The sequence below is a fragment of the Rhinolophus hipposideros genome, assembly GCF_964194185.1.
Source record: "Rhinolophus hipposideros genome assembly, chromosome: X".
In the NCBI taxonomy this organism is placed as follows: Eukaryota; Metazoa; Chordata; class Mammalia; order Chiroptera; family Rhinolophidae; genus Rhinolophus; species Rhinolophus hipposideros.
Window position 1 is genome coordinate 122,200,518 of NC_138046.1, and position 288,358 is coordinate 122,488,875.

Consider the following 288,358-nt stretch of genomic DNA (forward strand, 5'->3'; position numbering starts at 1 on the left):
ACATGCTGAACGACCCTTCTAATGTATGTAGGTGTGATATATTTCTATCTACACAAATACTTTATACACAGAGGGCCAAAAAACTGTATGCACATTTTAAGAAAGGAAAACTGTATTAAAATTGTAATACCCAATATATACTGATAACAAAAGATGAATACAAGTCACTTGTGACTTCTGCAATGACAAGAGGTGCTCAGAGGGGTTCCCATCAGCGTCCAGACACTTCTGATGACGGAGAACTACTGCTTGAGCAACGGTGACCAAAGTGTCCACTTGTATACATTTTTTTGGCATCCCCGGTATATAACAGAAAACAATTAGGAAGCGAATTCATTAAAATAACCCGGGTATGTCATTGGTTAGGGGGATTAGGACTACTTTACACGCTTCTTCTTTCTAGCTTAGCTGCATTTTCAAACTTTTCCACAATTAGCATGTATTGCTTTTGTAAGAGACAGTTAGCGTTGTTTGTTTTCTTAAAAGCACCATAGTAGACATGATCATAGTAGACATGATCATGAGCACCATAGTAGACAGAATAAACATTTTGACTACTTTTTAATGCAGATTTCATTACTTGAACATTGTCAAATCTTAACTGCAACGCCCCAAGAGAACACTTCCTAGTCATTCCAAAGTGCTCTGCTCATAAAAACCCTGAGGAAAGAAGATGCCAGCCAGGAACTGGTGTTAATGTTTAATCATCTGTAGGTCCAGGCTCAATTTCTCTTCCATTTAAATATGCGTCTTCTTGCTCTGCCCTGTGGAGATAGAATGTTCGCTGCTACCATCCTGCATGGAAAGATTTTTCAAATACTTACGGAATAACCTTTGAGTTTTAATTTCTCCATACTGGCGCCTTCTATTTTCTTCACAAATCTCTACTTTTTATCCCTTTCAATCTTTTACATCTTTTCCCTCTTGATTATCTGTTTCCGGGACATTTGGCAATGTATGGGGACAATTTGGGCTGCCACACCTGGGGGGTTAGGGGGTGCTACTGGCATCTAGTGGGTAGCAGGTTCCAGGCCAGGATATCAACAATGCTGACGTGGAGAAACCCTTGTTTAGAATTACTTATAAAGTATAATTTGATGCCCAAAATGTTCCATTTCCCAGCCATTTTCTAAGAGTTCACCATTGTATGATGTGCCGGAAGTTCTGCTTATTATAAATCCCTTAAATGTAATATTTCTGGCATGTAGGAAGTATAATTGCCTATATATTCATACACTATTTCTGAACCGATGCACAGGAAATGGCCAAGGGTGGTTATCTCTGGGGAGAAGCCAGTGGCTGGGGCACAGATGTGGAAGGGAAGTTTTCATAGGTGTGGAAACACATCACATAGTAAAAACCAGTTTTCAAGCCTCCTTATATTAGTGCCGCAAATGTACAGTGTACAGGACACATGTGTCATTCGATTCTTGCCACAGGCGGCTGACAAAGGTAGGGAAGTATGCTATGCCCCCATTTTGCAGACAGCCCAGTGTTTATCACTCTCTGAAATACAGTGTTACACCAATACCAAAATTGTCTCCAAATAGTCTCAACCAAAAATCAGCGCCTTTTATCACATAGTCATCTTGAAGTATGATATGACCATATTACAGTATTAGTGTCTGTGCTATTTTGCCAAGCCTCTGCAAGCCTCAGTTTTCCCTTCTGTGAAATGGGGAGCGGTAGTAGTAGTCATAATAATAATATCCACCACCTGGGGGCGTCGGGAGGCTAAAGTGAGAGATCTGGAAAGAGTAATACGCAGTGCCTTGCAGAGCCCTCCCTATTGGAGCCCGAGACACCAGGCAAATGTGTACCCCTAAATATGCTTATCAAAATACTCTCCCACATTTTGAGCCAAGTGGATAAAGTTAATAAAGACTCTACAATCAAACCCGCAACTATATATAAAGCCCCACGTGGCCCAATTTATTTGCATGCTATTGTCAACACGTATAAAGCCGCCCTACAGGAAAGTGCAGGGCATATAACCCCTGGCTGGTTGGAAACGACTGCTCCTTTTGCACAATAATGCACAGTCATCACACAAACAACAGCCGGCTTTTATTTTAAAATGTGACATTTATTTTAAAATGTGTTCATTGTGAATTTTTGCATTAATTTTGATAAATAATACATTGTCTTGATTACTGATTTTTTTTAAGTGCCCACGTAAATTTTACACCCAAGGAGAGCACCTTCCTCACCTCCAAATTCCAGCCCTAAGTATCTGGTAAGTTATTCTGTAAATGGTGGGTCTGCTAAAACCTGGAGGTGAGGACCCTCTTTCATCTGTCTTTATGTCCTGAGCTCCTGCACATCTAAACACATTGTCCGAATGAATGAATGAATGAATGAATGAATGAATGCATCCCCCCACACTTAGCTTGGCGTTATACACACGGACAACGCCATACAAGATTTGTGGAATAAGTGAATGACGTAGGCTATAAGAATATGCAGCCTAGCCTTTCCCAGGCATTCTGAGCTGTGGTCATAGACCACAATGGATATCTGAAAGCTGCAAACGTGACCATATTATTCTGACATCTATCCAAAGGAAAGGCCTTGGTTGATGTGACAAACAACAGCTTTGAAAGCCCTCTGCATTTTTGCACTGGAGTTGTTGTCAAGGGCTCAGTCTGGCCATTCTAGGAAGCTGGAGAGGAGATCCTGTGTAGCACAAAGGCAGTGAGAATCCTGCTTCCTCTGAGGGACCATCACACTGTTTTCCTCTCTGACAACAGGCACTGTGTAATTGAGTGTCTCCTCTTTCCCTTTGGGTGCCAGGAAACTCAGATTGTGCTAAGACAATTCAGTAGGCCCGTCTCCTCAAACTGGCGTATGCACAGGAAGTGCTGGTCCAGATTCAACAACCCAGCTCTCCAAGGGTGGGGGTGGGGGAGCCTGATTGGTAGCACTTGCAGAATCCCCTGGTGTAAATCGTCGCATCATAGCTGGCTTCAAACTACTGATCACGGAGCTGGAAGGTGATACAGGGTGTTCACCCTACACAGGCGATAGAAGTGGACGGTTTGATTGCACCTGGCCTTTGAGAAAAGCTCTTATTGTCCAGTTGCTTTGGACTGGGAATATGATTTTTGTCAAATTGCACTGCTCCACATGGTAGCCACTAGCTACAAGTTGCTATTTAGGTTTAAATTCATTTAAAATTAATACAATTTTAAACTCAGTTCGTCAGTCAAGAGCTCGACAGGCGCATAGGGCTGCAGCTACCAATATTTTAGTGCCGATATACAACAATTGCAGCACCACAATTCTATTGGGTGGTGCTATAAAGCATTTCTTTGAAATTCATTCCATTGCAATAAAACAATTTGTGTTTATTACCCAGGGGATTCTGCCTACAATTGCAGGATAGGAAAAGCAATCTGGTCAGAGTGTCTGCTGGTGGGAAGGACGGATTCCAGAAGGCTGTGTGCCTCCAGCCACAGGTTCAGGCAAAATGCTTCCAAACACCACAAAATGTGCAGCCTCTGCCTTTGGACTTCCCCAGGGGCTGGCAGATCTGGTTCCAGAACGAGAGGGAGGCATCTGATCATTTGTTTCGAGCAAAAACTGAGATGCATGACAAAAATGCACTTATTGGAATAAAGGAATGGGCCCTTCAAAGATGAGTGCTTCTGTGGTTGGCTGAATAACGAACACCCCACCCAAGATGGTCACACCCTGATCCCAGAACCCGTAAAGATGTGACCTGACAGGGCCAAGGGGACTTTGCAGCTGTGATTAGGTTAAGGTTCCTGAGGTGGGGAGATGATCCTGGGTTATCTGGGTAGGCCCAATGTCATCACAAAACTCCTTCGAAGAGGAAAGATGGAGGGTCAGAGTCAGAAAAGGAGATGTGACAACCGAAGCGGAAGTCAGAGAGACCGACATTTGAAGATGCTACACTGCCAGCCTTGAAGACGGAGGAAGGGGTCTTTAGCCAACAAACACATGTGGCCTCTGCAAGCTGGAAAAGGCAAGGAAACAGATTCTCCGCTGGAGCCTCCAGAAGGAACACAACACAACCCCGCTGACCTCTCATGAGTCTGTGCTGTTTCAAGCCACTGAGTCTGTGGCCATTTGTTACAACAGTGATAGTTACCTAACAGAGCCCTGGCTCATTGATTCACCTGGCTCATATGGATTGAGCGCCTCGTGTGCACCCACAATACAAGCCACCCAGGCTGCGGCCCCAGCAAACTAACAGGTATACATGAAGTAGAGGGGCCAAATTTATCCAGGGCTGGAGATCACTCCTGCCTCCTGGAGAAAGTGGTAACCCTATCAAAGGACGTTCTATCCTGGGGGTACATAGGAGGACAGAGGGCCAGGGGAGGACAGAGTATGCCCACAGGTAGCCAGGAGGGGGATAGTTTATGCTACAGTAGCTGAAGCAAGTTTGATTTGGCCACAGTAATGTCTTTACAAAATATATGTAAAAAGAGAGAAGAAACATGATGACATCCCTACAGATAATGAAAACATGCCAGCAAGATATGCTCACCAAATAGGCGAAAAGTGCAAGGTGAAGATTTCAGAGTTATAAAAAAGAAAAAGAATATATGAGAGAACATAAATTAGAATTAGAAAGACTCAGAAATGAGGGGTAGGACCCAGAAAGGAATTAAATATACAAGAAAGAAAATAGAGAGAACACAAGAGTGAATAAATGCAAAAAACAATGCTTTAAAATATTAAAAGGTGAAAAGAAAGTATTAAAAAATCAAAAGAAATGAGGAACTGGAAAGGTTTTGAAAGAAAGTGACAAAGAAGAGTGAACATATATTTAACAGGAGAACCCAAGGAAGAAAAATGAAAGCAACAGAAATGGACAGATACTTGAAAGTGTAATTAAAGAAAATTGTCATCAAATAGAAACATGAAACTGTCCATTGAAAGGGCACCCTGAAAACTGAGAAACTGATTTTTTTTTAAATGGCCAATACAAAGATATACGCTGGTAAAGATTTTTGCTTAAAATAAAGAAAATCCTCTCTGAGTATCCAGGGGGAAAAATAAAGACCTACCCACTTATAAGAAAGTGAAAATCAGTTTGTCATAAGACTTTGAGAGCATGACTTTATGCCAGAAGACAATGGAGTACATATTCAAGATACTGGAGGAAGGAAAATGTGAGGCAGGGGTTTTACACCCAGACAATCTGACTCTCCACTATCAAGGCAGCAGGCACATGTTAGCACCATGCCAGCACTCGGAGAATATTGTTCCCAGAGTCCTTCCAGAAGAATCTACTCAGAACAAGCTGCAGACAAACAGAAAGAGGTGAGCGATTGACAAGTGGACTGACAGTGAGCATTATATATAAACATTCACCTGTAGTACTACGACAAAATAATGGTTATATAAGACAACAGAGACGACGCCCTGACAATGGGAATACACGGCAGCTGTCAGAAAACGGGGCGAGACGGGAAAGGATTATGAAAAGGAAACTAAGCTTATTGATGGACTTCTACTTATATTACTTCAGATCAGACCTAGGGGAAGAGGAAGAAGGGGGTTACGTGCTAATTTCAATATTGCTCATAGTAGGAAACCAACAGACATCAAAAACAGAGAAGGAACTAAAAGGAGTATATAAAGATGTTAATATAAGGTAACCATTAGAATAAAATAGAAGCCTTCCTATATACTGCATACACACAGACATATTTGTGCATATTCAAACATGTACACATGCATACACACATGCATACAAAAAGAAAAAAGAACGGCTACACAGTGAAAATTTCATATCCGTAATTTTAAACACATATAAAAATGACAGAAATGAAAAGCCATATAGAGCAATATTAATAAATGTAAATAGCCCATAATATTAATAAATATAAAACGTTACAAGAAAACATTTTTAGACTATCTAACACAGCAAAATACAAGATTGCTCTGTGTTAGAAACAGATAGTTAAAACAAAAAGACTGAAAATAAATGATATACAAAGATTGGCAAGGAAAGTGCAAATAAAATGAAAGCAGCTATCTCATTCTTGATATCTGATAAGGTAGAATTCCCAGCAAGAAGCATTCAGAGAGATGAAGAAGGACATTTCACAGTGGATAAGGCTACAATGCCCAACGAAGAGTTAAGTCATGAATATTTATGCACCTAATAACACAGCAACAGCTTTCTAGGTAAAAACTACCAGCAATGTAAGGAAAAATAGAAACAACATGCATCGTCAATGTGCCCAGGACAGCTCAAGTAGCCAAGACCTGAGTAAAGATACAGAAAACCCAGACATGATCAATAATCAATAAATTAGAGCTGAGGTGTGTATGTATGTATGTGTAGTGGGGTGAACAGTGTCACCCCAAATTCATGTCTACCAGGACCTGAGAATTACGACCTTATGTAGAAATAGTGTCTTCGCAGATGTAATTATTTAAGCATCTTCGAGATATTTACAGGGGCCAGAAATCCAATGACTGGTGTCTTCTTAAGAGACAGGAGAGGGGGATTTAGACACAGACACAGAGAAAGGCGCCAGGAGACGGAGGCAGAGCTCGGAGACTCTGGGAGCTGGAAGGGGCAGGAAGGAGCCTCCCCTAGAGCTTCTAGGGGTAGCACAGCCCTGCAGACACCTTGATTTCTGACTTCTGGCCTCCAGAACTGAGAGAGAAGAAAATCTCTGTTGTTTTAAGCCACCTGATTTGTGATAATGTATTATGGCAACCCCAGGAAACTAATATGTACATACGTATGTAAATATGTAGGTATCAATCAATTTCTGAACCCTAATTATGCCAAATGTGCCAGCTTTTCACAAAACATTTACAAAAACTGACTATATCATAGGCTGCAAAGAAAACCTTAGTAGATTCCAAAGAATAAAAATAATGCAAACAGGATTTTCTGACTATTTTGCAATGGAAGCAGACATTAATAACAAAAATTTGTAAAAACCTTTACATCTGGAAAAAAATATTTAAAGACATGCTAATAAACACCTGTTGGGTCAAAGTGGAACTACAAAGTGAAATTATAGAATTTCTTAGAAATAATAATAATGAACGCTCAGCGTATTAGTTGACAGAGAAAAATGGATAGCACTAAATTGGTTTAGTAATACAAATTTTAAAATAAAAATAAACACACCCTCCTCAAACAACTACAAAAAAGGCAACTAAGTAAGACAAAACAGAAAAAAAAAAGATTAAGAAAAATAAAAGTTATTTCATGAGTTATAAAGCAGAAAAAAAGTAGAACAAAACTAAAAACTGGTTCTCTTTAGAAAAGAAAAAAGTGAAATAATAATAATAACCCAATAACGAACCCAATCAAAGGAAAACAAGGGAGAAAACACAACTACAAAAAGTTGGAAATGACAAGAGGAAAAGACCCATCAAAATGAAGGAAATTACAAAACATTCCTCTGTATTCTTTACAAATAAATTGGAAAACATAGATAAAATAAATCACTTTTAAGAAAAACACAACTTACCAAAACTGACCTCAGGAGACAAGTCTTAGCAGCTCAATTGCCATAGAGGAAATAGAGACAGTGGTTTAAAGGGCTCCCCCCCACCCCCGCCCCGTGAACAAAACCATGAGGCACGCCCAGATGGGTTCATAGCGGAATTCTCCCAAACTTATCCTGAGCCAGGAAAAGGAGCAAAACCTGCCCATTTGTTTTATGGAGTATAACACTCATCCTCACCCTGGCAGAGACTGCACTAAAAAACCCCTACAGTGTATCAATGCAAAAATCACAAATAAGACTTGATCTCCTACTCGGTATCATGGCTGCCCTCAGACACCTCGTGAAGCCCAAGATCACCAAAAAGAGGACCAAGAAGTTTATCCGGCACCAGTCAGACCGATACGTCAAAATGAAGCATAACTGGCGGAAACCCCGAGGCACTGACAACAACAGGGTACGTAAAAGACTCAAGGGCCAGATCGTGAGGCCCAACATGGGTGATGGGAGTAACAAGAAAATAAAGCACATGCTGCCCAGTGGCTTTCAGGAGTTCCTGGTCCACAGCGTCAAGAAGCTTGAAGGGCCGCTGATGCACAGCAAAACTTACTGTGCTGAGATTGCTCACAACGTCTCCTCAGAGAACCGCAAAGCCATTGCGGAAAGAGCCGCCCAGCTGGCCATCAGAGTCACCAATCCCAATGCCAGGCTGCACAGCGAAGAAAACGAATAGACAGCTCGTGTGCAAATTGTGTTTTAATAAAACCATAAAATTCTTCCCCCCAAAAGTCATAACTAAAACACTAGCAAACGAACTCCAAAGCACATTCAGATGTCTGTATCGTGACCAAATGGTATCTACTTTACAAAAGGAAGGGTGGTTCTCTACGGCTGATGAGAATGCACAGTGGTACGCCCCCAGGGGGGAGAGATGGCCATACCTAGCCAAGTGCCTTGGAAATTGTATGGTATGTGAATTCTAGCTCAAGGAAGCTGTCACCAAAAACCCAGATTGGTGGTTGCCAGAGACAGGGGGTAGAGAGGTGGGAGAAATGGGTGAAGGGTTTAAGAAAAAGAAATAGACATCAAAAAATCCCAATAAATGGATCATATTTGGATTCTGTTCGGTTTTAAAAAGAATGACACATGAGACAACTGGAAAGGTGAACCCTGGATAGTTAATAACATTAAGGAGTTATTAAACATTAAGATGTGATAAGGATATTGTGTGTGTTTATTTTTCTCGTTTAGCAATACATACTGAAATATTTATAGCTGAGCTGAGAAGGTGTATGAGATTTGCTTTAAAACACAGAAGGGGAGGTAGCTGGAGGTGTAGACGAGCAAGATCAACTACGACTGATCCGTGTTGAAGAGGGAGGGAGGGCTGCGTGTGTGTTCACCATTTTTATACCTCTATCTTTATGTTGAAACATCGCACACATCTTTAGATATTTAAGTCTTTGGAATTCAATTTTTAAAAAGTCACACATTTCCATTCTGTTCTTAAGGCAGGTTAGTTTAATTTTATAGAAGAAATACTTTCAAACAATACGAATGACACAATTAGAGAGAACAGTGATCAAAACAGAGATGAATAATGATTAGAACTGATTCCCACAACAGATTACTGATTTCAGCGGTGACGATTCAGTGATCAGGTGAAGCGAAGGCCGAATTCCCTTTTCCCCGTCATATTGTTCCTAAAGACGTCCCTGCACTAGGGCTGCTGACGAAACATGGCAGAGTGTCCTTTATCACAAGGCATGGTACGTGGACAAATGTCAACAGAAGATGAAAACACCCCTAAGACGACAGGACTTCACTTTCTGACATGTGGGGTGTTTCCCAGGAGTGGCAGTCTTAAGTAGCCAGAAGCTGCAAAATCAAGTCACGAATGAGAAGCCAGTTAGGTGCCCCGAGTCCTCCACCGAGCGGGCGCAGCCTGTCGCTGGCCGTGTGCCATTTCCGGCAAGGATGGCGAGCAGCACAGAAGCCATCACCTGTCCCTCCGTCATTTATCTGGCTTTTCCTGTCTTGCTGACTGCGGTCACGTTCAGCTGCCAAAGCAGACACAGGTGGGCAGGCGGGGCAAGTGCACAGGAAGGCGGCCACCAGAAGTGCTCCTTGGATACCAAAGCAGGGGCTACCTTCGCTTCCGCTGGGATGTTTTGAAACCCTGGGGTGGGGAGCCACTCCAAACAGAAAGCTGCGTGTGCTGGGCAGTGCGATCTTTTAGAAACCCTCACCTGAGGGCTTTCTGCACAGCTACAGAGGGTTCTCCCCACATTGCTACTCAACAGGGCTTGGCGGACAAGTCGCCTCAACCTACCAGCCCGCCGAGAGCGAGCTTCGCGGGGCAGCTGCTGAAAAGCACCAGCCAGGCCATGTGGCCAGGGGACTGACTCTCCCATGCCCCGGGAGCTGTGCACCTGAGGCAGCAATGATTTGCCCTCCACCCACCCGAGTCCAGTGGCAGACAGTTTAAGTTGGAGGTCAAAGTTTCAACAGCTGGGGGCATAGAGAGGGCCTGCCATTGCCCTCAGCTCCCCAGCAATGCTGTCTGCCGCAGGGCAGTTCTGGCAAGGAGCCACGTTTTGTGTGTCTCTTACCTCTGTTGTGGGTACGTACACACAGAAATTAGGTAGGCAAAAAAAAAAAAAAGCAAGACTAGAGGCAGCAATACAGGGCAAGAGATGACAACTATGAAAAAGCATAGGTTCAGTCTTACCACCACTGACAAATTATATTGCCCGTGACAGGTCGCATGTCAGTGAAATGCTTTTACAAAATTGATTTTTAATAAATGCAAAAAGGAAAGCAGGTTACACAAGGGGGAGGCTGCAAACTAATGAGAAGAAAGAGACGTTGATTAAAGGGGGTCATTTCCAAGGGAGGGGCAGGGAAATCTAGCAAGAGAGAATTCTGTTTCCTTTCATATTTCGTGTGACCACCTCATTTAGTTCTCTAAGGCCTCATCAAGGAGAGTGCATTTTATATATAATAAATATGTATCAGGCAAAATATTTATATCATTTGGCATTTTAAAAGAATAATGGTATATTTTTATTACATAAAAAATTTTTCTTCATGAACTACTTCTATGATTTCTTAAGAAATATGGATAGACTCCAGTATTGGGGGGGGGGTGATTTCAATCAAATAAATCAAATACTCTCCTGTAAGTGACTCACTGGGTAATTGCAGTTACCCACATATGCTTCCCTCCACTAAAAGCGCCTTCAGAGATTATCACGTCTACGGCATAACCGTCATAACTGCTGATCTGTCTCCATCAGCGGATTCACGGACTCACAAAAGTGTGTGCTCCTAGTTCCCTTTCACTTTCCTTCATGACAGAGCAGTAGAAACGGGAGCTCCAGCACCACCTTCCTGGCGGGTCATGGTCAGATGGAGCAGACTGGAAAGGCGGGGCTGCCCGGGGTGTGGTGCAGGGGCAGTGTAGGCAGACAGCCGCTAAGGACGGGCAGGCCACAGCTAGGACGCCAGGGGCTCTGTGGCCTGCTTCAGTCTCGTGGGGAGCACAGAACAATGCGTGCTGCAACAACACAGAAATGAGGGGCTCTCAGCGTGCAGTTCACGTGGGAGACAGAGCTCTGTGATGCTCTCACGCGTGAATGACGACTGAGCCACCTTGGGGGGACCTTAACAGAACACAGAGTGTGAAAGTGGACAATATGCATGATAAAGGCATACATGACAAACTTGGTACAAGTGACTGACGAACTTAGCACATAGTGTTTGCATTTCCGTGTCAAAAACAAAACCGGCCCCAAAGCTCCATTCTACTGCATGACAAATACCGAAGAACAAAATTTCAGTCTTAAAATACATCTTAAAGTCAGTATTTTCCTTCAAGGAAAAAAAAGTACTATAAATAAATTACAATACAGTGAATTTGCCTGAACTCACTTCGTTTCTGTCTTCCAGCCTTTAAGTCAAATAAAACAGCGTAAAAACTGTACATTCTTAACATGATAGTTGATCTTTTATAAAATAACTTGTCTTCAGAGATGTCAATTTCACAACAAGGAAAAACCAAGCCCTGTTGCCGTCACTATTATAAAATATATATGTATAGATATGTGTTTGATTTTTTTTACAAAATGTGTATATTAATAGCTTTGCACAAATATTTTAAAGACAAATTTAGCTAGTCTAAGAACTTCATGAAAATAACACAGGCAGATAAATACTTCATGTGTACAAAGCACTACATCAAACATCGTCGGCGGGCAGAGGAGGTATGTTAATCCTTGGTCTTGTAAAAAATGCTATCTTCTCCCTGGGATTGGAAAGAATTACAGGTTAGAGGCTGATGGAAACGCCACGAAAGCTGGCAGGAGGCTCTCAGCATCAGTGATAATCAAATTTAAATCCCCAACAAGAAATCTGTTTGCATATAGATTATCTAAATTTTAATGGAAGTTACAAAGCCCCATGAGGGCAAAGGTTTGTCCCCGGGGCCTAGAACAGTGCCTGGTATATAGCCGCTGCTCAGTAAATATTTGCTTTATTGATAAATGAAAAAAACTACGCAAATGAACATGTTCTAAATCATAACTGAAGGAAGATATTTGTAGTATTTTATGTTCTTTTATGATGGGGATGTAAAAACTCAGGATATAAAAAAATTAAGGCTGAAAGTCAGGCAGCTATTATTCAGCCATAAAAAGGAATGAGGTTTTGACACGTGCTACAATGTGCATGAACCTCAAAAACATTATGTCAAGCGACAGAAGACTACACACTGTGTGACTCCATTTATCTGAAATGTCCAGAATGGACAGCAGATCAGTGGTTGCCAGGGAGGGGGGGAATGGGGAGTGAGTAATTAAGGGGCAGGGAGTTTCCTTTTGGGGTGATAAAATGTTTCGGAACTAGACGGGGTGGTTGCACAGCATTGTGACTGTACTAAACGCCACTGGATCGTTCACTTTAAAATGCTTCATTTTATGCTCTGTCAATTTTACCTCAATTTTTTAAAAACTCAGACACAAAATAACATAACTGTATAATTCCCTTCATATAAAAAAACAAAAACAGGGACAACTAATCTATGCTATTCAAATTCAAGACAGTGGTTCCTCTGGTGTGGGAAGTCTGAGGATTGTTGATAATGTTTGATTCTTGCCACAGAGTTTGTGACAAATCACTAAACTATGTCACACGTATGATCTGCACCTTTTCCTGTATGTATGTTATGCTTCAAACAAAAGGTAACTAAAAACGCCAAGGTGAGCCATAGATGTATATATATGTCAATTACTGTGTTGTTTATAACAGCAAACATTTGAAAAGAAAGCTATAAAATATTTAGGTAAAAGACATCTATTAGATGAGACATTACAGCCATCAAAGATAATGGATTATATGGCAACACGTAATATTTTAATTTTTAAAAAGCTAAACGCAAAATTGAACCCACATTATGATTACAAGTAGTATGAAAAAAAATAGTGTCTAGAAAAAAAAGATCAGAAGAGAACCAAAATGCTAATAGCAGTGGGGATTTCCCTTTTGTTCTCCACTTCCTGTAGGTTTTTTTCAAGAGTGAAGTTTTTATAATGACAAAGGTCTGACAGTAAAAACAAGCAGGAAACCGAGGCATGTGTTTCTCCCCACCTGAAGGTCTGCACTTGGATGGGCTCTTTGTGGTTCTGCCCGCGCAGCTGGCAGACCCCTTTGGAAGCCTTCTTCAGCATCTTCTCAGCTGCCTGTTCTTGATGGAAGTCAAGTTTGGTCTGTCTTGTCTGGAACAGCAACATTGGATGAACAAGACATTGTTACTTCTGGTTTTCAAGGAAGAATCAATGAAGCCATGCTCAGCTCTGAGGATTCAGGGGGGAGAAAGGCCTACCCACCCACTGTGCCCAGGGAATCTTTGTAGGAGCCATTCAGGGCCACTGGGGTCATGCCTCGCGGACAGCAGACCCAGAAAACCCCACCACGAAGCATGAGTGGGGGTGCCGGCAGAGGGCCCAGGGATCCCACCCTCCAGCCCCTGTGCAGCTCCTGCAAAGCCTGGAGCTGTGTGTTGGTGCCACCCAAACACCAGCCGCCCAGTGGCTCACGGAAGGAGAAACCTGGCTCCTTACAGCAATGAGTGCTTGGATGGTTTAAACTATAGTTTTATCATCTGAGACACTTACTTCAGAACCCAGGTGGCACTGGAGCAAAGGGCAGTGACTGCGACCAGCCCCTGAGCCTCCTACCTGCCTCTCTGCTTCCTTCAGCAGACTCCGGAATCTCTCGTCCCTCAGCACCCAGTGTGGGAGGTCGGTCTGGCCTCGGAGCTGGGCATCCTCTAATCGCTGCCTCAGCTCGCGAAGGGTGCCGATCTCCTCGTTCAGCTGCCTCTGCCGCGTTCTCGACGCCTGGAGGTCCAGCTCCAGGTCCAGGGAGGTGCGGGCCATGAGCTCGGCCAGGGATGACCTACAGGACTGCAGGACACAACAGCCATGAGCACACACACGCTCACCAGGCACGCGGGCACCACGCGGCCAGCAAGCCCAGGCCTTCTAGAAGCTTCTTCCACAATTAAAGAAGACAGGTGAAGCACAGTTATTAGAGAGGCATTTCTCTACACGTGGCCCGATGTTAAAAAACCAAACAAACATAGATTTGGGCGAAGTTAATTTAAATCTCCAGTTCAATATCAAATTATGGCAACAAACGGTTTTCTTTAATAATGACCTATGTATTTGTAAAAGTGTGAAAAGACAGACCCTCTCATATGGGGTTGGTGGGATCAAAAATGGGCATAATCCTTCTGAAGTGCTATTTGACAATATATATCAAAAGCCAAAAAAATGTGCATTTTCTTTGGTTCTGAAATTTCATTTTGACTTGCATTTGAAAGGAACAACCGATGATGTGCAAAAGTGATTGAATTAAGGTTCATGACAGAAAATATTCCAAATATATAACAAGAGGAAACTGATTCAATAAATTACAAGGCCAGTGAAAAATGCAGCCATTGTAAGAAGTTCACAAACTACAGTGACATGGAAAAATCTTAATAATCTACTATGTAAGGGGGAAAAGCACGTCATAAACCACATGAGTGCTTTTTGTTTAAAAAAACCATCATACATCCATGCATGCATGCACACACACGTAAGCCGTGAGACTTTCCTCCCCATATACGCCTCAAGTAAGCAAACGTGTTTAAGAAAAATCCTAAGATGAGAATTTTGTTCGTGGAGTAGAGAGCAGTACTTCCTGTCCAATGGAAAACAACCCTAGGAATGGCAGTTACGGCAACAAAATCAAAGCCATGAGCATATCAGCATTGTTCAGTGGACTGAATAACCGTACGCATTTTACACGCACCAACACCACTTTGCACATACACAGAATTTTAACGCAAATATATGACATGACTTAATAAACACAAATTCATTTAAAAACACTGCTAAATTCATAGCAGAGCTCGGTGGCTCTCAACCAGGGGTGACTTGGCCCCCCAGGGGACACTTGGCAATGTACGGAGACATTTCTGGTTGTCACAACTGGGGAAAGGGCATGCCACTGACATCTAGTGGGTGGAGCCCAGGGGTGCAGCTCGACGCCCTCCGGTGTACAGGGTGGCCCCACAGCGAAGAATGATCCAGTCCAAAATGTCACCAGTGCTGTGTTGCTGCTGCGAAAGACTTTTGTAGCTGAATTATGTATTAATTATTTCTTATCATTCTCAGTCAGAGTCTACTCTAAATACAATTGCCACGTGGAAATCAGGGATTTTTTTTTTATTTCATTAAAAGAATCATTGCCCGGAAAAGACAGGGGAGTAGTAGCTTACAAACTGAAAGCAGCAAAACTTTGTAAAGCGGCGTGATGTGGAGAAAACACTTGGTGGGTAAAGGAGATGAAAACCGCAGAAAACTCCTATGTAGAAGAATGCTTGCTCTATGTTGAAAAACTCAAATTTGCTAAACTATGCATACTTCCCTATCAAAAAAGAATCTCTTATATAGAACGGGTGGTTGTTTATTCATTTATTACATTTAAAAGTGTGAAGATCATGAATTATCTTAAATCATGATACTGCCTTAGGAAATTAAGAAATATTGGTAATATTTTGCCAATATTTATATATGTTTTAAAAAATTATATCTAAGTAAACAAGGACATACGTATATTACCTTTGAATTAATATTACCTGAAAGATTACCATTTTTAAGGTTTGTAAAAATAACACCCAGGGTAAGTACAGATTCCGTAGTACACACCTGCTTATATCGAAGGGTACGTCTTTCCAAAGTATTTCGGACAAAGGGGGACTTCCGGGGCAGCGTTGAGCTGTCACTGTCACTACGATAAAGCTGCATGAAAAAGAATGAGGTTCAGAAACACTTTCTCAGAAATTCGATATTCCTTCTCTCTGTGTATTCTCAATGGAATCATTTCGTTTCTCCTCACAGATACACAAATGTACTTATGACTTTTAGTGCTTTTATCAAGACTTCTGGTTTCAGTAAACACAAAACCTACACAAAAGTTTTAAGTAAAATGAAAGACAAAAACAAACCAAATAAGCAAACCAACCCCCCACCCCAGCCCTCCTTCATGTCCATCAACCGAACCATAGGAACTTTCCAGGCTAATTGAGTCAACAAAATTTCTGTCCCATCAATGTGACTTGATATGATGTGTGACGTTCATGAAAGCCAACACTGTCCTCAGCGCTTTTCACTTTTCATCGTTCTCATGTGCTGCATTTCTGGCTTTGGCAGGAGCTGGGAAAAAAAATGGCTTTCCAAAAACGAGGCTCGTTCCTGGTAGTGGGACAAGCCAACATCACTAACGCCCGCTCTGCCCGTCAAGGGAAAAGGTCTGCTTTTAAAAAGAAAAATAAATAACGCCTTCTTTATGGGAGCCAAGACATTAGGTATTTCATTTGGTGGCGGGTGCTCGCTTCAGAACCAACATGTATCTGTGTGAAAGCCAAAGTCCTTGCCTTCCTGGACTTATTTTCCACGCCAATTAACCCCAAATACTGAGGCAGGGCCATGGCACCACAGCTCACATGCCGCCCGATCATTACAAACATACGAAAACAAAGAGGCCTCTGAAAGCATGGCCAGCTAATGCATGCTTTTAGGCTGGGCGCAGAACACAGCACAGGAATTGGAAGTCTTTCTCTGGGGAAGTAAAGGATTTCCTCCTCTACCACCCAACCCTGCTCATAAGCAGGCTTGACTCCGCTCCCTGCGTTCAGCAAGAGTCTAGAATAACGACGGGACGTGAGGATGGCCTTCAATCTAGTACTTCCAGCAGCTCGGTTACGCATCAGTCCCACAGGGTAAAGCCTGATGGGACAGGAGTGCCCGGCTGGACCCAGTGCTACCCAGGGCAGCCGTGACCCAGACACCTCACTTCTGTGGAAAGAGCAGCAGGTCTCGCAGACACGGCAGATGGGGAGCCGGGGCCACCTAGGGCCCGAGCCCTGCCGGTCACTCTGTGCAGGACAGGATTGACCTTGGGTCCTTGCCCAGCTCCTGTGAGGTGACCTGTAGGGCCTAGGTGAACCGCCTAGGTGTCTCTGTTTACCTGGGGACCTTGAGCCAGGTTATGGAGTCTCTGCTGACAATGTGATTTATGGTGGGGGCCTCTGGCTATCAGCTTGCCCTGTGGGGGGGGGGGAGTGGGCTGGACATTCAGACCAGCCGTCAGACAATCGACAATCCTACATGAGCACCCCCACAGCCGCCCTGGACACCAAGGCTCAGGGGAGCTGCCCCGGAGTGCAGTACTCCCCACGTGCTCCCACCCATCTACTAGGAGACTCACGAGCTGTGTGCACAGCCCGACTGGAGAGGCCAACTGGAAGCTCGCGCTGTGCACACAGCTCGTAAGTCTCCTCCGCCTCCTGCTGACTGCAGTCTGTGTCCTGCCACTCTAATAAACCACAATCGCAAGTATAATGGCTTCTCTGAATTCTGGGAGGCCTAGCAAATTACTGAACCGGCGTGTAGGCCTGGGATCCCCTGAGATACACGCCCAATGTTTCCTGATGGGTCTGAGGGTCTTCTCTCTTATACGATCTGACCTTGGCTTTGCCCTAATGGAGCCAGCTCCTTCGCAGCCCCTTCAAAGGAATGGGCTTTCTTCAAGCCCAATGCAGAGGAGCAGGAAGGGTCAAAGTTCTCCGTAATGCAATGGCCCCTCCAGGCCACTGTGTCAAGACAATTTATCCTTAAAAATCCCTTTTCTCTCCTAGTCCATGCTGTCACTGTCACACCGGCACTGTCTGCCAACCTCCAACACGCTGTCCTGTCTTCAAGGTCCACAGCAGGCTGCGTTTCCCGCTCCACCTATCTCAGGGTTCTCAGCCCTGTGTGCACATGAGAACCACCTGGGAGCACCCCAACACTCTGATGTCCCGGCCCCACTGTGACCAATGAAGACCCTTGGTGGTAGTCGTGTGTGTGTGTGTGTGTGTGTGTGTGTGTGTGTGTGTGTGTGTGTGAGGGGGTCCTACACACCAGCATTTTGGGAACTCCCACAACGTGACAGGATTGCAAGCTGCAGCCAAGATGGAGAACCACCCAGCATCTCCTGCCATCACCCGTGGGGTGTGAATTTACATGTTGGGGAGTCAGAACCCTCTGGCTGCTGCCCTCCCTGAGACCCTCCGGCACAGCTGCACTTCAGGACTCAGCAACCCGACTTGCAGATCTCAACCCCACTCAGCATAGTCCCAATTCGACTTGTTATTCCTGAGGCTGGTGTAGGAATGAGTCACTCTGCTTCCTGACCACGAGTCGGTGCGCAGATAACCCTGGAAAGCTGGGTGGGAAATGTATTAGAATCCGGAAGAAATCCAGTTAGGGGAGATGAAACCAACATCGATTTCATATCCACAGAAGCATGCTGTTTATTTATTGGTACTATTTGTGAGAACATATATGTCTTTCAGCAGAAATAGTTTAACAAATCAAACACAATGAATGGGGGGAAAAGAAAACTTCTACACAGTTGGCAAAGGAATGGCCACTTACTCTGCAAACGTACTGGCTTCGAGCCCCAGGCGAGAAAGTCTGTGAACGGACGATGGTGCTGCTTCGGGCGAAAGGCGCCCCGCGGGCCCTGCGGCCTGGCCGCTCCTTCGGAAAACTCGCCACTTCTTCTGGAAAGAGGTCTTCTGTGTTAGTTTCCTTATCAACCTAGATAGGAATTCACTGGTTAGCCTGACTTTTTCTGGAACACGAGCAATAAACTTTACATGAACAATCATCTCCTTGCCATCTCCACTTGGAGTTCTAACTGCCATTCACACTTAACACATCCCAAACTGAATTTCGGATATTCGCCCCCAACACCTCCTCCTCTGACAAGGATCTCTGCTTTCCATTTTTCATGCAAAAAAATAAGTCTTCGGGTCATCTGGGACTCTGTTCTCTTTCACACACCCTGTATCTGGTCCGGGATCAAACCCTGTTGGCTCTATATTCAAGATTATGCATGTTTCGACCACTTGTGACCAGCCCTCCACTGGGGTCTCCGTCATCTTGTGCCCAGTTAGTACAGCAGGATTGTAACCCGTCTCCCCCTACCCACTTCAATCTCCTCTCAACACAGCAACCAGGATCCTGGTAAAACGGAAGCGAGGCCCAGCAATTGCTCTCATCAGTGTACACCCAAACGACCGGAAGATAGGTGTTCACGAATGAGAGGAAAACATGTCGAGGCTGGTCCAACTTAATCAATAACCAAGAGGACACAGTGAATTCCTCACCGAGGCCTCTGTGGGGCTGGTCACGTACACTCTCTGACAAAGAGAACTGATTACAGAAGGCAGTGTCTGCTCTTTCTACATCTTGATAACGATTTCAAAATAATTGCTTCCAGACCTTTTCCTGAGACTCTCTGACTCCAGGTGCTTGACGACTCAACCTTATCTGTACATTCTCTCCACCTGATGTAAAACTGCTTCTTTGAATGTACGGAACGCAGCAAAACTGCTGACGCACAGCTGCATTTTCCTGTGCCCTCCTGCCTACATACGCACCGCCCACCCCCACCCTCCTAAGTCAGACGCTGCTTCAAGGCTTCTTGGTGCTCTGTTTTCGGGCGCATTCTCAGTTGAGCCCACGTAGAAAACTCTTTTCTTAAACGGACAAAGGTTCAAGTCTTCCGTTTGTTAACAGAACAAACATTTGCACACGAATGTTCACAGCAGCATTATTCAAATAATCAAAAGGTGAAAACAGTGCACATGTCCGCAGACAAACGAGTGGATAAATGAAATGTGGGGTACCCATGCAGGGGAATACTCCTTAACTGTGAATCGGAGAGACGTCCTGAGAAACGCCACAACATGAATTAGGCCAAGTGAAAGACGCCCGGCACAACAGGTCACACACTGTATGATTCCACTGACACGAAACATCCAGAATTGACATATTCATAGAAACAGAAAGAAGGCTGGCGGTTGCCAAAGGCTGGGGGGTTGGGGAATGGAGAGTGGCTGCTGATGGGCACAGGGTTTTACGTTGGGGTGATAGTAGTGTGTTGGAACCAGACAGACGGCATGGTGGCACAACACTGAACGTATACACAATGCCACTGAACTGTTCACTTTGCAATGGCTCATTTCACCTTATGTGAACTTCACGCCCCAAAATTATTTTAGGGAAACATCAACAAAAAATCCTTAAGTCAGATCCTGTCACCCCTGGACTCAAAATCATCCACCAGTTTCCCAACTGTGTCAGAGAAAAAGCGCGAGTCCTGAGTGGGCCCCTTCACTCTCTCTGTGCTCAGCTCCGATCACGCCTCACCCGCCCCCCACTTCCCCAGGCCTGCTCCTGCAGGTCCCTCTCCCTGAATGCACTTCCCCTGCCCTGGGCAAGGCTCCCGGGCCTTCTTCCTTAAGACCTCTGCTCAAAAACCGCCTTCTTGATGAGGCTTCCTTGTTTTTTATTGTAAGACACATAAAATGTATCATCTTCACCATTTTTCAGTGTCCAGTTCAGTAGTGTTAAAAATATTCACATTGTGCTGAAACAGATGTCTAGAACTTTCTCATCTTCCCAAATTGAAACTGTCCCCACTGAACGCTAACCCTCCACCCCGTCCCCAGCCCGTGGCACCCACCGTTCTGCTTCTTGTCCCAATGAGTTTAACTACTCCAGCACTTCATATAGGGGGACTCATACTGTACTCGCCTTTTTGCGGCTGGCTGATTTCACTTAGCACAATGTCTTCAAGATTCATCCATTTGTAGTATGTGACATGATTTCCTTCCTTTCTAAGGCTAATGTTGTATTGTACACATACACCACATTTTCTTTGTCCATTCCATTCATTGATGAACATTTGAATTGCTTCTACCTCTTGGCTACTGTGAACATAAGTGTGCAAATATCTCTTCGAGACCTGCTTTCGATTCTTTTGGATAAATACCCAATAATGGAATAACTGGATCATATGGCAGTTCTATTTTTAATTTTTTGAGGAAGCACCATGCCGTTTTCCATAGAGGCAGCACCATTTTACAATCCTAATCTTTCTAAAATATAAATGCAACTTTATATTTCTAAATGCAAATCCCTTCTAAAATGGTAAGTGTTTCTCAAGATGCAAAGCCCACTTCCCTACCATCTCATGCTCCAGTGGCACCTCTGACAGTCTTAAACACTGCTGTATTTTACTGGTTTACCTGTCTGTTGCCTGCCTGTCCCCTAAGGGCAGGACTTCCCATTTGTTTTCTTCGTTGTTGCCTCTGCAACGCCTAGCACATACACACAGAAAGAGAGAATGCAAACGTGGTGAAGAACCAACCGTCGAGGAGTCTAGGTGAGGGCTACATGGTATTCATTGTGTTATTCTAGCAACTTTTCTGTAGGTTTGAAGGATTTCAAAATGAAGACTTGGGGGAGTGAGACACACTAAACGAGGCCTCCCACGACCACTCCTCGTGCTCTGGGCCAGTGCTTTCAAGGGTCTTAGAAAGTCAAGCAGCAGCAATGACTGGCAGCCTTGCCCCGGCCATCTCCTCCTGAGGTGCCGCATGCGTGGTAGGCAGCCTGGGAAGCTGCCAGGGGCCGGATTCCACTGCTCTCAGCACTTATGTTCGGGGTGAGGTCAGGGGCCATGGTGATAAAACATTCTGATGAGCTGAACAGTTTGGGAACAAAGTTCCAACAGAGCACTGACACACTGTCTTCCAACTGCACTGGATTCTTTAGACGTTTGTCACTGCAGACCTGAAAGCTCCCCTCCCTGAGATACGCTGACGGACATAACTAGGTCAGGTGAACAGAAGGGGCAAAAGGACACCTCGCTGTTCTGGAAGTCACAAAGGGAGGAAAGGAACTACAAGCGTCTAACCTGAAGATGGGACTGCATCCTCACCAGATGGCATGTGAAAGGAATAAAAATCGACCCTTTTAGTTGTAGTTGTTCTTTCTTTTTAATTTAAAATTGGCAACCATTTCTAGGGTCCCTGCTGTGCCCCTGTGAAGTCCTTTCTAGGTCTTCAGCCAGTCACTGCTTTCTCCGGTTCTCAGGAAAACACCGCCTTCCCTGTCGCCCCCTACTCCCACAGCACCGTGTTTCCTACCACACCTTCCCACAGCCACTGCCACCGGGGTGTGTGTGGGTACGCCACGTCGTTCTCCTCCTGCGTACGAGCCTATCAGCGGCAGTTTCCTTCACCCCATCTCCTGCGCTTGTTTCCTCCTGTTTCACCTGAAGGATGTATGCCCCACATGCTCTCCGCCTGCTGTGCAGCAACGCGTCAGGGGGCTCCCCAAATCCCTGGACCTTTTCTACTTACCTTCGCAGGCGGGGGCCGAACTTTCTCAGGGCTGTAAGGATCTGCCTGGCCAGCAAACGGGTGTCCATGGATGGAGTCAACACCGACACAACAGGGCTCTGGATGCGGGGGGCTGGTCTGGGCACAGCTGCTACAGCCACTGTCCACCGAGTCAGCCTGCCAACTCCTAGAGGCAGACATTGCAAAGGCCCACAAAATGCTCACCCAAAGGGACGAGTTCACTGCTGCATTCAGAGCACAGTAGCAGAGAAGCCCACTATTTGCTTCCAATGATTCGTTTAAAGACAGTTGCTCTCCTCATACAATACAAATGCGCTTATGTCTTCTAGGGAAGGCAATGCTACAAGGCCTTTCAGTAAGAGTCTCTGGCTTCATCAGCCTGTTGTACCCGCTGAAGATGCCAGAATCCTGAACTGCCTCCCTGAACCCCTCCCAGCCTTGTGCCAGGCCCCCGGTACAATGCCTTCCCCCTCGGCCACGTACTTCCGCACCCTAAAAGAAATTCCTTTCCCAAATGAATTTAGGGAGGGCTACAGGAAGAAGCAGGGAGCTCTGGAAATACGAAGCTCTTTACGGAAAAACGTAAAGCAATTTGAACATGCCTCCGGAAAGGGTGAGATGGAAACCAGCTCATTCAAGGTGCTGGCCATCTGAATTATTTCTCTCGGACACGCGGGGCTGTAACCAGTTAAGGGTTTCCCAACAGGCTGCTTCAGGTCAAACGGAAAGGCACATCACATGGTCCCATTTAGATGAAATTCGCCCAGACTAGGCGAATCCGTAGAGACAGCGATGAGATTAGTGGTCGCCAGGGGCTGAGGGCAGGAGGAATGGGGGTGACTGCTAATGGAGATGGGATTTCTTTCTGGCATGACGAAAACTGATTGTGGTGATGGTGGCACAACTCTGTGACTATACTAAAAACCCCCAAATTGTCCACTTTAAATGGGTGAATTATATAGCAGGTAGATTATATGTCGATAAAGCTGTTAAAAAAAAAAACCTTAAAGGGACCTTATCGTATTCGATCTGGGCAGAGGGGAGCCATTCAGGAGTCCCCCTCTTTAAGAGAAATTCCGGAACAGAAGAAGGTGAAAAGCCTGCTCGGACAGCAGGGGACAGAGGTCAGAATGGTGCCCTCATCCAGATCGGCGTTCAATTCCCTGGGAAGATCCTGACTTCTCTGAAGAGTCGCCCAGCACATTCTAAGAGGTGTGAGTGAGGAAAGCAACTTGCACCCAAAGATGCAGCTCCTGCCAGAGAGCCAGGGCTGACTAAGTGGCTGCCTCCCCCCAATGAGACTGGTGCCATCTCCTGGCCGTTCCCGGAGCCTTACCGCTCAGACACAGCCTCGGCCTGCTCTTCCTTCCGCTCCATCTCCAGGATCTCCTCCTCTGTGTACTCCAGCTTCACCCGCTCCTCGGCCAGCTCTCTCTCGACTGCCTGCAGCTGGGCTGTGGTTCTAGCCAGCAGCACCGTCACAGAGTCCTGTGAGAGGAGAGGGACATTTCTGAAAACCAGCTCCGACTGACAGCTTTGGGAGGCAAAGCAGGGCGCTCCCTTCCTCCAGGCTGGTGGCAGTTCTCAGCGGCTCTTCAGTGGGAAGAGATGTAGCCCATTGTCAGCAGCGAGACAAGAACTCGGCCTTTCCATGTATCTCTGAGGGCTCAAATTTAAAAACAACCAGGGTGCCATTCGCGATCACAAACACTCCCATGAATGGCCACGCACGTTCCGTGGTAACTAGTTCCCTTGAAACTGCTCCTTCACCACCATGTTCTAAGACTAAGCCTACACAGATGCTTCCTAGACATGACCTCGCCCAGTAAAAACCAGGAAAGCAGGAGCGAGCTGCCCCGCAGGCCAGGCATACGCACCGTCTTCCAGGCAGTGGTGGTGGTGGTGGCGGCGGCGGCGGCGGCAGCGGCGGCGGCGGCGGCGGCGGCGGCAGTGTGCGCGGGGTCCCGGGTGACGCTTTCCCCGGCCCGCTCCCTCTCCCTCGCCCTGGGTGGCTCCGGGCTGGTGAACACCTGGACCGAGTACCAGCGCAGCTGCATTTCACTTGGACCATCACAGTCAGCCAAGTTAATTTGAGCTATGCCCTGTTAAAAAAAAAAAGAAAGAAAGAAAGCACAGGCACTGAGTGAGGTTACCCTAACAAACACAGGAGTGTAAAACATCAAGGTCACCCTTCAATCTTCACCAGAAAGGACATAAAATGTTTCACTGCTATTCGAAAGATTGCAGTAAAATGAACATGGTCACAGGGGATCCTAATGGGGGCAACTCTTCCGCTGTTTGTTCAGCCCAATCAGAAAGTGCTAGAAGGGGAACAGCGACAGAGAACGGACAACCTGGATTGGCAAGTCGGGCTCAGGGTCTGCCACTTGATGAGCTGCTGATGATCCCAGGAATTTTTGAAATTAGAGTGGCCTAGCTGAACTCTGAAATCTCAGATCTGCTGCTGAGGGGGCGGGAAAGGGGGCAAAATTCCAACCCTGGAAAGAAACCAGCCTGGCTTCCAAGTGCTGGCCAGCCAGTGGATGGCTCCGGTTCTACAGACAAACTGCTGACTCACCTGCTTCCAGGGTTGCCAGATAAAATATAGGGCATCCTGGTAAATCTGGATTTGAAATAAACAATGGGCTTTTAAAAAGTATAAGTATGTCCCAAATATTGCACGGGACATACTCATACTACAAAGTATCCATAGTTTATTTGAAATTCAAATTTAATGACCATCCAGTATTTTTATTTGCCAAATTTGTCAACCTTACTTAGTTCCGTCCACTGAAAATGGAGAAAATTTAGAAGCTGTAGCATAGGAGTTTTGCAAGTATTACTTGATATATTTAAGGGACAAAACATGTAGCAAGACAACTGGTTTTATTATCCCTTTCTGTACTCTAGGTTACAGAGACCTAAACTTAATGCAACAATTTCTAAGCAACACACCACAGGAAAATGGAGGGGAAGGGGAGAGGGAGGGAGGGAGGGAGGGAGGGAGGGAGAGAGAGAGAGAGTGAGAGAGAAGGAGGGAGAGAGACAGAGACAAAAAAAGCAGAGTGAAAAGCAGAAAGACAAACAAAAGAAGACAGAAAGAAAGAGAATGACAAAAGAAGGAGGGACAAAGAAGGACAAAGAAAGAAAGGCAGAGGAGGGAGGGAGAGAGACAAAGCAAGGCTGATGGAAACACAAAGAAAGGAAGGTCAGAGGCAGGGAAGGGGAGAAGAAAGGAAGTGTGTGTGGGGAGGGAGGGAGGAGGGAGGGGGGGCTGTCATGCGTGCACCCGTCATACCAGCAGTTCCTCCTGCAGCTGCGGGTTCACTGAACACACATATAATTGAAGGGACTTCAACGTCAGCACGCTTGAATGCACAGGGATTCTGAAAACGTCATTAAATACCAGCGGGGCCTGGAATTCCACAGCCTTGGAGCAGTAAGTGTCTGGCGTGCCGGAGTCCAGCGGTGGCAAATAGACTCGGATGTGTCTGGAGGCAGAGAGGGGAGGAAGCAGCAGACACAGTAAGGCTAGTGACAGATTGGCACGGCAACACACCCGAACACGCGTACATATATGCACATATGTTCCCCTCTTTGGATGCCCATGGGCCGAACTGTAAAGTCTTCTGGAGAAAGTCCTTTTCTCAATGATGAATAAGCCCCAGGAAGTTACGTGTCCCTGGAGATGAGGGGAAAAACCCACCGACAAAGAGACAGACTTCAAAGGCAGCAGTTAGGACTTGACGGGGGTCAAACAGAGGTCCCACTGTCCCATCACCTGGGGAAGATAGCTGTACTGGTCTCCCCAAGGCCCCTTGGCTCTCTCTTCAAGTCCTGCCTCACCTCTCAGGCTGGCTGTGCTGCCCTCTGCCCAGCACAGAGGTCGGCCACAGGAGAGCTCGCTCAAGCTCTGGTAAATACGCCAAGTCCATCAGGGGGCGAGCAAACTCCCAGGGGAAGCCCTCAGCTACTTCATCTCTGGCTGCTTCCAAGGCCTTTCGAAGACCAGCTCATGAAGACTCATGGAGGAAAGGGTGCCCTCGGGCCTGAAAGCACCATTACAGGGGTGCTCGCCCACCTGGGTAACTAGGGCCCTCTTTCGGGCACCCACCCCGAACTGTGGAGCTCACAGAGGTAGTGCCTCCCCACTGGTAACAACTTAGATTTCCTTCTTGCCTCAGACAAGGACCCCTGATCCCAAGCACCTCTTCGGATCAGAGCGGATGCCACTTCGTCACCACCCAGCCCCGTGACCAGGATGGACTTTTGAAGCCCAAACGCGGTCAATGACGGGTACGTGGCACTTTCTCAGCATCACCGCAGCACATAACGAGCCCGGTTCCATTAATCGTCTGCGTCAAATAATAAAGCAGACTTCTTAAAAAAATCTTACAGTCCTTTCTATTTCAGACAGACACTCCCTGGTTTTATTGTACGTTCAGGTTCCAAAACAGTCATTTCCCCACCCCAGACTGCCAAGCAGAGCCGGCCAGAGAGTGGAGCGGTGTGCAGGAGGCCGGAGACAGTCGCCAGCATGGGAGCTTACATTTTGCAGTCGTCCTTCACGACCAGCCTGGCAAAGTTCTTCAGTTGGAGCACGTTCACGAGGAGACATTCGCTGGCACTGTCGTGCCTGGAAAGGAAAATGCACCTTCACAGACTGCACGGTCCCCGCGGTGGCACATGTGCATGTCCGGAGACATTTTCTACAGTCATGACTGGGGGGCAGGGGTGCTACCGGCATCCCGTGGGTGGACACCAGAGACGCTGCCTCACATCCTACAGTGCACAGCATAGCCCCCAAAACAAAGAACAATCCGGTCCCAAATGTCACTTGTGCCAACACTGAGACACAGTCGACTGGAATGACAGGAGCAACCAAAAGAAAAACAGTGGGACGCACACACCCTGCCTCGCTAGCCTGACCACTGTGAGTTACCGCCTTGACTGAAACTAACTAGAAACCAGGAAGCTGCGTGTTGCAAACCAGCTGGCTGCTCACTCTGGACAGCAGAACCAACTCCGCGCAGAAACGTGTGATGCCTTCCCCAAGAGGCCCACCTCACTTTTGGTGCCCCTGCGTGATGGCCCTGAAGCCCCCTCCATGAGGGGACAGTTCCCAGCAGTGACTCTCAGTGTTGTAGGACGGGTGCAGCTGCTCTTTCCCATCCTTGCCGCCACCTCTGTCCCCTCTCTTGGGACGGCTGCAGTGGGCTCCGGGCATCCAGGCCAGGGAGCAGACCCCGGATCACATGGGTCCCTCCAGCCCGCCCGGCCTGCATGTGGAGCTGAGTCACTGGCTGGGCCCCAAGGACTCTCCTGTACTCACCAAAATCCAACGTGGATCTGGGGCCCTTCCACAGCACACGTGTCTCCGTGGGCAGACTCGTCAGCCTCTTCACTCCTGAGCACAACCAGAAAGTCACCGGGTTACTCCACGGTCAACCGATGACCGCAGGTTTTGCCAAGCTCTCTCATGGTAGGCGGTTTCGGACTGAGAAGAGCTTTATTAAATTGCGACATAAGTAAATAAGTTCGTGAAGTGAATGAATGGTCACAGAAGGTCCCTGGGTCCATGCCACAGCTCACTGGGTCCCTCCTATAAGCCGTCCTGCTCTTAGAAAATAACTTGGTATACCTTTCGAAACCCAATATGATATTCAAAAATGAACTTTGAAACAGTCTGTAATGTGAGATGAAACAGTGACATCAAAGATCCCAAAAGGTGCTCTGTCATTGCAAAGCAAGTCCTCTAGCTAAGGGAGCCTGGGAGGGGGAAAGGGAGGAAATGCCTTTCTAACGAACGTCCTTTCTAGAAAAGCAGGTCTCTCTCCTACAAGGAGTCTCCTTTTCCAGCTCTACTGGAGGGCTTAAGCCTTAAACCAACCAGGGCCAGAGAGAGAAGTTGTTCTAGAGCCTGGAACGAGGGCCAGCATCCGAACGCCACACACCAGCCAGAGGAATTTTCCTTGCAGGTTGCTGAGGCCCAGCCGCCCAAGTGGAGAGAAGCCAGGAAAAGATCCTACCCGTGGGTACACAGCGAGTTTCAGCATCTAGACATGTCGGTGTGGGTACCTTCTGCGCTTCCCCGTAACACTGGGGGAAGGCTGCTTGGGGAGAAGGACATCGTAAGATCCGCTTCTAACCTTTTGGCGGGAGGTTCAAATACCCCGCTATCGCTCGCTAGCGAATAATCCGACAGGCACTTCGAGACGCGGCGCGCTCTCCTCTCCAACCTCTTGGCACTGTCTTCTCGAAGAGTCACTGCTACAAATAAGAGACACACCGGGGTCAGCGGGAGACAGCACCGGAAGCCAGGGACCTTGGTGCGGACGTTTAAACACATTGCACTCAACTCTGTTTCATATTGAAAAGTTGAGGAAATAGACTCCTGGCTGCTTCTTTCAAAGTTCCTTAAACTGTCATAAATCTCTTTTCACCTCCTAAATGAAATCACAGAACATAAGATGATGGTGGGGAACCCCTTCGCATCGCACTTTGAGAGACTGCCATACTCAAACGACTGGGAAAGAAATGTTACCCCAAATCAGACAGCAGCTGTGCTCTCCAAGTGGGGAGGTAGAGGTCTTTTTCATTTCCTTCATTATGCTGTTTGGTACTTTCCATATTTTATACAATAAACATATACTAGTGTTTTATAATCAGAAGGCAGATTTTTTTTTTAAATTATCCAAATAAACTCTAACAAAATGCAGTGACTTTTACGTAAGTCAGAGGACACCATTGAGCCTAGACTCCGCCCTTGAGAACTCCTCCTTGAGCCATCTGTCTATCTAATTGCACCATCCTCCTCAGCAGCCCAGATTTGTTCCAGAATTGCTTTCCAGGGGTTAGCAAGCTACCATTACCAGGCAGCTGATTTCTGTCTCCTACGTGTTTTAACGAAGAAGCCAAAGATAATCACTGACAGCTTTCCTTTTAGCATGTCATCAACCCTTCCGACTCCTTCCCTCAAAGCAACGAGTTCCCTTTAATAAAACCAATGAAAACAGGTACATCGTCTTTCTATGTACGTGTGAGTATGCACACGGGAGCCTCGACACCTTCTAGAAAGCTTAGAGTATGGGACTAAAACACGCAGCTCCGGCCGAGGCTGCCTCTCACGTCGGGACGCCTCCTGTGAATAACCCAGGTCGTCCGTCTTTTTTGTGCTTTCCTTCGGCCATCTAAGCTCTAGAAATTGAAAATCTATACATCCCCAAATTCAGGGACAGGGCACGTCCACCGCTGACCATCTCTCTTTTCCAGCAAATTATGATTCACATACCAATCATGTCCAAACACATGAAACAACACGAAATAGGACTCAGGGCCAGGCCTGGAGGCTACCGCCTTCGCCTCCGCTGAAGGTCAGAAGCCGCTGCCATTCTGGGGTGGCCGGAGGCACACGCTCAGACTTCTCATCACAGAACCCCTCAGTGTGCTGCACGGATCCCCAGCAAATGAAAGCGCCACTTCCCTCCCCAGCACTGACACTCGCAGGGCTCCTAGACATGGCCTTCCGTTCCTTTAAGGAAGTAGCACCATGCACACTCCTCAGTACTTCCAGGTAACCTGATGCTGCGACTCTGACAAAGTTTCTCTCTCACTGCAAGGAAGGCCGATGAAGAGAGAAAGGAAATGAAGGAATTCATCCTCCGTGAGCCCAGGCTCACAGAGCCACTGGAGGCAGAGCTGATGAACGGCAGTACCGTCGGCAGTTGCCCTGGGTGAGCAAAAACACACAGCAGACCCCACGCTCCACACCCCAGCCACTGGCTTTCAGGCTTCAAGGCAACGAGACAACCGTGGAGGGCAATGCCAAAGTCAGGAACCAACCACCTTCCACACATTCATTTTTAAAATCTCTGACCTTTTCATCATTCAACACAGACAGACAGACAGACATTGACACCTGAGGACAAAAACACTACTTGGCAAAAAGGAGGAAAGTACAATGAAAATCACACCGTAGGCCAAGGTGCCAGCTGACATATTAAAATAATAAAAGCCATTAAGAGTCTGGGGAATAAATATATAGAAGAATAAACACTTCAAGCTTTTAGAAAAGTTCTTACACAACTGTAGTAGGCAGGATGAATATTAATACTGAAATAATAATCACGGTAATTGTTGAACCACATTCAAGTACAGCTGTGAGATATGCCCTCCTTGGCCACACCCCAACCATCCTAAATACACTGGTTCATTCCACAAAGATGTACCACAGCCTGACCAACAAGGTGAAGGAGTAGTCCAAGGTCACTTACAGTGAGTGTTTCTGTCATGCCGCATGAGAAAAGATAAAAAAAGAAAGCACAAAGTGAAAAACACTGCAGAATTTAAGCCAACAATTTTAAACAGAGAATGACTATAATAAAAACAATATTTTCATAGATTGTCAAGATTTTCATAGATTTAGATTAGCAAATGCCATTGGGAAATGAAAATTGGAAAGGATTTCAAAGTGATGATACATTTGACTTTTAAAATCCAGAGAAGATAAAACTACAGTAAAAATGTGAAAAATGTTAAAGATTAGAGTCCCATTGCCCAACTCCCCTGTACTCCCTCCTGTCCCCTCAAGACTGATTTAAAACACAGCGGAAGAAATTATTCCTAGGGCTTGCCCTGTAGGTTTGGACAACTTTGAATTTTATCTTACTAAAATGTTATCTAAGGAAAACTTGCCTGAGGTCAAACTTAGCCTGTACAGTTCCTAGCAGGACTGGAATGGAAAGTCAGAGGAAACTATGTGACCTTGGGCATCACAAATGAAGGGCTGGGGAACATAATGAGTGCTAAGATCCTCACCAGCTACAGCGACTCTGGGCTCAGGCATTCCCACAAGCATCAAGGGAAGCAAGGAGTCACCCTGTGCTCATGCCTGAAGCTGGTTACCCAGCCCAGCGCTCTGCCAGCACCCACCAGGACCCATTCACTGAATCAATTATTTCTCTTTTGTTAAGGACCCAGGTCATATGACAATGTTATACACGAACGCACCACCAGGTGGCAGTATCTGACAGCAGCATATGCAAATTACCTCTCAGTCCAAGAAGTCTGAAGCATTATAATGTCGGCCACAAAGTGGCAAGGAAAAATGAAGAATTAAGGATCAGAAATTATGTCAACTCTTGTTCCCACCCTGTCTTTCCCTTGGCCTAAAAGGGTCCTTGGGCCTTGTGTGGATTTTCTGCATAATGAGACTGAGTCTTGTATCTCAACCTTTAAAGAGAAGTTGGCATGGGGGCGGGGGCACTGAGAAAGTAAGCTTAAGCAACAACAGATGTGCAATTCGGTCCTTATTTTGTATTTCCTTGTTTATGAAGGGAGTAAACATGGAGCCCTGAACTTGTGATTATAAAGAAGAACAAAGCAAATGAAGGTCACCTGTATATGTGAATTGCAGAAACACGTTATCTGGGGTTATGAAAGGTGTGTTTGCAAACACAGAAGGTAAGACACCAACATGACAGAGATGCCAAAAAGCCCCAGGGCTGCCTCTAACATGACGGACCTCTGGTTAAACATGTAAGTGTTCACAGAGACTATTATTTTGTATCTGTAATAACCAGCATGGTAATATATAAAAAAAATTTGAGCTGAGCTAATAAAACACCAGTCCTGGTAACAAGGTGCACTCAAAAAAAAAAAAAATTCACGGGTAACAGAATGGTGGTGAATGGAAGAGCCCATAAAGATCACCTTCTTCAAGGGCAGGGAAGCTAAGACTCCAGCCACATCCAGGGATGCTTTCAAGGTCACTCAGCTAGCAAATCAACAGGGCAGGGAACAGAATCCGGGTCCCTAAGCTGCTAGTCCAAAGCCATCTCCACTCCACCACACTGCTTTTATATTTACGTTTTCTTTCTACCCTTTGCTGCTAAATTACTCAACAGTACATGCCCAGGATTTCTCACCCTCAGCACCACTGACTTTTTGGCTGGATCATTCTATGGTGGGGCTGTCCTGTGCACTGCAGGGCGTTCAGCAGCAACGGTGGTCACCACCCACGAGATGCCAGTAGCACCTCCCCACCAACCCCCTCAGTGTGACCACCAAAAATGTCTCCCGACATTGCCAAGTGTCTCCCAGGGGGCAAAACATCCCCGGTTGAAATCCACTATGCTATACAAATTACCTAGTGCTCTCCTAATGGAATGTCTCAAGCAGTTTTGCTGTGCAAATACAATAAAATGGGCCGAACTTCAGGAATGGGAGGACTTGTTCTCCATCCTCTTTCAAGCCTGAGAAAGTTCAAGTTGCTGGAGGTTGCCTCAAAAAAGCACTTGGGGTCAAGAGAAGGGTTGAAGCCAGGCCCTGCTTTGTGCACAAGCCATCAGCTGGGATATTCTCCAGAATAGCAGTTTGGTTTTCCACGTGGGCTACAGGCTGAATTAGCACCGGCCGGGTAGATGAAGTTCCCCATGGTTACATGTTTCTTGGTTTGAAGACCAGAGAAACGGATCCGGTAGAAATTACTGGTGCTTACTGGCATGTCTTTTGAAATTCTGCCAATTATTTTCACTTACACTTTTGATAGAATTATGTCCTCGTAAACTACAAGGACAAAGGATGAAGAGATAAGTCCTGGGGACAAAGGAAGTAGAGATTTCCGCTGGGCTACAGCAGACACTGGTCCCTGTGCTAGTCTGAGGCAGCGCACACAGAATGTTCCGTCTGGACACGCCCTGGAGAGTTTCCTGAGACCCTAGCACCTGTCTGTTAGCCTTTGAATGTGGAAGGCTCTGCAGTTCCTCCCCTCTTTTTCAACAATTAAGCACATCCGGAAAACAAGCCAGATACCTGGGAAAGACTCCTTTGCCAATTTCAATGACCTTTCTAGGACACAGACCGGAAGCACCCACATGACAAGCAGGCCAGAGCTCTTCCTCTTCCTAGCAACAGCCCGAAATTCAAAGCTGGCGATGTAACTGAAGAGCCAGCTGGATTCAGTGCAATGGCACCGGACCAGGAAAGCTCACAGGATTTGTCAGTACTTACTTGTGCCCGTGGGCGCGGCAGCCGCCTGGGGTCCTCGCTCGCGAGGCCCTTCCCTGCCCACGGGGAACATGTGCGGCTGAAAGGATGCCGTGCCCGGCAAGTCTTCATCCCCCAGGGCAGAGGCCTGAGCCCGCAGTCTGTCTGGGGCACCCAGGCCTGGCACCTCCAAACTGTCTCCCAACGGGGCCAAGGGCGAGTCGCGAGAGGCAGGGAGGAAGGGTGTGTCCAAGGGTGAGCTCGGGGGAGACAGGGAGGACAGGGAGGAGCGGGAGGACAGGGACGCTAGGGACTGGGGAGTATCCAGGGAGCGCCTCTGCTTGTGGAAGCCTGTGGGGCCCGGAGGGTCTGCGAAGGGGGCATCTCGTGCCAGGGACTCAAAGGGAATCAGATCAAAGCGCAGAAGCTGGCTGCACTCGGCGTCGGGTTTGTCGTACTGGGGCAGGCCGTAGATGTCGGTGAAGCTGACGGAGCTCAAGGAACCCCGGCTGGAGGCGAGCGAGCCCCGGCTGGAGGCCAGGGACCCGCGGCTGCTCCCCGAGGACACCGTCAGGGTGCTGGCAGACAGGCTGAAACGAGAGCGCCCGCACCCTTAGGGAAAAGCAAGCAGCCTGAAGCTGGGCCCGGGGCCCGCTGCTGACTGCAAGGCTGAGCTGCTAGTCTGTTCCACGAGGGAACAGAAGCCTGCCTCATTCTCCATTAACCGGAGCACATCTTTAAACACCTGCGAGCATTGTAAGGCACTGTCCACTGCCAGTAAGACTTCCTCTGCTTCTTTTGAATGTCGGGAGAGAGCAGTGGTTAACATCTACCTCCCGGCACTCTTAGGAGGGGTAACTGAGAAGATCACACATAGAAAACCCTTACCATTACGCTTCACCATACAGGGAGCACTTGCAAACAGGAGCTATTATTGAGCATCCACATCTTATTTTAAAACATCCGTATCTTTTAAGAAAAGAAACCCCAAAATAAAAATGTCCATGTGCACATATGTAGATGGATATACATACTTCTGAAGCTGTGAATTACAAAATCCTTGGATAAATTTGACTTCAGACTTGTTATTTTGCAGCCAAATTTGGTTCTCCTCATATTCCTTTATTATATATCAGCAGCTCCTCTTAAAAATATATATATATATATATATATATATATATATATATATATATATATATATATACGCAATTCCAGAATACTTTTCAATTCAGTCAATTGATTAGCTCACACAAAATGAATTTTAAAATGTTTGTCTTTGGATGGATTGATTTTGAATTCGGAAGTGTTACTTTAAAAAGAATTTTTACATGTCATTATAATATGATAATTAGGTATAGTTTTATTGTTTCAAGATACCTACCTTTTTAACTGGGACTGGAGATAGGATGTTAAACGAGTAGCTTCCTCCAGCTGCATAAGTAGACAATTTCTTTTTTCCTGAAGTAGAATCCTATAGGTAAGAAAATAGTCCATTGGTGGATTTCAAAGATAGCGAGTGTATTCTCCTAACAAGAAATTCAACTCTAAATTCCCCCAAACGGATTTAGGTTTGAATGACTAAACTCTAGGTAATAAATGCCAAGATAACAGAGGCTGTTTTCGCCTTGCTTGAAAATGTACCACCCTGAATAGTAGCTGATACACGGAAGCTCAATGCATGGGCAGGGAGGAATGGGTGGGTGAAAAGAAGGGTGGACAGTTGGACAGACAGATGGGTGGGCAATTGGATGGACATATGAATGCACAGAAGGGAAGGCACACGCTACTTCCACCTTCTCTCTGCTTAGTGAGGAAACAGGCCAGGCAGTAGCTCCCCTAAGTAAAACCGTTCTGAGACCATGTACAATGTAGCTTTTCGAGTTGGTTCTTCACGAGAAGAGGGAACGTGGGGAGCCAGCCTACCTTTCCGTGGCACCCTGCACAGACGTGGCCCGAGCTCGCTGGATCTCCTCCTCCAAGCGCCTCCTCTCTTCCTCCAGCCGGGCCACATCTTCTGCTGGTCTTCTCTGCTGGATGATGAGCTGCAGCTCTTGAAGCAGGGCTTCCTTCTCCTTGATGAGCTGCAGCCGGTCCTTGTCGGCCTCGGCCATGCCCGGCCAGGACTCACTATCAAGCTGGGCCAGCTGCTGCTGGATATTGGAGACTCTGCAAGAGATGAACCCAGAAAAAGCCATGAATTTCCAGATCATCTCCTCGTGTTCTCAGCACCATCACACTGATTCTAGACACACACTCTGCTAAGTAAACAGTGAAATGATTGCACCAAGTGAAGTTTAAATGACAAAAATGAAGGATTTAGAAATGATGGGTAAAAAGACGATGCGGAAGTCCTTTGCATAATCTCCCCTGGTCTGTAAGGTCAGGGTGACAGTAAGGAACCTTATCATGCTTGTTTCAAAGAACTGACAAAAGGGGCGCTTCTCCACACGGCCCTGTGCTTTCGGGGTCCCGGCTTCCTACGTGCTACTGTCCCGGAGCGGGATGCAGCCAGCTCACTTGTGCCCATTCCCCCATCATCACTAGCTAAACACCGCGGGACACACGAGAGGTGCTTCTGGCTTCTTGCCTTCTCTGCCATGCCTAACCGTTAACACTGCCTCGAGAAAGTAACCAGAGAGAGAGGCACCCATGACTGCTTCTGAATGGAAACGCACCGGAGCCCCTGACTGTGTGAAATTCAAAAGGCTGTGCACAGAGCAGACCATCTACAAAAGCGGGATGCACGGAAAATGAACAATCACGCCAGCAAATATATGAAGGAGGGAGCGTCAGCCCCGGGGAGAGGGGGTGTGGCGTGAGGTAACCTGGGTGGGTGCAAAGCAGTCAGCCTCGCTAAATGCCAGCACTGCCACCCTCAAGGTGCAAAAATACAGACTCTATTGTCATTTCCCATGTGCCTAAACTTCCACATTGGCTTGGCAAACACACTGCACCACGTTTTGTGTCCTGAGGTGCTGGTGAAGGCCGATTAAGTGAAAGAGACGTTGCGCATAGTTTTAGAGCATCCTATGGAAGCGGGAGTAGAATGTTTTTAAGTGTGGCTAAAGATGAGTGTTATGTTTCCGGGCAGAGACAAAGAATGCCAGACTCGCCCGGAACCCAGCACTGCAGGGGACAGAGGGTGGCACACATGCCCGAAAGCAAATCCAAAGGCTTCTCTGAGGTCACAGAGAGCTGTACGGACAGGTAAGCAGCAAGTGCACACAGCCCTATCCCCGCTAAGGTGGGGGTCCCTGACCAGCAGGCATCACGGAGCGGGGCCACCCAGACCCGCTGACTGGGACACAAAGGGCAATGTGGGTCTGACAAGCCCTCCAGGCGCTTCTGAGGTTTGCCTCAGTTTGCCGCCCTCCGCTTTGGGTAGCCCGGCCCGGTCTGCAGGGTGCTACTTGGCCGTGGAGGCTCAGGGGCTGGCATTATGCACCAGTATACTGATCCTCACTAAAACGGGAACGCCGGGAATGCCCAGGGTACATGGCACTAATCAACGCTGTGCTCCCTGCAGATACTGCCAATCAGCTGGCGCTGGTCCACGAGTTAGAGCCTGTCGGCCAGCCCCGCACCAAGTCGGGCTCCTCCCGGGACCAGTCAGCCTGCCTGGTCAGACTCCTTCTCTAAGTACCAAACCAATCAGAAAACCCAGAGTCGACAAGTTATAGTTGAAATGTACACATTTTACTCAAGTCCAATTCCCCAAGAAGGGAAAGAAAATAGTTGAACGTCAGTAGCTTTATTAGGCAAGTTCTTTTCTAACTTAAAACTAATTTCCTGAAAATGTGTTGGAAAATGGTGCCAAATCATGTCACTGAACAAACTAATGACAGAGGCAGCTGAACAGGGTTAGGAATCCAACTGGGCTGAAGCGTCCACCTATGTCTAATTAGTGTAATTAAAATTTATGGCACTCATATAACCAAAGCCCAAGGAAAACACACTCCAAGCAGACCCATAAATAAGTTAGTGCCAAATCATACATTATACCCCATGAAATTTCTGGAACATTCCACTGTAGATCAAGACAACTCAAAGGTAAGAAATAAATATAAAAGAGATGAACAATAAGCAAATCCATTGTGTCCTCATAATTTTTTCCCACCTTATCTGACCCCCAGGAAAGCCTATGTGAGCACAGTCCAATTTAGCAGGAAGACCTCGTAATAGGTATTCTCCTCCTACATACACTACAAGCAGACCTATTTTGAAAAGCACTCCTTCTGAGTTTTCTGAGGTCTACCAGTGAGATCAAGATTCCATGTGAATTGGCCGGCTCCAGGTCAGCTGTCATTGCACAGGGACTCAAGTTGCTGAGGGGCGCGGAAGATCCAATCCCAGGGAATCCTACTCTTTCCTGGAAAATCTCAAGTAACATCCACTATCAGAAAAAAGAATGCCGGGGGGGGGGGGAAGGAATTATATAAGGGAGGAGAGGCAAAAGGCAAATTTCAAAAGGTCTGCCCACTGCAGGCATAAATGAAATAGTAGCATGGCCAAACTTAAACACTGTACCCTAACTTTCTACAGCTTGCAAGAAAAATATGCAGGGACATATGGCGAGGGACAGCCTCTAGCAGAAACAAAATCTGGATAAAGTTGACTTCATGCAGCCCATCTGGAAAAGTGGTTTGGGCTGTGCTGAACATCAGGCAAGCATTTCTGGGCTGAAGAATAGTGCTTTTTAAAAAATAATCAAATTTCACAATGATGCAAATGACTGCGTGATCATTTCAAAGCTATTTATGAATCTGGAGGAATATTGTTACATATCGTAAAGTGCAGTTTCTTTCCCTGTATCCACACTCCAGATGCAGACATTTGGGGCCTGCTCTCAGCCAAGTCGAGAAAGACTCATGTGTCTGTCTGTCTGCACTGGAAGCCAAAAGCTCTAGAAGGATTCCTTCAAAATGATTTCTTGTACATTCACCAAGGGGTAGACAAGACAGCTTCGCCTTTAAAACAACATGCCTTGTCTACAGTGCTGCTGGCTTGGAAACAAGCCATCTGCAAGGAGTACCCTTAGTGTGTTAGGTTTACTGGAGGAAACAGACTTTCCGCCTAACGCTGAACACAGACGCACAGTTACAATACCCCTTCTTCTACATCCATGCCAAACAGCTGATCCCAGGGTTGGAATCCCACTCCTGTGGGTGCCATCATTCCAATTCTGGGTAATAAAAGAAAAACATTTTCCAGGAAGGGTTTTTTTCTGAAACATCATTTCAGTGAAATTAAAGTTTACAAAGAAGAAACTTTTCCAAGTTCATTTTTAAAGAGGACCGAGGACAACTTCAAATTGGCGAGGGTTTTTTTTTTTCCTACAAGTCAACTGTATTTTATTCTTTGTTGATTCTTGTTTTTGATAGGTAATACATTTTATGGCCTATATATAATCCCTCGCAAATGCCTTTAAAAGCTTTAAAATATATGTCCCTGTGCTCATGATAGCGAAGAAATGCAAGCAAATCCTCAGTCCAGCACTCAGGTTTCATATTTATTACGTGATTTCCAAATTCTATTCCCTGAACAAGTCTAATGTAGACAGAATAAAATAGAAATCATCTTTCCCTTACTATTTTTGCCCAAACACCTTTTCTGTTACAATCCAGGCACCGTTAAACCACGAATGGAAACCTGCATTTATGCTGCAGAAGCCACTTGGAGCCTCTCAATTCACATGGAAATCTTAAATATGATTTGCATTTTTCTAAGGAAAAAAATGCACTTTTAATATGGTTTGATTTTGAATCATAGCATGTTTTTAATATCCAGAGTAATCCCCAATTATCTGAATTTACACCTAATTTCTGCAGTCTACTATAAAATACTGCTGCTTTCCGGAATAGAAATGGCTCTCTAGGCAAGCCACGGTCCCATGTGATGGTGACGAGACGTGACAGATCCCAATGGCACATTCCAGGACGCAGTGTTAGCTTAGAGCCTCGTGCCTTCAGGTTTCAATTACAGCTACAGATTTGATACTTCTTACGTTTTCTCTCCTGAGTTTTCTTTTGTAAATATCCATTTAAATGAAAAGCGAACGTTCAGGAAAATCTCAGCTGAGCTCTAAGTCAGATGAGCGATGAAATCACTTCAGCTGATTGAACTAAACATTGAAAAACCAGTGTCCTTTTGGCACAGCTCTATTCTACACTGGCAATTCGAGAAGTCTGAATCTAGAAATGTGGCATAAGAAGGGTCTACTAACACCCCAAGATCTCTCCCTGCCTTCACAGCTTTTCCCTTTTAAATGTACAGGTCTTCAGAGAGCGACTTCTTGACGTGAAAAGCAGACCGTCTACAGGCTTCTTTCTCCTGGCCTGAATGGGGTAGATGGGCTACAATGGCCAGGATGCTTGCCTTTGTTTCTCATAGCCATGCCCCACCCCCCAAAACCCAGATACACAGTCACTTGAGAAATGAAAAAAAAAATCCAAGCAACTGATCAAATTCCACTGGAATCCTAACACTACCCTGATTCCTGACAACGGATGAACAGCAGGACCCATCCTGGCAACAAACACTAAGCCACAGAGAAACTGGATGGGCCGAATGTTTTGTTCCTATCTGGACTGCGAATGTTTCTATGGAAACAGCTACAGTTTGTGCACAATTCTGGAACAAGTGCTCTTAGGTTAAAAATAAGGAGCCATCTGCGTCATTGGGATTGCTTCAAGAAGACTTGCTCTTCCAAACTGGCTTTGAAAAATTCTAAGATTTTTAACCAATAATGTGAAAATATTCCTATCATAATGTCTGCCTTGGGAATCCAAAGTGATGGTCCTGAAGGGAAAGGAAGCAGCTTTTGGGTACATGCAGTTTGGGTACATGTCACATGACCCAGAGGTGAAAACACAAAACTAATCATGATAGTGGTGGTTTGATCTAGAGAATTCTCTAGAAATCACACTACCACTTGGAATTAGGAGTTCTACTTCCACAAACTTCCTTTAAATCCGAATACCTATGAAACCCCTCATTGTCCAGAACACTGCATTTTGACGATTTCCCAATTCTAAAAAAAAAATCTCAAATCTAGATAGATACACAAGGCAAGACTTCTCTAAAGTACATAAATCCATAACCTTCTCCCTGGTTTACAAGTGGCAAAGCCCAGGAGGTTTTGCAGAAGGTGGGAAAGCTAAACTTCGAGGGGTGGGATGATTTCAGATGACACTGAGCCCCTCTACATAATCCAGGATCACCTCCCCATCTCAAGATCCTTAACTTACTCCCATCCGCAAAGTTCCTTCTGCCATGGAAGACAACGCAGTCACGGTTCTGGGGATGAGGATGTGTGTATCTTGGCGTGCCATTATTCCGCTGACTCTAGACACCATGCCAGGAGCTTGCCTGGCAGGTTTGACGCCGTGCATGCCTGAGGAACACTGAGGGGCCAACGTGGCTGGAACAGGGCAACTGTGGAGGGTGGGGAGGGGGCAATCGTCTCGAGTTAGCGGAACACCTGCTCCTGCAGGGCCTTGTCCACACACAGTAGGATTTGGGGGCACGGCCAGAGTAAGGGGTCTCAACCGCGCCACTCCGGACACTCAGGGCCACCTAAATCTTTGCTGCAGGGCCGTGCTGCACAGCAACTAAGGGAACGTCTTTGTCCATTACTCTAGTAAAATTTACAAAGAATGACGATATTTAATGATGCTAAGGAGATACAGAAATCAGGACTCTCAATCGCCATCGGTGGCGGTGTAAAGTGGATAAGTCATTTTGGAAAGCGATTTGGTGACATCTATGAAAACTTTCAATGTGTGTGTCTTTAGACCCAGATATTTCATTGCTAGGTAACTGTCCAAGGAAACGGTCATTTCTGCAAGGCTGGGCCTGTTGACAGATGTGCACTGTTTGTGAAAAGGAAAAACTGGAACCATCTAGATGTCCATCCATAGGGGGTGGATATAACCATTATAGAAGCTCTGCATCGTCGACTACATTTAACTACACTGGACTTAACTGATTTAAATGTTTTCATCAAAGACTGGAAGGTTTCCCCCTAACCATTAATGGTGGAAGGTGGGAATAGAGGGGAAGAAAATGGGTGGATTACATTGATTGTACCTTTGAGGAAAACAATGTATTTATGTATTATTTATGTAATAAAAATAAATAAAAGACATATGTGTATCTGCACGTATTATATGCACATATAAGTACAAGCATACACATGATTCTGATCCTGGTGTGTGTATACACATGTGCGCGCGCGCGCGCGCACGCACGCACGCACACACTCACACACACACACACACACAGAAAAAAAAAACCCGGCAGGTACTGCTCTGGGGGCATCCCCACTCCCAGGCAGAACCGTGGGTCTCCTCACGTATTTCTGTTAGCTGTGAAGGAATTTATCTCCCAAATAGCTTAAAGGCCATATGTGATTCCAGCACATAAACCACACAATTTCTTCGAAACACCTGGAACAAGGCAGGTGTTGAGTAGAACTACAATCTCCCAGTCTCCCAGTAGCTTCTCTGTGTGGGTGAAGCCTTGGGGGTCACCCACACATATCAGCTGTCTTCTGTAGCTGCAGGGTGTTTCCCACCAAGGTTCTGGCCATCTTTAAATTAGTTTCATTTAAAAGGCACTGATGAAGTGCAGTGTCCTTCTCTGAAGAATTTTTTTAAATACTCGACTTTTTACCCAAATACATTACCTCAATATTTAACAGATTACTCACTGTGTACCGATACCATCTCTAGAAAACAAAGAGAGCACTTGCTAGGTTTGGTAAATGTCACAGCAAAACACGTAACAATTATGTTCCTAAGTGTAGCAACCATCTAGTTTCTGCGTTTTACACAACACAGCAAATTCCAGCACCCACATTGTGCAGTTCCAGTAGAAACATGCAAGAAGGAGCAGAGGAATACTCAGCCGGGAAAAGAGCCCTGACAAACCCCAGCCAGCTCAAGAGAAGGAATGCGCTAGATGGAGAATCTGAGCCCGGAGATAAGCAGTGTGGCTGAATGAACTTGGCCACGGTCCATGTGGAACTGTAAAGCCCACCACGAATGAATACATCGGGAAAAGCCAGCAAGCACTGGGTAGAAACGCCTGGGTAAACAAAGGCCCGTGTCAGTTCCAGCGGGCCCTCCAGGAGGGAATCAGATGATGTGCTTTTGTTGCTATTTTTACATTTGCTAAAAAGGCAACAAAGTAGATTTCCAGACATTCATGAATGATACAGTGTATGAGCAGGCCCAACTATTGAGCTTCCAGAAAGGATCTCCTCATCCCACTTGGCATTCTGCTCCTTCTCCTCCACCCCCCAAGATAATAGTTCCTATGTAACTAAGGAATCGTTAAAAAGATATGCTTCCTAGCTGTTCGAAGCATGTATTTGGAAATTGTTTGGTTTCAAGACTCTTTTCAGAGGCAAAAAAGACAGAAACTCTCTAAAAAGAGGACATGAAAGCTAGGGCAGGGGCAGAATATTAAAAACGGGCCCTGCACACATGGGGAGAAACGTGACATGTTCAAAATACAACACGCCTGTGAGGCCTCCACACCGCCTCTCGTTTTGCCCACGTCCTACGGTGAAGACCAGGGGGAAGAGGTAGAAGGAGGGACAGACAAATTGGAAAATGCGCAAACAAGGTCAAGTCTCGGTTTTCAGAAGGCAGATGACTGACATACAACACAGACGTTCAGAGAAATGACTGCCTTTCCATTCTCTCCGTCAAAATGAAATAGATTAGGTACTGCTATCACCTGATGACTTAATTCTTCTTAAACTGTCTTTTAAACCAAGATACATAGCTTTGTCCATTGAGCAATGGAGTCAGAAGCCACATAGATAAAAGATAAAACAGTTTTGCTGAAGCTGGTCTGAGGGACTGACACTGAAACGCAAGGGAGGCATAGAGAGGGGACGACGGGAGGGAGGAGAGAGGGAGGGTGGGACGGAGGGAGGGAGGGAGGTCTGAACTACCTGAGAGAACAAGGAAAGCTGAAAAAGTCTCTTTTTTTTATTGAATCATGTCCCTATAACTATTTGCAATATTGAGAATTCCATCATTTTAAATGCATGTGAAATGTTATCAATGTATTAAGAAGCTACACATAAATGAAGAACACTGCTTTCCGATAAAAAGTAGACAACCACACCTTGGAACTCCAAAAAAACCTCTTTCCACAGGAGACAGGAAATATGCAGAAGGCAAGATTTGAAAAAGGAGCTTCTTACCTCTTCCTGGCTTCCTCGTACTGCCAATTAAGTCTGACTCGGTCTACAAGTCTTGTTTTATCGTCAAAGACAAACTTTCCAAAACAGGGGGAAAAAAAGAAGGAAAACATATTAAAAACATACTTTCAAAATAGAAAACTCATTTAAACTTTCAGCGACAATGAAGAATATTTTAATTTGTCTTTCAACTTCTATTTTTCAAAGGTCTGGAAGGAAACACACCGAATAATACTCAGTGGCCACCTCTGATCAGTGGGGTTGGGAGTGGAGCTGGGGGATTTATTTTTTAACAGTGGAAGTGTATTCATTTATTGTACAATTCCAAACAACAACAACGAATTAAGTTTTAAAAGAAATAGGGAATTACTTAGTGAAAGTTGATACAAAGGCAAAAAAAAGAATCATCCCATTTTGTGCGGTATATTATATTCTCTCATTCGTCAATAAATACAAAATAACGATGTTCTCCTAGGAAGTCACAAAATCTGAAGACAAAGGACTAGCTGGTGAGGACTACCTACAGGACTCCTCCGGATGTTACGTGGCCTGCTAAGGAACCAAGGGAAAAGGAAAGAAAGTGTGGGGGCGGGGGCGCATCACGTCTTAGGAGTTAGAATTGAAATACGATGCTATAACCGTTACCACTACTTGTACTGAAATACTTTCATATCAATTACACTGAAGTCAACAAATTCCTAAACAAAAGGGAAAAAGACACCTATATGGGAGGTAAGTCTAGCTCACCGTGGTTACTTCTTCCTTCATTCCTGGAAATATATGACTCTAGTTTCAATAATTTGGCTCCATTTATAGCTCTGACCTTCCTAGACCATATACCAGGGGTGCCCAAAAAAATGTATACACATGACTTGTAAATCATTAGAGAACCTTCGATCGAACCTGTTTCTCTCAAACCAGTTGTCTCTAAATTCTAATTCTAACCTTAGGATAAGCGACGATGAATGATACACAGAATTTAATGAGTCTTGTACTTCTTTACTTCTCTCCTGCCAAAACTTTTAGGCAAACATGCCAGACATTTTCGACTTAGAGATTCTACTCTGTGTGTTATATACATGGTGACCATATTCTTTAAACCGAAGATGCCTGGTCAAAAATGTCTGGTTGTACTTTTGAGACCAAGGGAAAAACTGAAAATAGGGCTGTTCCAGGACATCCAAATAAGAAGTCATTATTTACTAATACTATACTCCCCTCAAAGTGGCACTAGTTGCCAAAATTTCAAAATATTAGCTAATTATTTAAAACCCAGAGTGTTTTGTCAGTGGTTTTTCCCTTTTTTCTCTTTTTATTTATTTTGTTTTAGGGAGGGCATTCTGCATTCCATTGGCATTTCATCTTTACTGGATAAGCCCAAAGAAAAAGAAGCCATCCCAAACTGTGTGTATCCATGTATAACAAACAAATGATAAACTTCACTCAATGACATTACAGTAGTCGTGTCTCTAAGTAGTCACCATCCTGCTTCAAATGATGATTGCCAACTTAACTTTTGTAGCTAACTCAAGGTTTCACTCATCATCAAAAGGGGCATTATGAAATTCTTCCAAGTCCCAAACAAAATTAATTTTAATTCAATTGAATTTCCCGACAGTCTTTTAAAAGAACAAGAAATAGCACCAAAGTATAACCCAAGGGTGACAGAGCCACAAAGCCTTTGAAATCACTGGTCTAAGCCAGACGTCAGCAAACTGAGGCCCACGGGCCAAATCCAGCCCACCTCGTGCTTTTGTAAAGAAGATGAACTGGCACATAGCCCCACCCATTAGTTCATTTATCACCTATGGCTGCTTTCATGTTACAACAACACAGCTGAGTAGTTGTGGCAGAGGCTGCATGGCCGGAAAGTCCTCAAATATTTACTACTTCGACCTTTACAGAAAAAATTAGTTGATCCATGCTGTCACACGTCTGTCATACGTCTGTCAAAAACACATCTAAACTCTCAAAAGGAGTCTGCCATTTGAAAGAATCCAAGTCAACCCAAGTCACTAGGTTAGAGACAATCAGCAATCCAACTGCGTCCCAGGCCACTGCACCTTCACAGCTGGGTGTGAGAAACGAAATTTTTTCTTCAAACGTAATGGCACAAAAGCCAAACCATTTCGGAAGAGAAAGTGGAAAATGAGAGCAAATGAGGGATGGCAACGTGAAAGCAGCCCCTTTCCCTTTGCCCACTTGGCTCCTCCCCCCGTGAGCGTACCTCTCCGACGACGTCAGTCTGAGACCCAGCGTCGCAGAACTGCTGAGGTAAAGAATCACCACCGCCTGGATGGTGAGGGATCTCTGGCAGAGGCTCGGTAAGAGAAAAGCTATTCTTGAAGCCATCGGTGAGCTTGGCCAGGCTCTGGAACAGAAGAAACGAGCTGTTTGAACAGAGATGGCAATGCCTCTCTCCCGCTAAAAGCAGTCAAGTGACTCCGGTTCCAGGATGGCAGCTGCATTACTGGAGGGTTGACTCACCCCAACCCCCATTCTCATTAGATTTAAGAGAAACGTCTTTCACCACAGGCACCTTTAATAAAATTCTCAGTAATTTAAATCGGATAGCAACTGAGTCCTCCTGGCAGCACGTGAATAATATGGAGAACAATTGTGGTACCAGTTTTACTATTTTCAAGCCTTTGTGTTTCCTAAAAACAAACAAGTAAATAAGCATTCCCTCCAGTAAAAGCCAAACTCATAGAAACTGAGAGTAGAATGGTGGTTGCCAGGGGTTGGGGAGGCAAGGGAAATGGGGAGATGTGTGTCAAAGGGCACGAACTTCCAGTTAGAAGATGAATAAGTCTGGGGGTGTCATGTACAGCCTGGAGACTCTAGTTAACAATACTGCACCGCTTATTTGAAAGCTGCTGACAGAGACCTTAAAAGTCCTCACCACACACGAACAAAAAGGTAACTATGTGAGGTGATGGGTGTGTAACTAACTTTATTGTGGCAACCATTTCACAATAGATATGTGCATCAAATGATCACGCCATATATCTTGACGTTATAAAATTCTGTCTGGGCACTGTACCTTAATAAAGCGGCGGGGGAGAAGTATTCGCATCCCAAGCATTCTATTAATAAATGAGTCCGACAGAGATGGATGCCACCTTGAAATCTTTATAAACCACACAGAAACTGAAACCAGCTCCCAGACGATGTTTACGTATTTTTATAACCTGATTTTTCAATCATAATTCCACGTGGTCAAAAATCATCTCACATGGATGTCAGTCGCTAAAAATTAGAGGTAGTATGTTTCTGGCACATAGAACCCCTTTGGGTGAAAGTTAAAGACAGATCAGATTTTCTACAATTTTGAAAACACTTTCTAAAGACGACTTCAGCAGACACAAGAATGCCCAGGTACAACGTGCATCACATAACCCCTCTGGATCTAGACGAAGATGTCCTGGAATGGGCCAGTGTTGGCAAACTTGTGTAAAAAAGACAAAATAACTTAGTGGATTTTACTAGAAGATGTGGCCCGTGACTCTCCATGGAGCTTCGCAAAGAAGATGCAGGGATTTGAAGCTTCTTCAAGAAATTCTGTCTCCAGCCTCCATAGTGGGGAATCCAATTGAGGCAACTAGGTGGCTTGCCCCAGCTCTGCCAATTTGGGAAGGCCAGGAAAGGGGGGCCAGCTCTACCTCCTGGGACAAGGACTCCAGGTCTCCGTGGTGAAGCGTTGCCTGGCTCAGGCCTGGGCTTTGGGCTTGGCCTAGATGGGTGACGTCCACAGAGCACCCTGCAGTGCCGCACGCAGACGTCTCAGTGAATGGCAGCTGTTCCTGCTAGCAGTGCTGAGAAAACCAAACAACTGACCCTTTCCGTCTTGTGACCTGGACAGGGTGTCTGAAAGTACCGATTTCTGGGTCCCACCTCCAGAGATTCTAATCCAGTAGGTCTGGGGTAGGGCCCAGTCATCTGCAATTGAACGAGCATCATGGGGACACTCCACATGTCTCTCCCATCCTTGACCTTAGGAAGCAATGGCCCGCAAGGCAGTTCTCTGTGTACCTGTCTCGTCTGTCCTGTGAGTCTCAGCTTTGCTTCCCATGTCCTTCTCTGTCTTCAAATTCTGAAGAATTGAGACAAATGCCTAGACAAAGGCGCTAGGTGCTCACTCAGTGTGTTAATGAAAAATAAAAGCCGTAACAGAAACAACTGTGTTGAGCAAAAAGACCAGCATGCATCCGTTTGCAAAAAGTCAGCTTCTTCTAAAAACAATGGAAACGACAGGAGTTGAAGGGGCAAAAAAATAAAGCACTGCAAAGCTACAATGATCCCAGCCATGTAGCTAAGTGTATGCACAGGGTAGAATACTATTCAGCCAGATGAAGGAATGAAGCAGCTCTCTGCACAGATGTGGAAAAGGGGACAGGGTCTGATCCAGTCCGATCCGGTCTGGTAGTAGTGTAGGAAAGCTAGTGCAGAACAGCAGGCAGACTCCTAGCTCTCTGTGAGGGTGGATGAGCATGCTCAGTCCTATGTCTGCGGAAACACTGGAAAGGTGCACAAGAAGCTAAGAAACGTCGTTCTGGGCGGGGAGAGAATGGGGAGATAGCAAGACTTCTTATCGTCGACTTGTCTAACTGCTTTGACTACTGAACAATATGACTGCATCACCCATTGCTGGGGCTTGAAGTGCTGTCCTCCAAAACGATGTGTTCCAGCCCGAATCCCCGAACCTGTGACTTTGAGCTTCTTTGGAAATGGGGTTTGCTGATGGACTAGGTTAAGACGAGCTCGTACTGGACTAGAGTGGTTTCTAAGCCAATGACCGGTGTCCTTAGAAGAGGAGAAAATTTAGACACAGAGACACACAGGGAGAACAGCATGTCACAACCCAGGCAGCGTCTGGAGTGGTGCAGCTCCCAACCAAGAAGCGCTAAGGACTGCCAGGAGCCCTCAGAAGCCAGAGCAGCGGGGAGGATCCTCCCCGAAGCCCTTCACAGAGAACACGGCCCTGCTGACACCTGATTTCAGACTTCTGGCCTCTACACTCTGAGAGAAGAATTCTGTTGTTCTGAGCCACCTGGTTTGTGGTACTTCATTGCGGCAGCCCTAGGAAACTAATAGGCATGTTTTAAACCATTTATACATGTAAATATACACACCCACAAAAGATACACATATATAATATTATATATACATGTATATCTTTACAATATATGTGAATTGCATATCTAATAAATACATAATGTACAGTAAATATATATATTAATTTTAAATAAGGGAAAGAGACAAGCAGGCACACGAGTGGACAGGGGGCCTGCAGAGCACCGGCCTTACTTGCATCAGATCCCGCCTCTCCTTCTCGCCTGTACAAATGGCTTTCTTAATGGTCCGGAGCTCGCTCATTATAGCCTGTGCCTCGTCCAGTTTGTAGTTGGTGTGAGCATTTGACATCTTACGATCAATCCTGGTCAAAACAGAAAAATGAGAGTCAGTCCAAGCGAGACCATAAAATTCCATTAAACAACATCACAAAAAAACTCAAAAGCTTCAGAGAAAGGTGGGAAACAACGTTTTGGCAAAGAAAAATCACGACCGCATACAAGCCTCCTTGTTGTGGCCAACACGGAGAGATGGATGACTGCCATTGCTCCAGGAGCACCCTGTGCCGGTGAGAGCCTGAGTCAGGATTCCATGTCCCCACAGGCTTGAGGAAGCTTTTAAACTCCCCTCTCTGAGAGGACCACCACATCTTATTCGTTTACCCTCAGCATTGCATTAGTGGTCCAAAATGCCCATTAAATGAACATACGAATGAGTTCTATGAACAAGCAGAACACACGGTAAACAGCAAAAAAGTAGTGAACTTTCAATAACAACGCCTGCCACTCTCTCGCTACCACTATCCATCTCAATTCCTTCCTTCAATCCAAACGGCCCCTCACCCTTCCTTCCTTCCTCCCTTCCTTCGTTCCTTCCTCCCCGCCCGCCCCTGTGTGTACGGGGTCTGGTGCTGGCAGGTAGAAGCCGAGCGCTGAGATCAGGCGTGCCTCTGGCCTTCGCAGAGCAGGCAGTGCCCTACAGCACGTCCTCTGTCACGTCCTCCATACCTCAATCTTGAGTCTGTATCTAGAAGTCCTCAGGGCTAAAGAAGTTGAGATACTTTGGTCCACAGTTGGAATGGACTTCTTCTCTGGAACGTCATGAACCTGCGCTTCAGGTTCCAGCTCCACTTACAGCTTCTGGTTCTAAATTGTTGCCCCCATGTTAACTGAAAATCTGGCTGGATCCTTAATGGCCAGCCCAAGCTCCCTTTATTCCCACTCACAAAAGCATCCCGGCATGCTGGTGAGTATGAGCGACAGTCCAGCTCTACCGTGGGACCCTGGACAAGCCACTTCACCTCTTTAAACCTCAGTTTCCTGATGTCTCACATGGGGATACTCAAAATACTTCTCCCATTTAATGAGAAAATGTAAGGAAAGGTCTTACCTGGCAGAGGCCTGGCATGTAATGTTTGTGGTTTATTATTATTATCAGGATGAGGCTGAATCTACTTACTCATGGGAGAGAAAGTAAATAATTCACCAACTCCAGTACTTTACTATCATTAACAAATTCCTGGCCACAGATGTCACAACTCACGGCAGAACTCAACACCAGAGCTGATCTGAGCTGTCAGTGCCCTTGGAACGAGAGAAGGACAAACAGAACACGCAGGAAACCATCCCCTCCCTTTGGAATAGGGCTCCAAGGCTCGGGGTAGTGCTGTACCTGCCATCGGCTACAAATTAAATATGTATGAAAACTGGTCCCAAGTCCCCTTTCACAGAGAGCAGATGCGGGCGCACCATGGGATCCCACACGAGAAATGGTGACACCCCTGAATCCCAACATGGTCTGGCACTGTGTTTTTCCACTTTAGCTATCCTATGCAGAACCAAGAGTCGCCAAAGCCAAGCAGAAATAAAAGGCCACCCATCTGCGAAGGAAGGGGCCTGACTTTTCCTGCAGAGAAGAGGTAGGCTCATTTACATAACAATGTCTTCTTGAATTCATTTTCTGATAAAAGGCTTTCCAGTACATCTCATTTAACATCCCAAAGCACAACCCACATAAGCTGATGAGGTCTGTAGAAAAGGGGGTTACATCATTTCCACACAAAAAACCTGAGGCCAGAAAAGTCCGATTTCTCTCTAACAGCCAATGACCGGTACAGTGCCTCTGCTAACCAGATCTACTGACTCCTCCAGAATGGAAAATACAGCCAATGGATCATCACCTGACACTAACACACATATAAGGAAATGAAACTTGACTGCATTAAGCAAAATCATTTCAACTGCTTCAAAATCAATGCTAGTTAAATAGCCATAAATGTATAGGCATATACCCACTGTTCAGGCTGCACGGAACGACGCTAACCACGTCAGCCCCTGCTTTGTACTGAAGCGCCGTGATTGATTTCCTTATGGCTTTTAGCAACTATAAAGCCTAAGTGGCGACCAGAATATCCTGGATGGAGCCAGCATTCTCTCCAGGCACCAGGTTCTACGTTGGAAACGGCTGCCACACGGAGGAAAACAGGCCCCAATTCCGATCAGGGAGAGGGATCAGCGGCCGTAATTCATCCTATAGGCAGACACTGCAGAGTGCCTAGGAGAAGTTCAACTTCAAGGCCACGGACGTGGGCTCTGGCCATAACTCCACATAAGTGGCTCTGAGACCTTGACGAAAAATGAAGACTGGCCTAGAGCAGCTGTTTTCACTCCGTTCCGAGGGTGTCCCAGTGTGGTGAGCAGGGGTAGCTAAAGGAAGAGCCTGTGTAGGGCTTGGAGACCCTCACCCCTGCTTCAGCGAGCCCCTGCCTCCTCCGCCCCCTTAGCTCTGCCTGGGTTATTCTGGTTCCATAGAAGATGTTGTTTGCAGAGAAGGAAAGGGAAAAAGATTCCACTGTTAAAAAAACGTGAAAGCTATTAAACAACATGATCTCGAAGTTCTAGGAATCTCTGAAATACTATTATTTAAAAAGTTATACGAGTATATTATTGCAGAATGTTCAATTATATAAAAATATTATATATTATATAAGTATAATCTTATATAAACATATTCATATAGTATATAGTATTTGATTACATTATGTAAATAGCATATTAAAGTAGTTCAATGTATCAAGCACCTACTAGGTGACAGGGTCTCACTGCATGCTTTACATTTGTCATCTTATTTTATCCCCTCAACAGCTTTATGAGATGAGCATAACCTCAGATTTTATAATGAAAAAATTTGAGGCTCAGAGAGATTAACTAAGTGGCCAAAGATGACAAGCTAAGATCTGGCAGAGCCAGGATTCAAACCCGTATCTCCCAATTCTCAAGTCTGCACTGGCTCCTCAGTGTGGGGATGCCCCGTGATACCACAGGGTCTCCCGCTCAGAGCGGCCAAGGTAAGGTCTTGTCTTTTATACAGGCAAGCAATGCTTCACAGAATTCAAACCACTTCCATTTTTCAAACATGACAGATTTTCATCTAACAAAAAACTTCAAAGGACAGGAAACGTCTTCCTTCAAGTCTGCAAAATTCATTCGGGAGTTTTCTCCCTCTTTTCAAATTCCCTCTAGAACTTTGGTCAAATTCAGAGGATGTGCTCGATGATTTGGTATTTTGTAAAATATCCACGTATTCCATTTCATAAGAAAAATCATAACATCTGGGACTGCCAAAGAACTATCTTTTTCTTTTTTAAATTTTAACTAAGAGCCCCAAGACAGTGGTTATACATCTCAAATGATAGAAAATTGATAACTACAAAAGGTGGTGCTAATAAAGATATAAGCCCTTATGCAGTGTACTATGATCTGAATGTGTATCCCCCACCGCTCCCCCCAATTCACATGCTGGAATCTTAATGCCAGTGTGATGGTATAGGAGGTGGGGTAGTTGGGAGGGGATCAGGTCATGAGGGAGAAGCCCTCAAGAATGGGATCAGCGCCCTTATAAAAGAGACGCCAGAGAGCCCCTCGCTCCTTCCACCAGGTGACGACACAGCAAGAAGGTGGTCATTTATAAGTCGGGAAGTTGGCTCTCACCAGAAGATAGAATCTGACCATGAGGGCACCCTGCTCTCAGACTTCCAGCCTCCGGAACTGGGAGAAATAAATGTCTGTTGTTTACAAGCCCCCCAGTCTGTGGTATTTTGTTATAGCAGTCCAAATGGACTAAGACACAGTGTAAAAAAAAAAATCCAGGCACAGAGTACCTACAGTCTTCACTGTTCACTTCTCAACATTTTGCAGCAGCTTTGGGGAGGTTAAGTGACTTGCTCAAGGTCACACAGCCAGTAACAGGCACAGTGAGGTTCATATTGAGGCCCCTCACACCAGCACTCAACCCCTTCGCCGTCAGGTTAACAATACACTCAAAGTCAAGGCCTCCAAAGTCTTTCTGTGTCAAACCCGAAGGCCACCCACACAGCCAGTCAAATGTCATCCCAAAGTAAACCGGGGCTCTTTATGGTCTGCTTATGAAAGAAATGGTTAGAAAGAAAAGGAGAAGGCACAGCTTCAAATGATGGCCGAGTACTGTTGAGAAGGCATTTTTGTGATGTTTATCATCAACCTCTCCCTCCCGCTGCCCTAAAGTTTCCATATTTGTTGTTCAATTTAAGATGTCAAGAGAATTGCACTGGCAAAAGTAAAACCAAACGACTTCTTAAACCCACGCCGTGAAGAAAAGGACTGCCAGGCTTCTAAAGATATTCCATGTCAATACCACACATTACAACCCAAAAGAATGAGAAGTTTTGTTACAACTCTACCTTTTACATCACCAGCTCTGGCAGGGGGCCGTGAATGAACCTCAGAAAGCTTCCGGCAGTTTTCTATCAACAGCAGGTCCTGTGTGGAACGCCAGACCTGTCCCACAACCAGGAACAATGCTCTTTTTGTTTCCGCCCCCATTTCTGTATGTTTTACTGTTATCTGAGTAGTGCCGGGCTTTTCGCACGGGCTGTACCTTATGTGCTATGTTAATGGGATATTGTTGGTCTAAGCCTGTTCCAACTGTGAACAATCTTATTCTCTTCTAAAACCACTAAATCCCCTTGGACAGAAAACGCTAATTCCAATATCTAATACCGCCTCGTTCTGGTATCGAATGCTCAGAAGAGAGCAGTCACTCTTATTTGAGGAGAGGCATGGGCTTTACTTCACCCCAATAGGGAAGAAGTTCATCAAGCAATTCAAAGGCTTGAAGCAAAGAGGCCAGCCGGCTAAGAATGTACCTTTTGGAAACTGGTTATTGGAACATTTCGTGAGCACCCCTTTCTGTGATTTGAATAGCAGCAATAAAGAATGGGATTTCTTAACACACTATACCACAGTATGTGGAAGTGAAGGAAATGCTAGAGGGCAGTTAAGAAGAAGGTGACCAGCTGATTCACAGACACCACCCCAAGATCCTTGCAGCCCAGGCCCTCACTCCGGGGGTCCCAGTGTCCAAGAATGAAGTGAACTGTGGGGCGGCTCCTCACAGCACCCGGGCCATTCCTTCCACGGAGCCCTGCCCTGTGACTGGAATGCTCTGGGTCCTGAGGATGGAGCAGGGAACAAACAAAGGATAAGAGTCCTTATCTCCGCACAGCGTGATGTTACTCAAGGAGATAGACGACAAAAACCGAGATCATTAGGTCAGGCAGCGATCGGTATTTTAAGGAAAACAAAGCTGGGTTTGGGAATACACTGCAACAGAGAGGGCCCGTTTTTAGATACAGTGGTTACGCGAGGATCTTGTTGCAATGTCATTCGTCCAGAGAACTACAGAAGGGAGGGAAGAGGCATGCGAGGCTGTGGGGAAGTGTTCCCAGCACAGGGACCTACAGCTCCAGTGCGGAGACCAGCAGAGCAGCTGGGGGGTTGGCGGAGGTGACTGACGGAGAGGTGGGGGTAAATGGAGTCAGGACACGGGGCCACCGCATCTAGCGTCTGGACTATATTCTCAGTGAGAGAGAAAGCCACAGGGGGCCACCAGCAGAGGAGACATTTTAAAAGACTCCCCGTGGCTACAATGTGGGAATGGTGAGATGAGCAGTCACGGTGGAAGCTGTGAGAAGGGAATGGGTGCCAGGTATGGAAACAGCACACCGTGAACAAGACAGTAAGAAGGCAGTCAGGACAGAGCTCCCCCAAAGCGTCTTGGGCTGTCACACCCGTACTCAGGGACGTTATCAGTGTCATGGCGGAAAAAGCCTTCAATGGCACATAAGCGTGGGAAAGTCAGGGTGAGGCAATGTTAAATGAGCTTCCTGGCTGCAGGACAACTCGGAATCTAACACGAGGTGCATTCCAGATCTCTAGGAGATCTAGAATAACTAGAGAGGGCAATCTCCCCACACCTGTTGGCACACGCAGCATGTTCGTGCGCATCACCATCTGGGAAACTGCACGCAGCGCAGTTCCGAGTCCTCCCCCGTTGCCAGCCCCTGGACGCTAGTAACGAGTTACAGCAAGATAAGTTTTCAAAGCGAGCTGCACAATCGTTCGGGCAGCAGAGTCCAGTAGCTCTTTCACTGGAAAAGCTCAATTTTTCTGAACACTTTCGTTACTCATAAATGTTGCTCCTATTTTCTGAAGACTTTTATAATGGGCCTCAAGAGAAATGCAAATGACAACTACACTGAGATACTATCGCTCACCCTATGAGACTGGCAAAAATGCAAAAGCTTGACAACACATTCTGTTGGCAAAGCCGTGGGAACAGGAACACTCATCTGTTAGTGTTGGGAATGAAAAATGGTGCGACCCCTAGAGACGGGAATTTGGCAATGTCTAACAATCCCACCGAGGCTTGACACAGCAAACCCACTTTCAGGAACGTATCCTGAAATCTTTCATATCTACATGTGCACAGCCTTAGGTGAAAAGCTGATGGCAAACACTATAAATGGACGTACCAGGCAGACAATGCCAGAACCCACCAATGATCTTCCTACCACAGTAAGAGACAACCAGAAAGTGTGTACCTCCTGATGAAAGTAGCACCACCACCTATAAAACATAGCACCTCCGCCCCCCAAAAAGTAAAAGAACTTGAACTTGAATCAGATCAAGTCTCTCAAACTAATTACATCAGTATGCATAAATAGTAGGGGACACCACACACATGAAGCAGCAAAATCCACTGTCAGGGAAATTCTAATGGACAAATTAGTTTCTTCAACAAATAAGTTGTCAGCAGCAAAAAAAAAAAAGGAGAAGGGAGTACAGATAAGAGACACACCAACCAAACGTACTGTGTGGGCCTTGTATGAACCTGGACCCAAACAAACCAGAGAAATACGAACCCTCGCTGAAGAAGGGACGGCATTAAGGGATTACTGTTAAGTCGGGTATAGGTAGTATATTTTCAAAAGGAGTCCATAACTTTAGGAGAGATATTTATGGATTAAATATGATGGTGGGATTTGTTTCAATAAGGTAGTAAAAGCTTACAGAATGAGGCAGGGTGAGACAAACAAGATTGGCCATTGTGTGCTTAGTTGTTGAAGTGGGATGAGGGGTACTGGAGGGTTCCATTTTACTGTTCTCTCTACTTTTGTGTATGGCGGACATTTTCCATCATTAAAAGTTTATATATGTTCCACACACGTGCACGCGTGCGTGCGCACGTGCACACACACACATACACACACACATTCTATCATTAACCCAGAGACTGTGTTCATGGCCAGCTCCCATCTACAAAAATTAACAACATACATAGGCTTAAAAAAAATACAAAAGGTTCTTTTTTCCTCACTTGGACCCAAGCGTAATGATGGATTTTCTTGCTAGCCAGGAAAGTTCACCAAGATAAACAAGTCGAGTTGAAAACGTTATAAGCGGCCAAACTCCTGGTGAGGTGCTCTGGAAAAGAATACACTGGATATTCTGGGAAGCAAGAACAGCAGAAATGTTTCTGGAGGAAAACCTAGGGTCTCTGCCTTAAATTGATGTTGGTAATAATATCCAAGAAGCCCATTTATGGACAACAGCCCATGTATTATCTGTGCTTAGTTAGGATTTTACAGTAGACTGGGGTAATCACACTATCAGTGCTTACCAAAGGGTTTCAGAATTGCTCAATACATAATACCAATTTGCATGATTCAATCCAAACAGAAGAGCCCATATTCAAAACCAGAAAAATACTGAGGCTACCTTCATCTCACATATAACCTGTGCAGCTCAGACGAGGGTATGAAACCATTTTTCACTTGCAAAGAATTTTAGGCATGGTATGAGTGCCCACGTTTTCTCTCCTTCCTGTGAGGCTGTGTCACAAAATAGAGTGGACATGTACAGTGACAACACAGCAGCCGATTAAATGCTGCCTCTTGAGCCAGCTCCATTTGGAGAACTGGGGTGGGTTCCCCAGGACCAGGACCAGGTCCAGAACTTTCCCCCATGCCACTCCTCAGCGTCCACTGGGGAGGATGGGAATCTTTACAGTCTCTGGCAGGGAGCGAAGACTGTCCCCTTGGCGGGGGCACGTTTACCATCTACTCCCAAACGTGGGGTCTTGCTAAGGAAAGGAGAAAGAAAACAAAGACAATACCGGCCCTTCTCTTTGCAGGAATACAACTCATACTCCATTCCGGCTGCAGGTATAAAGTTACACCTCTCCTTGTGCTGGATTCTGCTTCCTGTCCAATACACCTGGAGAAATTAAGGCTGCCTTTTCCTATTCTTAAAATTATTTTGAGTATAAGAGATGAATTTACTTCCTGGCAATGCCAAAGGGAAGGGGTTTTCTCAGTCACCTGAGCCCTGTCATTTCTTATTTTCTAGAGGGTTCAGTCTTACGCTGATGCTGCATTATAACCTTTGTCTTCAAATAAGGAAATGGAGATAGCTGGAGTGATGGAGGCCAGGCGAAGGAACGGGCACTGGGCCTGGCAATCCTGCTCCCGAAGGCACCGCCAGCGGCAAAAGGTGCCAGGCGGGACCCCCCTGAGGCTCAGGGCTCCTGTGTGACCTCAGAGTGTTCCTCTACCACCCCGAACCCCCATCACCTTCACCAGAGCTTCTGCGAGTGAGAAGTAAATTAACTGCAATCTGCAGCCCCCGCGATGTCTAGCATTAAAAGTAGCTATTATCTAGCGACATTGTGAAGCCCTGATGCTCCCTAGTAATGACAGAAAGCCAGTGTGGCCAAATGAAAGAAGGAAACCAACCTTCAATTCAATGAGGCAGTCCTAGCAACTTCTGAAGCCCTACCAAAGTAAATTACTTGCTTCTGCTTGTTTCTTATCCAGCCCTTTAGCAGGAATGGCACGGGAGGACATGGCCACAGAGCTCACGGAAGCACGCACGCAGGCATCTGAGCCTCTGGAGGCTGGCTGGGCTGTACGGGGTAAAGTCACAGAACACGCAGCAGTGCCATGGGAAGCATGGCCACAAATGGACACAGTGAGCAACCACCAGTAGCCGATCCTGAAAAGGCAGCTTGATTTGCTTAAGCAAAACTGTTTCTGAAAGCGGTAGTGACTAGGGCTAATTAATGGAAGCCCCATTGCAAATCCAAATTGCAGGAGAATGCGCGCACACACACTGCTGGGTAATGGCAGAGAAAGCAAAAAATGGCAGCAAGGTTCAGACTCCAGCTCCCACTGAGCATGCACCAAAACCCACCGCCTGGCGGGGCCTGCAGGGGGCATGGTCAGGTCTCAGCGCTGGAGAAAGCCAAAGCCCTCCAGGCAGGACCCAGCTCACCTTTCTATTGTGACTCCCTTGGTGGCCATAATATGTCATTAGTAAGAAATGGACAAATGAATCACCAACTAAACCAACCCTGGATGATTAAGAAAGTAAAGCTCAAGCTAGTGTGAAAGCACAGGGTTTGACACGCCCAGTAATTACCCTTCGTGTGAGGCTGACAGTTACGTTTGTCCAGACCACGTTTGTCCTGTGGTCCCTACCTATAAAGAGTGATACTGCAGTCACAGCTGACACACCACACTACATCTGCACACGGGACGCAAGAGAGAGGCGTGCTGCCCAACAGCAGCGCACGATGCCCGCCATCTGCTGAAGGCTGACTAGGGAGCAGGCACGGTGCTTCCTTCAGACAACTTAGCCCAGTGATCACTGCTATGGCCTGAATCATGTCCCCCCACATTCATACGGGGTGCCCTAACCCCCAATGCGATGGTGTTTGGAGACAGGGCCTTGGGAGGTGATTAGAGTTAGATGAGGTCGTGAGTGGAGCCCCGGGATGGGATTAGTGTCCTTATAAGAGAAGGAAGAGACACCACTGACCAGAGCTCCCCCACAGCCCCCGCCATGTGGACACACAGCAAGAAGGCACCTGTCGGTAAGCCAAGAAGCAGGCCCTCACCAGACACCGAATCTGCAGGGGCCTTGATCTCAGACTTCCAGCCTCGGGAACGGTGAGAAGTAAATGTCTGCTGCTTAAGCCCCACAATCTCGGGGATTTCGTTACAGCAGCCGAGCTGGCTGAGGCCGTCGGCACGGACAGGTGAGACCGGCAGGCACAGAAGGTATGAAGCACATGCCCAAGTTCATTCAGCACGTGAAGCCAGGCTCGGATTCGAGAGAGAACAGACTCTCAACCAACAAGCATACAACACCCTTTCTTAAAAAAATGAATTCTTTCAGGCCAGCAGTATCACCATTTATAAAATACCTTTTGTTCACTGAATTTCCTGACTTAACATAGCTCACAAATGTTAAGAGATTCATCCCGAAATTCTTAGTAGGGATGAAGTTTTAACTGTAAAGACGCCAACTGGAGGGAGACCCATAGGCCGGACTGTCCAACCGAACGTTCTGTGATGACGGAAATAGTCTATTAACTGTGCTGTCCGATGCAGTGGCCACTAGTCTCGTGGTTGTCAGATGGGAGCAGATGTGCCCTCCAAAGAACAGCTGGCAAAGTCTGGAGACATTCTTGACTGTCACAAATGGGTAGGAGGCAGCTACCGGCATTTACGGGGGTCAAGGCCAGGGAGCCTGCTCAACGTCCTGTGATACACAGGACAGCCCCCACACCCCCCACCAGGCGTTCTCTGGCCCAGAACCTCAACAGCGACGAGGTGGAGAAAACCTGCACTAGCCACGTGTGACCACTGAGCATTTCAGAGGCAGCTCCTGAGACTGGGGATCTATAATTTTTTTGTTTTCTTTAATTTTAGTGAGTTTGATTTTAACTTTTAGAATAAAAAAATTTAAGCAACTAAAACTAACAAAAGTGGAATTCAAATTTAAACAGCCACGTATGTCTTGGACAGTGCAGCTATAGAGAATGTGGGTAAATATAAAATAAAGGTCTTGTTTCCCAAGTATTTCCATTTAAAGGAAGGAAGCATCTGCAAGGACTAAAGAAATTCTGATGCTTAGGATTGGGAGATAAAGAGCAACAATAAAAGCATAGACTCGAACGCCCACGAAGCTTTAGGACTCCTGTCCAGGCACCAAAGAGTCCGCACGAAGGGAAATCACCGGGCAACGCCCCCTTCTATTGCCGCAGGGAACTCACTCTTGCAGGGTCTCCACCCCCTTTTCTTTGTACTGCAGTTCTTGCTTCATCTGGGTCAGCTCTCGCTTTAATCTGGAAAGCTAAAGACAAATTACATTTGTTTTTTCAAAGAAAGCTGTGAAAATGATTTCTACAATTGTTATCACTGTCATGGAAGTTTCTGATTAGCTTGCAATTCATTGGCTCATCTGCTCTCTCCGTGAACTTCCATCCACACACATATAAAACAGCCACCCCAGAAGAGCTGCCTTGCTTAGGTACCAAAATCCCAGATCACTCACAGGTTCCTAACCGGCAACCGTTTTCTTTTTCAAGATATTGATTTACTCGTTACAATTAGCAAACTATGTCATATTTCTTCGTCTTCCCTTCCACTTGCTACTCACAGATCCCACACGTGAAACACTGGTGGTCTCCACTACCTGAAGGCCCACTGCCTGGAGTGCTGATTTAAACAGATTCTGGGACCCGCTCCAGGCCTGTGTTAAAACTCCGGGGGTGGGCCTGGGAGCTCACACTTTGAACTGACTCCCCAGGTGTTTCTCTCCAGTGCGCTAGAATCTGAGAACCCCCGCCCCAGAAGATGCTTCCGTTCCAACGTGTCTCCTTTGCTTGGTTGCAAATGCAACGAAACGGACCCGATTCCCGGACAACCTAGACAAGGGGGCTCAAGGGGTGAAATGGGGGATACACACAGAGGAACACGGGCAATTTTTTGTTAGAGGGGCTGAGGTTGTAAAATGAAACACTTTCCCTCCTATTGGAAAAAAGTAGAGAGTAAAACCCAATGAAATAATAATCCATGAAATCAAAAGTCCTACTAAAATACGACTGCTATACACTGACCGCCATCAAATGAAGCACGGTAAGTGATGTTACCCAAATGCCTGTGGGGCTCCGAGTCGTGGGAACCCTCGTTTTACTCACCCGGTCCCGGCGACTGGCTATTTCCGCTTTGATTTGGTGTGGGTCGTACTTTGTGTTTGTTGAATATCCAGAGAAGGCTAAACAGAAGAAAAATATTTTCTTTTACAATGGATCCTTTACAGTAAATACATACACACAGATAGCAACTTCTGATTCACCATGTTAAATGATTAAGTCTCAGATTTACAAGTTGGCATTAGATCCCGAAGAATCAACATTCCACAACCTCAAATCTGGATGTTTGACTTGCATGAGGCCTTTCTACAGGATTCCACGTAATAAAATAGATGGCTGGAGTTAAATCCAAACTCTGTTTACCTCAACTGCAAAACTGCTAAGGTTAAAAGCCATGTACACATGGGGAGGGACAGGTAGGATTATGGCATGGAAAACTGTTCTTACTATGTAAATAGTACGTACAGCATGAATCATTTTTACTTTCTTTTCAAATGCACACACACAGAAGTCGCTGGAAAGACAGAGCCAAAAAGTCAACTGTGGTTATTTTCAATGGTTTCACTACAAAAGATTTTATTTTCATTTTCTTCATATCTATATTCTCCAGAGGGAAAATGTCTGACCTAAGAAAGAAAAAAATGCCAAAGATCTGCAAAACGAAAAAGACAACTTTCTAGTAATGTGTCAGCATCTGACGGGCTTGAGAAAATGCTATTCTTCCAGGTTGTTTGTGCCACACAAACTGCAGCAAAACACTCCCAATTTTATTCCTGCAGTTTGTTTTGGATGGATTTTAGCTAAAACACATCACTTGGCTAAAGGCGCTCCTGAACAGTGCCGTGCACACGATCTGAACTCTTCTCACAGACACTGCATTATTATTATGCGGAGCCAATACCTGGGGAGAAGGAGACTGAAGAGCTGTTTGCCTGTGTGTGCTAAACTAGTGGCTGTTTCTAATCCCATCACCCCTTTCACCATTCTGCATGGCTGTTTCCTGATGCTTCCGTCTCCTTTCTCTCAGGCTGCTGAAGCCCTCAGCTTTTGTGCTGCAGTCACTTGGTGACTATCCCTTCCTTAGTGGTGGAGTGCTCCTCTATCTTCATCTGTGGTCACCCCACACTGGTGTAATCTGGCTCCGGGTCATTTTTATTAATGTCGCCTGTTCACAAGACCCGTCCACAGCCCCCGCATCCTTTCTTTCACTCCTTTGATCTGGGTACCGAAGGCGGTCAGTCAGACACCTAGGTGCCAACACCTAGAAAGTAGTTCAAAACCATTTCCTGACTTTCTATTGGAAAGGTTGGCTCAGAGCCACCAAGTGGCTTCAACAGCAAGATTATTTCATAGCCTCGACTAGAACCACATCCAACGTTCATCTGAGCGGCTCAGATATCTCCTTTTTTTAAAAAAAATAGTTCTATGGAAAATCTACTATTTAAGCCCCCATCAGTCAGAATTTCAAACCATTAGAATCTACTGCAAATAAATATCTGGAGGAGCTAAGTGTTTGCCAACTTTATCTCAAACGTTCTTATATTTAGAATCATGCTCTCTCAAGACATGGAGTAAAATGTTTTTAAAACAATTCTTTCTTAGACAAAGAATGTCTATTTCCAAATCCAGCCACTTCCATCTTCTCTGACTCTTTGGTTTCATTTAAGATCGGTAGTGAAAGCAACACTTCAAAGAATGCCCTTAAGAGACAGACATCGTTTCTACAAAATCTCCACATTAAACTCCTGGGACTTAACAGTTTCTCACATGTGAGCTTAAGGGGCTTCCCCTTGAGACCCAGATAATATGCAAATGAGCCAAGGGCTTGCTGACTCCTCCCTTCCACTGTGTCAACAGGTCACCTTGCGATTAAGGAAGACAACGCCAACAGTTATCACCTGGGATCCTTCCCATTGGGGTAGGAAGTAACCCCACCGCCACAGTCCAGGGAAGTTGGCTGCAATGTTGACCACCAGTAACAACGATACGAAATCATCGCCACAAAACTTGAAATGCGCATGGGAGGTGTAGCAGGTACACGTGGACAAATACATAAGCACCTGCTCCCCGTGCTCCCTCCTAACTCCCAGCACCCTGAGGGTGGCAGGTACCTACCCCTTTCCCAGGAGACTCAGCGGTAGCCAGTCCTGGGAGTGTTGCCTGATGAACCGAGACCTCCCGAATCCACCAGTAGGGAGCCATCCCCCCTCCGAGGACTCCGAGGACTCCTCTATGTAACAGTGGATTGCCTTATTGCCCGGGGCCACGGGCGGCAGTCTTTTCTGTGACTTACAGCTCAAACCATCCTAAATGATAGACTAGGTTTTACTTACATTGATGCCGTTCATGTTACCTTCACTCCAGTCTCTAAAACTATACATTTCCAGGACTGGGAGGAGGGAAAAGGCACCGCAGCTACCTAAGACAGTGAGCGCATTTTACCTTCCAACGCTCCGGAGGCCTATGAACACTGGCAACACCTTTCACACTATAATTCCATTTCTATCAGTTCTCAGTTCCTTATGTCTGCCGGTAAGCCAAGTGCAATCTGTTTCTGGAGTCCAAGGAAGAGCGCAGGGCTCCAGACCACGTTTTTAACAGCACGCACTCCACAACATTACAGAGACTATCTTCCTCTGTTAAGACATGTCTCCAATCTGCAGGTTTATGGTAAATACCAGACATTCACCTCTGAAGCCTTCTGCTCTCTCGAGGAGCTGAGTGGGCAGCTACTACAATAAATAGCTTACGCAGTCCGCTCAGACGTATACCATCGTCTTGGCTGACGTAATATTAAGGTTTTAGTGTAGCTCGGCCACAACCATGTAAATGATTACACCTTGCTATTACAGGGTGCCTTTCACATTTATTTCATCTATTCTCATAAGAATCTGTCCGAGATGATGATGACACTCCCCCACTTTATAAAGACTGAGTTTGTAGTGACTTGATCTACAGTCACAGGGGGACTTATGCCAGGAACTTGGGTTCCTGGGGGTCAGCTGGCCAATGTTCTCTCACCAGACTATCTTCTCCAACGTAAGAAGAACGGCCCTCCAGCCCCCCCACGCCCACGGCCCAACAGGTGAACTAGACCTGTGCCTTTAATATTCAAAATGCTGCAGAGCGCAGTACTTAGCTTAGCTTTTGATCTTACAGGTTACTGAGAGGGGGAAACGTGTGTGTCTACGTGTCCGTGTGTCTCTGTCGCTCTCCCAACAGGCCTCTGTGTGCTCTGAGAACCTGAGGTCACCCCAGGGGGAGGATATGCTTTCAAAGACCAGGAGTCCTTCTCCAGACACCCTCTGGGCGGACTGCTCCTGGGGACCCGGTGAGCAGGTCCCCAGGCCTCAGCGCTGCAGGGAGTTGCTCAAGGGAGCGAAGGCAGAGTGGCGGAAAGGGGGCACGCCCTGGCAGATTCCACGCTGACAGGTACTAACTATCAGAGCAGTGACACATCACCGACGCCAACAGAGGAGGGCACGGCAGTTTCCAAAGGCACCATAATAAGCGAAGAACCCAAAACTCAAGCCCACTCAGGGGTGACCTAGAGAAGTAACGCAAGAAGCCACCAAATCCAAATCAAGAGTTCTCTCGAGAACAGACGAGGGGATTATCTCGCAGTGAACACGTGTGCTCCGCTACAACCTTCAAGATTGAGTCTTGCCAACTAATACCTGTGAAAAACGCAGTGTGATCCATTTTTCTCCTGCCTGCTCCAACATGCTTGCATGAGGGAAAACAAAAGGCTGAATGGATGGACTTCGGCCCTTATCCTGATCTAGATAATAGATGAGAAACCCTTTCCCAGAGAAGAAAGGAAGATAGTCTTTGTGGGAGGGGCTTGGAGCCTCGGAAAGAATGTTGGCAGGACTGATGACTGATAAGGTCAAGCTTCAGCACCACCTAACTCAGGAATTCAGGATGGATCAGCACTTTCTCACCAGAGATAAGGCTGACTCTTTCCCAGCCACTCTGCCACTTGGGGTATAGACTATTGCTAGCTCCTCAGCGCCAGGGTAACAAAGGCCTACTCCTGCTGCTAAGAGAGACAGCCAGTCAGTCTACGCTAGTGGATCTCAACTCTGGGAATTATGTAGGGAACTGTAAAAAGGAAAAAAATAATCTGGCCCCAGCCAAGACCAACTCAATCTAAATCTCTTGGGATGGGGGCTCAGGCAGCGGCAGCTTTTAAAAACCCGCCAGGAGATTCTTACGTGCAGCCAGGCAGGGTTGAGAGCCACTGGTGTAGACCAGCGGTTGGGAGATATTCTCTGCAAGGGGCCAGAGAGTCAATATTTGTGGCTTCGTGCGCCATACAGTCTCTGTTCTCAACTCCTCAACTCTGCCGTTGCAGCTGCTATAGACAAAAGGCAAGTGAATGGATGTGGATGTTGCCAATAAAACTTTCCTGACAAACACCCTAAGTGGACAGGATTTAGCCTGTGGGCCATACATAATTTGCTGACCTGCCTGTGGTTCAGACTATAATTTACTCCATGCAAGAATCCCTTCCAAAAGATCCCATAAATGGTCATGTGCTGCATCTGAGCACATCCGGAGGCTAGAGTTTCTCAGCAAGAATGAAAGAGTAACTCTAGAAAAAAGTTCCTAAAATAACAAATGTATTCAGTGTTAAAAGGAAGGCAAATAACAGAAGAACATATTAGAATGAAGAAAATGGAACTGTAGAAAAAGTACCAGGTGTGTCTCAGGAGAATGAGTTCACTGGAGAACAAGCAGTTCCATCTCACTGCTCTACAAAGCATGAAATAGGACTGGGTACCAAACAACCAGCTCATAAGCTCAAGCAAATAAAATTGGGTTCTTAGCCTCGTGGGGACACGTGTGCTCCAATCCAGGAAAGCATCGACGTTTGCTTTGGTCAGGCACAGAAAACATCAAGGCTTAGATATTCTTAGATACCAGATGGTCCAGTATTGACACAAAAATCATTCCTCTCCAATGAATGGAGTTTTGTTCTGGTGATTTCCATAATTCAGGGGGAAGTCTGTGAAGGGTGTGGGCAAGACCCACTTCCCCTCCTGCCACCCTCCTCTGGACCCTTCTGCTCCAATATTAGAAATGGCTGTTCTAGTTAATTCCTCTGTTCACCATATTGCCTCATTTCCCCCCCTCCAACCAGCCCTTAAGGATAAATTGTCCCCAACATTTAGTATATACCAACGACAGGTGCTAAATAAACATCTGTTGAAAACTAAGTGAATAGTTTAGCAGCCCTACCGTGGGCCATGAGAAAGTAAAAAAGTAGAAAATGCTCTGCCTTCCACTTGCCCCATTTAGTGTTGCAAGCTAGTCAGATGACTTGTCAATTTATAACCAGTCTTTATTTCCAGATAACTTGAACAACGGGAGGGCCAGGTGTTCCAAAAACACCATCGGCTCTTCCGGCCACCTCTTCCGTGTCCAGGAAACAGCACCCAGCACTGAAGGCCACCCACACAGACAGCTCTGGATTCAAATCCAAGTCGACCGTTTACCAGGTATGTAACCTCGAAGAAGTCATTTAGCCTCCCCAATATTCGGTGTCTTGTGTGTACAATGAAGATAGCATCGTGTGCCTCACAATGTCGCAATCATAACAATGCAGAGAAAACTCTAGCTCATTGAATATTGGCTCCTTTAGCTGCAAGGAATCATGGGAAGGAAGCTCAAGTGTTCCTCTGTCCCTAGGACCAGAGCAAGGACACGCCTCCGTGCTTTAGATGACTAGCGTTGAGAGCGGGCTGGGTAGCGTGAGAGCTGTGTGGCCGGTGGCAGCCCAGGAATGCTATGGCTCCTACCAGCAGCAGCTCCTGACGTGGGCCCAGACCTCTGGAGGAGACATGTTAGAGCATGACGGGTCAAGCTAATAGGATCGCTGTCTTGAACTTTATCCTATGGCCAAAAATAATTCATTTGAGCCATATCTAAGAGTTTTCCTCATTGTAACCAATAGCTCAGGTTAAATGGCAAATTGAAAGCGCTTGGTGAAAACCCCAGGGACAGCAGCAACCTGATAAACCACTTGGGTTCATTCTAGATTCCATTCGTAGTCTTTTCCCCTGATGACATCCAGTGGCCTCTCCGGCCCCATCATGAAAACAGACAGGCCCGATCTAGCCTCCAAGGCAACTACGCAAGCAGATGCCGAGCTTGTGACAAGGCAGAGGCTCCCAAGGGGCTGGGGAACGGAATGTGACAAGCATGTTCGAATTTCAAGTCCACACCACAGAATCATCTGCTTCCTCTGCTAAAGGTGCTTTCATGCGTCACTTCGAAGGCAGCAGCCTGCGAAGCTTTTCTTCCTGGGCATTAATACAGTTCCGTGGAGCACAGGAAGGAATGTAATTGAGAGCAAGTCCCTCTGTACCCCAATGGCAAGGGAGCGCCAAGCCCATGGACACCTAAAAACCGCCGCTGAGGGACATGCCAGCTCCGTAGGACCACAGGTTCTGAAACCTACAGAGTTGGTGCCGCATTGGGGTTCCTCCCTCGCGCCCCTCGGGCTGGGTGTGGAACCTGAAGGGCTGCAATAAGGTCCTCCTATATTTACATCCTCAAGGGCTGCGGTCCCGAGTCCCCATGCTCACTGCAAAGGACATTCTGGTAGCACTGGTAGAGTAGCCAGTAAGTAAGACACACCTTCTCTTGAGGCAATTTTTCCTCTCAATCGTTGGCAAGAAACTTCCTTCCAAGTCTTTCTGATACGTCCTTCTCCCGTTCCATTCTTGGAAACACTGATTGGAGAGCCGCTTTGGAGACCTAACCAAACGGGACCATGGAACAAATAAGGTGCCTGAAGGCTACTGGGAGGAAACACGCTATTAGGTTGAATCATATGAAATTGCCGATAGTCAGACCTTTTTAAGCTCCAGAAATGACAATTTTATATAGTTCAACCTAGCTTCTACCAAGTAGCTTTCTGCAAGGTTTAGAATCGCTCACTGTATGAGCTCAGAAATAGTTAAGTCAATGCTTCAACTAGATGTGACCTCGAGGTACCAAGTCCATGGGCTTCCAGTCCTAGGAGATCACTTCAAAGGGCCCACATGCTGGGCCATAAAAGTCATCTTAATAGATGTCAAAACACTGAAACTTATAGTGTAGTGTCTGACCACAATGGGACTAAATTAGAAATCAACAGCACATCTTTAAAAAGTCCCAACAACTTACTTTTAAAGAACCCATGGGTCAAAAAATAAATCACAAAGCAAATGAGAAAATATTCTGAACTGACTGAAAATGAAAATACCAAAATTTGTGGGATGCAGTTGAAGTCATACTAAGAAGAGAATTTATACCTTTAGAAGCTATGTGAGAAAATAAGAAAAGTCTAAAATCAATGACTTAAGTTTCCACTTCAGGAAGCTAGAAAAGGAGGAACAAATTAAAGCCAAACTAAGAAGAAACAGAAATAATAAAGAGGAGAAAGCAATAAGATAGAAAACAGAGAAGAGATGGGAGGAGAGAAAGTCACCCAAAAGCTAGCTCATTGTAAGGATAAATCCAATCAACGAAAGTTTAGCTACACTGATTAAGGAAAAAAGAAGACACAAATTATTAAGATCAGGAATGAAAAGGAGAGGACACCACCTCAGAGCCATCAGACATTAGTTATAAGAGGATTCTACAAACACTTTACAAACTTGACAGCTTGGATCAGTGATCAGCAATTTCCCTGAAGGCCAAATCCAGCTTGTTACCTGTTTTTATACTTTTACCAGAACAAGCCACACACATTCGTTCACATATTGTCTCTGGCTGCTTTTGCATTATAACAGCAGTGTTGCGTAGTTGTAAATGAGACCATATGGCCCACAGAGCCGAAAATATTTACTACCTATCTGACCCTTTAGAGAGTTTACTGACTTCTGGATTAGTTGAACTAGACAAATTCCTTGAAGCACACAAATACCAGAACTCATTCAAGAAGAAATAGAAAATCTGAACAGCCCTGTATCTATTACAGGTACCGATTTTGTACTTACAAAGATTCTCACAAAGAATTCCAGGTCCACATGGCTTTTCTGGTGAATTCTATCAAATGGTTAGGAAAGCATTAATACCAATCCCACACAAACTCTTTCTGAAAAAAGAGATGGAGGGAACACTTCCCAATTCATTCTGTGAGGCCAGTATTACGCTGATACCAAAATCGGAGAAAAACATTACAGAAGAAAAGAAAACTAGGGAGATGAGAAACCAGCCTCTGAAAAATTAGCCCGGAGCTGACTCATCGCATTCTGATGGTCAGTTAAAATAAAAAACAAAAAATCTAGGACATACCAGTATCTGCAGAACAAGAGAGAAGACAACCTGGAAACATACCAGGTTGTTTCCAGGCTCTGTGTTCTCTCAAGGCACATGGTAAGAGAACTATCTGAAATTCCTGATACGGAGGGGAAACCCCATCTCTCTCTTCCCCACAGCGTGTGTGACTTATTCACCTTCAACAGCAGCTGCAATAAAAAGAGACCTATGGCCCTTTGGCCTTAACTCCCTTCTGACTTGCAACACAGAATAAAGCTTTGACCATATCTTAATGTTCAAAGCTATGTCACCAGAGCCAAATACCTGGCAACATGGTGGTCATGTCACACGTAAGTCTTTCCATGTCTCAGCTAGACTTAGGTTTTTAGAATATAAAACCTAGCGGTACCAACTTCATATATTGTCCCCAAGCTCTCTGGCACCCGGGACAGTTGTGGCCGTGCACACCTGTGGTGGGCCATTACGTGTGACAGTTCTGCTGGGAAGGCATGGCTCAAGCAGAGACTGACTGTCGGTAACAAAATGCTGTGGCTTCCAAGACTGGACCTGGTACCTTCAATCCCTGAGCCTCTGCTGAGTACTACTGGAACGGGAGCCCACCTCCGGCAGCCCCGCAAAGGAAGAGCGGTTGCCTTTGAGAATATCAGTGTGCATCATCCATCTAATTTAAGGGGCAGAAAGAGTCCCCCCGATTCCCTGGGTTACCCTGAGTTCCTCCACCTTCAGTGTACTGCCCAAGAAAGGGTCCTACAAAGAGACAGGTGCCTGACATATGTGAAGGCTCCTGAATCTTTCCATCCAGAATCAATGAAACTGTTGTGTGGATTTCCCAGGGATCACCCGCCACAGTACTAACTGCAGACATCTCCGGGTGAAGGTCTTTTCCACACTGACAAACGTGAGACACGATTTGTCACTACGTGAAATTTGCTTGTTTATGTTCTACCTCCCCTACCCAAATGTAAGTAAGCTCCATGAGGGCAGGGACCTTTCCTTTCTTAGCTGCCACCGTATCGCAGTGCCTGGGCATAAGGTAGGCACTTGATAAGTATTTGCTAAAGGAGTGGCTCCTGGACGGCCATGGGATTCCAGTGCGGAACACTGATGACGTAACAGTATGCGAACAGAAACGTGAGGCAGCTGTCTTGCCCTAGTCAAGTTCAGTGTTTGCAGAGAGTCTAGCAGAGAGACAGCTTTTAAAGTCACACGTGTTAACCATAGGAGTCAGTCAACTCACAGCTGGCGTAGGAGCGGCTGTCATCCTCACACATTTTGTGCAGCTGCTGGTATTCCTCCTGCGCCAGCTCGAACCGCTGCTGCTTAATCTGGTAGATTTCCTTTTTGGCATTGAGCGCCTCCTGGGCTACAATTAAGTATTCCTTCAGCATCCGTTCCTGCTCTCGCCTCCACTGTTCTCTGGGATCCTCAATCTGGGTAAGCTCTGAAATTAAGAGGAAGAGCGTTAAGTGACTCCCAAGTCAGATCTTTAGGTTGACCCTGTAGGCATGCAGTTCTGTGACTAGTAGCTATGAAAATTAATTACCGGGGTGCACGTTATGGACCAGTCTACACAACAAACCTTCCTAGTGGAACTAGCGCAACTCCTTCTATTTTTATAACCACAGTTCAAATGAGGACAAAACTCTACAGATATGAAATAGTTCACTGGGAGGGGAAGACAATACCAGACAATTTTTCACACTGTAAATAAACGGTGGCAGAGAGGAACAGAAATGAGCTCCTCACGGTCAAACTAAGCGATTTCCAACACTCTCCTCACTGCCCTCTGACCCGACTTTCACCTCCCACACCAGACGTGCAGCCTTGTGTGTTCTCTGTGGACTTCCTTGTCTCCTCCCACCCATAAATGCCCCCATTTCCCACTCTGGCTTTCTCACCCTACAAGATGCCAGAAGGGCTCAGGCCTTCCTCTGGCTCTGGCCTCTCTTCTGAGCTCCCATCTTTTTTTTTTTGCCAATTGCCTCCTAGATGCTTCTCCACCCAGACAGACTGAAAGTAATTCTGGGTTATTCGTCCAAAGCAGAACTCGTTCTTACACGGTCCCCTTTTACTACCCAGACCAAATCCCAACCAAACGATGACACCACACAGGCCTGCTTCTCCTCTGCCCTCCCTCTTGAACGGTGTTCAAGAGTGGTGTCATCTGAACGCACCCACTTAGCCGACCAGGGAATCCGGCCTGGGACTCACCCTCAGAGAAGCCCTACTCCTCTCGCTCACGCAGAATATGTTGTGGGGCATCAAGAACTGGAGGATCCTGCCCGTAGACATAACACTGATGACACGCCCTTCCCTCCATCTGCCCTTAGTTCACTCACACCCTCACGATCTCTCTCCAAAACCACCCAGGCTTGCTGTCTAGACCACCAAAAGCCATCCTCAGTGTACTCACCGAACTTGACTTCCTACCTCTCTTGCAAGTCTTGAACACACGAAGGCCTTTTAAAGGACGAAGTCTAGTATCCTCCACATGATATATGAGTCCTGAAACTCACTTGCAGCTTCGCTGCTAGTTTCTGCCCTTTGCCCCACAAATAGCCTCTAAACAGACTGAATTTCTCCCAAATCCCCATCTTTGGCAATGCTGATCTGTGCATTTGTTCATGCTGCTTCTGTCCTCTTTTGCCCACCAGGAAACCTTACCATCTTCCAAGTCCCTTTGCAAAGGCACCTCTTTTGTGAAGCCTTCTCTGCCCCTCCGAATATATGCCTCTATGCAAAGGCTAAGACTACTGCTCCTACCACCATGTTTCCCAAAATATAAGACCTAGCCGGACCATCAGCTCTAATGTATCTTTTGGAGCAAACATTAACACGAGACCTGGTCTTATTTTAATATAAGACCAGGTATAATGTAATATAATATTATATAATATAATACCGGGTCTCATTAATGTTTGCTCCAAAAGACACATTAGAGCTGAAGGTCCGGTTAGGTCTTATTTTCAGGGAAACACGGCACTTGGCACAGAACTGCTTTATATTTCTTTCTTTCCCACCTGAACTACGAGCCCTAGAAGGTAGGTGCACAGCCTTCAGTCATCCTTCTACTCTCAGCACCTTTCATCAGGCTGAAACCCAGAAGGCAATCAACTGTTGACTTCAGGCTCACTGAATGAGGAGGGAGGGGGCAGTGTGCTCTGCGGACAGAGGACTACGGTTCTGAAATCAGATCCTTACATTGAGGGGATGGAGAGAGCAAATGTGCAAGACACCCCCACTCAGGAAAGACAAACCCTCCTTCAAGCAACAAATCTTCTAGTGAAGGCTTCAACAAAAGTGTCACCCAAAATGAAGTTAAAAAAATGGAAAGCGGTGTCCCTGTTCCAAATTTAGACACCCCAGCCTACGGTGGCTGTTACAGTGATGACATATCGGTAAACATATGCAGGTTGCTGGCAGCCAAAACAAAATAAAAGCGACTTCATAGGAGAGAAAGGCTGGTCAAATTCCCGCCCCCAAATCCTAAACAAATATGCAAAGTCATTCTTCATAAAGTGTGCTTGGGCAGTACTAGAACAACAGCCAAAAGGCGGAAACAACCCTAATTCCATCAACTGGTGAATAAAATGTGGTCTATCCATCTACACAATGGAATGGTACTCAGCCATAAAAAGGGATGAAGCTCTGAGACTCACTGCAACATGGATGAACCTCAAAATCATGATGCTGAGTGAAGGCCACACAGCATGTGGTGACCCATTTACATGAAGTGTCCACAGTCTGCAAATCCATAGGGACAGAAAGGAGACTCTAGTTGTCAGGGGCTGGGAGATTGGGGGGGAATGGGCAGTGACTGCTAATGGGTTCAGGGTTGTCTTTTGGGGTGACGAAATGTTCTGGAACTAGATGGAGGTGGTGGTTGTATAATGGTGTGAATGTACCAAATGCCACTGAACTGTACACTTCGTAATAGTTAATTTTACGTTCTGTGCATTTCACCTCAAAATGGTTAAAAAGGTAAATTTTACCATGTTTCCCTGAAAATAAGACCTAGCTGGATAATCGGGTCTAATGGGTCTTTGGGAGCAAAAATTAATATAAGACCCGGTCTTGTATTTATTATATTACGTTATGTTATGTTATGTTATGTTATGTTATGTTACACTGGGTCTTATAGTAAAATAAAACATGGTATTATATTACATTGTATTATATTGCATTATATTATAATTATATTATTTATATTATATTATATTACCTAGTCTTATATTAATTTTTGCTCCAAAAGACGCATGAGAGCTGATTGTCCGGCTGGGTCTTATTTTCAGGGAAGCAGGGTATGTCATGTTTAACACACACATGCACACACGCGCACACACACACACACGAGTGCTTGCTAGGTTGTCTCAAGTAAGTTCTCCCTTTTAAGGCCGCTTTCGCCACCATTCCCTACCCCTGTTCTCACTGCCACTGCAGGGCCCTCCTAGGAAGCCTCTCCGAGCCTTAAAAGCTCATACCAGGAAATAAGAAACCAAAAAAACAACAAAACTCCGAGGCCTGCCCTAGCCCCGGAGTTCAGCTTCAGCAGGCCTGGGGTGGAGGGAGGGCAGAGTCACTGCTGTGTGTAACTGCCCGACTGCCGTCTCTGGCGTTTGTTCAGCCATGAGACCCACCATGGTCGACCGGCATTGTTCACACTCCGTCCATGTGCCGGCGGGGCCTGGGAACCGCGAAGGAGGTCGGCCCAGGGCCCCTCTGGTCCCTCACCCCGCTGTCCACCTGCACAATTCCAATTTAATATGAGTGCCTCCTCAGGTTCGATGCCTTTTTAAAGCTGTGCTACCAAGAGCCGGGTTCTCTCTCAGGAGCGAGTTTTCTGGAATGGGGTCTTTGATACCCCATGTACAAATGAGTACATCAATAATGACCTTTCTTGTTCCTGAAAAGAAAACAAGAGTTGAGTTCCCTGAAGGTGTCAGCGGGGAGAGGAGGTGTAACCCCAGAGCTGCTGTCGTTACCAGCATGCCCTATAGTGCCGGGCCATCCCAGTTATGCTCAAGGTGGCATCAAGACAGTCCTTAATGATTACTCAGTTTTAGGGTTCACAGCCGTGTCTAGAGTGCCACAGCGAATCCTTGAGGGTGGAGACTGGGTCTCACTTTCCTGTGTCCCCAGGGCCTAAAGAGTGGCCAGCACAGAAGCGCTGGATGACGCTTGCTCTGACTCAGCGGCCAGGCGAGCCAGGGGGCAGGGAGGGATGAGCAAGTTGGGTTTATGAGAGAGACGAGCCAGAACAGGTCCTGAGCCTCGGCAGGCAGGCAGGCAGGCAGGCAGGCTTTCCAGAAAGGTTGTGTAAGGCAGATGCCGATGCAGTTCAGTCATACCGCCGGGCCCGGGAGGCAAAAGCCTGGTGATGAGGCCGTGGTGTACATGTACCCAGGCCCACAGCGCCGCAGTGAGAACTGCCCTCCCCTGTGGGAACTGCCCTCACCTGTGGGAGTGGCCCTCAGCTGTGGGAGTGGCGCTCACCTGTGGGAACTGCCCAACCTGTGGGAACTGCCCTACCTGTGGGAGTGGCCCTCAGCTGTGGGCGTGGTCCTCACCTGTGGAAAGGGCCCTCACCTATGGGAGCTGCCCACCAGCAGCCGGGAAGGCAAGCCCAGATGGCCAGACACCCCGAACACACACGGACTCGGGGCCACGGGAGGGCTGCTCTCAGCCGGAGCCTTCCTAAGCACTGCACCCTGTCAGCGGGCGGTGGATCCACCTAGAAGCCCTCTTCCCAGTTATTTAAGTGCTTGCCCCAGTGCCCAAATTCTTGTCCACAGAGCTGCAACCTGGTGCAGGGCTGCGTAACATGTATCAGAAACTCCACTGTCCCCAGACTGACACAGGAAGCTCGCCATTCGAGTTTCCAAATGCTGAACTCAGGGGGTGAGTCGGTAAGTGATATGAGGAAACTGGCCGTAAAGACACCCAGCCGGCTCGATGACACTAAAAGGACATGAGGAGCCACGGCACCAGAATGAGGAAAGAGCTTCAAAGTCATGCATGGGGTGGGTACAGTGCATCTTCAGGCCCTCCCAGCCTTCCCCGCACTTAATAAATCGGACGGCAAAAAGCACACTTGGGGGAAGCCAGGCTTTGTGTCCCCAGTAGTAAAAAATGACAGTGACAGAAACACTTGAGGGCAGCCAGACTGAAAATGGGAGAGAGTGAGAAAGTGTCAACCTGAGAGAGAAATGGATCCCCAGCTGATACCCGATCAAGGAAGGCTGATGAATGAAGAGGCAGAAAGCCAAGAGCGAGGGGTGGAGAAGAGATCTAGAACAAAATGGAGCCTGTGAACCAGGGTGTGTTGACCTCGGCACGACTGACACTGGGGGGCGGCCCATTCTCTGTGGCAGGGGCCGTCCTGTGCATTGCAGGCAGCTTAGGAGCGTCTCTGGTCTCCACTCACTAGATGCCAGTAGCACCGCTGCCACGTGTGGCTATCGAAAATGCCTCCAGACATTAGCCAGTGTCCCTCGGAGGCAAAATCAGCCCCATTGAGTACCACTGTTCTAAACAGTTCTACAGAGAAGACTGGCATGGTCAAGGACCCATTATTATTTTTCTTTCATTAGTTTCAGGTGTACAAAACAATGCAGTAGCCAGACATTTACAGCCCTCACAAAGTGATAACCCCCTCCCCCAATCTACTACCCCTCTGACATCGTATGTAGCTGTTACAGTTCCAGACTCCATTCCCTACGCTGTACTCCACATCCCGTGACTACGTATATATATATATTAAATTATATATTAAACTATATATATATATATATATATATATTAAATTATAGTTGACTTTCATTGTTATTCAGCTTCAGCCTCAGGTGTACAGGACGGTGAAGGACCCATTATTTTAGCTGAAGTCTTTACACCATTCTCTCCCTTCACAAAAATCAAAAAGGTTTGGTGTATTCAAGTTAAATGCATAAGCCAAAATGAAGTTAAAGTAACCGCTTGGGCAGTTATTGTTCCAAGAACTTGTAAGCTCCACTTAGCAATAACCAACCTGCTCATTATGAGAAGTAGTTCTCTTTTCAGACTGCCTAGGAAATTTATTCCTTATTTAGATATTGAGACCCGCCATTACACATAAGCCATGCAGTCCTGAGCAGTATGCAGGCAAGGTAGCTACATAACTGCTTCACTGTTTTCAGAACTCATCTAAAGAACACTTCAGATTACGTTTACAAAACCCAGTTTAACGCTGTGTCAGGGAGTCATGATTGTTTTGCTCCCCAAAAGGAGATTTAGCATCTTTGAGACCAACATGAAAAGTCATTCACATATAGTAACTCAAATGTGCCACTCTACTTACTATTTATGTGGTCCATGTAATAAATTCCAATTTGTTTATCATATACAGTTTCCCATCCTAAAGGAAGTTCGTCCCCAACACAATCAGCAAAGGTCAATGGCTTTGTAATCCTGCAAAATAAAACCATAAAAGCAAATTTGAAAATCAGTTTAATTTCGTGTAAGTTTGCTGAACCGACTCTAGAATCAGGTTTTAATGCAAAATTATATATGATCTAATCGACTGCTTTGGCCCCAACTTTTGGTTGCAAAATTAATTCACCTGCTTTGCCTAAATAATAATCAGTAAAAATATCAGTACGCACACAGTTAAAGGCATTACTATCTCAAAGAGCAACTTTAAATACCAGCGAAAATAGACATTGAAAGTTACAAAACAGGTAAAACAAGCATCTTCTTCCAAGCAGTGTGTTTAAGGAGGTGATGACAGTGGAATGCAGCTCTCTGCTTCGTTCTCGTTCCCCGGGCAATGTTCCCCCTTCACAACTTTCCGCCTCCATACATTACAGCTTAAATATACCTAAAAGGCCTTTGTACTACTTTCATCTACCAGTGGTCAGAAGTTAAGGAGTTAAACATTGACCACCGACCAAATGCGAAAAGCCAACAAGTATGGTGACAATACAAGGAGATGCCTGGTAAATACTGCCTGGATTCTTGATACAGTGGGAGTCGAGATTGCAAAGAGTCCTTTTGCTTTTCTGGAGAAAAACAAGAAAAGCACATTGTCTACAGACCTCTCTCCTTGCAGTAAATCTGATTGAGGAAACCTTGGCTTGACACAGATAGATAAAGGAAAGGTTTCCAGATGGGTTTCTTTAAGCAGAATGCCTCCCTCCCCCACAGCCCGCAATCACACTGATTGACAAGACAGCTGTTGTATAAAACGGGCCACACCTATAATTGTCTGAGCCCGGGCAGCGATCTATTCGGCCGGCTCTATAAATGCACACTGACTGGCATGCATGGGAATTCAATAACCTAAATTTCGCTAACTCAATCCTCCCACATCCTCTGTTCAAATCCCTGGCCCCAGGAAAGTGAGACACCACAGCCACGGCCAAACCCCACAAGACCAGCATATATTTTGAACACGCTATTCCCCCAAACTGGTTCGACAACAAGCCTGTGTCTCCCCCGGTAGCACTTAGAAACCGATGAACACCGTCAGGATGCTGCTGATTGGAACTCGTCTGCACTTTAAACACATAGTTTGAAGGAGTTAGAATCGCTATCAGAATAGAAATATACAGAAGGTGAAATACGCCACGGACACCCTCCCAAATCCCATGCACACAAAACATCACAAGAGCCGGTTGCATGCCGGTGCCATCCCACAGCACCAGCGTCCATGGCACAAATCCTTCCAGGTCGGGAATGCTGTGGCAGTGGCGTGGTTCCACGTCAAGCAGGGAGGGACAGGGTGTTGTGCATGATTCAAGTCCTGAATGAGACCAAACCACAACAAAAACAATGCTACTTTGAGATAAATCTGAGTCCTGACTACATCTCTGCTATTCTAGATTCACGTATAAACCTAGGGAAAAATGCCCAAGCACAGGCGCATTCTAAGCACGTTAACATATCTATGATCTCATGGAATCAACAAACAGAGGTGGGAGAATGTCCATACAATAGCCAAAAGGTGGAAACAACTTAGGGCCCTAAGCTGTGAACAGATATATGCTACACTGTAGGTAGACCCTGAAATCATTGTGCTGGGTGAAAGAAGCCAGATACAGAAGTCCACAGTTGGGTGGTTCCATGTAGAAGAAATGTCCAGAATACGCAAATCCGTAAAGACAGATAGTAGAGCAGTGGTTGACGGCACTGGGGGAGAAGGAGTGACTGCTAATGGGTATGGGGCTTCCTTTAGGGGTGATCAGAATGTGCTGGAATTAGACGGCTGTACAACTCTGTGAATATACTAAAAATGAATAAACTGTATACCTTAAAGGCTGAATTTTATGGTATATGTGAATCACATCTCAATTTTAAAAACTACGATGAAAGGAACATCTCTGTGTATAAAGCGCATAATCTGTATTTACAATTATTTTCTTCAAAAGATTCCCAGAAGTAAATTTACAAGGTTCTTTCTCCCTATCTTAAATTCAGTGTAAAAAATTCACAGCAAAGTATAAAGAATAGGAAATAAAATCGCCTATAATTCAGTAGCCCTGGGTTCATGCTTTAGTCTATTCCCCACCCCCCTTCTTTTTCCTACATTTTTTCCACAGCTGACATCATACTAGATACAATTTCACACTCTGATTTTTTTCATTTGTGTATTTCCTCCGGCCCTTTAACTCTTTGTCAGCATCACTTTCTGTCATGTTGGAATCTTCCATCATGTGCAGTAAACCATAATCCATTTACCAGCCACCTCAAGTCATCTACTTAGGTATGTTCCAATTTTCTGCTCTCTATTGTAAATACTGGGTATGAACTTACAGTAAATGCTTGATGTATGTTGCCAAAGTGCTTTACCATCAGCGTACACTCCTCTCAGTGAAGTCCGTGATGGTCTTTCTCAACACCCTCTGGGGATATCTTTAACACACTGGTTCAAGGGCTCAGAATAAACCCACATGGCACAAGAACACTTTACTTTCAAGGAACAAGTTAGTAGGGAGTACAGCCTAAGTTTAACAGCCTTTTCAGAATGTGGGCCGGTTGGGGAAACATGGTAAGCAATGAACTGAGAAGCAGGGTACCCACTGTTCCCACACATCAAAGCACGCTCTGATGTCGTATCATAGGGCCCCCGAGCCAGCTCTCACTAACGTGTCGCCATCCGAGCCACGTCAACCAGGAGAATCGCCCGCTTTCCCTGCCCTCAACCACCACTCAGGGATATTCCCACTGCAGATTCTCCCCTTAACAAATGGCTCTTCTTGGCCTCAGCGGAGAAGATGAATACATTGTGCATTCTTACCAGAGTTGGTCCACAAGAAGGGCGAGAATGATGGATGGTACAGATCCTGGCTTCTTTTTCTTCCCTTTTGCCTACTGTATCCTGCAGGGCTCGTTAAGAAGTGGCACTGGGCCATTGCAGTCAGTGCCAGTTCCAAGAGAGCCATTTACTGCCATAAAACCTTGGGTGAGTCATTCCGTTGCTCTCTAGAGCTCAGTTTCCTCATCTTGAAAATGGGGCTGATCGGACAAACCTCACAGAGTCACGTTAGCTGGCACAGCCTCTTCAGTTACCGCATGGAGACCGGCTCCAGCCACTCCCCTTCCTGCCTCCCTCTCGTTTCTCTAGTACACTTGCTTCAGACTGTATGAGTTTCCTTTTGCTGCTGTAACAGATTACCACAAACGTGGTGACTTTCAGCAACACAGATTCATTATCTTACAGTTCTGGAGCTCAGAGTCCGGGTGGGTTTCACTGAACTAAAACTAAAGTGTCAGTAAGGCCATGTTCCTTCCAGAGGTTCTGGAGGAGAATCAGGCTCTTGCCTTCTCCAGCCGCTGAAGACTGCCTGTATTCCATGGAGCCTCCCTCCACCTTTGGAGGCAGCCATGGCCCGGCGGTCTTCCTCAGGAGGCCATCCTTCTGCTTCTCCCTCTTCCACCTACAAGGACCTTTGGGATTACTTTGGGTCCATCTGGATAATTTGGGATAATCTCCCCATCACAAGATCCTTAAGTTAGTCACACCTGCGAAGTCCCTTTTGCCATGTAAGGAAAACATTCACAACTTCCAGTTCTAATCTGAACTGGGCGTCCTGGGAGGCCATTATTGGGGAGACTGCAGGGCCAGAGGGTGGGCAGAGCAGTGGGGAGCAGTCAGTTCCTAGAAGACGATGCCTTCCTTCCCGGCCAGGCTCAGGGGAGCTGGCATATCTGACGTCAACTATACCAAACTGGGGAAAATGAGAGGTGGGCAGCAGAAGGTGAAAGCAGAGAGAAAAGGAGAAACACTGATCCTTAACACCTTTTATCAAAAGAAGACCAGAGTGAGTCTGTGGCTCTAGTACCACACTTTCCAGTCTCCTGGAACGAGATGACCTTTATATTTTCAATTCATGCTTGTTTGCGATATGCTCTTCTGTGTGGATCCTATTCATGTCAATTGCAGTTCCAAATCAATCCTCAAGAAATTCTAGTGACTTCCTTCACCTTTTCTAACGTACCCAGCTCACAGTGAGTTTCAAGACCTTCTCAAACATGGACACCAGTCCGTGTGTGGTTACTTCTGCGGTGAACTAGACTGTTGGTTGTGCTAGTAGCTTCTCTAACTTCAATGACATAACACTGACACCCAAGAGCCAGGGTTCTCTCACTTAGCACTGAGCAGGTCCCTGAACTCCTGAAATCACACAGAAATACTGATAAGCACAGTCCAGGGTTTTTAGCAGATTCCCAGAGATGGTCACCCCTAAAAAATATGAAGTTGAGAAGCTCTTACAGAAAGCTTCCTCATTTCTCTGTCAAGTTTAAAAGAGCAGTGAATGTACCACAAACCTGCCACATTCGTCCTAAAAAGTCACTAGAATAATCACAACCTTTATGTTTTATCTCCAGATACTCATTTAAAATACGTATATACATTGACTTGGCAATTGTCACAGAGTCCCAATTCTAGAGTTGAGGGTAAAGCATAATCACACCTAGAACTCAGTCTAAACATTGCAATTGACATTTCCATGTACTAACATAGCGTGCGGGACCCAATTTTAGTGATGAGTCTTAGAATCATTCTTGAATTACATTTGTGATTTCTGTGTGAAAAGATAAGCCTTCTTGAGAATCAACAATTTGTCAGTCTTTTCATTGACTCCAATACAAAACTAAGAGTGACGGTTCATGGACAAATGTCCAGGCTAATCTGAAGAGCAAACAGCTCCTCAATGCCATCTACAGGGAAGAGAAGACACAGAGGTTTTCTGAATGGCAGTGCAGCCACAGACAAATGACCCCAGAGAATCAGAGGTGGGTTCCCCCGAGCAGCCAAAAAAACTTCATTTACAGGAGAACAGCAGGCTCCACGCCCTCAATTCAAAAAATAAAAGTTCCACCACCAGACTCATGCTTCAGTATGGACAAGTTTTACCATTATCCTTTATGCCTCAACCAGGTACATCTTACTCGGATTTTTCTAGAAACAAAACATCATTTAGAGATGCATTTGTCTTTCTGAACCTCCACATGCAAAGCCAGGTGCCAGCATGTCCCACAGGGCACAACTTTTCACAGCAGAGAAACGGGCCAGCTAGCCTGAAGGGAGATGGTAGAACCTGTCAACTCACTTGAGTTCGAAGGTCAATGTTACTGATATCCCAACAGGGATATTAATCAGATCACAAAACTCTACTGTGAATCATGCCAAATGCATCTTTTAATAGTCCCCAAAAAACCGTCCTGCTCGATCAGTTGAACCAATATTTAAAGGCTGCCTCCTGTAACTCAGCATTCGTTACCCAAAGCAACGGAGGAGCAAAGATGAGAACATTCCCACCGATCCCCTGCTTCATTTTCCTCTCAGACGCACAGAAAGATCACATCTCCCAGCTTCCAGGGCAGCTGGGTGGAGCCACGTGATCAGGCTCCAGCCAATGGGTTGTGGGCAGAGGTAATGTACACCCCATCCGGGCTTGTCTTCTTGCAGGACCCTCCGTGCAAACCTGTCCTCAACCCAGTAGACGATGGCTGCTAGGGTCTGAATGTTTGTGTGCCCCCAAAATTCCTATGTTGAAATCCTAATGCCCAATACGATGGTATCTGGAGAGAGTGTCACCCAGCAGGGGTCCCTCTGCCACAAAAATAACAGAAAAAGAATTTGTCGTTAAGCCCGTCAAGTACATAGTTCTGAAAACACTTTGCTTACCTCCACATATAAGCTCTAACAATACAACTTAGAGGAAAATAAAGACACACTTCAGCCCAGTTGGTAAAAAGAATTTTTTAGGGCAGTGCTATCCCTAAGAAATGTAATGAGAGCCACATACTTATTTCAAAAATTTCCAGTAGTCACACTCAAAAGAGGAAAAAGAAACAGGTGAAATTGAGCTTAATAGCATATTTTATTAGGCCCAATATATGAAAAATACTAAACTTAATATAACTATAAAAACTATAAACAGGAGATTTTGCATCTTTTTTTATGAATTCTTTGAAATCCAGTGTGTGTTGTACACGTAGAGTCCATCTCATTTCGGGCTCACCATGACTCAAGTGACTCGTCGCCCACATGGCTGTGGCTATTGCGCTGGACAGCACTGCTCTAGGGCCTCACCTAGTTCTAGAACCATCTGATTCTACAGAGGATCAGAGCAAAATCCACCAGCTCACACTGAGACCACATAAGAACTATCTGGCCTGGGAAGCCGTCTTCCACAAGGCCCTAATGGGGATCTTAAAGAGGCACGTTTCTAAGACCACAAAACCTCATGCAGGGAACTCGCTTCCCTCCTGCGCCTTGGTCCATCTGCATTCCCAGCAACCAGCGGGAACCACTGTGCCCCAACAGGGACTGTTCCTTCCCATTGTCATGTTTCCTTCCCCCTCCCTTCCTGTTCCAATCCTAATGTGTCTTCCCAGATGTGGCCCAGACTCCTCCTGCCCAGACGGGGCCCACCCCAGCAGCAAGTAAGCTGTCCTTTCTGTGGCCAGCCTCAGTACTTTCTCTCTCCTCCTGGGACATTTATTAAAACTATAAGTAGAACATGGTTGTCTGTTCACGTCGCATCTCCCTAGTGTTTACTCCTCCTGGGCAAGAATGGCATGTCCTCCAGCTCTGACCTGCCCCACAGCGTGCTCCGCGGCACACACAGACTTGACCTGTTAATGGCAAGTGCAGTCTGCCACCGAAGCTACGTCTACGGCAGCTCGAGAGCTGTTTGGGGATGTTGCTGTCTTCAAAACGTACACGCTCGCGAGCAGGTGTGCAGACCTGAGGCTTGAGAGGCGGGCTCCGAGAGAGTGGGCTGCAGCACCGTGGATGTACACGTCCTCTGCGGGGACCTGTTTACACGCGTAACAGGAACCGTGGGCTTGTCGCGTTAGGAACGGCATCCTGGAAGCACAGCACTAAGGAGAAGAGCCAGTGCAGGCGACAGGGCCCTCCCAAGGAGACCCCAACGGCCGCTGCACCCACCCCACGCACAGACCAGTCCTCAGCAGCCAGCCCCCTCCCAAAGGACCCAGGGGGGTCCTTCCGGGGGCTCCACACCAGGGGGAGCTGGCACCAGGGACAACCCTGGCCACTACAGTTCATCTAGCAGGGAGGGGAGAGAAATAATGACTCCCGGGAGTGTCTGACTTCTGCAACCTGCCTTTTCCAAAGAGGAAAAGCAGGTGTTCCAAAATACACACACAGACAGAAAGCAGACCAGTGGTTGTTGAAGACCAGAGCAGGAATGAGGACATACATGGTGGGGGGAAGGGGGACGATGGGAATGTTCTAAAACCGAGTCATGGTGATGGCCGCCCAGCTACAGACATTTACTAAAACTCATCAAACTCACTAAAATGGGTGAACTTCGTGGTATGAAAATTACACCTCCCTAGAGCTGTGTTACACACACACACACACACAGTAAGATTCCTAGTAAGTACTTCATTTACAGTGGAAAGAAACATTTTCAGGATTCCAAATCATATGAAACACTCAAGAGAAGGAAAACAAACGCAAACACTTGGGCGCTATAGCGCGGCTCACTGTCATCTCATTCACAGTAAGCTGTTACACACAACCAACATTCTGACCCACAACGGCCCAGCCATGGCTGATCAATGCCCCAGAACGTCTTCAAAATAGCTGAGCACTTGAAACATTCTCAAAGCGGCCAATCTCCACTTCTCTGCATTCATTCCTCGCGTTCCTTTGCATCGGCTCTCAAGCTACAGTCACAACGTCCTACTAACTGGTGAAATTGATGGAGTAGGTCCCAGGCGGAGTTTCAGTTTAAAAAGAAAATATTAGAACACATCACACCTCATAAGGGCAATACGGCACATGCTATGTCATGAACGTTTCCTTTTGGTGCTGTGTGTGATCCAAAGTGGTCTCCTAACTTCCGGTGGCCATCAGCAGTGCACTTGGAAAGGCAGTGCTCCAGGATAAACCTATAGGTGGATATAACGAGTCACAAAAGCACAAGCGTGGTTCATGGGCAGGTTTTGCAGACACAGCTGAAAGCGTGCAGCCACACCCACCAGCCCTGGGCAAAGCCCGCCATGTGCTCGCCAGACAAGGAGAGCTTCCTTGAATCAGGGCCACCATTTTAGGAGGTGGGGCCATTACCGCCGCCCCCACTTTTCCTGGGAAGAAACTGAGCTCAGGGACACACGCCTAAGAAGTGGCAAGCCCTGGCCGCAGAAGTGGGCAGTGGAGACTCAGAAGAAGCCTGCTCGGGTACCCAGCAGCTAGCTCTCTGCACCCCTGCAGGACTCTCGGAAGAAATTCAAGCACAAAATTAATGGGTTCCAAAAGCCGATAAGGCAGGAACCACAATCCCTGAGTAAAACACTAGAAATAAAAATGCTGCATTGCTGCTATAAGAATAAGCAGATATGTACCATTTTCCAGTTTTTAATAATTTTTTCTCTCTCTTACCCTCCTGACAAATTCCTAATGATGATTACTCTGATGAGAGTACAGGTAGGGAAGTTAATGGCCAGCCATCTTGATTTAATATGGCCAAAATGCTAGGTGAGGTTCCTACCAGAGTCCTCTAAAATAAAATACATTATTATAAAAGTTTGGTCCTTAACTTATTACTGAATACAACGGACAGGAAGGGATGTTGAAAAATTAAATGATGATGTGTTCAGGATGGATTTGGGGGAAAAGAAACATAGTTACAATTGACAGAAGGAGTAAATTCAGCTGGAATGGAAGAGGAAAACTGGCCATGGGGACCGGAGAGGCCCAACAGTCACATGCTTTAGAAATGGCATCACAGGGCGATGACCCTGGATGGTCCTGGCCACCCCTTCAGACAAGGGCACACAGTGGTGGTGACGTCACAGTCCTCTGGGCTCTGTGATCTCACTCTCAGCTTTGCCAATACCAAGATCCAGCTCTTTCCTGTGTGTTGTACCCAGCTGCAGCAAGTCCTGCGCCAGGTTTCTAGGAGTAAGAGCAAAAGGACTTTATCACCTGCCGTTTTCTGCATGATTCCCTCCTCCCCTCCCCCACTCCACTCCCCCCAAAAATGACTTTCAGCAGTCACTCCATCTGTTTTCTTTTGGCATGAGAATTTCTCTTTCTCGATGCATCTTTGCATCCGTCACCAGCTGAATCTGTGAACAAAAGCACAGGGAAAGATGCCTGAAGAGCTAAGACACTCAGTCATCCACCCGCTCATGTGAAGTACCACGTGCCAGGAAAAGATGCGGGAAACAGTCGGCTTGAAGGGACAGCAGTTCTTTTAGGTCTTGGATCTCTCCGAGAATCTAAGACAAGCCGTTGATCTCCTCCCTAGAAAAATGTGCCTACATGTACACCCAAAATGCTGCCCTCATATATGCACAAAATGCTGTCCGTCCGGCAAGTCCAGTTTCGGGAAGCCTGTTCCCAGCTTCTCGCCCAGGGGAAGAGGCCCCAGTAGACAGTGCAGCTCCTGGGGGACGGCCCGGTTTCACCAGTGGTGGGGTCAGGGTCTCCAACCAACCAGAGAGAGAGGAACCCCCAGACCACTTCTGACCTGCATGCTGATGGACTGCGGACCTGCCCTGGCCCCATGGGGGGGGGGGGGTAGGGGTGAGCACAGCAAAAGGAAGCCTCCCCCCAAAGGCGTGGCCCATGCTGACAAAGAGCAGGGCATGGGAGGCAGGGCGTGCTATCATGGGATCTGCTTTGTGCAAAGCTCCTCTGGGCTGCAGAGAAAGTGGAGAGCAGGGAGAGGGACTGCAGGTGTGGGCAGGAAATGGCGAGGCCTGCGGAGGAGCGTGGGGCCAGGAAAGCAGTAACGGGGGGCCAGGTGCTCACGCCCTGTGAGGCCATTCCCCAGTGCCTTGAGAAAGGGAGGTGAGCAGTGGCATGTCAACTGGATGCTATGGGAAGAGTGACAGGAACACTCGCACGACTTTGTAATCACTTCTGTACATTTCCACGACCCTAACACTTTGCCTTCCGAGTAACATCAAGAAGGCCCTGAGTTAAGGTCTTTTGTGAGGCACCTGCACCCATGCACGCCTGCTCGGGGGACAACTCGCTCTGGGTGGAAAGGTTTCTGCCACGCCAGGCTGCCCTGAGACTCTCCCAGAAGGCAGGAACGGGTCTCTGCTGCCTTTCTCACGGCACCCGCAGCACGGCCCGACACACAGCTGCACGAACAAATAATGAGTGAGTGAGGCAGTCCAGGTGCCACTGAGCTGGACTTGGCCGCCCTGGAACATAGGACGCTGTCCCCAAAGGGCAGGCACTGGTGTCGGGACTCCGCCACTTCACTTAATATCGAATGGCAAGAATTGTAGGAAACCCCTCAGAGCAGGACGGAGGGCAGCAGTCCGTGAGCAGCCCCAGGAAGTGGCTTAACAGTGAGCGCCACATTCTTCTTTACGACTGGGAACGACGCTCAAGCTGCCCGTGTGCACAGTGTATACACTGAGTTACAGCGTCTACTTGAAACACTACACTCTGTGGACGTGAGCCGGGACACAGCCCCACGGGCCTTACAACTCCACTTCTGCTTCCCTTCAGACCCCACCAGTCGGGCTGAATGTCCACACTGAAATGTGGGTGCAGGCCCTGAGGACCCACGTGCACCAGGCCGGCTGTGCATGCTGCATGAGAGACAGTTCCTTGGGAGGACCCACACCGGGCCCCTCCAAAGGTTCTGCCCATCTCGAAACCCCCGCACTAGGAAACCTGTGGAATCCCTCCTGCCAGCCTGCAGACACCTGTGGCTGTGCCCGGGGCTCCCCCTCTCTGCTGATGCATGCTGCTACCTGGAGCCCTAGCCCGCAGGTTTGGCTGGGTTGGATGCCCGGCCTGTTAAAACAAAAGCACAGTACCCAGCTATCTCCAAAACACAAAGCAACACTTAGAACAAATAACCTACTATTTTTTTAAAATATATTTGTTCTGTCAAACTTGTCAATGCACATCCCCAAGACTGAGCCAACAGCTCTTGGAGCCTGAGCCCATCAGAGCAGGGTTCAGTACTGTCACCAAAGAGCTCCAATAAGGTAAATGGGACCTGCTTAATTAGTGTGCAGAACTGCCTGGCTTCTTGTATCAAGGGAACACTCTTATCAGGACTCTGCAGTGAGTTCTTTTGCCGAAGCAAATCTTGTGAGCCAGAGGTCTGCTTTATTCTGGCAGAGGGGACACGAGAAGTAAGGTGTTATTCCCAGGACCAGAAACCAAGAAAGACCAAAGGGTCACAGCTGCCTGGCTTTTGGACATTATGGCCAGGCAGTCCAATTACAGATAATGAGCCTGCAAGGCGAGGTCACATGGCTTTGTCTTTCATTCTCCAAGAAACCAGCCCAATGCTCTAAGTCCAGAAATAATCTTAACTCATCTTCTGGCTCCAAGCGTCCACAGTCCCCTTTCTCTGGAGATGCTACCTCACCAGAAGCCCGAGCGAGCCTACTCCCAAGATTCTCTTCTGCTCTGAATCTTCATTGAAGGGCAAGTGTCTCCAGATGCTACCACTAGACTTTTCACACCGTGAAGTCAAGCAGCCGGAGGGCCTGGCCTTCCCACCGCGAAGCCCCAAGTACCTGGCACAGCCCCTGACCCTACAGCAGGAGTAAACTAGGCTCAATGGCTAGAGAGATGGCATGAGAGAGAGAGGGAGGGAGGGAGGGAGGGAGGGAGGGAGGGAGGGATGATGGATGGATGGATGGATGGATGGAACGAGGGATGGAAGGAGGGAGGGATGGATGGAGGGAGAGATGGAGGGAGGGAGGGAGGAAGGGATAGATGGAGGGATGGACAAAAGGAGGGAAGGATGGACTGAAGGATGGAGAGATAAAAGGTTGGATCTGTGGGTGGGTTAATGGAAGAATGGGTGCCTAGAAAGAAAAACGGATGGATAGACAGAGGGATAGATGAAGGATGGATAGAAGAATGGCGGGAGAAAGGGAGGGACAGAGGAACAGAGGGGCAGACGGACAGACACACAGATGAAGAACCCTTCCATAGAGGCCAGTGGGGAGGAAACCTCTTGAAAAGGAGGAAGTGAATGTTATGAGTTAAGGGAGAACTCCCTCCTATCGGGTCTCTCCTGTAAGCCAGAATTCCCAAATCAGGTCCCTCAGGATTTATAGGCAAACACATTCCTGGCAGTTCAGGGGCCAGAGGGCAGCGCGGTTCCTTCACATCTGTCGGGCTTTTTTTCCATACATTGCTTTCCTAACCGGGAGGCTGGAGGGTAACAAAAGAAAGGGCTGAATTCAACAGCAGCCACACACCGACCACAGAGAAGTTGCCCCAAGACTTGCTAGTGATTTGATTTTCAGCAGGGCCACTTTGAGGCTTTTGGGGGTCATTTGGGGGTACCACAGAGAGGCTTTCCTGCACTGTTCATTGTGGCGGCCATCAGTCACACATGGCTACTTCAAGTTAAATGAAAATGAAGTAAAACTGAAACTTCATCCTTCAGTTGCACGAGCCACAGTTCAAGTACTCACGAAGCATGTGGCTGGTGGCTGCCGTACCAGACGGAGCAGGCACTGAATATGTCCATCATCACAGAATGTTCATCACAGAATGTTCTACTGGACAGCACTGCTGCAGATAGCCAAAGGGCAGGGAGAGGACACTGATCTCTCAGGGCAAGGAGAGGGAGTGAAACGGGAGTACAGAAATGCAGCAAACAACAGTTCACGGAGATATTTTCTCCAAGCAGCATCTATTTTAAGGTTCAAGGTCACAAAACACATTTGGCACCCTTCAGTTCACCAATCCCACTGGCATAGTGGTTCGCAACCAGGGGCTCTTTTGCCTCCGAGGGACACTAGGCAATGTCTGAAGACATTTTTGGTTGTCACATTGGCGAGGGGAGGTGCTACTGGCATCTAGTGGGTGGAGACCAGGGGTGCTGCTAAACCTCCTACAGGGCTCAGGACAGGTCCCCACAGAGAATTCGCCGGCCTCATGAAGATGATGAGAAATACACAAAGAGCTTCATGTATGAAGCGGCGCCTCACAGTACTGTGTACAATAACAAGAAGAAAGGAACAAGCCAAATGGCCAACAATAAGGCTGGCCTCCAATAAGCGCAGCACACCAACAATCATTCAGGAGCTACTCACTGAGTACCTACTACGTGCCAGGCTCTGCTCAGGCGCTGTGGACGGACGGAGCAAAAGCGAAACAGAATTCCCATCCCTGGGATGCTTCCCTGGGATAATTTTTAAAGTGTGCTTAACAAGACGCTGTCATACCTTGGAAGTGCTTTGGTTATTGGTCAGGGAGAAGAGGTGGCTATAAAAGTACCTGACATATGATCAAGTTTGGGTTCCTCTGTTTACAAAAAGAAAAAAGACTAGAGAAGACACCCAAACACAACAGCAATTGTAGGCAGAGAGGGCTGGATTCGGATTGTTTATACAAATAAAGTAAGTCACTGTTTAAAAGTGCACCCAGAATCCAACATGGCTTCTCCTCTCCTCTTCCCATGAGCCCCAAGGACAAATGCGGTCATCGCTGAATGCCTCCTGGGTTCCTGCTTCTCTCTGTCTCAGAGAAGCGCACACTGGGAGCACATGACTCCAAGGCCGCCTGGGGCCAGCTCGGCCTACAGACATGTTCTGTCTGGTTTGCAGTGCTGGCCCTCGGAATGCTCTCCCAAAACCCCAACAGGTTGCCAACATTTAAACTCAGGAGATGTCACTGCAAACCTGGGTTCCTCATGCTCTTGAAAATCGGAAGAGCTAGCACACAAGGATTATAGTCCCCAGAGACAGAAACTGCCTAAAGCAGATTCGGGCCCGTCGACAGCTTGCCGCAGTGCCCACCACTCTCTTACCTCTGACATCCGGCCACTTGGTTGGGGGCCACAGCAAGGTGAGGCGCAGAGGAGGGGAGTCCTTCCCGGGGAATGGCCCGGCAGACAGAAGGTATGTGCAGGGAGCTGCTGCCAAGCGGAGGCAGGCACGCAGCTTGGTATAAACGATGCTGAGTCTCAGGCATGTGCTCTTGGCTAAGGATGAGAGAGCTTGGGGACTCCACCCTAGGAGAAGCGCTAGGAAAACTGTAAAGTGCTACTCATTTGTTTAAAACTTCACTGCAGGAAAGCTATTTGAGATGCTAGGTGCCAGGAGTTAACCTCAAGGAATTCAGCTCAGCCAGGGAGCAAATAAACAACACATTACCACTACAGGATAAATTCCCGCAATGGTAGGGGCACAGACAGAGAGCGACGGAAGCTCAGAGGAGGAAACGGTTCAACGTCAATATAAATGATTTTTATGGTCGGCAAAATGTCCAACCCTTATCCCCCTGTGATGCTCCAGAACAGTAATACAATGGCATTATAGCTATTTGCCCTTTCCCCTTTACAAACTTCAACGTCTCTGGTTTCTAAGGTCAACGCTTAGCTGCCCAAGTTGCATGGAGGGGTTGAAATTATCAACAAAAATTCATTCATTGCTGTGAACAAGGTGGAGTCCCACGAGACAGTGGATTTCCACCCTGGCTGCAGTGAGAAGCACTGGGGACATTTGGACTGAGCCAGGAAGTTGGACTTTAATGGACCCGTGGCAGTGCGAGAGCGACAGGAGTTTTACAATGCTCTTCGATAATTGTAACCTGAAGTCCGGTTGAGAACTCCTTGTCCAAGTGAGGCTCAGAGACAGGCCTCTGTCCCCTGCGTGCGTGGCATGTCCACGGAGAGGGCAGAGGGCAGAGTCAGGAACCACATATACGGGGAGCACATGGTCAGTTCTTTTCACTAGCATCTGCTTTGCAAACTGAGAAGTCCACCTTGAATGTTTCAAATATCTTTAGAACTGTAATCACATAGTTACTGATTCACCCACCCAGGGGTGAGTGGCGGCACTGCCATTTGCCAAGTGCTGGAAAAGCTCTGGGAAACGAAAGACAAGGGCAAGGCCCAGATGATATAAAGTCTGGCGAGGTGGGGAGAGAAGAAAAGCGCCAGTGAAATCCACGGACTGAACACAGTTCACGCCAGTACACTTCCACATGGGACAATACAACACCTACCCTTGGGTCAGCTTCTCCTCTTCCGGAGAGGGACGGCGCATCTAAAATAGGAATCGATTTTTAAAACTGGTACAGAGAGTACGTGCTAAGCCTGAGATGTACGGCTGACCAGGAGGTTATGCGCGACAGATTCATTTGCCTTCTTTCTCTAAGGCGGCACAGGATGCGGCATGAAAGGAAGATGACCCTATAAAAGCTGCCCCGCCAAAAATGCCCTTCGCCCTGACGCGGAACTTAAGAAAACACGTGCACACCTATGGGAATGAATCCCTGTGCACTCTTTTTCTTCGCCTTCCCCGCCCATCAAAATCTGTTCTTAGGAGTCCCTGCGTTCTTCCCAAAGTCTGTGTGGAAGCAAGTCATTTTCGACAAGCAGGAGACAGGAGGGGGGCCGGTGGCAGACTGGGGCGGAAAGTACGTGCGCGAAGAGTGGGAGGTCCTCAGGCGCCTGCACGGCCCGCCGCCGGGGGCATAAAGAACGCCGTAGGGAGCAGCCGGGTCAGGGGCCGTGTTTTCTGCTAAGAAATTCCTATGAGGCAGAGGACCGTGGGGACCCCACCCTCCCTGCCCCCATGCCCAGCTTCCTATCACACGAGAACTTTCCTCACTAGAAAACTCCACCCCAGAAGCAGCCCACCTTCTCCGTCCTGAGCCAAGCCCGCAGCCATCCTTTGGAACTGAGGGTATGTGAAGTAGGGAGGAAATAGGTTGGCGATAATTTTCTTCAGACTGGAAAACCACAAATCCACCTTAACATGATGGAAGAGATGTTTCCAGCAAGCACGAATGGTGCTCTGTCCATCAGAAGAGACGGAAAAGAAAGAGCTGCGCAGCTCAACGTCTTACATGTGACAGCTGAGGGGCCAGTCCCACGGGCACAGAAGAAACAGGCAGAGCAAATGGCACCTCCTGGGAGGCCTGACAACGCGAGAAGTCTCGGTGGTACTTCAGGGAGGCCAGGCCATCGTAGAACATCAGCAATCGTGATGACGAGCAGCGTACTGCACATTTAACAACTGCTCTGCACAGAACATTCTGGGGAAGGGGCACACGGAGCTGGGGCCAGCTGACTCTCTATGGAACTGCTGGATTCTCAGTTCCCGTGACATCTGCCCATTTAGGTAGGTCACCGGTCACCTTAGTGAAATTGTTGCTTTGCCATGCACTTTTTTGTTTGTTTTGGGATGGCGGGGGCTTATCAGAACCCCCTAGGTAGCTTAAGGGTAAGGGGCTGCATTTTGTTTTTATTTTTTAGACAGCTTCCCGGGTGTTTTGTAGGAAAGCCCAAGAATCACTGGTCCAGATCAGTGGTTCTTAAGCCTGGCTGCTAATCGAAGCCCCCAGGAGAATATTTAAAAAATGGCCACCAGTTGCAAATCATACATCTGATAAGAAGCCAGTAACCAGAATATATGAATAACTCCTAAAACACAACAACAAAAAGGCAAACAAGTCAATGTAAAAGTGGGCAAAGGACTTAACTAGATTTTTCTCCAAGACACACAAGTGGCCACCAAGCACGTGTGAAGGCGCTCCCCGTCATTAGTCATTAGGGAAATGCATATCCAAACCACAGTGACATGCCACTTCACACCCACGACGATGACCATGTTTTAAACAGCAAACAAAACAAAAAGGGAAATGACAAGTGCTATCTATACAATAAAATGGTGCTCAGCCATGAAGAGGAATGAAGTTCCGATACATGTTACAACATGGAAGAACCTGGAAAACAATATGCTTGACACGAAACACCACACATTCTGTGTCTCTGTTTATATGAAATGTCCAGAACTGGCAAACCGTAGAGATAGAAATCAGACAGGTGGCTGCCTGGGGCTGGGAGGACGGAGCAATGGAGAGTGACTGCTTAATGGGCAAAGGTTTTCTTCGTGGTAGTGAAAATCTCTCAGGACTCTCAGGACAGAGGCGGTGGTTGCAGAACACTGTCAACGTATTCAACGCCACCCACCGAAGGAACCATTTCATATGGCTAGTGTTTAATTTTATGTTATGTAAATTTTACCTCCATCTTTAAAAATGGGGGGGGGGAATGGATAACGGGGCGGAGGGGATTTCTGGGCTCTGCGGATCAGAATCTCCTAGGAGGGGCTGGGTGTGTAGACATAGATCTAGCTCCCCAGGTTAATCTTGTGTGCATCTAGGATTGAAAGCATGCAACCTTAAATTAATATAAAAATCAGAGCACTTCTGCGGCTAAGGCCTCAGAGGCTTACCTGATGCAATACAACACTCATCATGGGGAAAGAGTAACACAGGCTACCCTGCCCTGTCTCTGAAAACAAATCTATGCATTTTAAAAACAACATAAATCGACATATAATATTTAGAAAAATGAAGGTATTCACAGCTATGAGGCCTTCAAGTCAACATAAGCAGGATGGTGTGTGAATTAAAAATCATGGCCCCTGAACGATGGAAGGACCTGTGCTTTAGTCTGCAGAGAAGAACACAAAACAAAGCAGAGCGGTGTCTTCAATGTCAACAGACTGTGGTGTGCTCATTACAAACACCAAGTAAGAGCAAATGGTGATGGACTCTTAGGAGAACCAACGAGGACCCAAGGGGTAGATGAAACCTAAGCTGCAGCTGAGGCCAGCTCAACCAAAGAGACAATAATCAAGCTCTGAGCTGCCTAACCGTCCGGGTTAGAGATGTCACCGGACAGAAAGGACCTGGCCACTTGGCTGCTGATGGCGACGTTTAGTCTGTGGTTCCTGCGGGAACCGACCTCGAAGCACAAATGACGCCTGTAGACAGTTCCCGGGGTATTCCAGAAATCTGGTTTTATTAATATTGATCAGAGACAGTGAGCCATTTTATGAAACAATTCCACTGGGGTGGAGGTAGGCATCACGAAGGACCACGTACGTGGAACTCATTTGTTTCTTTATAAACAAACTGTACTACAATTGACACTTTCTCCAGCACTTTCTTCCTTCTGGAGAGTTCTGACTTTGATCCTATCTTTCCAGTAAGCGTAAGACCTAATTCAAAAGAACGATGGCCGAAAGGTAACACTTCTCTCCTTTACTTTCATGGGAGGGAAACAAGAACTTCACTTTCTTCGAAGCCCACTGATTACTACAAGAATGAGAACTGTAATGTAGAGCTGCTTTTTTGGTGAGAAAAACCCTAACCACTTCTTACATCTCCCAGTTTTGCAAACATTCCCAGCCAACTGCTTCAGAAAACCAATTCCAGTAACTCATATGCTTGTGGTACCACTATGTGATTGGTTTGCTTCACAGAAAATTTCCCAATTTTCATTTATTTTAGTAGTTTGGAATATGCCAAAGCATCTTCTTTAACTCCGGGTGGTCAAAGCACCCAAACACCAGTGAAACATAAGAGACCACAGGAAAGAGGGGAAACACACAGACGCATGCTTGTTCTTGCTGTCACTCATTCAGTGACGATCTCACCGGTGACACTGTGCTCCTGTGAACTCTGCAAGGTTAGCTCGTGCTCCTACCCCACCACCTGCTTGGGATTAAGCCACATGGTTTTATAACTCCCAAAATGATAACAGTAGCATTTGTCCCCAAAGTGACATACTAGGGTGTTACTTTCAATGGTACAAAACGGGATGGCACCCACTCCACCCAATGAAACGGTGGCTCCTAAGCACCCCGAAATGGATGAAAAGAAAGTGATATGTTTCTTTACTCTACATAACAAGATAAAAATTAGCCCATCTGAAGGAAATGCAGACTTTGGACTCCAAATATTTACTGAGCTGGCACTAGATTTAGAACTGAGTTGTTGACAGTGACTCAGGAAAAACAAGAATTTTATCAGTTACATGTTTATATAAAACTGTATCATGATCCATATTTTTAAAGGAGCTGGGTGATAAATGGCGTAAGAAAAAGAATTCTCCCTATTAATAATTTTAAAGGCATGATAAGCACATGAGTTCTTATTTAAAAATTAAAAGTATGTCTAAAGCCCCAAGATAGAGCTGAGGGTTGGGAGTTGCTCAAACAGGAGTTATTGGTTCTGGCCACCGCAGTGGCACTTAAAATGCAAATGCTACTCTGTTCTTCTCCCCTGAGTACATGTGAACGCAAGAAGCTATTCTTGGTAATCCTTGACATTTTTGTCAATATGCCATCTGCATGGTGACATTTTGGAGGTTTACGATATTGGAGGGGGAAGGGCTTTTCCTACTGAGATTAATGAGATGACAATCGTGGATTGACCTGAGCCAGATCAATCACAGAATCACCAGTCTGCCATGCCTGCTGAAGCGTACAAAATGGCACCACGGGGCTTCTGAAGGGAAGTCACAATGTGCAAAAGCACTGCAGAGTGGGCCACTGTGGGCTGGCGCCTTATCATATTAGATCCCAAAGCACCCAACCATTACAAAGCAACTACCCACCACTTTTTCTTCAACAATAATAATTTTAAAAATCAGGTTCTAAACACAAAGATCTGTAACATTATTTGGGCATTCCAAAAGCATATCTGCACCTTCTCTGAAGACATAACTCCTGAAGTACACAGCTCGACTGCTAAAATGACAGGAATGAAATCCATCTGCCACACGTTTCCTGTTCCACAACCGCCATCAGCAAAGCTGAGGCAGAGGACAGGGAAAGGCCCCGCTGCTCCGTGCTCATGCAAACACATAGCCATGCCGCGCGTCCTGGCAGGATCCTGACTCCCCACGCCGGCCAGCATGCTGAGGGGGACCTCACGAGCAGGGTGACTCAGGCTCCAGGTCCCTAAGACACCACGTCTAGGTCTGGAGTGTCCCGCTGCTACCTCAGCCTGAGCCACCATCGCCTGGCCCTGGGGACAGCCACTATCGCCTGCCCAGCCTTCTGGCTTCAGCTCTTATCCTCCCAGTCTGCCAGCAGAGAGACCCCAACAAAATGGTAACTCTCCCCAACGGAGTGGCTCCCCGACCTGCTGGGTCAGAAGCAGAGCCCCTACCACAGCGCACAGGCTCTCCGGGAGCAGCCTCGCCCCAAGCACCTGCCCACTGCTCCTGCCTCAGCACCCGTGTCTCCTTCTCACTGAAAGCCTCCGTCCCAGACACCTCAGGCTTCCTCCTCACTTCCCACACACATGGCAGAAAGGTCCCCTTAACAGTGAGTCCCCCCCCCCCAACACCTTACACAAGCTAACCACACTGCCCAGCCACCTCACCTTGCTGGAATTTTCTCAATACAAAGAGTACTGACATGCTCAGTTATTGCCATTTGCCACTTGGCATGTAAGCCCCATGGGGCAAGGACTGCCCGAGAATGGTTCACTGGGGCGGGCACCCCTCCAGCAGGTTCCCAGCCTCACACTGCTGACATCTGGGCTGGGGCGTTCTTGGTGGCAGGAGGCGGTCCTGTGCACTGGAGGGTGTTAAACAGCATCCCTGGCCCCCACCCCCTGGATGTCGGCACCAACCCCTCTCCACAAACTGTGACAACCAAAAATGTCTGCAGATATGGCCAAATGTCCCTGGGGGGGAGGGAGTGAAACCGCCCCTAGCTGAGAACCACAGATTTAGTGAAATGGGAGAACCTAAGGGTGGGAATATCTTTTGCAGCTTGGGGCACGTGCTGCTGGGAAAATACAGAAGTTAACTGCTGAAATGACTGAAGGTTTTCGGCTACCTCTCTCTAAGCCCGTTTCACCCACTTTCCCATTGCCCACCACTGGCACGTGACCGCACAAGACCGAGGACTTTCCAGAGGTATCCCTAGGGACATGTGCTGTGAGAGCTCCCTCCCAAGGCCCAGACAGCACAGTGACCGCGGCACACTGAGTCCCATCCCAAAGGTAAGTTCACCTGTGCACATTCAAAAGTCGTTAATGCACACACGAAAACCATTTCGTGCATACTGCACAAGCTTGCAGAGAAGAAATAGCTGAAGATCTTGACCTTCATTCAACTTCTATTCTTAATGTCTGTCCAATATTAAGTGTCTATTAATTATGGAACGAGGTCTAATCACACTGTAAGTCTCTCATGCCAGTGACTTAGAGCCCCTGTACCAAGCCCTGGAACAACATGATATCCACAGCTGGGAATCAAGAATTCTGTACACATTTGAGGGATTTTCACATTTGTATCCAAGCTACTACAACAAGAATGAAAGCTGAAGACGCAAAAGCTTTGGTTGTGTTACCATGTTACATAAACAAGCATGACATTGATCACAGGTGGACAAACTAGGGCCCGTGGGCCAAATCCGGCCTACCTCCTGTCTTTGTAAATAAAGTTTGATTGGAACATAGCCAGGCCCATCCACATGTAGGTATTGTCTCTGGCTGCTCTGGAGCTACAAGAGCAGAGCCGAGCAGTTGCAACAGGGACCCTACTGCCTGCAAAGTCAAAAGTCCATCTAGCCCTTTACCAAAAAATCTTGATGGCACTGCTCTAATCTGTTCTCTCTCGTAGCATATCATTTCCAGCAACTTCACTTACCCAGCCACAAAACCAAGAGGACACAAAGAACAGCTCCAAGCAGAGAGGGAAAATAGCCATGATGAACTCTGAGCACTTGTCTTTACACTGGTGGGTCTCCAGTGCCACACAACCACAGGGTAAATAAGGAAGCAACTCAGAAGCAGACGTGACATGATGGAGCGAGGGATATTTGATAGGCAGAAAAGACACTGAAGAACCACAAAGCCGAATGACTACCATGATTACAAGAACAATTAAAATGTGTCTACTGCACACTAGGCATTCACGTGTGTCCCCATTTCATGGAAGAGGAAACTGAGGCTCAGAGAGCCCAAGTAACCTGCCCAAGGGCACACAGTAAATGGCACAGCCAGGAGTCAGAGCAGCCATGTCTAAAATCAGACCTAGCCACACTGGGGCAGCCCTCGCGGTTAGTGGCACATTCCAGGACGTAACAATCCCTGTGTGCACCCAAACCCTAACTAACAAGAAATTGTCACATTTTAATGTGTCGAAGGAGAAACACATAGCATGTAACACAATTTTGAGAGGTTCTTCCAAAACTATATGAAAGATAAAAATGCTGATATTTAATCCAAGTATGAATTGGTCCTTTAACCACAAACTTCATTTTACTCCAAACACTGCCACATAATCAGATGTCAACTTTTCTAAAACAAACAGCAGTGCTAGTGAGTTGTCCTAGAAGATAAATTCCTCTGAATGAAACAGGTGGTTGCTTTGGTCAAAACCACCTATATTTTGAATCTAGTGATGATTACCAAGTGTTACATGATGGTCTTCTCCTCTTACGGTTGGCAAACCTGTCCTATCTCTGCAACTTTTCTATACTTCTAAAACACTCCAAAATGGAAGTGTATTCAACCACCAACCAACCAACCATTCAGCTGGATTCATCCCATACCTGAAACTATCCTGAGGCAAACATGAAAAAAACACCCCACCACAGAGAAAATAACTGCACGTAAGCAGCACTGTAATTACAGTGCTTATCTAATCATAAATATCAGAAGGCAATCTAAGGGGTCAAAAACAGGAATACTTAACTTTTTGTTTTGAAATAGTCATAGACTCACAGAAAGTTGCAAAGAAATGCACAGGGAGCTTCTTTGCAGCCTTCACGCCGCGGCCCCTACCCCCCAACCCCGTGCCATAGCGTCCAGTACAACCCCAAACCTGGTTACTGACATTGGAGCAATCCAGAGTTTATTCGGAGCCCGTGTCTGTGGTTTGTGTGTGTGTGTGTCTCCATATTTTATCACATGTGTAGCTTCTACAACCAAACTAAGATACAGAAATAGCTACAAGCCCCCCTACAAGCCTCCCCCAGCCCTGCACACTTTATAGCCACAGCCACCCCTGCCCCCATCCCTCACCCTTGGCAACCACTAATCTGTTCTCCAACTCTATATTTTATTATTTGAAGAAAGCTATATAAATGGAACCATTTACATAGCTTGCGTGCACTGCGCTGTCTACAATCGCACGGCAGTGTGGAGTTGGACCGCCTCTCGGTGTCCTCTAAAGGGAAATGGGCTGACGTCGGCTCTCCCTGCGACAGTGGGTGGGGAGGGATAGAGAGCACATGGGTTTCTTCTTTCCTTCTGCATGCTCTGAGCAGACACATATGTGCACATGCATGATTCCCATAGTAGAGACAGGGAGGGGTGCTCGTTTACCTGGGGTCACCCAAGAATGAAAGTCTGATGCCTGAATTGTCCCGGGAAACAGAACTCTTTGTGTACCATTAAAGCTTAGCTTTTTAACTGTGTGTGTGTGTGTGTGTGTGTGTGTGTGTGTTTCGTTTTGGTTTTCCAGCTTAATTGAGATACAACTGACAGGTAACACTGTGTACGTTTAAGGGACACAAGGTAATGACTTTTACCTTGTCATTTGTCGCGGTATGACTGCCACTGTAGTATTAGCTCACACCTCCATCAAGTCACATGATTCTCATTTCCTTCTTGTGCAGAGAGCACTTAAGATCCACTCTCTTGGCAACTTTCAAGCATGCAGTGCAGCATTGTTAACAAAAACCACAATCAGAACCCCACACCTAACTGTACGGCTAATGAAAAATCTCTCTAAAAGTGGTTATTGTCCTGCCTTCTTATATAAAGTCTTCTTAATTTGCATGTTAATTAAATGATCTAACTTTCTCTGGTTGTCTTATAACAGATGCAAGAAGCTTTTGGGGGGAGAAGTTTCTCCTGAGGGTTCTTTGACTCAAAGGTCCCCCGCTGGCTTTCTCTCTAGTTGGTTACACTTCCCTCTGGGATCTTCTTATCCTGCACCCCACCACCCCATCCACCCCCACCCCCACTGACCAATGGTTATCTTGATTAGACCCCGGATTCTCCTAAGATCAGGGCTCAGCAAACGTTTTCTGTAAAGGGTTTATATCCAGAGTTTGTAAAGGGACAGAGTCTGTAAAGGGACAGTAAATAGTTTCAGCTTTGCAGCCACCCGGTCCCTACACAGCAACCCAACTTTGCAGTTGCCATGCAAACGCAGCCGCAGATAATAACACGCACGAGCGTGGCTGTGCTCTGATAAAACTTTATTTACGGACACTGAAACTTGCATTTCATGTAACTTGTACAAAATACTACACTTCTTTTGATTCTTATTCAACCATTTAAAAAAGCAACACCTATTCTTATCTCGCAGGCTGTACGAAAACAGATGTTGGGCTGGATTTGGCCCGTGGGGTGCTATTTGCAAAGCTCTGTCCTAAGATCTCTCGGGACCAGCCGTCACGTTTGGGAAACAGTTTATACTCAGTAAACATTGGTTGGTTGACTAATGACAACTATTGTCATTCTCCTTGTACATGTAAGAAACTCTACCCAAGAAGAAAGTCAGGGACTTACACGGTGGCAGGAGCTGACTTTCGCACCCTCTGACTTCACGGCTCACCTGCCCCCACCGTTGCTTTACGATTTTATGTAGCTCTTTTTGTTTCCCAGCTACCTTCTCATCTCCTTGAGGAAAAGGGCCAGGTGACGTTAATTATTTGTTATCCTGCAACGCACCAGGCACAGACACAGCGTCCAGATATTAAAAAGTCTAACCACATATTACTTTTTTGGCTTCCTGTTCCTAATTTTAGAAAGAAATGTAAAATAGTTTATACTTCTCCCTTTCTTAAAGTAACAAACTAAAAGCTAAATTAATCTCTTTTCTTTGATCCTCAATTAATTGTCCTTAAAGGGTACTGGCTGCTCTGTGGGCAAAGTTACACAGCTACCCTCAGCTGGATCACAAGACAGCGTGTCCCCTGCATTAAACCAAAAGCAGAAGCACAAAACCAGATCCCTACAATGCGGAGGAACCTCAGAAAACATGATGCTGAGTGAAAGAAGCCTGACACAAAAGGCCACATATCGTATGATTCCATTTGTATGAAATGTCCGGAACAGGCAAATCCATAGGAACAGAAAGCAGACTGGTGGTTGCCAGGGGCTCAGGGGAGGGGAGTGGAAGTGACTACTTAATGGGCACAGGGTTTCCTTTTGGAGTGAAGAAAATGTTCTGAAACTAGACAGAGAGGGTGTAACATTGTGACTGTACTAAATGCCACTGATTGCTCACGTTAAAATGGTTAATTTTGTTACGTGAATTTGACATCAATAAAAATACGTTTTTTAGAAGAATGCTGGTAGATCTATATATTCTTCTTGTTTTAAATTGAGATATAACTGACACGTAACTGTCAGTTTTAGGTGTACAACATGATTTAATATATTTATATATTGCAAAATTGTCACCACAGCAAGTTTAGTTAACATCCATCACCACAGTTGCAAATTTTTTTTCTTGTGATGAGAACTTTTAAAATCTACTTTCTTAGCATCTTTCAAATATATAATACAGTATTACAGTATTGTTAATTATAGCCACCATGCTGTAGTCACAGGAAAAAAAATAGTATAATCATATTTATGTAAAATCCCAAAACAAAAATCTGGGTTTATGCACGTATATGTAGGTAGGGGTGTAGAGAAGGTACTAGAAGAACACAGAGCAAACTGCATGTTTATGCATGGTGTCATTCTCGTAGGGCAAGAATGCTTCGATGGGTGGCCATCTAACAGAGAGGATACCCTGGCTCCCTGTGGTCCAGAACATTTGAAAGGGCTTCCACGGGCAGTTGGGCAGTTCCACACACATCTATGCATTGGAGCACAGCACCAACCAAGGATTGAGCGCGGGGTCAGCAGGAGACGAGCACAGATGGTTGCAAAGAAAACTACACCGCGCAGCTCTGTGGTTACCATGATGCCAAACTATTCATTTTTATGAAGTTTTCACTGCTTTGGCTGCACCAAGCAGTTGAACAGTCACGTGAAGTGCATGAAACTACATAAATGAGTACAACAGGCTTTAGGGGGGCCTCCTATCAGGGTAGCATCACCCCTTCTTTAAAAACTTTAATTTTCTCTTGGAAGTAGGCCAGTGTGCACGAAGGGTATTCTGGGACAGAAGAAGGAAAACGGACGGGAGGGCGCGAATATGCACGGCTGCAGCCGGACCATCCCTGAACTGATCTCTGAATGCCAGGTGCCATCCTGGAGGTCAGAGCCCGGCAGGCCAGCAAGGCACGACCCCCCTCGTCCCTGACCTACCAGGCAAGGTCCATCAGACGTCCTGGGCCAAGAAACCTGAAACTCCCCCATTCCAAACCCTCCTGGGCTTCACTCAAGTACACCCACCTGTCCCAGTGTAACTGCCACTTCCAAAAATTATCGGAGATCGGGAAAAAAGGGCAAGAGAACATTTTCAAAAAACACAGGCTGAGCAATTCTCAAGCAAAATGCAATAAAAGTGCTATCTGTTGTAATGTGGAAATTCCAAATGCACTACATCGAGTTGTAACATCACCATTAGAAACCGGTGCACACGCAAGACTCAAGTTAGGGAATAGAAACTTGCTGGGGAAATTTGCACACAAGTGACAGAGTTAAAAGAAGGAAGGAGATGGAAGGGAAGGGCTTCTTAAATTCACATGTGTAATACCACCCTGTTTTCCTATGCCGAATTTTCTCATTCAAGTCTATGAAAAGCTAACATCTCCACATGGTTCAAAAGCAAAAGGGATAACAAGGTATATTGCCCAGCCCACCCCCATCCTCACCGTTCCCACCATCTTCCCTGAACAGGGACGCAAACAAATCTGCAACAGGCACCAATTCCTCCCTCTCAGGCCCCTTCTACACCTGCACGTACCGCGGACTTCCTCATCTCCGTCGTCCAGACCAGCGACTTTCCAACCTGGCTTCAGTGCAGTGACCTCCATGCGAACAATTCGCGCTGCCTTGTAACTGGGGCTGCTGCAGTGTGGGACCCAGGCTCTGCACGGGGTCCCCTCGCTCACTGACCCTCGCCACAGCCCATACTGACCCCAGTAGAAATGGGAAGAAACCAAAGCTCAAACAGGTTAGAAGGAGGCCCAGTTAGATAAATGACGCCACGACCCTAAGGCAGGTCTGTCCAGCTGATCCACAGAACCTTCTCCTCCTTGAAAAACAAATGATCATCTCTCCCTAATTTGCAGAGAAAAATTAATACACTCATCAGGCCTCTCAATTTTAAGATTTCCATCTCCAGTTTTGTTAAACATCAGCACCTCCTATATCACTTTTCCACTGGCTCTGGCACAAAACGGTTGTGACTTTTGGCTACACTCTGTCCTCTCCAGGGCAGCTTAGAACACAGAGCTACCTGGGCCCCACGTGCAGAGGGCACCGAGAATCCTGAAGCTCCCCGGCCAGGTTGGCTGCACACCACCCGCGTGGGGAGGCCACTCCTGGTTATCAAGGAGCCGGAGACAGCAGCCGAGCACGGCCAGCCCAGACCTCGTTCCTTCCATGGAGTACACGAGGTCATGTTTATATTTTGACATTGTAAACATATGAATGGTCATTTTTCTGTGAGTAAAACAGTTGGGAGTTGACATAATGGAATGAAAGACATAGCTATTTCCTGTATTCTGCAGGGAACGCCCCAACAGGGAGGGCACTCCGGGGCGGCTTCCAAACGGGCTCCGGCCGGCCACACAGTGGAACAGTACTTGGCAATGAAAAGGAATGGGGCGCTGATCCATGCCGGGACACAGATAAACCTCAAAAAACATCATGCTGAGTGAGATAAGCCAAACACAGACGGCCACAGACTGGGTGACTCCATTTATACGAAATGTCCCGAACAGGCAAATCCACAGAGACAGAGAACAGACGAGTGGTTGCCAGGAGCAGAGGGAGGTGGAGAGTGACTGCTCGTGGGTACAGGGTTCTTTTGGGAGGGATGAAAATGTTCTGGAATTAGATCGTGCGACGGTTGCACAACCTTGTGAATATACTAAAAACCATGAAATTGTGCGCTTTAAAAAGGGTGCATTTCATGGTACGTGACGTGTATCTCAGTTGTTTTAAATGGGGATAACGTTCAGGGCAAACCCAGGCAGTGCACAGATTCAGAAGGCTCCCCACACTGGAGACGGGCACCTTTTCACGGACAGAGCTGCAAGTGGCAGAAGAATGCGTCTCCTGTGATGGCTATCTGGTGTCCCGACCGAGCTCCACACCGCCTGGAAATGTCACACTCGCCTTGGCAGTGCTCTGTCTGCTGGTAGCACCAAGGCTGGCACACAGGAGTCGCTCAGATCTCCGGCCTGGCTCGTGAGCCACCTACATGCGAACAATTCAAGCTGCCTTGTAGCCAGGGCTTGGCCCCCAGGGGCTGGGCCCGCCAGCTCCCTTCCTCCTTCCCTCTCTCTCCCTAAGCCCCTTGAGCTTTAAGGAAAGAAAGAGGACACTCCAGATAGAAACTGCTAGCGGTTCCACAGTTCCACAAGCGGCCTTTCACGACGCCCTGCCCTGTCTCTGCAGCTCCTGAGCACAGGCAGAGGCCACCCTCTCACCGCCCCTGGTCCACAGAAGGAGCGGGACGAGTCCAGGCGGCTTAGGCCTCCTCATACTGCCCCCGCCCGCACACACGCCTGGGCCAGGCAGCCCTCGAGGCGCTGCAGAACATGAAGTGTTCACACATTCATTTTCTTCTGCTCCTGTGTATACGCAGACACTTGACATTCACAAACGACCTCTCAATGAGAATATTCTAAACATTGAAGAATATACTCGGACTAAAATGCATCCCCAAAGTTTCATATGCTGGTATTACTATTTGCATGGTGTAGTACGTTCAGGGTTTTTCATATAAATATCTTCTTCATGGAAACACAGAAATCAGGCCTCTGGGGTCTTACCCTCTGTTATGCAACAGCTCAGTAAGTGTCAATCGGCTTTAAACAAACTCGGCTCGTAAACATGAATCACTGTAACCGAGTAGACAGAAGTCGTTCAGGGTTCTCAGCCTGGCCGTGCTGCTTCCCCAGCGGACACTCCGTACTGTCTGAAGACACTTTTGGTTGTGAGGACTTGGGGCGGTGCCACTGGCATCTAGTGAGTGAGACGAGACACGCTGCTAAACTCCTAGTATGCTATGCAGGACAGCCCCCAACAAAGAGCTGCCCAGCCCCAAATCTCCACAGTGCCAGGCTGAGAACCCTGCTCTACGGTAATTCCTGCCCCGTCCGGATACCTCTGAGGACACTGCCTATCAGCAAGACAGTCAGGTGAGTGACTCAACATGCTTCTATGTGCAAGCCAGTCACGGAACACACACACACAGCAAAGCAGCAGCCGAACAACGGGGTCAACAGGAGGCCTTCAGGGGGCCCCTGGCAGTCTCAGCTCCCCCTAAGGCATCAGCAAGACTCCTTTGGCCCCTTTCCTGATTTCACCTGCTCTGTGCAAGCAGCAGCTAAATCCTGGGCACTTCTCGCTCCCTTCACAACTTCTCTTCCAGACTCCCTGCCTTTTGTAGGCTAGCGCCTGGATCTCCGCAGCTCAGGCCCCTCGTCACCTGGGAACAGGACTGATCGTTTCCAACCGGTCTCCTCTCTAGGAAAGCCACCCTGCCCACTACCCCATATTTGGCTTGCTCAATAGATACGACTTGCTGCCTAAGGTGAGAAGACTCCAGGCTCAGTCCACAGGAAACGTGCACTCCTAGGGGTGTTGTGAGGAGCCAGGGGAGAAAATGGGTATAGAAAGCTTAGTATGGCACCATCTGAGCACACAGTAAAAGTCAGCTGCTGTGGGTGTTAGGCAAGGCGCCACGCTGACCACATGCTTCCATGCTCACTGGGAAAACAAAGCATGGGGTGGATTCGTCTCCTACTGCTGCTGTCACAAACTGCCACAAAGCAAGTGGTGTCAAACGACACAAATGTATTATCTCACAGCTCTGGAGGTGCGAAGTCCAAAATCAGCTTTATTTGGCTAAAATCGAGGTGTCGGCAGGGCCGTGTTCCGTCCACAGGCTGTAAGGACAGCTCCATCTCCTCGCCGCTTCCAGCTTCCAGAGGCTGCCTGCATTCCTTGGCTCGCGGCCACAGGACTCGGAACATCTGCTTCTGCTGTGGCATCTTTGCTCACTCCGACCCTCCTGTTTCCCTCTTGTGAGGACCCTTGTGATTATATGGGGCCACCCAGAGAATCCAGCATGATGACCTCATCTCAAGATTCATTCATAACTTCATCCCGCCTACAAATGCTATTTGCCATGGAAGGGAACTGACCAACAGCTCTCAGAGACTAGGACATGGACCTCTGTGGGGAGCCATCTACCATGGGGGGGGGGGGGTTAAACATCAAACGATAAAGATGCAAGATGAAAATAACCGGTGGCTATAACACGGCGCGAGGGCCAGTTACCCAGCCAAGGGAGGCTCAAATGCAGGTAGTAGCCCTGGGCCGAACTCCGGAGTTGGGCAGGCGCTGCCCCCAGGTGGCTATGGGAAGCAAGGTTACTAAGTCACCCTCCCTTGGCCTAGTTTCATCACCTGCCCACCTACACTGTGCAGCCATCGTGGGTTTTCAGTGCAAGCATCCACACAAATGCCTAGAGCACTTGGCACATGCTAAGCACTCCACATATGTCTGCCATAAGCACAGGCCCAAAGGATTCCAGCGAGAAGAAACCAGGAGGCAGGAACAGCACAGTGAGGCTCTGTGGGGAGGGGCACAAGCACAGCGTAAGCCTCACGGAGGTAGGGGCCTGTCTGCCGGCGCTCACCACTGGAGTCCTAAGCCCTGGAAGTGCCTGAAACTGAGAAGCTGTGCAACAGTCGCTGAATGAATGAATGAATGAATGAATGAATGAATGAATGAATGAACGAACGAACGGACGAACAGAGGCAGATGCCTGAAGCAGAGTAGGGATTATGTAGTTGGGTGGCACACTGGAAAGAGCACTGGCTCCGGATCAGAAGGCACAGCTCACTCCTTTCCTTCCAACTGCCGGAAGGACGCGCCCCTTGGCTGTAGCGCTCAGGTGCGAAATGAGGAGTTCCAACGAGACAGTCCTAGGTCTTCCCACCCCAAAGCTTAGGAGTCTAAGTTAGGTGTGGTCTCGCCTGCGTCTTACCTCCCTCACACGAAGACTGGCTCGGTCAAACTGTCTGATTCCCTCATTTATTCTGAACACACCCAGCATTTCCTCATCTCCAGCACTTTTCTCAATTTGCCCTTTTCTTCTCCAGTGCTGAGAAAGTACGAGAAACCCTCAATCCAGGAGATGGATGAATGAGGATAAAGACCCCCGCCCCCTCCAAGGCTCCTTTGCCCAGAAGCCATGACCGCCTGATAGTGGTACCTGCAGGTCATCGTTCGCTTCACTTTATATGTCTGTCTCCCACCCCCACACAAACGTCTCCATCTACCATCCAGCACACCAAGAGGCCAAGAATCTCTATAAATAGTTCTTCATTCGACTGCATTTAAAGGGGAATAACTGAACTCAGGAGAACTTAGCTCTGCTTTTATTCCATCAGATTAATTGTACTGCATTTATTAGAAAGGCAGCCAACATTAGCAAAAGGACCCGGGCTAGAAGAAGCTCACCTGGCTCGCCAGGTGACATTTAACACATCACCTGACCCGAGGGCTCCTGAAGTAGAACCTACCAGAGAAGGTGAAGCATGTTATTTCCACTTCCAAAATCAGAGTGAAAGGGAAGAAAAGGAAACCAAACATCCAGGAGCTATTTCGGGAAATGAATGACTTTTCCATTCACTTAAAAAAAAAAAAAAAAAAAAGGAAGGAAAGAAAAGAAAGATATTAGACCAAGAATAGACCATGAAGCTGTTGTTGATAATTTCAATGGAAGAAGATTCTTCCAGAAGCCCACCTCTTATGGCCTTAAAAGCAAAACACTCCCCCATGTTCACACAAACACTATCTATAATCTTAAAAAATGAAAAATTGAGACATCGTTACTTGTTTATCAGAAAGTTTAGACTCTGTGAGGTAAATATAGTAAATGCCCTACTAATGAATACTCAGTAAAGGTTCCAAGAAGGTAGCAATCAGTGATGTCATCTGGCTTTGTGCTGTGGGGCTTCAACCTGGCAAACTCCTGAACCATGGGTTGTTTTCTCCTTAAAGCAACAGCCTGTCCAAAGGCCTCTTCCGATACCACAGAGCTCCTCCGTGTGGCGCAGGTCAAATCTGCCTCGGGAGCACATGGAACCCTACAAGCTTTTGTCATGATATCATCCGGGCCTTCCAGCACCATCATGATCATTTAAGCTCTGCTTTGATCTCCAGTGTGATATGGTCCACCATTCTTTGGCTGCTCAAGGTTGGCATTTCCAGTACTGTGCAATAAAACCTGAGCCAGAGGAAACAGAACACGAAGTTTCCATCTATACGATAGTATCAACACAACCCCGCAGGAAGCACGTGTCTGCATACACAACCATCCAAGGCACTGAGTGTTTCCAAAGGATGCAAAAATGTTCTTCCCTTATTTTCGGCCTAAATGGTAAATACCTTTTTATAAAGTGGTCATTGAGCTCCAAGTTAATATATGTAGAATACATATGTGCCACTAAAGTAAACCACACAAGACTCACCCACAGCAACTACCAGCCATAGAAATGGTGAATTAACTTTACATTTTGTTAAGAAAGGTTTTGGGTACGATTCCCAGAAAACTAACTGTGAAAATTACACTCGCAATACTGATCTGCGGAGAAAGTGAATTTCAACCTAAGATGGGTTCATAATCAAACTAAAAGAATTCTGTTTTGAAAGTACTGAGACGTTTTACACATCTGTAGCCACATCTGTAAAGATGTTTCCTTAGGCTTTTAACCTCTTTGTTGTGACTTGAAAAAGAAAGTACAGCTACCATAATTCACCAACACGTCCTGAGATGGCAATGTCCAATGCTATTAAACACAACAATGAATGGAATGAATAGAAAACTGGAAGAGATTGTTTACAACCGTTGGCCTTGTTTACTTTGCTTGCAGGAGTATATTTTATGCTATTACAGTTGGTACTAAATTATATATGAAATGTTTTATGTCAGCAACAATTTTCACCTATCCTACTCCATTCAAATTCCTCCGTAATTTCATTTTCCTTAAAAACCTATCTATTGTTCTCTCTCCTGTCAGTTCTCACTTGGGGAGCTGTTTGGGGAAAGTCCTCATCTCTTAAATACTGTTTTCTGGTCATGTGAATCAAAGGTGACTCAAAAAGGGTTTTAACTGTCAGACACGCGTGGAGAAGATGTGCTCCAACACAGTTTTTTCCACATAATAAAACAATTCCAACTTTAAAGGCTACCCGGTCACCTATAAAAATCTATAAAGATCGGCAGGGTTCTGTTTTGAAAGAAGAAGAAGAATGACTATTACACCATTTACACCCTTCAGAGACTCCACTTAAATGTTTGTGGCTTGCCGAACATTCCATACATATTTCGGGCAAGGTATTATGGGAGCTGAAGTGCAAGCTGTCCCCTGCTGAATTTTCACTCACTATAAAAACAATGTCTCATAAAAGTATACACGTTTTTACTTTACAAAAAATGTAAAATACCCACTTTTGTTCACTCAATCGACAGTTTTGCATTAGAAACAGGACCTTTTAAAAAGCTCTAACATAAGTGATGTCTGAAAAGGGTGAGAATGTCATTCAGTAACAGATTTCTGGAAGAAGAAACAGGAAATGTGTATGAAATACACAAAAAGGAAGATTCTACAAGCTGACTTCTGTAGGGTCTGCTCACCTATGTCTTATGTCGTACCATAAAAACGGAAATTCTTACATTTATACTTTTCATCACGAATCCCCACTCCAATGTAACCACAACTGTTTTATATTACCCTCATAAAATGAACCTTAGCCCTTCCGAAGCAAAACAGTATTTTTAATTGGTTCATTTTCCACTTGTTTGCGTTTTTAACAGACATACAGCATAAAAGGGCACCACATTCCAGGCAGTTCTACCAATTCCAGAAACATCCAAGGCTTGATCAAACAGCTGTGGCTCTAGCCTTTGGTTAAAATTATAATATGATCTCACCTGGTTTTCAAATAACTAAGCATCTTTTTAATCCATAAAACTGTGCTAGGATTATCTAAGCTCCTGAGTCCAGAAGTTTGCAATGTTCAGAGAGAATGTTACGGAACCACGATCCTTTTGCTCTGTTTTGTTTTGTTTTGTTTTTCCCTATCTGAACCCAGAGAAATCTTCAAACAATAATTCAGCAGCTTCCCTCCTCCAAAGTTTATTTTCAAACACCAGTGCCATGCAGCGCTGCCTTTTCCTGTGCAGGTAGGAGGAAGCAGGAGCAATGTCACCACACTGGGCCTTTTCAAGTCTTAAAATCACTGGGAAGCCTGCGGTATTACTTTTCTGGCACTCAGGCCGTGGAGAGAACTTGCTCCAGATAGGACAAGATATCAGATAACCATTGGAAACACTGCGTTTCAACAGAATTCCCAATGCCACACAAAAAAATGCATCTCTCCAAAAGCAGCTGAGCCATTGAAAAGTTAAGGAAAAGCATCACTGCATGAACTTCATTAAATGCAAGAATCCGTTTTTTCCTCCCTAGGATTTACTTGCATGAATAAGACAACTTAGTGCCCTATTCGTGTCTTGCACAAAAAGGAAACCTAAAATTCAATTCTTGCGTTTCGTTTATTCCAAAAGCATCTGGGTCTAATCATATTTCATTCTGGCCGCAGTACACAAGGCTGTTTCAATCAGAATTTTAACTCAACGTTTAAGGCGCTAAAGAGTAACCATCACAGTTTGGGAAGAGGCTCTCCCAACTCCCAAAGAACTGGGGATCCCTTAAGTGTCCCGTCTGGCGGCAGTCTATGGATGGAAACTAGGTTGGGTACGTCAGACAAGGAACCCACACCACGAAGCTGGGGCGCACGTTTGTGCTCCAAGGTGACAGCTCATATGGCCACCGCGGGCCGGGGCGTCTGCGAGGCCACAGCCCGGGGCCGTGGGCCGCGGGCCGCGGGCCGCAGAGGCCCGGCAGGGATGGGCGAGGCCGCGGCGGAAAAAGGAAAAGAGGGCCATCCGTCAGCCCCGGGAGAGGAAATTCCAGGCGCCCAGCTCCCAGGCGCCGGTCAGCGGGTGACGTGAGGGAACCCAGTCAGAGTGTCCGCCCGCGGCGGGGGCCGGGAGGTGGTCGGGACTCCGCGCTCCGGGGCTTGAAGCCGGGACACTGGGCGCCTCGATCCTCGGCCAGGGCCGCGGGGATGGGAACGTGGGGACCTCCCGGTGTCCTCGAGCCTCTCCCAGGACCCAAGGGATGCGGCGCCCAGATCCTGGCCCGGGTCCGCGCCCGCCGCCTGCGCCCTTACCGGTCGCGAGGGTCGATCCACGACGTCTGGCGCGTGTTGTGGTCGATGTAGAAGACGCGGCCGTCGTAGTCGCGAGCTTCCTCCCAGCCGGCTGGTAGCGGCAGCTCGGCGCTCTCCCGGGCCCGCGGCGGCGCGGAGGGCGCGGGAGGCGCGGGGGCCGCGGCGGGGGACGCGGGCGGCGGCGGCTCCCGCGGGGGCTGCGCGGGCGACGGCGGCTCTCGCGGGGCCTCGCGCGGCTGTCCCCTTCGCCGCCGCCGGCCGCCGCTCAGCCATGGCATGACTGCGCGGGCCCCGCCGCCGCCCGGCCGCCCCGCGCGCGCCGCCTCCTCAGCCAGCACTAAGGCCCGGCGCCCGGGGCGCGGGGGCGGCTGCGGGGAGCCGCCCGCCGCGCCCGGTGCATCCTCCGCCGGGCGCCCGTGCACCGGCGCCCGCTTGCCGCCGTCCGGTCCTGCGCGCCGCTGCCTGCGCCGCACGCCCGCTCCGCCCGGGTCGCTAGAGTCGCTGCCACGCGTGGAGTCACAGCCCAGGAGCTGCTGCTGCCGCTGCTGCCAGCGGCTCCTCGGTTCCCGCGGCGCGCCCGGCCATCTTCGTTCCTCGGCGCGGCCCGGTCGGGGGCGTGGCGTTCCCACGCCCCGCCCACGCCCCGCCCGCTGCTCCGCCCCCTCTTTTCCCGGTCCCACGGCCGAGGCAACTCCTTCCATCTCTCTCGGCTGCTCCGCCTCCAGTCTCCCCGGGGGCTACTCTACTCTGGGCCTCTCTACCCGCCAGCCCCCACCCCGCCTGCCGCCTCTCCTCCACCCCAGCCCACTGCTCCTTCCCACCCACACCCTGCTCCGCGTGCTCCTCCCTCTCCCCTCCCGCTCCACCACCTCCTAAGGCCTCGCCGGGAAACCGCACGGGGGCCAGGATGGGCGCCACCGCGTCCGTCCGCCCCCGGGCCACCGCGGAGAGGAAGGGGGGCCGGGAGGACGGTGCCCCACCCGGGCTGCAGGCGCAGCCTGCCTAGGTCTGACTCCTGGGGCCCAAACAATTCTTGGGGGAGAGGGCGGTCACCTCACTTCACCCAGTCCTCCCCTCTGCTCACTTGGTATAGGGGAGGTAGCTGTGCCCTGGGTCTCCCGAATATCCGCAACGGTGCGTTGAGCCCCCGAGGGGGTCCGAGGGAGCTGGAGAAGGAACCCGAGGTGGGGCAGGTGGCCACTTCTCCTGCCTGGAGAGCCCCAGAAGGGCTGACCCAGAGTCCCCACTCAGAGCCAGCCCTCTGACCTGCCCTGAGCTCTTCCGTCTTCCAGTCTAGAGGGTTTGATAGTTTGAGCAGATACCCAAGTAGGCCACTGCTGGGGAGGAAGCCAGGTCAGCTCCTAAAACATGAAATCTCCTGGTAATTTATGTTCCTCTCACATCTCATAGCTGGGGAAACTGAAGTCCAAAGTTGGGGTTCTCACTTGCTCCAAATCCCCCAGTTACTTAGTGCTCCAGACCCTTGGCCACAAGACTTAATGCCAGGAAATCAGGAAAATATCAGGGAGGTTTTCAAAATGCTGTTAAAGTGATACAAAAATATCTAGTAAAAACTCTTAACAGGGGTCCAAATGGAGATATCTAGGGGAAGAGGCAAAAGGAAAACCTGCCAAAATGCCCCTAGTAGTTTGCATTCCTTCAGAGGGATGACTTGTTTTTTAAAAAATTATTTTCCTTCCAAATTGTAAAATGGTAATATTACTTTTAGAAGGGGAAAGTTGTTTAAGAAAAGAAGAATGTGAAGGCATGGAAAGTGCTAATTGGGCCATATCCAAGGAAGGCCTTTCCTCCCACCACAACGCAGAAACATCTTTGCTCCCCAAGTATCTGCCCCCACCCGAATGTTGTAAGCCAGAAATTCCTCCACTGAAGTCCTTTAAGTTAAACATGGAGGGTTATTCAATGTCGAAGGGAGACGGAGAGAATGAAAAAAACAAATACTTGGTGATCTTGCACGGCCCAGGGAATGCCCAAGTGCCTTGCTCTGATAGCTTTCCTTCTAATCAGCATGATTTATTCCCAAGGGGGCTGCCACTGCCTTCCTTTCCCCTCTCCTCCTGCTCGCCCTGCAGTCACCTCACCACCACGCATGGCCGTGCTGAAGCTGCATTCTGGCCTTTCCAGACATCGTGTCTTTTGAGAATTTCATAAATCAGGGCGCTATCGGTGGAAATTACCTTGAATGGAGCTGCAGGGTATTGCAGCCAAGCCAGCCTCAACAGAAGGGGGGTGGAAAAAGAGGGAGAACACCCTTGAGACCACCCCCACACAGCAAAGAACTGGGGGAAGGAAAGGCAAGATGAAAAGTATCAGATAGAGAGAGGGGGGTTGTGGGAAGCTACACCCGTTAGGAGCTAAAAGGCCTGCCACTGAGGGTGATAGGTGTTATGTATTCATTCTAACTGACAGCAAGTATGTGCTGCAGACCTACTAGGTGCAGGCATTGTGCTGGGCGTTGGGTTGCTACAGAGAACAGGATGGAGCATTGCACTCCCTACCCGCCAAGTTCAGGGCTAAACAAAGAAATAGGCACTTATGACTGTAATGTGTCTACAAATGAGGTCAGCCAACCTCAAACTAGGGACTCAGAGGAGGCCTTTTGAGACCAAAAGAAAGACGTCTTGGATGAGGAAACAGGCTCAGGTCTTCAGATTCCCGAGTTCTGAGCCCTTGTTCCTTGGCACGTGGAGCGGCTGTCATCAAATACTTGTTGATTTGCATAGCAGATGCAGCGCCCCGCCCAGATCTCCTAGGCTGGGGCAGGCACCCTTTCAGAGACTTATCCGTGACTGACTGACGTCTGAGATGTTACACTCACCCCCTCAGGGACTCATTCTGCAGAATGACAGCCCAGCCCCCTTGCCTTGGTGGTACAAACGCTAGTGCACCTCCCATTCCAGATCTGCTGTGAGCTACCATAGCTTTTCTAGCTCCTCCCTGCCCTAGCCTGCCTCCATACCTCCATCAGCCACCACACCCCAATCACTCACTCACGTGAGAACCCCCACCTTGACACAGCTTTTAGGGGGCCTGACCTAAGAGAGTCAGCTGCCTCACCCTCTTCCAAGTGCTTAGCAAATATGAATCATTTGATCATCATAACATCTACAGGTGTCCCTAATGGCATTTGCACATGAATACCAGAGAATTCAGGAGAGTGACATGGCATGCCAGTGACAACAGATTGGAGATCCTCACTGAAGAAGCTTTATCCACATGCCCACCCACGGCCCCGGGACCTCTCTGACTCAGACAAGTAAAGCAGGTTCATTGTATTTGTCTTCATAGGAGGAGCCAACAAAACTTGGAGTGCCCTGAAGCCCCCTCTATTGCACCATTAGTCCGTTTTGACTTGTAATGATTGCCCCAGGCAGCTGCTGATTGTCCCTAAAGACCTGTGCTGGGGGTTGGGATGGAGGAGACTTGGTAGGAGGGATGAAGGGACTCCTAACTCCCAACTTTGCCATAAATTGGAAAGCCTTGTCTGCGTGTGTTAATTGTTAGGGAGAATAAGGCCTGTCTTTCTTACAGTCAAGCGGGGCTTTCCGTGTTGGACAAAAACACATGCACACACAAAACCCTGTAGGGAAAGCAGTCTTTGGTCTTCGGTAAATGCACAATTATGCATTCTTTATTGCCTCCATATTAAAACCACAGCCTTGCCAACAACAGAACTACAAACATTGGAGTGACCTCTCCTCCCACCAAGATTTCTGATGGAAAAACAGCTCAGGAAAAATCCACTTAGGCTCTGGGTAATCGAGATGCAAATAATTGTTCTCCTCCTCACAGACCCTCTGGGAAATCCCCTTGCTGAAACTGTTAAAATGCACTCAAGTATAGCTTGCAGCATATTTTCTTTAAAATGCTTGTTAAGGAGTAAATCCAACACACTCCTTGCATACCAGACAAGCAAGCACAGAGTTTGGAGATTTTTATTCTCAATTAGATTCGGCCTTCTCGCTCCACCCCTCTTCCCAAAGGGTAACCTTTGTTTTAAAAAGGAAGGAACAAAATTGCCTCTATACATATTCAATACTTGAGAAGCTTCTAGAAAAGGGAGAACCGCGAAGGCTGCAATCATCATGTCTAAAATGAGAGAAATAAATACTGCCAAAGAAGTCTTGCTTACTTGTGTAAACAATCAAGTGTTCTAGGAAGTGACACATTGGGTAATTCTACACAATGTGCTAAGAGGAAAACGGAAATGGGCCGGATTGGGTCTGAAGAAGAAATGGCTCATTGTTTGGCATTCTTCAAATGCTGGAATAATTACTCGATTATGGGCGCTTCCCATGTATTTAAATAATGCAAATCCACACACCGTGGAGATTAGATGTAGTGCTTGCTAATTCCTGTCTTGCTGGTTGAGGGACTGTAAAGGAAGAGAGAAATGCCAAGATCCCTAACCCCAGACCTCTCCCCAGGCTCAGAGATTGGAATGGGGAAGGGGTGGGGTTATTCCTTGAGCCTTTATTTCATGGCTGTGTGTCTTTAACTTTAGACACTTAGTTGACTTGTGATCGGAAAAGCCGTTGTTTAGATTTTGTGTGTGGACGGGGAGACTGGGAGCATATTTCTCAAATGGGACTTCCTTGATTTGTGTCCAGTTTGGAGATGAAGGGTTTTTCTCATTTCCTAATCTTTCACTCCAAAGAGATGCAGGGTATTCCGGAAGAGTCAGCTGTGTGGATAAGCCAAACAATCTTTGTGTTTGGTCCATTTTAGTGCTTTGTTCTGCTCTGCGTTGGCTTCTCAGCGCGAAGCCAATGTCCTTGGAATTAGTTCGTGGCTGTCATGTTGCAGGCAGACTCCTTTTGTACCTGGGTTATTCAAATGCAGGGTTTTTAAAAAAAAAAAAAAATGTTAGACCAATCTTTCCCAAACTTAGAACACTCATAGTCACCCACTTCCTGCCTCTCCAAGTCTCCCTTCCCAAAGCTACAGTTTTACTTCTTTTCTTTCCTGACCCATGGGCTATATTCAACAAAATGCTAACGAGCCAATTGAAAACGTATTCCAGGCAAACCATAATTTCAGGAAGACACAGCTGCCATGAGCCAGCATACTACAAAATACTCCTGGCTGGATTCTCTCCTGTTTAGGATTATGACTCTGGTCCCCTGTGCGTTTGGAAAAACAGATTCTTAAACTGCAGACCTCCACTCTATGCGCCAAGCAGAGCGGCTTGGAAGTCTCATGCTTACAGACACAAGGAGGAGGATTTATCCCACACCAAAAGAGCAGTCTCTGGGTCATTAACAATTTTTGTTTCCATTGGATGACACCAGCATTATAAATGAGTCTCTTTTGCAGCATGAATGGAACAGTTTTGGAACACATGTAATCTCACTAGATCCTGGAGCAACGACCTCAAGATAGTAGTTTTATATCAGTGTTTCTCAAGCAGGGCGATTGTGACCCCCGGGGGACATTTGGCAATGTCTGAAGACGTTTTTAGTTGTCACAACTGGGGCGAGGGGTGCTACTGGCCTCTAGTGTGTAGAAACCAGGGATTCTGCTCAACATCCTACAGTGCACAGGATGGCCCCCCCACACACACACACAAAGAATGATCCAGCCCGCGGTCACTAGTGCCGAGGTTGAAAAACCCTACATGTGTAATTTGTACTACCAGGCTTTATGGTGGGGAAACCAAGGCTCCGAGATTATAAGTAACCAGCCCAATGTGATCTGGCCACTGCTGAAAAGCATCAGCCCTTAACATTGAAGCCCAGCTATCCCATTTGACCTCTGTAGTAGTCAGGGTTCTCTAGAGAAACAGAACCAATGAGAAGTGTTTATCTAGAGATGCACGATACAGAATTTTCCCACGTGATTGTGGAGGCTGACAAGTCACAAGATCCGCAGTCAGCCAACTGGAGACCCAGGAGAGCCAATGGTGTTGTTCCAGTCCAAGGCCGGAGGCTTGAGACCCAGGAAGAGCTGATATTTCAGTTCGAGTCCAAAGGCAGGAAAAACGGATGCCCCAGCTCCATCAGTCAGGCAGGAGCCATTCCCTCTCACTTGCAGGAGAGTGAATCTTTTTGATTCATTCAAGCCTTTGACTGATTGGATGAGGCCCACCCACATCTGCTTTCCTTAGTCTGCCGACTCCAAGTTCATCTCATCCAGAAGCTCCCTCACAGACACATGCAGAATCATGTTTGACCAAATGCCTGTGCCCCCGTGGCACAGTCGGGTTGGCACATGATTGACTCGTCACGCCTCTGGACTCCATCACCAGCTGCTCTGTTTCTAGGACTCTTTCTGCTCACAGGCTGGTTCATGGACCAGCAGCATCAGCATTGCAGGGGAGCGCATTGAATCACGCAGCCCAGTTCCATCAGTGTACGAAGTACTGTATTATACACACGGATGGCGGTGGAGGGGGTGGCAACTAAGAAAAGTGATTGGACAATACTGATTCAAAGAGCCATCTGGGTAGTAACCTCACAATCAATAGGGGCATGTTTTTCAGCCAAGAGGTGCCAAGCCCCACTCCCATCACTGAGCAAACGCTCACACTCACTCTGCGTAAGCACATTTGGGAGCCCGGATCTGTTTGTCACTCAGCTTTAGGCCATGTCTCTGTGAACTTCAGCCAGACTTACCTGGCACAGAAATAGAAATGGGCCAAAAGCCAGCCCGAATCCAACCACGCTATAAGCAAGGTTTGCCTTTTACCTGATTTGATTCTCCTGGAGTCCCTACTCAGGACTGGCTACCTAATTTGGGGCCTACGTTTCACAACGCAAAATGAAAATGTGGGCCCCTGTCTTAGTCTGTTTCAGGCTGCTTTCACAAAATCCTACAGACCGGGGGGCTTATAAACAATAGAACTTTATCTCTCACAGTTCTGGAGGCTGGAAGTCCAAGGTCAGGGTGCCAGCACGGTCAGGTGAGGGCTGTCTTCTAGGTGGCACACTTCTTGCTATGTCCTCACATGGCAGAAGGGGTAAGGGTGCGCTGTGAGGTCTCTTTTAAAAGAACATTGATCCCATTCATGGGGCTCTACCATCACGACCTAAGCATCTTCCAAAGGGCCCACCTCGGAAAGAGAAACCTTGGATGGGGGGAGGGGGGAGGGACTACTGTATAGTTTGGAATGGAAAAAAGTACGTGTTCCTGCTGAAATCACAAAAAGAGAAATCTAGACGTGATGTGCCTCTAAGGAAGAAAACACCGGCACCTATGAAGCAATCCTGCCCTAAGATCCAAACCCAATCTCATCAAAGCCTCTAGGAAGATTCCATGGATTCCAAAGGTCTTATTAGCAGATAAAAGGGTATTTACGTATCTTAGGATTCCTGGAGTGCAAAGGTCTTTAGAGCTAGAGGGAAAAGTACATATTTTGAGAACCACATAAATGCAAAATCCAACCAAGGGATCAAGCTGCCAGTTCTACGAATGTCCAGGGCTACGCAGAAGAATCAATAATGTGTACAGCTTAAAACTAAGGGTCAGGGTCTTGAGACCACCTCCCGTGGAGTAGAGCATTGTAGACATAGCAATCATTAATAGGTTTCAAGTGTCCCATTAGGGTCACTGACAAGAATCTAGCCAGGGGCCAGCCCAAATCTTGGGTAAGCAGTCTCAGTCACGAGGTGGTAACTACCATCTGTGATGGGGGGACGCTCTCAGCTCCAGGATGACTTAGGAAAAGTACAGAAACTTTTAAGAGAATCACAATTATAGGATTCATATTTGAGGTGAGGAATCTGTATATAGTAGATATTTTATGCATTTGTAAAGTTTCAAGAATTTCTGAGCTTTGGAAATCACTGTAAAATGTATCATTGGGTAATTAATCTAAACTTGTGATTTTAGTAGAAACCTAATTTTTTATACAATAGTGGCACATGTTAAGAGAACTTAAGTTTCATTGTATTTATAAGTCTAACTTATTGGATTTAAAAGTGATTTGTATACTTGGGAATGTATTTGTTAATTGAGACAATTGAACTGATTAAAAAGGGAACTGAGTACAGCATACTAAGAGTCTTAAATGTATTTTAAAATTCATGAAAGTGTTTAATTAAGTTTGCAAGTGGGATCAAGTATTTTCCAAAGGTCCCTTTAAAGTGTTTGCTATTATTTGCTAGACTTAGAAATGATTTTAAATGATTTTAAAAAACAATAATACAGTTTCTAGGCTGAATTTAAAAGGTTAAGGAAAAACTTAAATAAGTTGACTATCAAATTTGTAAAACTGAATAAATCTTTTTTTGTGCACACACACACGCCACTTTTGAGAGCTTGAGAGCTGTAATCAGCACTTCTGAAGAGCTGTACAATGTCCAAATTATGGTGCTTACATAAAAAAAAATCACAAGTCCATCCTTGCAACCCTGTGTCAATAATATGATCAAATACCAATATTGTTGACCAAATGAATTCCACCCAAACTCAGAAACCTTGCTCAGCCCTCCAGAGCCTGTTCAGAGCTGATAAGGTCTGATACGATTCAAGTCACATTCCTTCTAAAGTGCTTGCGTTTCTGTTTTTTGGCCTAAACCTGAATCTAATTTTCTGCCCTTGTCATGTTCTCATCCATTTACAGATTTGTCGGGGGGGGGGGGTTATGGGGGGGGGGGTGATTGGTTGTCACCCGAATAAATTGTTTCATCCCTAACCAACTGATTTATGTTTCTTATAAAGGACCAACTAAACTCTAAGCCAATTTAACCAGGGAGCGTTTGTCCCAGCGTGTGCCCAACCATAGTGACAGCCATACTCTGGCTCACAGAGCAGTACATTAAGGCCTCACTCCGAACCTACGGAAGCAGAACCTGGTTTTTAATGAAAGCCCCCAGTGACTCCCATGCGTATGAAAATTTAGGGAGCATTGGTCCAGACAATGCTGGACAAAACAAAAGTTCAGGTAACAGTGGTCACTGTCATGGTGATGTTATGTTGCTTGACTTTCGTGCTCAACAGGATACATCGCAGCATTGATTTGTTTTAAATGAAAAGCGGACAAGTTCTGTGATTCAATTAATTCTATAAATTGCCTCTACAAATGATTCAATTATGTGTGTGTTTGTTATTGAGTTAATGCACATGGCACTTCAGTGGAACATAGACATGCTACGTTCCTGGGTTGACGGAAGTCTCCCATGATGTGGAAAGGGCAGGGGCTATCTGCTGTAATCAGTTGAGGCCCTAGCACCCTAGGGGTTCCGGGAAGTGTGGTAAGCTCCAGCCAACTCAGCTACTAGCACCCTAGATAAAGTTCTAGGTGGATTAAAGGAGGTCACAAATGCATTGCTGTTGCTCATATCAGCAAAGAGAGTCTATTTCCCCTTGTCTTGAATGAGCATACCTCGTGACTTACTTGCCCAATCTAATATGGTGGAAGTGATGTGCTAGAATTTCCATCCCCAGGCTTAAGAGAACTGGCGCTTCCACATTCTTGCTCCTGGAAGTCAGACACCATGTAAGAAGCCTGATTACTCTGAGACCGCCATGCTATCAGGCAGCCCACGATAGCCACGTGGAAAGGAGCACTGAGGAGACAGACTACGTAAGTTAAGGCTTCTTGCACCTTCCATCCTGGCCAGCTGTACAGCCCAGTGCATGACTGCAGCTGATGCCACATGGAACAGAGGCATTCCTTACCTGAGCCCTGCCTGACCTACAGAATCACAGGCAAACAATAACATATTGTTACCGAAGCCATACATTTTGGAGGTGATTAGTCACACGGCAATAAATAACTGTGACAAATGCATAGACCTGCATAACAGCAACCTACTTCCTATTCCTCGCAGAATAGGTCTGCTGCAGCTTAGAGGAGTTCCCGAGGAGCTCGTCCCCCTAAAGTGGGGTGGGAGGAGGCAGTGAGGAGAGAGAGGAAAGCAATGAAAGCTGAGATATAGGAGAGGAGCGAAGAAACCGGAAGTGAGAAAATACAGAAGAAATTTGGCCTGCTTTGATTCGACTGCTTGTTCCCAGATGTGGCCAAGCATTTCTCCCCGTCACTTTTTTTTCCCTAGAGCTTTTGTTGAAGGATAACTTACCTAGAGGTAAATGCACAAAGCATACGCGTAGAACTCAATGAATTTTCACAAAATGAATTCATCCATCTAACAGGCACCCAGAATGGCGTTTGAGATGCCCCGTCATGAGCATTTCTTCCACTCATGATACTGTCCCTGTCAGGGTTATTACTCTCCTGACTTCTATCCGCAGAGGTCAGTTCTGCCTGCTTTTAAACCCTCTATCAATAAGATGCGTACTGCATGTATTCTTTTTGTATCGGCCTGTTTCTTAACTCTGTGTTTGTGAGATTCATTCAGGGTGTTGTGTGTAGTCGTAGCTCATCTGGTCTCAGTGATGGTTAGTATCATCGTATGACTATATTACAATGTATTTCTGTATGGACTGACTTTATCTAAAAGAAAGGTTGGCAAACCTTTTCTGTAAATGGTCAGATTGTAAATATTTTAGGTGTTGCAAGCCACAGGTCTCTGCCACTGTAACTTGAAAGCAACCATCGACAATGGGTAAAGGAATGGATATGGTTACGTGCCAATAAAACAGTCTTTGTTGACACTGAAATTTCAATTGTATATAATTTCCACGTGTCACACAATTTTATTCTTATTTTTATTTTTTCTAACTGGTTAAAAATATAAAAGATATTGTTTTCACCCCCCCTCCCATTTTGTTTTTAATCTAACTGAATGGTGAATTTTTTTAAAGTTTCCGAACGTTGGTAAGGATGCAGGAAAACAGGAATTCTCGGGGAATGTAAAGTGGTGCATTCTTTGGGATTGGCAATGGGACATTATATATCACACACCTTAAAAATGTTCATACTGTTTGACCATTTCTAGGCATTTATCCAAAGAAAATAACCAGAGATGTGCATAAAGATTAATGGGCAAGGATATTCGTCATAGCATTATTTATAATATTAAATAATTGGAAACAGACTACAACTTTCAGTTCTGGCAATTGGGCAGATTGAGTAATACATCCCATGCCCCTCATATTTCTACAACACATAGACATGTTGTATAAAATATAATACAAATATTAAATACACAGAGTAGCTAGGGAGAAACATCACTTTACTGGGTCAGAAGGAGACTGTATCCCAGTATTGACCCTCACTGTTAGGCACTGGGGTCCTAATACCAGCATAGGGATAAAAGATATGACATTGACCCAGCAAGACAGGGAGTGGTTGCACCATTTTACATTCCTATTATTAATGCGTAAATGGTCTGGTTTCTCCACATCCTAGTCAGCATTTGGTGTTGTAATTGTGTTTTGCTTTAGTTTAGACTTTCTGATAGGTGTGTAACGATATCTCATTGTAGTCTAAATTTGTATTTCCCAAATGGCTAGTGATGTTGAACATCTTTTCATGTGTTACTTATCGGTATCCCCTTTTCAGTGAAATGTCTCTTCTGTCTTTTGCCTGTTTTCCAACTATAGTTCATTTTTTCCCATTGAGTTTTGAGAGTTGGCTTTAGTTTGGTCATCCTCGTGGTGAAGGCTTTGGGTTGCCTATCCGGCATCTATCCACTCGCCTTTCTACGTAAAAGAGTCCAAATGTTGCTCGAGTAGCCACCCCCATACTGTGCAGCATGTTTCCGGAAGGGAAAGCCAACTGTTGCTTTAAGAAGCAACTCAATCTGACTAATGTTATTATCTTCTGCCTTGTTAGTAATATTTTCAGGAAAACCAGTGTGACCCAACTCTAGCCACTGATATATGATGGGAGTCTGATAGGAGGGCTTCTGGGAAAAGTTTCCTCTCTTTTTTAAGAGTCATATGACAATATTATTTATCTCTTCCTCTTGACATTGTCAAGTTTGGACGAGGTACTGGGAACAGCTACACATGTCGTGCTCCCAACACATTGATTAAACTAATAGGAAGGAGAGTAGAGAAGAGAAATGGGACAACATCATGAAACTGATGATTCAGCCGACCTTGAAGACAGCTGCATCTGGACTTCCTATGAAAAGAGATCTCAGTTCCATTGTTTGATCCAGAGAAGTCTTGCTTTCTGGTACTTGCAGCTACCCCCCTGCACGTTGGTATTGTGGAGTATTGTAGTTCCACTTCTCTTTCTGTAACCAACCCACACACACACCCTGCTCCAATTAGTCACTATTACTGTTGTTGTTTATCTTGAGCTAGCGGACTACATAGAAGCCAGCATACAATAATTAGTCAATACACACGTGGAATGTTTACCAATACAGACCAGGTAAAGTACATAAAGCAAGCCTGAACACATACCAAAAAACCAGTATCAAACAGACCACAGTTATGGAGGGAAAGACAAGCCACAGTCCAAGAGAAGACATTTGCAAAGCACAAAACCAGTCGCTGTGATAGGCTCCTTTCCTGTAGCCCTGTCAGTTCTCCTGAGCAAACCTGTCCCCACTTTGCTCTGTGCCTGTGAGGCTGACCTGTATGAACTGAATCAGGTGCTCTAGCCCCTATGGTTTGCAGGTGGAACATCCAGGGCAGACCGGAGGCAGATGATATGTGTGTACTGCCCTGGCTCCCACCCTGAGGGAGATGGCTCTGTTCTGTCCCTCCACCCAAACTTAGCTTCTCTCCACACAGTTACATTTCCTGGGCTCTGCTCATTGCTGTCAGGGCTAGCCAGTCAGCCTGCCCCAGTTTCATGTACATACTGCTGACCAAAAGTGCCAGAACCCTAGTCAGAGGCGCAGACTCGATTACAGCAAAAGGCAGCAGCCATAGCCATAGCTTGAGTTGGTACCCAGCTCCCCAGTTCCCACAGGGACACGTGACAAGGGGCCAATGTTCACCTGCATGCGTGGGAGGAGGCACCGCAGGAGGAGCCCTGACTTAGGAGCTGGAGCTGTTATCACGGCGGCTAAGGGTCTGCCCATCCTCCCCTGCAGACAGATGCCGCCATCCGGAATGCAAGCAAATCCCCTCAGGGGCCGAGGGGAGGGCCCCCTCCAGGTTCGTTACACTGGAAGGTGAGCAAAGGTCTCCCGGATGGGAAGAAGGCTTTAGGATCCTGCAATGTCTCCGGGGAGGGCGATATGCTCTATCTTTATTATGTCCACTATCTCTAGCTCTCAAGGCTGGCTGCTATCCAATCATCCTTGAACAAAGCTTGTCAGTGCCCTTTGCTCGAAGAGCCCAGAAATCTGAGAATTGTTGCTCAACAATTGCGCGGCCACCTCAGGCCTGAGGTGGTGAGCACTGCCCTCTGCTGCCCACCTTGGGTGCTGCACAGCCACGGTCGCTTGCCCCCAACCTGTCCAGTCCCTTTATTGTTGGCCTTAAATTACTGGGTTTGCGCATGCCACATGGTTCCTGTCGAGACCCCGTCTGAAACAGAAATATATATAAAATATCTACAAATCAATAAGAAAAAGACAACCCAAGCGGATAATAAGCAAAAGCTATGGAGAGAAAATTCAAGAAAGATAAAACCTTGCTAGTCAATGAGCATGAAAAGATGCTTAACCTTGAAGATTCTTAAAGCCAAGCCTCATACCACACACAGGATGTGAGGAAGTGGGGCTCTCACTCAAGACCGGCCCTCTGGAATCAGCCATTCCTCTCCTAGGAATCCCAGCCGCCTCAGCTCCGCACCTACGTTGAATTCTTGTCTAGGCATAGTCCCTAGAGAAACTCACCGGCACCTGCCCCATCACCAGAGCCGTGATTCTCAATTACTAGAAACAACCTAAATGCTTAACAATAGGAGTGTGTTAATAAGTGATATTTCTAAATCATAATGAAGCAGTTAAAATTAAGTAGGTCTTTATCAACATGGTTAAATCTTGAAATCATAATGTGAAGTGAGTAAAGGATATGAACTCACGATTACATTTATTTGTAGAATTTAAAAACTCAAACAATACTATATTGTTTATGGAACACACTTTGGAATTAAAACCTGAGGTGAAGGATAAGAAAAAAATAAGCACCAACTTCAGATTAGAGGTGATTTTTTAGGAGGGAAATTAATTGGATAGAGAGAACTTCAACTCTGCTTGTAAACTTTTTTTTTAAATATCTGAAGCATGCCTGATCACTGCACTGTACACCTGAAGCTGAACAATAATGAATGCCAACTATAATTTTATATATATATATATGTATGTATATACTTACAAGAGGCGGAGTACAGCAGCATTACAAATAGAGACAGTGGAAATGTAATGGCTCGGTATGATGTCAGAGGGGTAGTGGATGGGGGGAGGTGGGTTCACACAGTGTGAGGGATAGAAATGATAAACGTCTAAGTATTACTTTGTCTTGTGCACCTGAAACTAATAAAAAAAATTATCAAAAAAAATATCTGAAGCAAAGATGGCAAAAATTAACCTGTATCAAATTTAAGTAATGATTAGCTGGGTGATTGTTGCATTTTTCCATGCCTGGGAAAGTTTTTATAATTTAAAGCCAGTTAAAACAGCCTAAATGGCCAATTTAAATCAGTTAAGTAAGTTACATTGTGTCCACAAGCTGGAACAGCAGGCAGCCTTTAAGAACCACCATATCAAAGAACTTAGGGAAACGGAAATGCTCAGGAGACATTTGAGGAGAAAGGGTAGATTAGAAAACAATTGTAAAGGGGGCACATCTTCTTTTCAGATGAGATTGGGCGCATTCAAGGTGGTATGGCCATATACTTCGGGGGACACATTTTATTTTAAAAATGCATAGCTTCCTCTTTCCGTCACGTCATAAATGAAGACAAATGCCAAATTGTCAACCTTGGCTATATGTGAGTAGTGTAACTATAGGTAATGTGTTTTCTCCTATATATCAATTTCTGTAATGACTATATAGTAATTTTATCAGAAAAATAAACAATTTAATGAAAAATTTGTGCAATTAGCGTGTCAAAATAACTGAATGAACAGCAGCGTTCAATTTCAGACCCAATACCTTGGAACTATTTTTATATTTGATATGCTTATGCTGCCCTCAAGTGGAGAAATAGAAGAATGCTTTACAAATGTAGTGTCGTTTATAAACTCCTGATGTGTTCTTTACATATTGATAAAGATACTACGTATAACTTATTATTAAAGATTAATCCATGCTCGTTATAGAAAATTGAATGTCCTCAGACAAGTACAAAGAAAGAAAAAATCACCCATAATGTCACTTTACCATTGACTCAGGATTCCGAGAATCTAACCAGGGAAGATAGATCAGGGTGCAGTCGTTCTCTCCACATAAAGTCAACTTTTCTGCTATTTGGGTGCTAACCTTGACCTTGGTTTTGATACCTAATTTTTGCTTTCTCACCTATCATCAAGCCTCTTCTTATTAAAAACAACTACTGTTCAGATGCTTTGGTTGCTTCAAGTTCTGTCTCTTGTTTTTAGATTTTGTTTTGTTTTTTGCTAGGATAAAAAATATCGCAATAAATATCATATATGTGTATATATATATATACATATATATTCAGTGATATTACATAAATATTTCTATAGTGTAAATTCCAAAGACGGTCTTGCTAAATGGCTACACGCATTTATAAATTCAATAGATATTGTCAAATTTTCCTTCAGAACGTTGCCTCACTTAATGTTTTTACAACAATGCATGAGTACTCCTTTCCCAATCAATCCCCAGTCCCAACACCAGCAGGTATCGTTTCACTGTTGGCAGTTTGTAGGAAATTATAGCCCAGGACGGTTTTGGTTTGCATTTCTTCTATTCTGAGTGAGGTTCAACATTTTCTACCTGTTCATTAGTGATTTATGTTTCTTTGTACCCTTTTGTTTACTTCATCTGTTTTTCTATTGGGTTTTTAATCTTTTCATCTTTTTTTTTAACTTTTGATTTTGAGCTCTGCATAAATTAGGTAAATCAGTCCTTTGTCATGTATGTTGCAAATATATTTCTCAATTGTCATTTCATAATTCTTTATCTGTGGGGTTTTTTTTTTTCTGCCCTGCATATATTTTACATTATTACATAGAAAAAAATTGTAAATTGTTCCTTTTAGTTTCTGGACAAAGATCACTTAAAATAAGAAATTTTAAATAACTGACAAACACTATAGAAAGCTGGAGGGTGTGGATGAAAGAAGCACCGTGATGGGCAAAGATGAAGATGGGTCGGGTAGGTTTGGTCATGGCTGGAGAGCTGTGATTAGAGAGCTATGGAGGCCTGCGGGTGCTCCCAGCCGCCGTCATGAGGAGGGAAGCACAGCTGCGAAGATGCTGCCACCTGGTGGATCTTTCTCACTGGGCTAGAGGGCGGGGGAGTGGGAAGGCGATACTACTGTTTTCATGAAAGAAGTGGTACGTGGCAGATGAGGGTAAGGGGGATCAAATATATGGTGATGGAAGGAGAACTGACTCTGGGTGGTGAGCACACAATGGGATTTGTAGATGATGTGATACAGAATTGTACGCCTGAAATCTATGTGACTTTACTAACAATTGTCACCCCAATAAATTTAATTAAAAAAAAAAAGTGGTACATGGATTTTCTAAAAGAAGACTTGGTCAGTACATGGAGTATGAAAAACTAAATTAAAGCCTTGTGTAATTTCACTACAGTTAATATTTTAGACCATTTCCTCCCTTTCTTTTTTCAGCTTACATTTTTAAAATTGGTATCATATTTTATATGTATGCATTTTGGTTTTCGTTGTTCTTTGAGGCTTGCAGGGGCCTGAACGTGCTCAAAGCCATGGTCATGAGGAGGGAAGCCTAATGTTTTATTCTGAAAATTTCCAAATATTCAACATCTTTGAAAACATTTTTTCAGCTAACAGGTGAATGCTTCACACCTCGATTCTACCATTACCGTTTTACTAGGTTTCCTTTTTCACACATCTATCCGTTTGTCCATCCTCTATCCATCAACCAATCCAACGTTTTCTTTGGTGCATTTTGTAGTGAATGGCAGACATCAGTACATGTCTCGCGTAAGTATTTCAGCAAACATTCCCTAACTAGTGATCCATACTTGTTTACCGTGGTTTTCTTTGGATATAAAGTTTATACACAACGAGATGCAGCAATTTTAATATGTGTGGGTTTTTACCCATGTTTCTTTTTTCATTTGCTATTTTATCATCAGCATTTTGCTCAGAATCACATTAGGCCAGCAAATTAATCTAAGAAGTTTGAACGACTTTGCAAGATGTCATCTTCCCATCTGGGAGGGTGGCATGTCTCCATATCTTCGTTTTGGCTGTTGGTAAAGTTGAGGAGTATTCATCATACAGGTTCCCACTTTTCATAGCACGCTTATTGCTTCATATATGAGAGTTTGTTGTTTTTGTGAAAGGACTTTGTTTCCATTCTAATTTCTAAGTGACTATAGTAGGGATGTAGAAAGGTTGTTGATTTTTGCGTACTTACTATCCAGCTGCCTAACTGAAGTTTCTCCTGGACTGGAATAGCTTCCCCAGGCATTCTCTTTGGGCATTCTTAGATCTAGCATCAATTTAGTTGAACAGCTCAGATGGGCCCGGAGATGTTTCTGGAAGTAACATCACGATGGCTGCCCAAGGAGAACCCCAAGTTCAGTTCAAATTTGATTGGTTGGTGATGGTGGGACTGGAAAAACTGCATTTGTGAAACGGCATCTGACTGGTGAATTTGAGAAGAAGTACGTAGCTACCTTGGGAGTTGAGGTCCATCCCCTCGTGTTCCATACCAACAGAGGACCTACTAAGTGCAATGTATGGGATACAGCCGGTCAAGAGAAATTTGGTGGACTGAGAGATGGCTATTACATCCAAGCGCAGAGTGCCATTATAATGCTTGATGTTACTTACAAGAATGTGCCGAACTGGCATAGAGATCTGGTACGAGTATGTGAAAACATCCCCATCATGCTGTGGAAACAAAGTGGATATTAAGGACAGGAAAGTGAAGGCAAAATCAATTGTCTTCCACTGAAAGAAGAATCTTCAGTACTGTGACATCTCAGACAAAAGTAACTACAACTTTAGAAAGCCCTTCCTCTGGCTTGCTCAAAAATTCATCGGAGACCCTAACTTGGAGTTCGATGCCATGCCTGCTCTTGCCCCACTGGAGGTTGTCATGGACCCACCTTGGCAGCACAGTAGGAGCATGACCTAGAGGTATGAGGTCTGGTTGGGTTCCTGCTGTTGGAGTGGACATATTCCCAACAGCCCCGTCGGGAGTGTCATGATCTCTCTCTCTCTCTCTCTCTAGGTTGCTCAGACAATTGCTCTCCCAGACGAGGATGATGACCTGTGAAAGTGAAGCTGGGACCCAGCACCAGAAGTCTAGTTTTATAGGTCACTGTCCTGTGATGTCAGTGGTGCAGCGTGCTTGCCCCTTTATTACATAGCAGAACATGGGCTTACTCTTTGGGATGCTGAAGGAGATGGATGGGCTTCGGAGTGAGTGTGGCAGTTAAAAATACCTTCCTTTTTTGAACCTGCATATTTAGCTGTTTTGTTTCCTCATTGAGTTTCAAATATCAGACTCCTACAGTCACATCACAATATTCAGTGGGGAGGTCTCGTTTGTTACTGTCATTCCCATTCCTTTTTATTTAGAGTCAGAATAAAGTTGTATTTCAAATATCAAAAAAAATTAGCTGAACAATGATTTATGCTCCCTTCTAAGATAATCATACCTCTTTTCTCTGTCTTTTGACTTATGTCACCCTGGCTAGAACTTCCAGAATCATCTTATGTAACCGTGGGAATGATGAGTTTTCGAGTATGTGTCCTTATTTTCTGGGGAATTCCTCTAATGCAGTGAGTCAGAAGTGGGGACTTCAGGATCAGTGAAAGGGGTGCTTTGCTGGGGCTGGGCGCTAGTCATTTGAAAAAGTCCCATAGGAAAAAGGACCCCTCATACACTGCCGGTAGGAATGTAAATTGGTACAGCCACTGTGGAAAACAGTATGGAGGTTCCTCAAAAAAGTAAGAATAGAATTGCCATATGACCCAGCAATCCCTCTTCTGGGTACCAACCCAAAAAAATCGGAAGACAGATATCTGTACCCCTATGTTCATTGCAGCACTATTCACAGTGACCAAGACATGGAAATAACCAAAGTGTCCTTCAATAGATGATTGGATAAAGGCAGAGTGGTACTCAGAAATACAAAGGATCATACAAGAATACCAAGAAGAAACCTAGAAGAAACGGACACTTTCTAGAAATATATAGCCTTCCTAGACTGAATCACGAAGAACTGGAAAATCTAAATAGACCAATCAACACTAAGGAAATTGAAACAATCATCTAAAACCTCCCCAAAAGCAAAAGTCCAGGACCAGATGGCTTCACTAGTGAATTCTACCAAACATTCAAAGAGGATCTAATATCTGTCCTCTTCAAACTCTTCCAAAAAATTAAAGAAAAGGGGGCCAGCCCGCTGGCTCAGGTGGTTAGAGCTCCATGCTCCTAACTCCGAAGGCTGCCAGTTCGATTCCCACATGGGCCAGTGGGCTCTCAACCACAAGGTTGCCAGTTCAATTCCTCAACTCCCCCAAGGGATGGTGGGCTGCGCCCCCTGCAACTAAGATTGAACACGGCACCTTGAGCTGAGCTGCCACTGAGCTCCCGGATGGCTCAGTTGGTTGGAGCACGTCCTCTCAACCACAAGGTTGCCAGTTCGACTTCCGCAAGGGATGGTGGGCTGCGCCCCCTGCAACTAGCAACGGGACTTGGAGCTGAGCTGCACCCTCCACAACTAAGACTGAAAGGACAACAATTTGAAGCTGAACGGCACCCTCCACAACTAAGACTGAAAGGACAACAACTTGACTTGGAAAAAAAAAATTAAAGAAGAGGCAATACTTCCTAACTCATTTTATGAGGCCAACATTACCCTGATACCAAAACCTGGTAAGGTTTTTTGGTAAGGATAACACAAAAAAAGAAAACTACAGACCAATATCTGATGAATATAGACACAAAAATCCTAAATAAAATTCTAGCAAATCAAATACAACAAAGCATTAAAAAGATTGTTCATCACGACCAAGTGGGGTTCATCCCAGGGGCACAAGGATAGTTCAACATACTCAAATCTATCAATGTGATACATCACATAAACAAAATAAAGGCCAAAAATCACATGATAACATCGACAGATGCAGAAAAGGCATTTGACAAGATAACGACATCCATTTATGATTAAAACACTTAATAAAATGGGTATAAAAGGGAAGTACCTCAACATAATAAAGGCCATATACAACAAACCCTTAGCTAATATCATAATTAACAGTGAAAAAGCAAAGCCTTTCTCTCTACATTCAGGAACAAGACAGGGCTGTCCCCTATCACCACTGTTATTCAACATAGAGCTAGAGCGTTGGAAGCTCTAGCCAGAGCAATCAGGCAAGAGAAAGAAATAAAAGGCATCCAAATCGGGAATGAAGAAGTTAAATCATTACATTTTGCAGAAGACATGATTGTTTATGTAGAAAACCCTAAAGACTCCACCAAAAAATTATTAGGGACAATAAACAAATACAGTAAAGTTGCAGGATACAAAATCAACGTACAAAAATCCGTTGCATACTAACAATGACATTTCAGAAATAAATGGAAAAAAAACCAATTCCTTTTGCAATTGCACTTAAAGAATAAAATACCTGGGGATAAACTTAACAAAGGATGTGAAGTATCTATACACTGAAAACTATAAGACATTCTTAAAAGAAACTGAAGAAGACACAAAGAAATGGAAAGATATTCCATGCTCATGGATTGGAAAAATCAACATAATTAAAATGGCCGCATTACCCAAAGCAATATACAGATTTAATGCAATCCCCATCAAAATCCCAATGGCATTTTTTCAAGAAATAGGACAAAAAATCATCAGATTTGTATGAAATCACAAAAAACCCCGAGTAGTCAAAGCAATCCTGAGATAAAAGTCTGGAGGTATCACACTCCCTGACTTCAATTTATACTACAAGGCAACAATAATCAAAACAAAATGGTATTGGCAGAAAAACAGACACACAGACCAATGGAATAGAATTGGGCAGATAATTTTCAACAAAGGAGCCAAAAACATACAATGGAGAAAAGACAGCCTCTTCAATAAATGGTGCTGGGAGAATAGGAAAGCCATGTGCAAAAGAATGAAACTGGACTGCTATCTGTCACCGTGTACCAAAATTAAGTCAGAATAGATCAAAGACCTAAACGTAAGACCTGAAACAACAAACTGCATAGAAGAAAGCATAGGTGCTAAACTTATGGACCTTAGGTTCAGAGAAGATTTTATGAATGTGACCTCAAAGGCAAGGGACGTAAAAGCAAAAATAAGTGAATGGGACTCTATCAAACTAAAAAGCGTCTGCACAGCAAAAGAAACTACAAACAAAACAAAGAGGCAGCCAACCAAACAGGAGAAAATATTTGCAAACCACACCTCTGATAAGGGGCTAATATCCTAAATATATAAAGACTCACACAAACAAATGGCCAATAGAGATATGAAAAGGTGCTCAACTTCACCAGTTATTAGGGGAATGCAAATAAAAACCACAATGAGATATCACCTCCCCCCAGTCAGAATGGCTTTCAGCAACAAGACAAATAGTAACAAGTGTTGGAGAGGCTGTGGAGAAAAAGGAACCCTCATACACTGTTGGTGGGAATGCAGACTGGTGCAGCCGCTATGGAAGGCAGTGTGGAGGTTCCTCAAAAAATTAAGAATAAAATTACCATACAACCCAGCAATCCCTCTCCTCGGTATGTACCAAAAAAAAAATCTGAAAACATTTATCCATAAAGATATATGTACCCCTATGTTCACTGCAGCATTATTCATGGTGACCAAGACATGGAAACAACCAAAATGTCCTTCGATAGATGATTGGATAAAGAAGATGTGGCATTTATATAGACAATGGAATATTACTCGTCCATAAGAAAAGCTGAAATATTGTCATTTGCGACAACGTGGCTGGATCTTGAGATTATCATGCTAAATGAAATAAGTCAGACAGAAAAAGTAGAGAACCATTATAATTTCACTCATATGTGGGATATAAATACAAAACTGAAAGCTACAAACGAACAAGACAAACAAAGAAACAAAAACTCATAGACACAGTATGGTGGTTACCAGAGGGAAAGGGGGAAGGGAGAGAGGTAGAAATAGGTAAAGGGGGTCAAATATATGGTGATGGAAGGAGACTTGACTTTGGGTTGTGAACACACAATGCAATATATAGATGATGTATTATAGAAATGTGTACTTGAAACCTATATAATTTTATTAACCAATGTCACCCCAATAAATTTAATAAAAAAATAAAAATTAAATTAAACATTTTAAAGCCCCACAAATGATTCTGAAATGGCCCCCACCACACACCAAGGTTAGGAAAAACGGCATTAATCTTTCACTCTTAAATATATAATTGTTCTAAACACTTAAAAATCTTTAAGATAGATAACACTAAATGAAATGTCTTTTGTTTCTTAGTTTACAGGGAGTGTTTATCAGGAAGCACTGGTGTAAGAGTGTGGATCTTTCCAGATAGATACCTAGATGTAACAACGTTATAGAGCCATAATCCACATACTGCGAAACTCACCCATTGAAAGTGTAAACGTCAGTGGCTTTTAGTACACTCACAGGTAACCATCACCACAGTCAATTGTAGAATACTTTCATCACCACAAAAAGAAACCGCATCCCCACTAGCAGTCACACCGCACCCCTCCCCTCAGCCCCCGGCAGTCTCTAACCTACTTTCCGTCTCTATGGATTTGCCTACAGTCAAGATATTTCATGCAAATGGGTCCCATAGTTATGGCCTTCTGCATCTGGCTTCTTTCACCTAACATCGTGTGTCACGCAGGGTGTCAGGGGGGTCTCAGCTCCCGCTCCCCACATAAGAACACAGGACACGGGAAGGCCAAAAAGGCACACCCATGGAGCCACGGATAGGGGAGTCAGACCACTGTATTCTCACCGGCGGCTGGGCTGGAGACACAGGAAGCAAACGTCCGCTAGTACCCCAACAAGGGGTCTTCCTGCCCCCCAGTCTCTCTGGCAGCCAGGAAAGACACACACAGGAAGTAGGATCCACACGATCTGCAATCCGACGCCCACCCCTGCCAACCAACCAACCAACAAACCAACGCAGTCACGGCAGTTATATCAGTGGCTAATTGGCTAACTGGTTACAGCTGATGGCCAACCAGTCACAGTTAATGGCCATTTACTACCCAAGGCAGCACCTTTCCACGTGAGCCCGAGAGCCTGGAAACTGCTCTCTGGGACTCTGTCCCCACATCATGTTTTCAAGGTTTATCCACATAATGTTAGGAGTGAAATAAAGCCATATCCTGATTCCTTTTGACCAAGTTCAGATGGTTCAGTGACCCAGTGACACAAATAGTTCAGTGGTGAAAACCCTCATAGACGTGGGGAACCACATTCCGGGTCCCACAACGTCTTAGCCAAGCCCCATTCATAGCCCGGGCTTAATGACCTTCTGAGATTTCCTCTCCACGCGTCCGTCTGGAATCTATAAACACACCCTCTGAAGTGTATGGTCTGCTCACAGCTACCCAAACTGGTGAGTCCATAGTAGCCAGGAAATCGGAGGCTGCAGGTGCTTTTATCAGCCACGCTCTTCCAAGTCTAGTTTTGAGTGGACTCAATAGCTTACGCACAACATGAGAGGTCTCTGTATGTATAAGTTACCCAAGGAGGACATGTGGGCGTCACCTTTCACCACCACACTTGCTTGTGCTCTATTCCCCAACAACCCCCCAAACCTGCTGCTTCTGCCTCCTGGATCTCTTCCTCTCCCCTCCAGTCCTGCTGTCACACCCTCAGCTCTGCCCCACCACGTGTGTATTGCTGTCCCACCCTGGCAGCACCCCTTGTGACTCTCCAGTCACCTGCCGCTCTCGGGCCCGCCCCTGGCCCTCTGGACGCAGGCTCAGAGCATGGCAGGCTGGCAGAGCCCTGGCCTGCCCTCCATTTCCAGCCACCTCCTTAACCATGTCCCCGTCACCACCTTCAGTCCCGGGTCCACTAGGCTGGTACTCACCTCCCGGCCTTTGCACGCCCTGTTCTTTCTCTCCTGGAATCCTTTGCACCCACGTAGCCCCCTTGCCCCTTCCCTGGCTAACAGTTACTCCTTTTCTGGTGTGGCTGTCCGTGTCTTTCTGGCCCAGAGCGCCAGCGGAGTCCCTCCCCTGGGCTCCTTCCACAGCCGGTTGTCCCACAGGCGGCCTTCAGCAGCTGAATTCAGTTGCGGATCTAAACTGTCTTCCCTGACACCCGAAACTGAAAAAAAAAAATCTAGTGAAAGTAAAAAATAATAATAATAATAAAATAAAATCGTTAACACATTTTTTTCAGCATTAAAAAGTGTGTTTGCAGGAGTGACGTCATAGGAATGGCAGCAGCGGGGCGCACTTTTTGAGTTCTCCTCCAGATCTTATCACAAACGGGATATAAGCCCATCAAAAAACTCTTTGCTCATCACGCAGAACACCTAAGAGACCCGTGGAAGGATTACTCAAAGGTGCGCAAATTGGGCGAGCAGGGGAAGGGGGTAGGGAGCGGAGTGGAGACGTGGCCCGCATCTGCGGCTGTGGGGACACGGACCGCATCTGCAGCGGTGGAAACGGGGCTGGCATCCGCAGCTGCAGAGACGCAGGGGATCCCAGGACGAAACAGAGAACACAAAAGCCAGGAGGTAGGCTCTTTCCCTGCTTCCCACAGCTGATCTCTCCCACGGAGGGGAGGGGGTGCAGCTAGGTAGGCCCTGGGGTGGACAAAGAACACAAACTGCATACCTGGGCCCCTCCCCCCTGCTCTTCCAATTTTACCCCCGCCCTTCCAGAGACTTAAACTGGCCCTGAACTGAGGAGTAGTGTCAGATTACTGAGGGGCCGTAGTGCTCAGGCTCTGGGAAGACTGGCAGGCAGCTCTGACCCACGGAAGAGGCTGGGAAGAGTGTGATTTTGGCTGGGCTAGGAGAGAAGAGACTCCTCTACCCCCAGCCACCACCTTTTCTGGCCTGCGGGAAGAGTGTGACACAGCTAGGCTGGGAGAGAGAGTGTGACAGGGCTGGGCTGAGAGAGAGAAGACCCCTCCATCCCCAGCCCCCACCCTTTCTGGCTGGCCTAGGGCGGGGCAAGTGCAACTGCCGAGGCACTCCCAGGGGTCAGCAGTAAGCAGCAGACGCAGCTCCTGCTCCCGGCTTTCAGCAGCTCAGAAATCTCCCGCCCCGCCACGCGCACACACACACACACACGCACACACACACACACACACACACACACACACACGGAAGAAGTGCCCTAAGACTCAGGAGTACTGGACACAGGGCTGGTGGTGCTACTCTCAGTGCGCATATGTGCAGGCAAGGGCAGAAACTGCACTGACTTTGTACAAACTACCATCAAGACCCCTCAGCCCCATGCACCTAAATCTACAGTCCCAAAGACACTCTGGGCACCAGGTGACTAGCTCTGCCTGCACAATACACAGAGGACTCTTTGGTACAGCAGAGGACAACCTGGAGATTACTTGGTGGGCTTAAGCCAAGACTGGCACTGCTTTTTGTTTTGCTTTGTTTTGTTTTGTTTTGTTTTGTCTTTATATCTTTGATATCTTTGTCTGTGTTGAGTGGGGGTCATCGGTTGTTTTTACATGTGAATGTATTTGATTTTTTCTTTGTTGTTCTTGTTGTTGTTGTTGGGCTTGGTGATTTGCTTTGTTCTGAAATTGCCCTACCAGGGCCCAGCTTAAGAGGCACAAGATTCAACATATCCAGAGGCCAACTCCAGACCAAACCAGAGTACTACTGGGTTTGACTTACAAGTGACACACCCAGAGGGAATTCTCTACAGGCACAAGAGCCCATAGAGGCCAAACCACATTTAAGTGGTCAATCCTCACGCAACAAAACACCCTGCGGTGGGCAGAGCCAAGTCTCACAATTCGTCAGCCTAGGAGTTAACCCCACCTACTCACAAGTGAAAAGCAATTAAAGATCTTCTTTAACAGGACAATATACACAACACAAGAGTCACCTTTGGAGCACAGGCAGAGAAGAACGAAGTAGTGCAAGTCAAATATAAAGGACACATACTACATAAGATAACCCAGCAAGAACTAAGACTCTAGGGGACCTACCTAATACATCGGAGCAAACACAGAGAGTCAGCCAGAATGGGGAAACAAAGAAACATGTCCCAAATAAAAGAACAGAAGAAACCTCCAGAAGTGGAACCAAATGAAACAGAGGTAACCAACCTATCAGAGACAGAGTTCAGAACACTGGTGATAAGAATGTTTAAGGAGCTTAGAGACGACATAAAGAAAGATATAGAAATCATAACGAACAACCAGTTAGAACTAAAGAACACAATTACTGAAATTAAGAACTCTCTTGAAGGAATTACCAGCAGGTTAGATGAAGCAGAGGATCGAATCAGCGACTTAGAAGACAAGTTAGCAGAGATCACCCAAACTGAGCAACAGAAAGAAAAGAGAATAAAAAACAATGAAGATGGTTTAAGAGACCTCTGGGATAACATCAAGCGCAACAACATGCGCATCATAGGAATACCAGAAGGTGAAGAGAGGAAGCAAGGGATTGAGAACATATTTGAAGTGATAATGTCCGAAAACTTCCCAAACCTGATGAAGGAAACCAACATACAAGCCCAGGAAGTGCAGAGAGTTCCAACCAGGATAAACCCAAACAGGTCCACAACAAGACACATTATAGTTAAAATGGCAAAGGTTAAAGACAAGAGAGAATCCTAAAAGCAGCAAGAGAAAGACAGAGAGTTACATACAAGGGAACTCCCGTAAGACTATCAAATGACTTTTCTACAGAAACACTGAAGGCCAGGAGGGAGTGGCAGGAGGTACTCAATGTGATGGAACACAAAGGCCTACAACCTAGATTGCTTTATCCAGCAAGGCTATCATTTAAAGTTGATGGAGAGATAAAGAGCTTCCCGGAAAAGAATAAGCTAAAGGAATTTATTACCACCAAGACAGCATTGCAAGAAATACTAAAAGGACTCTGTAAATACAAGAAAGATGAAAACAATCTAACTACAAATTTAAAAATGGCAATAACTATGTACCTGTCAATAATCACTTTAACTGTAAATGGATTAAATGCTCCAATCAAGAGACATGGGGTGGCTGAGTGGATACGGAAGCAAGACCCTTGTGTATACTGTATACAAGAGACTCACCTCAGATCAAAAGACACACACAGGCTGAAAGTGAAGGGTTGGAGTAAGATATTTCATGCAAATGGAAGCGAGATAAAAGCTGGAGTTGCAGTACTTATATCTGACAAAATAGACTTTAAAATGAAGAACATATTAAAAGATAAAGATGGGCACTATATAATAATGAAGGGATCGATCCGACAAGAGGACATAACCCTAGTAAACATCTATGCAGCCAACATAGGAGCACCTAAATATATAAAACAGATACTGACTGACATAAAGACAGAGATCAACAGTAACACTATCATAGTAGGGGACTTCAACACACCTCTGACAACAAGGGACAGGTCTTGTCCTTGGGGCTGATCTCACCCATGATGCCACATTCTGTTTACTGCGCACTGTCCCACGGCGCACACACCTCAGTTCACTCTGCCACAGCTCCGTGAGGTCATCTTACTACTAGTGAGGGAACTGCGGCTGAGACCGGGTTAGCATAACTCATAAGTGGCAGGGGCAGAATTTGAACCCAGCTCTTTCCGACTCCAAGCCTGGGCCCTTCCTGGCTGAGCGATGTGCCGAGAGCGCGCCTCACCCTGGGGCCTGTTTGCTCAGGACTGCTTCTCCTGCAGACTCCGGAGCGCTGCTTCCGGGCATTCGGTGCTCACCAGCTCACACCTCCTCACACACATGCAGTCTCACGCCTTGCCACCAGACGCTTGTGACAAAAGCTCCTCTTCAATTGCGGCCAGAAAAAGCTTTCCAAAATGCTGATCTGGTCCCAGGGCTCCTTCCCCAGGGTCAAGTCCACAAATGGTGTCTGGTTTCATCGCCTGATCCCTCCTCCAGGCACCCACCGCCTGAATTCCACTCCAACAACATCATGCCGTTGACACCAAAGCCTTGACCCCTCCCTTGTCATTGCTCTACTGGTACCCTCAGCCAGCCTGCCCTTACCTCCGACCTTCGCCGTTTGTCTTTCCAGTGCCCAGAACAGCCAGATGCTGCACCTCAGAGGTTCTCAACAAACGCTGCTTGCTGCAATCCAGCAACGAGCTCTTGGAAGGCTTAGGCGTGGAGTTTTAAAAGAGTCACCACAGTCGATTTGAATGATTGGCTCCTATTTCACACCACTTCTTTCACTCTGCTTAATGGCTTTTGCAGAAACATTGTTTGAGGTTCTGTTCTCATTATTGGTACATCCTTCTCCCCCTTAAAAGAACAAAACAAAACAAAACAAAACAAAATCTAGTATAATAGAATGGCACTTAGTTGGAAAGTTGGACCAAGATCATTGCAACTTATGATTCAGTCTTTGAGTTTCTGCCACCACTGAAACATGAGTGACAGAGTTGGAATCCTATCACCAGGCTTGCCATTTTGACAAGTCTTCCGTTTCCTAGTGCCCAATGGGAGGAAAGAGTCAGTCAGGAAGGATGGAAGCGGCCTGCCGTTGAGGCCTCTGATTTCCTGGGCCCTGGCTAAGCGTTTCAGATTCTTTGTACATAAGGCAAATTATTGGCCCGTTGAATCCATACCATAACAGCCCATGATGTCTATACATAGTATCAATCTCTGTAAAATTTGTCAATAATACTTTTGTGTGTCTCTGAATATAAATATCAACCCCATTCAAACCCTTTGAGCAATAATTAAGTTGCTTGTGTCATCCCGGCTCACGTTGAACAACGAGCAGACTGTCACACAGGATAAAAATGGGCCTTGGTTTCAGCTTGCCAAGCAAGGGCTCGAAGAGGAAGAAAGTAGGAAGGCCCAGAGAGAAGCCCAAATGCTTGAGGGTTACACACTTGATGGACACCAAAGCCGCTTGACAAAAAGAACTGCCAAGGCCTTGGTTCTTGACCTGAGCTTTGCCTCCCTCTGAGGCAGGATTCATTCCAGGGCAGAAAAAGAACTGTGAGCTCCTCTCTACAGGGCTCCGTCTATGGAGCAGCATTCCTGACTAGAAACATCCTGGCCCTGATGTAGGTGCAGGAAGAATCCCCTGGGGCAGGAGACAAGGGCAGCCTGCCGGGGGTGTATAGTTATTTTGTGCTCTGCTCCAAGCAGTACACATCCCCAGTGGGAGGCAACGTTGAGCCAGCAGTGATGTGGGCTTCTTGGCTCATGGATAGTATTATCAACGATAATGTTACCATCTTGGTTCGACCTGTGGTGACACAGTTTTCTCTTACAGGACACTTATTAATTCCCTTCAAGAGAAACATGGGTGTGTTCAAAGCCCATGCACTGGTCTTCAAAAGTCAGGGCTTCTCAATATACAGATTTAATGCAATCCCCATCAAAATCCCAATGGCATTTTTTAAAGAAATAGAACAAAAAATCATCAGATTTATTTGGAACCACAAAAGACCCCAAATAGCCAAAGCAATCTTAAGAAAAAAGAACAGTGCTGGAGGTATCACACTGCCTGACGTTAGCTTGTACTACAGGGCTACAATAATCAAAACAGCATGGTATTGGCGGAAAAACAGACACATAGGCCAATGGAATAGAATTGAGAACCCAGAAATAAAACCACATAAATATGGACAGATAATTTTTGACAAAGAAGCTAAAAACATACAATGGAGAAAAGACAGCCTCTTCAATAAATGGTGCTGGGAGAATTGGATAGCCACGTGCAAAAGAATGAAACTAGACTGTTATCTGTCACCATGTACCAAAATTAATTCAAAATGGATCAAAGACTTAAGCATAAGACCTGACACAATAAACTGCATAGAAGAAAACATAGGTACTAAACTTATGGACCTTGGGTTCAAAGAGCATTTTATGAATTTGACTCCAAAGGCAATGGAAGTAAAAGATAAAATAAACAAATGGGACTATATGAAACTTAAAAGTTTCTGCACAGCAAAAGAAACCATCGACAAAATAAAGAGGCAACCGACTGAATGGGAGAAGATTTTTGCAAATAGTTCCTCCGATAAGGGTCTAATATCCAAAATATACAAGGAACTCATGAAACTCAACAACAAAAAAACAAACAACCCAATTGAAAAATGGGCAGAGGACCTAAAAAGACATTTCTCTAAAGAGGACTTACAAATGGCAAATAGACATATGAAAAAATGCTCAACATCACTAATCATCAGAGAAATGCAAATAAAAACCACAATGAGATATCACCTCACCCCAGTCAGAATGGCTATCATCAACAAGACAAATAGTAACAAGTGTTGGAGAGGCTGTGGAGAAAAAGGAACCCTCATACACTGTTGGTGGGAATGCAGACTGGTGCAGCCGCTATGGAAGGCAGTGTGGAGGTTCCTCAAAAAATTACAAATAGAATTGCCATATGACCCAGCAATCCCTCTCCTGGGTATCTACCCCAAAAATCTGAAAACATTTATCCATAAAGACACGTATGCTCCAATGTTCATTGCAGCTTTGTTTACGGAGGCCAAGACATGGAAACAACCAAAATGTCCTTCGATAGACGAATGGATAAAGAAGTTGTGGTATATATACACAATGGAATACTATTCGGCGTTAAGGAAAGATGATATAGGAACATTTGTGACAACATGGATGGATCTTGAGAGTATAATGCTAAGCGAAATAAGTCAGACAGAAAAAGCAGAGAACCCTATGATTTCACTGATATGTGGTATATAAACCGAAAACAACAAAAGAACAAGACAAACAAATGAGAAACAAAAACTCATAGACACAGACAATAATTTAGTGATTATCAGAGTGTTAGAGGGGTGGGGGGAGGGAGATGAGGGTAAGGGGGATCAAATATATGGTGATGGAAGGAGAACTGACTCTGGGTGGTGAACACACAATGGGATTTATTGATGATGTAATGCAGAATTGTACACCTGAAATTATGTAATTTCATTAACAATTGTCACCCCAATAAATAAATTTAAAAAAAAAAGAGGAAAACGACATGATCTAAGTAGATGCAAAAAGCAAAAAAAAAAAAAAAAAGTCAGGGCTTCTCTAGACTTGCCTCATACGAATGAAAAAGCCCGTGTGAGATGTACAGCTCCAGAAAACCATTTAATAAAAGTGTCCCAGTGGGGGATTTAAATCTGGGACTTCACCCTAGCGTAATACTCTCTGACCCAAACTGACTCTGCTTACATTGGACTCCTGGTTGGGACTCACCAGAATTCGTCTGTCCTCCTTGGCCCTGGAATGAAGGATCAGCGCCTCCCGACACCCAGATATAATCATACCTTGTGTGCCCCTTTGGCTGTGGGAGTCCATCCTCCAGACCGTATCTGGGAGCCAGGAATGGGGCCTGGGTGCAGAATAAGTATACCCGCCTCATGGCAAGATACCACCTCCTCCCAGCAAGTCAAGACCTCTTCTTCCTTCTTTTCTTCCTTCCGTTTCTCAGAGAAAGATACGGTGTGTGAATGCGATATTCCTTTGAGTATACACTCTAAAAGTGGGAGAAAACAAAAACTTCCTGGGTCTGGGTTAATAACTGAGCAATGAACAAGCTGACTGTGTGTATATATTTTCTTAGATTTCTCATAGAACTGTATCTCAAAATGGAGTATAGATGGTAGGATTTGGGGAGGGCATTTGTCTTCCACTTGACAAACATTTGCGACAGCAGAGACAAGGGTGCAGCCTTCCAAGAGAGAATGGTGTGTGCCAAGTCCCAAAGGAGGAGAGGCTGGAGACCTGAGAGGTTGGGTTGGCTGGTGTGGAGGAGATGCACGGAGAAGACAGTGCAGACAATTTAGTCCAGCGACGGGCACTGGGACAAGTTGCATGACGAAGACTCAATGGCAGGTGGAGGGACCTGAACATTACTTTGGACTCAAAAGAGACACTGGAAGATTCTCCTTTACCAATGGTCGTGATGAGTCCGAGTGGGAGCTCTCAAACTGACATATAAAAGTGTCAGTCTCTCCCTGTCTTGTAAAAGACTTTATTTTTTAGAGCAATTGTAGGTCCATAGCAAAACTGAGTAGAAGGTACAGAGATTTCCCTTATACCCTTTGCCCTCACACACAGCCAACCTCTGGCCTATCAATATCAGGCACCAGATGGCACATTTGTCACAACTGGTGAACCCACACTGACACCTCATTTTCACCTACAGGGCTCACTCACATCATTTGCACCCACAGTCCATGGCTTACACTAGGGCTCACTCTTGGTGTCGTATGCTCTATGGGTTTGGACAACTGTATAATAACATGTGTCCACCATTAGGGTGTCACAGAGCAGTGTCACTGCCCTAAACGTCCTCTGTGTTCCACCTGTTCATCCCTCGTCCCCACCTCCTGGCAACCACTGATGTGTTTACTGTCTGTGTAGTTTTACCTTTTCAAGAATGTCACATAGTTGCAATCATACAATATTTAGCCTTGTCAGGTCGCCTTCTGTCACTTGGTCATATGCATTTCAGGTTCCTCCGTGCCTTTTCATGGCTTGATAGTTCATTACTTTGTAGCACTGAATAATATTCCATCGTCTAGATGGACCACAGTTTATTAATCCATCACACCGAAGGACATTTGGGTTGCTTCCGAGTGTTGGCATTTATGAACGAAGCTACTACAAACATCCTTGTGCAGGTATTTGTGTGGACATAAGTTTTCAGCTCCTTTGGGGAAATACCAAGGAGCGTGATTGCTGGACCATCAGAGTCTGTCTCTTTTAATTCAGGAAGATACCACTCTCCTGTTTTAATGGAAGGGGTGGGTAATTAGAGTCTTCCTACGAAAATAGGTTGAGGAGTGATAGAACCAGACACCAAATGTTGGAAAAGATAATATTACAGAGAATTTACAATAATTAAAAATGACAAACTCTTCCTTTAAAAACACTCGATCCGTGATTCTAATGCTTAAGAACTGCATTTCAACTGCCTACCTTTTGAAAATAAAATTGCTGAAATGAATGCCTTTGACAAGCGGGAAGAATTCTCCCAAGCCCACAGACCTGTCCCAGCCTGTCTGGCTGCTGGCTCGCTTGGATTGGCTGCAGGTTTCCCATGGGGCCGGTTTTCCCGGGAGGTACTCATCTGCATGAATTAAGGGTGAACAATAGCCGCCCAGTTACCAAGTAGCTTGACTGAATAAGCAGCTGCATTCTGATTGGTTAACACAGAGTGGACTTGGCTGGCACAAACTGCCACACATTCTTCAAGATTTCTATCTAACAAGGCAGTCCTGCTCTTACCAGGAAACGCAGTTCTGCCAGCAGGACAGGAGTGGGGCGCTCTGCCTTGTCAAGAATGCGGGGCTCTTGGGTTTCGTGGCTGGCCAGGTCTGTTCCCTGGTGACTCTCTGTGTTCCTCAATGGCTGACTTTCTCCTCAGGTTTACTGAAAGTGTGAAGCACATGCTGGGCCTGTGGGAAAAGTGTGTCACTCAAGACATGGGTGGCAGTGTGCGCTAGACTTCCACCAGCCCATGGAACCTGGCCACCGAAATGCTGGTGGCTCATATCCTTGTTGCTGGTTCTTTGGGGCTTATGGCCACCTTCTGGGACTGACATGTCAGAGATACGTGGCCGCCAAGGAAGTTCTTTGGAGAGAAGCACCAGCATTGCTGGGGGAGCTCTGTTTTTCTTTGGCAGACTCACCACGTTATTAGCGTCCACACCCTATCTACCCATGGCACCGTGCAGAGGTTCTGGGGCCCTGAGTTCCCAACCAACGTGCCCTGGTGGGAATATGGCAGGGCCACATTCTGCAGTTGGATCGGTGGATTTTTCCTTTTAACAGGAGGTCTTTTGATAATGTCCCAGCTTTATGCCAACAGATTGGCTGAAACACGGACCTCTTTTCCTTCAAAACCAGACTTTTCAAGAAAAGTGCCTTTTTGTAAAGTAAATTTCCTTTAAAACTGGACCATTGACCTCAAGCTTTCTTAAGAACGTTCCCAGTCCAGGACTGGTTTCCCTTGTCTTTCAGAAATTGTACTTCTTTCTCTCCTCTCTTTTGTTCCCCCACCATGGATTGGCTTAATTTCAATGTGGTTGCTCACCATTACATATCAACTGAAAGTGCTTCCTTGAAGGGGTGAATTTATACTTCATTTTCCCACTTTAAAATCAAGTACCGTCCTAGGAAAGTGGATGACTGAAAAGTTCACATGCTATCAAAAGGCAATATCGGAACATTAGGAACATAATGTCTTATCTGCTGCAGCTGACACAAACTAGAGCAAAGTCATCGCTCAAGAGTTGGTTTTGAAAAATGACTGTTCATTCAGCCAGGTGTTCAAAATGGTGAGCTTGAGGTGGAAGTCGGAAGGCTCTTGTTAGGACAGTTTCCTGGCAGTGGTTCTGAGCGTGATCCCTGCACCAACGGCACCAGCATTCAGGAGGGGCTTGTGAGACATGCAAGTTCTTAAGTCCTCCTCCAGACCTACTGAATCAGAAATGCTGCACTGGGTTCCAGAAAGCTGTTTTACATGCCCTCGGGGGAGTTCTGATGCACACTCAAGTTTGAGAAGCCCAGGTTTGCTACACCAGTCAGTTTGGGTCAGGAAAGTTGTAGGTATTTCCAACAGGAAGGATTTAGTAGAGGGAATTAGGTGTTGGGAGAATGGCTGGCTAGGGGAGTAAGGTCAAGGAAAATGACTCCTACATTTCAGGAGATCAGGATGCTGCTGAAATTCCAGGAAATGGCAGCTTATGTTCACAGCTGCCTGTGTCGCCGAAGGAAGGGATTTGAGGGAGAATGACTGGAAGGTTGGGGAGAGTGGACAAGCAGCTAGGGATAAAGCTGTGTTAACCACAGGTAACCCTGCAGGCTGAATGCGACTGATTCTTTGGCATGTTTCCGCCTCATCTACGTTAACACCATCACAGCTCACGGGAATGGTTGCCAGTAGCCATGGTCATTCATTCATGTAGGAAACACCTATGGAGTGTCCTGTGTACCATGTTTCCACCACACGATCCTGCTCTTCTGGATACAGCTGGATCTCCTGGGAGTGGCCTCTGACCCTTGCAGAACCAATCAAATTCTTTCCTGAGAGACCAGGAGTTGGGGAGGCAGGCAGTCATACGTACAGCAGATCCTGGAGATGCCCATGAACTTTGCGACTGCTCAGGATCATGGAGCAGCTGGTATTTTCTTGTATTGGAGACTGAGTCAATTTCGGCTTAGATTCTGTGAACTTCCCCAGGAATCGTCAATACATTATTTTGCTTGTTCGTTGACTTTTTGGCTTAGGTCATAGTTTCTCAACTAGGCACTGTGGACATTTGGGGCTGGGTAGTTCTTTGTGCTGGAGACTGTTGTGGAAGTTGTAGGCTTCAGCAGCATCCCTCGCGTCTACACACCAAATGCCAGTAGCAGTCTACTCCTTTAGTTGTGACAACCAAAAAAGTCTCCAGACATCGCCAGGTGTCCCCTAGGTGGACAGAATCACCCCGTTGAGAATCACTGACTTAGACAAACTCAAGTTGATTTCTGTTACTTGCAATGGAAGAGTCTCAGCGTCCCTCATATGTCCCAACATCCCTGGAAGACAGAATTCTCTTACTTAGGGGACCTCAAAATTGGATGAATAATACCTTCTACATCTGTAAAATGCTAGCCAGATTCAGATGGTTTCGGGTCTCAGGGTGACAGTCACACCAGTTCTTGTTATGGACCCAAAGGGTCATGGTTCTCAAGGAGGAACAAGGGCTGCTGCCCTGAAATGGGAAGCCAGTCCTGAAATGGGAAGACTTACAGTGGCAGCTTCCATCCCCAGCCAGCAGGGTCTGGAAGCAGCCTTGCCATCTTGGATACAGCCTTCGTCATGCCCCCTAGAGTGCTGACTGGGCTTCATGCTGCCTTCTCCCCCAGAACTCCTTTTGCAGGTCTGGTTTGTGGGGTGGAGAGTGACTTCATAGAACTATGTTGGCCCAAATGCAGCACCCTGTGTGACCTTCCCCAAATTAGACCCTGGCCCGGGGTGTGGTGGCAGTGCAGTGCTGGTTGTCTGAGGATTGTGTGTCGCAGAAAAACCTATAGTTTATGTAACGATGGGTCTGATACGCTTCACTTGTACCATTATACTGTGATTTCCATTTCCTGTCCCAAACTATGGCAATGAACCCGGAATGGTTTTTGGGGCTTCTGAAATCGAAGTGTACCTCCCAGGAGCTCTGCATTTAGCATGGGATGAATACCCCAGGGAGAAGTCCATAGAGCACAGCTCAGGAAGAGCCTGGGCAGATCAGCTCACCCAGGTCAGGGAGAACTGCAGCACATGCTGCTGTGTGTTCTCCCAGGCACGTCGCTGGGTGAAACTTTCCAGCCATGTGGCTGGTGCGAGTCACTGTGAAGTGAGCAGAAATATTGACTCTTTTAGGCCAGCCTCTGAGGTGCCCTGTGAGTGACGCTCTGTACTCCTTTCACTTCTGCCCGGAGGCAGACAGGCCCAGAAAACTTGCCATCTACCAACTGAGGATATATCCGCAGTCCCTGAGTCACACCTTGGCGACATAGCATGAGAAAGAGATAGACGGAGATTGTGTTAAGTCGCTGCTTTATCTTTTGGTTAGAACTATATTAAACGAAGAATTGCCAGTTTACAATATTGAGCCATCTCATTCACGAACATAGTCTAACAAAAAAAGAACAAAAAACTGTTCACCTATTTCTCCCCCCCAAGCACCCACCCACGCGCACCCTGCCTCTGGCAACCACCAATCTGTTCTCTGTATAAGCTTGGGTTTTTACATTTTACATTTTATTGATTTTAATATTTTTAAGATTCCACATATAAGAGAGATTATCTCTATTCATTAACTTGTCTTTTGTGACTTTAAATAAGGTTCTTTTTTCCCCCCAAGGCATTTCTTTGGAATAAAAATAGATTGTGGAAAAGGCAATATTTGAAATGAGGTCGAAAATTTTCCAGGATTAGTCAAAGACATTGGTCCTTCACTCTACGCCTCTTCCATGCTCTACCATGTTTCACTTTCTTTGTCTCTCACTCTGTGTTCCAATTTCTTCAGATTTATCCTCCAAGTCTCCCAATCTCTCATCAGCTATATGTATCTAGCTATCTAATCCTACCATAGAGTTTTATACTTCAGAACTTTTGTTTTTCATTGATATTGCCAAATGTCCCTGGGGGAGGGGAGCAAAATCACCCCCAGTGGACCCTTGAGTTAATGGTAGCGAAAGACCCAGGCAAATGGATGCTGAAGTGTATTGAGCTTGTGCCCTTTTATTTGATGAGCAGTCTTTCTCTACATCCCCTCACCATGCCATAGCATCCATTGGCCAGGGTTACTGGCTACCTCTAAGCCAGCGGTTCTCGAGGGGGAGTAATTTTGCACCCCCAGCGGACACTGGGAAGATTCTGGAGACATTTTTGAATCTCTACTAGAGGAAGAGACGTCTTACTGGCGTCTAGCAGGTAGACACCACAGATACATCCTACAGTGAACAGCAGGGCTCCCCACGCCCAAATCCAGCCTAAAATATCAATAGTGCTGAGCTCAAGAAACCCTGCTCTAACCCAAGCAATGAGCATGTGCTAAAGATCTCTAAGCTCTAAACACGATTATTTTCCTGAGTGCATATGTGAGCGTACTCATAACCTCTGAGTCAGCTTCGAGTTGGTTATGTTCATTGATGCTATATCAATGCTATAAACGGTGCATCCGTTTATTACACAAGCATTTCTCCCCGCCTTGGAGTTTTGACAGTGTATGTACAGAATATGTTGCCTACAGACTTCAGGATGTGAAAAGCTTCAGCAAAAATAGGTTTGCAAAACAGAGCAGAAGAGGAGACTATAAGCTACAGACACACCGGATACGTTTTATTTTAAATGACTAGATGATTACACTATAATAGTTTTGAAGGAAACTATTGCCAGCCATTATAGGCCCTCCGTTCAGACCTTAAGTTTTTGACTCTTGTTCCACAACCATAGGTTTCTCTTGAACCCAATGCTTGAATGAGCAGGTGTCAAAGGAAAATATAATGGCACTTATTAGTGAGAGGATGGAAGTTATGACACCTAATGGTAACACGTAGCTGATGTGTTTCTTATTTATCATTTCTCTTTCAACAGGAAAGTTCACTGGAAATTTAAGGGTGTTTTTGCCATAAAAATCCACATAGAAATTCCAGCACACTGTAATCAGGGTACAGAGAGAGCTAACGTATAGAAAGGAAGCAGAGATGTTGTAACACGATTTGAGGAAGTCTATGTATGGGCCATTCGTCCAGGTGACGAAAAATGCCAGTGAGCTAAAGTACAGTGTGGCTGATTTGATTAAGTTATCCAACAGAAGCAGTTCCCGCCCATACGACATTTCATCCGGAATGACCCAGCTCCCATTGACATTGGTGTACATGGGCAACTCAACTACCAAACCAGAAATGTTCACATTTTTCAAATAGAAAACTTCCCAAAACCCAATGCACACAATGGGAACCACCTTGCTGTTGAACTCCCACACACGCCAGGATGTGGTGTGGGCTAGGCCTATGCCGAATGCCCAGCTCAAATAATTCAAACACAGGCCCACCAATTTGCAGTACACATGCTTCATATCACGAGGCCTGAAGACCAGGGAGAGGCATCACGACGTCAAGCCAGGAACACCAAAGAGAAAAAAGAAACAGATCGAATGAGCCACGTCTAGGAAGTGCTAAATATTTACATCTTGTCCTTGTCTAAAAGTTAGACTTAAGCGCTCTACACGTGTGTCGACCTTTAATTAGTGTTCTAGATAGTTTATGTAAGAATAACAGATGCAGAGAAATCCATGACCGTGGTGGGAGCATTAATCTGAAAGGTATTTTTGGAAAACAATTTGACAATACCTTTCAAAAGTTGAAATGTTCATACGCCTTCTCGAAAAATTTTGATTCCAGGAATTAATCCTGAGGTGTTTATAAGAGTTCTGAAAATGTATCTGAAGTGATGTTACTTTCAGCACCATTTATCATAGAGAAAAATTGGAAATAACCTTAATGTCTATTAATAGGGAAAGCTTTAAATTATGGTACATCCAAGATTATAATGGAATATTACATGGCCATTACCAAGAATGAACTGTCTGAGAAATTTCTGTATTATACCAAAAAAAGCAAAATGAATAATAATAAATACGGTATGATCATTTGTGTCAGAAAAAAAACAGACACCATTTTTTAAATATGCAAATAGATACATGCATACATTTTTAAAAACAATTTAGAAGGATGCACAAAAAGTAATTCCAAGAGGAGTAGAGACTTTCATTCTTATTTACATATTTTCCTGTCATTTCCATTGTTTTTAAGTAAAAATCAAACATACTTTTATAATTATAAATAAACATTGTTGTCATACAACACCCTAGCCGATTGCCCCCCCGTGTCGTTCCTTAAGGAGAGTCCATGAGACTGTGCATCTCTGAAAATGTATAGTTCTCTCTATTTAGTCTCCAAAACAGGGTTTGCAGCCAATGACGAGTAAGATTCCGCACAGGGGGAACAACTCAAGCCAGGCGGAACCCCGTGGAGACCCCCACTGAGCTGCCTTAGGAAGATCTGGGAAGGGGCCTTGTCTCCCTTTCCCCCTACCTGGGAAAATCCACTGCTGACTCTGACTTTTCCCTCTCACCTAATTGGGAGAAAAGTCTTTAGAGAGATAAGATTAAGCTCTCTCTGCTCAGCTCTGTAAAAATATTTCGACAGGTGATATATGTCCCTTAAGGGAGTCGCATACCTCACCTCAAGGACTTTCTGCTTCAGCTGTTTGAAGATCAACATAATTGGTTTGGGTTGTTTCTATAACGTGAAAAATGAGTCTCACAGACCGTGCCAAAAAACACTGCTCCTCCCTTGTATACTTATCAATAAAAACCTCCAGTCGGCTTTATTCTAGGCTCCAGTCTTTCAGAACTGTGAGACCCCTGGCCTTCTGAGATTTAACTGCATTAAGTCTCTGTTTCTTTCTTTCTTTCTTAAAAACGAAACCCAAAGCCGCCCCTTCTCGCACCCTCACTGCCCGTGTTGCGCTGGACGTGACAAAACATGACCTTGAAGATCTATAACGTCTTATACACAACAAATCATGCCTTTTTATTTTTACCACCCGTCAGATACTCAAAATTCCAGCTTTAGATGTTGGCTTCTTTCAGGTGCAACTTAAAAATATCCTGATGAATTTTGCATAAAGCAAATATCTTCTAAGGGCAAAATCTAGACCTTGGGCCAAGTTACTTGGATCTCTTTTCAATTTGAATGCTTGGAAGTAAGTGGCAGGGCGAATCAGAAAATGATGTCCCCAGGGCTTCTCCCTCTGTTGATTAGCACAAGGGAATGAGATGGAATCTGCTCAGACAGGATACCATAGGCAACTGCCCACACAGAAGATTTTAGGAGCCTCCAAACTATACCTCCTTGCTATGAAACCTGATATGCCTAACACTGTATCCGAATCTGGGGAATGTGCCTTCTAACTGCATGAAACCCACAGCGTTACTACTTGGGAAGTGCCGTTATCAAGGAGGGGACGGGGTTGACAGATAGTTTGATTATCTCATTCTGCTGGAATAAACCCTCCCTGCCAATAAAGGCCCGAGGCAATGCGGTCGCAGGCCCAGAGAGTTTTGACAGAGTGCGGAAATCAGGAAAGAGAATGTTACATTTGCAAGAAAAATGTGCCAGTTTGGATGTGTGTCTGCAACCAGTGGTGTGAGGACGTGTTTTTTTCCTGAAGATTAAATTTGAAAGACTCCGTATATCTTATTTTAAGACTTACCGCACCATGTAGAAGGTCAAAAGTTCAGGAGATCAAGATGGCAGCTATTCTTCACAGTAGTAGGAAATGCTGGATGGGAAAGGGAAAGGTCTAGATCCACAAAGAGGGATGAATCACCTACAGGAACAGGGGTATGGTTAGGTAGAGTTTGGGGCTCTGAACAAAGCCAACAAGTCCCTGCCTCTCACCAAAGATTACATGTGTGTCTTGTGCTTTGTATGTGCCATGCCCTATTGCAAACACCTTAAGAAGATTAACACATTCAGTCCTCAAAACAGCCCAATGATGGGCCATGATGATCCCCATTTGATAGACGAGGGAACTGAGTGCAGAGAGGTTATGTAACCTTACTCAACGTCACATTGACATAAATGGCGAAGCCAGGTTCCAAAGCTCTTGTTGTAGACATGGTACTTGCTGGCGCTCCTAATAGTGGGTGACATTTTTTCACATCAAAATAGTATCAACATCCCAGACAAGAAAAAGCCGAAGGAGTTTATCACCACCAAACCAGTATTACAATAAATGCTAAAAGGACTTCTTTAAAAAGAAGGGAAAAATAAAAAATAAGAAAATTTCATAAAGAAAGAAACTCACAAAGGCAATACAAACGGTAATTACAAAATAGTCACGGGGATGTAAAATACAGCTTACAGAATACAGTCAACAATACTGTAACAACCATGTAGAGTGTGTACAAAACTTGTGGGGAGTGTCACTTTGTAAGTTATATAAATGTCTAACCACTACGCAGTATAATATTGTATGTCAACTGTAATTGAAAAATTAAAAAAAAATTTCTTAACGAATGTCAACAAATAGACAAATCCCATGTCAATTATAAGAATGGCCAACCATGGCTTTTTCTATGTCCCATACAAAATGAAAATGAATCTTGATGGATAGCAGAATACGAGGCAATATAAATACTTGCCTCTTCTTGCCCTTTATCTCAGTGTGAATGAAGACCTTTTAAAAGCTGATACTTTGATCAACAACAACAACAAAAATAACAAGTATTGGCCAGCATGTGGAGAAACTGGAATCACTGTGTATTGCTGTTGAGGACATAAAATGGAGCAGCCACTGTGGAAAACCATACAGTGATTCCCCCCAAAATTAAATATTGACTTATCCGATGGTACAGCAATTCCACTGGATATATACCCAAAAGAAGAGCAAGCAGGAACTCAAACAGATGTCTGCAGCCCCATGTTCATAGCAGCACTATTCACAACAGTCAAGAGGTAGAAAAACTCAAACGCCACCAATGGATGAACGGATGAAGAAAATGTGTGTATGCAGACAATGGATCATTATTCAGTGTTAAAAATGAAGGGAATTCTGATACGTGCTACATCTTGGATGAACACTAAAGACATCGTGCTGAGTGAAATAAGACAGCCACAAAAGGACAAATACTGTATGAGTCCACTCACAGGAGGGCCCTGGAGCAATCAAACTCAGAGAGAGAGAAAACAGTGGGTGCCAGGGCTGGAGGGCGGGGTGCAGAGTTACTGTTCAGTGGGGACAGAGTTTCAGTTTGGGAAGGTGACAAAGTGCTGGAGATGGGGGGGTTGTGGCACAACAATGTGAATGTACTTAATAGTACTAAACTATACACTTCAAAATGGTTGAAATGGTAAATTGTATGTTTCATAGTTTTTACTACAAGTTGAAACCTATCACAAGAAAACAGACACTTTATGAAGAGCAAAGATGTGTTCAATTTATTGAAGCCATGAGATGCTATGGCTTGGTTGCACCATCACTTCCATTTCTGTCACACGTTAGCCATTTGCTTTCCCACACTCACACTCAGTCATGTCACTGTTTCCTGTAAAGAAAGATGTGATGGTGGAGACGACATTCCCTAATGTGATGAATTACAGTCCACATTCAAAGTGACACTCAGATGGCTTCAGTTAAAAAATCCAATAGCATAGAGGTTAGTAGACCAGGCCGAAAATGGGATATTACTTTATTTCAAAGTAAAGGTGGCCTGTACTTACTCCTTTTGTAGGACCTTCCGATGACAGACAAGATGAAATTAAAGTGGCCCTCAAGAAATCTCCGGGTTCTTCTTAACCAGCGCCAAAAATAAACCACACTTTTTCCCCAACAAATAAAAAATGACAGGAGGACTATTCATCAGTTGTACAAACAGTCAATAACTGCCATTGTAAGGAAAACACATAAATCAAAACATTCTTATGTTTCCACGACTACCAAGGCTGACAAGAGATTCTTTAAAGGGCCAGAGGCTAGAGCTGTGGAACACCCCTTGAAGAGTCGAGAAATCTTTCGAGAATAAACATTTCTTTTTTGAGGTCCTAGGCCAAATAGTCACTGTAATTCATGAGAGTGTTAAGTAGGAAAACTGTAAGAAGGGCCACAGCCATTGTAAGGAAGACGTGTCATGATAGGAACCAAGGTCAGGGCCATGGGGAATGTGCCTGGCTTAAGTGACCTTGGACAGTGCTGTGACCCCATTCTGGCACAGGCCCTCAGCTGTGGCTCTGTTCTCTTTCAGTTGCAAATGTCCATTCCATTCTTCCCGCCTCTATTCTGCCTTAAATATGGCTGTCACCTGGCTATGCTTAGAGCTGTAAATTGATAGCTTGAATTTAACATTTCCTTCTAGAAGCTCACACACGAGAAGCATGAACCAGGGATAGAAGTGGGCAGAGAAGAGAAAATTGGGTAGATGGGGGATGGCAAATAGGGAGAAAGATGGGAGAGGCTTGGAGTTTCATTTTTTACTACTTTCGGTTTTATATTTTAGTTGAGGTATAATTTATAAAGAGTAAAATATACCAGTGTTAAGCGTGCAGCTTGAGGTTCTCCTGTAACCTCCACTCAGATCAAGAAACAAAATATTCCTGTCTTGCAGGAAGGTCTTTCATGCCTCTTGCCAGTCAATAGCCCTGACTGCCTGACCCTGCAGCCCACAGGCATTCGGTTTCTTCTGCTCATCATATTTTTGAGAGTCATGTGTGTTGTTGAATGTACCATCACATTGTTCATTTTTATTGTGTAGCATTCCATGTATGGGTGTAACCAATTTGTATATCCATTCTTCTGTTGATGAACATTTGGGGTATCTCCAGTTTGGGGCTATTATGGGGAGGAATTGATCAGTATTAAAAAAAAAATAAGGCATGTGTTTTCTCTGTAATTTGATGTTTACGCTCAAGGGGCGATAGGAAATGTGTGCTTTGTAGAATTAGTTTTCTAGTAGAAGTACGGCTAATTAGATGGGTCTTTGACATTTCACAAAAGACCATGCACCTTATTTCTGCTCCCTGGATTTTCTCTGTGGAGGGAGTTTCCCTCTTCGAAGAGGAGATGAGGCCTCCGAGAAAGGCAAATGGATGGAATCTTCTGGACGCCAGAAGTCTTGACCTGCCTCCTAGAGGAAGAGCATCTGTTCTAAGAGGAGCATGAACAGGACATTGTGAGGGAGTGGGGGAGGTCTCCAATCAGACCCCTCAGCCAGGTGAACAGTAGACTTATGGAGCAGCAAACTAGCTCTCCAGCAGATAATATTATCACTTGCTTTGACTGTTAAGACAGAGGACTGTGTCAGAAGTCCTGGGCTTTCACCCCAGCTCCACTCTGACCAGGGACAAGCCACTTAGAACCTCTAGATTTCAATCAGTCATGTGGAAGAGGGAGCCACCTGCCCAATGTCCTCTCTCTGTCACAGGAACACTGTGATCCCTGGTGACCGACCCTACCCAGCACATTCCCCAGGCCAGCCCAGGGCCTGCCAGGAAGAGAAAGGTGAAAGGGACTCGTGAAACACTCAGCTCATTGGGCATTGTGACAACTACCACCTCCTGCTGTTTGTTCAGAGTCCAAGCTGGGACTGAGGAGATGGCGGGGGAGCATGAAGGAATTGGCAGCACTGACCTGTGCCACTCTGCTGTCCCTCCGTCTGGGAATGCTGTCACCAGTGACTCCTTTCTTCCGGCCTCAACAACAAATGTCCTGGCGGCATCCTCAGTGCGTGTTCTGCCACCAGAAAATACACAGAACACATTCTCTTGGCTTCTTCCCATAAAAAACAGTGAGTCTCTTATTAAAGAATCTTTCCAAAAAGTCTGTCAGAAGGTCTTGAAACTCCTTTTCCTTTTCTCCTTTTCTCCTGCTCCCCCATAGCAGACCCTGCCATGGTGATGCCCTTGCCCTTTGTGTCTAAAATCTTTATGACCCATTACCTTGCTCTCTGTGGAGACTGACGGCAGACGAGGGTTAAGGGACCATTTTCCACAGCCCAAGCCAGTTCAGTCACTTCCTTTTGTCACCACCAGGTAGCAGAGGTAGCAGACATGCTGCCCCCTGCATGGTCCACCTCTCACCTCTGAGGGAGGGGATTTGAGTAATTTTTCCTTACAAGCATGTCTTCCAAGAGCTTCTTTTTTCCAAGTAACTCGTGGTTTTGATCCACTTAAATAACACACATCCTCTTTCAACCCTATATGTAAGGTTGGCCTCCATTAGACATACCATAGGGAAAGATTTCATTGGGGGAAGCGTGATATTTACCTACGAACCATTTCATAAGCCATTCTTGTAATAGCGTGGAGACTACGTTAAGACTCAGTCCAAGGCCAACCCTGAGGGTCTGAATGGGACTCAGACACCATCCAGCTCCTTTCAAACTTCTGGGAAGGAAGACAGGAACTCAAACAAAATGCAAAAGGGTGTAATTTCTTCCCAGTTCCCAATGCTGGAGAGCTAAGGACATTATGCAAATAACGGTCAGCAGGGAAGGGACATTTCCTAAAGAATGCTATTACAGTTTTACAAAACCTCCATCAGAGAGGAAGGATCTGCTGCCCACAAATCTAACTCCAAGGCCAAAGGCAAAAGGTCCGCTTAACGTTCCTGCAGAGCACTAGCCACTTGGCTCCATAGGCAGCGTTTTGGGAACTCATATTCAATAGCTGACAGACTTACGTCACAGTGGAGAACATTTTTCAAACACTGTGCTCTCACAGACTTAAATAAATACTCTTCGAGAAGAAAGACATTTCATGCTAGCACTCTGATTTCTCTCCTATGAACTCAGTATGACCCTCAGTGTGTGGTTCTGAGATTCAAGTATGTCTGATTTTTAAATGACTCATGACCTTTCTCAGTCATTTATTTCATTTTGATTGAAGTCTTCTAAACATCTGAAGAGCTGTGAGCAACCAAGCAGCACGAGTAGAGGGTGTGTGTCTTGTATATGCCATAGCCCTACAGTTCTTGGATAAACGTTTTTGGTGGCACTTCTCATGTGCAAAACATCCAATTGATATTTGGTGAAAGAATTCATCAGTGAGTGAATGAGCTGAAGTCGTTGTCTCTCTCTCTCTCCTGAGTTGGCCTTAAGCGTGACTTTGGAATGTAATCAATTGAGGGCATTAGGGGAGCTTACGAGTTACGCTGGCAACTAGTTGAACCACCCATGAAGTGTGGGAGAAAAAGTCATTTCCACAGTCCCCGAGGGCATACCTATTGGGTGGGGTTCTGGGAGCAGTTACTTAAATTTGTATAAACAAGACCTATGCTCCTAATACAAATTTTGTAAAAATGATCTTAACTGTTGTATTAATAATCACCAAAAGAGAAGAAATATTTACCATCACCACCCACACACAATTATTAATGCTGAATAGAAAAAGTAAACATGGATTTAAGGTCTGAAAATGAGTTACCATCTGCCCCAGCAATCCTACTCCAACATAACTATCTACCCACAAGAAATGAAAAGTTGCATTCATGCATAAGTCCAAGTGCACATGCGTGCATTACCTTTTCTTATAACTGCCCCATTCTGGAAACAACCCAATGCAAAAGAAACCACCTTAAACACTCCTCAAAAAACAAAAGTAGAGTTGAACAAAGGGAAAGACATACCAGGTTCTTGAATAAGAAGACTCAATATTTTAAATATGTCAATTATCCCTAAGTTAAGTTATAAATGTAGCATGATCTTAATAAAAACAATAACAGATTTTTTTTCCAGTCTGAAGACAAGTTGATTGTAAAATTCATATGGAAAAATAAGCAGAAACAACACAGAAAGTCCTACGGATGGGGAGGGAATAAGCATACCACATATCATACTATTTTAAAATAAGACTCTAAAATTTAAGATGGTATAGTATTGGCACATTAATACACTAAAGGAGTCAAATGGAATGTCCAGAAATGGATCCAATATCTATGAAAATTTAGCATAGGAGAAAAGGTAGCATATCAAATCAGTGGAGAAAAGATGGGGTTTTTTTATTAAGTGGTATTGGTACAAAAGGAGAATCATTTCGAAAAGATAAATTTGACCCAACATATCACATTGTATATCAGGATAAATTCCAAATGAATACCATAAAAAATGAAACCATTCAAATACTAGGGGAAAAAAATGAACAAATGCTTTTATAACATGGGAGTGGGGAAAATATACCTAAATTATGACTCAAATACCAGAAGCAATAAAAGATGGAAAATTTGACAATATGTAAACTTTACAAAAACATTTGCATAACAAAAAATACCATAAGCAAAGTTTTAAAATAAAGGAGAAATTAAGAAAGGTATTTATAACTAAAAAGTAACAGGACAAGGAGCAAAAATTCTTAATAACAAGTTGCCCCAAAAATAAGACCTAGCTGGACAATCACCTCTAATGCGTCTTTTGGAGCAAAAATTAATATATGACCTGGTATTATATTATATTATATCATATTACATTACATTACACTACATTATATTATATTATATATTATAAAGATCTGGTCTTCTATTATAGGAAAATAAGACCGGGTCTTATATTAATTTTTGCTCCAAAAGATACATTAGAGCTGATTGTCCGGCCAGGTCTTATTTTCGGGGAAACACGGTATTTTAAGACCTCCTAAAAATAAAGACTACCAGCAAATCAAAAGAAGAATGGCTAGAAATAGGAAATTGTGGTAGACATCTTGTGACATGGCCCCCGATGAGTCCCTCCTCTCTATACTCACGCGCTCGGTCTCCACCCCTTGAGTGTGAACTGGCCTTCGTGATTTGCTTCTGATAAAGAGAAAATGGCAGAAGTGATGGAATGTGACTTCTGTGATTAGGTTATAAAACACTTGTGACTGCCATCTGGCGAGCACTCTCTTGCTCTCTCACTTAACTTGTTCTGATGAAGCCAGCTGCCATGTTCTGAGAAGCACTATGGACAGCTCCACCTGGCAAGGAACTGAAGATTCTCGCCAACAGCTTGTGAGGAGCCAAAGAAATGAATCCTGTCAATAATGTAAGTGCATTATGAAGTGGATCCTTCCCCACTGAGCCCTCAGATGAAACCACAGGGCCAGGTGGCATTTTGACAGCAAAATGGGTCATCCCTTTAGTAGATTTAGCAATGTATATATTTTTAATGACCGATACGTTGACCTTTCGATCCAGGAGTCCTAGAAATCTATCTTACTGATACTGGCATAATACAAAAAGTTGTATGCACAAAGGTATAATACATACCTACGTGCATACACAGCCAGCTGGCTGAATGAAGTAGGGTACATCCACACAATGAAATCCTGTGCAGCCAAAAAAAATCAGAAAGGTCTCCATACACTGATATAGTGTGATTGCAGGAATTTATTGGTCAAGTGAAAAAAGTAAGGCGCCAAATAATATATATGTTATGATTGAATTTTGAAAGAGTGCTTTGAATTAAGACGTCAGAGGCAGAGTGAGCACTTGTAGATTTTCTCTTTTTCTTTTTTATCATGCAATTTAGAATTATTTACTAAAGTGTAAGTTCTCATCTATGTTTATTTCACAATTCTCTCTTAAACAAACATTTATTTTACATTCTTTGGATTCCATTTTTATGCCATGAGGTCAATCTATTGCATTGAATAATGTTCGTCCCACATGCTTTGAAAAAATATTGAGTGCATTAAAGTGTGAAGAATTTCCTTTAAAGCCTAAAAAATGGAGCATGAAATCCTTTTTAAAAATAGTGTCTGTAAAGAGAAAAACTATTTCAACTAGTTAGCAAATTTTCCAGAATTTCTAAAATATTCTAATTGTAGCTTATATGCTATTGGTTAAATCAAACTTTCTAATGAAGTATATAATATACACAGAAAAGTTTAAATCACAAGTATACAGTTCAATACATTATCACCAGATTTACATACCAGTGTAACCAACGTTCGGTTCACGACTAAACATTATTAGTACCCCAGATATCCCCTGATAGGCTTTATCACTAACCCTCCTCTTCTTCCCAAAGATGTCTCTTTTTTTGATTTCTAAAGCCATAGATTCGTTTTGCCTCTTGAATTTCATATAAATAAAAAGGTAGTATATTATTTTTGTGTCCAGGTTTTTTCTCTCAATATTGTTTTTGTGTGATTTATCCGTGTTTCATTTTTCATTTATCTATCTATGTATATTTATATTCCATTGTATGAGTGAACCAAAATTCATCCATTCTTCTTGTGATGGACATTTGGAAATAATCCAAATGTAGATTTACTTTTGAGGTATTTAAAAATTCTAAGTATTTGATGAGAACAAGGAATAATTGTTGATTTTTTTAATGTACAATATGGTTTGTGCAAGGAAACATCTATTTTTTTTTTTAGAGAGTAATATTGAAGTGCTGAGGGATGAAGGGACATGATGTGTGGGGTATGCTTTCAAATCCTTGAGAAAAAGAAAACCAGATTAAAAAGGGAGAAAGGAGAGATAATGCTAATATGGCAGAATCTTGATAATTTTGGGGTCTATTAATGCAAGTGCGGGGGATTTCTTATACTATTCTCTCGAGTTATGCCCATTTTGGAAAATTTTATATGATAGAGAGATATTATTATCACACCACAGGAAATAAGGTCAGTTGTTTTTAGCAGATGTTTAAGAGTGAAATGAGAGATTCTCAGGAACTCTTATTTGCATAGAGTAGGTTTGTTGTATCGATTAAACAATAACTGAAATCCAGGTCCATTAAAACCAACTGGTGTGTGGTCAAGATTTTTATTAAATTGCAAGTTCATTGCTTTACACAACCAATTGAACAAATTCAGAAATAGAAGATACCAAAAGAAAACAGTTGGCCGCTTTCTGCCCCACACCACCTTTGCCCTGGTCTAGAGTCCCTCGAAACATGTCATAGAGCATTTGAATGATCCTTCCTGGTAACGTGGGGTTTGCAAAGCCAATGCAAGCAGGCATCTTACACTTCCGAAGCTTCGGGCTGCACTTGGTTGGGCAGGCCGCATTTGAAACGGAAGTGAAACAGCACACTTAACAGCATCAGGAAGGCAGCCAGATACGCCACAAGCATGGCGTTGCCTATTTCCTGACGATCTGGTTGGAAGGGTATACGGAAAGATGGCGGGAAGGCTATACCCTCTCCATTGATCACGGACTTGTGATTCCAGATGACAGTAACCAAGATGCATGTACCGGCAGCCATATTCAGAATTCCTGAGATAGCAAATGGGTTGTAGATGAAGTGCTTGCTGAGAATGTCCCTGGAGAGCTTCCTGAGCGCAAAGATGATGAAGACCTTCCCCAGCAATCCCAGGACGCTGGCAGCCAGCAGGAGGTGTTGACCCCCATGAATATCGGCAGGGAGGAAGGTGTCACCGTAAGCGTATGGGTAACACAATGTGGCCCTGTCAAAAAAGCTGACGTGGCGATAAAAGCAGACTTTCCACATTCCAACAGAGATTGGGCTAGGCTGCAAGATGGAGGTGCTGTTCACGTGCCATATTCGCCACTCGACGAGGCCCATGCAGGTGATACACAGGATCCATCCTGCGGTGGCCAGGGCGAAACCCGCTACTTCGCAATTGCCGGTGGTGGTGCTGGTGCTGATGCTGGTGCGTGAGCTCATGGTGCTCACATGCAGGGGGGAACTGCAAACAAACACAGGACGTTATGAATGGGGGACCCTCCGGCCTGGAATAGCCCCCAGGGGTGAACAGTGCTGTTTTGGACAGGGGGGTGCTATATTGGAGAATGGAGACATTTGACCCACACACTGCCAGCAGGAGTGCAGACCAAGCAAACTTTTTCAAGGGCCGTTTAGCAATATCTACCGAAAGCCTTAAAATGCACCAACCCTCACACAGGCAGTTTTACTTCCAGGCATTTGCCCAAAGACACAATTAAGATGGGCCACAAATAGTGAGTAACAAAGATGGTCGTCACACCATTCTTGTGACATTCAAAAGTGGGAAACAACTTCAAGTCCCACAATTGGGCTTGGTTAAATAATTTCTGCTATATTCATATGGTGCAGCCATATGCCAACATTACAAATCTAACTAGAATCATACAAGGTATGCTATTCTGCATTGGGGCCTTCAGACTTCGCATAATGTTTTTACGGTTCACCCAGGATGTGGCCGTGTGAGCAGATTATTCCTTTGAACTACAGAGTAGTGTTCGATTGCAAGCATGCGCCACAGTTTATTTTCTCATTCATCAGTTTTTGGACATTTGGATTAGTTCTAAGTTTGGGCTGTTACGAATAATTTGCTGTGAACATTTGTATATAAAACTGACCTAGAGGACACTCAGAAAAAGGAGATGACCTAGAGGACACTCAGAAAGATGAATGTGCCTTTTCTACATTTCATATTACTGAGGCATGTATTCTTCACCCACTGCCAAGAGACGCCCTACCAGAAGGTGGGCACGTTAAATACAGGCCCTGCCCTTAGGTAGCTTTTATTGCAGTAATCAGTAAACAAACTGAAAATGATGATGACTTGGAGATGAAGAAACATTTGTCCAAGCATGAATCTCAACTTTCAACAAATGAGGAGAAAGGAGATGCAGACGAATGACCTGAAGGTTATTGACTAGTAGACTCACAAGGGTGCTCCCACTTTGCTTCTCAACAACAAGCAGCAATTTCAGCGATGGCCTAGCAATTGACTAAAAATCTGTCAAATGGCTTCAGTACTTCTGTTGCTGCCTTTTGTCATGAGTTGCTTCGTGAATTAAAATGGCAAAGGTGGCTTTGCTGTTTTACTGAAGGCTGGCATGAATGTTAAGCAGGTTGTGCTTTATAATGCTTTGTCAGCCCTGCTGGCATATCTTGGAAGGGCAACAGGAATTTTCATTGGTCTGTAGGCTGCAGATGCTTCTAGGTGGATATTTGCACTTCCTGCTGACATATGCATGGGTATGGTACCTGCGATGCTGTACAACAAGGCTTGCAACCATGCATGTAGCCACTGAGGAAAATAGTTCTTATTACAGAAGACTGGGATGCTTCTGGGTTTGGGAATTATATGGCTTGTTTCCATATTTTAACATTAAATTGTGTTTCATACAAATTTCCAAGTAGGGTATGAATGCTAGAGTAGCTGAAAAAACTGCTGTCTATCGTTTGACTATGTCATAGGGAGAAGAGTTTGTATGCTGTGATATGCAACATTTAAGGTTAGTGGGTTTTGCGATTCTTGTATTGGATATTGCTACTTATTTTACTTATAGGGTCAGTTATGGTGGTCACAGAAACGTATGTTTCAATATGTAAGTTACTCTATTTGGGGAATATACACTGTATGTACAATTGACCCATTTTACCAGTCTATTGTACAAACAAGAGATTTTCTATGACATGGTCTGTATATTCCTGCTTCCTTACCTGTTGTTAATTTGTCACCTTTGCTCAAGTTTGCCTGTTTGTTACAATAGGAATCACACAGTTGGCGTTCCTGGCTTTCTTCTGTTCTGAGAACCTCAGTTCTGTGAACCTCAGGCTCAGGCTGCGACTTTTTAAAATGATGTCTGGCTGTTCAATATTTTCAGGTATTTCTGCCATGAGCAAGGAAATAAGGAAAGCAATAAAAAGACTTCGTTAAAGTTGTGAAGCAATGGAGGATTGATTCATTCTGGTACATAGGTATATAAGGACACTGCAGTATCTACTAGGTAGTAAAAGTAATTCATTCATTGCAAACTTAGCAGACATTAAAGTAGACTAGTACCGTACTTAGTAACATGGGAAAAAGTGGATTTAACATGCAGATAACAAAACTGTAAGTAAGTGGTATGACCTTATTTTTGTCCAGCAGGAAATATGTTGCAAAGATACAACAAAACAACATGCATCTGACTCCAGGGGTTACTAGTGATTGTTACTAGTGATTTTTTTTTTTTTTTTTGCTTTAAACAGATTTTTATTAGTTTTTCTTTAAATTTTTTTTTTCCCACAGAGGAATAACATTATGCTCTAACAATCAGAATCCTGTTACACACGTACGAACCATGCTACAGGACCAGATTGAGGTGGTTGTGTCCTTCAGTCTGTCCATATGTCACAACATGGTCAACCAGACTCTCATCATTTCAGCCAGTCTCAACACGAAACACCAAACTTGGCTCCATTTGGAATGAGATGACAGGGCAAGTGGGAAGGTATGAGTGGTCATAGTGTGTGTGCATTTGGTCCCTTCACATAAAGCCACATGGATCTGAGGAGGCACCTAAGAGTTCTGCTGGGGTCCTCCTTGCACCTGAGATGTGATGGGTAAGAGCAAATTGATGAGGGTTGTAGGCAGGGACCCAGGAGCAGGCATGCTCCAAAACAGCATCCATTCACACGTGATACCCCGCAAGGGCCCGAATGGCCAAGGCTGGACAGTGACACCCCCCTTGAAGAGAACACTCAGACATACTGGGGAAGGGACTGTCAGTCGCCCTTTGATGTAATTGGGACTCACTCTTGAAACAGATCCCTCTGACATACTCAGTTTTGGCAAAGCGCTGGTAGTCTTGACATTAATACTCACCAACTGGAACAGACTTCTCCAGGATCTCTGAGAACATCAGTCAAGACAGACACACTAACCCCTGCCTTTCCAAGGTTGCATAGAGTTTTGTGAATTCTGGTTCCCTCATGTAGTCAAGTTGTGTGCTTTACAAAAAATGCTAAGCGTGCTCACAGTGAAAGGCGCACACACAATGTCAGGACAGTATGACGAGCTCTGATGCTTCAGGAGATCGAGTAGTGCCGGCTCTTAGAAATCTATGCACCATTAAAATATTGCCACACTCCAATGTCACAGATACTACAGGAAGGCACAAAACCCTATGAGCCTTGCAACCAGCCAGGTGATGAGATTGGAGCACTCTAGAACTACAGGAGCTCCAGAAACACGGGGAAGGGAGGGGCCTTTTGAAATGTCAGCCAAATGCCCTGTAACTCACTGTTCCCTCACCAGGAGGGTCATGCCCAGGACTGTTCCCGGCCCCATCTGGCATCAAAGTAGTAAGCAAGAAGAGTTGGAGGACACTTCAGCCCTTGGAAGAGCTTCATTCAGCCCTTGGCTGTGAAGGGACCAAGGGGTCGCTGGAAGAATAAAAGGGACTAGGTTGTAACTGAAGGAGAACTTTGGGGAGACTGGGGCCCTAGTGGACTGACGTGTGGACTTGGAGCTGTTTTTAGTGTAGATTTGTCTTACTCCTTTGGACAGGAGACCCCAACAGGGCTTCCTCAGTCCCCACCTCAGCAACCATGGGGCTACCCCTCCCCCCTTACCCACACTTCCCACTTGAGGCCAGGGGCTACATGGTCGGGGAGGGCCCTGCTTTTCTCCTCATGGGATTGCCAAGTTTTGTCCAAGCCTCAGCATGGCTGTGAAGTCGGAAACCTGGCCTCAGGGTGAGGGGGAAGACCTATGCTGGTATGCAACAAGCAGTCTTAAAACTTTCAAGGAAGAAAGAGAACGTGCTAGAAAAGGACAGTTAGCAAGAGGGAAAGGGAAGCAACCTCGGGGCATCCCAACAGGCCGTGGCTGGCATCTGAGCCTAAAATTCAGCCCCACTACGGGCAGGGGAAAGCTGGCTGCCCCCATCCCCTCTGTCTCACCCAGGGATTCAGGCTCCTTCCTCCAGGTACTTCCTGGAGAAGGGAGGGGAACCAACCATAGGGCACTTGTTCCCCCCAGCAGCCTAGAAAGGAAAGAGCAGTGGGAGAGAAAATGAGGAGAGTCCCTGGGAGAGGGCTATGACAGGGACTATGTGGGCATCGGGACAGGGAAGCTCCCTGCCCCCCACCCCGCATGGCTAGTAGGGATCCTGGGTGGGGTGTGAAATACAACGCCAGAGGCAAGATGAAAGCTGAGCTGTCAGCCTTGAGACAGCTTCCCCTCACAGCTTGTCCTCCGCAGCCAGCATCATTACCCCACATGGGCCTCCCACATTCCCTGCCTGGAAGCCCTCTGGCCTGCATTGCATCTCTCCTAAGCTAGTTCTGGCACCTTGGGCATGTGAACAGGAGGCGAGGATGGCAGGGCCTTGCCCAGCCTCTACTCCTGGACGGACATGCTGGGGGTAGGCCAGCAAGGTACAGACTAAGCCCTTCAGACTCAGGGGCCTGCAGAGGGTGGGTTTTAGGAAGGCATTTAGGAGGTGTGATTCTAGTAAAGGGAAGTGGGGGCCAACTCCAGCTTCAGCTTGAGCGGGGCTTGGCCTCTCTGAGCAAGCCCAGTTCCAGCTCCCATGCCCTGCTCCCTACAGCTTCTCAATCTGTCCCACCCATCTCCATTCCCACTGGGTTGCCACTTTCCCTGACCCCCTCCACCTTCTTCCTCTAACTCACATCACACAGTCCTCTTCCACATGCTTTACCTTTCCTGGCCTACAGGACTACAGGAGCCCAGCTGCTGGGCAGAGGGAAAGCCAGGCTAAAGACAGAAACTTTTCGCCTCAGCCCCTCCCCCTACCCCACCCATTTGGGAGAGAATTACTGGGAATGAATAATATGGAAGCAGGAGCTAGTGTACTGCCAAACTTGAGATAGGGTGAGGCTTGTGAAGTGGGAGTTGAAGGTGAGGAAACACCCAGATCTCAGCTGGAGAGGAGACCCTCAGAAATCTGAGTGGGTCTGGTAGAGGCCTGGAGGCCAAGGGTAAAGGGGATATCAGGGCAGGGATGGGGGCGGGGAACAGAGAAGGAAGGATGGAGTGTGCGGTAGGAGAGATGGAGGATTAGGTGCCAGGCATGGGGGCCACAAGGAGGGAGGGTGACGGGGGGGGGGGGGGAGGGGGGGGAGGGGGGGGCAGAGGCGGATGAAAGGATCGGAGATGGGAAAATCGAGTGGGTGCAACACTGTCAGGGTGGGCTGTCACCCACACTGACACACTTAAGGAGAGAGGTTGCAATGTCCAAACCCTGAAAGGCTGCGAGCGCACCTCCAACAGGCTGGCTCTGCGGAAGCGGCTCCAACAGAGGATGGGGGTCAGCCAGGGGTTTCTGGTTCGGACGCCGATGCCCAGTAGCGGCACCGGCGCAGGAGCGGATGTAAGATGAAGGTGCGCAGGTGCTCCCACCAGCGCGCGGATGGAAGGTGAAGGAGCTCGGGCTGGAGGATGAAGGAGCTCGGGCTGGAGGATGAAGGTGCTCGGGCCAGCGCGCGGCTGGAAGGTGAAGGTGCTCGGGTCCAGCGCCAGGATGGAAGGTGAAGGTGCTTGGGCTGCAGGATGAAGGTGCTCGGGCCAGCGCGCGGCCGGAGGGCGAAGGAGCCCGGGCCGGAGGGTGAAGGTGCTCGGCCCAGCGCGCGGATGGGGGGTGAAGGTGCTCGGCCCAGCGCGCGGCCGGAGGGCGAAGGAGCCCGGGCTGGAGGATGAAGGTGCTCGGGCCAGCGCGCGGATGGGGGGTGAAGGTGCTTGGGCTGGAGGATGAAGGTGCTCGGCCCAGCGCGCGGCCGGAGGGCGAAGGAGCCCGGGCTGGAGGATGAAGGTGCTCGGCCCAGCGCGCGGATGGGGGGTGAAGGTGCTTGGGCTGCAGGATGAAGGTGCTCGGCCCAGCGCGCGGCCGGAGGGCGAAGGAGCCCGGGCCGGAGGGTGAAGGTGCTCGGCCCAGCGCGCGGATGGGGGGTGAAGGTGCTTGGGCTGCAGGATGAAGGTGCTCGGCCCAGCGCGCGGCCGGAGGGCGAAGGAGCCCGGGCCAGCGCGCGCATCTCGCCGGCGCGGTTCTGCACTTGCACCCGCGTGGCGCCCAGCGCGTGGCGCCCGAGCCGGGCCGGCGCGCCTTCCGCATCAGGGCAGTCCCAGCGCGCAGACGGGCGGCGGCGTGCAGCGGCGCCTGGGGTTGGCGGAGGTCGGGCGCCAGCTCCCTATTGCTAACGCCGTCTGAGGTGAGGGGAAGGGGGGCCAGGCGACTCGCTGCACTGCTGAAGGAGGCGCTCCAGGGCGCTGGGCTGGAGGCGGGCGCACCGAGTCCGGTACCCCGAGCGCCAGGGGTAACAAAGAAGCTCCCATCCACAGAGGGCGGCGACGAGGGCGCGGGCGGACGACGCGGGTCCAGCAGCTGGGTGATGAGCCAGCGGTCCACTTCATGCTCCTGGGATACCAACGCTGGTCAGTGCTCCAGAGGCTGGAGACGCGCTTGGACAGGGAGGCGGCCTCAGCGGGGCGCCCTATAGCAATGCAAAACCCTGGGGGCCGAGGCGGCGCCCAGCTAGGCGTGCGGCCGCCCAGTGGAGCGAGGCGAAGGCTGGCGGCAGGCCCTCTGCATGGCGGGGTCGGGGGGCCGGGTGGAGGGGAACGCCTGGGCAGGGAGGAGGCGGGGCTTTGAGTCTTTGCTTGTTTTAACATAAAAATCCGTTCCTTTTTCAACAGGAGAAAAATGGGGACACATACAGTGGTAGGAGCACAGAAATGAATAAAGGATGAGCAGGAGAGGACATTGACGCCAGTTCATGGACAGGACTGAGGGGTCCATGTGGGAGGGAGAGAGCGAGGGGTCTCCCACAATGATACCAGAAATCCCTTGTCATGGCCAGAACTATGATGGAAGATGCCATACTTACAAAGATCATTCTTTTCGGCCATATAATCCTGAACAAATTATTGTGTAGGAACCATTTATATGCCACATTGGCAGCGGGGCTGAGCAAGTTGAATTGACTTTCTTCTGACATGACTAGGAAACTGCCAGTTGGGAGCTGGCTCAGCCGGCTCCTGGACCATCCTGGCTACAAGGAAGGATTTACATGTTCAAGGTACTTTAATGTGTTGTTCAAAGGGGACATTCAAGTGTGTGAAAGAGATGGCATGCCACCTCCACTGGCACCGACTGACAAATTAACTCACTCTGCTGCCAAGGGACTTGGGACCCTTCAAAGCCACTCATTGTTCGTGTGGTCCATTCACGAGAACAAGGCTTTAAAGGGCATAAAAATTAATTACTGAGTTAAAGTCATGGGCTGCTGCGGAACTCCCAGGGGTGGGCCAGGGCTGGGAGCACAAACTGTCTCTAAGACTAAGCACAGCCATCTTAGAGAAGTCACTTTGTCCTCGACTCAAATCAGTGGATTCCAACAAAACAGTTTTGCATTCTCGCCCGGGTCCTCTTACTGAGAAACCCAATGGAATAAGAACTTACAGTGATGCGTGTCTGCCGGGTTAGGTGGTTTTCTGAGGGAGGGAGAGTAGGGAAGGGGTGAAGGCAGTTTGCGAGGGAGCAGTGGCGGCGACGCACCCCCAGAATGCGAGTTGGAACAGGAGTGGAAGCCCACAGGGGCTGCAGAGAAAGTGGTGGCAAATTACGATGTCCAACGTCAAAGAAATGTTGGGAACTGTATGTGCAGCCCAGTGCTAGATGACCTGTTGCGTCAGAACTTGCTAATATAGCATCCTAGAGTCTCTCTACCTCATGTCACGGGTCCTCATAAGGAACATGACACTATTCTCGCTCTCACATAAGTTACAAAGCTCGATGACCTAACGGGTAGAGGTGGAGAGATGCTCACCTTTGGTTTTGGCTCCAGAGATCGCTTCTCACGCCTCGCTCTGGGGTCACTTGCCCCAGAAGCTTCCATATTGCCTTCACACATGGGCCTCTTCTCTCCTAATTGGCCACTTCCAACCCACCGTCTGCCAAGGCCAATGAGACTTTCAATTGCTCTTGTGATACCCTAGCTGTCACCTCATCCATGTGTTATGGTCACTTATGTACCATTTGCAAACTACATATGCACTCATCTAGGATTTTCAAACTCCTAAGAAAATTTTGGAATATCGAGGCCATTGTGACATGGACCTGCGTGGAAAGTACAGCCATTTTATGAGTTATCGACTGTTTGCTAAAAGGAAGGACCACCTAAGAGAATCACAAAGAAAAGCTGTTTTCTGGGAGTGGCTCAGAGGAGCCCATCTCATTACTTTCTGGGCACCCTTTTGCCATTGCTGTGTGTCTTTTCTTTGTTTTAAACAGCTTTATCATGATATAATTCACACACCATGAAATTCACCGTTTTAAAGTGTACACTTCAGTGGATTTCTGTATATTCACAGGGTTATGCAACCATCACCACCATGTGATTCCAGAATGTTTTCATCCCTCAAAAGAAGTGCTGTACCCATTAGCAGTCACTCCCCATTCGCTCCTACACCCACCAATCTGTTCTGTCTCTATCGATTTGCCCATTGTGAATGTTTCATATAAATGAAAGCACACATCTGTGACCCTGGTGTCTGGATCTTAACTGAGCATAATATTTGGGGGGTGGGGAGGGATTCATCCATAGATGTATGAGTCCTGCATTCCTTCTCATGGCTCAATAATATTCCACTGCATAGATATACCAGGTTGTTTATCCATTTAGCAGTTCATGGACAGTTGGGTCGTTTTCATTTCAAGCATACCAGCATCATTGACGCATAAGTCTCTGTGTGGAGGTATGTTTTCATTTCTCTTACTCTGCTTCCCTGAAAATAAGACCTAGCTGGACAAGCAGTTCTCATGCATCTTTTGGAGTAAAAATTAATATAAGACCGGGTCTTACAGTAAAATAAGATTGGGTATTATATTATGTTCTATTCTATTCTATTCTATTCTATTCTATTCTATTCTATTCTATTCTATTATACCTGGTCTTATAGTAAAATAAGATTGGGTATTATGTTATATTATATTAATTATATTATGTTAATTATATTAATTATATTAATTATATTATATTATATTATATTATACCTGGTCTTATGATAAAATAAGACCGGGTCTTATATTAATTTTTGCTCCAAAAGACACATTAGAGCTGATTGTCCAGCTAGGTTTTATTTTTGGGGAAACACAGTAGAAATACCAATAACCTAAAAAAAAAAAAAAAAAAGAGCATGACGACAGTACAATGGTGCACCTGCAAAAGCTGCAGCAGGAAGAGAGAATTCGCTAGGTTCTAAATAGGATTCGACGGCCTGATGGGAAGGGCGCTGTACTCAATGACAGCTTAGCTCCTTCTACCGCCTTTAGTCTTCACAGGTGGGGAAGACCGACACAGTGCTACTACAATCTGTTAGAAGAGACCCAGGAATGGGCGCCAAAATGTAACAGCAAGAGACAGCCAATTCATCATTGAGAGTGAGTGAAACACAACACTTGTGTGGCCAAGGAGTCAAAAAGTAATAAAGAAGGACTGCGAAAACACAACATAGAATCAAAAAATTAAACATGTACTTACCCCAAGATTCAGCTATTCACTTTTGTATATACACCCAAAAGAAGGGAAAGGAGGGACTCAAGCAGAGATCTGCACCCCCATGTTCACAGCAGCATTATTCACAATAGCCAAGAGGTGAACACCACCCAAGGGTCCCTCGTGGATGAATGGAGAGACAAAATGTCTCTCCATTCATCCCACACAGTGGAGTATCATTCAGCCTCAAAAAGGAAGGGGATTCTGACACCTGCTACAACACGGAATAACTATAAAGACATTATGCTAAGTGAGATAAGCCAGTTTACAGAGTGACACATATTGTATGATTCCACTTACATAAGGTACCTAGAGAAGTCAAACTCAGAGATAAGAAAGCAGAATTGTGCTTGCCAGGGGCTCAGGGGAAAGGAATGGGGAGTTACTGTTCAGTGGGGACAGTTTCCATTCAGGAAGGTGAGAAAGTGCTGGAGATGATGGTGGTGATGGTGGTTACACAACACTGTTGACTGTCCTCAACACCACTGAACTGTACACTTAAAACATGGTAATTATAATACATTTTGTCTATTTTACCACAATGAAACATACACAACAAAGAAGGCCAACCCTTCACTAACCAGTGATGCGTCTCCAAGCGAGCAGGAGCGTTGGAGGAGGGCGGCCAGCTCCTGGCGCCAGCTCTGCTGACGCACACGCAGCTCCCCACGTCCTCCTGGCTGGCTCCTCACTTCAGGCAGACACGATCCTCGGCCACACTGTGGCCCTGGCTCTCCCTCCAACCTCCTCTCCAAGCTCCTCTCCTCCGCCCTCCACTGTTACCACACCTACCACCCCCAACATTCTCGGTTACCATGACAACATCCATTCTTGGTTGACCACTGCACTTTCTTTGGTCTCCTTTCTTCCTCAGGTACCCTCTTTGTCTATCAGCTTTTATGTTCAGTAATGGACCATCAGAGTCCTCTTTCAAGATCTCACCAACTTCAGACTTGTCTCCCAATCACTGTGTCTCGTCCCCCAGAAATGGCATGTAACACATCACCTGGAGGGAATGACATTTTAAAACAAGCAATGACGACATATCCATGCCAGTGTTAGCAGAAGTGGCACCCACATGGGTGAGATTTAGTTAGGAAAGACCACTGACACCTAATACATATCCTTAATTTGTGGGACATGATCTCTTTCTAGTTGAATCTTGGATAACAGGTACACATGAGTAAGATAGTATGGAATATGTTAGCTAATTCCCAACTGAGAACTTGGCCTAAGATTGAGGATAGCTTCAAATGGGACTTGTGTAAGAAATGAGGCTACCAGAAATGGCACACGATGTCAGCTCACCAGCATTTAGGACTCAAAGGTCCACTGAAACCTTCGCTTACAGTGTTTCGATGGCAAGGCATTTACTCCCCCCAAAATGAACGGAGGTGTGCTCAAAGTTGTGAGAGACACACCGAATGAACTTTTATAACAGAATATAACTGGGACAAACAGAAAAAAATCCTAAAAACCCCATTAGGAGAATACATTCAGTAAACCACTTTATATAACAAAATCTATTACACAGAAACCCAACATTACGTTGAATAGTTAAAGAGTTCCCAATGTTGCTAAGTAAAAAAGGAGATTTCAAAAATATCCTTAGTATAATCCTGTTTTTTAGGGAATAGAGTCAATGGAACTGTAACAGCTACATACGATGTCAGAGGGGTAGGAGACTGGGGGGGTTATCACTTTGTGAGGGGTGTGAATGTCTATTACAAGGTGGTTTGTACACCTGAAACTTAACAAAAAAAGGTTAAAAACAGACAATATATTTTTTAAACAGGAAAAGGGAGAGATGGAGGGAGAAAGGAGGAAGGTAGAGAGGCAGTTGGAGAGGAGACATGTGAATGTATTACCTTACATGCCACTGTATCCCTGAAGAGCCTCTGTGTCCTTACCTGTACAGGAAGGAAAATGACAAGTGTCGGGACGAAATGGGGTAGTACATGTTAAGGGCCTGATAGACTTCATTTCTCCTGAGGCAATCCTGGCAATGGTGCCAGGGGCACCCGGCATGCCAGAGGGTGGAGCTGCCAGTAGGAAGGTGGGGCCACGGGATGGGAGTGATAGATGTGGACGTGGGGTTGTACCTGGAGACCTTCGATCTAACGCTGTGTCACTATTGATAGGTGATTCTTCGTAAAGAGTACAAGGTGCCAACTATGTACCTGGCACAGATATTGGTTAAATATATATTGTTAGCTATGAACACACACACACACACACACACACACACACACACATATACAAACACATGTATATGTATGTATATGTGTGTTTGCAATTTTCTATCATGCACAAAGCTTATTTTGGATAAGAATTGATACAAAATCAAATTTAAAGCATATGGTCTCATATGGAGAAAGACATAGGGTGCTCCCATCCATCCCAGGGGACAGGAGCCCCTTATATTCAACACTCAACACTCCTACGTTGCCACCAGTAGTTACCATCCTTAGAACTGTCACCATATGTTGTCATTTTGACTGGTATTAAAATTTTAAACATGGGGTAGAGGCAATCCAAACTCAAACATATTCAGGAAACTGAGTGAAAAATTAAACAGCGTTCTTTCTCGCAGGCTTCTTTGGAACCTTACCATGCTCCACGAATTCCTCGGAGAGAAAACAGTAAGTCCTCACTTCACATCGTCCATAGGTTCTTGGAAATTGACTTTATACAAAACTACCTTCTACTATCGGCTAATTGATACAAACAAGAGCTAAGTTTCTTTGGCATATCTCTGGTCACAAAAACATCACCAAACTTCTAAATAAAGACCCAAAACACTTCTAATATGAAACTGTGAAATAAATGTGAGCTCTACACACATTTGAGAAAGATGAATGAGAACAAGTCAGATAATGGATTCCGGTTTTGGGGCACGGGTGTCCGGAGCCTGTCCCGGCAGCTCGGGGTGCCAGGCGGGACCCTCCTGGACAGGACGCCCTTCCATCTCAGGGCCACTCACACCCACCCACACTCACTCAGACTGGGACAATGCAGACACGGCAGTGCACCTCACGTGCACGTCCCTGGGACGGCGGAGGACACCGGAGTCCCCAGAGGAAACCCACAGACCTGGGGAGACCTGCAAACCCCACACAGACAGTGGCCCAGCCAGAAAGAGATTTTGTTTTTCTCATCAACATTATAACAAAACGCCGCTGAGGACGTGCTGTACACAGGCTCACAAGTGCAGGGGTTAGAAACACATGCAAGGACGACCCACACTGGGCAGTGAGTCATGTTATGCTGGGTCCGTCATGCTGTTGATACACCACTTTAAAGCTCCTTTCAAGCTCCTCCAGGTGAAAGGACTAGAGTTACGACGAGACATGAGAAAAGGGTCTTTGGAAGCGGCAAAAAGTGGGGGAAAAATATTTTAACTTTTCGTTCTGAAAAAATTTCAGACTTACAAGAAATTTGCAGAACAGAGATCTGGACACATCCTGCAGCCACACTCGCCAAACGGAAACTTACATAACCCTGTTCAATGAACAGAATCAAGACGTCCATGTTGACACAATGCCACGACCTACAGACCATATTCGAACTTCACCAACTGTCCTTCGTCTGGCCCAGGAGTCACTCATGGTCATGTGGCACATTCTGTAGGTTGCCTTTGTTTCCTCTCATTTTGAACCTCACCTCTGTGTCTTTCATCACCGCAGCACCTTTCAAAAGAACTGGTCAGTTGGGGCGGCCAGAGGTTGCTGGTTCAATTCCCACGTGGGATGGTGGCTGCGCCCCCCGCAACCAAAGATTGAAAATGGTGACTGGACTTAGAGCTGAGCTGCGCCCTCCACAACTAGACTGAAGGACAATGACTTGGAGCTGATGGGCCCTGGAGAAACACACTGTTCCCCAATAAAATTTTAAAAAATTGTTTAAAAGGTTAAAATAATTGCAAAAACCGCAATCACTTAAAAAAAACAAAACTGGTCAGTTTTGTTGTTTTGAAAAAATTCCCCTCACTTTGGGTTTATGCGGTGTTTCTGGCAAGAACGTCTGATGGGAGGTCGTGTCCGTCTTCCAGCATCCACCATCATTCGTGGTACTGTCAACTGTGCAAAGAAGTCCCCCTGACGTGATCCTTGCTAGGGTGGATGATGCTATTTGGCTGCATTTTATAACCAGGTTTAAACCAGGAACAGGTTCACCGTGCAGCTCATAAGCTTAACCTTCAGGGCCTCTCTCGGCCTGGTCCTTCCGAGGTGCTGGTGGAGCCAACTGGTGATGTGATTCCACGACCCTATGTTTTGCTGGAATTTGCCAAAGAAAGGTATTTTCATGGCATTCGGTTAAGTCCACCATCTCTTTTCTCTCCGCCTTCCTTTCCACTTTACTCTCCCGTTTCAAGTGTTACCACAGGCATTTTGGGGATCTGGCGGGGAGGGAGCTGAGTGGAAACACAGCTTGAGTTTCGTGGAATACATTTATGTGGATCGCTGAGACTCAGGACGCAGCATATACAAGAATAAACACCGCGCACTGCTTTCCTTCTTTTAATGGGAAATGCAGAAAACATTCCGAATGCCTGTGCTTGCAAGGTACAGACCTGTGACAGTCAGGCAAACAGGACTGACAGTGGGGTGAGTGTCTGGTGTGTACCCTCCCTAGACTGTGTGTAGCTCCTGTACCCAACTCAGCTCGTCATAAAGAAGTCCGACGGCCCACGCCAGAGCACACACCAAACCGTCAGACGCGCACTCCATCAGTCTGAGCACACAGGTGTCCGGGGCAAAATCCTGCATGTCACCATCAATGGGACACAGAACGTGTCATCACAGCAGCCTACAGCTGCGTCTGAACTGCTCTCCTCTATTAACTGATCATTTCAGAACTCAAAGAAGACAATTTGAAGTAGCCGGAGAGAAGCCAACGCTAAAAATGTGTGGTATTGTGTGCTTTTTAAATCTGTAGCGTGTGAACGTTTTCCTGTTCTAAATATTCACTCTTGAATACTTTTCATTAAAAAGAACCCCTCCCTCTAAATCATCTAACCTTCAGGTCCCACAGGCCTGCTCCATAACAGAAGTATTTCTAATCCCAACCAAAATCTATCGCCATGTCTTGGGTGGTTTTGACATTCTGCTTCCGAGGCAAAAAACGCCTTTTCTCCAGGGCCAGCTAGAGTGATGAAAATGGAAGAGCAAACACTTACAAAGCACTTCTCTGAAGCAGGTATGGCTCTAAGCACGTTAACATGTATTAGCTCACTTGATCTCACAACAGCTCTTCTCCAATTACAAAGGAGGAAACTGAGGCTTGGAGAGGCTAAGCCATGTGCTCACGGCCATACAACAAGGAAGTGACAGAGGTAGCTTTGCTCCAGGAACTTGGCTTCTGGGTCAGGATACTTTTGACGGCCCCAATTCTTCCCATCTGCCTGTATCCACACTCTGCCATGGGCTTTTACAGTCTTGTCCACTAAGGAGGTGGAGTACGTCCCACCCCCTTTGACTTTGGGTTCAGCGGTGGGACTTGCTCAGGCAGTGGCAGCTTAGCAGGTGTGCTGGGACCAGAGACGTGAAAAGCACCTTTGTCACGGCTTGTTCTCGTGTGCACCTGCCATGCACACGCCCAGGCCAGACAGCTGGCCCCAGGAGGAAGATGACAGGCTCATGGAGGACAGCCCGCTCATCTACAGATTCACAAGCTAAAGACATACTTCTCCATGGACACTGCCAAGATGCTACAGTTGTTTGTTACGCAGCATTACCATGGCAGCAGCTAAGCTATACAAGCCGTGCCCCTGACTTTTCCTGATTGCAAAACGATTGGCCTTACCTAGACCGGCATAAATATTTACACATACAATCAATCCCACAACTGTCAAAGGCTTATGACACATGCCTTATGACATGAGGACACTCTGATTCTTTATAAAGAGATGTAGTGTAGGCAAATCAAAGACACGCTCCAGTCACTCAAAGACACTATTTATTTTGTTAAAGTGAAGCAGGATGATCTGTTGAGTGGTAAGTGGTAAGTGTTGAGCATGAAATCTGTACACATTTTCCATGGTGAACCGCAGGATACAAGCTGCAGGCAATGGCCCTGACTGAGAACTCACTATACAGAGCATTCCACGGCTGAGCTATGACAGGGTGAGGAATCAGCCACCACCTAAGAATGTCAAGGGTGAAATATTAGCACCAGATTGTTTTTATATGCAGTAAGATAACTATATACAAAGTTCTGTACAATGACTCACTGGAATCTTTGGGTCCCTGCTAACCAGACATTGAAGAGGCAAACGGGAATGGGTGGGACTGTTGTGATCACAGGTGCTTTGCTCAAAGGGGGATGGCGTCTATATTGCTATGTATACGGAAGTCCTCAAGGGACATCAGAAGGCTGGATACAGACACACAAATTCTATTAGTCACGTTTTACACACATATCATCAAAACGATCACAATACTGTAGCAGAGGGGAAAGAATCACAGATAAAAGCTTTGTCTAAATTGGAAACCAAACACACCAAAATCACTGTGGTTGTCTCCCCGGAGGGGAGAGAGAGAGGCCCGTGGACAGCAGCTTAACCTTTTCCGACGTGACCCGTTTTCACAGCAAGTGACTACACCAGGTGGAAAGGAAGAGGGCACTTCATTGGCAGGTTTTTCAAGTCAGGTATAGTTTAATAGGAATGAAAACATCTGAAAGGGCGTTTCTCTTTTTGGCGTGGGTAGGTTGCCAAAAAGAGTGTCTATTGCCTGCATCACTGAGGCGTGCCCGTTTGGACCCCTTTATCGAGCACGTGGATGACAGGACAGCGGCACAGGAGTCTGGCTCATGAAGCAGGACAACTGTCTTTGCGACATTTGTGTGCATGTGTGTTTGGTAAGGCAGGAGTCACTGCTGACAGAGATGTCTCCCCACCTGTTGGAAAACTTCCTTTATGGGAATAAGGGGAAATGAAGATTAAATTGATCCCTCCGTCAAACAAATCTCCAAATATTACCTTGACATGAACTCATCCAAGGGGTTCTCCCACCATTAATCACGCATTGAATCAGATGAGCATCTGTGAACCTCTTTGGTGAAATCTTTTGCCCACATTTTAATTGAGCTGTTTGTTTTCAGAGTTACATATTCCAGACACAATTCCTTTGTCACATAGTTGATTTGCAAACATTTTCTACCAGTCTGTGACTTGTCAACTGGATATCGACAGCATGACAGCGTTTTGTTTTTTAAGTGAAAGGACCCTCCTGAGAACCTTGTGATGTCAACCAAGAAAAAGGGCTGAGTAAACTCTGTGCAACATTGTACAGTCCACGGAGACTGAAAAACCAGAGTAAACGAAACGTGGCCCTCACAGCATGGTGACAGATTTAAAGAGGCAAAAAGAGAAAAGTAGCCAATTATCATTAATGACCATCTGCACACAAAACAAATGTGGGGCAAAAGCAATTTCAGAAATAAGCTGTTGGTGTCAAGAAACAAACATTTAGCAAGCACATCACTACGGGACACACTTTTAACCAAGTCATTTCACGTCGCAGGAAAACATTTGACCCGTGCTGTCAGGTGAGACGTACTAACGCTATGTGCCTTGTGCGTGGGTTTTAAAGCATGCACCCAAGTTAAGTGACGATTTTAGAGTGAGTGAGCCCAACGCCTAGGTTATTCATTTCACAGTTGGTTTTTAACCACTCGGAAACGATTCCTCTTTCCGAAATGTTAATAAATTATCATCATCATGGTTTTTGCTGGGTCGGAGAACATCATTATATGAGATAGATACAGTGAATGCTCAACACCGTTGGACGGACACGGATAAAACCTGGCAGCCCATGCCTCGGATTGATCACATAACATGACGCGCGCCCGGGTTTCCAGTCTCAAGCCCCTTAAAGACTCACTCGGTTACTTCCCGAGTGGTTGGTTCAGCATCTGAAGGCGGGAGGAAGGGTGGGCCGGCCACAGCGAACGACCACTTGCATACACTACGGACCAGAGCCCACAGTCTATACTGCAGACACTCGCCGTCCACCAGAGCCGAGTGGCACGTGTAAGTCGCTTGTAAAGGAAAATGCCCAACGTGAGCCACTCTGTTCAGCATTCAAAAGGGAAACTCAACAATTAAATAAATCATCCCCAACCAACACGAGAGTTATTGCTTTTGTGACAGCCATTTCGCTACGGGAGGAGTCTCAGCAGAGGACACAAATCGTGGCTCTGGGGGACGGGGTGGGAAGCCCGGCCCCGTGGCCCGCGGGGAGGGCTCTCTCATTTGGCCCTCTCGGGCTGAAGGCTGTCGAGCAAGCACTTGAGCTGCTCTTCACCTAGGTGGATCTTATCCTCCAGCTCCCGCTGCTCGATGATAAGGGCAGACTTCATCTTCACAAAGTGCTCATAATCTGCCAGGCTCTCGTCGCTCAGGTAGCTGGCCAGGATGTCGCACACCACGCGTTCCCGGCGGTCCAGGTTCTCTTTGAGTTCCTTGGCATCCTCATGCTGTTGGACGAGGACCCGCTGCTTCTCGAGCAGCGACTGCTGTGAAGGGACAGACAGAGGGACAAGCCCGTTGAGGACCAGGGTGAACGTGGGGCGCTCCGGCCAACACCGTGGAAACCCCAGCAACTCTGGGGACTGTGCCGATGACAGAGACCCCAACATTAGGGAGCAGAGGTCTGACGGGATCTGCTCAGAAATACCTGGAACATGGCAGGCTCCAGCCGGCCCTCCCATCAGGGCTCCTGGGCCTCTTGGACCTGCGAATGCTCCCACGGCCTTGAATGGCTATTGGAAATAGCCGTCATGTGCACAGGTGTAAGCAAGAGACTGAAAACTGCAGAGCTTTGAAATGCTCAAAAGGTACAAAGGACTCAGGGATCGTACGTGTGTCAAAGGCCTGACGAGACTGTGCCCGAGTGGGTAAAAGGAACAGATTCTGAAGAAATCCCAGGGCAGGACTTCTAAACCCTTGCGGCAAAAGGAAAAGGAGCATGTGAGCGGCCTTTCTGAAAAGGCCGCATGAGGGAGCAGGGGAAGGTAGGACAAAGGTGCACAGTTGCAGGGGAAGCTTCCCTCGCTCCTTACAAGGGTCCTGCTCTGGGGCACACAGATGACCCCATTCCCAAAACGTGGCACTTACAACCATTCTCTGCCTGCAGAACACGCACTTCCATGCCCTACACTCCCCAAGCGTAACGGAATCTAAGAAAGGACCAACCAGATGAATACACGAAATGTCTTCAAATGTTGGCCAGGAGAGGAGCCAGGAACTCCTCTCCTCGCTGTCACTTTCTGATTTTTATTTGGGTGTCACACAGGCACTCTGTTATCCTGCAGCTTTGCCATGTAGCCAAGGATAGTTCCCAACGGGCATGTGTGAACGTCCAGATAGGGTTTCTAGGCGGGAATTCCCACCCGTTCTTGGGAATGTTTTTCACTTTCCCATTCCCGAATCCCAAGATATAAACTGTTTTCTGTTCTCCACGATGAATTGTTTCCACAAAGTGATGGCCGATACTACCAACCACCTGGGTACAAGGAGCCGATTTTCCCGATTTCCTGACCAACTTTTCTCAGGAATCAGGAATGGAAAAGCGAAAAAATTCCCGTCCAGAAACCCTAGCGATAAATAGGAAGAATGACGAAGAGATACATTGTGGGTAGTGCATTTATTACTGGGTTCAAGGAGCTGATATTCCCGATTTCCTGCCCAACTTTTTTCGGGATTCAGGAACGGAGAAAGCAAAAAAATTCCCGAGAACACGTGGGAATCCCCGCCCGGGAACCCTAGCGATAAATAGGAAAAATGTCTAAGAGATACACTGTGAGGAGTACGTTTATTTCCCATTGTGGGTAGTACTAGGTTCAAGGAGCCGATTTTCCGACCAACTTTTCTCGGGATTCAGGAATGGGAAAGTGGAAAAAATTCATGAGGAGGGAATTCCCGCCCAGAAACCATAGTCCAGGGTGTGGCCACTCTTTGCAAAATGCCGACACTCCGAAAGAGCTCGGTAAAGACGAGCTGCTCTTAACAGTGGCTGCAAACAGAAACCACTCTCGATGTGAGGCTTTCGCGAACTGCCCCGGACCACACAACCTTCCGGTGTACCTGCCTATTTCTGTAGGACACCTAGACCTCAAGTGCTTGTGAAACAAAGGTACGGTGTATTTGCCTAGGAAGTGGCGAAGCAAAGCCAATTAGTTCCAACCCAAAGGAACCGATTCCAAAAATTCGGTTCAGGCTAAAATCAACTGGGCTCACTGGTGGCTAGAAGCTGCAGAGTCTGGGGGAGGACGTCATGTGTCTGTTCATGTGTTTCTTTTCCTACCTGCAAAGATGGAGGAAGGCTTCTGAAACCTGAGCCCACATCTTTTAACTCGTTGGCATATCTGTCTCTAAAAACCTGAGCTTCCTAAGCTTTGGCCGCCTGCCATGGAGGTTCTCATGCCACGCTGGCTACTGTAGAGGTGTGGCCATTGCACTGCACTTAGACGTGACAAGGGAATGTGGAAGGTGACAGCTGCATCAGCTATGCACAACCAAGGGCAGCAACCATCCGTCTGCTTCTCACTCTCTAAAGCAGACCCCTAGTGAGGGCCACAGGGCCTGGTACCCAGGAAGACCACGTGCATGGTGCCTAGCGTTGTGACTCCTTCTGTCTCCCCGAAATTCTAAGTCTTTACTGGTTCCATCCACAGGGAGGCAAAGGTGGATGACAGATGAGCTGAGTTGCAAAGACAGTACTATTTTTTCATTTAAATCAACATTTGAGAATTTCCCGTAAGTTCCTTCAGATAAGATTGGCAAAGATGGTAAAAACAGCAAAAAAAATATGAACAAACCCCAAAGACCCCGTTACTTTTTAAACCCGTATCTAGTGTGTTCAATGATAGTTCCTAACGACTTGGCTAAGCACAGGTGAGCGGCTGTCTCAAAGCCCTGCTCTATAAGATCTTTCTTTGTAACCCAAACCACTCTTACCTAGAGTAAAGGGGGGGTGCCCTTTCTGTTCCCCTTTTAGAGACGTTGAGATGTCTTATTATAAAGATGATCACTGTGGAGACCTATTATGTGCAAAGAACCAAGCTAGACGTGTTGCTGATATTTGACCTAAGAAGCAAAGCCAATAAAGTAGATACTATTTTCCTGAATTTGCATTTGGAAACACTGAAATATACACCCACTGAGCATGCCCGGAGTCACCCACCTCGGGAAAGGGAGAACACTTAGACACGTCCTAAGACTCTCTCCAGCCTGCTAACTGCACTCCTGTTAGTTCCCAGCAATAGTAATAAGCAAGTACGGTTATCAGTAAGGCTCAGTCTGCCGGAAGTGGGTGAGCTGCACTCACGCACCTACGTATGGGCATGGGAAGTTACAAAGAGAGACTATTTCCTAGGAAAGGTTTTAGTGTTGATCAGTGGGGATACGTGAAAAGATGTCAAAGAGAATGCCCAGTTCTCCCTGAAGGTGACAGTGACCCTGCAGTGCAGTGACAATGGCTATCACTCACTGCACGGTAGGAAGAGACCTCCACATTCCAGCAGCCTCTTGCATTCCACGGTGGACAGGCCTCTTAGGTGTTGTGCAAGGTTCACCCAACACCCCAAGGAAAGCCTTCCCCCCACCCCGCCCCGATTTCCAGGCCAGATGCGTCTGTACCTACCCGATCACCAGGAGAAGTGCTGTCGTCCAAATTATTGAGGGCGTTCTCTACCCGGGCCAGGCGACCCGACAGCGACAGCAGAAGGTTCACCACTTTGTCCAGGTCCCCGATAAACATCCGGAACTTGTCAAACTCGTTGGGTTTGCAGACGTCTTTGGCAATGGCCTCCACTTCGTCCCCAAGCGCGCTGTTGGCCTGGATGTCCTCCAGCAGGCTCTCCCGGGCTTCCCGGAGCACGTGCAGCTTGCGCCCGATGCTCTCGATGAGCTCCTGCTGCAGGGTACAGGGAGGCATGCAAACGCTCGTCAGAGTCTGCCCCAGCCCGGGAAGCCGAGGCCGCCAGCCGCCGCTGCAGGACGGCCAAGGCCCCACGTAGGGAACTTGGCTGAACTGGGTGTGAGCTACTTCGCATCATCAAGTAAGACAGGATTTATATGACCGGGGACAGACAATGAATGCTTAAATCACTGGCATTTCATTTAGAAATGAAACACATTCAACCTTTTCACGTCCTCTTAGTGTTCTATCGGGTTCTATCAGAGGTGGCCCCTCCGGGCTGCCCATGGTAAACCTCATTTCAACCGGAATCTTGGCAAAAATTCTCAGGGTCTCTGTGATACTGTGTGCTTCACACTTTGGAAGTTCCCAATGTAAAGACTTCCATATACAGGAGCTATAGAGTCTTACGTCCAGTACTTCAGTCCGTGGTTAAAAAGTGTTCCCTGCATAGAACTAGCAATTAAAAATTAAGACAAATAAAGGGAGGTCAGTGAACTTAGAACGGTCTTTTAGAATAACCTACTGATTCCAACTTGGCCAAAATGTAAATAAATGACTTATTTTTTAAAGTGGGAAAATGTACATACCACAAAATTTACCACCTTACCCACTTTTAAAAAGTATATCGTTCTGTGACATGAAGTACATTCGTTGTTGCGCAGCCATCACCACCATCATCTCCAGAACTTTCTCATCTTCCCCGTCTGAAACCCTGTCCCCATTAAATACTCACTCCCCATTCCCCCTCCCGTCAGTCCCTTAAATGATTCGTTTTTAAAGGGCAGAAATAAAAAACAAAATGTGTAAGCCCTCTAATCGGCCCCGGTGCTGAAGTGCAGTGGCACCATGTGGTCTGATCGGAGGGGCAAAGAAGCCGAGTAGCCGCCTCCTCCACCATCATGTTTGGGAACAATTATGGGGAAACTCAAAAGGATTCCTGCAGGCAAGCCATGCCCCGGAAACCCCACTTTCTTATGATCACAGACATCTGTCTGCCATTAAATCCACCCATGGCAGATTCAATGGGGTGTTTGCTCTGACACGGTGAACTGTGAAGAGCCAATGGTTAGGAGAAAAGTCACACGGTGTGCTTTTGAGAACGTTTGCTGCCACCAGCCCTGCACCAGACCCGCTCATGTGACATCAACACATCACTGGGCTAACCTGTCACGGGGCTAGCCCAGTAGGAGGAGGGCGGAATGGAAAGAGAGCTCAGCTACACAAACCAAAATGAAGGTTGAACAATTAACTTGAACAGTCAAGTTCCATTAGGATTTTTAAAGCCCACTCTGTTATGACAAGCAATACTATTTGGTGTAAAGTAGACCCATGGAAATCGTCCATGCTGTCACCCCTTGTCCTGGGGCCATTTCCAAACTCCGACCCCAGAGGGAGTCCGCGGAGCTTAGCAGAGAGAAGGCACACGCCCGGAGGGAGAGCAAAGTGTCACTAAGCTCTCCAGGACCGAGTTCGAAGCTACATGGGGGTACAGTAGGCCCTGCCTGCAGGACAGACACGGACACGAATGAAATCTCCATATGGAAAGCATTAGCTCAGCACCTGGTATAGAGTATCCATATACACAGTTACCAGCAGGACTGGAGTGTGGGGGAGAAGCAGCCACCCAAATGTCACAAACTGTAAAACCACCCCATCCCGGCGACAACGTAACCGGGAAAGTCAAACTGTAAGAAAGACGTACTGACGCAGTAGAGCAGCGCCCGGCTTCCTCTTAGGTCATCAGGGGTGACCTTTGTCTCACGACGATGCTTTTCAAGCGAAGCTCCATCTAGCATTTATGTGTCAATAATAATAATAACAATAGAAAGTCTACAAATCTGAAAGGCACTCGCTCTAACCCGAGTATTGCCTCCTCTTGCTTCCGTCTATCTGCCTTACGTTCATCAGTCTGCCTGGGTACGGGCAGATGAAAACAGTAAGCAGTTTTACAGGACAGCCATGCTCACTGCCGATTCATCGGCATGGTTTTTCCCCTGAGAAAGACCACATGGCATCTGTAAATGGCTTTTGACTTTTCCGGGTCAGGTTTTAGTGGCCCAGGGAAGTTAGGACATTTTCTTCCCTTAGTAATTTAGAACTGTGTGTCTAGATTTCTTGGATGTTCTGTCTCCGAGTGTGAGTGAGTGAGTGAGTGAGTGAGTGTGTGTGTCTCTGTGTGTGTGTGTGTGTGTGTGTGTGTGTGTGTACGCGCGCATGCGCCCATGCTTCTGTATCTGTCTGGAAAGGGTGTTTAGACCAACCTGGAATCCCACAGCTGAGAAGGCAGCCATGTCTGAGATACTCATCACTTGAGGGGAAAAGCACCAAATCCATTACGGGGATGGAGAACTTTCCAGTCCTAATCTGAACGAATACTTCAAGCATTTTAGATGACTGTGGATGATGGGGACACCTAGCCAGTGTTACTAGTCCTTTTTCAGCTTCATTCTTTTCTTTTTTTTTTTTTTTGAGCAGGAATAGCTTTTTTTTTTTATTAGTTTCAGGTGTCCAAAACAACACAGTGATTAAACATTTGTATACCTCACAAAGTGATCACCCCAATAAATCTATTACCCATTGGACACTACATACCGGTAGTTATAATATGACTGACTACATTCACTATGCTGTACTGTATATTCCCGTGTCTATTTTTTTAAATTATAGTTGACAGTCAATATTATTTTATATTCGTTTCAGTGTACAGGATAGTGGTTAGACATTTATATAATTTATGAAGTGATCCCGCCAATAAGTCTAGTACCCATCTGACACTATACATAGTTATTATATTATTGATTGTATTCCCCAAACTGTAGTTTACATCCCCATGCTATTTAGTGACTACAATTTGTACTTTCTAATCCTTTCCTCTTTCTCACTCAGCCTTCAACCCCCTCCCATCTGGTACCATCAGTTTCTTTCTCTACCTATGAGTCTGACACTGTTTTGTTTGTTTGTTTATTTTGTTTCTTAGATTTACATATGAGTGAGATCATATGGTATTTGTCTTTCTCTGTCTGACTTATTTCACTCAGCATAATACCCTCTCAGTCCATTCATGTTATCGCAAGTTTTATTATTCTTCAGCAATTATACTAGTGAAGATTTCATGCCAATGCATGAAAATCTGCCTTCACAACTTACAGTATAAGCTGGGCTAACTTGAAACTGGTCACTCGGGGGGGGGGGGAGCGCAAATCTCTTTATTGATTCCTCTATCTCATGTCCATTTATATTAGAAACACTTTCCTCTTCTTCTTTAAAGGGCCATTTTATGAAGTGCGGACATCGACCTTCAAAGATTTTTGAGATGAGACCTCCTGGCCCAGGCAGCACACAAACCAATGGCCCTCAGGGTGCCAAAGGCTTTGCCCAAGTTACAATGAGTGGCCTGCAAGCCTGTGCACCTGTTTTCTGCAGCACTGGCATTCAGCAAGTACGTGGTGGCAGAGGCTGGCCCGGGTCTCACTGCAGAGGCATGGCTGCCTCTCACCCATCAGCCCCACACACCCACTTTTTGTCCCAGTCTATGGGGGAAATGAGGTCTTTTCCCTCTGCACCTTGCACCTAGCTCTTGGTTCCAAGGAAAACGCGTAACTCTCAGCAATTGCAGACGTCACCCAATCGGCCACGTTTGGTTCTCCAGGAGAAACCCCACAACTCAACCAGGGCACTTTCTGAGCAGAATCTGCCTGAGCTGCCCTGGTATTGCAGCGTGCTTAACCTTGCTAGTATCACGCTTCCCATCGGCCACCCGAAGCCCCTCGCTGCTTTCCTTCCTCTGTCCTATGACCACCCAGTATCACTGGGATTGTACCAGCCCAGGCCCCTCTGGGGATGTTTGGTTAGAGGTCTTGCCATTTTACCACTGAGAGGCCTATCAAGTGTATCAGCACGGCGCTCACCTCGGCTCACCTGTGCACACTTTGCACAACGTGTGACCCGGTAGAAATGCAGGTTAACTGGAAAGAAGGGAGAAACGACAGGGTAGCCATTCCTTGTGTCGCATCAGGAAGAAAAGCAGGATTACCGAGCCACTAACAATAGAGAACTGTGATTTACAGCACGTGTTGCTTAGGGTGAAATCACCCAACATATGCTTATTGAACTCAAAATGTCAGTCAGCTTAAGAATTTAATCTTGGCGGTGGGGGGCGGGGGGTAGGTTGTCAGGAGGCAAACTCAGTGACTCGTCTCAATCCCAAAGCAAATGGACAAAGTGCCCACCGATACCAGTGGGTGCCAGGGCGTGCTGCTTCCCAAATTCATTATATCGTGAGACACAAATGTACACCGTAAAGAACATAGCCCTCTCCATCTAGGGTGTGGACAGAGCTGAAACTGTCCTAACTGTTCATAATTTACAGCTTTATGAGAGTACCTGAAAACATTTTAAATTTATCCTTAAAAAAAGGGAACAAGCACCAGAATAAAACAAATGGGCCCCTGCGCTAGCTACAGGGCCTCTAAAGCTCCCACGACAAAAACTCTTATTTTTCATTTTCTTTTTTTAATTCCTTAAACCAAAGAGCTACCATTTTGTAAATTGAAAGTAATTTTCTATTATGTGTACGTCACACTACTTCTTCTGGAACACAGCTGTCTATATCACATTTGGAATCAACCAGGGGCCATTTCTTAACCACTGACAATACAGCTGACTTTGGACCTAATCCTTTGCAAAGGTCTTGGCAAAAAAAAAAAAGGTAAATAAATCAGGGGCGAGTACGATGGAAGACGAGGAGGTCGCTGAGAGCTGGGAGGAAGAGGCAGACAGCGGGGAAATCCAAATCTCCTCCCAAGGTGCCCAGTGTGATTCAGAACGATAGCCTTCCCACACTGTCCCCTAGATACCGCCCCCCGCCCCGCCCCCCCCCCCCCCACGCATCCTCCAGCCCCAACTCCATCAGCAGACCAGCCCTTCCCGGCAAGTCCCCAGCACAGCAGGAGGCAGAGTACTCCAAGGCCCGGAAGTGGATGGGGCACTCCAGCCCCGAGGGGGAGCAAGAGAAACCCATCCTTGACAGGCCAACCAGGACCCCCCAACCCGAAAACAGCAGGCAGCCCAATGATGTGATCAGACAGCCTTCGGGTCCTGATGGGTCACAAGGCTTCCAACAAGGCAGCTAAACGCGGGCGAGGAAGGATGCCATGGCTGCCCCCGCCGTCACCACCTCCTGGGTCGTCTGCCCCAGGTCACACTGTCATGGCAGACAGCTGCACTTGAGCAGAGGGAACGACCTGAGTTATGTGCACTGTGATCACCTTAGCTCTGCCCACCGTGACCTTGAACCCCATGCACTGTGACCTCCCCCCTTCCCACTGTGATTGGCACATCTACAAGGGCTGTCCCAAGTCAATGGAAAGGGAAAGGGTGGGGTTAGGGACGGGTTGGGGGGGCCACAAGGACTCAAGAGTAGTCAGACAGCGCCACTTGGCCACTTGGGCTAAAGCCCGTTTATGTGATAAGTTTATATCATGCTCACTAATTTGCATTTCAAAACGCAAATGAAAACTACCATCCACCCACCCCCAAATGCACGTCCTCATCACCTAAAGCGGGTTCCATCGGAAAATATCCTTCTTTTTTTTTCCTTTCTATTTATGTTTGTTTATACAAATATCTGATTTGCAAGAAAAAGTGCACGGCAGGAGTTTTAGCAGTTTAATGACTTTCTAACTGAGAAAGGGCAGTTTGGTAGTCTACTCTAAAATGTTTCTGGGAAATTCACTAGGAACATGAACCAACAGGATTTTGGTGAGCTTAGCTTCTGTATTCCTACTGCCGCCCAGAAAAGGGGCAGGGCCCTCTGCCCCCAGCACAGATGCGCACCCCATGCCTGTACCTCCCTACCCCCAGCTAAGTCCCAGGCCATGTTGGCCCTACCTGAGACTGGGCTAGTTCTACAGGCTCCGAGAGCTTGGGGAGGGTGCCAGCCCCACCTCTAGTATTTAGGGAGATGGGGAAAGTGAACAGACTTCCCCTCCGCGTACCCCTCAGGGTGGTTCCCTACCAGCCAGCCTTGCTACTTGCAGAAGGAGCAGGGAGTGAGACCGTGCCCCTGCCCTTAGCAGTAAGGCAGGTGAGACTCGCTCAGTATTTTGCATCAGCACAAGGAAAGCCAGGACAGAATCTGGCTCCAGGACTCAGCCTCCTGCTGGGGTGGTGAGAAGGTGTCTGTGCAGCGCCATCTCTGTGGATGGCATCAGCTTGTAACTGCAGCCGGCACGTTTCCTTTGTGAGATGAGTCCCCGGGGAGGAGGCCATTCGGAACACTTGTGGGAAGACGACTGGTGATGACAGGCTGCTTCCCCGCAGACCCAGGCTACCCTTCATGCTTTTTCCAGAGCGAGGGCCTGGAATGAAGGCAGTCTCGCCTCTGTCCCTGGAGCCTAGAGATTTGCTCTGGCTCCTGGAGGTGGAAGAGGCTAAGAGGGCAGCTGCCCAAGACAGCCCTGTGTGTGTTCCGCCTGGCTCCTCTTGGGCTTTCCGTTGCACCGCGCCTTATCCCTCAGCCAGCCACCCAGCCTCCCCACTCAGTGGGAGAGTTGTGGAGTGGTTGGTGTGACATTTTGTGATTAGGGCAGCTTGTGGTGACCAAGGTGGCAGGCTGGGTTCTGCAGGCTCACTTCCCCTTTGGTGCGCCTGGCTCTCAGCCTTGCCCTGTGGGAATGTGGGCCGGGCACAGCAAGCCATGTCGCACTCCATCGTCCCCTTAGGAGGAAGGGCCAGCTGCTAGTTGAATCAGCAACTAGTCCGCAGCACAGCCTCTTAACGGTGAAGCCCAGAAATGGTCCATGAGCAGAGCTGGAATGGAGCTTCAGTCAGCAAGAACCCAAGTGCGCCCACAGACTGTCCTGAGGGGGAATTACCTCCAGGAGTGGGCAAGGGAGAAGGCTGGCTGCTGTCTTTATAGCTCCCCTGGCCTGACCAGGTTTCCTCATTCGAACTGTATAGCGTCCGTCCCTCGTGTAAGAGTGGTTTCTGGCCCAACGTGAGACTACCCTTTCAGTTGGAGAAGGGCAGAGGTAGGCCGGAAGTGCTGATTGCTCAGCCACTGGGACCACCTGTTCCTGCCTCCGTCCCCGACCGGGAGCCAGAGGGAAGACGGCTGATGGGTGTGTGTGGATTGAAGCTGTAGAAGGAACTGGCGCTCCCACCTCCCTCTGGCCACAGATGGGTTTCTGCCCACTGTGCGCCTGTCACCACCCCCAGCAGTCATACCTTTGGCTCCAGGTCTCGCTCTGGTGGCAGGAAAGAAGTTTTTTTTTTTTAAAAAAGAAAGAAATGAAAACAGAAAACTATTGTGTTGGGGGGAGGTGGCAGGGGAGATAGGAGAACGGCCTGGATTTTGTGTATATGTGTGTGTGATTTTGGGGGTTTGATTTTTGGTGGTTTTTTTTTCATAGTTGTCTGTAACTTTCCTTAAGCACTTTTTTTTTTAAAGGAAGCTGCAGGCTTTGGCTTGGAAAACCCCAGGGGCATGGGGGCGGGGGACAGAAACCTGCGGCTGCCCCTTCTTTATCTGCCTTCTGCCAGCTCCTCCCTGACCCCACGAGCCAGCCTCAGACCGTCCAGCTCACCGCTTCCCTTGAGCCACTACTCTGAGGCCAGCCTATAAATAAAGGAGCTGGGTGTCTGGGCCTGGCGACCAACCCTTCTAGCCCACTCAGACGGGTGCTCCCCACCTGCAGGCAGGAGGCAACACCCGGCCTGCCACCATCATCCCCTTCCAGAGCCCACTGCCCGCCCTGCCATCCCCGGTTCTGCCCCATCTGGGGACGCTCTGCTTGGGGATGGGCCAGTAGGACCGCCCCAGCCTCCCTGGGAAATAGAAACTCCGGAAACTTCTGGGGTCCTGTTTTCTGGCCATGTGATCCCAGGGTGCACATGGCCCCCCCTGGGTGTCTAAACAGAAGGACATGGGAGGGAGGGCCGCAACCCTGCAGTCCTGCTCTGCTGGTTTAGCGGCAGCTGCCCATCCCTCCCCGCACCACTGGGTCTTGAGTAGGCAGAGGAAGCATCTTATAAATTGTATTTTAAATATGTGTTTTAAACGGGTCCTAAATAAATCAATAAATCAGCATGTTTTATGCAAGCCCTTTCCAAGGGGCTAAGTATGTAAAAAAAAATCCACGTTCTTTCTCCTGGTATAAGGCCCCTGGAATAAACAGCATATGAGACAGCCTCTGAAAGTGATGTTCTTTGGGAATTCCTTCATCCCTATATGGTAAGTCGTTCCTACAAAAAACACAGTCACCTAGAAGTCACAGGTTGGGCTTGCTGACATGCCGTGAAGATTTAAAGCTAATATCGCAGCACCGACATTGCCACTGAGCAATAATTCTGTCCCTACCACGACCACACTGCCACCCACTGTTTAATCCCTCCCCAGCCCTCCAAGGCTCCCTTCCTTGTCCACACAGCTCTGGCCACTGGCCCCGGGTGCTCCTCCAACATGCTGCGAAGCTTCCACCCCAGGGTGTTTGCACTTGCTGGCCCACCACCTGGCACACCCACACATCCACGGGGCCGGCCCCTGGCATCACTCCAGGTCTCTGTTCAATCATCACCTCATCAGAAACCTCTCTATAACCACATTCCTTTGTCTCTTTCTATTCCTTCACCCTGTTTTACTTTTCTTAACACCCAACATATTACATAAGCAATTGGCAATTTTTTTCCGTAAAGGGCCACAGAGTAGACATTTGAGACTTTACAGTAGGCCATACGGTCACTGTTGCAGATATTCAACTCTGCTGCTGTAGTACAAATGTCACCAGACACCGTATGTAAATGAATCAATGTGGCTCTGTGTCAATAAAACTTTATTTACAAAAGCAAGTGGTGGGCCAGGTTTGGCCCACGGCCATAGTTTGCTGACCCTGCAGTATACATTTCTTTATGCGCTGGCTCTCCACCTACTGCTGCTGTCAGATCATAACCTCCCTCGGGAAGGAAGGGCTCAATTCTGTTTTGTCTACTGCCATGTCCCCAAGTGTCTGGGGGACTTGTAGGAGTTGAACAAGGGATGCTTCTGGTTCACCACACCCTTTACAATCCACTGCTAGATTTAGGATCATCTGATTATGGATATCTGAACTTGATAGTCAAAGAGGATATGTGACTTGCTGAAGGGCACACAGTGAAGTCCCTGGATCTTAATCAGGGTAGAAAGGACATCTCAGACGAGCTGAAAAGGCGAGAGAGTGCTGTCCACTTAGCCAACTTCACACTGTATCACATTACAAAAAGATGGTGGAGAGATGCTGGTGGAAAGACCCTGTTTCAGATCAGAAGCCTTAACCACAAAGGGTTAATCCGATTGCCCCCAATTGCGTTGCACAAAAGCCGACCACAAATCCCCTGACATGTGCGTGGTGCAGGGTCCACACTGGCCATGGAGCCAAGTGCCACTGCTCCTGCCTGTGCATGTCCCACCGGGCATTCCGGCTTCCCTACCTTCTTCACAGACAGATCGTGGTCCAAGTCGCTTCCCGAATCCTCTTCGGGCTCCTGCTGCTCCTGCAGGTCCTTCATCTTAATTAGCAGCTCTGCCTTGGGGGCCGACGTACTATAGTAGGTGGAATTGGTGGCCAGGGACACAGCCGCCGGCACGCTCGGCTCCTCCTTCCTGGGTGAAAACGTCAGAACTTCAATTAGCTGGGATAGCCCGCACAGCCGTGCCCCTCCGCCCGGTGACCTGGGGTGTGACAAAAGGCGACGCTAATAGCAGGACAGCAGCCAGAGAGATGAGAGAGTAAAAGGAGGGAAAGAGTAGGTGACAAGATTAGGACTGAAAAAATACCTTGCCAAATGAGTACCCATCAAGTCGACGGAATGTGGGTGGTTTTTTTTTTGGTTGTTTGTTTGTTTTTTATTCTACTGCCCAAATATCATTTTTTCCCTGTTCTATTTATTCTATTTCTACTTTTTATTTATTTTTATTTTTTATTTTTATTTTTTTAAAGGTTTTATTGGGGAAGGGGAACAGGACTTTATTGGGGAACAGTGTGTACTTTCAGGACGTTTTTCCAAGTCAAGTTGTTGTCCTTTCAGTCTTAGTTGTGGAGGGCGCAGCTCAGCTCCAGGTCCAGTTGCCATTGCTAGTTGCAGGGGGTGCTGCCCACCATCCCTTGTGGGAATCGAACCGGCAACCTTGTGGTTGAGAGGACGCGCTCCAACCAACTGAGCCATCAGAGAGCTCAGCGTCAGCTCAGCTCAAGGTGCCGTGTTCAATCTTAATTGCAGGAGGCGCAGCCCACCATCCCTTGAGGGACTCGAGGAGTTGAACCGGCAACCTTGTGGCTGAGAGCCCACTGGCCCATGTGGGAATCGAACCAGCAGCTTATGGAGTTAGGAGCGTGGAGCTCCAACTGCCTGAGCCACCGGGCCGGCCCCGTAATGTGGTTTTTAAAAGGGTAAAACTTTCCATAAGGAGGGATGTCTAAAGACACCCGTGTAGGAGGGAAGAGAGTAAACAGACGGTTTGTGCTGGAGTCCGAAGCCCATGAGGACTATGTAAGGTGGGGGCCCCTTACACCCTCCTGCCAGCTGCCTCCTGTCTCACCCTACTTCTCCTCGTCGGTTGCACTGCACTGGCACTCTAGCCTGCCATCCGTAAAGGATGCTTATGGAGACAATGTACGTCAGTAACGGGAAAGACGGAAGCACGTACACCTCTGCAGGCAGACGACTGAACGAGAGACGCTGAAAAGTGAATCAATTCGTTTTACAAAGCCAGTCAAAACAAATTGATTCACTGAGAGATAGATAGCTGTATGACTTCTTTCATAAACAGACAGACAGACTCAGTAGTCTAAGCCGCCCTCCTCTGAGGGCAGGTTTCTCGACCTCGGCACCAGTGACATTTGGGGCGGGATCATTCTTTGTTGGGGGGGGGGCGTCCTGTGCACTGTAGGATGTTTAGCAGCGTCCCTGGCCTCCACCCACGTGATGCCAAGAGCACCTTTCCTGGCTGTGACCACCAAAACCGTCTCCAGATATCGCTGACTGTCTCCTGGGGGAGACAACAGGCCCAGGGAACGGCTGCCTCGTGAGAAAGCACAGGAGCCGCAGTATTTTCACGTCTTTGCCAGGCCTGGAAGTCACCACCCCCAGGAATGGGGCCCCCAGTGTTTCGGCGTCTCCTTCGGCACAGCCACAGAGAGCCAAACAGTGCAGCGCACCCGGGACAGCCTCAGGAGAAGCTGTCCCCACAAACGCAATCACGGAAACACATACGCACGCGTGCCCCTTGCCCTCTGACATGCCGGCAGAAGCCCACAGGCTCAGCCAGCTGCACAGGCCAGGGCAGCGTGTACTCACTTCTCCTCCGTGCTTCTGGGAGAGGGGATCTTGGGGAGCAGCTTTCTCCGCTGCTGAGCTTCTTCCAAGAGGTGCTCATCCTTGGGGAAGATGCCCTCCATCAGGTCCATGGTGGTCCTGATCTTCACGCTGGGGTCCAGGATCTCGGCCAGGGACTTATCCTTGCCCACGATCTCCCGGGCCAGCTCCTCCGACTTCAGGTCTTCGGCTGTCCTCTCTCGAGCCTTCACGTAGCTGAGCGCCGGCGGGGAGGGCCGGCCGTCGCTAGTGGCGGGGGGCTGGGTGCGGGGCTCGGGCTCAGCGCCTGGGCGGCTGTACACGCAGAAGCGCGAGTAGGACTGCTCGGATGTGCTTAGCGTCTTGATCTGGTCTCTTTTCAGGCCGCTGGGCAGTATGGGCGGCTCGGCGGCGTGGGCCAGGCCCTGGCGGCTGTCCTTCTCCGGCTGGCTCTCCGAGTGCACAATCTTGATGGGTACCATCTTTACCGTGGTGTTGTTGTCAATCACCCGCTCGATTCTGGAAAGAGAAGAGCCGTCTGCTGAACACGCACAGCGCGCCAGGCCAGACTCCTACCCGGGATGAGAAATCGCTGGTCTCCTCGCCTCCCCGTACCAATGGGAACCCTGACACAACACCTGCAGCCTCCCCACTGGAAGGGGCCTCTGTGATCACAGGGCCCAGGACGGCAGGAAGAGGAGGTCAGGGAGTCCCCTGCCACCCCTAACTTGGTCTCTGGACTGTCGGTGTCCAGGCACCTTTCTTTCCACTTTCCAGTTGTCACCACACACCTACAGGGCCTGAGAGAATAGTCACATTCATTTGCTTTCGTGTTAATGACCATGCAAATTCTGACGAACGCCCCTCAGTTAAACATTCTTTTGTAAGGAAAGCTGCAATGGACAGGCGCTTTTCACACAACTACCGTGAGTGCCTTCAGTCAGTGTTTCTCAAAGCAGCGTGGGTGCCCGCATGCGCTCAGGGCTGCAGGAGGACTTCTACAAAGAGTGGCTATGTTTTGCGTGAATGTGAGGCCACCCACCCCCGGCCCCACTCTCAAGCTCCCCCACATGCTATGGGCACTGGGTGTCGCTCTCTACCCGCTTGCCACCACCCAACACTTCAAGCCACACTTTGCAAGGCTTTCCATACCAGCGAGATAAGGATCTGGCAACAAACATAGGATGTCCTGCTTCTGTGTCATTTTAAGTGACTCACCAAGGACACACTTTTCCTTTTAAAAAAGTTTCTTGGTGCAAAGAGCTGGACGGGCTCCTGGAGCACCCACAGGGGAGGGAGAGAAAATAAAAATAAACAGCCTGGTCAACACAGTGGGGCTGCATCCGGGACAACCCTTAGCCACACTCACTGGACCACACCTGGGACCCGATGGGGGAAGTTCCCAGGACAAAAATCTGTTCCAAGTATTTTTAAAGGACATATCTGAGACAGAGCGCCATCTACTGGTGCCCAGAAGTAAATTAAAAACAAGCCAAGATCACAACCAAAATTCCAAACTTATTTCTAACTCAGTGGGTTTTAATATCACTTCTCCACGTGACTCTAACAAATCCTATTTATGTAGCAGAAAGGACACTCGATGCTCTAAATTAAATGCCATTTTTCACCCTTTAACTGGTGGTTGGGAACACAGCATGATTCTTTCTCTGGTCAAGGGTGTGGTGTGAAGGCTAAAACAAAATACGGTTTAGATGTGCTAAACTTCAAATTCTGTTTAGCAAATTCTGGCATTTTCTGAAAATTCTGGCATTTTCTCCAAGCAAGAACAAATAACAACCCCTCTCCATTCCTTTCATTCCCCACTTACAAACTCCGACCATCAGTTACTGACTTTTCAGCCAGCCTCTATCTTCCCCCATGCACGGAAAAACTTGATTTCCGGTGAAGGAAGAATTATTAGGGGGGAAAAAAAAACCACAAGGAAAACAAGTCCTCTACAGGTGGACATAACTTTCCAACAAAGCATCTCTTCCTGGTCATTTCAAAGCGCAAATGGTCTCTCCTCTTGAAAACTGTCCAAACTCCCACATTAAATATGATTGATGAACTTTTACTTCATCAAACTTAGGAGAAAACGTCGTACATGACTTCATCAAACTTACATCGTCAAAATGAGGAGAAAGCACCGCGGATGAGACCTTATCGCAATCAGATCTCAGTGATTCCTAATCAAAAGGTGGGACAGGGAGAGGTGGTGCAGGAGGTGTCCCCAGCCCCGGTGACCTCTACCGGACAGGACACGGCTGCTCGCAGAGTGCCGCTTTCTCCAGGTAAGTCACCTGCTCCACAGGGGCCCAGCCCTGCACATCAAACAGCCCACCCAGCTCTGGGCACACTGCCACCCCTGAGAGCCGGTCAGCCTGCATGCCATTCTGGGTCTGATAAACGACACGACCCACTCAGGAGACTCCAACACGATGCTGGAAGTCACAGGAATCACGCTGTGCCAAGGACCCAGAGCAGCTCTCCTGGCTGGCTCCCTGCTGTCACCCGCACACAGCCATGACCAGAAAACGGCCTCAGGGAAACGCCCGAGACCACCACTGGGAGCACTCAAAGCTCTAACGTCCGCTGACGGTGACCCAAGCCGGTCCTGGCCATGGTCTCCATTTGTAGTTCAAAAACCAGACAAATCTCAGAGACTTTTCAAAGACGTAAAAGTAAGCTTCCTAGTTTTAGGGCAGGCGTTGAGGCATTTGGAACGAATGACTAGTCTGTACACTGCACCAGTGCAGGTGGGCACATTGCACTTTTTCTCTGCACGCCTGCTGCCAGCGTGAGGCCTGGCACAGCACCCGGGAGCTGCTCAGCACCTGCCTGATGAATGTGGGGACACGCAGCTGCTCTGCTCCCTGGCCAGCTCCCCAGCAGGCGTGAGTGCTCGTGATCAAGGGGAAGAGGGAGGGGGAAGATGAGGTGGGCAGCTAATGCTCAAGAAATCAAGTCACCAGAAGGCGGGACATAAAGTGTCTTTGAGCTGCGCCAAAGGACAAGCAGCTTCGGAGGCCTGGTCCCGGCATGCTTCACTTGCTGAGCCATTCGTCTGCAGTGGGTCACAGGGCAGGGCCCCGGTCTTGTTTGTCATTGCGATTCCACATGCTCATACCAGGACTGCCCAATAACACGCACCCTTGGGGATGGTGACATTCAATTCATGGCCTTCTGAGAGACTTCCTTAGTAGTTACGTCCGTAGGTGGCATGGCCACCGTCTGTACTAGTGTGTTCCCAAAGAAGCGCAGACGGGACGCCTCCGGACCCTGGCTGAAATTCAGGTTCTCTACGAGGCCTTGTAAAGCGAGGACACGGGTTCAAGGATGACCTTTGTTATCCCGAATGACAGGGTAGATGGAACTCTAAATAACGTGGGCACCCGAAGACCCTCGCAGTACGTTCCATAAGCATTGTCACTGCTTATTGAAATCCCTCTCAAACTCACAGAAAATCAACACTCACTTGGGACGAGGGAAAAATGAAAAACAGTCGCCACCTCAGGTCGTGGGCACAGTATGAGCCCGTGGCCTGTTTCTGCAGGAGCCCACCTCGCAGGGACAGGTCCTGAGAACTGCCTACGCCAGCTTGCCTGTGACAATACCGTAACTCGACCCACCACAGACTACTTTCTGGCTTCCCCTTCCTTTCAGAACTCGCGTCAGCAAGCGAAAGGCTATTTAAGTGATGTCTGCGTTGGGAATGATACCAGGCCCAGGGCTGGTAGCTCGAGACTAAAAGCAGTATGTCCGATACAACTGGGAAGACGGAAACAGCCGGTATTTGTGCCGCCCAGTGCGGAGTCCACTAGCCACACGTGGGTAACGGAGGGACCAATTTTGTTCTATTTAATTTTCATTAACGTGTACTCCTACAGCTGCATGTGACAGGAAGCCACTGTATGGGACAGTACTGGCATTCCTGTGGGTGATTCCTTGCTGGGGGGGGCTGTCCCACACAATATTTAGCACCATCCCTGGCCTCTACACCCTAGAGGCCAGGAACAACCCCCTCTCCAGTTGTGACACCCCAAAATGCCTCCAGACATTGGCAAATGTCCCCTGGGTGTCAAAACTGCCCTCCCCCAGGTTGAGAACCAGTGCTCTAGAGAATGAGACGGAAATTCTCCATTTCTTCCATTTCTCCGCTCTTCAAAGGCACTCAGATAGCAGGTGCACAAACCTAAACAGTCTGTACCCTTGATGGGTCATGTCCCTGCCTGCCAGCATCTATCAACATCTCAACGGGCATGACAGATAACTCCACGCCTGACATTCTGACAGCAGCACCAAGGAATGTAATCGGTTTCTCTTCTGCTTTCATACAGGGTGTATGCCAGCTGAGCTTTTGCACAGGAAGATATCTGGATAAAAGGAGTATGGGAACAGTGCCTATCAGGAAAAACATCCCTTTTGCCCGAAGGCATCATGCTTGGGTGAAAGGGGATTCGAGTTACAAAGAGAAATCACTCAGAAATCACACATCCCTAGTTTGTAGACACCTTCGGGCCTCACAGATAAAAGGGTTTCGGGCTTCCATGAAGGGGAGCGGGGTGGTCTACCACCTCCCGCACATCCCTGTGGGAAAGGGCAGCTCCCCAATAAGTTGGGAACCCCCTGAATGGAGCTGCAGCTCTCCCCTGCGTACCTCTTCCTAGGACCAACTTACAATGCCGTGTCTGCAGAGAAAACAAGGCGCCAGCCATTCACCGCCCAGGGAACAAGCACAGAAAACCTCCCGCAGTCGGAAGGGAGCTGGTGAAAGGGAAGAATGCCTAAGGCCTGCATCCCAGGACAGTACCTTGTGGAACTCTCGTCCTGGATGAGCAGGGGAGGCTTGTCGGTCAGCTTCTGGGGAGCAAACTGAGGAGAAGGAGAGCGAGACGTCTCCATGGCGGCTGTCTGCAGGGGCCGGAACTTGGAAGGGAGCAGGGCGTCCCGCTTAGGACAGGCTGTGTGCTCATCTACCTGCGGCCTGTCGTGCTCCCCGGGGGCCTTTGGGCCGTTTGCAGGCTGGGCTCCGCTGCGCTTGTCCGCCAAGGCACAGGGGCTCCGGGAGAGGGACAGGCGGTCCGCGCACACCTCCAGGGCCGCGGGGCACGGCGAGGGGACAGGCCTGCCAGGCGAGGCCAGGTGATTGACCACAGGTGCGCCGGCAGGTGCGGTGCCCGTGGGGCCCCTGAAAGGCCTGGGCTCGCGCTTGGGCGGTGGCGGCCTCTGCGGGGCTGGTCTCTTGGTGAGCGGAGCGGGTGCAGTGCTCACGGGCCACGGGTCCTGTCCCCGGGCGTGCGGGGCCGAGAGGGTGCTCTGCGCTAGCGGTCCCAGGCCCAGTGGCTGCGGCGGCGGTGGGTCTGCAGGCGCGTGGTCTTCTGAGTACCTGTAATCGCGAGGTAGAGTCCCTGCTCGGCTGCGGCCCTCCCGGGCCTCCTGTGGACCTTCCCACGTGGGAGACTGCTCAGAGACCTGGGCCGGCTTCCGTGAGTCCCGCTGTGCTCCCGGACTGCCTTCTGGGCACTGGGCGTCTGCTTGTCTAGAGGAAAACCAAGTAACAATGAACAAATGATTCCAATTAACATCTTTTGCCCAAACAGGACTAGACCCAGATCTTGCTAATCTCCTTATGGTAAAGTAAGGAATTAAATCCGCATACATGTTCCCACACCTATCCCCATGGCAGTTCTTAATGCAAGGTATTGAGACCAAAGACACACTGGACAGCATCAGGCCACACACTGGCACGTCACATAACAGGACGCAAGGTATTAAAAAGCATGTGCACACACATATGAGATACAGACACACACATACATGTATACACAAGCTGCATTTGGGGGTAAAAACAAAATTACACAAACTTTTTAAAAAACAATGTTTGTGAAAATTCCCGTATACAACCGTATTCAGAAATATTTATTTCATGTTGCAACAATATTTCAGGAAATGACCACATATAAAGGGACACAACTTTCTAAGATGGGCCACAAATACACTTATTAATAAAACCTTTTAAATTAGTAATGTATTATTAAAAATGAAAAACAAAACAAAACAAAGACTGTTACTTTGGGAAGCTGCAATGACTCATTGACCTTCCCATTTCTATCTTTCCACATGTACATACGTATTCATAGGCGCGTGCACACATAAACATGCCTGCAAAACACATGCATGCATGCATCACATGCATATTTCTCTGTGCCACTGCTCAAGCTCATGCGCTAACTACTACTGAACTGGCAACAGATCTGTCAGCCATGCCTTTGCCGACACACTGCTTCTTCCCACCCAACAGAGCAATGAAACGAGCCTCTGACTGACTCTCCTAGTCAAGAGAAGAGCTGTTTTCTGTTGACAAGCCATAGTGAGTTGTTAAAGGAGATTCTAGCAGGGGCTGCAAACAGAACCAGTAGGCAGAGCACAGGCCGCATAAGAGATGTAAGCTATTAACTGCCGAACAGGATAGAACACCGTCCTGACATCCAGCGCCCTCCGGAGGCCCAGGAGTGCGCCTGCCACCTGGGACATGACAGCTGGCCTGGGAGTTACCGACGTCTCAACGCTATCCAGGCCAGGCCACTACATGGCACGTCAAGAACCCTATCCATGTCCCTCTTGCTAATCCTCAGGAGAAAGGTCCCCTCCAGGGTCAACAGATGGTCTACTGCAGAACCCAGATCATGCCCAATTTGCTCCCCTTGCCCCTTGTTGGCCAGCTGGGGCGTCACCCGGCCCCTGGCACTACCCCTAGCAGAGACAGCCGGACGCCGCCCCAAAGCCAGAAGCCGGAAGTCCTTGGCATCTAGCAAAAGACAGAAGAGCTTGAGTCCCACTGGGACCCTGAAAGACGACAGGTTTGTTCTCTGCTTCCAGGAGGCTGAAGACATGGACTGAGCTTAGAAAATAAGCCGGGATGAAACAGCCACGGGTGAGAGCTTAAGAAAATATCAACCCAGTTTGGGAAGTTAAGATTTTTTTTTCTCAAATGTGTATTAGGGACACACTAAGAGAAACTAGAAGGTATCAAATTAACTTGAATATAGCAATGAATGGTTTGGAGAACCATACACCATCCAGCAGCAGTGTGGTTACAAAATTCAGAATGGCAACTAAATGCTGTCAAATTGACAACACGGTCTAAGAAGTGTAGGTCGCGGCTCGGATGGCCTGCCATGGAGAAGTGAGGCCCTGAATCCCTTCCCATTTAAGCCACTGTGCCTCTGAGGCCAGTAAACCCTACTTCCATGACAACTCAAGAATGCCTCCCCAATATTTCATTTCAAAGACTGGAGGTACACTGGAACATTTTTCCTCCTACTAATAAAACTCTTGAAATGTAGCATCCAAGCACCTGTAATTTAATAAATACCCGCCACCTCATAGAAACAGAGAATTAAATGAGCTGATTTACTGCTAAAAGCTAAGTGCCTTTGGCCATGTGGATTCACTTTAATGGAGCTCTACCATGTTTCCCCGAAAGTAAGACCTAGTAGACAATCTAATGCATCTTTTGGAGCAAAAATTAATACAAGATCCAGTCTTATTTTACTATAAGACTGGATCTTGACCGGGTCTTATACAATATAATATGAGACCGGCTCTTATATTAATTTTTGCTCCAAAAGACGCATTAAAGCTGATTGTCCGGCTAGGTCTTATTTTCAGGGAAACAGGGTATTTGCAAAGTGCCTTAGACAGGATATGGTCAGGAATCTACCCAGAAACAGACGAGAACTCACATGAGGAAGGAAAGCCCCCTGGGAAATAAATAATGATTCAGGTGGACTCCTGGCTTCTGTCTCTATCAGAAGGCGCAGAGGTTCCTTCCTGGCTTCCTGATGGGGCATACTTGCAGGGCTGCAGGGCCCTCTACTGGGGGACATGGGGGTCGTGGACGCTGCATGGTCCCTTCTCATTCTGGAGGTGTGGTTCACTGCACCCCACCCCAACATTTCACTTTAGATTCCCATTAGTACAGCGATGGACCAAGTTCACCCCCACCAAGTTCACCCCCACCCCTTTGTTTTTTCTTGATTCCTCTCTCCAAACCTGCAAAGTCAAAAACCATAAAACTACTCATTGGCTTTTATTACCCCAGTTGATAAGAATTCAGGAAATTGGGGTCAAAAAAAAAAAGGACCAAAGATGGGAATTTGGGCTTCTGCTGGGGTCATATTCCAATCTGTGTTACTAATAGTTTCCAAGTCACTACTGCGGAGACAATGGGCCTGTGTTTATGTATGTGTGTCTGAATCATGTATGTTACACATGTAATGTATATAGAGTTTTTTTAAGGATAAAGTCAGTGGTGATGGCAAAATCCAGAAAGAGAAAAAGCAAAAAAAAGAAGATGCCTTAAGGACTTTGTCAGTGAAAGCAAGTAAGCACCTCCCTGCACACACTCCTAGGTATACACTCGTACACACTGAGCAGTGAGTCGAGTCAAGCCATACAAAGGAAAATGAACGGGGCAGCCGCATTCCACACTCCCGGAAATTGAAATTCGGGTTAGGTTGGTTGTTCATTCTCATGCAGAACATGCTAATGACATGTTACCACGGAGAGAACTGCTAGTGCAGCCCCGGGAGGAGGGAGGGAGGGCAAGCGGGCTGCATGCCAGGCTCCAGGAGACCTGCAACGGGGAGCCCGGGGCCGTGCTGTTCTCATTGGGCTGGCTGCTGCCGAAGGCAACGGGGAGGTAGGTGAAGGGTCTGCAGTGAGCCCACAAAGCAAAACACAACAGAACTGAAGACTAAAAGCCGGGAGGAAAGGCCACGTGAATCGCTGCTCAGTAGTGCAGACACCCTGTGATAGGTCAGAAATCACTGTACTGTTGGGCAGTAGGGGTGAGTGTGAGTGTGTGTGTGTGTGTGTGTGTGTGTGTGTGTACACGTGAGATCAAATGCCCTTGAAATCCTGTCCACTGCTATTATTGAAATCTACATTTTGGAAATGATATGGAGCGGGCAAGGCCCACGTCTGAATGTAGATGGCACACCTGAAAGGTGGTGGTTGTATTTCCGGATTCCATCTATTTGTGACGAGCCCCATGATGTCCCTGGACTCCTTTCTCTGGGTCTCTGTTCTCCGCATCCTGCCTCCCCATCTTCTGCACAGCCGGCTGTCACACAGGCCCTCAGCTCCGTCGGCCCCGCTGTCTCCCCACCTCCAGGCCACCCCTAGCATAGTTCCATGTGTCACACCTTGGGACCAAGGATGAGGGTCTCTAGCCATGGGTTTCAACGTGACACATGGAACTAGCATAGGACGTGTTCCTCTCTCCAATTACTGGACCGTCTCCACTCTCGTCACTGGGCTGTGAGCTCCTCCACGGCGGCCAGGGAGCCAAGCCATCTTCTTCAGCGCCTCATGGGCAAGTATTTATTCCACATACTTGGTCATGTTGACACCGGAATGTCCATCAGACACATAAACATATTTGCTGCTTCCGGTCACTGTGCTGATTGGTACAAAAGAAAGCTGCTCTCTCTCTCTCTCTCTCTCTCTCTCTCTCTCTCTCTCTCTCTCTCTCTCTCTTGAGATGCAATCAAATAACCTTGCATGTGAACATTCCCAATATGACTAGACTTTTTTATTTTTTAACTTTTGGACTGCTCTGTCCTCGCTAAATAATTCACATCACCTGCTTTAGGGTTACCTAGTACCTTCAGCACGCAAGAGGGAATAATTTTGGACTCTTTCGGACTTCAGTGACACACGTGAGGGAGGGGTTCTCTTCCTCGGTGCTCATGGAGTGCGTGATGGTGAAGGGAGGCGCGGCCTGTCCTCACGTGTGTACACACGTGTTGCTCAAGGCTGTCGCTCGTAATGCGCTCGAGCGTCTGTGTCCATTGTGAAGCTCTAGCCCACATCTGATGTGGGAACTTGTCAGGCAGACATTTCTAATCACGGCATCACCCACTAGCTGCGTGACGTCGGGCCAGCGACTGTGCACCATGGAGCTGCATTTCCTCACCGGTCTGGGCGAGCCACAGGCCACCCCATGTGGGCTGAGCTTGCAGGCAGAGGCAGGTAAGACACGGTTGGCGTGGCAGGGTCTGTGGGTGGCAGGGTTCCTGCCAGCCAGGCGCTGGGCCGAGCGCCTAACAGGAAAGGGCCAGCCTGAGGTGCAGCAGACCCCAAAGCAGGTCTCCGTGACACCAACACACCTACATTGACATATCACCACACAGCACACCTAGGACAGGGCCGGCCGGGCCTCCGAAGTGGGTGAGGACATACACAGGGCACCCTCGGAACTCAGTACAACGGAATCACCTCATTTTAACAGGGAGGAGAGAGGAAGACAGAGAGAGCAAGCTTGCAGCGCGTATCACCGAGGTGTTTCTTCCTTTCATTTGACTATTACACAAAACACTAACGCCACACACAAAACCAGCACGCAATCGAGATTAGCAATGGACAGGGTGGCTGGGGTAGCTGACACGGTGCGCGAATCGGACTTTAGAGCGCGTGTCGCAAAAGCAGGATCCAGGCCCTAAGCAGTCTGCACGGAGCCAGGTTAGCTCACGGGACAACTGGGGTATGACCCAGGGGTGCCGGCTCCCAACAGAGCCACGCTTCCATGAGCGACTCCTGGGTTCAGCATTTGCAGCCTGAGGTCAGTACTTAGCAAGCACACTTCCACTGCTTGTGGGTGTGAGTCACAGAGACTGTGAGATCTAGAATTGTTTATTCAGAATCACAGGCGGCTTATTTGTCCTTTGGCCCCGGTGGATGTATCAGACATTCCTAGTCAGCTTGTTTGGCGCTGAAGGACAAGATAGGGCAGGGGCCAGGCGGCTGGGAAGGCAGGGGATACGCACACTGTTCTAAGTGCGAGTCTCCTGAATGAGGCACTGGTGGGACGTCCCCACTGATCTTCCCGTTCCCACAGAGAACTCCCAACAGATACATCTCCTTGGCAAGGGCTGGAGGAAGGGCCTTCTGTCTGCACAGCATCCCAGAGCCGAAGGAGATGGGAAAAGGAGGTGGTGGGCAAGACCAGGGAGCCCAAGGGAGGCAATCGACCGGCCAACCCATTAGTGAACAGACACAAACACATCACAAACATTTCAACCAGCCTGAACACCCAGGAATAATGGCTCCAGCCACTCGGTCCTTGGAAACACCAGTGTACCGTGGGGCTTACGAGACGGTGAACCCCTGCAGGGGAGAGGCTGTCCAATGCCTTTCTATCCCAGTTTCTGGGCATGCAGACCGTATTTACCAAATGCACGGACAGACACTAGTGCCCCTCTCCCGTGATTCTAACGCCAAGTGGGGAAAGCAATTACTTCAGAAAATCAGATGCATGTTATTTCTCCAATGTCTTAACAGATGGCTGAAAGGGCTTGCTGCTTCCTTTGGGTTTCTGTATGCTTGCAGGAACGCGGATGGTAACAGAAATGAAGATGAGGCAGACTAAGTCATTTGTGGTTAAGTGGGGAGAGAAGAGATGAAAAGAGAAATTCCACTCACAGATGGTCCAAAACCAAATGCCCGCACACCTAAGGGGCTAGGGTCCCGTATTAGGAAACACACGCAAATTTGGAGACTACAATCCGTGACAGCCCTCAAGTAACCATAACCAACTCTGCATCTTCAGAACACGTTTTGAGAACCTATTCCAGGCTGCTCATTTCTGTGGCTGGAGACCCTCATCCTTGGTCCCAAGACGTGACACGTGGAACTTTTGGGGACAAAAATCAAGGCAAATCCCCTCTGCCAATCAAAGCTCCAGATCAGTTTCTGTTCCACGGCATGTCTCGTGAACCCCCTTGGGCCCGGGGAGATCTGGCAGCTCTTCAGATGCCTTGCCTCAGCTGCTCAGGGAGTCAGCTAGGGAACCACTCTCAACAGGCATCAACCAAGGCCTGAGCAGAAAACACCTGAAGCAGGATACAGTGCAAACCACTGGCGGGAGATACACGAAAAGCTCCTTCTGCCTTCTCACCACTAGAGGTCCTTCCTCGCTCAGGAAACTACAATTAATGGTGGGCCGGACTACCCCGAGCGGTAGAGACACTTAGAAAGTATCCGAAAGAGAAAAATACAGCGAGTATCAGAGGCTTTCCTAAGCTCTCAAGCATGACGTTACCCTTTCCGTATTTGTTTGCAGTGTTTGTACAAAGAAATGCAACGTTGCAGGTACGCGAGTCCTTTTTTTACTCTTGCATCCCCCTCACCTCCTTGCCACCCAGAATAACCCCGGCCCTGACTGACTAGAATGGGCAACATTCTTACGTGTATTTTTTGGGCGTTAAAGCTTTTAAAATAAGAACATTCCCACTGACTACATGAGAGAATGTATCCCTCACTGAGAGCCTGACCCTCCTGATTCGTGGCGCCTTGTTTCCTCAGCCCTGCTCCCCCAGGTCTCAGGTGGACACAGAAGGGAGGGAGGGGAGCATTGGGACACACCAATCCAAGCTCTCCTAAAACTCGCTCCACCAGAAAGCCAGGCCTGTGGACAGGCAGGGAGAGAGGGAATCTGTGAGGAAGTCAATCCGAATGTCAAGCCAGCTGGGAATCTGCTTCATGGGATCCTCCCTCCCAAATTCCTCTATACCCACTTGGATTTGGATACTTGAAACTACTCCTGAAGTTTTCTTTGGCTTGGCATGTCCCGCCCCAATTAGATTATCTTCTTCTGAGGAGATGGTGGAAGTGAGTACCCATTGGTACCAGGCCTGGAGGGAGCAGTCATACTCCTGCTCCCAGAGAGGGTTCTCACACCCGGGACTCACCCACACGGGCTTCTCACACCCGCGACTCACCCAGAGAGGCTTTTCACACCTGGGACTGACCCAGAGAAGCTTCTCAAACCTTAGGACTCAGGGAATTTGGCCCTTGGGCTGGTAGCTTACTGATTTCTAGTCTAGAGGTAGGCAGATGTTAATTTTTAAAAAATGTGAACATGTTATTGTTGATTTTGATAAGCAGTATAAAGGCTATGAAGAGAATGCTAAGGAAGAGAGAAGAGTGTAGACTTTATTTACATGGGGGGGGCGGGTGGATCTAATGAGTTCTTTTTTTAAGTTATGATTTTATAACTTTCCTGGCCTCTTTTTAGTGGCTAATGGGAGCAGTGGTCTCCACAACTGTCATTTGAAGTCATTACCATGAGAAGGAACCATGAGAGCCGAATCACCATGACAAACGTTATTTTATTATGGCAGACATTTCATTTACCTCAGTCATGTTTGCAGGAACATCTAGATTGTGTAGTTTTTATTAGCCATGATATATTCTTGATAACTTGAAAGCTACAATCAGTAGGACACTGGTAAACAAGCAATACATGAATTACTCTTCTTCTGAGCCACTTCAGTTTTGTCTTGTTTTGTTAGTTAATGTATGTTGGAATTCCTATAAATCTAGCAATGGATCTAGGAGATTTTCCCATTACCAAACATTTCCACCTCTATTCGCCCCCACACCCCATGACAGTTTTATCAAAGTATCATGTACACAGCAGCAAATTCACTGATTTGAGGTGTGTTGTTTGACGAGTTTGAGGAAATGTCCAGAGCAGTGTGTTCGCCACCACAATCAAGTCCAGTAACAAGTCCACGGCCCCCGGAAAATTGCCTCTTGATGTACGACCTTCCCTGGGGCCCTGCCTGAAAGCCTCGTAATGGACTCAGTGTTCTTGTCTTCAAGGAGGGCCAATCTTACACAGCAGACGCAAAGGATTAGACTTCCCTAAAAGCACCGTGACATTACAGTAGGGAAACACCCCATTTCAACAAATTAGAGGGTGAATCTATTGACAACTTGCATGAGTTGACTTTCCTGAAAGCGTCGCCACCTTGTGGTAACGTTTCCAGAGTGGTTAAGGTGTTCCGCTGGTGGGTGACCCAGAATGGGCATTTCCCATCTGCTCCTCTCCTCCACTGAACTGAATTTTACAAATGTGTACACATTTTAGTCACAGCGAGCATGAGAACTAGGTATGCTTGGTCCTCTCCCCCGGAAACTTCCAGGCCTACCGGCCCTCCCACCACCACTGAGGCAAGGCCAGGCTGGATGCTTTCATCTTCCAGGCTCCCTCTCGCCTTCCCCAAAACAGCTCTCACCCCTCGGTGACCCCTGCTCCTGCACCAGACATCTTGGCTAAAGGCCATTCCCTGCTGGACGCGCCTTGTGGTTCCCGCATCTCCAGTTTGATCCAGAATCCATCCCATGGACACCACCCATTCCAGCTCTTTAAGATTCAAATGAAGTGCAATCTTTCCCATGAAGCGTTTCCTGGACCTGCTGACAAAAATGAGCCTTTCTTCTTCGGAACCCCCATAGGATTTCCTCTCTACCTGTTTGTCCCCAAACTATATTCAATTCATCTGTTATTCTCATTTAATGTCACTCCTCCCAGCTGGAGCAACAACACCCACTTCGGTCTGGTCTACGCCTGTGTTCCAGGACCTAACACCGTGCCTGGCACAGAGCAGGTTTCGGTAAAGGCTCAGGAGGAGGGAGGGAGGAGGGAAGAAGGGAGGGAGGGAGGGAGGAAGGGAGGGAGGCACGGACGGAGGAGGAAAGGAGAGGAAGGCAAGGTCAGCTGGCGGGTTCTCTTGGGCATTCTGACTACCCTGTACACTTATGTTATAGACTGAATGTTTGTGTGTGTCCCCAAAATTCTTGTGTTAAATCTTACTCTCATGTGCTGGTATTAGGGGGTGGGTGGAGCCCTCTTGACTGGAATTTGTGCCCTCATAAAAGCAAGCTTGCTCCCTCTCTCTCCACTCTCCGCCAGAGAGCACACAGCAAAAAGACAGCCATCTGGAAACAGGTCTCAGCAGGAACCGAATTGACTGCCACCTTGATCTTGGACTTCCAGCCTCCAGAACTGTGAGAAATAAACTGTGGTTTAAGCACCTAATGTGTGGTCGTTTGTTAGATCTTATTTTCCCTGATAATAGAAGACAAGCTCCCTCAAGGGAGGTTCTCTCTGTACCTGATTGGACTTCATAGGCTCCAGGGCATCCAACCACACGAATACGAATCGGTAACCAGTGAGACCACATACTTGTGTCACCTGAAGACCTGCCCACTGAGAACACAGCTCTTCTGACCGAATGGTAATTGAAACGTAGGGCCCAGCAGGTAAACACACTTAGGAGACCGGTGTGCTGGAGCTGGAGGCCGGAGGCAGCCCCAGCACCCACCTACCACGCCTTACAAGGCAGGTGGGCAGCCCCGTCCCTATTCGTCCCATGTGGGGAGCCATGATTTCTTGTTTCTCAGAAACCTTGTGAGCTGGCTAATATATAGTTAACTTGTCTCAGCTTCTAAGGTAAAAAACCTTGAGAATGTTTACAAGTTGCTAAGGAATGAGATGGAACTGGCCGGTTTCCCAGACACAGATAACTGGTGGCTATCATGACATTTTAGTAGTCTCTTTTCTATAATAATTATGACTAGGAAACTTTGTGATGATTCTGTAGTTTCTGTGTAAAAGTTAAAAATTTATTTTGCTTGAGGTAATGCACCCATGTTATTGTTAAACTGCACGTACCCATAGGGTATATATATTGGTGAAGGTGATTAAATCATCGCTCCAGCATCACTGGAGACCTCCAGCATCACTGGAGACCTGCAGCATCATCATATGTGTGTGTGTCTCTTTTTTCATTCCCGCTCCCCCTTCCAGGGACTGTTCGTCTCGTCGGCAGGCTCCGACAGTCCCAGGTTAACCCCACTGTGCCATGACTGCTACAGAAACAGATCCACCTGACAGATTCCATTAGGCCCACCTGCCCATTGAGGGCAATCTGAAGTAACGCAATTTCCCCGTAAAACAATGACCGTAATAAAAAGAGTTAAGTGGTTACTGAGAGGCTCTTTACTCTTTTGAATGTGTTTATACCTGCAGTTAAATGGCCTATAGCTATTTTATTTCAATATATTTATACCCTGAATGATCCAATGTTTTGAAAGGTGGCTTACCAAAGGAAACACAACAAGAGCATTAAAATGCACATTAAAACATGTGAACAAGAGAAAAATATAAACAAAAACGTAGAAAGGCACAAGTGTGGAAAGGCGCCCAGTGGAGCAGACCCTAGAATGCACAGCTGTGTCTCAAACGGGATACTGGGGTTCCTGTCAACAAGAACAAAAGGGGGGCAAGATGAGCTGGGCCAGTGGCAAGCGGGAGCCTCTCAATTCTGCAGCACAACCAACGCTATGACCAACCTCCCTTTGCACAAGCACCACCGAGAAAGCACCACCGGCATGCCCTAGTCTCGCCCGTGGGACGCTGTCGTCTGGGAGCCTGAGTGACATGACCTGAGCCAGGATTTACATGTTCCTCTTTCAGCTCCTGCTTCCCCTCTGCAACGCCTCCTTGGAAGTTCACCTGAAACCCCCCGGTATCTTCTCTTCCCCGGCAGTTTTTTGTTCTTTGCAAAGCACTGGAGAAATGTTTCCGAGGGCGGTCTGTACCCCGTCAGGAATTCATGTGCACAGAGCCCCAGTGGCCACCCCTTCTGCAGACAAACGCTAAGGACGGCACACAACTGCCAGGCACACAACACGGAAGGGACAGCGCGAAGCCCAGGCACAAGGACAATGACACGAGGAAACACACTTGATGGGAAAAAATCTAACCCAAACCAACCGGAAACGTTCAGAGCGCATGCAATGCACTGCAGTGATCCATTTACAACCTAAATTACAACGACTGAGAAAGAAACCCACACACACACACACACACACACACACACACACACACACACACACACGGGAAAACACAAGAGTGCAGAGTAACGCATAGAAGAACACAACAGATAGCTAGATAAGACACAGGGGAGTCCAACTTCACTAGGAAATGAGTCAAAAAAGAAGGAACATTTTTGCCTGTCCAATCACAGGGTTTGTAAAACGGCTGACACAGACCCGGTTTTAGGAGCAGGGCTGTCGGAGGCTGTCGGTGGTAGGGTATAACCAGCACACACTTCATGGATGGCGACTTGCAGCTATTTCCCAAAGCCTGCCTGGCAATTCCATGCCTCGGATTTTATCCTAAGGGAACTGGTGTGTCAGAGCACGAATATTTCCTGACGAGATATTCACTGGGGTTTTACTTATAATTGTAAAAGAGTGGAAACCCTCGGGCGGCCAGGTGGCTCAGTTGGTTAGAGCGCTAGCTCTGAAGAACAGGGTCCCCAGTTTGATTCTCACGTGGGCCAGTGAGCTGCGCCCTCCACAACTAGAACTAAGACAAGGAGCTGCCGCTGAGCTTCTGGAGGGGCAGCGGGATGGCTCAGTTGGTTAGAGCGCGAGTTCTTAACAACAGGGTTGCCGGTTCAATTCCCACATGGGATGGTGGGTTGCGCCCCCTGCAACTAAGATTGAAAACGGCGACTGGACTTAGAGCTGAGCTGCGCCCTCCACAATTAGAAGGAAGGACGAAGACTTGGATCTGATGGGCCCTGGAAAAAACACATTGTTCCCCAATATCCCCACCCCCTGCAAAATAAAGAGTAGAAACCCTCCAAGTCCACTGTATCTGCAGTGAGCAGTCATGCCTTAGAGTCCACGCATCACACATGCACAAGTGAAAAACAATACTGTTTCTATACAGTATGTATAGTGTGACCACATGTATAACAATGCGTATCTGTGCTAAAAAAGGATTTCAAAGTGCACACTCCTCAACCTTCCACAGTGTTATCTCTGGATGGTGAGCTGGAGGGCGATTTCTAATGTCTTCACTCTGCTTTCTAGAACGCCCACGTATTTTTAATAAAAATGTGTTTATTAGTAAAAAAAAGAAATGTTATAAAACACGGTATGCCACAGCCTAGGAACCTGTAACCCCAGATTAGCATAAGTCTTGGCTTTCAAAAACATACATCGAGCTTATGAAAGAAGGGACCATTTTGAATTTTGGGTAACCCCATGGGAAAAGAGATTAAACTATAATGAGAATAGCGTATCACCTCTACAAATTCAGAGAACACCGCTGGCTTCAGGTGTCTTCCTTTGATCACAATTGCATGTGACTCAATATTCTGGAACGCCCACATCTCGAGTATTGGCCCATTAATGGTTCTCGGTTAAACCGCATATGGACACGGATTATTTAAGCCAATAGGCTTTAGGTATTTATTGCACATAAACATTTACTTTATCTAATTTACTACGATCTAAAGTCTTTGATACATACATGTGTGACATTTATGTGCATACACATACACCCATGTGCATTTGTGTGTGTGTAAATGTTCCCTATCACCCTACAATTCTAGTCATTCCACCTTTAAGGGCTCCGAGTACGTGTAAGGGCCTGCTGGCTAGACCTTTTTACACAACGCCATTAAATACCAAGTATCGAGGCTTTAGCACAGAGCACTGTAGGAGGCGCTTGAACCCTCCAGGGCACTGCCACGGCCCTGCAGGCAGGAAACTGAGTCAGCTGCCAAGAGCTCATCTTATTTGTAAATGGGCCTCAAAGACACTAAGAGTGTGTCTCGTATATACTTACAGGTCGGTCTTCATTCATATGAATGTTGACAGCAAAAGAGTCAAACAACACAACCTGGGGGGGCAGATACATGACTTTTAAGGGGAATTCAAGTCTCTGGCTTTTGTCCCTTAGAATCAAACATTGTTACAGCTTAAAGGAATGCTAGAAATCATTTAATCCAAACTCCTTATTTTATGGGCAAAGAAACAGAGGGTCACGTGTTCCCAATCGCATGTCCCCTGTCTCTCAGCCTGGCTGGGGGGGCAGGAGGGGGTGTCTTCGTCCACACGCCCTGGAAGCCCATGCTGAAGTTCCTTTCCACTGCACTGTCACCGCATTGGACGTGCGACATGAAAGCTCATGAGAGACCCGGGTCGCCATCCGGCAACAGGTCCCCCAGGCCATGTAGAACCTGCCAGCGTCAGAGGTGAATTCGCAGGGACCCACCAGATTCGAAATGAGCCACAGCGCGTGCCAGGGCTTTCCATCCACTAGCTGTGCGATGCAGCCAAGACCAGCTCACTTCCTGTGAAACGGACCTGGTATCTGCGCGGTGCGGCCTAAGACGTATGTGTGAACTTGACGGAACTGACACAAAGGATTCTGCAAATATTTTTTACAGGCGAAAAAAAATGAACCACTTGAGGAGCTCCTCAGACCCCCAGGGATGACTAACAGCCTCCCGGAAACCACCTGACTACCCAACGCACTGCAGGCAAAGCCAGCTAGAAGACACTGTCCGTGCCAAGGGAAAGACGGGCCGACACTATGGGCACAAAGGCCAGCTCTGGTTTCCACAGCTTCCCCCACTTGCTCTTCGATTGTAATGCACAGAAGTGGTCAGACAAACGGGTGAGAGTCAAGCAAATGCATTCTAAAGGCCACGTAAGGTATTAGCTTCCGGAACCTCCAAAATTCAGAAGCCGGCTTTGGGAGAGCAGCCAGTCCATGCTAAACAAGCTGCAGGTAGGGTGCACTCACCAGGGTCATTTGTCACCGCCGCTGGGCCACAGAAGCCTCTGCAACCTAAACGGTCAACAACAACACCTATCGTTACTTCTAGCACTTTTTTAGAAAACTGCTTTTGTGTGTGTTTTGTTCATCCATCTATGAAGGAACATAACCCTGCAGATATAGGCTGTGTGTGTGTGTGTGTGTGTGTGTGTGTGTGTGTAAAATGTTTTTTTCCTACTATGCATGACAAAAGCATAGACATGTCCCTCTTTCTACCATCCATGAAATACTTTTCTGCAACAAAATCGTAAAAAATATTTATGGACTATGCACACAGATTTGCAAAGAAAAGAAATATGCCAACCATTCGTCAAATCTTGTTATTTTTATGTGACATGTTAAAATATGATTTTTTATTCATTCATTCTATAAACCTTCAGGCAATGGGTAAAGCAGCAGGCTATTTAATTATAAATGCTGCTGCCGGGTAGATCTCTGACAACCTTTCTTCAAACCCCGTTTCCTTTTTACCTTTCACCTAGCATGACCAGCAAACATGCATGTCAAAAAGACTCCTGTGTGTGAGTCCGTGCAGACCCACACACACACACACACAGCAATTCCCTGTGAAAAGGCCTCGTCCCTCCCCCACACACAAGCACCCTTAGGAGACCACAGGCATTGCCATCATTTATAAATATGGCCAAAACTCACCATAACCTGTTTTTTTATCAGAATACAAAAGGCACACACACACACACAAAAGAAACCCCACACAAAACAACAACACATGTACAGTAAAGCCTGTAGAAAAATGTCATGCCTCTAAATTGTCACTATCACACCAAGGAGAGCAAAATCCCAGAATTAGAAAATACTCAGAACCACAGACTCCGTTTCCCCCACTTACATGTTTCATTGCAATGAGCAGGCTGTGTGGGAATCTACCCACAGAGCACGTTTTCATGACTAAACATGCACACCCGATTTCTCTCTCTTTTTATTTTTTCATGTTGATTTGGCTGACTCACCATTTCCTTTCAATCTCCACATGTGATGCGTCCATCATGAAAATGCTTATTTCTTACTGCTATGGAGAAAGAAAAGGCACGGCAAGGAAGTCGGGTCTTCATGCAATACCAGCGTCCTCAGCCAGCTCCTTGGGTGACCCTTCCGCAGGGAAGGTGTCTCTGCAGACCTCACAGGGAGCCCGCCCCCACACAGCAAAGGCTACCCGGTCACGGTTGCGCCACGCTTGCTGCCCAGAGCCCACGCTGCCAAGCACTGCCTTCTCGTTCCAATGCGCTCTTAGCCAACTGCAAAGAGCAAGGCTGCAAAAGCTGCATGTTTCCACAGGCACACATGCAGCAGCACAGGCGTGCGTGCCCGCACACGTACGTGCACGCATGCAGGGCGCGAGCTGGAATCTGCATCCGGCTTTGCATGATTTTTTCATCTTCAGGCACAACAATAAGCAAGGAGAACATCTGCAGAGCTCCCCAGATCTCACCCCCGCTCTGCTCTCACAGACAGAACAAAAGAGGCGTTTGGAACTACAGACCCCAGCAGCCCTCCAAGGCCACAGCAGGAACCCAGTGCCGTGTGGGATGAGATGCCCTAAGAAGGAATACAGGACTCTTACCGGGCTCCCGGCTTGCGGCCGGGGCGGGGCGCTTCCTTCAGGGACCCGCAGCCCAGCCCGTGTCTCGCTGCCTGCAGCCGGCTGGAAGCCGTGCTCACCACACTGGCCCGTCTGTGCTTGCTGCCTCCTGACGGGCAAGTTCTCGCAGGCTCCGTGACTCCGTGACTCGGGAGCCCTTGCTCCCGAGGAATTTCATGTTACTTCACCGACAACTCCTGACCTCAGAGGGTCGGTCCCCAGGCTTCGAGGCTTCAGCCCCCAAAGGCTTGCCCTTTTAAACCCCCAAAGCCTTGGGTGTCTTCCTTTCCATAATTTACAAGCGGGAAATATAGAAAAGCCGACTGCACCAATTGCACACAGCTTTCTCTACGAATGAAGCCTGATCAGCATACAATGTACGTGCTACACGGTTCAACTCCACAACCACAATAAAGTCAGATGGGACAATGAAGTTTAAAAAAAAATTCAGTAGCATTTTACATCTACCTGTGTTCTTGGGTTTATCACACACCCAGTAGGAATCCCCCAAACAACTAAGGAAGTGTTTGTTTCTGCAAGTCTTACTGTGTGCAAGGCATTGAGCAAAGCAGACAAAGAAGCTGCAGGCTGGCCCTGACTTACCAACCTCTCACTTCACAAAGGTCTGTATTGACAGTCTCTCCGCCCCTCCTCCCCTCCTAGCAGCTGAGACCTCAGTGCCTCGCCCCTCCCCCCAGGAAGTGCCCCTCCACCCAGCGCCTCTAGGAGAGCCCCCACTTTCTCTTTTCAACCTGCTTCTATCACCTCTTCCAAATTCACAGCAATTATTTTTGACTCTTGTTCATTTAACCAAATAACACATGCTACTTTGCAGGATCTCCCTTATTACTATTTTAGTAAGAGTGACTTTTTCATTTATTTATTTTCTCACACCTACTTGATGTAAGCACTGCTGGTGCATTAATGTAATACCCAGGAAGCATTTTTAAAAGTCTGCGAGGAAGGCTGCTATGGATATCCCATCTTCCAGGCATGTGAGTTATTAGCAAGCTTAGGTGGCTGGCTTGAGAAACAGAATGAGGATTTGAACCTGTGTCTTGGACTCCAAAACCCACATTCTTCCCTCTCAGTCTCTCTCTCCCTCTCTTTATCTATCACCTATCTACGAATATGTATCCATCCATCTTCCTCTCTGTCTCTCTCCCGCTCTCCCTGCTCTCCCCGCTTGTCTCCCTCTCTCCGTGTGTACCAATCATCTGTGTAGCTATCATCTCTCCATCTTCCTCTCCCCTCTTCGTCCCTCAGTACTTCTGTCCCTCGTACACTAGGACATGCTCCCGGCTCACTCTGTGTACTCCCTGCCTACTGCCCTAGACTCAGCCATTCCCGCAAGGAGCCCTGGTTCCTTTCATTGCAGAAGCACATTGGAAACCAAGATCTAGGTGCCAGCGTGCTCGAGGAATCCATTTTTAAAGGAGACTCTCATTGGGCTGCACTTTTCCAATACTGAGGTTTGTAGTTGGGTTTTCATATATCCGTTTCCTAGAATGAGGCACAATTATCAGAGCGCATAAGATCCTCACGTCTTTTCATAGCTTGTGCTGTTAATGCTATTGAGACTTTATGTGGTAAATACTTGTAATAAATTGCATACAAATCTACCTTTAGTTGGCACAACATTTTGTGCCTTTGAAAAATTCCACAAATAAGGGAGCGAAACAAAATAAGCACACTTACATTCCAAAAGAACTCCTCCCCGCGTCTCAGACAGTGTTGGTGAAGCCTGGAACCTTCCCCAAGTCACTTTACCAGATCTGAGCGATAGGCCAGGCCCTTTGGGTGGGAGGACGCCCTGCCTACACCACCCTGCCACTACCAGTCCCAGCATCACACAGGAGCCCATCTTACAGCAGCGAGCGCTCTCCTTCACGCTCACGCTGGGAACAAGCCACAGCCACCTCCACTTGGGTGGACAGTACAAACCCCCAAAGTCAAACAACCAAATAAGAGACAGTAAAATGAGAAGGACAAGAGGAATGGATTTCACAGGGCAAGACAATCAGAAAAGCAGCCTCTTTGAAAAACGTCTGGACAGACACCACTCAGGTCCCCCATTCCTAGTCAAGGGACCACACTCCCTGCCGAGCAAATCCAAGGGCCATTCTGTCCAGTTTTACCGGAATACAGCCACACCCACTCCTTGAGGAGTGTTCTCCCCAGCTGCTTGCTCATCCCAGCTGGAACAAAACATTCCTCAAAGCCGAAACTCTCAACCATCTTATCCTTGACGAAGTTTGTCAGCCTCGGAGCTCCAGCCACATTTCTCAGACTGGAGGAAGGCACAGCCTCATTTGAAATTTAAAACCTCTTTTCTTGGGGATTCCCAGCGTTGACTGAGATTTTTAAACATTGAGATAAAGTTCCCATCCAGTAAGTAGTCTCCCCCTTATCCTTGGGAGAAACGTTCCAAGACCTCCAGTGGATGCCTGAAACCGCGGATAGTGCCAAACCCTACAAATACAATGTCTTTTTCCTATACTCACACATCTTTTCAATTCATGAAGCACTTCTCTTTGGTACATCCAAATGGCCAGCATCACTATTCCTGTGCTTTGGGGCCATTATTACATAAAATAAGGGTTCCTTGAACATTCGCACTGTGGTCCCATGACAACTGAGATGGGTACTAGGCAACTCATGGGTGGGGAGTATACACAGTGTGAATACACTCGACAGGGCATCCCAGGCAGGAGAGCAGGACAGCGTGAGATTTCATCAAGCTGTTCAGAATGCTGTGCAGTTTAAAACTTAGGAATTATTGATTTCTGGAATTTTCCATTTGCCATTTCCGGATGGCAGCTGACCATGGGTAACTGAAACCACGGATAAGGGAGGACTATAGTATCATACAATTCACCTTTTGAAACTGTGTGATTCGGTAGTTCTACATATATTCACAGAGTTGTGCATCCATTACGAGTCTTTTTTTTTTAAAGATTTTATTGGGGAAGGGGAACAGGACTTTATTGGGGAACAGTGTATACTTCCAGGACTTTTTCCAAGTCAAGTTGTTGTCCTTTCAGTCTTCGTTGTGGAGGGTGCAGCTCAGCTCCAGGTCCAGTTGCCATTGCTAGTTGCAGGGGGCACAGCCCACCATCCCTTGTGGGAATCGAACCTGCAACCTTGTGGTTGAGAGGACGCGCTCCAACCAACTGAGCCATCCGGGAGCTCAGAGGCAGCTCAGCTCAAGGTGCCATGTTCAATCTTAGTTGCAGGGGGCACAGCCCACCATCCCTTGCGTGACTCGAGCAGTTGAACCGGCAACCTTGTGGTTGAGAGCCCACTGGCCCATGTGGGAATCGAACCAGCAGCCTTCGGAGTTAGGAGCATGGAGCTCCAACCGCCTGAGCCACGGGGCCAGCCCCCTCCATCTCTACTCTTAATTCCAAAACATTCTCATCCCAAAAAGAAACTCCAAACACACTAGCAGCCATTCCCATCCCCCCATCCTTAATTCCTGGCAACCACTAATCTACTTTCTTTTCCCTCTGGAATTGCCTAGTCTGGGTATTATGTACATACGGAATCACACAATGTACAGCTTACACTATTTTTTTATCATATTGTTAAATGTGTCTAAATATGTATTTTTAAACTTTCCTTATTTTGATATTTCTTAGTCTACAAAACATGAAACAAATTTGCAAGTTATATGAGAGCAAAACTGTAAAGAAGGTTAATTTAATGCAACAGGTGGCATGTGGCTTTGCTGAGAATGAACTGTGACTCGTGCGGCCCCAGACACCGCAGTGCTGCTTCTTTGGGGTTCAGCTACCATGTGTCCCAGATGCCACAAAAGGACTCATCACTTGCCTTTTGGCTGAGGAGACACAGAGTTCTGTTGGCATCGCACCCAGATGTCTTGTCCCTCGTCTGGAGGGAGGTTTACATATAAGAACTAGATTTATTCTTACCTCCCACCTGGGACAATTGCATTATTACCACTGACAACGAGACACTCCCCCACACAAGGTATGGTTGTGCACACCATCCAGAATAGCCTGATGAGAACTTTAAGAGTGGTATGGAAACGAAGACACAGAAACTTAAACTTGCAAGGAGAACACGCGTGTTCCCAGGGATACGCTCCAAACGCTATGTTTGGGAAAACCTGAAGAAGACGTACTTTTCCGTCATCTGTCAGTACCCAGCGGCTGTCATCCTCCCCCACCTCTGACTCCTGGTGGTCAGCTCTGGAGGCAAGGAAAGAGGGCTGCTTGAGGGGGCAGGAAACAAGCTCCTGGCTCTGCGTGCTCCTGTATGAATTTGGGGGGTTTGTGCAGCTTTTACGCACACTTAGAAATATTTGCATGCGCTTTAGATTGGTTAAGAGAAAGGAGCAACTCACACAACTGTCCTCCTTTTTTATCAAATGGGTGGACCTTCAAAAAATTTGGGTTAAATCAGTTTCTGAGACTAGCTGCCAGAACGTAACAACCACGTAACACACCGAGTCTGTGGGAAATGAATTTGGACAGTCAAGCAGCCATCTCACCTCTACGTGGTGGCAACTGTGTGTCAGTACAAAACTGCACAGAGCGTATCACTTCAAGTTAAACATGAACAAGAAACCCACTACTGGGGTGACCGCTGAATGGATACAGGGTTTCCTTCCGGGGTGACAACAATGTTCTGGAACTCCATAGTGTGATGGTCGCATAACATCAATGAACTGAATGTTGCTGGGTTGTACATACTCAAATGGTAAACTTGACAGCGTGGGGATCTTACCATAATTTAAAAATAAGTAACATCTTTACAACCCATTTCAAAAAAAAAAAAAAGAAGAAGAGAGCAAGTAATGTAGAGTAACTTACAAATGAAAGCCAAGTCACTTCCGTAACCGCACCAATAACAGCCCCTGTGCCGTGGCCCCATGGAGAGACACCGACCAAGCACGAGTCCCAAGGGAAGGAGGGAAAACTGAGAACCAGACGGACGTCCAGTCCTTGCCTCCATCCTGCAAGGGAGCTAACCTCCGTGGGCCTGAGATGCCCACAGGTCTTCTGCAGACACAACAATGTCCGAGTTCTAATGTAACAATGCCAACACAGGAAGAAAGGACCAGGGGGAAAACTTGCTGCCGTGAAGCTGCCTCGCCCTCGCCCCAAACAGAGACTGCCGGCATTCGGTGTCTGCTTTCCCAGGTGCCCCAGAACGAATGATGCTGAAGGCGGCCTTCGGGGTAGGCAGGTCCAGAAGGAATGGGACAGCTCGGACAGGACCCTCGGGGGTCATCTCTGTGAGGCAGTTATACGACATCCACTTTTGCAACGAAGCTCAGTCACGTCACCACCCTGTCACAGTAACACTACGGTGCCCTGTCGCGGGCTGTCGCTTCCGCAGGGGAGGGACTAAACGCCCGTGTTCACAGTTCATGGATGACATGTGCCTCACACAGGTTTGATTAAGATGTGTGGCGTGGCTCAGTAAAGACAGGTAAGCCAATGCAGCACTGATTAAGTAGGGTGCCACACGAGGTCTCATTAGAAGCGACAGGACTCGCAGACCTGATGCTTCACAAGTCAGCTCTAGGGTCACGATGAAAGCGCCTTAACTTGACAATAAACCGGAAGAGACTACAAGACCCGAAAGGTGGCAAAGATTACGATGGCCACAGCTCAGACGGCTTTCCCGATGCCGGTGCAGTGTGAACAGCATTAGGGAGCACTGCAATCCATCCAGGCCTGCGGGTGCTGCTGCTCACGCCATCTCGGCCCTGAAACACGGCCTGGAGGAAGGAGGCATGTCTGGGAGAATCGGGAGGTGGGTGCCGGTGTGTGCAGATGGATTTCTGGAGAAAGGCACAAACACAGAAGAGTACCTTTTTGTACAAACTCACCCAAGGTCAACCAACAAGGATTCGAGCTTGCACACAGAGCCGTCAATTGAGGAGAAAAGGGACAGGAGGCTACGAGAACAGACTGGTTATCACACCACAACGAGCTGTGGGAGTCTTCCCTCCAAGAAGCGAGCACCGTGGACTCCTGCCTCGTTACAGGCTGACAAGGGAGCCCTGGTGCAGTCACCCAGGATGGGCGCTGGGAACAAAGGTGCAGCTCCCTGCAGGACTCTGGATTCTCCTGGGAGAGCAGCAAGTGTCACGTGACTGCGGCGCCTCTTCCTGCATGTATGAGAGCTGCCTTCAGCCACGCTGTCTGCAGAACACTTTGCTTCCCGTCGTCCAGAACTCAGACGTCAGGGCTCAATCTTTGCCCACGTTTCCTCCGTCTTTCCCTCTGCTTCGGCATCTCACGTTGTGAATACTTCCTGCCCTCCTGGCTCACGTTCTTCCCCCACTTCGGTGCTCTGCACACTTATCCTCCCAGTCTTGCTGTCTCCTCCCCAGCTCCAAACCCCGTACCCTCAAACTACTGCCTTCAAATGCTTCTTTCCAAAGAATGTGAAGTCACAGACCAAACCTGTGGTCGCCTGTCCTGACTCTGCGTTTCCCAAAGCCACGTGGGTATAAATACGAGGAGAAAATATAGTTCCAAATGAAGACACAAAAACAGACCACCAGACCCCAGTTTTCCCCACAGCTGCTGTTTCGCAATCGTTTCTCATTTCTGGGATGATGGAGGTATGTTTGCAAGGACTCCACGCACAGAGACAACCGGCCGTGGAAGGAAGCTCCCCGATGCTGGGCTCGGCCCCGGAAAACTCCCAAGCTTGAGTTTTCCTTGTTATCCTAGCTTTGTCATTACCCAGCGGAGTTCAGAATGGAAAGTATCAGTTGCCCCTCAGCTAACTGCAGGCCAGGAAAAGTAAACGTCTTCCCTAAAGCGACAAATGACAGGGGAGCTTGGATGGCAAATCTCTCTTACTTACTCTGAAATCTACTCGTAAATGAAAAACCAGTCTTCACGTTAAACTCTGGCCACCAAGTTACCTCTCAGGGAAGAAAACATACAGGAAGGTGGCTTTAGCTTACTTATGAATTTAACATTCAAGCACTTTTCCCCTAATGAGCTTCATTTCATATGGATTCCATTTGGTGGCTGTTACTGGGATTTGGGATATATTTCATTCTCCCTCTCCTCTCGCACCTGCAGAACACAAGCCTGCAGGTCAGTGCCAGCCCACTGGCAGCAGCTCCTAAGGCGGGGCGGAAGTGGCTGGAAGGCAGCAGAGAAGGAGCCCGCCAGCGCCCACAGCCACCCCCACATCTCCTTCCAGCATCCGTCTCTAGAGCCTCCCAGCACACAATCCTCACTGAAGACTCTCAGCTTGGAGAAGCAATAATTAAACATGGTACCACCTAGCTTTCGTCCAAGGCTTAAAATACATTACTGGAAAACAGGTCTGTGCTACCAAATTTACTCTGAGAGGTTTATGTCTTGATTCTGAACACTACGCCAGCACAGAAGCACAAGCCCATTTCACTGACGGCCATGTACACTAAAATCTTAAGTGGAATGTCAGCACCCAAATATGCCAACGTGGAATCAATTATTACTCACCGTAACTGAGAAGGACTGACTCACGGGGTGTTAGGCTGGTACCCATCTATCCAATCCATCCTTCCACCCATCCACCCACCTGTCCACTCATCCACTTGACAACTGGTCCATCCATCCATCGTACCCATCTACCAATCCATCATTCCACCCCCCCTCACCATGCACCCGCCATTCACCCATCTGTCCATTCACCCACCCAAAAACCGGTCCATCCCTCTACCAATCCATTCTTCCACCCATCTGTCCATTCCTCCACCCGATGACTGGTCCATCCATCCATCTACCAATCCATCCTTCCTCCCACCCACTTACCCACACATCTCTCCATTCACCCACCCAACAACCGGTCCATCCATCCAGCTATCCATCTACAAATCCATCCTTCCTCCCACCCATCTGTCCATTCATTCACCTGACAACCGGTCCATCCATCCACCATCCATCCATCTACCAATCCATCCTTCCATCCACCCACCCATCCACCCCAACTGTCCATTCATCCATCCGAAAACTGGTCCATCCATCCATCTATCCATCTACCAATCCATCCTTCCACCCACCCACCCACCCATCTGTCCATTTGTCCACCCAACAACTGGTCCGTCCATCCATCCATCCATCCATCCATCCATCCATCCATCCATCCATCCATCCCTACGCTTACACAGGGTCCCCTTCCCAGCTGAGGTGTCTTTTGCTAGGCAGCTGTCCTGAGGAAGGCTCATGGCATCTTAAGGATGGCCTTACAGACATCAGGCTCTGAGGGAGAAGTAAGCTTGGCTTGTCAAGGGACAGAAAGGTGGCAATGAGTCCCAAGCCCGGGGATGGGAAGGCAGAGTGACAAGGACATGCAGGGAAGAGAGGACATGCAGGGCCTTGCAGGTCAGAGTAAGGAGTTTGCATCTTATTCCAGGCGCAAGTAGAAGCCATTGAATGGTTTGGGGAGGGGACAACTGTAAACGTGATGTATATTTATTCCAAGGCCAGCTCAGCGGCGAGGGGAAGCAAGGGCTGTGGCGGGTCAGGCCTGGAAGCACAGCGAGCAGGGAAGAGCAGGTGCTGTGGTCCAGGCTGCAGACGATGAAAGCCTGGATGGAGACGGGGAAAAGCCCATGGACCCAGTGGGGAGGAAGCCCAGCTCAGGGAACACCAATGCAGGCGGGTGACAGAGGGCTCCGGCGTGGGCGACAAGGCGAGCGGGGAGCTGGGGCACAGATCCGCGCCCCAGCCAGGAGCGTGCTGGAGCAGCAAAAGGAGCAGGGCAGTTGTATGCCTTCCTCGGTTCAGTCCTAGGCACTACCGGCGTCCAGGCGGGGGACCAGAAGGCAGCAAGGGGGCCACCTCGTGAGAACCCTCCTCCTTGCACTGCCCATCTGCAGAAAAGCCACCGCTCACTGTGCAGCAGGTGTCTGCACGGAAGGTCGACGCCTAAGAATGAAGTACTGACCCGAAGGGAGACAGCCGGAAGGATCGTTACACATGGCCAAAGAGCCCTCCAGGGAGGTTTCACTAAACTCCCGTCTTCACCAGCTGTATGCACGGCAGGCAGCTCCCCTCTGCACTTTATTTTAAAAGCCGGCATATCAGGTGCGACCTCATCCACTCAATGATGGACTGATATTTCCCGAGAGAGCTGACGCAGCACACAGGATTGGCCGTAAAAGGTTTACGGGACAGGCAGGGACATTTCTCCCAGGGCTATGGACTGACTGTGGTCCGTCCCTTCCCCCCGAACCCCGCCTGAATTCGTATGTTGACACCCTGAACTCCAGAACCTCAGAATGTGGCTGGATGTGGAGACTTAAAGAGGTGATTAGGTAGAAGGAGGTCATCAGAATGGGCCCAAACCCCCATGACAGGTGTCTTTGTAAGAAAAGGGTATCAGGACACACACAGGAAGACCAGGTAAGGACACAGTGAGAGGCAGGTCCTGGGGGAAACCTAACCTGGCAAGATCAAGACCAGCTTGATCTCGAACTTCTGACTGCCAGAACTCTGAGAAAGTAAATCTCTGTTATTGATGGCTGCAGTCTCTGACATTTTATTACGGCAGCCTGCCCAAATTGCTACACCCAGCTGTGGGGGTACCCCAACTCAGTGGGGGCAGGACGCATTCACAGGGACAGACTCCTGCTGGTCACAGAGCTCGGAGATGTTGGTGCAAAACCCCTGAAAACAGTGGGAGCTGGGAAGCTCAGACAGGTGGAAAGGGTAACGTGGGCTGCTCGTGACAGGAAAAGCTGGAGGTAAGTGAACGCTGCTGGATTTGTTCCCTCGAGTTTGGGCTCCATTTAGCTCAACCACCACGTGTCTTCCCGACAACGCAACCAGAAGTCACCTCACCCTCTTTCCTCCAAGATTCTGTAGAGCCATTAACCGTTTACAAAAATCATAATCATGTGTCACCACTTTCGTGGTAGGTATTGGAGTCTCTGCTTCCCTGCTACACTGTGAGGTCTGCTGGGGGTAGGTGCTTTGTCCTACTTGTCTTTCTATAAAACACAGTATCTTGAACCCCACAAAAGTGTTCTCAGTTTGCATGAACAAGTAATAATTCTTATCTTTCTATCATCACAAGTTACAACAAAAAAAAACATATTGCAGTATCATGCACTACTCATTAGGTCAGCATTTTACATTCTCTATTTACAGATATGTTTACATTACTTTAAACTCATGCAAACCATTGGGCACCTTGAAATGTCTGCATTACAGATTTTGTTTTGCTGAGCAAAAGACCATCCCTTGCCTGAATTTCCAGTTCTTGGATTCTCAAGTTTATTTCTTGCCGATACTTCGGGAAAATAAACATTTGCTGAGAAAAAAGTTGAAAACGACTTTTCCACATTCCTGGTCTAGAATTTCATTGAGGCTTGCCACTTTTTAAAAGCACACACCATTCCGAAAATTGCTGGGTTCGTAGCTCAAAAGCAGAAAGCTTCTGGAACTAATTTCTTCAGAGTGGTTACGCAGTCTGCTAGAAGACACAGCCGTGATAAGTGGGGCATACGGCCCCTCCTCTTCCTCCTGACCCTTTCTTGAGAGAGCCTTTTACAACTCTCTCTGTCTCTCTGTCTCTCTGTCTGTCTGTCTGTCTGTCTGTCTCTCTCTCTGTGTCTCTGTGTATGCCATAGCTACTCAGGACTCCAGTCACAACAGAGGAGTTAAACTGCAACCAGCACACAAACGCTCTGTGGTTTCAATCAAACGCCAGTGGCCTGGTGCAGGAGCAAAGCCAGAGCCCGCGTGTGCAGGGTGCAGTGCAGCACACAGCCACCAGGCCGTGCCCTTGTACCACAGCTGGGCCTGGAAGCGGGCTTTGAAAAGATTCCAGCTGGCATTCGGCACAGGACTAGCTGGGAACCCACAGTAATAAAGCTGGAATTGTGCTCCCGACTCTGCTCGGTTTCGTAGGTGTATTATCCCTTGCCCTTTCTTTCTTACTCAGGGGCTCTTGGTTTCAGCCCGGCAGACTGTTAAGTAACCAGCTTCCTCCACAAGCATGCACAAAATACCACTCTGGTCCATGGAGCCACGGAAACATTTCATACTCTCATGTAAGGTCAACAGCACTCAGTGTAAAGCCCAATCAAACGCCATCACGTAAGGTTCTCAAAAGCAAACACTTACAGTAGTTATTTCTGCAACAGATCCTTGAATTTTGAGGTTAGTGTTTAATTTGAATACCGCGCCCATCACCGCAGATTGTCAAGGCAACACAAAAATCTGCAGTGACCCTGTGATACCCATGGACTCCCATTCCTCCACCAGCCCTTTTAAACACAGTTATACCACCGCGCCTGCCATGAGATACCACTGCGCCTGCCATGACCTATACTTTCTCCTCCCGCCGCCCTCGGGTGTGAAAGGCAAAACGACACGATGCATTGAATTGAAATTCCATCCTTGCACAATGAAACACCTACCTACACTTGCAACACTTTAGAATCAGGGCACACACGGTCATTCACCACTGCCATCCACCCTTCTTTCAGATGCTCTGATCCTTTCGGGGAGCCCACGGACTAGATTTCTATTTGAAAGCTCCAAATTAACCCATTAAGCACATCCAATTTAGAGAGGCTCGCCTTATTCCTGTCTGACTGGACAATCCTTCCAGGCAACTCCGGTTTCGAGACGGTACACCAGCCACCCAGCCGCGTACGCTGGGCTGTGAAAGCCCCCTTCAGTCAGCATTCTGAACAAAGCACTGCATTCAAGCGTGGAACATAGGGCTTCTCTTGTGAACATAAAGAACCTTACTGTACAGAAAGCACAGCAGCCATTTTAAGAACCAAAAATGCCACGATGGCATTACAAGGCATCCCCACCCTCGGGCCACCTCTCCCAGCAGCGTGCAGGGCCACGGCTCTGGTAAAGACATGATGGGGCATCTGGGGACAGTGGAAACTCTGGCCGGTTAGCAGCCACTCAGGTCTGACCCAAACCACACGTCTGACCATGTTAACCAAGCATTCACCCGCCATAAAGAAGCCCGTCCCCAAGAAATCTTCTCAGTAACCCCCAATTCACCTACCTTGGAGAGGGACGCGCCTCCTCGGACTGGACGGTGGAGGGAAGTTTTCTGTGCTCACTAAGGTTCTCCGCCTGCCGCCGCGGTTCCATACGAGCTTCCTGCCAAAGGCAGCACAGAGAGACACCGAGTCATCAAGCTGCCTTCTTCAAGACATCTATCATTACGAACCCCCTCATTATGGGTTCGCCCCGCGAGCCTGGGCCACAAAAGCACTGACGCAGCCGGCTGTCTGCTACCGAGGACCCTGGGCCACGGGGCCGGCGAGCTCAGCGCTCCCAAGCGTTGTACCAAATGACTCGCCTGCACCCTGCGTCCACTTCAGTTCCAGGCAGGAAGCACAACTCCTATCTGAGGTCTGTAAAAGCGTGGGACATGACCGGCCCAAAAAAACCGAATCAAATCAAACCCAGCTGCTTACGACTCGCTGTGGTGAACCCTCGAGCCCCAGGACTTGTCAGAGTCTGGGATTCTTGTCTTCTGACTGAGGGAGCATGGAATTCTCAGAGGTCACACTGTACAGGGCACCACCAGGGCGGAAACAAACACCCACGGCATCCACAGGGTTTTCAGCACCAGGACACCACGGAGAGACAGGAGAGCTCCCTTCACATGCACACTGAATACTGTGCAATAATCCTACAACTGGCTCTTTCTGAAAGAAACTGTCTCTGGTGCTTTAGGAAATCTGTCCTTTGACATGCACAGATGCAGATGGAGGGGACAGAAAAAGCAGATGTAGGAGACAGAGAGAGAGAGCGATTGCCGACTTGGAAATACGGAGACAGATATGTAGCTTCCCACAAAGCTTCACGTCACCTTTGACCATCAAAACTGTTACCTGAAAAAAAAATGCAACAGGGTAATGCACTGCTTTTTCATTATTTGCCCCAGAGCAACCTTGAAAAATACTTGGGGGAAAAAAAGTACTAAAAAAACAGGTACTAAAAATATTAAATGAGATTAATGTTTCAAAAGCAGCTATCATATGTCATCTTAACCCTTGACACAAAAGCACCCCTTTTCATTTCAAAGGAGAGCTTACCATTTTCTACGGTTTCCCCCAAGTTCTTCGCTTGGTACATGTTAAGGCAGGGACAAGCTAAAGGCTTGCGGGGAGGTGAGAAGGGAAGGAAGACAGTTGAGGGAAGAGATAACGCTGGGAACTCACAGTGTGGGTGACAATACAGCACTTACAACTGTCATGGACACATATATCCCTATATGTGGGATATCCATATATCCCTGGGATTGTGCCCAGATCCCTTTTACACAACTTGATGCTAGAAGACCTGGTGCACGTAAATCCTTCAACGGCTGCACCCAAGTCACGCTGACATGGAGCCATTATTTATTGGGGTGTCCCGTCCATGCCTAAGACAGTGGTCAGGGGTGGCTGTGCCCTTCCCATGCACAAGCTTACCTGTTTGTAGAGGTCTGTGGACGGTGACGAACGGGACCTCTCGTGAACGTACGGCGGCCTCTCATGCTGGTCCAGACTGGCGTCCAGGATGTCATCGGCCGAGTGATACCTCCCAGAGCCCCTGGCTTCCGAGGCTTTCCTCTGTTTCCTCCAAGAGGCTTGATACTCTGCAAAGGTTCCGAGCCTGTGCGGCGGTTCGGACTTCCCCGCCTTTCCTGCTTTCCTGGGACCCCCGGCATTTTCTCCGAAGGAGGTGGTGCGGGTCCTCTCCTGGAACCAAGGCTCGGTCCCCTCACCCCCGGGGCCCGCGGTCCGTGGCCGCTCCAGCTTCTCCTTCGGGAGCCCAGGCAGTGCCTGTCTAGGCCTGGGCTGGGGTGCAAACGGCCTGCTGGTTTCTTCAAAAAACTTCCATCTGTCGGCAAACGTCCCCACGGTCTCCTCGGCGTGTGGGCGGGAGCGGCGACCCCCTGAGAGCCCAACCTCGTTCATCTTGTCGGGTTCTGAGTACGACTTCAGTTTCTGCTCCACCGTGAAACGTTTGCGGCCCCCGATGCGGGCCACATGCGCCACGCCACCGGTGGACGAGGGCAGTCTGGCCGAGCCCGCCTCCCAGAAGCGGGAGGGAGCGCCAGCATCGGCACGGTGGTCCCCGGCCCTGGGTTCTGCTGAGCCAGCGTAACTGTCAGCTGGGCTGGGGTCCAAGTCACGGCGCTTAAACGATGTGGCTCTCAGGACGCGGGCTTGGGCCTCCTTCAGGTGGTCCTTATAGGTGCCCGGGAAAGCCGCTTCGGGGGCAGCCCCCACCAGGGCCGCCGTCCAGCCGCCAGCCTCTCCCTGATCGGGTCCAGCCAGTGTCATGCTGCTCTTGCTTTTCTGCAGCTTGGCTCGCCGCAGCTGGATCTCGTTCCTCAGGGTGGTGGCAAACCGGTCACTCCTCCGTGTGGGTTTTCCCACCTGGCCATCGAAGGGTGGTGGCCTGTCAGTGCCCCCCTGGCCGTCCACAGGCCGGCGCTTCCCTTCCTGGGTCAGCGAGTGCAGCATGGGCGTCTTGTGAGCAGAGATCTTGCTGCTGTCCCCGTCGGCCCACCTGAAGATGTCAGCGACTTTCTTCACACTGGTCCTGTCACCATGGCTCGCTCTCTGCGGCTCTTCGCTTCCCGGCAAGTGGCCCCCTGCTCCTCTGTCCGCTGGGCGCCCCCTCTCCCCGTCCTGGGCGTACAGGGCCTCGTCATGCTGACGAAGGAGACAGTGGGTTTTCGGGCCGGCTGAGTGTGTGGCAGGACACTCGTGGGCGCCCAGAGGTGTGTCACAATGCCAGTCATTCTCACGGAGCTCTGCCATCTGTGCACTCCCCTGAAGACCCTGCCTCGTGGTCACACAGTACAAGTGGCTCTGCCCACCGCTGTCCCCCTTCTGGTCGGCAGCATGGGGCCACCTGGCCTGAGGAGGGCTGTCGTCCTGGAAGCAGGGGGCGGGACGCTCCTGCCGGCCCACTGCCAGGGCCCCCTGTGGCTGCTCCCTGGGCAGTGGGGCAGCCCTGGGGCCCTCGTGGAAGAAGGGACTCTCGTCACTGTACTGGCGCAGGTGGCGGCACCCATAGGAAGACGGCGGGAAACGCACATCTGTGCTGGACACAGAGGCCTGGAGTCGGCTGGGGGCCCCGGCGTTGGACGAGGGCCACCCGCAATCCAGGTGGGCATCTGCTGCACAGCCTGAGCTCCCGGGTCTCCCCTCGCTGGGCTGTGCCAGCCTCCGCGGCTGGTCAGCGGGCTCCGGCCTCCAGTCACCACGGGGCTGAGCCCGGGTCAGGCCCAGAAAGCGCTGGGTGGTGGCCGCCTCTGAGAACGGAGGGCCCTGGGCCTTCTCGTGACTCTTGGTGGCAGCGAAGCTATCACTGCGGAGAGGGGGAGGGGGTGGGGGAGGGGAAGAAGGTGCTTTTTTCTTGTCGGGAACATACCAGACGGGCCCAAAACTGGACCTCCCAGAAGTGGCCGGCTTGGGCTCAGGCCCATCCTCCGGCCTGGGGCTTCGGCTGCTGTCACAGGGGAGCCGGGCTGGGACATAGCCGAGCCTCTCCTCCAGGCCCTGAGGGTCCTGCCGGCCGCCTGGCCGGGACGCCTCCCACAGGCCCACTTTGTAGAGGATGTTCTCAGTGGATGAGGCGTCGGCCTTGGGCAAGGTGTGGTCAGGCGTGCTGGAGCTGGTGGAAAACGAGCCGTAGGCCGAGTCTCGCTTACTCGGGCCGCCCAGGTGGTCAATGCTGCTGTTGGACTTGGCAGCCGAGAGGCGTCCGGAGGGGTAGGGCTGGGAGGGGTGGTCCAGGCTGTCCACGCTACCCAGAGAGCTGAAGTGGTCCGAGGTCCGCTGCAGATTCGTCTGCTCCCACGCGCCCGACAGGTCCTGGGAGGAGGAACTAGGAACGACAAGAACCACAGGGACACCTTACTTTAGAATCAAGTCGCACACAGCAAAAGGAGGCAGACCACAGCTCTGGGCATGCTGCTGGCCCTAAGCAGGACATCACAAGGCCAGGTGACAATAACGCTTCCCAGGATGGGATCCCTGGACCTGAAAGGTGACCTTAAACACATCCAGGTTTTAGCAATTCAAACAGCAACTGTCTGTGTCCTACAGATACCTTCCAATGCTGGCGAGCCACCTCTCACCTCAGGCCCATAGGCTGGACGGATTCCAGTGGTCACCAGCCGGCGATGCCCATGTCAATACCTTTCGCATCAATCACCACTGAAGTGCAGTGCTCGGCAAACTGAAGCCCAAGAGCTCGAAACGGCTTCCAGATTTGTTTGAATGGTGGGGGTGGTATAGGATCAAAAGACAAATATTTCGGGACCCATGAAAATGATAGGAAATTCAAATTCCAGTGTTCGCAAATCAAGTTTGATGGAGACACAGAGCCACTGGTTTACACATTCAGTCGCTGGCTGCTTTGGAGGTAGAGGTGAGCAGCCAGCGCAGACACTGGCCACAGAGCCTGAACTATTAATATTTCCTCTGTGGCCCTTCACAGAACATGCTGTGGGCCCCTGGTTTAGCGCAGGAATTGATTTTTATTACCGGTTATGAACACAAAAGAAGCAATCCAATGGACGATTTTCAAATTAAAAGGGAAAGTTCACGGAGGACATTACTTTGCCAAACCCAAATAGTAAGTAGTAACACCTCCACCGTCAGCTAGCAGACAATGGAATGTCTCGTAGATAACCCACGTGACAGGTGTGATAGGGCCACCAAACGCGTTGTGTTGGGGGTGCCTGATCAAACCTCGCCAAGTTCATGGGAGCTGTACCTGAATGCCAAAAATACAGGTTGCTAACTAAGGTGGGGGTCCAAGAGGAGGAAACAGAAAATCACGTTTATTACAACAAGCTGGGCGATATACGGTTAATTCAGATATTCATTGTTCTGTGACGTAGCAACAACACTCTATATGTGCTGAGACTGTGTATCCAGCCATGTTACACGTGTTCATTAAAGCTCAACAGAGCTGGAACATTCATTCCTGAAGGTAAAAAAACCAAACCAAACCAAAACAAAAAACAGTGGCCATTTTAGGATTAGGAGAACCAGGATGAGAAAGAAAACCATGTGACCAGGAAAAGGACACAGGCGAGAGAAGTGGCTACGTCATCTGAGGGAGGGAGGTGACCGTTTCGGTTTTACACGCTTTCCCGTGAGGACAGACCAGGGTCCGTTCTCAGAAATGGAGCACATTCCTCTCCTTTGTCTCACCAACACTCCTGAGGTGAGTGTTCCATGAGACTCTAAGTCCAAGCAGATAGAAATAACGCTTAAGCACGGCTTCCACACAGATGTGGGCAGCACACCTGTTTCTTTAATCGAGAAACACTGTATGGGCTTAAGGGAGATTCTATTCCATTAAAGTCACTTCAATAATAAAAGGCCTACTTTTCACTGGTTTTACCACTCAGTTGTAAGTGGTATTTCAAAATTACCCTGGGCTCCCAATACCATCATCTCTTGTCACTTTAAATAGCTAATGCTGTGTTTGACATGTATTTCCTTCACTTCACATGAGTCCCTTACTTTCCAATTTTGCAGCAGACCTGCATTTACCAACAGTTGAAAACTGATTTTGAGACGGTTAACATTAGCTCCAAACACACACACAGACAGACACGAACACACTCCAGACACGCATGCATGCACACACATATGCAAGCACACAGATACACATTCAAGTACACACAGGTCCAGAGGCATGCACGCGCCCACACAGAAACACATGCACACACACATAATAGCCACTCTTTTTGCTATTGCTATTACTGTCATCCTCCTAACAGGATATTAGTGAGGACACTGGCCACTAACCTGAGGTGACCAGTCAGCACCCTGTGACGAGCTGGAGCCTCCCCAAGCCAACCCCCACCAGCTGCTGTCACATAAGCCCTTCTGAGCCTGAACTGTGGGTTCCAGGTAGGCCGGGTCTACCAGAACTCCCCTTTGCATCGACCCACAAATCCCACTCCGTCTTTCTCGCTCTCAGTGGGAAACCACTGGTGGGTCCTCAGGGCTGGTCGTCTCCCTGGCATGGGGCTGTGAAGCCCCCTGGTTTCCCTATACAGTGGTACCCTATACAGTGGTTTTCGAACGTAATCGGTTCTGGAAGAACATTCAAGTTCTAAAACATTCAAAAACCGAGGCACTGTTTCCCCATAGAAAGTAATGCAAAATGGATTAATCTGTTCCAGATCTTTAAAATCAACCCCTAAAACTGCAAATTTAGCATGAATTTTACTACCTAATGATACCATAGATCCATCAAATTTACGGCATTCGTAAACCGAAATGTTCATCAACGGAGACCTTCGAAAACCAAGGTACTCCTGTATTTCCACAATAGCACAGTAGGGCAAGCTTTTGTAAAATGCACCTGCCCGAAACTTAAGTAGTTCTTGCCTTGCAATATGCCTGCAAAAATTTCAAAAGAAGGAGTGGGAGTAGAGGGAAAAGAGGATCAAATATACAGTGATGGAAGGAAAACTGACTCTGGGTGGTGATCACACATAATGTGACATACGGACAATATATTATAGAAATGTACATTTGAAACCTGTATTATTTTACTAATCCATGTCACCCAATAAATTTAATTTTAAAAAGTCTCTAAAGAAGGCTGTGGTTGTGGGCATGTACGTCACATAGACACCTGTCCCAGTGGGCTCAGAACTACCAACTCAGCTGGCCCAAAGGGATTCCGCCAAAAAAGGTAGGTCTCCAGGCTCTGGATTCATTAATTAAACAACATCAACGAGAAAGCACCACCTGTTCAGCTTCGTTCCTGGTGTTTGCTTTTGAGCACTGTACACCTGCCTGTACAGCAAACAGATTTAGCGCGTCCTACCAGTACTGGCGAGTCAATCGCCTTTGCTCATCAGAAAAACAAAATCATTCTCAAGTCAAGAGAGGTGCCATCGTGAGAGGGCTGCGTTGTTACGAGTGTCTGTGGCGTGTCAAAGTCCCCATCCTCCTAACGGGAAACCAGCGCCTACCTCGCGTGGTGGCGGCCGTGCCAAGAAGGGCAGACGCTGGCAGAGGAGAACTGAGAGGCCGGCGTCTCGGGGTGGCTATCAGAGAACTTGGTGGCGTGCCAGGAGTGAGGCCTCCAGCTCAGCTCATTCCTCCTGAAAAAGAACACAGACAACTCAGGGACGTCACACAAAGGACAACCTTGTGCCACGACGGGAGCGAGAGACCGAAAGAAGTCACGGCTATCTCTGCGTGACTTACACCATCCCTGGCAGTTACTTCCCACTGCATCTGTGCAGGAACGCTCTTTTGAAACGTCTGTTAATGGAGACCCTGCCCTCATGCAGAGCGAGAATCACGGGCTCCAAAAGGTGAAACAGCCCTTATTCTTCAAAATTTGTTCTAGATAAGTAAATAAACCTTGCCCTTCCCTGCCCGCCCCCATAAGGCCACAAACAGACTCCTCCACCTTTCCTGTTCCGCATACTTTTGCACAGGGCCCCCGGGCCTCTGTGAGGACGAGGTGCTGGGCTGGAGGAAAGCTCCGGGAGTCCCCGGCTCCGTTGGGTCACAGACTTTCCACTGCTTGTCTCTGTTTATTTACTCACTTAACTAAGTAAATACAGCTATCTCACAGTGAACTAAGGCGAGCGGACAGACATGCCTCTGAGCCTCTCAGTGTCTCTGACGTCAGCTAAAGGTGCCCATCCTGTGACTCGCAACGCCCTCCACCAACAGGTCCAATCCACTCGTGCTGGGCTTCTGACTTGTGGTATGAGGCTTCCCCAGACCCCTCTCCACAGTCCCCACCATGCCGTGGGTGGTTTATTTGTTTTCCGTCCACACCTGCCCAGGTGTGCTAAGATCTGTCCAGGTGGAAATCCCTCCAGCTGCCATGTAAACACAACAGAGCCCCCGAGCACCTCTTCTAATTGTACGCCTTCAGTGGAGGACACAACTAGCCTCGCAGTGGACGGCTTGTAGCCCAAGAATGGACAAAGAGCTCCAGTGAGCCTTGGGGGGTACTTCGGGGAGATTAAACACTCTTCAAAGCAGGCAAAAACATGAAAGATTACACAAAAACAAATATCAAAGGAAAAACCAAAAAGCATTTTTAATATAAACCACCTGGTGACTCCAATAATTAACGAGGAAAAATACGTGGGTGGCAAAATGTGGAATGCGTGAACTTTATGCCAGTTTTCCACGAACCAAAGCACCAAACAGACAAATTCATCACAGCACAGAAGGGATTGTAAAACCCAGACTATACCTCATAGAATTGTTCAAGATCCTTGTAAGGAAGGTTCTGGCCACGTGAATTTCATTTTCAGATGGCTTTTTCTGTGCTATAATATCCATCACTTCTTTCATCTTCCTTTATAGTTAATTAATAAATGAAGCAGACTAGACTGATTGAAACTGGAGGTAAAGAAAAAAAGAAGGCTTGGAAAAGAAAATGCCTCACACTTTGCAGCAACATTTCAACCCCACCACCGGAATGACGAGCAGGGGACGGGCAGGGTTACTGAAGACTAGAGTAAATGTTTCTCCTCGTTTTTAAAAAGATAATACACAGATGCATGTCTCTGTTGCAAGAAAACATAGTCAACAGTTACAGGAGCAATGAGGACTATTTTTTTAAAAGAATAAACACATGAAAACACAGTGGGAAAGGGTTATACATACAAGGTATAACAGGATATCACAGCCCCCGGGGACAGTGAAATTTCCCTCAAATATCTGGGCTTTTGTCAAGTCCTCTGCATTTCCCAATGCATGATGAACAGATCTGGGAATCAGAGAAGATTCAGGCTGGTTCCTGTTAGTAAGCACCTCCGATGGCCTAAAATGGCTGGATTTGTGTTAAGACGACACAGAAGGCCATTTGGCACCTGCATACCGGTCCTCAGTCACAATCCTGTGACAATGCTGGACAGCAAAGCTCTGGTGCCAGACAGCTCTGGTGCCACCTCGAGTTCTCACACACTCATTGTCGCTTTGGTCGGTTTCAACCCCCACCACCACCACCACCACCACTACCCCAGGTGGAACAGAAATGACAGAAGATTTAAGGTCCTCGTGTCAACAAGAGTGTGGTGTTTCTTCACACACACACACACGCACACACATACACACATGGGTGGCTGTAAACCACCCTGTCCCTGGAACTGTGAGGGCCATGAGGAGTACACAGACAGGACAGGATTGCGAAACACCCCCACGTGAGGGCCTGGGACACCACCACCATGTGATATTCAGTGCATGGTGAGAACACCCGTGCCACCTCACAGACTGTGAGCCTTGCAAGTGAACAAACACTACTGGCTCAGGCCACAAACCCCACCTGAACCATTCATTCAGGTGGGACGTCTGCTACCCTCCAATGGGAGACACGGCCCCGGGTAAATACGAAACAGGAATGAATGGGAGAGCTGCGAAAAGAAGGCCCCCTTCAAGGCCACAAGCTGGCTGAGGGCGGTGTGGATGTACGGGTCTGAATCAAGAGACCAGTAAGGAAGCCCCTTCCACAAGGGAGGCACAGAGAGGGCCATTTCTGGGCAGGCTGATTCACGGAGAGCGCTCTCGAGGCCAAATGGAAAGGGGTGAGGGAGGGCTAGGGCTCATTACAGCCCCAAAGGAGGGCACAGCTCAACCCAGAGATGGCCACAGTCGTGCTTCTGTGCAGGGCAGCATGAGTAGAGATGCCAGGGGAGCACCATGGTGACCAACTGATGGGGAGGGCTGACGCCGCCCTCACACGCAGCTGCACCATGGCAAGAGGCTATGGGTACACTCATGCCCACTGGACTGTAACCCCGGAACCCTGTTATCCCAGCGTCCAGGGAAGAGATGTCATTCAAATGGCTACTGATGTTGGTGAATCATAAATGTATGCTTCTTGTAGAAAACACGGAACATTAAAAACTTAAAAGGCCAATAAGAAGGCAAAGGGAAATAACCTATGACCTCAAGACGACCACGAGGACCGTCTGCCCGCATTTCCCTCCATGCGTCGTTAGAAGACAGCTGGGAGCCTCTGCAGACTTGGTGGTCCCGTTTCCGCAGCCCGCCGGGTTCTGGGAGCACTGTCCCATGCCACGGTCGGTCTTCCAACACATAATCTTCCGTCCACGCATGACAATCCTGTCATGTAATTACTGGAAAGCCATGGCACTGACTGTTCACATTGGGTTTTCTGGTACTCCGGATAAAATGATTCACTCTAACAGGGGTTCCCATGAAACCTTTCCCACAAATGACACACCAAAATTAGTCTAAGCATACTTCAATTATTAAAAATAATTTTATATGTGGGTAGTTCTTTTTTTTTGAAAAGACAGGGGGTTTAGATCACAAGTACAAGAAAGGCTGGAATGTCACTGGAAATGAACAACAGATCTAGATATCAAAATTCATTTTTAAAAAGCAATGATTAGAACAAGGGCTTCAATGAACTATCATTCACGTAAAGAACAGAATTTCTTCCTTCCTTTCAGAAAGAAAAAAGAAAAAGCACAGGAGTTTTGCGTTATTTTCCTAACCTTTTCTAACGAAGCAAGCAAGCACAGCCCCACAAAATAAACCAGGTCTGCATGTGGCCCTCAGGAGCTCAGATGGTCTGAGAGTATGAGACCCATGGCTAGGAGGGCAGGTGGTCACTGTGAGGGGGTGGGAACCTCGGCTCTGGGTGGGCGCTGTGATGGGGGGTCACGCGCGGGCTGTGTGGGCTTTCAGGCAACACTGGAGCTGGAGAAGCCTTCTCGGGAAAGAAAGTCAGTAGTGAGGCCTCAGGACGAGAAGCACAAGTCGGCGGACAGACGGGGACAGACGTGGGACAGATGGGGACAGACGTGGGAAAGACCTTCCAGATAGATCAAGGGCAAGCTGGGAAGCCCTGCAAATACTCCTGAGTTCTCAGGGGTGACTGGAGTGAGCCCCATGCAGGGAGAGGCAGGGAGACCCCGGAGCTTAGGGAGGGGAGAGGGTGCAGGGGCCTCCAGGGACAAGTCCGTCCGAGGGCACAGGCCAGGACAAGGCTGAGGGGGTGCCTGGGCTGGAGGAGAGGGACAACTGAAAATACCCTTTTATTCTTTACAAACTAAATAAGCCCATTGAAAGCACACAAAATGAACCTCACTCTGGCCCTGCCACTTCCTTCCGGTTCCCACTAAGCCTCTGGAAGACTGTGTCCTAACCAGCCTTTCCCTCCCCCTGTCTGTCTCCATCTCCCACCAGACCAACGTCCCTGCACCTCCGCTCTGGCCAGAACCACTCTCGCTCCAGAACGCTCAGCTGCTCCCGGTTTCCACAGAAGGAAGGTCATGCTCCCAGGTTTCCTGGCACCTGACCCAGGGCTTCTGAGTATGCTCGCTGGGCCAGCAGCACTGGCATTACTGGCACAGGCTTGGGCAGGCCAGGCGTGATTGCATAAACCCTCCTGGTAATTCGGACGCAAGCCCAGGCCTGACAAGCACTGCTCTGGTCCAAGCCACCTGTTCGCCCCATTCCCTACACTCCCTTTTTGTTGCTCACCCTCTGCCCTCCTCTTTGGGAGGCCTCAGAATCACTGAAGGGTCCATATTTGCATCTCGAACCTGGCTCAGCCTTCAAGGAAGAGCTCAACGACCGTGGCCTCAGGAATGACTGCTGACATCAGCTTCCCTCCATCCTGCTACCCGCTGCCGGGGTAACTACTTGGTAGGGCTATCCCCAACCGTGCCCGGCAGCCCAACTCAGCTGCCAGCTCCCAGAGCGCAGGATCTATGGGAGAATTTAACCACTTGACTGCAGTTACATGCATGTATAACAACATGTTATATGCTTGTATAAAACACAGGTCAGAGCCCTCTAAAAACGAGTGTGTGTGTGTGTGTGTGTGTGTGTGTGTTTACTACAAGGGAAAAGTCAATCCCCTGGCAGCATTTTGGGGAGATTTCTGTGGCAGAGACTACTTCGTCTCCCCAGCAGTGGTCAGACAATGAAATGCTGAGGATGGTGACATCACGCGTGATAAAATCTATAGTCCTTTGGGATAAGCGTCGAGCAGTTCCTGCCTTTATACATGAGAATTACAGAAAGATAAAAATTCCCCAATGACCGAAACAGCTGAAACTGATACAAGACATCAAAGCTGCATTTTTAAACACATGCCAGGGCCGGGAAGCAGCATTCTCACAGGATGAAAGCTTCGGTTCCCATCTGAGAGGCCGAGTGCCCCTTATCTCCGCCCCCCACCCCCCACCCCCAAGGGCAAGTGCATGTTTCTCCTGTCTGCCTTTGGTGTTCCTCCTGAGTGTTTTAGCACAAAGGACCGTGTAGAAACGTCACATACTGAACACGGGCAGAGCTGGAGTAGACCCAAATGACTTGGTGTGTTTTTTTCTATTAACTTTTATAATCTTCCTATCAAGAAACCTATTCACGTCAGGAAAAACGACACAAAAGCCGATCTCATCAGCACCACCGGTACTAAAAAGGCTTTGTCCAAACCACCTGTTCACAGCGCAGAGCCCCAATTGTCTAACGTGCCATGTAGTTCAAGCCAATGTGTTCGACGACGCCAACACACTTCCCGGCAACATTTCAGCAGAGTGGATTTTTTGGCAAAGAAACTCCAGACACTCCAACCTGCAACCATTAATATAACTAAGTATAAGGAACCCTAAGGAGGAAGGGCAGGCCTGACGAGTCTTATCTATGAAAACAGAGAATCAAAAATAAGTGAAACATTGCCTGTAGGTCTTAATCTATTAGAAACCATCAATGTTTTCAAACTAAACTTTGTAATAAAACATCACTGGCATGCCTGGCAATGGAAATCTGAACAGAAGCAACTTTTCCCCAAAAGAAAACATCCCTGAGCCACACGGTTTTTTCTCCTGATGTTAATAACAATAATGTTCTCATCACAAGAAAAAAAAAGTGCAACTATGTGTGGTGACAGATGTTCACTAGGCTTGTTGTGATCCTTTGGCAGTGTATACAGACGCCAAATCATTATATGGTATACCTGACATTAACATATGTCAACTACCGTATCTCAATTTAAAAGAATAGTGGAAAACAGCCCAAACGTCTAGATCTACTCTGCTTTAATAAGAAAATAAGCACAGCAGCAGACGGCCACAGTTCCCAAAATGCTCAAAATAGAAATGTTTCCCCTGAAACTTGAACAAATGGTCTGAGACTGCCCTCCGAAAGCACAGGGTTTTGTCAACACCCAGCAGCGTCCCCACTAAGAGGTACGGTCTCCGTCAGAACAAACACTGCTTCAGGCCTCAGGAAGAGCCCTTGGGAGGAGCGGGGAGGGAAGGGGAGACACACCTGCCGAGGTCCTAGCATGCCGCATGTCGGAGAGACGGGCTCCCAGCAGGCACGCGTGCTGTCACTAGATCCAACACCTGCTTTCTTCACATGCAGGACCACACCACTCGGTCTGGGTAACCCCTACAGCCTCCTGCAAAGCACCTCCTCCCGTTAATCTACTCCTCAATGCATGCTTAGTGGCCGGAATAGAGTGAGAAAAGGGTTTAAGGCTGCCAGCAAGAGACAGGAAATAACATGAATCAACAATCAACCCCATCGCTCATTTGGGCTGGCGAAAGGACTTGCCACGACAGCTGGTACGAGAGGAAGATGAAGGACGAGGTGGCAGGCGTACTTACTTCACTGGAAACGGCTGTTACCATATAAATCTGGAGAAAAGGCCAACCGAGCAATCACAGGCTTTAGAAAATAATTTAGGGCCTATTTTAAAGAAATTTTGTATAAAGCGTTTGAAATTATACGTACTTTTTAGGAGCTGAATTGACGGTAGTTTGCCTCTAAAGTGAGAAAAATGGCTCACTGTGTCTCCGCGCTCTCCCACAGACCGTGACAGCCCTTACCAAGTGCACAGATGGGCCGGCCCTCTCGCACACGCCCTGTGGAGTGGCCTTACCTACCTACTGGGCCGCACTAATCCGGAAAATGCTCTTAACCTTTTCCAAGCACATTTGCCTAAGCCAGTGGGGTAACCCCACGGCTGCCCAGCAAAACAGCCTGTGGCCATCTGTGAAAACACCAGCTCCCAGATCCGTTCCAGAACGACCCATCAGGATCTCTAGGGCGTGGCCTGGACACCCAGGTAAAAAGTGCAGATGATGACTACAGAGAGAGACAAAGAAGACGTTACCACATCAGCCCCAAACTTTCCTGCGAGGGGCACTTCCGGCCAAGCGGAGATGGAACAGCAAAGTGCCTGAGAGGAAGGAAGGGCTGTCCGCTCAGCCTGGCCCTGACACTGATCCGACACCTGAGCAGACGTCCCCTCGCCCTCGACGTCACTGGCCCCGACACCGCCTGGCGTGGCGGAGAACATATGTGCACTTGGTGGGGATCACTGTTACAGTTTTTGTGTTTCCAGCTGACAGCGCTCCGGGAGAAAGGAAGTGCCCGCTGTCATTTGTCTGGGAAAGAAACTTCGCCGGAGAGAGATAGCCATCCTGCGCCTACAGCACTGCTCTCAGGCCCGGCTTCTAAACGATGACAAGATACGCGTTACCCAGGCCCCGGGAAACAAGATGCCATGGCTTTGTAAAACCAGCTCGCCGCAATCCTATCCTGGCTGCTTGGTGCCCTCCTCACCGCCCTGAAATCAAACCAGCCTGAGGAACACAACACGGCAGCTGTCACTAGTGGAAGGGAGGGAGGGAGTACGTGAGCCACAATCCCCATTCTGTTTACGAAACCGTGGGGATGTGCCTAATGTGGAGGGGCACACACCCCTCCCCGCAGAATCACCGCACCTGCACTGGCCACGCTCACCCCTCAGAACCCTCACCTCCTTTCTGTCTTTATCAGAAAAGCCACCCTTTCTTAGGGCACCGGAGGTGGGCAGGTGGTCGAATCAGGTTCAATAAAGCAGGGTTGACTGGACCACTAGTTTAGCACTGGGTCAAACTCTTAGGTAAGAAAACATACGATACTTGTACGCTTGTGGCTGAGTCCATGAATTACCTCCAGCGTGCCTTTTTATAAACAAGTCCCTATTTTTTAAAAGTACACAATCCGTACTGGAGCTCGATGTAAAATGCTAGAAAATGCTCCTTAATCTATGAGACAAGTCAGATTAGTGGTTGCCTGGGGATGGAGAAAGAGGAGACAGTGAGATCTAAGCACACATTTAAATTTAGAGCGAGAAGAAGGCAAGTTACTGATTTAAGAGACATCATTTAAAAGCTCTCATTGTTGGGACCAGCCTGGTGGCTCAGGTGGTTGCAGTGCCAGGTCGCCGGTTCAATTCCCATGTGGCCAGTGAGCTGTGCCCTCTACAGCCGTGAGCAGCCGGAGGTTGGCGTGGGCTGCCGCGGGCTGCCATGAGGGGCCGGCAGCTGGCAAGAGCTGCCATGAGCTGCTGTGAGCGGCCGACCGATGACAGGCAACTGACTGCTAATCCCAGCATGGGCCAGGGAGCTGTGTCCTACACAACTAGACTGAGAAACAACAGCTTGCACCGGAGTGGGGGGGGGTGTAGAAGAAAGGGGGAAGAAAGCTCTCATTTTTGCCTTTGAAATGAGGAAAATGACATAAGTTAGTTTGGAGTTTGAGAGTCCTTACCACGTGGACCTTTAGGGTTTCCAGCCACGTGCTGGATGACAGCAGCAACAGGCCCTAATATTGACTAATTAACCGGTGTAGGTAATTTCATTCACATTGGTAAACAAAGCACCATTTCAGATTTTCTAATAGGCCAAAATAATACCTCCACATAGTATTCAAAATTAATACAAAATTGTTTTTAAAAAATGTTAAACACCTCAGTGTGTTATTAAAAGTGTGTTCGGGGGAAAAAAGGTGTTTGAACCAACTGCTTGGTTTGTTTCTGTATCTTGTGATATGCAACCCTTAAAATACAAAATCCTATCTAAACCACATCACCACTCTGCGCAGCCCTCGTTGAAAGGAACGCAGGTAGGCGGAACGCAACCCGGGCTCTCCACGGTGGCTTCCACCAGGCCTTTGGGGCAAAAGTGTGAGCCTCAGGCCGACAGCCGTTTGGCCACCTGCTCAGGTGAGTCAGCGACCAGGCCCCATACCGCCTCCCCATCCTGCGGACCGGCTCCCACGCATGGGTGCTGAGCTTTGAACAGGATCCAGATGGCCTCTTTTATACCCTTAGGTACATCCTTCCAGTTCAAAAACAAGCTTGTAAACATGTGGAACGATGCCCGACTTCACTTCTAACGACAGAAATGCCCAGTGAAACAATAAAACCATTTTGCACCTGTCACAGTCACAAAGCAAAGAAAAACAAACTTCATGATGCACGCACCTTCTGACACAAACACTCCCACACTGGGGAATTTATCACACTGATCCACACACACACAGGTTCATCCACATTCATAGGACCCTGTTAGATGCAGCCGGTGGAAATACTGTCACCTCTTGATTCTGTCCCCCATCCCAAATAAAGCCAAGTCCTGCAGTCGTCCTTGTATGCTGAGCACTCCAGTAAGCAGCCCGAAGCTCGTCTGTGGTGTCCACAAAGCTGGGGCTTTCCCCACAGAAGAGACAAAATTGTCGCTATCGGGAGCCTACGAGCCAGCTCAGTGCTCTGGGGGCTCTGGCAGCCCTACCATGGAGACAATGTGGGCGACAGAGGAAAAAGGGACCCCGGTCAGACTGGGGTCTGGGTGGGGAATGCAGACATGGTTTATAGACTGTGTCTTACGTCTGCAGACCACGCTTCCTTTACCCCCGCTACCTTCCACCACTAGATGAGCCTCATCCATGTAGACACACGTCCTGCCTTCGGAGGTGACCACAGGGAATAATTATACAACGGGACAGTGCACCTCGTGTGCCGTCCTCCCCAAAGGGCTCCAGAATTGCCATTCTGGAGTTTGCTTTTTCTGAGTTACAAGGAGGAACCTACAGCATTTAGAAATGAGGTTTCTAAATTAATGTGGCAAACGATGGAAGTTTGGGTAAAAAAAAAAAAAAAAAAAGTTTTTTGGGAATTTGTCCTCAAGCCTGCACTAGAAATCGAAGCAAGTGCTCGAGTCAATTTATTTTTTAAAATTTACAGCTAACCTTGGAAAGATTGCAGTAATTGTGCTAAAAAGGACACGTAAACACTGTACTTTGGATTAGCCAACTACAAAATGCAAGGTGGGGCATTATTTCTATATACGAAAAGCACATGTCACAGACACCTTTGTGGAGTCCAGAAGCACTGTTCCACTTCCTGCGTATGAGAAAGCACCATGTCCCCATTTTCACTTTCCACTCGCTTCAAATCACCCACACGTCTATCAACAATCTGATTTCTAGGAAGAAGCTGCTGGCTCCCCTCAGACCTCAGCACAGCCCCAAGAACTCGTGGGCGCTGGCTAGCCTGTCTCCCAACGGTCACCCTTTATTTCAGCAGAAAACCCAGAAACACGGTAGCCTGCCACCTTGTGTACGCAACAGGGAACAACATGTCACTTCATCTGCAAGAGCAGCACACTTTTTTTCTCCCCGCCAAAAGAATAATCTACACATCGCCAAAGGCAGATATGAGTATTCAAATTCACTTAAATCAAAATAAGCAATCGGTAGCAATCAAAGCAATCTTTTTTACATTTTTAATGCTTGATTCATCCTTGGCCAAGAGATATAATTCTACATACATGCATGTGCGTGCGTACACACACACACACACACACACACACACACACACACACACACGACTTAAGTCCAAATCAGGACTGCCGAAATAATACAGGCACGCCAAGCAGACTTCACACGCTGCTGCTGTTCTGCTCCTCTGTGTGTGTCTTGGTAAACATGGTATGAGTCTTACCTTTTTACCACCAGCTTCAGGGTCTTATGGGACCCCTTCACCAGGCAAATCGCTTCCTGTCTAAACCCTGAGAGACCAATGTCGTTGATGCTGACAATCTCGTCTCCCGCCAGTAACTTGTCCACCGCTGCGGCTTTACTTCCTTCTTCAATCTGCAACAACGACAAAAAAAGTGTGACCTGTGAGCATGCCGTAGGAGCAAAGCAACTCCCCCGAACCCGGCCAGGAATACAACATACCGTAACACATGCTCTAGCACTGGCCTCGGATTACCTGGGAGTGAAAGGACCCACCTAGGCCCCGGAGACAGCCCTGATCCCTACGTGGGGGACACGGGGCACCGCCTTCCCTGGCGCGCCTCTGCGAGGACGTGGGCTACCATTCACCGCATTCACCACGGGAGCGGGGAAGAAAAAGCATGAAATGCTCAGGAACGCACACAACCCAGAACCGTGGCTCCCAAGACACCGGCTTCTTTTCTGCTCTCCTTTATCCAAACAGTAATGATGGATCATTTTAATCATTCACTAAGTATTTCTCATACATTAATCCTGTACCTAGTAAATGATTTTTCCAACAGCTTCACTGAGATCATTCAAATATCACATATGTAGATAAACGTACAAGGGAATGACTTTTTAGTAAATTCACAGACTTGGGCAACCATCACCATCATGAATTTTGGAACATTTCTCTAACCCTAGGAGAAACCTTGTGCCTATTAGCAGTTGCTTCCTGATCCTTCCAGCCCCTGGCAACTGCTAGTCTACTTTCTGCCTCCATAGAGTTACCTACTCTGGACATGTCGTACAAAAAGAGTCACATAATACGTGGCATTTTGTGACCGGCTTCTCTCATTCAGCATCATGTTTTCAAGGTTTATCCACGTCGTAGCGTGTGCTGGTGTTTCTCTCCTTTTTATGGCCATGTAATATTCCATCGCACAGAATGCCACCTTTGATTTATCCATCAATTGATGGATATTTGAGTTGTTTTTTCTTTTTGGCTGTGTGCGCTGGTGCGCACGTCTGCGTGTGGGCGTGTCTTCCTTTCCTGGATGTGTTTCCAGCCGTGGAACTGCTGGGTCATATGGTAACTATGGTGACCATGTTAAGGACCTGCCAGACCGCTTTCTAAAGAAGCTACACCATTTTACAACCCACCATCAGCGTAAGAAGGTTCCAGTTTCTCCCCATCGTTGCTACCACTTGCTATTATCTGATTTCTTTGATTACAGTTCTAATTAGATTATCACACTAGGCTGTGTGTGTGAGGATATTCACCTCTCAGCGCTAAACACATAGGTATGAACATGTGTGTATTGACTGACTTCTTAAAAGCTTGCATGCTACCCATGTTGTGATTTTCACCCTGAGAAATCTTGACCTTAAATCCTTAACCTCGTTTCTCCTACGTAGTAACGATCCAACTCGGTAGCGATTAAGCCAGCCTGTTTTCTGTACTAGTGCTTGGCCAGCTATGGCCCAGGAGCCAAATCCAGCCAGCTGCCTTTTTTTTTTCCTGGTAAATAACAATTGCACTGGTGTACAACCCCACTCCTTTGTTTACAAACTGCTACAGGACAGAATTGTGAGGTTTGGCCCACAAAGCCAAACATATTTACCACTTGGCTTATTTTTTTAACAGTGAAAAAGTTTTCTATTTCGAGTTAGCCAGCTGGACTCAGTTAGGATGAGCCCAATTATGTTGGCACATCGAAGCCTCATAATCAGGAGCCAGTCAATCAGGACATATGCCTTCTTCTCTCCAGCAGGGTGCTGACCTTGGGCAGGTCAATGTCATGGAGCTTCTTCACAGCCTGTCTGATCTGGTGCTTGGTGGCCTTTCCATCCACAATGAACACGAGTGTATGTTGTCCTCTATCTTCTTCATGGCTGATTCCGTAGCTCGGGACCTTGATGATGGCATAGTGGTCGACCTGGTTTCTCCTGGGGGTGCCCTTCCTGGGATATCTGGGCTGCCTTTGAGCCGCCGTGTGGTGAGCCCTCAGAAGGTGCGTGATGTGCACATCTTTTTTTGTGTCTGTGGACGACTTTCAGCTCTGCTTTCTTTGCCTTCAAAGCCCTGGCTTTGGCTTCACCTTTGGGAAGGGCCAGGACTTCCTTCTTTGCTTTCAGTGCCATCTTCGTGAAAAGCACTACTTGGCTTTTTTTGAAAAGTTAGCCAGCCCGTGTTGTACCCGAAAGGCGTTATCTTTACAAACTGTTAGGGAAAGTACTGAACCACGTGAATGGTTCGGAGCATATCTGTGTGCAGTCTGCAAGTTCCCTGCCCGACTGTACGTCATGGCTAACCTATCGGGTTTCCCCAAAAATAAGACCGAGCCGGACCATCAGCTCTAATGCATCTTTTGGAGCAAACATTAATGTAAGACCCGGTCTTATTTTTAACATAAGACTGGGAATAATAATAATAGAATAGAATAGAATAGAATAGAATAGAATAGAATAGAATAGAATAGAATAGGATAGACCAGGTCTTATTACATTATATTATATTATATAAGACCTGGGTCTTATATTAATTTTTGCTCCAAAAGACGCATTAGAGCTGATGCTGTAGCTAGGTCTTATTTTGGGGGAAACACGGTACGAATTACTTCCAAAGTCTGCACAGGGCACTGAAGCAGGTTTTCCCTCTGGGAGCTAAAATACTTAGTGCCAAGCAACGGACACGGCCTCAGTTCTGAAGCCACACATTTTCTACAAATCTCCACCTCGATCGGAGGACAGCTGAACTCTTAAGTTAATAAAGCAATTATTCATTACAAGTCAACACCATAAACAAAACTAAAAGACCACTCCTAACAAAAATATGAAGCAATTATTCAGTTAACAACTGGGTTCAAAAGTCTAGACAATTTCAGACCAACATAATAATAGGTAGATTGTCAGTACGTTTCCACCCGCCCAAGAGAGAGCCAAGGGGTCGGTTCCACATGGTGAAGGGTTTGACTAGCCCTGTGAGAGGCCAACGGGCTGTCCGGGTGGAGGGTCCAGCGGGCAGCTGGCTGTGGGAGAAGGGTGCCCAGGCAAAGGTGCCCAGGCAAAGGATGACCCCAAGCAGAGAGTGTTTAAAGACTGGAGTGGCTGGGGGCACCAAAGGAGACCACCTAGACAGAAAACAGACCCACAGACAGATGACCACCCAAGACGGACCCCCTGGTCCTCCAGCATGCACAGGTCGGGTGGAGGAGGGGCCCAACGAAAGTGAAGAAGACACGGGTGGGGCGGGCGAGGGTTCTTGAAAGATGCAGCTCCTACCTGGGAGACGTATAAGGGCTTGCAGACCCACACTTCTCCAATTGTAATGCAGACAAATCACCCAGGGGCTCGTTACAGTGCAGGTTCTGGTGCAGCGGGTCCGGGGTGGGGCCTGAGCGTCTGCATTTCTGTGTCATTTTTAACAAGCTCCTGGGAGTACCGATATAGGACACAGGAGGGGCGCATACATGAAACAACGTAGCACCAGATGGCTGGGAACTACGCTTGTCGTCCTTCGGGAGTGGACGCTCAAGGAAGACTGTCACCGAGCCTGTGGCCCTCCGGTGGCCTTGAAGGAGTGCAGTCTTTGAGACAGACCGGAGACCGCATAGGGACAGGTGCCATAAGGGACGAACAGCACGTGTAAGGGCATCAAAATGGGAGGCACAGGGTACTCGATGTGGAGTCCTATGGGCACAGGCGGTCCTGCCATGCTTCTGCCGAGGACCGCTCTTGTTCTAGGCTGAGCCTCGGGAGGGCAAAGGGGAGCAGAGGTTGGCATCCACATGTCACTGCCAGTTGTGGCAGCTGGAAGTCTCTCTGCAACCTGTGCTAGGAAGCCTAAGTGTCCGTGTGGCTGGCTGCTCATTTCTGTGCCCCGCCTGCACCAGAGAAGGGCACCGAGGCAGTGTGGGAAAGCCTTCCAGCCCCAAGACGGTGGATAAGGAGACAAGCTTTTCCCAGCTCCAGAGGCCCAGCGGGTTCAAGGTCAGTGCACGGACCTGGGCGGGTGGGTCTTTCCATCTGAGATGTGCTACCTTTAGGAACCCTCCCTGACTGTCAGGATTGTGACCTGGTTCCACACCCACATCCGTCTTTTCCATCCACATGTATTCCACGGTCACAAACTCCACACAACAAACTCTGATCGCTTTCTCCTGCTGTCCTTCTATTTACAATGGAGAGCAGAGTTTACCTGTAATGCAGACGCTGTTGATCACAGCCAGTAACGTATTTTCCTTTTAAGTCTAATATTACAAACGTTCCATTCAAAGCTTGGGTGAGGCGTAACAAATCAGTTCTTAACAATTTTTAGCGGAAATTGTCTACAACTGGCCCTATTTCAAATGAAGAGTAACTCCTTCCTAAGAAATAGCCTCATGCTTGAACAGAAACCTGTAACTTATTTACAACAAATAGGTAAAAAGATGGGCCTCTTTCAATATACTTCGATAGTAGATAGTTCTCCCTTCAACCTATACTTTGTGTTATCCTTTTGGGAAACCTACTCCAGAGTGTAGCAGCGAAAGAAAACCATGCATATATGTGCACATACATTTAACTCATTTAAGAGACTTAAACACTGATCTCTATGAACATAGCTGACTTTTAGCAATTTCAACTCTGCTGCCGATAGTAGAAACATGGTGTGAACCGAGAATCCCATTTACACAATGACTGACTTAGAAAGAAGGCACAAAAGAGTACTCCAGAGAAGATTCCAACCTTTAAAGCACAACATGAAAATATTGACATAATCACGTGCTAATCAAGTGCCTACTTAGAAAAATAATTTGGTCGGTTTTGTACAGTGTTCAAAAAACAAGCACATTTATAAAATCTAACTCCATCATCACAAATTTCTAAGGACACAATCTTATTTTGTTTACTGGGGTGTTTTTTTTTGCCTTTAACCAGTTTTGCATCCAGGTGGAAACTCAAATGTCCATGAAGAGGTGAATGGGTAAACGAAATGTGGTCTCTCCGTATGACAGAGTATTATTCAGCCTTGAAAACGAGGAAAATTCTGACTCAGGCTATAACACGCACGAACCCTGAGAACACTAAGCTCGGTAAAAGAGCCAGACGCTTAAGGCAAAGACTGTACGAGCGCACGCATATGAGCTTCCTAGAACAGGCAGAACTCGCCGAGACGGAAAGCAGGACGGGAGGGCGGTGGGGAGTTGTTCAACGGGGACAGAGCTTGAGAACAGGCAGATCCAAACAGTTCTAAAAACGGCTGGTGGGCACGGTCGCACAACACTGTAAATGCCGCTGTCAATTGGTTAAAATGGTAAGTTTTATGCTACATATATTTTACCATAGTAACAGTTATGCATTCTTTAGTATCTTCAAACAAAAAAATGAATTTGACCCAAGATGAGAAAGCGCTAATGTGTGTTCCAACGATCGCTTGGAATTCGAGTGTTTTAGGGAAATCTTGAGGAAAAACCACTATGACTCGCAACTTGAAAGCAGCACGTCCTTGGAGGTGACTACGTCAGCTGTGTCCGACTCAGCCACGACCCGGTGGGTGTTTCAGTGTCATTCCCACAAACCCTTGTATATAAACAAGTTCTGTGTGAGACTCAGGAAGCGCTGTCATGTACTCCGCCTTCCCGGAGAAGGGACAACCTGTCACTTCTCATCTGCAGACTCCTAAACACCCTCCTCTATCGTGAGCAGCGCATTCCACACCACCCACTGGCTGGACCTCACCACGCCCCGCCCAGCACCAGCGGGTCTAGGTGTGGCGATCAAGTAGCTGCATTTTTCTCCCCTGGCTTCCTTTCCAAGAGAAGGTATCTCTGATATTATCGTGCTCAAGGGGAAAGTCAGTACAAGACAGGGCAGCTTTGAAAACCTGCCTTCGATACACTTTACCCCATCAAACGTCTCACATTAGGTACATGTGACTAGGCTTGAGCTCGGGGACAACCAACCTGCAGTTGGCACTAGCGTCATGGGGGAAGGACTGCCTGCCGGCATTTGCAGTGAATTGCATCACGCCTTCTAGGCGTGGACGCTCATTCTGCCACAGTCCCGCAGTACAAAGGAAAGACAGTGCCTGGCACTGTCTAGAAACACTGCCAAATGCCGCAAAGTGCGGGAGCCATGAACAGGTCACTTGCGTCCCATGGCAATCAGGAACCATGCTTGGACTCCAAAAAAATCCCTCTGCAAAAAGCAGGCAGGCAAGCAGAGAAGTCACTTCACACTCACGCTGCAGGCTGGTCCTGTGTGCCACGCGGCGCACTCTTACAGACCCAAAGCCCCCCGCCCCAATTCACATGCCAGGCCACATATTCCAGTTTGCATTCTTAACTGGCATGCTGGACGGAAAACTCCCCTTTACGGCCCCCATGAAGAGTTCAATGCCCCACAAGGTTGCAGAATGCCTTATTGTTCTTATGGAAATGTTTTCTCTGGAAACAGCAGGAGAGAAAAAAAAACACTTGATCAAAGTCCTTTTGGAACCCAGTTTTCATACTTCACTGAACGGGTGTTACAGATGATCAAGAATGAGGACCCACAAAAAGGCAGAAGAATCTTTATTCTAGTGGACGACCAGGCCCACGTGGAAAGGAATTGTGCCCAGTGCAGTGGGGGTGTGAGGGAGGACGCTCCCCTCTGTCTCAGGGTAGAGATGAAAAGGCTTCACAAACAGAAAGGACCCTGAAAAAAACGATGGGGGAGCACATTCCAAAGTGGGGTCTTGCGTGAAGACAGGCGCAGAGGCAGGAAGCCCAGGCCCGTCTGAGGAATGTCAGCCCGGCAGGGTGGAAAGCTCTCACAGAGGAGTGTTTGAAGATAAGGGCAGAAAGGGGAAGACTAGGAACTTGACCTTGAATCAGAATCAGGACCACATCCTGTAGGTGCTGAGAGCCCAGAGAAGGCAGGCGTGGAAGTAGGAAAGTGACTGTACTATTCAAGGAAATACTTCTGGAAGAGATGCACTATGGGTACACATAAGATGAGTTTCTCTTGCCTAAGAACTGAAGAAATGGCAAGGAAGTGGATCCTGCCAGGTCCCTACCCCATGTCTGCACGGGACAGAAGCAAGGGCTCAGGCCAAAGCAGGGCAGCGTGAATGAGCCTAAGTAAGGACTCGAGAAGGTGAGAGGGAAGCGCCAATGATGCAATCACGGATGGACGGGAAGGGTAAAGGACACAGGTCTGGTCTGCAGCGCTGTGACCTTGCGCTTGAGTGATGGAAAATCACAAGGACCACGGATCACAACGAAAGAGGAAGAACGATTCTTTTAAGTCCAATATCGTATTTCAAAGCCCATGAATCACACCCATATCTAGCATGGCTATCTCAAGAACGCCTCACTTCCCAGACAATAAGATAAAAGTGTGACAAAGCAATGTCTTTTCTCAGACAGGACAATCACTGACGTGACCTCCTTAGTCTGCTTCACTGAATCATTTTACTCATTCCTTTGAACTCAGTTGCTTCAGAAAGGAAACCTGACTCATCCATGAAACGTATTGAATTGTGAAATAATGGGAGAGCACATCCCTGGTAACAGAGAAGCCCATCGAATACTGAAAACCTGCACCCACGCGTGTTGAGACCAACTGACAATTATTGGCCCCCACAGTGGGAGGAACGATGGCAGCCAGGCAGCCCAGCTTCCAGCAAAACGGCATCCGGAAAGGGTAAAGCTTCAGATAGACAAAAGCGGAAACAGACGGAAAGGGCTAACGAACCAAGAAATTAAAGACCCACCTGGGGAACACAGACACAAAAAACAGACGCCTCCAGCCTCTCACGAAGCAAGTCGAGGCGGATTAATATCATGTGCTGCATCTGATCAGTGGTCCCTGGTCCCGTGTCCCTTCTTGGAACATCCAATCAAGTGGTTGATCAACTATTTTGGAAATGCAAATTTCACAGCAGCTCTAGAAATGTGTTTGAGAAAGAGGGAACCCCCCTCGGCACCCCATGTTTAAAGTGTAAATGCTTTTTTGAAAGAGGGGAATTCATTTGCTGGTTGTTTACTTTTGGGTTACAATCACAGTGGATGTTGAATTCCAGGCTCCAGGGTTCCTGGGTGTAAGCTTACCATTCCATGGGGGGTGGGGGGTCGTTATTATACCCGATGACACAAAGCCCAGTGAATGACAATCTGGAATCACAGCCGCACATCTGCTGTGTCTTGACCATTTGTAATTACCTCTCCTGTCTATGTTGTTTTTCAGCAGTTTCCCTCAAGAAAACCGCTCCTTCATCTTGGTTCTCCCCGCCCCTGGGCACGATAGGCCCGTTTCCCTAATAACTTCGTTAATGCGTCATGGAAAATAAAATGTGAGCACGTCGTTTATGATATGAAGTGGCAAAGGAGTGGGACCTCCAATGTAAAGGCTTATCAGCATGTGAAGAGATTGGTGCTTGATACTCTTTGACGGGAAATGTGCTCCCATGTGTCACCCTGGAAAGTCACTGGAATACCTCTTTAGAAAAGAATCACAACTGTACAGCTTTTTAGATTTTTCAGCACATACGGCGTTAAGAATTGTATACAAATTGAAATCTCTGGGTATTGATCCTCAAAACCACCAATAAAATCTCAACTATGAAAGAAAAACACCTTTCCTCATGGCTGACCACCAAAAGAATTATATCACAAAGCAAGAAAAACGATAGAACATAAATGAAAAGACCTAACGAAGTAAACCAAAAACCCACCTCCCATGCTTTGGGCCCAAGTCGGTAATTAGTCGAGTGCTTTTAGCAACACAAGGGTGTGTGCTGAAGATTTAGGCCTTCCTGAAACGAGGGCTGGATCAGGGCCCTAAGACAAAGGCAGATGTGGCCTGGGCAGGGGACAGAGCCAGGCCAGGGAGGTGTGTGCCAGGGACGTGATGGCCGGGTGATCAGCTCCTGTACAAAGGGGGCACGTGGCTATGAGAAACATTGAGGGACGACTCCGCCAGAGGACCAGGATAAGAGCAGGAGGCTGTGGAGGCAGTGATGAGCACCCAGAAGTCTAAGGAGAAAAAGAACAGGGCTGACTGCCCGCCCCAGGGGAGTGTGGGGACCCACAAGGGAGGGGTCTGTGCCAGGCAGTCGGGAGTGGCACTGCACAGAAAATCAGAGGAGCCTTCTTTCGGAGCCCTGGTCCATTGCCCCTGGGGTGTGAGCCTCCTGTCCAGGTGCAGGAAGGGCCAGGGCCTCAGGGCTGTGCAGAGTCCTGAGCGGCCGGCCGTCCCAGCGGCACTCCAGCGAGCACAGGCCGACAGAGAGATTGGTGGAGACCATTTCTGGAGAGCAACAATCAGGATGCATTTTCTGAGCACTACTGCCTGTCGGGCGCAGATGTGCAAGAAAGATGTGCAAATACCCTTCTCCCACACTTAGCGCCGTGGGGCCGCTCACTCCAAACGCGCCCTTCCTTGCCCTACGGCGGGTACCGCGGTAGGACCTGGGAACAGAAGGTTCTCCCCTGCCAGCAGGCACGGGGGTGCGTGCTGTCAGCAGAGGGCGCTGGCGGGAGCAGGGAGGCTGTCCCCTCCAGTTCCAGCCTCATTCCCATGCACCGGGCACTGACCCCACGCAGCGCCCTGGCACGGTCCCCAGGCACCCCAGTGGGCAGCTTCCAGGTGGGCTTTGCTCGCACACCTCAGGTCGCCTCCCAGGACGTTCCACTGGCACAGCAGCCAGCTGCCCCGCCAGCTCCAATCCACCCCGGCCAGCTGCCCACGGAGCTTCCTGCCTGCCAGCGGGCCTGTGGCACTAGGTCACCTCCACCGTGCAGTGGGCCACCGTCACCCCCATTCCATGGGGAGCCGAATCCCCGCACGGGGGCGTTGCAGTGGCTTCCTTAGGTCATCTGCCCAGGCCCTGGACGGCAGCTGTACTGCTGCTGCATTCTTCAACGGTCTCTAACCCGCAGGACTGACTAGTTAATAATCACTCGACACTGAATTGATAATCAGTAATATTCTGTTAATAGTTAATTTTTTTGCATTAGAGGCCAGCGAACTTTTCCGTCAAGAGCCATATAGTAATAAACATTTTAGGCTTTGCAGGGCCTTACGGTCTCTATGGCAACTGCTCCACCTTGCCCGACAGACAAGACGGAAGCCAAGGGCTGTATCGGTATTTGGCCAGTTTGCCGGCTTCTGCTTTATATTAAGTGCTCCCTGCCTGTTCAAATTTACTATGCGGTTTGTACCTCCTAACTGGTCCCTGACAGATATAAATTCTATGTGACAAGGGCAATAACAGAGGCTTGCAGAGACCTGGCAGCACAGGGGAGGGGATAATGAAATCACGGCGGGGATGGCTGAGTACCGGAAGGTTTCACAAAGACGAGGCACGATGGACGACTCAAGATGCCTCTGCCACTTACTTAACTATGAGATTTGGGGGAAGGCACTTCATCCTTTTTTCTGTGTCTCAGTTTTGTCACCCTAAATAAACGGCGATAAAAGTTACTGGTTGTCTTACATCTTAGGACAATCAGAACAAAAGTGAGACAATTATGAAAATGTTTTGTAAACTTGAAAATACTGTACAAGTATATTTACAAGTCATTTCATTTATGTTATAATTTATTAGTGTCCAAAATGGAAGTACATCCCACGCTACGCTTTTTGACTCTCAAGTTCAGTGATAAGCGATCCGATTCTTGATTTTAATACGAGGAAACTAGAAACTTAAGTGGTACAGGGAGACTGCTTCATGTACAACTACGAGTACTCCAAGCTATTGGTGGAGTGGTTTTAAGTCCTTTTATATAAGATTGTTTGGGGGATAAAAATCCCAAAGCTCCATTTTTGTAGACATTCTTATTATTTACTTTAAACTTAAAGTTTCCTTTTTCCCTTGTTTAGCTACTATTGCATTACAGACAAACGTCTAAAACACAGAAAGTTCCAATTTATAAATGGGGTGTTTTACAAAAGCTTAGCCTAAGTGGATCATGGGGAAAACCAGGCCACATTGGCCTCATAAAAACAACAACATGATTTAAGTGGTAGTTAAATTCTCAGGCTAAGACACAAATACCTCTTTAAAATATGTCATGGTTTAAATAGTTGGGATTGCAATGAAGCAAAGGGGGAAAAAGAACAGTGCATTTATTTCCTCAGATGGCCCTTTCAATGTATACAACACGCACAGGTCAGGTGTTCGTGGCAGGCAGAGGACTGGGGCTTCTCGGTTACAACGGGAACATGCTGTCCAGAATCTCCACCTGTATGGATCCCTGTTAGGTAGAAGCAGAACCCACCCGAGGATGGAAGGCAGAAGTAATGCAGCAGCAGCCACTCCTCCAGAGGTGACACTCAGCAAGTTACGGACGCAGAGGTGCCCGGCGGGCTCCAGCTCGTCTCCATTCTCCGTGCCCCGCCTCACTGCCTTCTTCCCTCTGGGGCGATGGGATCCATGCAGATGCCTGGCTTGGCCTCATGGAGCGGTGGCCATACAAACAGGACTGCATCCTTCGGGCCCCCACGCTGGATAGATCTGGTGGCGCAGAGGTACTCCTCCCGTCCAGGTTCCCCTCTCCTCCAATCCTGTGGGCTCTAACGCCTTTGACGCAGCGCCTCTGGTGGGACGAGGCAGTGTCTGTGCCCGTGACACCGCAGTGTGACACGGGTGCTCCCAGCAGCCGGCACAACCCACGATGGAAAGGAGCACATTACCACCCCGCCAACATCAACCAGCGTGCCAGGAAGGAGAAGCCGCGGGCAAGCACCTGCAGCTCTTATGTGTTTTTCAATGGTAGTAAAAAAACACATCATACAACATGTAACCTCAGCACCGCTTTTACAGTGTACAGTTCAGGGGTGTTAACTGCAACCACATTGTGTATCAGAGGTCTCTAGAACCTCTTGCGAAGCTCACACGACATCCATCCAGCAGCGGCCCGCTCGCCTGCTCCCCCAGCCCTGGCACCCACCATTCCACTTCGTTTCTCTGGAGACCTGGCCTACGTGGACTCGTACAGCACTCGTCCTTCTGTGTCTCGTCACAGCACTTGCGGTTCATTCATGCAGCACGTGATGTGTAGCACGCTTCCTTCTGAAGGCTGAATAATGTTCTGTTGTACGTGTATGCCACGTGTTCTGTTTCCTCTCGTCTCGATGGACACTTGGGCGGCTTCCAGTACCGGCGGACGCATACGTCGACACCCCCACTGGGGAAACAGCTGAATCACCTACACTCAACGGTGCATGTGCGAGGTAACCAAAGAGTGTCCACACCAGCATATCTGTAACAGCTAAACCCGGAAAGCACCCAGATGTCCAATAAATAAAATAAATGAGGCAATTCTACACCGTATTTCTCCACCTGACAACACCGACATCCGGGACTGGACGACCCTTTGTTTGGGGGCCGTCCTGGGCACTGTAGGAGGTTGGGCTCCACCCACTAGAGGCCAGTAGCACTCCCCAATCCCAGGGTGTAACAACCAACCAAAAATGTCCTCAGATAGTACGCAATGTCCCCTGGGGGACCAAAAAAAAAAAAGAAATCACCCCAGTTGAGAAGCACTGTTCTAGAGAAAAGATGAAGTATTTGAGACAACCATTTCAGCTCTTGTGGAACAAAAGGAAAACAAGACACCTCTAAAATCCCATTTCAGCCCACCTACCATGGCAGGAAGCCTCGTACAAGCCATCCCCTCTCTGGTCTCCTGCAAAAGGCCCGCCGATCGGGCCAGATGGAGGCGCTTGGCCTGAATACAGCGCCGGCACTCACTGCCACGCAGACCAGGCCTTGTGGTTCTGGCGACCATTCGCCCTGCTCCAATAGCCCGCACCGCAACAAAGCCTTTCTCCCGAGAGAAAACGAGGTCCACGCCGAGTCCGCCCCCACCCCCATCGCGGACACGACACCACACACTCTGCCTGATGCGTCCTTGCTCTGGCACCACCACCACCTCTGTGGGACACCCTCCTGCCAGGCTCCCTGACACCTGCGCGCACTGCTCCAGACCCTATTTATGGTCCCTGGTGATGCTTCTAGCCACACACCATCTCACAGGACAAAACCCAAATGGTATCTTTGCTTCTGCCCCTCCTATGCCAATGTCTGTTTGAAGGGAACAGACGTTTCTGGAACGGGTGAATGGGGTGGGGGCCGGCCCAGTGGCTCAGGTGGTTGGAGCACCGTGCTCCTAACGATGAGGTCGCTGGTTTGATTCCCACAATGGCCAGTGAACTGTGCCGTCTACAGCCGTGAGCAGCAGGAGGTCGGCGTGAGCTGCCATGGGCTACCGTGTGCCACCATGAGTGGTCAGCGGCCAGCGTGAGTGGCCGGCAGCCGGGAGAGCTGCCGTGAGTTGCTGTGAGTGGCCAACCAATGACTGGCGACCAACCGCCTCAGCCGGGGGAGCGCAAGGCTCCTAATACCAGCATGGGCCAGGGAGCTGTGTCCTACACAACTAGAAGCTGTCCAAAGTCCCGTCCTCATCCTGTGACCCGGTCTTTCAAGCTGCTCTCAGCCGTACATAGGATCAAGAAGAGTTGGGGCCCCGAGCGACTCCCGCCCAGTGTGGGAGCCCAGACGGCCCACCTCTAACCCTTTCCTCATAGGTCATTTTGAAAAGGAGCAGTGGGAACACTGAAGGCAAGAGTTAAGCAGACGACTGGAATCACTTCATGCTGCCGTTTTCAAAGTGACAACGCAATCTGAAAGGGCTGATAGGCAATCAAGAAACAGGAAAAGGAAGTGCCGGCCATGAGAACAAAGTGTCCCCGCTTTTAAAGAACACATGGCTGTTTACTTTTAATGGATGTCCCCAGCCTACTGCTATTTCAAAGAAACAACAGTTGTTCCTTCAGATAACGCTGCCACTGTGCCACCAGGAGAGGCGCTGCTGAAAGGGAACTCAGCCAAGGGGGCTTCACCTTTCCTACGGGTGATTCAGCTCCCCTTCAACTTTTTATCGGGTAAAATATGGGGGATGTCACCCATCACAAGGGCTTTTAAGAAAACACAAAACTCCATTCAGTGATGTTGCCACACATTGAACGTTCGTCTCTCCCCCAAATTCACATGCGGAGCCCAATCCCCAAAGGGATGGTGTTAGGACCTAAGGGCTTTGGGAGGTGGTCAGGTCATGAGGCAGGGGCCCTCGTCAATGGGAAGAGCGCTCTTAGAAACCCCAGGAGGTCCCTTGCCTTTCCGCCATGTGAGGGCACAAGGCAAAACCAGCTGGTCCCGAACCACGAAGTGGGCATTCAGCCCAAATGTGGCCGCACCTTGATCTTGTTGGCCTTCTGGCCTCCAGAAGTATGAGAAATAAATGTTTCCTGTTTCTAAGACTTCCCCCGCCCTGCAGTCTGTGATATTTTTGTGACAGCAGCCCAAATGGATGGAGACAGCTATCAAAGGCCCCGTCCAGAGAGCCTAACTAAGCAACGGGGGGTGGGGGGAACACGTGAAGTTCTGGGTTGCACACACAAATCAGAAAGGGCTGGCATGAGGGAAGGGGCCGGTGTACAAAAGGCAGCCTTGACAGGGCCCCTGGGAAAGTAGCAAGCTGTTCCCTTCTGAAGGTACAGCAACAATCTTGTGCCAGCCACTGAGAGCCCTGTGGAAATCGGTCCCCAACGGCTGCATGGGCAGCTCTTCCAATTTGTTTTACATCAGATGGAAGTCTGAATTGTTCGGGCTACTGTCCCCCTATGTCCTCAAATGTCGGCAGTCCTATGCTTTTAAGACTAGAAGAGGCCAAAGGAAAGTCATGTCGGAAGATCACACACGTGTCAGCCCAATGGGCATCTCTGGGTCAGGTCATTCCCATCCTGCTCTCTGCCAGGCAGACCTTCTCATCTGCGTTGGACGACACCAATGCCCTTCCCACCGAGGGGGCCTTCTCCATGTCCCCTGCATTTTCTCTTCATCCAGAACACGGCTCATAGGCCTACCTTCAGGTACTCTTTCTGCCTCCCGAAACCGACCTCTTCAGGGAATTTGTTCAAGTCCCAAGTTCTCCAGCGTCCCCGATGGCATCTTTCGGAAGCAATGTCCTTACCACTACTAGGATGCCACCATCTCTGGTGGCTGACAGCCTTGCTCTCCCTGGATGGAGCTGGAGTCCAGCACAGAGCCAGAGCTCTGCCCTTGCAGGGAGGGGTGGCTGTGACGGCCCTGACCAGGGACAGATGCCAGCTGGAGGCTTCTGTGGAAAGCTTTGGTCTCTGCATCAAAGGGGCAGAAACACCTGGGGCCGCCCTTTCCCCTTCCTTCTGGCTGTGAACAGAGACACCACAAGGGAGAGACCTGAAGCGTCACAGAGTCCGGATGTGAGAGCCACCGCCTGGGCCCAGAGCCAGGTGGCACTGGGGGGCTGGGCGTGCGGGTAGCGACAAGCTCCCTGGCCTAGCTGACCAGCATTCCCTGCAAGGGCCTGGGCCCAGATACTCGGAGAACCAGAAAGACTCATCCAGAAGACACTGATAATTTCGAACGAGTCATAGTTCTTTATAAACCCAGGGCATTTTCCCTTAATTTTACAATTTTTAAAAATCAACACCAAACAGAATTAGTTCTAAACAGCAACAATTTGCTTTGTAATTCAAAACAACTATTGAAGGGTATCACTTTTTATCATGTCTAAGAGGCAGGTTCAGAAAAACTGTAATGTCTTGCTCTATTCATGTTGTTATTTGAGAGTGAGACACACGGCATCTGCCCGAAAGTTCTACCAGAAAAGTCGACCAGCTACAATGAGTCATTACATTTCGCCTCATCAAATGCCTGCACTCCTGGCTGACACAGAAATATCCTGGTAGAATGCACTTTTTAAAATAATATCATGGAGGAGGGGACTGAAGGCTGGATACTTATAAAATCTACGTAGTTTAAATGCAATGGGACTACATGAAATCAGGGTTTTTTATTATACTAAACACGTTCTTCCTCTCATCAGTAACGTTACTCCTCCACCGTGGTGAGCTGAAGCTAGAATCAAACCAAGATAGCCAAACTATTGTCGAAGTTGTAACCCTCCCTCTGTCACAGGAAAAACAGAAAACACTTAAGATTTACGCCACTCCAGTCATGACAAGACTGCCCGAGAAACCCTTTCCTCGCTTTTTCTGGCGGCTTACTTTCACAGGCAACATCTTCATTCCTTAACGTGTGTATGTTTTCTCCCAAGTTCAGCCATCACTTAGGGGAAGAAATGGAAACTATCTTAAGTCTTTAAACAAAAAAAACAGACAAATTTAAATGGCCTAATTCTTCTGACAGTCGTGTTACAGCGTCAACCAAGGCACAGCAAATAAAGAAGCTTTTTGGTTGTGCTTTGGGATGGGGGTGGGGGGTAAGGGGAGGCCAGCTTTGACCAGAGTTATCAGAATCTGTTAGGACTGGTATGGGAACATTTGGTAGTGTTAATTACTGTGTTCAAAAAGGGGGGGAGGCAGCCATCTCCCATGACAGATTATAAATAAGTTTCTGTGCAAGGATACTAAAACCAAAATCATAGGTAAGTGACAGATTCCAAACATAGCTAAAATACCTAATAAACTGGCAAAAAAAAAAGGGGGGGGCCTTTTCACCATATTTTGACATCGAGGGCACAATTCTAAGGTAGGATGACTTTTTTAAAAGAGCAGTTTATAATTATGTGATTTTTTAAAATAAAATTTAAGTCATCCATATAGGATGAAGGAAAAGGTAAATTTTAAGGTTCTCCTTTACAAAGAGGTTCTTGGTCACGTCAGAATCATGCACGGCATTCTCTGACATGCTCTGACATGAAGCATGATAAAATGATCTATGTCATTTACTTGGAGTGCGAATCATCAGGGAGGATTTGGCCGTGAGACCTGACTCCCTCATTCCTGTTTCTGTGACCCTTCTCAATTAAACGCAACCCAACTTTCACAGTACAACCCAATCAAACACCGCCATCCTGTGTTGCTGAGAGCTCGTTTCTCGCTCATTGCCCCCGGGTTGCTTTCTGCAGAACCCACCACGTCGGGCAAAGGTCCCACACCACCCATCTGCTGCCTTTGATCTCCACTCTTAGAAACAAGTGGGGGATAGGAGGTCAGACAAGGAATTTTGTCCTGAACTCTCCAGGAAAGGACACTAAGCATCACAAAGGGAAGGGACCTGCAGGGACAGTTAGCATGAGCATGTGATTTCCACCAGAAGGGTGGACAAAACTGGAGTCAATGGCCACCCCGGCTTTAAAAATGGGAGAAAATGCAGCCTCTGCAAACTCCATCCATCCAGGTGCTCCCGGCATGTCAGTGTCCTCTGGACTCGGCTCTCACACTGTGAGACAGAGGCTGGCACTGGAGGTGGGCCACAGCTCCACCCCCCCACCCCCCCGCCATCCAGGGAAGACCACCCTTCCACATCCCAGACCAGGCACCCACAGTGACTGGCAAGGCTCCTAAGGAGGCAAAGAACGATTCCAGGGGGATTCTGCTTTTAGGATGGAATCGCTCACACCTGAGCCTGGATAAAGGCACTTTTGCCACAATCTCTGACTTCGATCTGATTATTCCTACTAAAAATGCAACTCGTTTTATAACAATATGCTTTACAACAGAGTTCTTAGGAAAGCCACTGGGGTTAACGAGGACCATTGTTCAATATGGTGCTTCTCTAAATGAAAACAAACCAACGAAATACAACTAAGACTCAAAAACACTATGGGAGTCTCTTCCAAACCCATCACGGGGCTTGTCATTGCAGTGTGCCCAGCCTACGTCAGGGTGAGGGACAAGATATAATCCTAAAAGCACAAACCAGAAGAGCCTGGGGCAGTGCCTTCCAACAGAGGCTTTCCTCAAAAGGGGGGGAGTGCTTTTGTGGGTGGTTTGGGGTTTTGTTTTTGGTTTTTTTAACACTTACCTCGTCTGTTCCTTCACCTCGGTGGAGGTTACAAGTGTGCTTCATCCCCATGAAAATCCATCAATGTCTATGCTTTACAACGTGAGCACTGTTCTGTTTGTAGAGTGTATCACAGGAAAACATTTATTACCCTGTTAGTGGCTGAACTGTGTCCCCTAAAAAGATATGTCCACGTCCTAACCCCCAAGCCTGTGAATATGAGCTTCTTTGGAAATAGGCTCTTTGCAGATGTAACCAAGCTAAGACAAGCCGTACTGGATTAGCGGGGTTAGGGTGAGCCTAGCCCAGTGACAGGAAGACGAACATCTGGACACAGATACACCGGGGAAAAGAGCCTGTAAAGATGGTAGCAGAGATTGCAGTATGCTTCAATAAACCAAGGGACGGCCAGAACCACCAGAAGCTGGAAGAGGCAAGAAGGATCTTCCCTTGGAGCCTGCAGAGGGAATGCACCCTGATTTCTGGCGCCCAGCCTCCAGAACTGTGAGACAATCAACTTGTCTTTTAAGTAACCTGGTTTGTGGTACTTTGTTACAACAGCCCTAGGAAAGTAATACAGCCTTCCTTTGCCACAAGAAAAAGGCTGCCAAGACGAGCACAGAGAACAGCTGGCACGGCCATCGAACGGTTCCAGAATGGGACCCAGTGGTCCCAAGCCTGGGCTTCCGTAAGAACGCACAGCAGGCCCCCCACTGCGGGCTCATCCACGCTCCTGCTGGCTGCCCGCCTGGCTTCTGGGGCCCTGGCCGGCGAGTGGGTATGTCCCGGCTGTCCATGGATGCTTCGGGGTCCTGCCCGCAGCCCAGCAGGAAGGACACGGGCTCCCATACAAGCTGGTGGTGCGGGATCTGTGACCAGTGGGGGGTGGGGACTCAGGGTGAGGCTGATATTAGGACTACACCATCTACTGTCAAAACCTCGCAGGCAGGGTGCCAGGGACTGAGAAAAGGGCGTTGATTTTCAGCTTTCCCCAGAATACAAACACACAGGAGGGGAGAACCACGGACCCTTTCGGTGCCTCAGTTTCCTTCCCCACAAAATCATCAGTTCAATCCTGACTGTTGTTAAGATCACTTTTAGCTTTAAATTCTCACAATTCCAATTCCACAACCATCATTGTTAACACGGGTCTAATTCAACAGTCTTGAACTGCCTGCCACTCGTGCAACTTTTCACTAGTAAGATGTGCTATGTGTCCCAGGGCGACTGGGCGGAAGAGAAAGCTTTCGGCAGACCCAGCTCCGTGGAAACTGCAGGTGGTGGCAGTAAGAACTAAAGCTCAGTCAGATCCTGAGAGGAGCCAGCAAGGAGCGAAGCAGGTCTCAGCAGGACAGATGCAGGGGGTCTGGGAATCCGTACCTGTATCTTGCACCCAGGGAACTGCCAAGGCCAACAGGAGGGTGGACATGCCTTCTCAAACGCAGAGCACAAAAACAAAAAGTCTAGTTAGCTCAGCTTCCAATTAATCAAAGCTTTAGCTGACATGTTGCTGGGACGTCGTGCCGGGTTTTTGCAGACTGGGATTTTGCAGACCATCACGTAGCCTTTTGGCGGCACTAACACCCCCCAAGGGACGTGAATGGCTGGTAGTCACGCTCACATCCCAACACGTCCCCATGAACTTGACTACTCACTGCCAGTAACGGGCAGGCCCTTTCGACTGGGACCAGAATGAGGTAGTGATGGGTCTCAACGCCCGTTACTTCAAAGTTAGATGCCGAAGGGAGAAAATAGACTCCTGTCGCCTGGGGAATAGCCTCAGCTCCAATTTAAATTCCACGCTCAACGATCAATGACTGAGAAACAGTTTTACTACAGAATGAGTTTTTGAACGTTTTCTCTACGGAAATGAGAGAGATGGGATCTTAAGGCAGAAGCCCAAGGAACGCAGTGTAAGCAGAAGGGGAAGCAGCAGTATTTGGCGTGTGGAGTACAGGACCTTTCTACACCGCTACATGTGCGCCTGGGACCACAGCACTGTCCCACACACACAGACTCCACGGGAAAATGCCGCAGGAGAGGGCGAGAACCCCCATATCTGGGTGGCAGCAAGTGCACTCTCTCTGAATGAGAGCAGGGTGGGTTAGACCAAGGACTCCCTGGGCTCTGGGCCACTCGGGGCTCTGATGGACATACTCCGCTTCACGAAGTGGGATGTGTTACAGGGAGATGGGGAATCATGGAAACCACAGGACTGGGAATGGCCCCAGAACGTTCCAGAGGGTGAAGCGGCACAAAGCGGAAGTCAGCATTGGCCAGGCCAGAAACGGGTGGGGCGGGATGCCACGCGTGACAGCCTCGCTGTTTCCCCAGGCAGAGAACCCAGTCCTGGGAGTTGGGGAGACACGAGACTGGCCCGGGATCCTCCACAGGCCAAAGAGTATGGACGACCAGCCAGCGTTACGAGGAACTACAGACCCACACACAACCTGGACGTGTCTCTGGAGAATTACGCAGAGGGCAAGCGGCCAATCCCAAAGGGTCACACACTGTACCACTCCATTTACAAAAAAGTCTTGAACAGATACAGTCATCGAAAGCGTGGCCAGGAACTACGGTGGGGTGGGGTCGGAGGGAGCCACATGAGGGGTTCTTGTGGTGATCGAAATGGTCTATACTGCCATCCAGGTGGGAGTCCCAGCGTGATAGAGTTACGAGGGTTTTGCAAGGTGTTCCCATTGGGGAACCAGGGAAAGGGATTCAAGGCGTCTCTCTATAGGCAGACCTCATTTTACTGTACTTTTGCTTTACTGCACTTCACAGGTGGACCCATTTCTTTTTTTACAAATTGAAGTCCAGAAGAACTGCACCAGCAAAAAGATTACAACTTGCTTTATTGCGAAACTTGCTGAGGCGGCAGTCCGGAACGGAGCCGGAAGTACTTAGGAGACCTTCCTCCATATGCTTACAACTGCACGTCACTAATCACCTCAACAAGAAAGTTTACTTTTTTTTTTTTTTAAAGATTTTATTGGGGAAGAGGAATAGGACTTTATTGGGGAACAGTGTGTACTTCCAGGACTTTTTTTCCAAGTCAAGTTGTTATCCTTTCAATCCTAGTTGTGGAGGGCGCAGCTCAGCTCCAGGTCCAGTTACCGTTGCTAGTTGCAGGGGGCACTGCCCACCATCCCTTGAGGGAGTCAAACAGGCAACCTTGTGGTTGAGAGGACGTGCTCCAACCAACTGAGCCATCCGGGAGCTCAGCGACAACTCAGCTCAAGGTGCCGTGTTCAATCTTAGTTTCAGGGGGCGCTGCCCACCATCCCTTGTGGGACTCGAGGAGTTGAACCGGCAACCTTGTGGTTGAGAGCCTACTGGCCCATGTGGGTATCGAACCAGCAGCCTTCGGAGTTAGGAGCATGAAGCTCTAACCGCCTGAGCCACCGGGCCGGCCCAAGAAAGTTTACTTTTTAAAAAAGAGAGTGGCAAGCAGAGGACCATGAGGCCCCCAGGGCTCAACACGGGGCAGGAAGCAAAGGAATCGGGCTGACCCTTAGAAAGCCACAGTGACAGGGCAGGGGCCCGGCCACCGCCACTTACCGACAATGGGAGGTCATTTTCACAAGGAAATTGGGGTGCTACACAGACGGGGAATGTGAGCCAGAAAGCCAAACACCAATGGACGTCCATGCACTCTTCTGAACAGATGACAGCTGTGATACAGCAGCCAGCCAGCAGGCCATTCACTCACTTTATAGTAGGAAGCTACTTTTATTAAAAATGTTAGAAAAATGACTACCACGCTCCATGAATGCAGCCTGTCATTTATTGCCACAGCCACTCAGGAGGCTGTTAACAACTCAGCCCATGGGACAAAGTCATGAGACTTTGTTAGAGTGACCAAAAGAAACAAAAAGGAGACCTAAAACACGTTACTGCGGTGCCCTCGTCCCTACTGCCATTCCAGGCAGACGCCGAGGTTGATTTTCAATCAATAGGCTGACAGGCAGCCTGTTTTTATAATAAGTATATGAGGTCTGACAACGAAGTTCGCGAACTTGTTGCAATGATGTTGCTAAGCTTTTTTTGGTATCAGGGATTATTCATGATGAATGTGTACCAACTGGACAAACAGTTAACTAAGTTTACTATTTGGAAGTGCTGTAAAGGCTGCGTGAAAAAGTTAGACGACCTGAACTTTTCGCCAACAATTCATGGCTCTTGCATCACGACAATGCACCAGCTCACACAGCACTGTCTGTGAGGGAGTTTTTAGCCAGTAAACGAATAACTGTATTGGAACACCCTCCCTACTCACCTGATCTGGCCCCCAATGACATCTTTCTTTACCTGAAGATAAAGGAAATATTGAAAGGAAGACATTTGGATGACATTCAGGACATCAAGGGTAGTATGACGACAGCTCTAATGGTCATTCCAGAAAAAGAGTTCCACAATTGCTCTGAATGGTGGACTAGGCGCTGGTGTAGGTGCATAGCTTCCCAAGGGGAGTCCTTCGAAGGTGACCATAGTGATATTCAGCAATGAGGTGTGTAGCACTTTTTCTAGGGTGAGTTTGTGAACTTAATTGTCAGACCTCGTATATTCTATCTTAACTGACAGCTACAGGCTGGTGTCAGCAATGCTTCATGACGTGAATTTATCTAACTCAGTTAACTACAAACCGCTGAGGACTAGATATGTCGTCCCTCTGTACTTAAGGAAACTGTCACATCTCTTTTTAGTCAGATTTTTAGCCATACGCTCATTTGAGTACATAATTTAATGGGCAATTTTTTAAATGAACAAGACTTTGAGGTTAGTAAGATTAAAACTTGTCCTGCCTTACTTTGGGTTGACTACTAAAAAAAAGAAACCAAACTTAGAGTGAATATATGATTGTAAACTTTAAAACAGCAGCATACTGCTGAATTAAGGACACCAGTTCGGGGTACATCCAAACCAGACCTGACTCCTCCTCCTGGAAGTCCTCCCAGCCCCCCTGGCACAGAACCTGCTGGATGGCAAGGACTCATATTTGCTGAATAACCAGATGCTTAAACAAATAAACTATAACTTATATAACTGAGCAGTCCCTTATCATTTTACCACCACCATACTGAAAACCAATGATCAAATACATATGTCAAACATTCTGACAAATGTTTTGCAAATTCAGGAACCACAAAAAACATTTAAACAGGGTAGAAGAGACAGTATCACCCAAAGCTATCTTCCATTTACTTTTCTCAGGTTTGATAAAATACAAGGAACCCCCAAAGTCCACGAGATTTACTCATCTGTAGCTCTCCCAAACCTGAGTTTGAATTACGTAGGATTCTGAAGCTGAAGGCAATTATGTAAGCACTCAGTCTGACAGCCAGTATCTGACTTCAGAGTTCTCTATGCTCAGCCACCAGGTAAGTAAGTAGTAACACGCAAAGTAACCAAAACAAAGCAAAAACAAAAGTGCGTTTTTTTCAGGAAGGCATTCCCCACAGAACCAGTGGCAGACACAAAGGTTGGGGGGATAAGAAAGTGATGGCTTTTAGCCGAAACACAAGTGTGTGGGGAAGATCAGAGAGCAGGCCCACCATGCTGGGAGCCCTGTCTATGCAACAAACAGCCCCCCTATATGCTCCAGACGGGAATGAGCCAACAAGGGCCGTCAAGCTACTCTGCACCAGGGGCAGCCCGCCTGGCCCCAAAATGCCCACCAAGTGCAAGAGAGACAAGGAACGCCTGGGCGCCGGGTGCTCACCTCACAGTGTCAGAGTCCATTACCCTCTTGAGCTCTCGCAGGCTGGCTGTAAGGGTAAGAAATCGCTGTCCCCAGACGCCCCCACCACTACCAAAATGGATACAGTGGACACAGGACATCTTTGTGTCCGCCCATTCTGCATAAGTATACAGTGACATGCACTCTTTTATACCAATGTGGTGTAACCATACCTTGTTAAATTGTATACAACAATCTCCTTTGACCCTCAAGAAAGAGTGTCCTATGTCGTCTGTTGATCGTAGCTTCACCCTGCCCAAATGCTGGCAGACAAGCTGACCAAGTTCACTGAAATTAACTGGAGGTCTTGAAGTGATGGCAGAGGCATTAACGCTTCTACCCCAGAGCAAGATATTTGGAGGAAAAAGGAAAGAAAATGAGAGAGAGCTCAGCCCTGTACTGACTGCAAAAGGCCCCTGAACGAGGTGCCCACAAGTAAAACAGACAGAGGTCATCCCCAGGGGTGCTGACCCTCTGAGCCCATTTGCTCTAAGGCCCGGGTGGTATGTAACCCCCTCATCATGCAAGCTTTGCAAATCCATGATCTAGTTCTCCTTCCGCCCCTTTCCTGAGCCTTACAGGAGAAATGTCGCTACAGAGGCAAAGGACTAAAGAGAAAAATGATGCAAAGAAAGATAATTTCCTTAGGTACCCCAGTAAGTCCAATGGAAGAAATCCGTCGAAGGAATTCGCCAGTCCTAGGGCTGCCTGTGTACAACAGTAAGTTAGCACACAAGTCAGCACACGCATTCAGGCAGGGCAGCAGCAGGCGGGCTCCCAAATCGCTAGTGAGGACCAGAACACAGAGTAAAATAAACCCCAATATCATCCCTGCTTCAGGAGTGGCTGCGGCTTGTCCCCGGGACGTCTTAGGAGCAGCATACAACCGGACGCAGATCAGGTACTCTGCCGAGGAAAGCTTCTTCTACCTAATTATTCCTTGCCCCCCCACCCCCGCCTCATCCAACATACCGTGGCCGCTCGCTGCAAAATACTGGCTATGAAACCCCGTTCTCGTCCAGCAGACCAGCAGGCCATGCGCCCGGAACGTCCCTAAGGTCACTGACCACTATCTTGTAATGAAAAGAAAGGCCCACCAATGAAGGGCCAGTAAGTCGATGGACGTACACCAATTTCAAGGTCTAATTCCTTGCCACTGGGTTTGAATGCTATCAGCCTGGTTTGCCAGGCTTATTCTACAAGATTTGTCCAGTTTTGTAGATACTGAAGCCAAGACAAGCACAGAATAAAAAATGATTCACACCCTTAAAAACTCCAAAGTGAGAAAACCCGACATATCATAGGCGATATTCCAGCAGCTAATTACCCTTTTAAAAGTGGGAAATTAGGTTTCCTGGGGTCCAGACTCCATCTGAGACCCACGGCCACCATCACCAAACCTTCGCAACCTCCAAGCGTGCCAAACATAAAATGAAATGAGACCCAGAAGCAGCATTCTAGCACGGGTGCCAACTCTACTGAAATGGTTACAGTGGGAAAACAATGAAGTTTCTGGAAGGCAGACGCCAACCACAGAGCAGCCTGGCATGGATTCTGGGACAACCCAGAGGCCAAATCTGTGTTCAAGATAGCTAGAAGGTCAAAGCCGTTAAAAATTTTCAAAAATACCCTTAAAAAAAAAAAAAAGAAAAAGAAAAACCAGTGAAGTTCAGCAAAGAAAATGAACTACTATTGCTACCAGCAACGATAGGAATCTCACAAACATACGATGCACTGGAAGAAGTTAGATGCAAAACCGTCTATTCCATTTATAGAAAGGTCACACAGAGGCCAATCTGTGGTATGAAAGGGCAAGACAGCAGCGTGTTTGGGGAGAGGCTGGGGGGCACTCCTGGGTGCTAGGACACCCCTAGAACATTAACCACCAAAGTCCTCATTCCTGAGGTGGGGGGTGGGTTACACAGCCGTGTTCACTCCAAGGAAAGTCATCCAGCTGCTCCAGTCATTTTTTTCTCTTTTCTGAATGCCAGTTATACTCCATCATAAAATATATATATATATATTAAAAGTGGAGGCAAGGCATAAATTCAACTCACATTAGTACTTCCCTGAGAGTCATAAACTTACCATCAGTGTGCCTTGAAGAAATGTATATCCATCTATCCGGTGGCAAGAAAAGATGAAATAGTGCCATTTGCGACAACATGGATGGATGTGGAGATTATTATGCTAAGTGAAATAAGTCAGACAGAAAAAGTTGAGAACCATATCATTTCACTGATATGTAGCGTATAAAACCGAAAACAGCAAAGGAACAAGACAAATGAAGAAACAAAAACTCAGAGACACAGACAATAATTTAGTGGTTACCAAAGGGTAAGGGGGGACAGGGGTGGGAGATGAGGGTAAATGGAGTCAAATATATGGTGATGGAAGGAGAACTGACTCTGGGTGGTGAACACACAATGGGATTTATAGATGATGTAATACAGAATTGTATACCTGAAATCTATGTAATTTTACTAACAATTGTCACCCTAGTAAACTTTAATTTTAAAAAAAGAGAAGAAATATGTATTCATATCATCCTTTACTTTTTAAGACACAGTCACTAATTGCAGTATATTTGAAAATCCCTACACAGTTAAACCGAGCTTCAAGGATTTTTCAACAATAAGCGTCTATTCTACAAGGTTTTTAGATCTCCTGGACGAACCCTGAAAATGAGAAACAAGGGGCCCCTGCCCAAGTACACAGCCAGTAGAAGTCTGGGAGTTCCCGGGTCAGCCCATCCTCTGCAGACACTCACCCTTCACCTGGATTTAAGAATGAATCGGGCCGGCCCGGTGGCTCAGGCGGGTAGAGCTCCATGCTCCTGACTCCAAAGGGCTGCCGGTTCGATTCCCACATGGGTTAGTGGGCTCTCAACCACAAGGTTGCCGGTTCAACTCCTCACCAAGGGATGGTGGGCAGCGCCCCCTGCAACTAGCAAGGGCAACTGGACCTGGAGCTGAGCTGCACCCTCCACAACTAAGACTGAAAGGACAACTTGAGTTGGAAAAGTCCCGGAAGTACACACTGTTCCCCAATAAAGTCCTGTTCCCCTTCCCCAGTAAAATCTTTAAAAAACAAAATAAAAGAATGAATCAAAGCTTAAAAACATACCTTAGTTCCCTAAGTGTCCCCAAGACTCGGGCCTTACTGAAATCTGTGTGTTGACAAGGAGAATGATCCTAAGATTGAAGCAAGAAGGGAGCTGAAAACCTGGACCAGCCCCCTTAAGAAAACGAAGACTGTCACCAATTCATTCTGCTTCCCAATCAGCAGCCTGAGTGAGGGGCTGTGGGGAAGGGAAGGCACTCACTGCAGGATGAAGACGCAGCCATTCCCGAACATCACTGTCAGAGAACTAGGCCTCCCGTAGTCCCATCTCCTAACAACCCATGAAGGAGGGGACCTTCCACGGACACGGAACTCACATGGCCAGGGGTGAGCTCTGGGACGTACTCACACGCCCTGGAGGAGGGAGAAAGACCAGGGCAGTTGGCAGGCTGCTTCAACAATCTAGAAGATGAGGAAGGGAGAGGACATGGAAACCATGGGACACATTTGAGCGGCTCCCGCTCACTGGGCAGGGCAGGGCAGAGTAGCAGCGGAGGCTATGCCAGCAGGACAACATGGGTCCAAGCTCCATGGCCCCGTGCTGCGAGGACAGGCCACACCAGTATCCGTCGGGCAGTGCGACGAGGCACAGCATCCACAGTCCTCCCTGCCCTGAGGCTGGACCCACTGTGGAGGGGGGCTGCCAGGGCCCGTGAGGGAGGGCCGTGCGCAGCAGAGGGAGGCGGGAGGGCGGGGGACACAGAAAGGAGAGTGACAGGGGCCAGGAGGGCTGTGGCCAGGCAGGGTCCAGCCCCTGGGCTCTGAGCCCTTTGACTCTGGAAGTTTACACACACACCCATCTCTCCGGACAACTGGAGACAATGGAAGTCTTTGTTTTCAGTATATGTTTTTCTAGGTCGGTGGGCAAGGGAATGCTAGCTTCAAACGACGCCCCTGCAATTTCAGAGCGAGTCTAGTCATTACCGCAGGGTCAGGGGCGCTCGCCTCATCGCTGGGGCTGCTCCTCGGTCAGCATCCCAGTGCTGTTACATTGAGCCGCCTTACGGAGTGGGTGGGGACCCACTAAATACTTGCCAAATGAACAAACGAAACCTATCCAGAGGTGGACTCTCCTGGAAAAGCAAAGAAACAAAAACAAAATCCAAGCAAAGCAGGGGAGCGGAGTAATGATCCCATATAGGTTCGCAATGGGCCCAGGGTCAGCAAACTCCCACCGGGGGTCCAAATCTGGCTGCTGCCCGTTTCTTGTAAATAAAGATTCCCTGGCACACAGCCACGGCCATTCGTGTCCACATCATTGGTGGCTGCTTTCAACCTACAGCAGTGGTGTCGGGGAGCTGCCAGAGCGACCATGTGGCCCCAACCCTAAAACCTAGAACATGATTACCCGGCCCTTCCCAGAAATCGTTGGCCAACTCTTGCACTAGAGAAATACATTAGCTTGTAATGCCAACGTAATATAAGATTTGACAACTTTCAAGACTAGGACAATAAGACGGTCACAGCAGCAGATCAATTCACCGAGACGTTTCGAACACGCTTCTGAAACCTAAATTATTTATTTTGGGGGTACAGGATGGCACAGAGTAAGATGACACACCCACAGGACACCCTTAGCGGGCCTCCCTGTCCAAGACAATTACCGCAAAAGACGCTGAATTACGTGTAACACAGCACCTGTCCTCGCCAGCTGGAGCTGCCAGAACAAATTCCACAGACAGTGGTTTCAACAGCAGAAATGTATTCTCGCACAGGTCTGGAGGCGGGAAGGCCAAGACCGAGGAGTCGGCAGGCCTGGCTTTGGCTGAGGCCGCTCTCCCTGGCGTGCAGACGGCTGCTGTGTCCTCACGCGGCTTTTCTTTCCTCTGTATGAGCAGCCCTGGCATCTCTGCTTCTTGGAAGGACACCACTCAGGTTGGCCTAAAGCCTTATTTACCGTCATTATCTCTTTAAAAGCCCTGTCTCCACAACCCCTCCCCAAAATATTTTGTTCAAGTTTCTTTGCCAAAACAGTTTCAGAAGGAAATTCATTGGTGTTTCTCCCCTAAGGAAGCGTCATCAGAGGAAAACTTCCAGGGCACAGGAGTTGTGGGGGGGAAAAAACTTAATTCCTAGACTTCAGAAAACTTGGAAAATCAAAGTGAAACAAACATATCACGTGTGATGAGAACGGTCTTCTACCTGGGTGGTCTTCCTCCCAAAACCCAGAACCGCCCCCGGGTCTAAGCATGAAGCAAGTGTCAGACGGACCCCATCGTGGGGCAGTCCACAAAATGCCCCACCGTCAGAGTCCTCAGAAACAAGGAACGTGTGAGAAGCGGTCCCAGCCAACACGAGCCACTGGCGACAGGGGGCTCAGTGGACTCCCAGAACATTAGAGGGCATCGGGACAACGAAGGAAATCGGAACAAAGTGCGGGCTTGAGTTGGCCATCATGTGTCTACATTGGTTCAGTGACTGAAACACAGGTACTGTAGGAACACAAGGTACCAGCAGAAGAAACGGCTTGGACACAAGAAACTTGGGGCTGGCTGTACAACTCTCTGTCGTAAGAGTGTCATTCATAAGCTTTAGGAAAAACAGTAAAAAAGTGTGTGCACAGGCCATGTAAAACCAGCGCCATGCAGGACCAGCACTGCCCCCTGACTGGCCGGGAGAGCCCAGGAGCCCCAGTGCTCCCCACAAGTGGGGCCCGAGGGCCGCCCGTGGAGTAGGAGCCCTGCCAGGCAGCCGGCACCCCAGCCACCGGATGGGCAGGATGGTGCCACCAAAGGGCAAAGTGGAAGCAGTGGGGACACATTCCACTTTTCTTTCTTTCCTTCCCTCCCTCCCCAGACAGACCCCACCCCCACCCGCAGGAGAGGTAGCAGGAAAGGATAGGGAGGGAAAAGGTGAGTGAGGGAAGGCCAGACAGACACTCAGACAGACGGCACCAACAGACGCAGGGCTCCCGCCCTCAGCACCGGTGTGGAATGTCAGGGGCGTGGACTGTGAGGCGGCATTCCTGAGGCGGCTCCGTTTGCTTTCTGGGGAAACCAAAGGGCCAGGCGCAAGCTGCTGGGGCATCACCCTCCACCCTTTCATCTGCTGGAGAGGAAGTGGGGGTGGGGAGACATCCCTTTGAAAGCCCTGAACCACAGGCGTTCGTGCCATCAGATTAGGCGCTGGCTTCAGGAGAGGAGGAGAGAGGGGACCCTGACTCACCCTTAGGAGCCTACGGTGTTTCCGGTTTAGGATGAAGTGCCATGCAGACATCGCATGCGTGCCTGGCCCTCGTAGAGGCGTGTGCTGGCCATGCTTCGAAGGAAAAAAACCACCAGAATATTTCACAGAAATTACTCCAAATCCCATTCGGACTTTCAGGAATTACTTTATCTTTTTTTTTTTTAACTTTTTATTTAAGTGTGTTTTTCTAGGACCCATCAACTCCAAGTCAAATAGTTGTTTCAATCTAGTTTTGGAGGGCGCAGCTCACAGTGGCCCATGTGGGGATCGAACGGGCAACCCTGGAGTTACAAGCATGGCGCTCTAACCAACTGAACCATCCAGCCACCCCAGGAATTACTTTAAATAAAAATGTATCAACCATTAAATAGAACAGTAGGTTAAGAGAGAAATGGTCCAAACTCCCAAAATTCATATTCCTTTCGCAAGAACAGAAAGAAAAGAAACTTGGGAAGTCATAAATAAGAGAAATTTACAACACAGAATGCTTATTAAAGAAGTTGCCAGAGGGCCGGCCCGGTGGCTCAGGCGGTTAGAGCTCCATGCTCCTAACTCCGAAGGCTGCCGGTCGAGTCCCACATGGGCCAGCGGGCTCTCAACCACAAGGTTGCCGGTTCAACTCCTCGAGTCCCGCAAGGGATGGTGGGCTGCGCCCCCTGCAACTAGCAACGGCAACGGGACCTGGAGCTGAGCTGTGCCCTCTACAACGAAGACTGAAAGGACAACAACTTGAAGCTGAATGGCACCCTCTACAACTAAGATTGAAAGGACAACAACTTGACTTGGAAAAAAAGGCCTGGAAGTACACACTGTTCCCCAATAAAGTCCTGTTCCCCTTCCCCAATAAAATCTAAAAAAAAAAAAGAAAAAAAAGAAGTTGCCAGGTTACTGTACCAGGCGACACGTGCACACCCCTCAGCATCAGGGAGGTGGAACAGAAAAGATTCAACTCTGGCCTGTTACGGTCAATTCTCCATGTCCGTGCAGAACTCATTCCGAATAACGGCCCAGCGAGGCCAGACTCAGGTGTCCCTGCTACTTGGGAAGCTGTGTGACCTTGAGCAAGGCAAAGGGGCACTGACCCCGTCCCTCAGGGTGAGGGACAATGCAGGGGCATCATGCATCTGGCACACAGCAGACCAAGGCACTAAAAAGCTATGGTTCTGCCACCTCCCCAGTGGATCTTGTCTCCAGTCCTGTCTTTCCCGTCCTAGGAATTCAAGACATCATTAAAGACATCAAACGGTACGTTCCATCATTTATACTACATGTTCTGCATTATGCCAATCCTTCCGTACATATGATTGTACCCTATTCACTGCCATGAAAGAGACAAAGAATTTTTAAAAGAGAAACGAATCTTTCAGTCCTCAAGTCACCCTCGTTGGAAAAGCCATGTTTTGCAAAAGTAAGTTGGACACATCTACATGCTTTCTTAAGATTAATTATTCACCAAAGAACAGTTTTAAATTATACGAAAGTACAAAGAAGTGTAGGGGTGGAAAACTCACCCATATTCCACAACTAAAAGACATTTCTTTAACATCTTGATGTCTTCTCGATTCGTTTTTTTTCCCCCTCTATGTTGCACATGCAACTTTATGTTAAATTATAAGCATGTGCCCTCTTGTAAACCCCACATAAACAGCAGCTGGAATTGCTGGAGAATATTCCATGTTCTAAATAACTGCACAGAATTCTGACTCTGTTTTCATTTAGGAACTATGAAAATAGTAGCAGCAGATTCTAACCCTGAGGTTAAAGTTTTTGCTTTCTCACATAGTCGCCCGAGAACTGAAGATGGGAATCAAGCGCGCACTCTCGGACGGAGCTGTTACGTGGCCTGCTGGGTGGGTTCTACCCGGGTAAGAAGCACATCAGGCGATGCGGGGTCTCAGGTGCAGTTTTCAGACACTCTCCTGGTCGCTTGTTCACTGGAGGGTTAGGACCACAGGGAAGCCCCGAACCTCAGGACGAGCCCGTTTAAGAAACAAGCTTCCCTTGCTGGCCAGATTCTGGAGGAATGTGGATGATGAGAGAAGGTGACCAACCACCGTAATATACTGCGCCCAAACCACAGACGGGGACCAGCAGAAGGCCTCCCCCTCCCCCAAGCCATCTTGTCGCTATGGAAACGAACACCGGTTGGCACACAGCACACACACACAGAGGCGAGTGGAGTCCAGCGCACCAGTTAGGAAGTGAGAGAAATAATTAATATTCCGTGTAACCTGATACTGCTCAAGATACCTATCCCCACACCAAGAGCCACCGGCTGAAATTTCAGTCAAGAAAACGACGCCGCGGTTTGAAAGCATCCAGGCCTCCTTGGGTTTCCGATTTCCCCCTCAGGAAGAGGCATCCTTGCATCTTAGTGGGCGGCTCTGGAGAAAGTGCCAGCCCTCTTCGCCCATCGTACGCAAATGTCTTCCACAGGGAGGCATGAAGTGGGGGTCTTAAGATTGTATTATTTGAGGATTTTTGTTTCCTGTTGGCTTACCTCTGGGGGGGCGTAGGTTTCCCTTGGACTTTCCTTTTTGAAAAGAAACAAGGATCTACCTGGAAGAGCTGTCCTCTATTCTAGACACTTTCATGCAAATTCCTCTAACGACTTCTATCTCATCAGTCACTTCTATCTCATCAGTCACGACGTGCTCTGTGTGGGGTTTGTAAGTCCCGGAGCTCCCTGACAGACACACAGACCACAATAAAACAGGCAAACAAAAGGCATTTTCAAAGCAGTTTGCAGCTGTCCTGGGGGTCAGGCAGCAGATGCTAGCTCCAGTCCTGAAATCCAGACCCACTCGGCACTCCTGCTTTCTAGGAAGTGTCCCCAAGTGACCACCCAATTCCAGCTCTTCTGACCAAGTGTGACCCCATCGCCCAGAGGCCTGAGCCTGCACACAGGGACAGGGTCACCCTTGGTCCTAGGCTGGGTGGACCAACTGCAGGGCCTAATGGAAGACACGCCTCCAGGCCACCAAGGACTTGGGGGCCCTGCCACACTGTGACCCCATGAGAGTGCAGCTGGAGCCCAAGGGGCCCAGGGTGGTGTGTGTCTGACCCCTCGCGCCGGCTCCACGCCACAAAGAAAACAGTCTCACAGGACGAGGAATTCTGTCTCAGGGTACCGCCCACTGTGACACAAGCACCCTGAAACTCGCCTCTACCGGAAGAGCGTTTTCTAAGTGGGTTCCACATTCCGCAACTTTCAAAAGGCAAGACGGGGCATGTGCACGCCCAGCATTTTATCTCGAGGAAGCCTAACGGAGAATATGGCTCCCTTAGAAGGCCCAGATCATTTATTTGTCAGTTTGATGAAGCTGGGGATTTTTCTCCACGTTATAAGAATTCAGAGTTACTTCCTGAGGTCAGAGAGAGACGACATGAAACACATTTTTCAAATACTTGGTTTACTAGGCTTTTCTAACAATCCTATTTTATTTACAACAACAACAAAAAAAAGCCTGCTTACACGTGATGGAATTGATACTTGAAGGACTTACATGACCCACCTGCCCCAGGCCACAAAGTCTGGCCACCTCCCGGGGTGCCCATGGGAGGCGGGGAACCACCCGCACCGATTGTTCGATGTGGCATGAAAAACAACAAAAATGTCCATCAGCTGACAGGCGAATGAATGAACAACGGAATCTGTCCACCCAACGCAATAGGCGCCAGCAAAAGAAGTGATACGTGGTCACGCTACAACGTGAATGAACCCTGAACACAAGATGCTCGGTATGAACAGGCAGACACAAAAGGACAGCGGGTATGAGTGATTCCATTTATATGACGTGTCCAGAACAGGCAAACCCATAGGGACAGAAAGGAGACATGTGGCTACCTGGGCAGGGCTGGGGACTGGGAGTGACGGCTTAAAGGCAACAGAGGATCTTTTGGGGGTGATGGAAATGCCCCAAATTGGGTTCTAGTGATACACGCACAACTCTGAATTTACTAAAAGTCACTGGATTATACACTTAAAATCGGCGGGTTTTTTTAAAAGAGTTCATTCTCCTTTATTCAAGGGACAACAACCTGTGGGTTAGGGGCGCACAAGCAGGGGAGATTCTCCCCCAAGTCTGGTGAATCGTATAGATTCAAACTCCTATACCTGCATAAAGCTGAGAAACAAAAGGGAGGGGGAGAGGAAGAAAACAAGGAAGTGAACATGGTCGAGGACAGTGCAGGGAGAAAGAGGGACATAGTGAGGAGGGCAGATGTGCCCTCCAACGCCCATCGAGGGGCACAGCTGTTCTTAGCAATTTTAGCTCCAATCTGTTGAGCACCATCTAGGAGTCGGGCAACAGGTCAGGTCTTACGGATTCTGGAAAGAATGCTGCAAGGTGGGGTTTTTCCAACCCCTTTTACAGATGTGCAAACTGAGGCTGGCTGTGCTTAGGTATTTCACCTGCGCTCCCTGTCAAGGAAAAAGAGGAGAGAGATGAAGGAACTGGGGCCCAAGAGTAGGAGGGGGTCAGAGGAGTGGAGAAGAGGGGAGAAAAAGAGAGGGGAAAGGAGGGGAGGGGAGGGGAGGGGAAGGGAGAGGAGAGTAGGGAGGGGACAGGAGGGGCGGGCAGACAGACAGACTAAAGCCCAGACATCACTTGCCATGTACAATCCAGGAGCGTAGACACCACCCGCTCCTGCTTCCCATGGACTCCAGGTCTTTCAAACAACCACAGAGCCTAAGTCAGGCGTTCTACCTGAGGCCAACTGTCAAGAGAGAAAGGAGTGGTGTTTGGAGTTACATTTCCTGACTCTGTTTTGAAATGAAAATATTAGGTCACCGTATTTACAGTAAACATGGGTATTTTGTTTTTCCCAATGCAGTGAGCTGTTTCCAGAGTTAACAGGATAAAACCTACTTTCCATCGCAGGGAAGTTCTCCATGAGACTTTGTGGGCCTTGGAACCAACCAGGATGGGCAGAGGTGACCTTGACTGGCTGAGCAGGACACCCTACAGCCGTCTTCTAAAGGCACGTCCTGGTGCTTCGCGCCGCGGGTGCTGGCAAGCTCCCGTGAGCTCCACAGGAACCAGGCACAGACCACAGACGGCGCCCTCCTCCCGGCTTCGCCAGGCTCGGCAACAGGAAGCCCAGGCACAGGCCCTGCCGGCCCAGGGACACACAAGCAGCATGTCCGCTGTGTGTCTGCATGCAGGGCCTGTTTCTGCTCATCTCTAATGAGAAAACGCCCACCCTACTCATACTCGCACGCTCTGTCCTGGGGCTCCCTTTTCTTCCCGTTGATGCGTCCTAACTCCCGAGAAGACTCCAAGGCAGTGCAGGGAACTGCTCACACCACCTGGGAATTCGCAGGGAAAGTCACGAGGTGGGAAGGGAGGCAGCGTCCCGCCAGTGCGCAGAGAAGAGGTCCTTTGGGGCACCTGCACATGCAGACGCTGGGCCACTGTGATTCCCCTGTGGCATTTCCTCCCTCCTTTGGCGGCTTCTCTGGTCCGCATTACCTGTTCCTCTCTACCTACCTGCCACCTTCTTCACTCACCTCCTCCCTTCCGCTCTCTGCTGCCCCAGGGGAGCTTCTCTATCCAGTGCGGGTAGGTGGGGAGCACAACACAGGGGCCCGAGTACCCGGCGGGCAGGCACAGAGAAAGCACGGAGCTGACCGCGCAGGAAGAGAAGGCTCCCAAGGGACTGAACGTACAGATAGATAAGAGGCACAGATCAACTCGTGGGGACACGTGGATAAACCCGCAGTCATAGAGGAAGAGAACAGAGAGGACAGCTGTCCTCTTCAAGTGACATTATTTAGTGACAATATTTTTAGGGACGTTGTGCAGGACCAACTGGAGATAGGAGAGAAGCTGCTTAGAAGTCCAGGTAGGAGGAGAACCAGTGGGGGGTGGGAAGGAGCAAAAAACTCATTTTATTTATTAAAAAATACATATCAAAACTTCATTCCATAAGTAGGAACAATTTTCTGTTCCACAGGAAATTTCGAAATCAAACGTTTGATTCCGTGCACGCGCTAGAAAGAAATGCAGTACGAAGCCACAAAAAGGCCTGGAGGAACCTTATGAAGGGAGAGAAGCCAGCACGAAAAAAGGCTCCCTGCTGTATGACTCCAACTCTGTGACATTCTGGAAAAGGCAGAACTATGGAGACGGTGAAAAGATCGGGGGTTGCCAGGGGTTAGGTGGGAAGAGAGATAAACAGATGGAGCACAGAGGACGGTTAGGGCAGTGACACTTCTCTGTGTGACACTGTCATGCTGGACACATGTCATCATACACTTGTCCAGACCCACAGAACGTACAACACCAAGAGTGAGCCCTAGTGGAAGCCGTGGACTGTGGGAGACAGTGACGTGTCAATGCAGGTCTACTCTTGGTAAAAACATGCCACTTTGATGAGTGACAATGATAACAGGGAATGCTGTTACGGGGACAGGCAGTGTATACGTCACAGCTGCACCTTTCTCTCAATTTTATTGTGAACCTGAAACATCTGTATAAAGTCTAAAATAATAAAAAACCAAGCATCGGGGCGGCCGGTGAGCTCAGTTGGTTAGAGCTCGGTGCTCTTAACAAGGTTGCTGGTTCGATCCCCACATGGGCCACTGTGAGCTACGTCCTCCGCAACTAAATTGAAACAACTACTTGACTTGGAGCTGATGGGTCCTGGAAAAACACACTTAAAATAAATAGTTTAAAAAAAACATCACCCCCATAATTTCCTATTGTCAGCCCAAAAATTTCTAAGTAGAAAAAATACCATGTAATAAACAGATACCAAGGAAACAAGTCTACATTTATTTTGCATGAATCTCTGAACGCCAGGGCTACAATGATGGTGGTTGTTTATGACACTTTGGAGGTAATTACGGAATTTTGTACCATCCATATAAATTTTCTTTAAAGAAACAGCCCCAAACAAACCTTCTTTCAGGCGCCCTTATGTTCAGTTAGACATTTTCCTGCCGTAAACCAACTCTGTGACCTTGGGGAGAGACCTTCACCTTCGCTGTTGTCTCCACCACACAAAGCGGTGTAACCAGAAATCCCTTCTTGCCCTAAGATGTGATGAGGGTCTGCAGATGACACCTGACGAAAGGAAAGGGGTGTGACTTTAAGAAATGAGACCTACCAGGCAGGGAAAATGGATGGATGCTAACAGAGCTGACAGAGGAAGTGACACGGTTTGTACAAACAAAAGCAGGTGGAGAGAGGACTGGGGAGCGACGCCCCAGGGCACTGGAGAAACAGCGGGCAACTTTAAGAAGGGCTCATCGATGACCCTGGACTGATCTTGAGTTTAAGAACTTGCAGCCCCTACCACAGCAGTCAACGCAGTGCTATCCACTGCAGTATGCCGGCCCACACCCACTTAGCAAGCACCTACTGTGCACACACTGCTCCGGAGAAGAGACCCACTAAGTGCACTCAGGGCCCACACCTAAGTCTAACTCGCACAGACGTCCTTTTCCCAGCCGGCATTCCTTCCTCTTGAGGAAACCATCTCTCCCTTGCAGGTTTTCCCATCAATGCCCTGTTACCCCAGCCCACTCCCGACAAGGGACAGCACTCCACCCATGCAAGGGACACCACAGTCCCCAGATAAAGCGATGAGGCCAAGGAATGTGCTGCGCATCACGCCTGACGTATCCTTGAGACTCCCCCGCTGGGTGAGTCCGTGCAGCACGCTTTTTTCCACTGAGGGTGTGGATTTATGCTGTGTGTGGTTTGCATCCAAAATAGTTCTGGCTCTCCTCCAGTCCTCTGTTCCGATAGCCAGACGCACATCTGAATGGGCCTGTGGGTCCCTTTGTGAGTCTTCTTCGGTAACTAAGTGCTTAGAGTTATGACGTCTCTAATGATGAGGTCCGTGGGAGCCAGGGGAGGGTAAAAAATGCATACGGAGATCCACAAGAGTCTTCAGCCAAAAAAATGTAAAAAAAGAAAGAAAAAGTTGGAAATCAAACATTGCCCAATATTTTGAATCACTTTCTCAACTGTCATCTAAGACGGGCATTTCAGAAATACCGGGAAAACACAGAATGGAATTCTCAGTCTTGGAGAGATTGTGGTTCACTGTCAACACGCCAGCCAGAGAGAAAAACTGGAGAGAGCTGCTTGCATTTCGCCATGGGCAATCAGTGACACACCCCTGGTGGCAGGACGCGGGGTCCCCAGGGACGTCCAGCTCTGTTACAGTGAGAAGGAACTCGCCGGCACAGGCGGGCAGATAGGAGTGCTCCGTGAGACTTCTAGGAGGCTGCAGCCTTGCTCAGACGTGTCCTTCCCCAGTAAACAGAGCCAAGGACTGCCTGTGGTTTCGCTTTGCCAGGCGGCACCATTTGTTCGTACGTAGCGGGGAAACATTCCCTGTGGTGCCAGCAACCCTCTCCTCTCATCTGCAAGTACAAAGTCGCGTGAAAACCCTTCTGCTCTGGGAGCCAGGACAGAAAAGTCGGCACCCTCCCTCTGACTCAACAGCCTAGACACGAAACTAGAGACACAAGCACTGGCTGTGTTGCCCTTGACCAGAGAACACCTGCGGGATCAGCCGCCAGGCCGCATGGCCGGGCTGGCTCGGAGCGGCGGTCGGGCAGGGAGGGCCCCAGGGCAATGCCACCTTAGCTCCGAGCAGCAGCAAAGCCAGCGACTCATGGCCACGCCACACACTAACGCGCGCGGTTCGCAGCCGCACATCTGCTCGGCAGTGCGGCTCCTGCGGGCTTTGCCAGAGCCCATCTCACTAGCTGGGCCCGCTCCCGACCCCCCTGCCCCTTCTGAGTAAAGCGCGTCCTCACCGCTGAGCCAGCCTGCCCAGCCATGCGCTCTGGCCATCCGGCGTGCCCCAGACTGGTCACAGGGACGTGTGCTGGTCCACCCGGGTCTGAGGGCTTTCCGCTTCCTACCAAGCGGACTACGCTCCCTGAGGACACGCAGAGAAGGGCTCACCCGGCCTCTCCCAGGTCCAAACCCTCACCGAGAGTCTGAAATAACCGGACGGATTTTCTGAGGCCATTAACTAATGATCCTGGAGAACACAGGGTCAGGACGTGCCCCAACCAGACATGACACCCGCATCACACTGCGCTAGGTCCGACGCCGTGCACTTCTCCCCCTGCAAACAATGCACAGTAACTCACCTCGGGAGCGACCCCGGCTGGAAGGCCATCATCCGCGTATCCAGGGCACTTTGCCGCAACGAACAGGTGTGTGCTTTTTCCAACCGGAGTCACCCTCTCTACGTAGATGCTCGCTTCAGAAATCTCTTCGCTTCTCCTTCTTATTCAGCCAACAGTAACTGCCCAACCCTGAGGCTCTGTGCGCTTTGGGGTCTCTTACTAGCGACTGGCTCCCCACCTTTTACCCCTAGGACTCTCCACATGTTCTTGTCACTTTGAGGACAAAAAGGCACGCAAATGGTGGCCCCATTCTTACCTCTCCCAGCACGTGTCTGGGTGGCTCTGCCACCACTGACCCCGCTCACGAGCTCGTGGCCAAACACAACAGCCACACCTACTCCCAGGACATCTGGAAAGCAGTTGCTACCACTGCCACCCCCAGAATTGCTGTGATGTTTCTACAACACTTGGGCCCACTACTCAGACCACCCCATCAACTGTCATTTTCCCGAGTATAGACATGGGAAAACTGTGCTCAGAGATTTTTCAGTGACTGTCCAAGGTCCATCCACAGGGAGGGGTTCGAGCCCGGTTTTCTCCCTCATAATTCCATGGTCTTTGTGCTACACCTCGCTGAGGTTTTGTTGTTTGCCTGTTCAACAAGGAAACAACCATTGCTTTGCCAGTTGTAAAAGGTAGGTAGGTTTACATGTGCACACACATGTAAAGTAGGTATACATGTGTACACACATGCCCACGATTTTGTTTTTTTAAAAAATACCCAAGCACTAGGTTTGTGCATGAAGTAGAAAGACAAAGCCACCCTCCACAGACCCCACAAGGTCCTTTTATAAGTTGGTGCAAAAGTAATTGCGGTTTTTGCAATTTTTTTTTAACATTTTAAACCGCAATTACTTTTGCACCAACCTAATAAATGCTAAACATCTAACACCAATCACTGACCACACTTACACACCTTATTTCATCTGATCCGCTGGAAATAGATGCAGTAAAGGTGAACAACTTGGAGTTCAGGGACTTGCAAATGAGCGTCGCCAAGGGCCCAAGCCCCCCTCCAGGACCAAGGGGATACCCATCCGCCCTCAGCTCCCAGTTCTGCCATCTACCAACTTCACAACTCAGACTCATATATCCTCAGCCTCAGTTTTCAAAGCTGGAACATGTGAAAGAATAATGATTTGCCCAGATGGACCATGCGCACAAACAAGCACTTCCACAGAACAGGCGCGCGGAACAAATGAGAAAACATATATAGTAGAAAGCTGCGGTTCCCACACGTCGTGAGCCCACACTCAGGACCCCCTGAAGGGGCCTTCAAACACAGCTCCCCGAGCCCCACCCAAGTTTCTGATGAGCCAGTCGAGGCAGGGGCCTGAGACTCTGCATTTCTGACCAGCTCTGAGGGGGCTCATGCCACGACTTAGACAATCTCTGCTGTGGAGCATTGAGCCTGGCGCCCACAGGGCCACAGCTGGTGGCCTGTACCCCACGAAACAGCTCATCACCCCAACTCTCTCTTCCTGGTTTAAACCCCCCGCCCTTCACTCCAGCCTCAGCACTGAGGCTGCGCCCTTCCCTTCTCATAACCCCTTGGCCACTAGAGCCCAGGCAAAGCCCAACCCTGCTCCACTGCACACAGGGAACCAACATGGCCTCCTCAGGCTCCGAAAACACACCTGTTCAGGACCAGATGGACTGATTTTCTTTTTTTCTTGAGCTCTGCAGAGAACTCCTGGGGCCTGTCTGTACACCAACATGAATTAAGGCAAAAATGTAAGCCCGTGATGGTGCCCTCCGCTGTACCTTCGGAATCTCCTGGTGAGCTTCAGAACGAGTAACACCTGAGCCCACCCATGAGCTGCTGCCTTAAGTGGTCTGGGCTACAGCCAGGCATCCCGAGTTTTCAAAGCCCCCCGGTGATTCAAATGTGCAGCCAGGGTCTCAATCCACGGTGCTGGAGGAAATGGAAAGTCATCCCCCTTCCTCTGTATAACGGAGGCCTACAGTAACATTTCCAGGAGTCAGTCTGCACTCGGGTTTAGAAGCTGCACAGAGCAACCAAGGCTCAGCATGCTTTAGCACTGCCCACATTTCAGAAGCGCTGGTGCTTTGGGGTGAGTTTTCCCAACTCTTGCACATCCTGTGAAAGGTGAGCATGTCTAGAGTGATTTTGTTGTTGTTATGGTTTTGAAATGCTTGATGAGAGCTGAAAATAAAGTTATTCTTAGGAATAGAGAATTCTGAAAAGGAAAATGACAGCTCTTAATGAAAGGTTATTTGGAGTAAACTTCAGATGTTACGATAACCCTTCATATTCAAAAGTCTACTCCATGTGGGTCACTCACGCAGTGATGTATAAGCCTCGATTATTCACAAAGCGTGGCTTTGACGACCACACACCTGCTTGCAAAACCCAACCTGGAAAATGAACATGAAGAAAAAGGTACCCTTGACTTTGACGGAGGTCAATGCATAACACATTCATTCAATACCTAAGGCGTGTCAGGCGCTGGGCAAATTGAGGATCCCGGGGGAACCCTGGCCCATTCTGCCAAGCACTAGAGTCGCCCAAAGGGTTCTGATGGAAGTGCAGCCTAAATGCCCGTCTCCCAGCTCAAGGTCTCCAGGTAAGCGGCACGTGCAAGGTGGATGAGCAGTGAGTAAGAAGTAACAGTACTGTACTCCCGTCATGTAACACACACACTCCCTGCTTATGGGACCGGGAATACAGCTTCAGCATGCGGTGTCTAATAAACTACGTCTGGGTTAAGAAACTGTGGTACATTTACACAATGGAATATTACTTGGCCATAACCAAGAATGAAATCTTAGCATTTGCAACAACATGGATGGACCTAGAGGACATTATGCTATGTGAGATAAGTCACACTGAGAAAGATAAATGCCATATGATCTCACTTACAAGTGGAATCTAAAAAACAAAGCAAACAAACAAAACGGAAACAGACTCAGAGATACAGAGAATAAACTGATGGCCGCCAGATGGGAGGGAGTTG

General features: G+C 47.6%; 4 protein-coding genes and 2 pseudogenes across 12 annotated transcripts in view; 3 read left to right on the plus strand and 3 right to left on the minus strand.

Moving 5' to 3' along the window:
- Nucleotides 1-7,773: 7,773 nt before the first annotated feature.
- Nucleotides 7,774-8,184, plus strand: LOC308495380 (large ribosomal subunit protein eL32-like; the record flags this gene model as incomplete). The annotated part of the gene is made up of 1 exon (XM_081043488.1): nucleotides 7,774-8,184. The coding sequence occupies one exon, from the start codon at nucleotides 7,774-7,776 to the stop codon at nucleotides 8,182-8,184; it is 411 nt and encodes a 136-aa protein (XP_080899614.1).
- A 484-nt stretch (nucleotides 8,185-8,668) lies between these two features.
- On the minus strand, nucleotides 8,669-112,075 carry WWC3 (WWC family member 3; the record flags this gene model as incomplete). Its single annotated transcript, XM_081043489.1, has 23 exons — nucleotides 8,669-11,757; nucleotides 13,098-13,225; nucleotides 13,688-13,915; nucleotides 15,707-15,799; nucleotides 18,479-18,643; nucleotides 22,261-22,426; nucleotides 23,597-23,748; nucleotides 24,138-24,362; nucleotides 25,559-25,751; nucleotides 26,810-26,896; nucleotides 27,593-27,667; nucleotides 28,410-28,530; nucleotides 33,271-33,836; nucleotides 34,628-34,717; nucleotides 35,170-35,412; nucleotides 43,466-43,539; nucleotides 45,690-45,833; nucleotides 48,770-48,899; nucleotides 59,972-60,051; nucleotides 60,899-60,975; nucleotides 70,365-70,568; nucleotides 76,461-76,570; nucleotides 111,798-112,075. 23 exons carry the CDS (start codon nucleotides 112,073-112,075, stop codon nucleotides 11,691-11,693), a joined length of 3,696 nt encoding a protein of 1,231 aa, XP_080899615.1. The 3' UTR covers nucleotides 8,669-11,690.
- A 17,197-nt stretch (nucleotides 112,076-129,272) lies between these two features.
- On the plus strand, nucleotides 129,273-130,036 carry LOC308494862 (GTP-binding nuclear protein Ran-like; annotated as a pseudogene). Its single transcript has 2 exons — nucleotides 129,273-129,897; nucleotides 129,992-130,036. The product of its transcript is annotated as a GTP-binding nuclear protein Ran-like (transcript).
- Nucleotides 130,037-161,940: 31,904 nt separating this feature from the next.
- CLDN34 (claudin 34) lies at nucleotides 161,941-164,506 on the minus strand (the record flags this gene model as incomplete). The annotated part of the gene is made up of 2 exons (XM_081043120.1): nucleotides 164,374-164,506; nucleotides 161,941-162,628 (listed from the first exon to the last, which is right to left on the minus strand). Exon 2 carries the CDS (start codon nucleotides 162,604-162,606, stop codon nucleotides 161,941-161,943), a length of 666 nt encoding a protein of 221 aa, XP_080899246.1. The 5' UTR covers nucleotides 162,607-162,628; nucleotides 164,374-164,506.
- Nucleotides 164,507-178,157: 13,651 nt separating this feature from the next.
- Nucleotides 178,158-288,358, minus strand: part of SHROOM2 (shroom family member 2) — a gene marked incomplete at its 5' end in the record, with an annotated part of 128,343 nt that continues 18,142 nt past the window's right edge. Inside the window, 10 exons of one of the 7 annotated variants that reach the window (XM_081042021.1) lie at nucleotides 178,158-180,732; nucleotides 183,861-184,133; nucleotides 193,605-193,776; nucleotides 195,471-195,986; nucleotides 200,278-201,006; nucleotides 228,584-228,681; nucleotides 230,004-232,416; nucleotides 235,538-235,669; nucleotides 236,788-236,936; nucleotides 246,349-246,425. In XM_081042021.1, coding sequence (XP_080898147.1) covers nucleotides 180,466-180,732; nucleotides 183,861-184,133; nucleotides 193,605-193,776; nucleotides 195,471-195,986; nucleotides 200,278-201,006; nucleotides 228,584-228,681; nucleotides 230,004-232,416; nucleotides 235,538-235,669; nucleotides 236,788-236,888 — 4,701 coding nt within the window. In that variant the 3' untranslated portion in view covers nucleotides 178,158-180,465. Of the gene's footprint in view, nucleotides 180,733-183,860; nucleotides 184,134-193,604; nucleotides 193,777-195,470; nucleotides 195,987-200,277; nucleotides 201,007-214,929; nucleotides 214,975-215,933; nucleotides 216,296-216,544; nucleotides 216,671-228,583; nucleotides 228,682-230,003; nucleotides 232,417-235,537; nucleotides 235,670-236,787; nucleotides 236,937-246,348; nucleotides 246,501-288,358 lie in introns of those variants that run through there. The other 6 variants (XM_081042020.1, XM_081042019.1, XM_081042023.1 and 3 more) reach the window with 6 other exon arrangements.
- LOC308494333 (SUZ RNA-binding domain-containing-like) lies at nucleotides 188,872-189,582 on the plus strand (annotated as a pseudogene). Its single transcript has one exon. The product of its transcript is annotated as an SUZ RNA-binding domain-containing-like (transcript).